We start from the raw sequence: 288,358 nt of genomic DNA, 5'->3' as shown, positions 1-288,358 counted from the left end.
TTCGGCGTGTAAATCCTTTCTGAGCATGCGCGGAACTTAGTTTGACGAACAAGCCTACACACGAGGGGACTGTTCGCTGAAACCAAGTTTCAGCGGACAGTTTTTCGGAATTTCCGAAAAACTTTGTTCAGCAGACTGTTCGCTGAAACTGTCCGCTGAAAGCCCACACACGGGCGGACTGTCCGCCGAAACACTGTTCAGCGGACAAAGTTGGGCGAACAGTCCCCGCGTGTGTACGCGGCCTAACATTTGTTCACTAATACTTGTAGTTTCCACCAGAAATATCACAATGAAGGAGCACATTTGGTAGACAGGACAGAGCTTTGTTACCCTATAACAGGAAGTGCCTGAAAAAAGGACCTTCATTGTAGACAGACTGATCACATAATATTTTAATAAAAGCTGCTAATTGAAAATGATTGATAAAGACCTAAATGTTTTATTAACATGTTAAAGCTTATATAAGATTTTAGTCATTGGGTTTTTCAAATAAGGCTAGTTGATTCAAGGTTCCTTTTGAATGTACCTATTCAACAGAATGCAAAACTTTTTTTTGTGTGTGCTTTTTTATTGCTGTAATGAAAAGTATTCATACATATGTATAGCGGGTCAAATATAACACAGTAAAGCAGAATATAAAAGCAAAAGATGCAGTTTTGCCAGCAAGAATACAGAACATTACACTTATGTCACGTACACACGAGCGGAATATCCGACAGAAAAAGTCAGACAGGAGCTTTTCATTGTATATTTCTATCACGTGTATTCCCCATTGGACTTTTTACGTCGAAAATTCTGATGGACCTAGAAATAGAACATGTTCTAAATATTTCCGACTGAACCAATTCCTATCGGGAAAACAGCTCGTCTGTATGCTGTTCCGGCGGACCAAAAACGATGCATGCTCTGAAGCAATTACGAGATGGAAGCTATTGGCTACTGGCTATTGAACTTCTTTTTTCTAGTCCCGTCGTACGTGTTGTACATCACCACGTTCTTGACGGTCCGACTTTGGTGTGATCGTGTGTATGCAGGACAGTTTCAGTGGAATTCCGTCGAAACCCCATCGGATAAAACGTCAGAACTTATTCTGATGGGAAAACCGGTCGTGTGTACAGGGCATAAGGGGGAATTCAGTAAAGGTGCTGCTCCACTTTTCTGACATTAATTGCTCTTGTTCATGTGTTGTGCCTAATTCAAAAAATATCTGCAACATTTTTGGATCTAACAGCAAATTGTGCAGTACCAAAGCAGTCCACCTTCTTTTTAGGTTGGTAGGACAGCCCTTGCTTCATACATAGGCTTTTACAGAGGTAATCCTGGATTTACCACCTTCTTCCATTCAAAGCACTTGGTGCTGTTGTAGCACTTTTTTTTTATTTTGCATAAAATGCAGGAATTAATCATTTGTAAAGGATATTTTTTTTATTAAAATGATAAACATGGTATACTTAGCTGCTCTGTGAAATAGTATTGAATAGAGCAGCCTGGAACCTTTTCTTCTTGGTACCCCTGCCGGCGTTCTTGGCTTCTCATCTTCAAAGGGCTTCCTATGGTGGCACACATACACCAGCAGACTCACTCCTGAGCCGAGCCGTGTTCTCCTAATGACATACACAGTGAGACTTAGTCCTGCCCCCCTTCTTACAGGATTTTATTGACTGTCTCTGAACCTGTAAGGAGAGAAACTCAGGTTAAGTATAAAGGGAGATGAGGGGGCAGTACAACTAGTGGGACATTTTTACCTTAATTCAGATAGTGAGGGGAGGAAAAAAGGGGTCTTTGTAGGTCTATATAATTTTCACAAGTTATGCATTCAGGCTGTGTTTAGGGAAGTAATACATGGCCTGTTCAACCTCTGGGTCAATACAGAAGAGATTGTCATGTACCTGGTGGAGATTGAGCTGGGGAAGGGTACTTCTCTTGCACCTCTTGTTCATTACCCCTGGTAGTGATGACAAGGGGAGTGAGGACACAGGATGGCACGAGTGCTGGTGTAGCAGGCTACGCCAGCTGGTGTTTGCAAGATGTAGATGACTGTGGATAACCAGACAGTAGCCAGGAACTGGAACACAGTGACACTTGATCAGCCGACAGAAGCATAGTCACGTAACAAGCCAGAGGTCAACAGCAGCCAGGAAGTGAGGTACAGAAAAAATAGGCAGAGGCAAAGTCAGGATACAAGCCAGGATAGGTACACGGATGGGCAGTGAGGTACAGCAACATAGGGCAGGAGCAGAGCAAAGGTCACAACAGGCAGACGGAGATTCAGAAGCAGGTCAGGAGCAAGCTGGGTCGTACATGGGAAGGAAAATATAGCAGGTCAGGGCATAGGTAAAACAATAACTAGCTAAAGAGAAACCAATGGGGCTCTTTAGGGTCATGATTTTGTCTGGCTACTGATCTCATGAAGTAGTATAATATAGGGTTTATATTTCTGGAGGCATTCAAATACCATTTTTACTGAATTTAGATCCAACACATTCAAATATATTTTAATTATAAGCATGCCAATTAGTTTATGGATAAGGAGTCTCTGAGTCATTAGAGCTTGAGATGAGGGTGAGCTCAACTGACCTAGCATTCCAGCACAGATTGCCAGCTAGTATGTCTCCACAGTGACTCACCTGTTGATGATATCCTGCTCGTCAGTCCTGCCTACTTAAGCCATCCAGTGCAGATGATCTCTGCTTTTGACTTGGTCACATCTCTAGAAATGCTCTCCTGTGTTTCTGTTAAAGACTTGTTTGGCTGACATTCCTTCTGGCTCCAGATCCTGCTTGCTGTTCCACTACGCTCATCTCTGGCTCCCTGATGTTTTGGCTTGTCTGACTATCCGTTCCAGTTCCTAAACTCTGGCTATGTTTTGACTACGTTTACTCTGTTTACCTTTTTTATTATTATTAAACAAGTGTGATTTAACTGTACTTCTAAGTCTGATTCATTGTTTCTGACAAATAGTGGCTATTTATTTTAGCGCCCGATGATGTTAAAATCAGGAGGATAGGTTTTCCACTGTGATTACATTTCTGATTGATTTGGAGTATGAATGTTTTACACATGCATTTGGTCATTTATGTATTCACTGTGTGGCCTTCCCACAGGGCAGGGGAGACTACTGGCCCCTTCAGACCACCTGTGCATATTTTTTCTTGATTCCCATGTGTACAATACTACTATGATATTGTGAAGATCTATGCTATGCGTGCAAGTATTGATGAAGCAACTTCTGCGAAAAACTTGTTAACATGACACATTTGTGTTAGGATGCCGACTCTGTTTTTCACGAATAGTTGATTTTAACTATGTGTTGTGAGCTAGTTCGATCCAGTAATTCCCTTTAATGGTATTGTACAATAATAAATTACTAAGTTTTATGGCTATATGCTTTGTCAAAATTTCTGAGATTAAATATGCAGCCCAGGAGATCAAACATAAAGTCCTTTGTGTTCACAGTTTGCATTCAGAGAGAATGAACTTGAGTTCACAGTGTGATCAATGTTCAATATGCTTATACAGTAAGTGAGGAAGTTGTTTGCAGAAGGTTGGTATGGAAGAATATCCTGGAAATGCCCTGCCCTGGGACCCCAATGGAACGATCTGACTGGGTGGGGGGGGGGGGAGTGGACAAAAATCTGTAGGGAGTTTAATAAATGGTCTTCTCTGACTTGAAGCCTGTGGAGGTTATTAAAATACTCTGGCACAACCCAACAAACTAGTCATTTGTTTGACCGAGTCAAGACATAAGTGGCATTAAATGTAGAGATCAGAAGAGAATGTTCTGTTTAAATAATAAGTGTAGTAAAGCAATTTGTAGATGTGTACACTGTAGGTAATCAAAGATTTACTTGTGGTTAAGTTACTTGGGGTCTTGATTGCACCTTCTGGCATCCTTCCAGTGAGCCGCCTCATTGTCTACAATTCTCAGTTAGGGAGGTTAGTGCATGCTGTAGACTACATTTTGGTCTAGGAGCCCTTTCTTAACTATACTGAAGGTGGCTCAATGCTTTGGGCAGTAGAGAATTTAGTATAGATAGTGATGTTTTTTCCATTTTAACACATACTGTACAGTGGGTATAGAAAAGAATCACCCCCTTTAACCACTTCAATACCAGGCACTTTTGTCCCTTCCTGCCCAGGACAATTTTCAGCTTTCAGCGTTGTCGCACTTTGAATGACAATTGCGCGGTCATGCAACACTGTACCCAAACTACGTTTTTATCATTTTCTTCTCACAAATAGAGCTTTCTTTTTGTGGTATTTAACCTCTGGGGTTTTTTATTTTTTGCTAGACAAACAGAAATGAAGAAAAACATTTTTTCAAAAATGTTGGTCTTTTTTAGTCATAAAATTTTGTTTTCTCCTTCACTGATGGGCACTGATGAGGTGGCACTGATGGGCACTGATGAGGCTGCACTGATGATGTGGCACTGGTGGCCACTGATGAGGAGGCACTGATATGTAGAATTGATGGGCACTGATAGGTGGTACTGATATGCACCACTGATGGGCACCAATAGGCAGCACCGATATGCAGCACTGATAGGCGGCACTGATGGGTACTGATAGGTGGCACTGATGGGCACCGACAGGCAGCACTGATGGGCACTGATAGGTGGCACTGATTGGTACTGACAGACACTAATAGATGGCACTGATGGGCAGCACTGATGATCATATACTGACAGGTGTTACTGCTGGGCACTGATTGGCACTGTAGTGGGCTCTGATTGACACTGTGGTGGGCACTGAGAGACTTTATTGAGGGACACTTACTGGCAGCAATTGGGCTCTGACTGGCAGCTGATTGGCACATCTGATGGGGGCTGTGCTGATAATCAACGTCCTGATTATCAGGACAGATCCCCTCCCCCCCTGACAGGGAGAGATGGCGATTGGCTCTCCCTGTCAGCGCAAACTGAGGAATGCCGTTTATCTGCACTTCTTGGTTCACGCAATGTTCAGCTGTGATTGGTCACAGCTGACTACATGGTAAGAAGCTTCTGTCAGAGACTCCTTACATTGATCGCAGATGCAGCGTATTATCCTGCTGGACGACAAGCTGCTATAGGCAAGGCGGGAAGTGGTTAAAGTAATCACATTTTGCTGTTTTGCAGTCTGAAATGAAAACGGACACAGCTTTTGTTTTATCCAGCTGTATTTACTCAGTGCAACTTATAACATCCAAGTGAAAGATATAACATGTCAGAGAAAACAAAAAACAAAAACAGATTCACTGAGTTGGAAAAAGGATCACCCCCTCGTGTCAGTATTTTGTTGAACCATCTTTTTCTTTAATTAAAGCCTTTAATCTGTTGGGATATATCTCAACTATCTTTGCACATCTAGACTTTGCAATATTTGCCCACTCTTCTTTGCAAAACTGCTCAAGTTCAGTTAAACTCCATTGAAAATCTGTGGAATGACTTGAAGACTGAAGTCCACAAACGGTCACCATCAAATTTAAGTCCGGGCTCTGGCTAGGCCATGCAAGGACATGGTTGCCCTCCAATGCTTCTTGCTGCAAAGGCCAGTTATAGGTGAGAGCGATGGCCAAACTGTGTTCGCGATTCGCCCGATCAGCGGACTATTGCCGCTGTTCGCCCGGCGGACAAATGTGTTTACAGTGTGAAAGAACTTTGACCCATGATGAAACATCCATCATGGTGTACAGGACAGCCAATTGAGACATTTCAGCACATGGACAATTGGACATACCCCCTACCTTATAAATAGACCTGATCTGGCGGCCATTTTACATTCTGTCTTATGTCAGTGTAGGGAGAGGTTGCTGTGTGGAGCAGGGACAGACTGTAGTGACACAAATCGCTAGCTATTAGGTCCACAAAAGTCCTTTTAAGGACTCGTATAGGTGTAGTAAAGTATATAGGGTTCAGTGCACTGCTGTGCTGGTGATTGCAGCTGTCTTTTGTCAGTGTAGGGACAAGACGCTTTGTGCAGCAGGGACAATTAGTTTAATCACTAGCTAGCTAATTATTATTATTAGGTCCACACAGGTCCTTTTAAGGACTGGTATAGGTGTACAATACATAGGGTGCTGGTGCATTGCTGTGCTGCAGATTACTGCTCATTTCTGCAGCTGTCTTTTATCAGTGTGGGGACTGAGGGACAGTCTGAAAATCACTAGCTACTAGGTCCACAAAGGTCCTTTTAAGGACTGATATAGGTGTACAATATATAGGGTTGTGATGCACTGCTGCTGACTGCTGCCCTATTCTGCAGCAGTCTTTTATCAGTGTAGGGACTGAGGGACAGTCTGCAAATCACTAGCTACTAGGTCCACAAAGGTCCTTTTAAGGACTGGTATAGGTGTACTATTTGGTGTGCAGTATATAGGTGTGTAATACACGTATAAAATACTTGCACATATAGAAAGCATAGTATAGTGCATTTCCACTGTGCAGCATTGTGACTGCTGAGCGGTTCTGCAGTGATACTACAAAGAGTGACAAACGCAATAAAAAAAAAAAGTATTATAACTGGTGTGATAGACCAGTGGCCCCCAAAAACGACAGATTGAAGCGGGGTGTTATATACCTTCTTCCACATACATACTGCACTTCTCTAGAGACTTTTGTCACAGGGTCATTTAAAAAAATGACAGGCAGAGGAAGAGGCAGGCCCTTCCACGGGGGTGGTAGGGGTAGGGCATGAGCAACAGGCTTGAGCCAAAGTGGCAAATTGCAGAAGGTGTGTGCGATTACATCAAAGGACGCACCAGATTTGGTTGAGTGGCTCACTCATCCTTACTCTTCTGCACCCTCCTCATCCTCTTGATCTGCACCCTCTTCTTCACTCTCTGCTGTCTGCCCCCCCCCAAAGACACTACCACCAACACCACCACCACCACCATATATCTTCTGCTTGAGTCACAGGAATTATTTTCCAATCCATATCAAGACATTTCCGATGCGCAGCCACTCTTGGCATTGGATCAGGAAGAGGAGGTAGCAACAACCGCCACTCAGCAGTCTGACGACAGTACCCAGGTCAGCCCAAGGAGGAGGTTGGTCCCCGCTGTTGCTGCCTACTCCGAGATCTCTAATTATAGCGGTGGGGAAGGTGACTTTGATGGTGACGTGTCTAGTTATGTCATGTGGGTGCCCACAAGAGAGGAAGAGGAGGGGAGTTCAGAGGGAGATATGGACCAGCAGATAGGGAGGAGAAGCAGGAAGAACTTACATTGCACAGGAGGGACAAAGCAGACTGCTAATGTATCAGGAGCGAGGCATCAACCATGTACGGTCACATCTGGCTCTCCCAGGACGCCGACACATGGCTCCGCAGTGTGGACTTTTTTTAACGTGTCCGCTGCTGACAATAGTGTTGTCCTCTGCAATCTTTGCAGTCAACACATAAGTCGCGGTAAGCCCAACACTCACCTAGGGACGACTGCCTTAAGAAGGCACATGAGCTGCCATCACCGAGCCCAGTGGGAGCAACGGAACACACAAAGCCACACTGCAGGCTCTCACCGTCCAGCCTCCTCTTCTACTTCTCTTTCTCCTCTCTCCTCACAATTGTCCTCCACTCCACCTTTCATCACGCCGTCCTCACGTTTTTCTGCAAAAAGGCAGGCTTCCGTGGGCCAAATATTTAAGCGTAAAAAAATGATGACGCTGGATAACCCTCTTGCCCAACGGTTGACGGCTGGCTTGTCAGAACTGATAGCCCGCCAACTACTGCCATATAAACTGGTGGACTTGGAGGCCTTTCAAAAATTTGTGGCCATTGGAACACCACAATGGAAGGTCCCAGGAAGGAAGTATTTCTCACAGAAGGGCATCCCAGAGCTATATGGCCATGTTCAGCGGCAAGTGAATGTATCTCTGGCACACAGTGTCGGTGCCAAGATACATCTGACCACAGACACGTGGTCTAGCAAACACGGGCAGGGAAGGTATATCACTTTTACTGCCCACTGGGTGAACCTTCTGACGGCCGTCAAGCATGTAACCCGTGGCACCCGTGTAGATTTGGTTTTACCGCCACGGATTGCATGCAGGCCTGGCTCTTCTTCTCCTCCTCCTACTCCATCCTCCTCCCTCTCCTCCTCGGCTGACTCCTCCTTTTCCGCTGCTAGTGTCTCTTCCACTGCGCCGTCCAAGCTCCCCAGAACCTATTTGACATGCCAAGTGAGACGTTGCCATGCTGTGCTGCATCTGTTGTGCTGGGAAGCCAAGAGCCACACTGGCCCTGTACTCCTTTCAGCTTTGCGTTCACAGGCAGATCAGTGGCTAACACCACTCAATTTGACAGCTGATAAAGTGATGTGTGACAACGGTGCCAATCTGCTTAGCGCATTGAAACAGGGCAAAATTACGCACGTGCCATGCATGGCACACGTCTTGCTGACATTCAGCGGCGACACAATCTGCCGGTCAGATGTCTTATTTGCGATTGCCCGACGCGATGGAACTCAACCTTCTAAATGCTTGATAGGCTGCTCCAGCAGAAACGCGCAGTTAATGTCTACCTGTACGAACTCTGTGGCAGAACAGGTTATGAGGAGCTTGGTTTTTTTCACCGCGCCAGTGGCTGCTCATGCACGACACATGCAGACTTCTGCGGCCATTTAATGAGATCACCAAACTGGTCAGTCGCAGCCATGGCGCCATCAGTGACATGGTACCTTATGCCTTCTTTATGGAGCGCGCATTGCGTCGTGTCATTGATCAAGCCGTGAAGGAGCAGGAAGATGCGGAAGTCGCAATGCTGGATGAATTCCCAGGGGGGGCTACTCTATCTGAGACAAGTCAACAACAGGAGTCTGAAGAGGAGTCAGAGGAGGATGGTGCCAGGGCGGATGAGGAGGACCAAGAAGAGCATGCTTTAAACCTTTCTGGGATCTCTGTTGTTGTGCGTGGATGGGGAGAGGAGAACGAGGAGGATGACATTGTCCTGGATGATGAGCAGGAGCCAGGCCACCACACCGCTTCCAGTTTAGTGCAAATGGGGGCCTTCATGCTCCAGTGTTTTAACAGGGACCCCGTATAAAAAGCATAAGGGTCAAGGACCAGTACTGGGTGGCAACGTACTTAGACCCCCGCTATAAACACAAAATGGCGGAAATGTTACCACCGTCACAGTGGGCTGTCAGAATGGAGCACTTCCAGGCCTTGCTTTGAGAAATGCTGCATTCTGCTTTTGCATGCGCTGGCAAAGGAGGACTTCCCACTCCCAGAGAAAGAGTTGCAGGTACCAATCCAACAGTGCCTGCAAGAAGAGGCCGGTTGGAAGATGTGTTGGTGACTTCTGATAGGAGGTCATTCTTTCAGCCGACCCATCGACAGGTCTCACCCGGATCCAGCATCAGGGAAGGCCTAGACCGACAGGTGTCCGACTACATCGAGTTAATGGCCGATGTGGACGCTCTGAGGAGTGATGAACCCCTGGACTACTGGGTGGGCAGGCTTGACCTCTGGCCAGAGCTTTCCCAATTTGCAATGGAACTGTTGGCTTGCCCCTCGTCCAGTGTCCTGTCCGAAAGGATGTTCAGCGCAGCAGGGGGGACCGTGACCGATAAGCGCACTCGCCTAGCTCAGGACAGTGTTGACTACCTAACATTTATAAAAATGAATGAGGCATGGATCTCAGAGGAATTCAACACATGTGACCAGTAGACCATGTATATCTCTATAAACGATTTATTTAATCGAGCACACAGACCTTTTTTCTACATTTGGCTCACTTCCTTGTACAAAAAAAGCACACCGTACTATATGCCCGTACCCTCCTGTTTGAAGAGGTTGAGCGGTGTCATATTTTTGGGGCCCAGCAGCGAGTTGCTAGTATCAGTGCTGCTGTCAGTGCTCTCTATCTCGGTGCTGATGTGGTGACAGTGCTCTCGATATCGGTGCTGGTGTGGTCTCAGTGCTCTCTATCTCGGTGCTGGTGTCAGTGCTCTATATCTCGGTGCTGGTGTCAGCGCTCTATATAATGGTGCTGGTGTCAGTGCTCTATATCACGGTGCTGGTGTCAGTGCTCTATATCTTGGTGCTGGTGTCAGTGCTCTATATCTCGGTGCTGGTGTCAGTGCTCTATATAACGGTGCTGGTGTCAGTGCTCTATATCACGGTGCTGGTGTCAATGCTCTCTATCTCGGTGCTGGTGTCAGTGCTCTATATCACGGTGCTGGTGTCAGTGCTCTATATCACGGTGCTGGTGTCAGTGCTCTCTATCACGGTGCTGGTGTCAATGCACTCTATCACGGTGCTGGTGTCAGTGCTCTATATCACAGTGCTGGTGTCAGTGCTCTCTATCACGGTGCTGGTGTCAGTGCTCTCTATCACGGTACTGGTGATCCTTTCCTGCACCCTTTTCATAGCCTACCCTGACCTTTTCTCTCCTCCATTGCCTTCATGCGCTCCTGAGTCCTGTATTGTCAAAATTTCACAGATAAAAAAAGAATGCTTGTAGTTGTCGATCCCAGATTCACTTCATACATGTGTTATGTCAGTGGCCATATGTGGTGGGACTATGTGTGCACAGCTAGGAAGTATTTTGTGGCTGAAAATATGACCTGTAGGTTTTTAAGGTTGGCCTGCCATTGAAGTCAATGGGGCCCATCACGAACTTTGCGGTTCGCAAACTTTTGGCCGCGTTTGTGGTTCGCGTTCGCGAAACGTCCTGTTGGACGTTCATCCATCTCTAATGGCTAACTTTTTGTACTGTTGACATATTGGCCAGGCAATGCATTAACACCTTTGCGGCCATAGTGCTATATGCTGAGTGTTCAATGTGCCCCTGTAATTTAAAGAGGGGTGGGCTCCCTCCAGCCCATCTGCCCTCTATCTATCCATCACAATGCATGTGCTTCCACTGTGAAGCCTCTTTATAGTTAAGAGGTTAACGCAAACTGTGTAGAGTTTGGAATTTTCCTCAGATTTTTCCTTGGCTTTTTTTTACATATGTTGCCCTCTAATGTTCCTTTCTGCAAAGGTCAGTTATAGGTGGGGGAAGTGGCTAACTTTTTGTACATGCAAGGACATTCACCTTTTTCTCCTTCAAACAATGTGTGGTCATTTTTGCTGTGTGCTTTGGGTCATTGTCATGTTGTAAGGTAAACCTTCTTCCCATTGAAACCTTTCTGGCAGAGGATAGCAGCTTTTTCTCAAGAATTTGACAGTTGTTTGCCCCATCCATTTTTCCTTCTATCCTGACAAGTGCTCTAGTCCTTGCTGCAGAAACCCCCCCCCCCCCCCCCCCAAATAACAGGATATTACCACCTCCATGCTTTACTGTAGGAATGATGTTATTTGAATTATTTGGCCTCGTCACCATCCAGTTTTAGTCTCATCTGACCATAACAAATTTTTCCATGTGGCCTCAGAATCTTCAAGGTGCGTTCTTGCAAAGCTTAATTGTGACTGCATGTGGCCTTTCTTGAGGAGTGGCTTTTTTCTTGCAACCCTCCCATACAAGCCACATTTGTGGAGAATTTGTGATATTGTTGTCAAATGCACGCAATGACCAGTCTTTGTCCTAAATTCCTGCAACTGCTTCAGAGTTGCTGTAAGCCTCTTGATAGCCTCTCTGACCAGTATCTTCCTGGCTCTCCCATCCAGTTTAGAGTGAAGTCCTGATCCAGGGAGGGCCTGTGTTGTACCACATAACTTCCACGGCTTAATAATAGACTTCACTGTTCTTCTAGACATTAATAAAGCCTTTGAATTTTATTGTATCCATGTCCTGACTTGTGCCTGTCCACAACTTTATCCCAGAAATCTTTTGACAGTTCCTTGCCACCCATAATTGATTGCTTGCTTCATTTGCACTATCAGGGACTGAAATGCTCCAGGAAAGCTCTTTTCATGCTGAGCTAATCAAAATATTGGTTTTGTGTGTCATTGAGAAGGTAATTAGCTAGACTTGATTCAGTTCACAAGTCATTTTTAGGAGGGGGGTGATCCTCTTTCCAACTCAGTGATTTCGTTTTTGAATATTTTTTAATGGAACAGGTACACTCTGACTTTGGTCAGAAATACTTACAGTCTGCCATGACACGTTATCCCAAGAAAAATTCAAAAGGTAAAAATATATGTTTTTATTCTTTCATTCTTTTAAGTATGTTGTGTGGATGGGAACACACAGCAAACACATTACTATGTGTTTTCTCAAATGTGGTTTTCTCAAATGTGACTGCAAAAGTGTGATTATGCTTTAAGCAGGTTTTCAATAAGAGTGTTAGCATTTCTTAACAATGCGTCCTCAGGAAACCCTAGGAGGCATATATTCTTCACAAGAGGCTCTCTAAGTAACATAGTTTATCTACAGTGGGTTATGTTTTGTTTGGCGGTTCTGAGATCCACATTCATCTTTAGGCAGTGAACTGTCTATACATACTGTGATTTGCTGTGTGAGTGATGCCTGACATTTATTTATGATTTCTATTATCTGGGACAGTGAGGGCTCAGGTGTTGTGTCTGCAACTGTATGTGGGGTGTGATTATCTTCTGCATCCCCAGATTTTGTGTGTTGCAGTTTACCAGGAGGTGATAAAGGAGAGAGCCGGTCCTCATGTACAGGGATCAGTGCTGTATAGTCTGGCAAGATGATCCAACACAGGCTAGGTTCACCAGGGAGTATATGGCACCATCTTGCCTCTGCTTCCCGGTGAACCTAGCCAGCCTGTGTGATTGGTTTCTCACATTGTTCTTCTTGATTTTAAACTGTTCTGGCAGCCATTGCAATGTATTTCATGATGGACTTATTTGCAGGTCAGGGGCTGCAGGATGCCTGAGAAGATTAGTGGACAATGGCAGAGCCATGCCCAAAAAGTAAAACATTACCTGCTTAATGGAACAGTGGAATTGAAAATTCTAGACCAGTGATGGCGAACCTTGGCACCCCAGATGTTTTGGAACTACATTTCCCATGATGCTCATGCACTCTGCAGTGTGGTTGAGCATCATGGGAAATGTAGTTCCAAAACATCTGGGGTGCCAAGGTTCGCCATCACTGTTCTAGACAATAGACATACATGTTTTGTGTTCTTTTTCATGATGATGATACGTAATGTAAAATTGTATGCATACAGTGGGAATAATTTTCTAAAACTGGAGAGTGCAAAATCTGGTGTAGCTGTGCATGGTAACCAATCAGCTTCTAACTTCAGCTTGTTCAATTAAGCTTTGACAGAAAATCCTGGAAGCTGATTGGTTTCTATGCAGAGCTGCACCAGATTTTGCACTCTCCAGTTTTAGTAAATCAACTCCAGTATTTAACCAATAATACTGCAAAATTATTACTGTAGCACTTACCCCCGAAAGAGCGGCTGAATTTTTCTGGGCTCATAACACGTTGTCTAGGGGTTTCCAGGGTTGATGACCCCGTAACTGTAGAGACCGACACTTGTATTTCTTCTTAGGATTTTTATTTTGCATAAAACTGTTGAACAAACTCTGTCTCTAAGTTGGGAATAGAGGGTATCAGGATAAAGTTTAGCTCAGGTGCTTGGAACTGCTGACTTCAATAAAAGTCTCTCTCTCTGTACACAATCCAGGGAATAGCCACTCGCAACTGGATTTTTTGCCCTTGTACACGCGGTCATTCCGACCACAAAATCCATCAGATTTTTTCCGACGGATTTTGTCCGAAACTGTTGTTGCATACACATGGTCGGACAAAGTTGTCGAAAAATCCAATCGTTCGGAACGTGATGACGTTAGTTCTTTGCGACGGGACTACGTTCAGGCTAGTAGCCAATAGGTTTGGTCTCGTAATTTGATCTGAGCATGTGTGGCACTTTGTCCAATCGGAATTCTCTACAAACAATCGGACAAAGTCTCATCGGATCATGTTGTTGGAAAATGTTATATCCAGCTCTCAAACTTTGTTGGTCGGACATTTCGATGGAAAAAGTCAGATGGAGCCCACACACGGTCGGATTATGCGACAACACTGTCCGATCGGACATTTACCGTCGGAATGTCCGACCGTGTGTACAAGGGCTTTAACTGTTGGATAAATCCTTGACCTTGGATCTAGCAGCCAACAAGTAATTCTAGCTTTGCAAAGTCTCTCACACAGACATGGTTGAAAAACTTAGCTGTAACTGGAAGGATAGCGGTAGGAACTTTTCTTACTGTACCAGAATCTTGCAGCTGGTTCAGTGATACCGTAAGAAATAATGGATTCAATCAATGTCCATGGCAGCTCAGCTTCCAGGCTCTTACCGAGCAGCTAGCCTCATGCGTGGCCCTCTTACTGAAGAGTCCTCCCCTGGTTGCATGTAGAGTTGCTGGGCCTCTCCAAATCCGAGATGGCACCGAACACATTAGAATCCTCCTTCCAGTTACTGCTCCTCGAACTAGCCAGTTCCGAGGCTCAGAAACGGATGGATCCACACCCCAGACCATGAGGGCCCCTGGGGGCTGGTCAGGAGGACCAGGACCATGGAGTCAACAACAACTTCTGGACCGGAACCCAGAACCACATGACTTCAGCACCTTAACTACCCTCTCCCGGAATATACAGCGAGACAAACATCCACTGATTAGCTCAGAGAGAGAGATTGGTATCCAATGCGTCCAACCAGACTGCGTTCTAATGCCTCTCACAGGTGAGAACCCTGTCAGGAACCATGAAACAGACAGAGACAGAAGTACAATAAAATCACACTTGTTTATTAATAAAAATAAAACGGTAAACAGGAAAAAGCGTAGTCAAGCAAGCCAAAGTCCAGTAGCCAGATCGGGTAGTCAGCCAGACCAAAGTTCATAAACCAGATCGGGTAATCAGTCAGTCCAGACGTCAGGGATCCAAGGAGAGCAACTGCAAGTAGGATGGAAGCCAGGAGGGATGTAGCAAGCCAGTCTTGAAACAACAACAGGAGATGGTTCCTAGTGATGTGACCAAATATGAAGGCAATGGAGAAATGAGCTGGAAGACTTTAAATAGGCAGGCCAGACGAGCATCATCGGGAACAGCTGGTAACTGTGGAGAGAGAAGAGAGCTGGCAATTAGCTGACAGCTGAGCGGCCAGCCCAGAGAAGGAAGGGCTAAGCCAGCCCTGACAAACCCCACCTATGACCAGGCAGAACCTCAATGCAGCCCAGCCAAACTGATGTCAAAGCACAGTTTAGAGCAATTAACCCCAAAATGTAACTATGGTTTTGGGCAAAAACTAAATTTACAGACATAGCGCGTAATCATTAGGAGTACCGGCGTGACATTGCTTTCAAGTTTTAGATCAAATATTTACATAGACACATACCTCCCAACATTTTGAGATGGAAATGAGGGACACCTGCTAGCAAACGTATGTAGGCATAGGCCACACCCCCTGTCACACCCTCTTAAACGCGAATTAACCAAAACAAAAGGTTAATTAAATCCACATGAGTTTTTTTTTACCACTACTATTCCTTTATGTTGGCTTTTAAAATTTACAAATGCACCAATTTACAATTTGGATGAAAGGTTTAGCACTGGGAAACACTTTTTGTAAGATAAAAAGTGCATTTTATATACAACTATATGGATCAGACTAAAATGAGGGACAACTGAGGGGGAGGAGGGACAGAGGGACATTGCTCAAAATCAGGGACAGTCCCTTGAAATCAGGGACAGTTGGGAGCTTTGTAGACAGAATGTAACTATCAAAAATATAAGATATTTAAATTAAGATCAAATACTTTTTTAAATAAATAAATCTATCACAAACTCTTTTTTTTTTCATCCTCTGTGTTTTTACTAGCCATCTAAGAATAGCACTCACTTCCATGCATCAGTGCCAGAGAATCATCTGTCAACATTTCCTCTCTCTAAATATTTGCATAAAGGTGTGGGCCAACCAACTAGGAGCATGACGATCTGATCTATATTTCTGTATACATGGATAGATATACTACAGTGTATATCCAGTAATCCTTATGTAGAACACCCCCAGAGGGACTGCTGATGAACTTGAATGCCCCACTCCTGCACAGCCAGGCACACTGAATTTTCAAAAGCACCCAAAGTCAGAGAACAGTTTGGTACTTTGTTTTTTGTTATTTATTAGAGGGTTAATAACTTGTATAGGGAATGGAGGTTATGGGATGCCCACTCGACTTCAGCAAAACTTCAGGGACATCTTCCTATATACAGTCTATATACAGTCTCCTTCACACGCTTGCTTGCTCCAACTGCATAACTGTAGAATAATATGACAGGCTCCCAGTCAGATTGTAGCAATAGCCCCTTACAGGCAGGAACTCGTAGTCCCTTGTGGTGTAACAAAAAATGTAGTGAAACAGCTTGTCACTTCTCCTCTGTGGCCACTGCTCCCAGTACCACCTCTTCAGACACTGCCAACCCATCTGGCTGCAGCTGCCCCTTTCTCTAGCCCTCCAGGCTAACTATCATACCAGTCCACCCAACTGACTCTTCACCAGCACACCCAGCTGACTCTCAGGAGATCTCTCGGGGAAGGAATGAACAATTAAGCACACCACTGTCTTCAGAGAGACTGGCTACATGTGGCCGCCTCCCCCCTTGTTGGTTCTCAACAGTGCTGATCTACTACTCTGTCCTCTCTTGCTCCCATGCCTCTAGGAAGGGTTTCCTTCCATGTGTTATGGCAGGATCCTTTCAGCACCCGTGCCCGGGTCCAAGGCAGGACACCCCCCAGACCAGGGGGCACCCCTAAGGGTCACCAACAGCCTCCTCAGCATTGTACTTCCAGCTTCCACCCAATTGCTCCTACTGGCATGGCCCATGTCTATTTTGGGAGTGGTCTCAGCCCCCTGCCAGCCTACCTCGGAGGATTGACTGAGGCTCCATATATATTCAAGGCAGCTCCTCCTAACCTCCACTCAATAATTCTAGAAGATTCTTGACCGATTCTAGCCCGGTCGTGTGTGGGCAAGTCCGCTCGTTCGGAAAGTCCGGCGTGCCTCCGCTGCAAAGTTCGCCAGATAGTCTGATCGTGTGTATGCGGCATAACACACACTAGAGGGTGCTACATTTATTTAACCTATTGCTCCTATTAAAACATTTTGACAATTAGGGGAACTTTAATTTTGGTAAATGTATTTTTGAAGTGGAACTTAAAGCGGAATGTTACGCATAAGAACTTGATTTAAAAATTATGTTTTTTAGCAAGGACCAGGAACACACAGTAAACATTAAGAGCCCTTTCTCACTGAGCTGCATCGGGCATTAGCTGTAAAGCGTCGCTAGTTTTAGCGGCGCTTTTCGCCTTCTAGTGGGCACTTTTAGGCTCCATGCACACTGAAGCTCAAAAAAGCTATTTCTGGACGCCAGATTGCTGGCAGAAAACGCTGGTTGAAAAACCTGCTTTTAACAGCGTTTTATACTAGCGTTAATGAGTGTTAATGAGCGTTTTACAGCGTTAGCGTTAATGGGCGTTTTTTATAAAAATACACAGAGGACACTCCAAAAATCCCACAATGCATTGAAAAATAGAATGCCGAACACTAATGAACGAGCGTTAATGAGCGTTAATGAGCGTTAATGAGCGTTTGTCGTTTTTTGCCGCTGAAAAACGGCACTTTGAACGCGAATTTCTGGCGTTCAGAAAAAAGCCCATAAACTCCACTGCTCATTAAAGCTGAAAAACGTCCATGTGTGCATGGACACATAGGCTAACATAGAGTGGAGTTTATGGGCTTTTACAAAAAACGCCCAAACTCCAATAAACTGCAGTTTATCAGCTTCAGTGTGCATGGAGCCTTAACCTCCGTTAATGGCCGAAGAAAGAGTTAAATGCACCCAAAAACTTCTCTGCCAAAGTGCTTTTCAGGCACTTCAGCAGAACTGCACATTAATTTCAATGGGCAGGGAAGGTGGAGGAGCGGTGTATACACCGCTCCTCTACTGCCCCAAAGATGCTGCTTGCAGGACATTTTGTAACGTCCTGCGAGTACACTGCCCCAATGTAAAAGCACTCAGGCTCTCACACTGGGGCTGCAGGGATTGTGTTTTTCAAGTGCTTTACAGGCACTATTCTTAGCCCAAAAGCACCACAGTGCGAAAGGGGTCTAATAATTATGTTATCAAAATTAGTGTGCTGTAAATTGCCTCCAGGCTTGCTCCTGTTTCTTCTTGCTGGAGCCTGCCATTTTGGTGAAGCCCAGAGCAAAAACTATATTTCTCTTTTTGTAATTAAAATGTTTTTATTTCCAGTCTTGATTGTATCTTGAGGCTGTAAGCACATCGGCCTCTAGTGACTTACAGATTATTGGCATATTGTCAAAACTACAGAACAACTGAGCATCTGCAGAGCAGGGTGCGACTCGGCTACCAGTGCTCAGGGCTTTTGCCAGAATGTGCAAGCATGTCCAGCATATTTGTACATTATGGCAGACTTAATGCATGGAATGCAAAAACCTTCTGACTTTACAACCACTTTAAGTTAAAAAAACTTTCTGTGTGCAGCAGCCCCTCTCAGCCCTTAATACTTACCTGAGCCCATCTCTATCCAGCGATGTAGAAGTGATGCAGAAGAGACTCGGCTGCCCGGGACTCTACCTCCTCATTGGCTGAGACAGCAGCGGAGCGCCATTGGCTCCCACTGCTGTCAATCAAAGTCAATGATCCGATGAGGAGAGAGGAGGCGGAGCCTAGCCGTGACTCCATGTTTGAATGGACACACAGAGCTGCGGCTCGGCTCAGTTTCCCCCATAGTAGTCTGCTTGCACTCATCAGGAGGGAGGGGCCAGGAACACTGAAGAGGGACCCAAGAAGAGGAGGATCTGGGCTGCTCTCTGCAAAACCACTGCACAGAGCAGGTAAAAAATGTTGACTTTTTTATCACTTTAACCTCTATTTGTCTAGAGATACTCTTCAGAGGTGCTGCATCTGGTGCATTCAGATCAGCAGAAAGCTACCCTGGACCCTCCAAGTGGACTCCAAGAACTTTTTGCAGTTCTGCATAGACATTTATGTACACACAAACACTCATTGCGCTATATACCCCATTACTACATTATGGGAGACTTACCTGGCAAAGCACCTGCTCTAACCATGCAACAGTCCCAATCTCCCGAATGGCTCCATTGACACTGCTGATATCTTCACCTCATCTTCACTCAGGTGTATTGTCTTCAGCCATCTTGATTGGCATGGCCACAATGATGTAATTCTAGTCTATTTTCACAGGAGTTCATTTATTCTGTCATCAATAGCAAGCTGACAATGTAAAGAGAACAAAAAATTCTCACTTGCGCCACCAGCAGGTGTATCCAGCTTGATTAAATCACACACACCAGCTGTATCCTGAAGAAATGCTTGGACAAGGTCTTCTAAGCATCTGTACAAAAACACAAGAGAGGGAGCGCAACCTACCGCAATAAAACTTTTAATAGCAATAAAACTAAAATGTTACACTCACATAACCCCAATGTAAAACTGCATCCATAAATCATTTGAGACCTGTATTGTGTCTACAACAAGCTTCATACAAGCAATCCATCTGAGCACAGCAGAGTCTTTTGCGTGTGATGTTAGTGGATAAATGTCACCAACATCTTCAAGGATTCCTCAAAATGGGTACAAAGATTTATTTTCATGATCACATGGTAAACACAAGGCAACGTGTCAGAACCAAGCAAGGCCCCTTCGTCACAATGCCTGGTGTTTACCATGTGACCACAAAAATAAAGCTTTGGACCTATTTTGAGGAATTCTTGGTGTGCTGGTGACATTCCTTCACTTAGATTGTCTATGGTTCCCAGCCTGTGGTCATTACAGCACCCAGTTATACCAAATAGCCATTTTACAGAAATGTGTGCAAGGGGAATATTGCATTTGGAGCTGTATGTGATGTTGCCGCACAGCCTGCCGGGGTGGGTGTGGCGGCACAGATGGGCGACCTGTTAGAGAGTCTACGGGCATTGGGGAAGTTTGCCGGGGGTCCGCAACAGCCGAGTCAAACAGCCCCGTGGACAACGCCGGGTCCGGGGGTTGCCGAAGACAGTACAGGGGCCTCTTGGGGGCCACGCCCGCCGTGGCACCTCCCACGGCGCAAGCAGGGGAAGGGGTGGCCAAGGACAAGGTAGCGGAAAAGGGAAACAAGGAACCTGTGGGGAGGACCGACGTGGTGAGGATTGTGGATGCTGCCAGATGTGAGGTATACGTCTGCTTCAAGGGCCCTTTGGGAGCGCATCTGAAACAGGAGGTTTGCGAGAAGATTGGGAAGGGTGAGTATGTGGAATTCTTCTCGCTGTTACCGTTGGAGAAGTTAAACTTGGATAGGTTAAAGCCCGATGATTCCAAAAAGGTGGATGAGGAAAAGCTGTGGTACAGGTTGATACCGTGCACTTTTTCAAGCACCAGGCATTCGCCATTTTGGCAAGCATCATAGGCAAGAAGAGCCCCGAGCACTGCTCGGTGTTGTTCTGCTATATGGATGCCATAGGGGAGGCACACAGGGTGTATGGGGGGCTGGCCTGGCTCCAATACGATGAGCAGTTCAGGCAGCGGAAGTCGGTACGTCCAGAGCTGTGTTGGGATCACAAGGACATCAGCCTCTGGATGAGGCTTATGTCTTCGGTGCGGGCCCCGCCTTAGTTTCTTCAAGGGGGGGCCAGGAGTACGCCAACCTCTGGACTGCTGGCTGGAAAGAGGTGGGGGGTGTGCTGGCAATTCAATGAAGGAGCCTGCAAGTATGGGGGAGCGTGCAGGTTTAAGCATGAATGCTCGGGCTGTGGGGGAGCCCACATGCTCGCCAGGTGCTTCAAGAAAGGTAAACGGGCCAGAGACGCTGCTCACAAAAGGGAGGATGCCGGTGATGCTGGAAAGGATGCTGCCTTTCCTAAGTAGGTATCCGGATGGGGAGGCGGCTCGCCTACTGGCATCGGTGTTTCGGGACGGTTTCAGGATTCCATGTGCGCTGGCGGTGCCGCCGCCGGTGACAGGAGATTTGAAATCGGTGTTGCAGCACCCGGGGGTGATGTACGAGAAGTTGGGCAAGGAGGTGGATTTGGGACGTATGGGGGGGGGGCGATTTGCGGAAAAACCCTGGGTGGACTTGGTGGTTTCGCAATTGGGGGTTATCCCCAAAAAAGAGGCGGCCATGTTCTGCCTAATACATCATCTTTCCTTCCCGAAAGGGGGCTCGGTGAATTACTTCATCGACCCCGAGTCGTGCACGGTATATTACACGTCGTTTAATGCAGCGGTGCGCTGGGTTCAGCACTATGGGCAGGGGGCACTTATGGCAAAGGCCGATATTGAATCAGCTTTCAGGCTGCTCCCGGTGCACCCGGATAGCTTTCGGCTCCTAGGGTGTCACTGGCCAGAACAGTTCTATGTGGATAAGTGCCTGCCCATGGGTTGCTCGATTTCCTTCTTTGAAGTGTTTAGCTCTTTTCTGGAATGGGTGGTGAGGGATGTTTCAGGCCTGGAGTCGGTCATCCACTATTTGGATGACTTTCTGTGCGTGGGCCCACCTGCCTCCGCTGTGTGTGCGATTCTTTTGTCCACTTTGCAGCACATCGCAGGCAGGTTTGGGTTCCCATTGGCAGCGGATAAAATGGAAGGTCCGACGTCGGAGTTGAGTTTCCTGGGGATCGTGATCAATTTGAGGGCAATGGAGTGCAGGTTGCCTGGCAACAAATTGGAGGACTTACAGCGGGACATTAGGGAGATTCAGGGGCGTCAAAGTGCAATTGAGAACCTTACAGTTGCTGCTGGGCAAGCTGAATTTTGCTTGCAGGATCATTTCCATAGGTAGGGTTTTCTGCCGACGGCTGTCGGCAGCTACAGTGGGGGTGCATGTTCCCACTCATTTCCTTCGGCTGTGACGTGAGCACAGGGAAGACTTGCGGGTTTGGCATGACTTTCTGTCCACCTACAACGGTAGGGCCATGTGGATGTCCAGCCGGTGAGCAATTTCGATGTGGAATTGGTCACTGACGATGCGGGCTCCACGGGGTATGGAGCATTCTTTCATGGGCCGGAGGAGTGCGGAGCCTTGGTCGCAGTCCTGGCAGATTGCCGGGTTCCTGGAAAATTTGGTGCTGCTCGAGCTTTTCCTGGTGGTCCTGGTGTTGGAGCTGTGGGGGGAAGACTGCAAAAATATGAAGCTGCGGATCAACTGTGACAATATGGGGGTGGTCAACCGCATGTCGCCTCCTCTCCGCCGGTCATATAGTCGCTGCGGCGGTTGGTGTTTAGGTGCTTGCAGTTAAACGTTTTTGTTTATGCCGTCCATATTCTCGGGGTGGAGAACTCATTGGTGGACTCTCTATCTCGTTTCCAGTGTGATAAGTTCAGGGATTTGGAGCCGAATGCGGAGGTGGTCGGGGTGCCTTGCCCGGACTGGATGTGGGAGCTGCCGTTGGCGTCATCGCTGGATGGGTCCGGCGGTCACTAAGTGAGTCCACATGGTTGGCCTATTCGAAGGTATGGTTGGAGTGGTCAGGTATGGTACGGGAGATGGGGGTAAGTGATCGGGGACCCGATGGGCGATTGCTGATGCTGTACTTCGTGACCAGAAACATGGAAAGAGGAGTGTCCGCCTCGTCGCTGGATCGGAAGATGGCGGGACTTTTGGGTTCGGCAGGCAATAAAAGGGTATCGGAGGCAGTTCAAACGGCAGGATACTAGGCGGCCTGTTAAATTTGAGAATCTGCAGGCGATTTGTGAATGGCTGAGCTCATCGTGTCCTTCGGGATAGGAAGCGTTGCTTTTTACAGCGGCTTTCTCATTAGCATTTTATGGGGCATTTCGGATTGGGGAACTGGTGAGCCCCTCAAAACGGATGGCCGGTGGTCTGTTGGAGGAGGATGTGACGTTGATGGAGGATAGGGGGGGTTTGCGTTTAAGAAGATCAAAAACAGACCAACAGGGCAGGGGGACTGTTATTTCTTTGTTTGCTCTCCCGGGATCCGGGGTTTGCCTGGTGGCGGCAGTGTGGAATTTCCGGACTGTACATGGAGGGGGAGTGGGTCCTTTCTTGAGGCATAAGGATGGGTTGTTCCTGTCAAAATTTCAATTCATAGCAGTGTTTAGGCATTGTTTGACGGAGGTGGGATTAGACAGCACGGAGTATGCCTCACACTCCTTCCAAATTGGGGCGGCCACGGAGGCCGCCAAGTGCGGGTTGGACGAGGCGGCAGTTTGCAGAATTGGGAGATGGGAATCTCGTCGACTCTGGACATATGTGTGGCCACAGTTGGCGAGGGATTGATGTTTTCAACAAAAAAAAACAACAACCTTGGGGACGGTATAGCAGGGTGTGCACAGGGATTTTGTGTTGGGGTTGCTAACGGTAACTGTACAGGAGATATAGAATTTGGCTGATCATGCACAGGTTCAGTTGTGTTTTTTTCATTTCAGAGAGAGGTCCGCCTTGCCTCGTCTGGATTGTTGGGCACTCGTATGTGTGCTGGGGGGTCAGGAGGGGAGACGAGCACCCAGATGGCAGGCAGTTGGGGATTTCCAGATGGGATGCTTGTGTAAGATGGTTGGGGATCCCCAGGGTGAAGTGGGCGAGAGTGGTTGAAGAGGTGGACAGGTACGCAAAGTTGGACAAGCCTCCGGACGTTTTGGTCATTCATGCCAGGGGTAACGATTTGGGGGTCTGCAAGGTCAGAGACCTGTTGGCGGATGTAAAGGCTTACTTTATGCGTTTGAGGTTTCAGTTCCCGGACACGTTACTGCTCTGGTCGGATATTGTTGCCAGGATGGTTTGGAGGTGGGCGAGGTCTACAGTCAGCATTAATAAGACGAGGATCAGGATCAACAAGATGATAGGACGGTTTGTGGTGCAGAACTGGGGAATAGTTATTCAGCATAGAGAGTTGGAGGCTAACGTGGGTCTGTACCTGAAGGGATGGGGTCCACCTGTCCGATGTTGGGATCGACCTTTGGTCGATGGGCCTACAGGATGGAATTCAGAAGGCCCTGAGGGTGTGGGGTCACCCTCAAGGTTGAGGTATCTACCTTTCAGGCTGTGGCGGTTTGTCTGGTGGTCTTTGACGGTTGGCGGTAAATCAGTGGTGATCTAAAAGGGGTATTCCTGAACAGTGGATGGAATACTGGTGTGTTTTCACTGACGGAAGTTGTCTCCGAGCGGGTCACAGTTAGAGGCCTGGTTATGTTAAAATGGGTACCGCAGTGAATTGGTTATTTTGGGGATTATGTTGGGTCACCGTCAGAGATCACTAGACTGGGGTCATGTTATTATATGTTTAATGTTAATTTGTTGTGTGTGTGTGTGTGTGTGTGTGTGTGTGTATATATATATATATATATATTTTGGTTGGAGTAATTTATTGATTATTGTGTAATATTGTGTAATAAAGGCTGTTATGGCCATTATACTCCAAAAGAAGGTGTGGTGTCGTCATTTAGGTAAAAGTTGGAAGGTGGTGTTTGAGGGGTATAGTGGGTAACTGTACAATGCAAAAGGATCATTTTAGTCTACACTGGTCATGTTGTTTCCCCTTGTGTTCAGTACAGAGGAAAGGAGCAGTCAATCGACTTCTCTCAGATCTCTGCTTCCACTCTTACGCTGACGACACGCAACTTTATTTCCGGATCAATGGAAAAAAAGATCACCAACAACAACTTGAAAACTGCCTCAAATCAATAGAGGACTGGATGACCACCAACTCCCTCCAGCTGAACTAATCAAAGACAGAGCTTCTTATCTTACACCCAAATCATAAGCCCGCAACCAAAACCTCCTGGTCTCCACCAACTGTCTTTGGGCAGACTATCTCCCCAAAGACCAAAGCGAAGAGTCTCGGGGTTATTTTAGACGCACAAATGTCAATGGATGCGCAAATAGGATCTGTAGTCAGTCGATCTCACCATCTACTGCGCATGCTTCGCAGACTCATCCCTTTTATCCCAAAGAATGACAAAGCAGTGGTAGTTGGAACAATCATTAATTCACGACTGGACTACGCAAACTCGCTTTACATAGGATTACCACAATATCAACTTGCGCGATTACAACTGATCCAAAACACGGCGGCAAGGCTGATAACAGGAAAAAAACCCTGGGAATCCATTTCTCCTTCACTGAGGAGCTTACATTGGCTAACCGTAAAAAATCGGATCACGTTCAAGACCCTTTGCCTCACCCACAAATGCGTGCATAGAGAAGCTCCGCAATACCTAATGGAGAAAATAAATCATTACACACCAAACCGCAGTCTTCGATCAGCCAACAAAAACCTCCTCCTCGTGCCCAAAGCCCGGTATAAATCCAAGGGTGATCGGAGATTCGCTGTCCAAGGGCCTCTGCTATGGAATGCTCTACCAATCAACATCCGCCTGGAAGAAAATCACCTGGATTTTAGGAAAAGACTCAAGACCTTCCTCTTTTAGCAGATGATCAAAGCTCGCCACAGCGCTTAGAGGCGATTCAGTTCGCATTGTGCGCTATATAAGTATTTCATTCATTCATTCATTCAGTGAACAAATAGAAACTTCTATTGTACATTGAAACCTATTGGCTGCAGGGATTGGCTGCCCCTCCCCGCTCTCCACTGAACACAAGGATGTGATTATCCGCCGCCGCCACTGCCCCTCTGCCCCTCTGCCCCGTGTGTCCAAAAAAAAATTATTTTATGTATATTGATTGGGTGTGCTGCTGGGTGAGTACATTGCAGAGCCCACGCATTGGGGGATGTGTGCCTATCCCTGCGTACCTGTCAAATTCGGCTGTAACAAGTGACATGCTGGTACATCCACTGTCTGCTCTGACTATACACTCTGTGCTGTAATCAATTATTGCTGCATATTGGTTACTATTTATGCACTTTGTTTTTTCATTTATTACTGTATCACTGATTTATATCAGTATTGAGCACATGCACTTTATTGCAGGTTGTTGATAGCACAATTGTATGGTTTATATATATATATATTGCTTTCAAAGTGGTACAATATTATATCACTGAATTACTGTTATCTAATTCATTACAGGTTCTATGATCATTGCACATTTGCACTTTACTTTATAAGAGCCCCCTTATCACCATACAAGTTTCTTATTTATGTAGCACTAACCCCCAAAGGAGTTGCTGGTTTGAATTGGGCTTACCGTTTCCTTCTCCTCCTAGATCTATGTGTAGGGGTTCCCGTGGTAGATGGCCCAGTTACTTGAAAGTCTGAGTGTTTTACTCAGGAACAAGTCTCTGCCACAGACGTTGTTGTAGAACATACAAGAATACGTTTCTGCCACAGATGTTGTTTGTATAACACATAGGAAACTAAGCTTGTAGAACACTCGTGTGATACCTGCATCTTTCAGCCAGCTTGGCGATATGCACGAGACCGGATTCACTTTGGTAGTTCAGCCCTTCCAGGCTCTTGCTAAGAAACCAACACGTACGTGGTCTTCTTCTGAAGAGTCCTCCCCTGGAATGCTATGAAGCTACTGGGTCTCTCCCAAACCGGAGGCAGCACCCAAACACCTCAGAATCCTCCTTTAGTTTCCTTGCCTTGGGCTTGCCAGCCCCGAGACAACAAGTCAGCCATAGCCTTCCTGGGGGCTGGCCAGGAGGACCAGGACGATCCTTCTGGACCGGAACCCCCGAATCACGTGACATCCGCAATTTAAGTACCCTCTCCCGGAAAGCACAGCAAGAGCGCCACTCCCACTGGGCGGACTCTGAGAGAGTAAACTTAAAGCACCCAACTAGACTTTAGTTCCATGCATGCCAGAAGGGACAGTGCCCCCTGTGGCCAGGCTGAACATCCCACAGTCCAGTCAGACTGATGCTGAGGTCCAAATTTAAACAATTTACCCAAACCAAACTGCAGGCGCTACAATTATAACACTTTAGGATAGCAGCTTTATTATTATATTTTTCTCTGAGCATAGCGCAGAGTCCTTTTTATATTTTACCATCTTCTGGACACAGCTCTGCTGGGTATTGCTGTGTAGTGGATAGTGTAGTGTAGTAATCAGTGTAGTGTAGTAATCAGTGTCGTGTAGTAGTAATTAGTGTAGTGCGTGTTGTAGTAACCAGTGTAGTGGTAATCAATGTAGTGGGTGGTGTAGTGAACAGTGTAGTGTAGTGCGTGTTGCACCTGATGCAAGGACGGAGTACTGGGGAGGCATCTGCTGCAAGGACAGAGTGCTGGGGAGGCACCTGCTGCAAGAACGGAGTGCTGGGGAGGCATCTGATGCAAGGACGGACTCTGCTGGCATCTGGTGGCAGGTGACACTCTCTGGGCTTCCACTGATTCTGCATTATGATGAGTTGAATGATTTAATTTTATATTACAATGTAATAATAGAAAAAATGTGCTTCACTCACCCTGACACCATAACAAACATGGTGCTGGGATGATTGAAGTGCTAACCCCAGGTGTTTGGAGTATCTTTATCTGCGGATTTGTTAAACTTTCTAGAATACACACATTTCTATTGTGTTTCTATCTTTCTTTCTCCATCCCTCATTTATCTCAGACTCTAACCACGCCCCTCTCGAACCATGCCCACTTAAGCCACACCCACGTTCACGCAAACCACGCCCAATGTTTGCGGCGAAGCATGCCACATTTTTCTGTTATGCCATGCCACACCTACAAATGAATGCCCGCCCCTAATTATAGAAAGGCTCCTCCTACATACAAAAAAGTGTCCCAAATTTTTTGTTTTGCAATGTTGGCAACTATAAGCTTGTTGTAGACACAATACGGCTCCCTGTGGTGATTCATGGATGCAGTTTTACATCAGGGTCATGTGACAATTGTTGGTTTATGGTAATCTATTTAAAGTTTTATTGTGCTAGGTTGCACTTCCCTCTCTTGTGTTTAAGTTGACAATGTACACTGAGCTACGTATGCCCGGCCCAGTGTACATTTATTAGTAATGTCATTGTTGGCAGGCAGGAAAGCAGATTTTATTGTGTAGACTCTTGTATAATAAAATCCTACCTGCCAGCAATGTTTGTGTTTGAAGATCCTAGTTTCACTTTAAACATAAACCCCAGGTTTGCATTCAGTTTTGTCAATAATGTTTATTCCCATTTTATTTCCCTGTTCTACTGAAATATTCATTGCATATTCTGAAAAATGTTACTACCACTATTAAAAGGTCAAACTCAAAGAAGAGTACAAAATCAACCTATGTCTATGGGAATAAAGGCAAATCAACTGCCCGCTTTGCAAGGAAAAGGGAATTTTCTCCAGTGCTTAGTGCATAAGATGAGGCTTTGCTGACTTCCATCATCTAATCATGTGTGGGAGGTGATGTGAAAGGGGAGCAGAGAACACCACTGTGGGGGAGTTATGTGAAGGGGATCAGAGGGCATGGCTTTGGGGGATGACATGAAGTGGGTCAGAGGGCACTGCTGCGGGGAGGTGATGTGAAGGAGGGCGTGGAGGAGTGATTTGAATGGAGGGGCAGAGGACACAACTGTGGGAGAGGTGACCTAAATAAGGGGAAGATGATACTGCTGTGAGGGCGGATTATGTGAAGGGGGAGCAGAGGACATTGCTGTGGCGGGAGGGGTGTTAATGTTAAGGGGGGGTTGGCGACACTTCTGTAAATGAAGGGGGGCTGAGGATAATGCTGTTAAGTGAAGGGGGTGTGATGTGAAGGGCAAATGTTACAAATGGCAAACTGTCATGTAAAGGGGGGATTTTGATGTGTAGGGGCTGTGATGTGAAGGATCTGAATCATTGCAGACCTCTGCTGCAAGAACATGTTACTGATCAGACCTACGTGAATTTTAATTCATTACCCCTGCTCTAAAGTGTCCCTTTTTCTCAGGTTCTAAGGTTGAGAGGTATGTCTGTGCATTACATGCTTTTGATCCTTGAACACATTGTCTTGCACACCCTGACCCCTGCCCTCTACTTTATAGAATGTATACATTACACTGATATTTACATACCTCTCATTAAAGTATTCATTTTCTCAACAGTTGCTGGTTTCTGTGCAGTCCCTCTTCATTCTTCTTTAGGATAGGCTCAACGTGTTAGCTCTCTGTCTATTCATTGTGTGCAAAACCATATGTAATGGAAGCTTTTTTTTTTCTTTTTTTTTTCTTTTTTTTTTTATTGTGTTGAGGTTTATAAGTGTCTCTGAGACACTTTCTTGTGGCACAACACTCAAATCATATTTTATTTGTAGCGTGCGCCCCGGAATATCCCGTGGCCTGGTGAAGCTGGCTGAGATTCTTCTGTGAGGGAGAAAGTGCCTGTCAGGGGGGATTTCCCCCTTCCTTTTGTATTTTCTTCACTGAAACACACAGGGCAATTGTTTTTTTTTTTCTTATTTACATACTGTCACCAGTCAGTGTCCCTGATCATCACCACACCAGTTATATGTTGACACTGTACTGCACTGGTGACAGTATGTAAAAAAATGTAAAAATTGTAAAAAAAAAATAAAAAATCAACAAACTCTTTATGCCTCTTACTGAATACCTTGGATTGTCTACATGTTGATCATTTTCATGATACCTGTACTGTGCTAGCAATTTTAGGCCTCAGGAAATGAGATAGGTCATTACTACATCAGGATTAATTGATTTTCAGATATACAGTGCCATATATTGTAGACTCTAAACTTTGTTATAGATTAAATAATATACACTGATTTGGGTTATTTTCACCAAAGAAATGTAGCACTATACATTTGGCCTAAATGTACAAAGAAAGATTATTTATTTGCAAAATGTTCTAATAGAAACAAAGAAAAAAATATATTTAAAATTTTTGGCAATTTTTTTATGTTTATTTAGCATAAAATGATAAAAACACTGAAAGAAAGCACTATGTGTTTTAAAAAAAATAAAAAAAAAATAAAAATGTCATATGCATACAGTGTTGCATGACTGCACATTTGTCATTTAAAGTGTGACAGCGCTGAAAGCTGAAAAGTGCCCGGGCAGGAAGAGGGTAAAAGTAGCCAGTATTAAAACAGTTAACTGGCTCCCGACTGTGGCAGAATGGCTCCCCTGGGAAAAATCCCATATGGGTACGTCCAATCCTTCTACGCTCCCTCCAGAGGGTGCACACACTGCACGATGGGGGACCCAATGTGCATGGCCAGCGGGCATCACAGGACACAGAGCCACAGTAATTACTGTATGGGTTATATGGCACCTTCAGGTGATGGACACTGGCACACCCTAGACAGGAAGTAAAATTTCCCATATAACCCCTTGCCTTACCAGGAGTACTTCCGTTTTTTCGCCAGTGTCTTAGGTGTTGATCACGAGTAAAGATGTGCTGTTCTGAGCTCCACTGGAGAAATCCTGCTGGGGCAAGCCATGCAACTGGATCCATTCAAAGTGTCTTTTCTTTTTTTAGGAGGGAAAAAATGCTTATCTGGGTGATACCACTCAGAATACATAAGCTTTTCCAGCAATGAATGGACAGGAAAGGCACGCAAAGCTTGAGGAGGCTTTAGTGAACCCAAACAAGAAGTGGGCTCCTTAACTGACTTAGTTAAGGGTAGCTTAAATGTGGAGCAGACCATTTCAGTAAGAGAATGCATCAGCAATTTTTCAGCTTGTGAAGCTGAAGAAGGTCCTTCCAAACTTGATCCCTCCAGAAGAGGAGTCAGGGGCGTAACTATAGGGGGTGCAGCAGTCACGACCGCAACCGGGCCCTGTGATGCAGGGGGCCCATGCAGCCCCCTCTACATATGGCTGCTCTTTAGTTGTGCATTCCCGCATGACCTGTGTCCTCAGCCGGCTCCTCAGAGTACCCCTCTCCTACTCCATGAATTGCCGCTCAGTCCGATGTCTGTTCTCCCCAGCCAGAGTCCCGCCCACCCCGAGTCCGGCCCACACTACACTGCATACTTCTCCCGGGTAAACAAACTTTAAGCACACAGCCCTATGAGAGCCGGCTCCCCGGAGGACACTGCAAGCTTGTCTGCCAGCCCCCCCTCCTCCCCTGTCATACACAGATGATGAAAGGTCTTTCTGGGAGATATGCTGATAGCCCGTCCAGCACACTGGATGGAGCCCAGGCCAACATGGATGAGTGCGCGGCCATGGTGAGTGAGTGGACCTCATCCCCCACACACCATTACATATCCCCTCCATCTCCCCCTGGGGACAGGGACCCCTTCTCACCTGGGGGCAGTAACTTAATCTGCCCTGGAGAAATGGACCTCATCTCTTCTGGGGACGGGGACCCCATCCTGCCTAGGGACAGTCCCCCAATGGGGCACCTAAAAAAAAAAAACAAAAAAAAAAAAATACTGATACCAGTGGTGGAACTACAGGGCTCACAAAGGTCATACCTGCGACTACTCCCTTGAGTTCCACTGCCAGACTCGGAGGGAAGGGCCCTGGCTGGGGTTCAGGGGGGCCCTTCATGGTTTCTTGCATCGGGGCCCTGAAGGTTCTAGTTATGCCACTGAGAGGAGTCATCAGCCTCTTCACGGTCCCCTGAAGGTGATTCATCTTCCCTCACCCACTGTTGCTCTGCTTGAGGATCCTGAGTGGTAGAAGGGGACCTAATGCGTTTTCTTCGACTCTGTGAAGATGCAATTAAAGCTCCTCCTCAGTTATATAGACAGTGACTGAAATGTCAGAAGCAATTGCAGCCCCTGCCGACCAACCCAATGGCTCACTTTGACCAGCCTCCCTAGGCCTTTAAGGGGGTCATTAGAGCCTGAGAGCGACCTCTTAATGGTCTTGTCTTTTGAGGTATTTGTACCACTCCATCTGGTCATAGTGCTGAGCACAAATGTAGAGGTACTGCCAAAAGAATGCACCTACTGCTGAGCATTAGTCCAGCAACTGCTGCTGATCGCATGTGGAAGGGGGGCTGGGGAGGAGGAGAGCTGCTAGATGGAGAACAATGGCGGCGGCAGCGGGAGTGGCGCGGCAGCGGGAGTGGCGCGGCACTCCGACGACTGGCCCATGCTCCCTCTGCCTCCTGGAGAGGTGCTGTCCAGGTGGGGGACATTCAGGAGAAAAAAAAACCCTTACCACGTCTTACCTGAGGCTTGGGCTGGAGGAAGCGTGCAGCTTAAATGATACAGAGCGAGACTGATGAGCATGAAACAGGTACGTGCTCTTGACAGCTCCCAGTGGTGACTTTAGGCATGACAACATTTACTTTAAAGGAGAAAACCCACAAGAATTAGAAAGATTCCTTAGAAATCTCCCTTACCTTATCCAGCTGCAGGGTTCTGTGGTAAACTAGACAGGCCCAATCTTCACCACTCACGTGGGCTCCCTTAAAAAACCTTCAGGGACAGGGGCCCCTTTTTATCGGGGCATCCATACCCCTGGGTCTGTAAAGCACCCCACCAGGAATATGGCTGAAAAAACCAAAGCGCTGGATCCCGGGGTCCAGCTCTCTAAAAAGAGAAGCGTTACAGGCAAAACCTTTTTTCTTCCACCACGAGGCCCGGGTACCATTAAGTTCGTCCTGGAAAAGACACTTTGAATAGATCCAGTTGCATGGCTTGCCCCAGCAGGATTTCTCCAGTGGAGCTCAGAACAGCACATCTTTACTCGTGATCAACACCTAAGACACTGGCGAAAAAACTGAAGTACTCCTGGTAAGGGAAGGGGTTATATGGGGAATTTTACTTCCTGTCTAGGGTGTGCCAGTGTCCATCACCTGAAGGTGCCATAAAGCCCATACAGTAATTACCATGGCCCTGTGTCCCGTGATGTATGATAAAGAAAGTGCTATGGTCAGGAAGGGGGTAAAATTTTCCAGGGCTGAAGTGTTTAAGGAATGGTAAGCCCAATAGTTCACTTATATTTTACAGCTTAACCACTTCAATACTGGGCCAATCCTGAGACTTCTCACATACATGTAAAAATTACTAAGAAACCCCAAACATTGTATATATTTTTTTATGCAGAGGCCCTTTAGAATAAAATGATGATTGTTGCATTTTTTTCTTGTCAAATTTGTTTATTGAATTTCAATAATTAACAACATAGGTGCAATTGATAAGTAACATACAGAGATACAATTGATGGTGGCAGATGTAAAGAACATATACAAGTGTATAGTATCATTCTGAAGTTCCAATATTATTTTAAGATATTGTGACTTAATCTATTTGGACAAAAATCTCACAAAAAAAAAAAAAGTTTCATGTTGAAAATTAAAGGTTAAAACTCAGTGCACGTATTTATATTATGATCTCAAGTGCTGGAGAGAAAAAAGAAAAAAAGGTTCTGAACATTAACTCACTTAAATCTTTTTAATACAATATAGAGAATATTAAAGATTGGATTTGTGTAGAATCAATAGGTTTGCGTTGTATTATGGAACAATAGAACATTTGTTTAATGGTATTTAAGGAAATAAAGAAATAAGAAATACGCTACCAACTTTGTGTATAAAGAAAATTGAAAAAGGGAGAAAAGGGTAAGGCGGAAAGTTTGAAAAGGGAAAATGAGAGAGCAAGAAAGAAATCAAATATAGTTGGGATCCCCGTGGTATCACATGGTGGTGGTCTTATATTATGAACGTATAAAATAGGTATAAGGCTGGGTTCACACTGCTGCGGGGGGAGATCCGGATGTGATTCGCACCGCAAATCACATCCGATCTCCGTAGCGATGCGAGTACAGCCATACAGATAGTATGGCTGAATTCGCATCGCTCCCGCAGCAAACTCGCACGGGACCCTTTTTTTGGTCCGCAACAGAATCGGATCGCATGGGGGTTCACACCATGCGATCCGATTTCTGTGCGAGTCGGCAGATCGCACTGCGATATGCGGACGGATCTGGGGGTGTCATTAACATATCATTGACACTCCCAGCCGTCCGCATAGGGCAGTGTGAACTGCCGGCGGGAGTAATGCGATGCGGGAAAACGCCGCGGATTCGCGGCGTTCCCGCATCGCAGCGGTGTGAACCCGGCCTAAAGTAGAATTACAAAGGCCTTAGTAAGGAGGAGTCAAAGTTGAGAGGAAAAAAGTGAGTCACCCAAGGACTCCATATTTTTTCAAAGTTGTGTACTCTATCAGGGAATATAGCTTCTATTTTGGAATGAATCAATGCTTGTTTTATTCTATTTTTAGTTTCAGAAATCATTAAGGATGAGGATTTGCAAGCTTTGGCATTTGTTTGTTTTGCGGCTGTGGTTATTTGTAATAGGACTTTGAATTGGATATAAGAAATGGTGGTCGGTTTTATGTTTAGAGGTGCAATTGTAGGATCGGGTTTGATAGAGATCTCAAATACTGTTGAGATCATAAGAAACACATCATTCCAAAAGTTTTTTGCAACCGGGCAGTCCCACCATATGTGAATATGTGATCCTAGTTCACCACCGCCATGAAAACAAAATGGAGAATACTGGGGAGCAAATTTCCTGATTCTGAAAGGGACCAAATACCAACGAGTGAGTACCTTATAGTTTGTCTCTAAGGCAGTAATAGTCTGTGAAGAAGATTTTGTTGTGGCCCATATTTTATCCCATCCAGTTGCTTCCAGATGAAATCCAAGGTCCCTCTCCCATTTTGCGGTAATTTAATATTAAGTAAAGTAATAAGATGGTTGTGGATTATTGTTATAAGACCGTTTGAATGAGGATCATGTTTGCATATTCTTTCAAAACTCGTAAGTTTATCTAGATTACTTTTCCCTTGTATGTAGGTCATAAAAAAATGTTTAACCGTCCTCACGCAGATATACTGCGGCAGAAGGGCACGTACAGGCAGATTAGCGTACCTGTACATTTCCCTTTAAGAGGTGGCTTGCATTCACGCACACGCCACCAGCGACATGCGCCCGCCGGGAGCTCCGTGACCGTGATCGCGGGCATACCTGCGATTGTCTCATGGTGACGAAAAGCGGGGAGATTCTAATGTAAACAAGCATCTCCCTGTTCTGCCTAATGACACTGTCACTGATCACCGCTCCTGATTACAGGGAGCAGTGATCAGTGACAGTCACACACAGCCCCTCCCCCCACAGTTAGAATCACTCCCTAGGACATACTTAACCCCTACAATGCCACCTAGTGATTAACCCCTTCACTGCCAGTGACATTTTTACAGTAATCAATGCAATTTTTTTAGCATTGATCGCTGTATTAATGCCAGTGGTCCCAAAAATGTGTCAAAATTGTCCAATGTGTCTGCCATAATGTCGCAGTCATGATAAATATTGCTGATTGCCGCCATTACTTGTAAAAAAAAATTATCAATAAAAATACCATAAAACTTATAGTCTGTGAACAACTGATGAAGCGGCCTTCTTCCTCCTCCATTTATCGTCAATCCCGATGAAAAGATACAAAAAAACATTGACTCGACATCTTTTAAACGCTGCTAAAGCGTGTATTCCTAATCGATGGAAGCAGCAGTGCCCACCGACGGTGGCAGACTGGCTTCGTAAAGTGGAGGAAATACATAAACTAGAAGACTTGGTCCTTACGGCACAGCACACAAGAAATACTTACAGACCTGGGCCAGCTGGAATGTTTTTATTTATTCGGCAGAGGGAAACTCTCTCTTACACTCCTGACTGGAGGCTTAAATACACCTGTCGACCAGACCCCAGGAGGGCCAAGACGTGCACACCCTCGCTCTGGCTGCCGCTGCTGCACCCCCCATCACGCCCCCCCTTCCTTCCAACTCCCCCCCCGCCCAACTCTCAGCTCCCCCTCACCACCGCCCTGACTCCCCTCCCCCCCCCACTCTCTTAATCTCGATATCTTGTTCCCTTTTCCCCATGTTAATAGTAAAGAGAAAAATTGAAAAATGGGGAGAGATGCCAGCCATCGATAGCTGTTAGATGCATTGTAATCATGGCTGTGCGCAATCAGTCATAAACTGTGCATGTCGGTGTATGGCTAGTGGTATATGTTTTCCTACTAGTATTCAACATTGCAGTGTAAGAAGATGTCTGTTACGTGCATTATCTGTGTAATTACTGTATTACTGGTATTTTCTTCCCTGAGTTGGAGATTAATAAACCTTTATATTTGAAAAAAAATACCATAAAACTATCCCCTGTTTTGTAGACGCTATAACTTTTGTGCAAATCAATCAATAAACGCTTATTGCGATTTTTTTTACCAAAAATATGTAGAAGAATATGTATCGACCTAAACTGAAAAAAAAAAATGTTTTTTATATAATTTTTGGGGATATTTATTATAGCAATAAGTAAAAAAGAATGCGTTTTTTTTCAAAATGTATTTTTGTTTATAGCTCAAAAAATAAAAAACGCAGAGGTGATCAAATACCACCAAAAGCAAGCTCTATTTGTGTCGAAAAAAAGGATGTCAATTTTGTTTGGGAGCCAAGTCGCACAACCACGCAATTGTCAGTTAAAGCGACGCAGTGCCGAATCGCAAAAAGTGCTCTGGTCAGGAAGGGGCTAAATTCTTCGGGGGCTGAAGTGGTTAATCTGCAGATACTGAAAATGTTCTGATTGAGGGAGTTTTTCATCTTTCACATAATTCAAGAAAAGTTTTAAATGGGGTAGGTGATAACTCACAAATTTGGGTTAGATTAGAGGAGGTACATTCTTTCTCAAAGATTTAGGAAATAAACATACGGGGTAGAAAAGTGGACTTCTAAAAAACAATAATAGGGCTATATGTGGGGATTGTAGTCCATTAACTATTTTAAATGTATCCCAGATAGCCACTGTATTTTTGTTATAACATTTTTGATAGTTTTACTTTCAGAGGATTTAGACAATATTAGGTTTGTTATGGAAAATGGGTCGCGATCCATCGATTCTAGTGCTACCCAAAGCAGAGTTTCATGTGTTGCGTGGTATTTAGGTATATGTGCTATATGAGCTGCATGGTAATATGTGGTGAAATTAGGAAACCCTAGTCCACCTTTAAGTTTGGGAAGGTAAAGGGTATGTTTGGGTAAAAGAGGTTTCAAAGAGCCCCAAACAAAAGCGAATGCTTTACGTTGTAGTATCTTAAGAAAATATGCTGGGACAGGGATCGGTAAGACTAGAAAAAGATATAGGCTTTTGGGTAATATAGTCATCTTTATTATATTAATTTTACCAATCCATGATATTTGTAAGGAAGACCATTGTTTAAAGAGATTTGAGATTTGCCGCAGTATTAGAGGGAAATTAGCAGTGAAAAGGTCTGAGAGGGAGAGGGAGAAGGCGGAGCCGAGCCGAGAGGTAATGCTGGCTTAGAGCTCCATTCTCAGCAGGACAACAGAGCCATATAACGGCGGAGGTAACTTGACCCTCCGCACATATATCATACCAAACGGTAGATAAATATCCCTACCTTACATAGGTGACATTCGGGGGGGGTCAGAGGAGACTCATGAGGCAGAAAATTAACAAGAAAGCGCGCCTCACACATACAGCAGTATGGCACTGAAACCCTCCCCCTCTGAGGGGAGACACAATGAGGAGAACAAACAGACAGCACCTTCTGCTGCTTTACATAAAGATGTTCTCTCATTAAAGGCACATAGTCTCTCTAACCAAATACCTGAGAAAAATATGTCAGTTCTGGAGAATTTAGAACTTTCCACACAAAAAGACTTATCCCCTCCTGTAACGCTGAAACAAATAGAAAATCTGCTTCAAAAATCACTAAAATCCACTGCAGATACCATCACCACAAAACTTACTAAAGAAATTAGAGAGCTTGGTCAGCATACATCAGCACTGGAAATTAGAGCAGACGATCTGGAAAATTATACATCTAACATTGCCTCAGAAAATGATTTTCTTAAAGAGGAAAATGACATATTACAATCCAAATTGGAGGATTTCGAAAATCGGGCAAGACGCTCCAATATACGTATTAGAGGAATACCCGAATCAGTGACTGATTTAAACGGTGCTATTACTGCACTTTTTCAAGAATTATAACCAGCTATCCCACTAGAGCGTCTTGAAATGGACCGGGATCATAGAACCCTAGCACCAAAGAAAACAGATGGTCCTCCCCATGACATTATCGCAACATTGCATTTCTACCGCACTAAGGAACTACTGCTAAATACAGCTAGAAATAAAGATCCCCTAATTTTCCAGGGTCATAAATATCAATTATTCACAGACCTCTCACAAATTACAATCAACAAAAGAAGAACCCTGAAACCACTACTGCAAATATTACAGCGAAATGACATAATCTACCAATGGGGCTTTCCTTTCTCAGTGCATTTTACTTTCCAAAGTCACAAAGATATGTGCCGAACAGCTAAGGACCTGCAAACTACTTTACAGAAACTTGGGATGATAAACACATCAAGAGATGCTGCGGACACTCGCCAAAAATCATCCTCATATGCTGATAATCCCTCCTCTGCTTCCAGAAGAGAAGAAGACTACAATCCACAGAAAAGAAGTCGCATACAATCTCCACATCCGGATCCAGATCTGGCTGACACTATGGACTGATAAACACCTGTACTGAGGCTACTATCTTGCCTTTTCAACAGAATGGCTACTGCCGAGTTTTTTCTCTGACTTCCAATCAATATTTTTATCATAATCTTATTTAAGAAATGTTCCTAATAATTTAGGCACCTTATTATAACTGTTTTTTTTTCTCTCTCTTCTCTTCTTTGTCTCTGAGGTTGCCTTAATCTTACATTTTTATTTTTTGCTTGAAAAATGAAATTATATGATTGGCTCTTGGTGTTCTGCAGGGAAGTTCCTTGCACCCTCTCTTGCTACCCTCAGCAGCTCGGTGTACACCGGGCAGTTGACAGTGGATCATGTACCCTTGGAGGGAGAGTTTTTCTCCTCCCAACGGACACATTAAGAACATAGATATGTTAAGATATATTTCAATATTGTATATTAATTGTATTTTCTTTTTCAGTCATTATCTCCTTTCCCCTCCCTCCCTCCACCCCTATACTCTGGAGACAAATAATTTCTTATATGACACACGTTCTAACATAAACACCAACATATATTTACTTTTCCCAACTCCATGGCCCCATTAAACATCATATCATTAAATACTCAGGGACTAAACGTTCCACACAAACGCACTAAAGCCTTCTGCACATTTCCATCCAAAAAAGCACATATAGTTTGCCTCCAAGAGACTAATTTTGCGTCACAATCCACTCCCAAATTTTTCAGTAGACTACTCCCAAGTATACACAGCTTCGGCCTCCTCTAAAAAACGAGGCGTGCTTATAGCGTTCCATCACAATACACCATTTTCACTAATGAAGGAAATCAAGGATCCAGAAGGTCGTTACTTGATTCTTAAAGGACACCTACTTGATACCGCTATCACCATTACATCATACTACGCTCCTAACAAAAATCCTATTTATTTTCTTTCTCATTTATTTCAAACTATAGAACACCACAAAATAGGTACTACAATTCTATGTGGAGATTCTAATCAGACCATATTTCCATTTTTGGATAAATCACCAATCCCACAGTCACATACAGCAGACAAACAACTCTTATCAAAACGAATTACAAAACATAACCTAGTAGATACTTGGAGACAATTGAATCCAACCAAGAGACAATACACACATTACTCGTTCCCTCATCGCTCATTCTCTAGGATAGACCATATATTTATGTCCATAGGGCTAATTCTAGAAATAATATCTACAAAAATTATTCCCATCCCATGGTCCAATCATAGTGCGCTTTACATTAGTGTTGCCTCTATAATTCCAAAAAAAAAAAGATCCAACATGGATATTAAGAGATTTCCTACTCAAAAATCCAGCTCATAAAAATAATATTGAAATTGCGCTCAAAGATTATATAAAATATAACTCCACACCTTACATCTCTCCGACTACATTATGGGAAGCACACAAACCTGTTCTCCGTGGGATAGGTCTACAGCAAGCAAACATATTCAACAGAGAGCGGAAAATCCTTTGTCAGACTTTAGAAACAAATTTCAATAAATGTCACACAGCATTCCAAAATAACCCTTTTTCTTTATCTAAAATAAATCTTGACAAAGCTAAATTGGAATTTGATCTATTCCTTACTGAAGCAGCGGATAAAACCATCAAATGGAAATGATGGAGGAACCAGTGTCAATTATAGAGGTATCTGAAGTTATCAAAAATCGGAAACTAAATAAAAGGCCAGGTCCTGATGGTTTTTCTGCGCTGTATTACAAAACGTTTGTAGACACCCTATCTCCAGTCTTGACAAACACTTTTAATTCCTTTTTGGAAGGTCATTCTTTTAGAATAGAAACCCTAACTGCAATTATCTGTATGCTCCCTAAACCTCACACAGACGATTCAATATGGTCTAATTATCGCCCTATTTCGTTACTAAATTTGGACATAAAAATTTTAGCGAAAATTCTAGCTAACAGATTAAATACTATTATAGGCAATCTTATACATCTTCATCAAGTGGGCTTCATTCCATTACGTCAAGCAGGAGATAATATTAGACGTGCAACACTCCTGTCACCTGCCGCTAAAAAAAGACGTATTCCCACTTGTTTTCTTTCTTTAGATATTATGAAAGCTTTCGACACAGTATCATGGTCATATATGAACTATACCCTTTCCAAATGGGGATTCGGCCCTCATTTTTTACGATGGATCTCTAATTTTTATCAAGATCCCAAAGCTTATATCAGATATGCAGGGTACAAATCGGACGAGTTTAATATACTGAGGGGGACTTGTCAAGGATGTCCACTTTCGCCATTACTATTTGCTTTACTCATTGAACCTTTAGCACAAAGAATTAGGATGGAACCCACTATAACAGGTATTGAAATGGGTGGCTTTCATCATAAGCTCTGTTTATTCGCAGATGATATTCTCCTTTTTCTATCTTCTCCACATGTTTCAGCCCCAAATCTTATGGTTGTACTACAAGAATTCTCATTTATTTCGGGCCTTAAGGTCAATATTCAAAAATCTTCAGCATTAAACATTTCACTTGTTGAGAAAGATAAACAATCTTTACAAAATTCACTACCCTTTAAGTGGGTAGATCATAGCCTCCCATATCTGGGTGTGCAGTTTACTCCTAACCCCTCCAATTTATTTGCAGCTAATTACCCAGCTCTATTAGATAACGACCTTGTAATATTTATTAATTGGCCATCAATGCCGATATCATGGTTTGGGAAAATCAATATCATAAAAATGTCTGTTCTTCCGAAATTTTTATATTTATTCAGAACTCTCCCGATTCATATTCCTGCATATTTTCTTAGGCTGATTCAACAAAAAGTAACGAAATTTACTTGGGGGAAAATAAAACCCAGACTTCACAAAAAAAACACTTGTTCTCCCCAAAGCTTTGGGTGGTTTGGGATTTCCAGACTTTAACATATATTATAAGGCAGCTCAATTATCTCAATTAACAAAATATCACTCTTCTACAGAGATTCCTTTATGGGTCCTCATTGAAGCTGTAGACTGTGATCCTCTTCCTATAAACAATATATTATGGTTACAACCTGCGGATCGTAAGTCTATAAATAACCCCATTTCTAAACACTCTCTATCTATATGGGATAGGTATAGAAATTCACGTGATCTGCAATCTCCACAAAATCCGCTATTATCTTTCCACAAGAATCCGACTTTTTGCCCAACCTGGAAATATCCCAAAACCTTTAAAGCTTGGTCTAAGGCTGGTATCACTTGTCTATATAATTTAACTTCAACTACATCAATAACATCTTTTACAGATTTATGTGAATTATATAAGCTTCCACAATCAGAAATATTCAGATATCTCCAAATCAAACATTTTTATACTCCTCTTCTCAATTTAAATGTAAACTTACATAATATTTCTCAATTTGAAAGATTTTGTCCCAAGGAACCACATGCTAAAGGTCGTATTACATCACTTTATACACAATTGATATCTAATTCTAATACTGTTATACCTAAATATGTGGCCAAGTGGGAAAAAGATTTGGATTGTACGATCGATTCTAGGTCTTGGTCCAACATATGGTCTTTCACAAAATCTTCCTCTATAAATATATCTGAATCATCATATAAAGTTCTCACACGCTGGTATTTGGTTCCATGCGAGAATCGCCAAATTCTCAACAGACAACACTGGCCTCTGCTTTCGTGGCTGTCCAAAAAAAGGTACCTATATACATACCTGGTGGCATTGCTCAATTGTACAATCATTTTGGAAAAAGATTTTTCTGATAATTACAAAATGTTTTGATCGTCCAATTTTTCCAGACCCAATTATAGCTCTCCTTAATTTGAAACCAGCCTTTCTGAATCAGAAACAATTCAAATTATTTCTTACACTCCTTATAGCCGCAAAGCAGACTATAGCCAATGCGTGGAAAACAGATGTGGTGGATATTGCAGAAACCAAACGTAGAATGAATCAATCTTTCATCCATGCTAAAATGGACGCTATAGATAAAAACCAGATGACAAAGTTTGATATAATATGGAAACCTTGGATTAAATATTATACGTCAGATAATATTGACAACCGAGTTTTATTGTTATGGTGATTAAGATTTTTTATAGAATTACAACATTAGCTGATACATAAAACCTCCTCCCGTTCCCCTCCTATATACCTTTTATGTTCTTTCCTTACTATATAATACTTACTATAAACATACTTTAGAAGTTATGGTCAAAACTTTAAAATCATATATTTTCTTTTAGACATATTTATATTTTCTTGGGATTAAAATGTTTAACCCCTTCCCGCCGAGCGTACGCAGATATGTGTACTCGGCTTCCGGGGGGTATACCGGGATGATGCCCGCACCTGCAGGCATCATCCCAGTACCGTCTTTTACAGCGGGCGATTGGCTATCCAGCCATAACAACCGATGCGGCTAAAAGCCGCTCGGCTGTTATGCCGGAGGAGCGGGAGGGGACGTCCCCCCCTCCCGCCGCCTCCCGTCGATGTTACCGGTGCTCCCGCTCGATCGGGAGCACCGATTGCGTGTCCGATGGCTCCGGCCGCTGGGGAGGAACTGGAACGAAGCCGTAATCGGCTTTGTTCCAGTCTCCTCATAGTAAACACGGAAGCGACATCATGACGTCACTTCCCGTTTACTCGGCTGCCAATGGCGCCGGTTTTAAAAAAATATCCGGTATTCAGAATCGCCGTTTTCGGCGATCTGAATACACTGAAGTGTAAAGGAGGGGTGGGGGGTCTTTTAGACCCCCGATCCCTCCATAAAGAGTACCTGTCACCACCTATTACTGTCACAAGGGATGTTTACATTCCTTGTGACAGCAATAAAAGTGATCAAAATTTTTATTTATTTTTTTAAACAATTTAGTAATTTTAAAATAAATAAAATAAATAAAAAAATAAAAACATTTTTTTTAAAGCGCCCGCCGTCCCCGCGAGCTCGCAAAGCAAAGAAAACGCATACGGAAGTCGCGCCCGCGTATGTAAACGGTGTTCAAATCACACATGTGAGGTATCGCCGCGATCGTCAGAGCGAGAGCAATAATTCTAGCACTAGACCTCCTCTGTAACGCTAACCTGGTAACTGTAAAAAATGTTTAAAGCGTCGCCTATTGAGATTTTTAGGTACCGTACTTTGTCGTCAATCCACAAGTGCGTGCAATTATAAAGTGTGACATGTTTGGTATCTATTTACTCGGCGTAACATTATCTTTCACATTATGCAAAAAAAATGGGATAATTTTACTGTTTTTTTTTTTTTTTTAATTAATGAAAGTGTACCTTTTCCCAAAAAGTTGCATTTAAAACACCGCTGCGCAAATACCGTGTGACATAAAATATTGCAACAATCGCCGTTTTATTCTCTAGAGTCTCTGTTAAAAAAATATATATAATGTTTGGGGGTTCCAAGTAATTTTCTAGTAGAAAATATGGATTTTAACTTGTAAACACCAAATTCCAAAAACAGGCTTAGTCATGAAAGGGTTAAAACTCAGCTATAAGAATGTTTTCAAATTCTAAAATATATAAGGCCATTTATTGTCATTCCCGCGAGAATATCTTGAAATTCTTCTTTGCTTTGTATCATCCATACTTCAATATGTCTACTTTTTATTTCTGGTATCACATAATTTGTCTTATATTCTGTACATGTAATTTATTTTAACATAAAATAAAAAAACTTTTGAACAAGAAAAGGTTTGAGAGATTGGGGGTGAAAGTAATTCTTAAATAAAGGAGGTGCAAGGTGGACCAGGAGAAAGGGAGGGATGTTTGTGCTTGTTGTAAGATATGAGAAGGTAAGAAAATATTTAAGGCAGTAGATTTTTGAGAGTTAATATTTAGACCAGACCAGAAATGTAGATGAATCGATCGAGTTTGTTTATACGGTTAGGAGCAGAGATATGGGGGGGGGGGGGGGGGGTGACTTGAAAATTAAGATATCATCAGGAAATAAGCATAGTTTGTACTTGTGACTAGAGATGGATGAACTTCCAACGGGGCGCTTTGCGAACGCAAACCGCGAACGCGGCAGAAAGTTTGCAAACTGCAAAGTTCGCAGCGGGCCCCATTGACTTCAATGGCAGGCGAACTTTAAAAACCTATAGGTCATATTTCCAGCCAGGACCTTTGTGGACCTAGCAGCTAGTGATTTGCAGACTGTACCTCAGTTCCTACACTAATAAAGGACTGCTGCAGAATAGGGCAGCAGTCAAGTATAATATTCTTTCTATATTTGGAAGAAAGTATATTATACGTGTACAACCCTATATACTATACACCTATACCAGTCCTTAAAAGGACCTTTGTGGACCTAATAGTAATAGCTAGTGATTAAACTGACTGTCCCTGCTGCACACAGCGTCCTGTCCCTCCCTGCACTGACAAAAGACAGGCTGCTGCAATCACCAGCACAGAAGTACACTGAACAAGTGTACTGCTGTGCTGGTGATTGCAGCAGCTTGTCTTTTGTCAGTTTAGGGAGGGACAGGGCACTTTGTGCAGCAGGGACAGTCAGTTTAATCATTAGCTATTACTATTAGGTCCACAAAGGTCCTTTTAAGGACTGGTATAGGTGTACAGTATATAGGGTTGTAAACGTATAATATACTTTCTTCCAAATATAGAAAGAATATTATACTTGACTGCTGCCCGATTCTGCAGCTGTCTTTTATCAGTGTTGGGACTGAAGGACAGTCTGCAAATCACTAGCTACTAGGTCCACAAAGGTCCTTGTCAGGACTGGTATAGGTGTACAATATATAGGGTGCTGGTGCACTGCTGCTGACTGCTGCCCTATTCTGCAGCAGTCTTTTTTCAGTGTAGGGACTGAGGGACAGTCTGCAAATCACTAGCTACTAGGTCCACAAAGGTCCTTGTAAGGACTGGTATAGGTGTACAATATATAGGGTGCTGGTACAGGGCTGTGCTGCAGATTACTGCCCTATTCTGCAGCAGTCCTTTATCATTGTAGTGACTGAGGGACAGTCTGCAAATCACTAGCTACTAGGTACACAAAGGTCCTTGTAAGGACTTGTATAGGTGTACAATATATAGGGTGCTGGTGCACTGCTGCTGACTGCTGCCCTATTCTGCAGCAGTCTTTTATCAGTGTAGTGACTGAGGGTAAGTCTGCAAATCACTAGCTACTATGTCCACAAAGGTCCTTGTAAGGACTGATATAGGTGTACTATTTGGTGTGCAGTATATAGGTGTGTAATACACGTATACAATATTTGCACATATAGAAAGCATAGTATAGTGCGTTTCCACTGTGCAGCATTGTGACTGCTGAGCGGTTCTGCAGCGATACTGCAAAGAGTGACAAACGCAATAAAAAAAAGTATTATAACTGGTGTGATAGACCAGTGGCCCCCAAAAACAACAGATTGAAAGGGGTGTTATATACCTTCTTCCTACTACACTTCTCTTTTGTCACTGGGTCATTTAAAAAATGACAGGCAGAGGAAGAGGCAGGCCCTTCCACAGGGGTGGTAGGGGTAGGGCAGGAGCAACAGGCTTGAGCCAAAGTGGCAATTTGCAGAAGGTGCGTGCGATTACGTCAAAGGACGCACCAGACTTGGTTGAGTGGCTCACTCAGCCTTACTCTTCTGCACCCTCCTCATCCTCTCGATCTGCACCCTCTTCTTCACTCTCTGCTGTGTGCACCCCCAAAGACACTACCACCACCACCACCATATACCTTCCGCTTGAGTCACAGGAATTATTTTCCGATCCATATCAAGACATTTCCGATGCGCAGCCACTCTTGGCATTGGATCAGGAAGAGGAGGTAGCAACAACCGCTACTCAGCAGACTGAATGCTGGTGTTAGTGCTCTATATCACGGTGCTGATGTCAGTGCTCTATATCACGGTGCTGGTGTCAGTGCACTCTATCACGGTGCTGGTGTCAGTGTACGCTATCACGGTGCTGGTGCCAGAAGTTCGTCCATCTCTAATACTGTGTGTGTTTTTGAAGACGCCAAGGAGCTAAAAACTTTAGTTTGCTTTTGCGGTATATTTAGATCTTTTACGTTTAATGTAAGAACATTTAAGGGGGCCATCTAGAGACCATAAGGAGGATATTGTACTATATTGTATTCATAGATTGTAAATTTATAGGTACCCTGGGGAGGGGCAAGAAAAAAGAAGGGAGCAAAGACATAGTGCTAAGGAAGTAAGAGAGAGTAAGGATCATACGTACAAATAATTTACAATTAACTGTGTAAATAGCAAAAATTAAAATAGTGGCTTACTGAGTGCGTATACAATGCTAACTCAGAGGCCTAGAATCTGTCCAAGGAGATCCCCCACCAAAAAAAAAAGAATGGAGGGGTGTCCTAGGACAGAAAAATTGGGGAAGCAGTGACCCTTAATCGTGTCCCCAGCGGTCAAGAGGTATATTTGAAAAAAAAATATATAATATCTTGGACATCCAAGTTTGGCAGTATATAAAAAAAATGGGTGAAACTAAAAGAAAAGTTAGTTAACCATAAACATCTGTAATATAAGGTGAGTGTGAACCTCATCTGTATTTCCTTTGGTTATATAATTAAAAAGCAAAAAGTAAAAACTCTATGACTTCTCTTAAGATGATATAGCTAATAAAATATAAATAAAAATCTATATGATTTGCTTAACATTACTGATTGTTTCAGGAATTCCAGTAATGAAAATGGTAGGTAATGTTATTGATTATCTGAAATATTAACCGTTTCAGCCCCGGAAGATTTGGCTGCTGAATGACCAGGCCATTTTTTGCGATTTGGCACTGCGTCTCTTTAACTGACAATTGCGTTGTGCCCAAACAAAATTTACATCCATTTTTCCCACAAATAGAGCTTTCCTTTGGTGGTATTTGATCATCCCTGCATGTTTTATTTTTTGCACTATAAAGAAAAAAGAGTGACAACTTTGAAAAAAACACGATATTTTGTACTTTTTTCTATAATAAATATCCCCATTTAAAAAAAACAAAAAAAACAATGTTGCTCTTAGTTTAGACCAATATGTATTCTTCTACATATTTTTGGTAATAAAAATTGCAATAATCGTATATTGATTGGTTTGTGCAAAAGTTATAGCGTCTACAAAATAGGGGATAGATTTATAGCATTTTTATTAGTATTTTTATTTTTTACTAGTAATGGCAGCGATCTGCGATTTTTATCATGACTGCAACATTATGGCGGACACATCGGACAATTTTGACACATTTTTGGGACCATTGGCATTTATACAGTGATCAGTGCTATAAAAATGCATTGATTAGTGTAAAAATATCACTGGCAGCGAAGGGGTTAACTGTGTTCCCTAGTGTGTGTTCTAACTGAAGGGGGGATGGGACTAGCTAGGGGAAGAGATTGATCGTGTGTTCATACAAAGTATGAACACTGATTTGTTTCTTCTCCCCTCGTCGTGTCATGAGCGATCGCGGGAGCCCAGCGGTCATCGCGGCCGCCAGGCACTTGCACCGGCTCTGGGCAACATAACAGAATGGCAATTCGCTCAGCCAAGCCATGTTGCCGCAGTACAACTGCGGCGGCTGGTCGGCAAGCTGTTAAATATGGATCTATTTTAGTATTACAAATGTAAAGGATAACTAAATGTATTCCTTTTAATTAAAATAAGGAACATAAGTCTATGACCACAACAATATGTAATACTTAACACTGGTTGAGATAGGGAAGGGAATGAGAAGGGGAGGAGTTAGGGAAGGAGGAGGAGGAAGGGGAATAGGGGGAGGGGATTGTGAAAGGGGAAGAGAGAGGTGGAGTAGGGGAGGGGTAGGGAGCAAGTAGATAATATAATAAATATAATTATCTGGATCTGAGGGAGATTTAGAGGAGAATTCATAACTTATTAAAACAGTATTAATTTAAGTAGGTATATTCAAACTATAATAAAGGCAATAAGTACTCAGTGACCACTGAAAGGGAGAGCCTTAAAATTAGGTAAACTTCAGGCTGATATACGAAAGCCATTCAGTCCATTGTGTCCGGAGATCTGGGTCTGGAGCTCTCTTAGATGAGTTTTGTCTACTTCTATCATTTCAGAATTTGGAGGATTCTTGTAGAGAACTGGATGTTGTGTTTGAAATGCAAATACTGACCAAACAGAATCAATTTGACTAGATTATTCGGGTGAAACCTGGTGGCATGTAGAATGCCATTCCCAGCAATTGGCTTTCTATACTGGCTACTAGCTAGTGTCCCATTTGTATCTTTGTGTATATGAATGTCAAAGAATTCAAACACACTGGTGTTGGACGTATGGTGAAGGTGAGATTAAAAGTATTAGTATTTATATGTTGCACAAAGGTCTGCAATAGAGCATCAGGGCCACTCTAGATTAGTAAGATGTCATTAATGTAATGAAACCATACCACTACATGGTCAAAAAATGGAAATAGGTCTTCTGAAAAGCACACAGTGTAGATCTTCTTCAGGGACTAAAAAAGGGCTGGAAACTTCAAAAAGCAGTAGTTTAAATCTATGGTGATAAAATATATGTCATCAGAAATATATACAAACACATCAGTGTACATATTACAATTATCATGCAATTAATGCATGAGCAAACCAACATGTATATTACAATACAACCAGGAATTTAATCAGCTGAGACTACTGACCCTAAATGTAAGCATTCCACCAAAACAGAAATGCCTCATTTTGGCTCAGTATATTTCCACCAATACTTTCTGGCCTCATGTTAACCACACCGCCTTATGACACTGTGGCCGATATCCATGCGTGGCCTTGAAGGACCACTTACTCTTCACCTTCTGAGGCATTTCTGTTGTTTTGGTGGAATGCTTAGATTTGGGGTCAGTATTCTCAGCTGATTAAATTCCTGGCTGTATTGTAACAAGCATGTTCATTTGTTCAAGCTACAAAGAGCTGTGATATAAAAAAAAAAAAATCTATAACCAGATTTTACCTTTACCTTGCTGCATTTACATGTGGGCATTTTGAATTGTGGGCAGAATCGCAGTGATTCTGCCCCTCGATTTTCAAACTCCCAGGTGTGAATAACAAGTTGCACAACGCACATTTCAGATGCCATTAATTTTAATGTTGCCTAAAATTGCGCTGTGATCGAGGCAAATCGCACCACATCAAGCCTGTCAACCAAATTACTTTCAAGAGCTTCTTTTGGGGACATGCTTCCCGTGATATGGTTTGCTGTGATTGCAGTATTATTTATCAGGCAACAATAGCGGCAGAACTGCACCGCGTTATTAGGTGCCATTCAAACGATTGCCATCTGAAATGTGCGTTGTGTGATTTGTCATTCACACCCGGGCGTTTTGAAATTGCAGCGATTCTGCTGGCAACTCAAAATGCCCATGTGTGAATGCAGTCTTAAAGCAGTAGTAAACTCTGTCATTGATACCACATTTATATCAAGAAAAAAGATGCCCCCTTCATTGGGACTTTGTAGGCAGCAACTACACATATGAATTTGAAAAAAAAAATAATTTATGGAATATCCATAAAATCATGCGAACATACAAAAATTACTACACAAATATACAAAAAAGCATAGACAAGACCAAAAACACAACAAGTTATATGGTATGTATGATAAAAAGGTAGTTGTTACTCTCCAGTATATAGTGATCTCTGGTACCCGACACATTTCAAGCACCTTCGTCAGGGGTATTAGATAAGAGTATATGCAGTCATAATTTTTGTCTTACATGTGAAATGTTCCACCATACAACTTAGAAAAATGGATGAAGCCCTACCAGCAGGGGTGTCAGTGGCTGCCCAACCAATAGTGCACAATAATATCAGCAGAAAAGGGGATTGCCCATTCAATTGGCCTGGTGATCGCAAGGAGTCATATATGGTGGATTACCAAACAAGGTCTGTAAATGTTAAGTGAAAGCGCTATCCGAAGCCTTAAATGTGGCTCCTGATCCATATCTAGCAGCAACACATTCCAGATCCTTGAGTAATAGACCTCTCTGTAAACAAAAAGGCCTCCTATCTCTGTGTCACCCTGCTCCAGCACTGTATGCACTATATGTCTCCTTGCGATCACCAGGCCAATTGAATGGGCAATCCCCCGTTCTTCTGATATTATTGTGCACTATTGTTGCTCCTGTTGGGCAGCACTGACACCCTCGCTGGTAGTGCTTCATCCATTTTTCAAGTTATACGGTGGAACATTTCACATGTAAGACAAAAATTATGACTGCGTATACCCTTATCTAATACCCCTGATGAAGGTGCTTGAACCAGAAATGTGTCGGGTACCAGAGATCACTATATACCGGAAAGTAACAACTACCTTTTTGTCATACATACCATGTAACTTGTGTTTTTTTGTCTTGTCTATGCTTTTTTGTATATTTGTGTAGCAATTTTTCTATGTTCTTTTAACCATGGGTCATTGTATGATCTAATGATTTTATGAATATTTAATAAATTAATTTTTTTTCATATGTGTGGTTGCTGCCTATAAAGTCCCAATGAAGGGAGATTCTTTTTTCTTGATATAAATGTGGTATCAATGACAGAGTTTACTACCGCTTTAAGGCTGCATTCACACATGGGCATTTTGAATCATGAGCAGAATCGCTGCAATTCTGCCAGTGGTTTCAAAATGCCCAGGTGTGAATGACAAATCGCACAATACACGTTTCAGGTGGCAATCGTTTGAATGGCACCTAAAAACGCGGTGCAGTTCTGCCGCAATTGTTGACGATAAATCACTATGCAATCACGGCAAACCACATCACGGGAAGCATGTCCCCAAAAGAAGTGATGTGCCTCGTTTGCAGCGCAATTTTAGGTGACATTAAAATGAATGGCATCTGAAATGTGCATTGTGCGACTTGTCATTCACACCTGGGAGTTTTGAAATCGAGGGGCAGAATCGCTGCGATTTTGCCCACAATTCAAAATGCCCATGTGTAAATGGAGCAAGGTGAAGGTAAAATCTGGTTATAGATTATTATTATATTTTTTTTAAATCACAACACTTTGTAGCTTAGTAAGAAATTCTCAAAGGAGTTGTCAGATACAACTCTTTGGGCTTGATTTACTAAAGGTAAATTCGACTGTTCACTTCACAAGGGAATTTAGTGAATAAGGTGATACTCCAATGAATGCAAGCAAAAATGCTTTCATTTTCCCTGTACATATCCTTTGCAAAGTGAAAATTCCCTTGCAAAGTGCAACTTCCCTTGAAAAGTGAGCAGCTTACTTCCCTTTATTAAATCATCCCCTTTATCTCATACAACTCCTAAAAGCCACCACAATGAACCCATGTGCAATATCAGGACCACCGGATCAACATAATCAGCTCTGTGTGAAAATGTTTTCAAACAAGATTCGCACAGCTTACATCTTAGGTTCACACCTTTTTCTTCAAGTTGAAAATGTGTGAATCCTGGTTGAAAGTTATGTGATAAAAAAAATTGAAATAAACCCCTTAATATACCCAGTATGGCAGAGATACAATATAAAGCACACCAATAAAGCAGGCACGTTCTGTGAACTTGCCATGTTTATGTGCCTAGAATATGCCATGGAAAAACAAAGCTAGAGACATGTGATTGCCCCTAGGTTTTATTGCACTGATCATCTACTGAGCAAACAAGTAAAAGGTTATATCCTGTTCAGGATAGCAGTAATTGCCATTTTACAGCTTTACATAAGATATACCTGTAAATGTGACTATATAAACATAGCCATTTAAAAAGCTCCTTATTTTACAAATGGCTTGGAGGTGCATTTGACTCTTGCCATTTATTTCAAAATGTATATCGAATATTATTTTTTTTTGTCCCCGTAAGAAGGAACTGTAGATGAAAATTTGACAGAAAGTTATAGTCAACCTTGTACATTTTTGTCCTTCAGTGAAAGTCATTTTTTAACAATGAGGATTGTTTTTATTGTTTTTTCTTTTTATGTGCATGTTTTACATTGTATTTATTTGCATAATAACTAAACCGAAAGACAACAATGTAAAATATTGCAGTTTACCAATCCTTGGATTGCGGTGGCTACATTAATTTTTCAGACTAAGAATATTTTCAGGAAGTACAGAAAATACCGTACCTGCTGTTCTTGCCAGAAAGGCACAGTGGTAAGGGCAGCACAGTGGTGTAGTGGTTAGCACTCTTGCCTAGCAGTAAAAAGGGTCACTGGCAGGGGCGGACTGACAACTCATGGGGCCCCCGGGCAATAGAAGATTATGGGGCCCCCAGGCTTACAGGTGGCCGCCATGCCAGGAGTAAGTAACATACAAAACAACAAGTACAGTCAGGATGAACGCGACGCTCACATCAGCCCTACCTTACACCATAGTCCTAACATTCTCCCTATATATCACAGTCCACAGAGTACTAACTTATGGCAGAGCCCCCCCAGTGTGTCATCTTCTATCAGTGTCCCCTTACACACACCTTTGCACCTTAATTTAAAGGCCTTTCAAGTAGAAAAAAAAATCCACTGTTCCATCTCTGAACTGTGCAAGTGAGTCTTAGCCCTTGTACACACGGTCAGAGATTCCGACAACCAAATCCATCGGATTTTGTCCATCGGATCTTGTCCGAAACTGTTGTATACACACGGTCGGACAAATTTGTCAAAAAATCAGATCTTTCAGAACGTGATGACGTAATTTCGTTACGATGGGACTACGTTTAGGCTAGTAGCCAATAGCTTTGATGTAGGAATTTGATCTGAGCATGCGTGGCACTTTGTCCGATAGGAATTCTCTACACATGATCGGAGTATGTCCTATCGGACCAGTTTGTCGGAAAATATTTCCAGCAAGTTGGAAAATTTGGTCCGACGGATATTCCGATGGAAACAGTCCGATGCATACCACACACAGTCGGATTATCCGACAACGCGGTCCGATAGGACACATTCCGACGGATTCTCCGACCGTGTGTACAAGGGCTAAGAGCCAGCGAAATAGTGAACTGCTGTGGTTGGCCTCAGATCTGGCAGTGGGGCGTGTGAATAAAAGCCATACTTTATGTGTGCCAAATCACGGCACGCACCCAGACCTGCCCTGCTGCCTGATCCGAGGCCGGGCTCAGCAGTTCACCATTCAGCTGCCTCCGAATGGCTGTGGATTTTTCAGGGGCATAGGATTGTTAGATTGACTTCTGTTTGGTGGCAGTAGGCACAAATGAAACATACAGTATACATATACACACACACACACACACACACGCACATTATACATATATACACATATACACATAGACACCAGTGGTGGCTGGTGCTCAAAATTTATGAGGGGGGGGCACAAACAAACTGAAAAACACAAACAAAAAAAAACCATCAATTGCAGCCACTGTGCCCATCAAATGCAGCCACTGTGCCCCATCAAATGCTGCCAGCGTGCCCATCAATTGCCGCTACTGTGTCCCATCAAATGCTGCCAGTGTGCCAATCAATTGCTGCTACTGTGCCCATGAATTGCTGCTAATGTGCATCGCCCTGTACTTACCTGTCTCGGAGCGGGTCAGCGGCGGTGTCCTGTACGCCCCTTGATGTCTTCTTCCATCCTCTGTCAGGCATCCAATCACAGTGCCTGACGCTTCAGCCAATCAGGTGACAGGTAACAGACCCGAGCACCTGATTGGCTGAGAGGCGGTTCAGTGTTAGCAAAGTGAATTCCTTTGCTTTTCTAACACATACACACACACACAGCTGAGTGAACAGTGAACGCCCAGCATGACGCCTGCTGTTCACCTTTGTGGGCGCCTATTAGAGCCTAAGGCTCTAATCAGGTACTTCCCAAAAACACACCTGCCGCTGTAATTCAGGTGCCCGAAAAGGAGATGGGTATCTGAATAGGGGGTGTCAGCGGCAACCATAGATAGATTCATGCAATGCATGAGTCTATCTATGGTGATAGAGAGGTGCCAGGAGAGTGGGGGCAGCGCCCAAGCGCCCCTTATGGACGCACCGCCACTGATAGACACACAGTATACACATAGACACACAGACACACAGACACACACCATAAACACACACACATATATATATATATATATATATATACAGTGGTGTGAAAAAGTGTTTGCCCCCTTCCTCATTTCCTGTTCCTTTGCATGTTTGTCACACTTAAGTGTTTCGGAACATCAAACCAATTTAAACAATAGTCAAGGACAACACAAGTAAACACAAAATGCAATTTGTAAATGAAGGTGTTTATTATTAAAGGTAAAAAAAAATCCAAACCATCATGGCCCTGTGTGAAAAAGTGATTGCCCCCTAAACCTAATAACTGGTTGGGCCACCCTTAGCAGCAACAACTGCAACCAAGCGTTTGCGATAACGTGCAATGAGGCTTTTACAGCGTCCTGGAGGAATTTTGGCCCACTCATCTTTGCAGAATTGTCCTAATTCAGTTACATTAGAGGGTTTTCGAGCATGAACGGCCTTTTTAAGGTCATACCACAACATCTCAATAGGATTCAGGTCAGGACTTTGGCTAGGCCACTCCAAAGTCTTCATTTTGTTTTTCTTCAGCCATTCGGTGGTGGACTTGCTGGTGTGTTTAGGATCATTGTCCTGCTGCAGAACCCAAGTTCGTTTCAGCTTGAGTACACGAACAGATGGTCGGACATTCTCCTTCAGGATCTCTTGGTAGACAGCAGAATTCATAGTTCCTTTTATCACGGCAAGTCTTCCAGGTCCTGAAGCAGCAAAACAGCCCCAGACCATCACACTACCACCACCATATTTTACTGTTGGTATAATGTTCTTTTTATGAAATGCAGTGTTCCTTCTACGCCAGATATACTTGGACACACACCTTCCAAAGAGTTCCACTTTTGTCTCATCGGTCCACAGAATGTTGTCCCAAAAGTCTTGGGGATCATCAAGATGTGTTGTGGCAAAATTGAGACGAGCTTTGATGTTCTTTTTGCTCAGCAGTGGTTTTCTCCTTGGAACTCTGCCATGCAGGCCATTTTTGCCCAGTCTTTTCCTGATGGTGGAGGCATGAACGCTGACCTTAACTGAGGCAAGTGAGGCCTGCAGTTCCTTGGACGTTGTTGTGGGGTCTTTTGTGACCTCTTGGATGAGTCGTCGCTGCGCTCTTGGGGTAATTTTGGGCGGCCGGCCACTCCTGGGAAGGTTCACCACTGTTCCATGTCTTCGCCATTTGTGGATAATGGCTCTCACTGTGGTTCGCTGGATTCCCAAAGCTTTGGAAATGGCTTTATAACCCTTTCCAGACTGATAGATCTCAATTACTTTCTTTCTCAATTGTTCCTGAATTTCTTTGGGTCTCGGCATGATGTGTAGCTTTTAAGGATCTTCTGGTGGACCTTACTGTGTCAAGCAGCTCCTATTTAAGTGATGCCTTGATTGTGAACAGGTGTGGCAATAATCAGGCCTGGGTGTGGCTAGAGAAATTGAACTCAGGTGTGGACAACCACAGTTATAGTATGTTTTAACAAGGGGGGCAATCACTTTTTCACACAGGGCCATGATGGTTTGGATTTTTTTTCACCTTTAATAATAAACACCTTCATTTACAAATTGCATTTTGTGTTTACTTGTGTTGTCCTTGACTATTGTTTAAATTGGTTTGATGTTCCGAAACACTTAAGTGTGACAAACATGCAAAGGAACAGGAAATGAGGAAGGGGGCAAACACTTTTTCACACCACTGTGTATATATATATATATATATATATATATATATATATATATATATATATATATTAGGGCTGGGGGGAAAAAAAATCGATTTAAATCTTGAATCGAGCTGAGAGGTCAAATCAATTAAAAATGTAAGAAAGCATCGTGGACTAAGCCAAAGCCATAGCCTCGCCTAAAAACTCCTGCCTGCAGCTCCTCAGGACCGGCGCAGTGTCCATAAAAAAAAAAAAAAAAAAACACAACAACAACACCTTGATTCAAACCGTGTTTTTTTTTTTTTTTAATTATCGCAGATATTTTTTTTTTATTTTTTTTTTTTTTTTTAGAAAAATCGCCCAGCTCTAATAATAAAAAAATAAATAACTAAATAAATAAATAATTAAAAAAAAAGAAAAAAAAAAATATATATATATATATATATATATATTTATATAGACACCAGCACTTTTCACCCAATGAATCAGCCTAAAAAACACACTGCTGCCACCATCTCCAGGCATGCTGGGACTTGTAGTGCCCCAGCAGCTCACAGACACTTTAGGTGGTAATGCAGGAGAGGAGGGGACTGTGCCTGTGTACTGGTGGGCAGGTAATGAGTAGGCAGGGTAGCAGAGATTGGGGGAGGAAGTTCCTTCCTCCAGAAGCATGGCACTTCTCACATAGAAAATCGATCTAACAGCTTCAGAGCCCTGCTAGAGGAAAAACACATCCACCCTCCCTCCTGCTCACTAGGTTAAGCCACTGACACTCAGTTCATCTCGGCAAGCTTACCTTCCAGCAGGTTGCAGCCCTTCCCACACTGCACGTTGTGTCCCCTCCTCCAGCTGTTGGCAGTCTCCTGCTCTGAAATCAAATGAGCCGCGGAGAGGAAGGGGGCGTGTACACTGTTTCCATTGGCTGAGGAGGCAGTACAGAGGCGGGGCATCTATAGCTTCCTTTTTTTTTACAGCAAAATTATGTCGGCATGGGACATTTCAGGGACAGATGTAAAGAAACACAGATTTTTACATACTGTCCCTGCATTTACCGAGGCTGGCCAGTCTGATGGGGCCCCCTAGTGGCATGGGGCCCTCGGTCCGTGACCGAGTGCCAGAATGGTCAGTCCGCCCCTGGTCACTGGTTCGTGTCCCAACCACGACACTACCTGCCTGGAGTTTGCATGTTCTCTCTGTGCCTGTGTGGGTTTCCTCCGGGTACTCTGGTTTCCTTCCACACTCCAAAGACATGCAGGTAGGGTAATTGGCTTCTGTCCAAAATTGGTCCTAGTATATGAATGGGGACCTTGGATTGTGAGCTCCTTGAGGGTAAGGACCAATGTGAGTGTGCAAAATACAGGGATAGGGACAATTGCAGACACTCACTCATGATGGACTGGTGTCTTCATTCAACCTTACTAACTATGTAACTTCCTGTAGACCTGAAAGCAAAAACAATGTTATTATTTTTTGTAAATTACTAATCCCAAAAACCACCATGCAATGGAAATGCATGCACACATGTTTGAAGTCCAGCTTGGATGACAACCATGGATCCCTCTATAGATGCACTAGAGAAATGAGTGTAGCAATGCTAGGACAGGAAATGGGTTATTCTTGGGATTACAGGTGAAAGTTAAGGTGAAAAAAATGCACAATTAAGAAAACAAATGCAGCCACCACATCTAGTGACTGCATTATATAAAATTTTAGTTTTAAGTGGTGTATTCACAAAAAAAAATTGCATAGCCGTTTGTCTTTTAAAGCCGCATATAAAATCATTGTGTGTGTGACTGGGGCAAAATCATGCTCTTAAACTAAAGTCTCTGCAATTCAAATGTGTGAATGTGCAAAATACCACATTATGATCCCTAGATGGAAGACCGGTGCCATCTAGTGGCCATGATGTGTTTTTCTCTGTAGTCACACATTCAAACTGCTGAGACTGTAGCTCAGGGGTCTCTAAACCTTCTAAACAAATGGCCTGTTTACTGTTCATCAGACTTTGAGGAGACCGGAATGTGGCCAATGTGAGTAGAAAATGCCCTAGGAGTAAACAATGCCCCATCATTGGTGCCAGTGGGAGGGACAGTGCCCCATCATTGGAGTCAGTGGGAGAAATAGTGCCCCATCATTGGTATGAGTGAGAGGAATAGTGTCCCACTATCTGTATAAGTGGGAGAAATAGTGACCCATCAATGGTATCCGTGGGAGGAATAGTGTCCCATTGTTGGTATCAGTGGGAGGAATAGTGTCCCATCATTGGAATCAGTTGGAGGAACTGACTATTTTGATGATAATCAGTTCTATGAGAAGTAATAAAAAATTGAATGTTTTATTCAACCTACTGCTTGAGGTAATGCTGTTTTCCCAGAAGGAACTAGCATATGCATGGTTATGTTCTTGTTGTAGGGTAATTTGACTCATTTCTGAATATGTAATACTTGCTAAATTGACTTTTCATGTTCTTAATTAATCCTCCCTATTTGGGCAATAATGTATAGCAACCAATGTAACCCACATGTTTAGATGCGTTTACTCCCGTTTACATGCGTTTAGGCGCACCAATGTTTTTTTTTTCCAAAACCCTACTGCTTCTGAACACGCTGCCTCTAAATGCCTGTAAATGGCTATGTGTGCATAGACACATAGGCTAACATTGAGGGTCGTTTAGGGAAAAAAAGCGTCAAACGCTCATAAAATTTTTCGCACCAAGTGGCCATGAGGTCTACATCTAGCAGGGATTGTACAATCAAATTGTCACATCTAAAGTCAGCTTTTGTTTCTTGCTACACGAATAGTAATAAGTGACTTGTGTATAGAAACAGGTTACAGAGAACATTTATAGCTGTAAATCTCTTTGAACACTTGGTGTTGGTTGTACCCCACTCTATCCACCATTCAGTTTTCTTTTCTTTTATCAAATTTTATTTTAAGATGTTTTTCCTTACAAGTACAGAATGACACAGAGACAATATTCAGTTGTAGGACACCATGCTGTCATCTGCAAAACATTAGAGGAAATTGCCAATCTTGGATTCCCCAAGGAATTACAGTGTATATTGAAGTGAGACTTAAACCATTCAGGTCATGGTGAGATTGGCTGAAAAGAACTAAAAAGTCACACTCTAAAGCCAGTCGTTTTTTTTTTTTCATTCAACCCAGCAAGGCTGTACAAAAAAAAAAAAACTGACAGCTCTGGAGGAGTTGCTTTATAAACTATCCAATGTTAGTAAAACGATCTCCCCTGCTATTTTTACGTGTTTTGACAGTGAGATGCCCCTCCCTCGGCCAGAAGGCTGACTGGACTGACGCTCCAGTCAGCGTTAATCGGATTCCAATCGTCAGACCTTTTTCGGTAAAGCCAAATGGCCAGCCAACTCCAGTACACACGGGTCTAACGTTGCACAGTTTCTATTGAAGTAGCTGATGCTGCCCGACATTCGGCCCATGTGTACTAGGCATAAAACATTATGAGTGACATGTCTCAAGCAAATTAGTGACAAAATTAGATCAGTGGCAAGTCAGGCTGCACAGGTCTGTGACCGAATTACCTCTGGAGATTAGACAAATGTTTCTCAAGATAAAACAAATTTTCACTTAAAGCACATGGACAATTAAAGTAGAAGTGACAGTTAATAAAAGTCTTCTTAAAAATGTTGCCACCCCCTCCTTTTTCCTATGCTGCATACAATTTATAATTTTATATTTAATTCCACATGCTTGTGGTAAAGTGATCCAGAAGCAGCTGCTCGCTTCTGTCAGGGAGCACTTGACAACGGGGCGGAATCCATCGAGCTGTGATGTCACCCATTGCCCCTATGTGATAAGCATTCCCTCCCATCTACCAGACTGTCTGCGTCCAGGGCTGGTTACTTGCATGAAATCTCTGCCTACGTGCTACTGGCAGTTAATCACGGCAACTCCTGCAGGGGTTTTTGCATCTACATGCAGGCAACTGCGTTCGTATCTGTGAATGCACACTTAAAAGTGGAAGAAAAGTCTAATAAAAATCTGCTTCAAAATGTTGTTTCCCCTTCCTCCTAGCTATGCTAGATATTTTTAAGTGGTCGGGGTGGGTTTTATTCTGTCACAGTGCTACTTTAGAGCAGCAGAGGGAGAAATTTATGAATAAAGCTGCCTTATTATAATAAATTGGCCCCTCAACCCCTGTTTGAAACTGCCTAGTTATGAGACAGAATTGATACATGTAAATGAAATTGTGGGAAGAATAATGTATATCATTTAACTGAACTCAACTGGCTATTGTGCATCCAGGACTGTTATTGTTTATTACAGATTCCATCTAGAATTACAGATCCCTATATTCAACCATTCATATATTTGTGTAATGTACTGAATCATGACTTCTATGAAGTATTATTGTAGGGACCCTTAACGTAAGTTTATTAGGCTTTTTTAATCTTGAGATAGAACATTCTGTTCTGTGCAGCTTGGTTACAGAGTGCTAACTGGCTGGTAATGGGACTCTGTCCTGTCAGATGGGGAATAGTTGAGAGCTGCCCTGAGGAAAGAGAACATCTTTCTGGATTTCTAGTGTATTGAGTTAACATTGACGTTAACTATTCAGAAGTACCATGCAAATGAGATTTGGGACTGCAATAAAAGGTAAACAGGATCACGCTATGCTGAGTTTTTTCTTCTATGTCTGATTACCTGTGGAAGTGATATGCAGCTCTGACCTTACCTGCATTTGCATGATGGCTATACGAGTATTTCAAGGCTTGAGATTTGCTGAGATCTGATGAGTTTATACCCCTAGGTGAGTGTGATTCATGAGTTGTGGATCTTGGTGTATGGTGCACGCTTTTCTATTAATCACTAGGAGCACCATCTGCTATCTGGACTTTAAACACCAACTGTCATTCATTCTTTTCTCATATGATTTAACTATATGAATGCCAGTCAGAGTATGGACTGACAGGAGCGCCGCTATAATATCTGTTAATGTAGTATTATATACATCTGGACTGGATATTATTCGTTTATTAGAGAGGTGGAGTCCAAGTACACATTCTTGGGCGACACACTAGGCCAGGGATCTTCGAACTACAGCCATCCAGCTGTTGCGGAACTACACAATGTAAAATGCTGACATTAACACACATGACTAGGCATGATGGGTATTGTAGTTCCTGAACAACTGGAGGGCCATAGTTTAAAGACCCCTGCACTAGGCCATTACAACCAATATTTAGATATCCAAGAAACAGGCTTGTTTAACTTTTTTTTTTTTGCTCAGTCTACATTGTCTTTTAAATTGTTAGTTTCACTTTTATCAAAAACCCTATCTATGCAGATAAGGGCAGCCAGGCTTTGGGAGGTATGTAAATGGCCTACACCTATATCAAGGGCATTATCGAACTTCATTCAAAGCTTCACAGTTTGCTTTTATATACAGGTGCGCCTTACTTGCATAGGCAGTTTTGTGGTAAAGGTGAACTATGACTTTTAAGCTTTCAAGGGAAGGCCCAGACTAAGTTTCCTTCACAATTTAGTAATCTTCCCTCCATGTTCCAGATACACCTTTTCATGGGGAGATTACATTTCTTTTGAAGGAGGCAAACCTTACTGATTAGATAGTGCCTTATATTTGATGGTTAACTCATTAAGTCAGATTTCTATGGTAGTGGGGAAGAACTTGCAACAAACTGGAACCAGGTACGTCCGGCTAACAATGTGGAGCCTCTCACATGTGCAAAGTACAGATGGCAGAAGACAGAAGAGGATTGGGAAACAATCAAAGTCAGGACGGTGGCAGACAAGCAGAAACTGTAGACAAAGCTGGGGTCAGTGTAGGGGTTATCAGGCACAGAATACAAGTAATACAAGGCAAATCAGGAGCACAGAGAAACTAGGAAATCATTCATGCAACTTGAGCTGCACTGAGCATGTCTATATATAGGGAAGCATAATGGGAGGTGGGCCAGGAAGTGGTCGAAGGGAAAGGGATATAAATCCACAGTAGAGCAGGCTATGCCATAGGTGAACACAGAAGCCAGTAGCACATATGAATGAAATCGCAGATCAAGCAAAACCACTGCAGCAAGGAGATAATAATTTCACACATATAAAACTGCAGGCTAGACCATGACACATTACCCCAAATAAACTCAGGGACATCACACTCCTCTAATTTTTTTCTCTTTGTTTTCACTCATTCATACTCATATTTTAAGTGGAAACAATGCAAATACGGTAATACATTTGTCAAAAGTCTATGCAACAAATTTCTAAAAGAGTTTGTAGTCCTCCTCTGAAGATAGTGCAAGGGTCAAAAAATCAAACCATAATTGGCAGGTATGCTGCACTACATAGTCTTCTTAATCCTTCTACTGTACCTTTGCTATGTTAATTTCCCCTTCCATGTTACTTTAAATATAATAATATCATTTATTTTGTGTGTGCCAAACTTGTTATTTGCTAGGAACATTTTATATTGTCCTCACAACTATAGTGAGGCTTTAAAATAAATCATGCACATTTTACATCAGTTTATCACCTTAATTCACATTCATATTTTGGGAGTTAAAAAAGAAAAGTATATTTGTGTTCCAATTTGGATAAAATAGGGGATTTTTTTGCCATTTGCACTCTATTGCCATACCTCCCAATCTGAGATAAGAAAGAGGGACACTTTTGGCAGAAAAAGTGTAGGCAAAGAACACATACCCTAGAACTCCTCCAGTTGTGTGGCCCATGAAGATGATGATTTATCAAGGAGATTTTTGGAAAAGGGATGTGATCCCATCTCCCTTGATGTGACAATGAAGACTGCCCGAACAAGAGACAGGTCTTCACTGTTGGCCGACAGACAGGATATGAGGACAGGATATGAGGGCTAATACTCAGGGTGGTGTACCGTTTATTACGAGTTTCTGAGTGCAACACCGTGGTGTGAGAAACCTGATCCAAAAACATTGGCATTTACTGACTAGTGATCAGGTTCTTAACACGGTCTTGCCGGAAAAACCACAAATTATTTTCAAAGGGGCTTCCTCTCTGGGGAGCAAAATTGCCCCCAGTGTACAAGACCCACCTAGGGCTAATAGATGTTTTTTTCAAAATCTAACTGGTTACTATAAGTGCAAAAATTGTCAGGTTTGCACTTTGAACTCCCATAGGGGCTCTAAGATTTCTAATATTGTATCTTCAAGCACCACCAGAACATACGAAATAGAACCCTTTATCACCTGTTCCTCAGAGGCTGTAGTTTATCTTCTACAGTGCCCCTGTGGCCTCCAATATATAGGGCGGACCAAAAGGGCACTCCGCGTCAGGTTGAACGAGCATATAGGCAATATCAGGTGTGGGTTTGACAAACATCCCGTGACCAGACATTATGACCAAACACATAAGAGAGATCCATCAGGCACCCTATTTGTCGGTATAGATAAGTATAGGCCCCGCTGGAGGGGTGGGTCCCTGGTCAGGGAAATATCCAAGCTCAAAATGGCCTGGATCCACAAATTAAAGACGTATGTTCCGTTTGGCCTTAACGTGGATACTGATGTAAATGCCTTCATCAACAATTCTTAAGTGGATAGCTTTCTGGTGTTATGTTTCTAATGTGGATTTTGTACATGTAACTGTAGAGTATATTTTTGTTGTTATTAGTTGTTGTTCTATTTCCTGTGGTTCTGTTTTTAGGGGTATGCCTAGCTTTGGGTCGGCCAGCCTTCTGGATGAGGGGATTTATACCAACTATATTTTATATTTTATAACATCAGTTGGAAATGTCCAATGTTAATATTGGGGGATGTGGGGGTAATGTGAGCCTTAGAATACACATTCTCCCGTTTTTTGCTTTTCCTTCCCTGTATTATTTCAATAGAGATGTTATTACATAAATTACTTTGGTGTATTTATTTTATTTGTTTGGGATATTTTTATTCAATTTTATTTTTTCATCTATTTTTATTTAATTTTATTTTTTCATCTATGCTTATGTCCTATTTTTAATTCCATATATTGGGACATTTTTGTTTATTCATGGTCCTTTTAAGTTTATATACGCCCAATTTACAATTCGGCAAGGTTTGTGGTAAGGAACGACACAGACCACTTTTTTTTTGGGCAGTGAACGTGTAATTTATAATTTTATCGTTCCTTCTTTTTGATATATATATTTGTCTTTCACACATTTTTATATATTTTTCATATATATATTTTTTTTTTATTATTTAGTTCAGTATCGGTAGATTCCATTCTTTTGGACTTACTTCCGGTTTGCTTTGGATACAGGAAATGTACCTTTATAGCGAGGGCTAATTTTAGCCTTTATATCCCAATTTTTTGCTCCTCTTAGGAATTAAAGGAGTGTTTTTGAGCTCCTCTAAGTATTTTTTAGTATTTCTTATCATGCTTTATCTCTTTTTCTCTGTCTTTTCGTTCTCCTTCTCCCTATATATCTCGATTAGATATGCTCAGGGTTGATTCCGCAATAGAGGAGGATGCGAACGATGATGGACCACCGTGAATGAAGCTTGGTTTTTCACTGACCTTTCACGAAGGTCCATCGGGACCGAGGCTTGGTTTTTAACCACTTGCCATTCCCCTGGGTCTCTACACTCACTGGGTGGATGTGGAGAGATAGCACTTTTCGATATGGCCGCCGCTCGAAAGCGAGGCTTGGTCCGCAATTATAGGATGTTTTGCTGGGATACACACACACATGGTGTCCGTGGATTGAAAGCGAGGCTTGGTCCACGATCATTGATTTTAAACGTTGATATGACATCTAAGATGGCCGCTGACCCAAAGCGAGGCTTGGATATTGGGATTGGTATAAAAGGGATGACGTCGCACGCCGCCCGTGCCCCTGGATAACGTAAGTTATTACGAAACGCATAGGGCAGTGCGACGTGTTGACGTCACCCCAGTCGTGTTCTTCGTTACATACCAGGAAGGACGGGTTGGTTTTTCTGTGGCGTGTGTCCGGCCGGCGCACGCTTCTGTTTGAGCCTGCTTTTAAATTCTTTCATGTAAGTGTATACGTTCGTTGTTTGTGAATTAAAGTCATTGGTTTTATACTATCTGGATCCTATGTTTTTCCCTATGTGATACTGCGTTGAGTTGGGAGTGATATATGGAGTAACAGCTATAGTCCCACTGTGTGAAAGATCTGGGATCGCTTAAGGGGAACAGCTACCTGGATATCCATTTGATTACATTCTGCTTGTGGTGACCCTCTGTAACGGGGGGTCGCTTGGAGCCGGTAAGGAGCCAATTCATTTGTCTGGTGACGGGAAAGAGCACATCACACTTCTGGAGAGGAAATTTAATTTGTGTGCTTTAAATCCAGTTATTCACATGAAGATTTTCTCACTGGTGTTTGATTAACCATATGGACACTTTGTATTAATAATTTGTCACATAATTATATGGATGTTATATAGAGTTGATGATTTTAAGTATTAATTTTTTTGTTTTTCATCACATGCACTTCTCAAGTTTTTGGGGTGTGTTTAATTTCAGGGGTATATTTCTGTTTTTGGGCTGTTTTTCATTTTTTTATCTTTTATATGTTCTTTATTTACCACATTAATGACACGTAATTGTGTTTCACTTTATACTAATTTTGTACATTTATGCATATATATTTGAATGCACCATCTTCTGAGGTGGCTCTAGAGGCATTTGTAGGTTTTTATTCTTTTGTCTAGTACATATATACATCTCATTCACTTTGGGATTTTAGGTTAGCGCAGTTCTTCCTTTTTTCCTTTTGTTCACTTGTGTATTTTTGGTATACATTAGAATTGCAGCTTCCGACCAGTGTTGTTTCTATTCCGTAGCGCAGTTTTTTTTTCCCCTTTTTTCCTTTCTTGTTATATAGAAGATGCAGAATCAATACTAAGCCATCATTATCAGTAAATGGTTGGTGAAATACCAACTCTTGCAGAATCATAGGACAGGCAGGGGCTCAAAATATGTGGACAGTGATATACCACATATAGGACAGCTGCAAATTCACACTGGCAATAATAGGTTAGCAGCACAGTTCCAAATCAGCAAACAGAACAAGGACTGAAGAGATGACCAAGCTCAGTTAAAGGTAGTGAAAAATACAAGAAAAGTAAGCAGTGAAAGAACTCAAGGTATAGAGGAAAAAAAGCTGGGTCTGAAACAGCATTGAAAGTACAAAGCCTATATCACTTGCACATCATGGATCTTCAAAATAACATGATTGAATGCCTGATGAAGAAGTCCCGCATCACCCTGAAATGTTGCATATCATTATCACTGTGATATGATCACCTTAATAAATGTTTGGGCCTTATTATGAAGATCATGGTGCGCTGTCAATAAATGCTTTGACTTGTGATGACACTGGTTTCAAACTGGTAGTTGCAAAAGCACCCACATATTTCTTGCTATTTCTAGGTGTACATGCAATGGGTATATTTTACATGACGCCAGGGTTTACGGGTATAGTGAGGCCACTCATTACTAACCCCAGGTAAGGGTAAGCCCTAAATGGATAGTTTGGCACCAATGGCCCTGTAACATGCACCCCCCTCCCAAACCATGAGGGCAGATGTATGCCCAGCTGTGACCCTTCATGGGGAGCTACAAACCAGGTCATGTGCCCATACCAACCTTTGTACCTGTCAATTAATAGCTCTTCCCTGACAGGTTTATGCCTACGTTTAATTTCTACTTTTTCTCCCCCCTCTAATTTTACAATACTTCTAATTATATGTGACATATGCCCGGTGCCCATTTAAAAAAGTGACAGGCCCCTGTGTAACTCAGGCTTTGGATTACTATAATATAAGCTAACAAGGCTCTTTATGTTCTCGGAATCAATGAGGCCAAGAGTGCCTCTGCACTCTAAAAGTTTGGAAAGAATTTCTGAGAAGTTAATGATGAACCTACCTTCTTATCACCTAATACATGTGGACCATACTAGGCAATGTGAAGCTTGATTTGTAATATGTATTATGCATTAGCCTTTGCAATGACATTATAATCGTAGAGCTCTGAGCGTTAAGTGAAGCCTTTAGTAGCACTTAAACATCCACTGCTTCTGTTTCCTTTTACTAATACTGACAAGTGGACACATTGGAACATACGCAAAGTTCACAGACGCTCGCCTGTATTTTATCTTCCTTTCTGCTTCCAATCAGTTTGTCAGTCTTTCTAAACTAATGTTGAATTAATTCCAGCACCTCAAGCATTTTCCTGTTTCAGCTGCTGGCTCTTTTGCTTTAGTCTGTTTTGTCAGTGTAATACCTAATGTTTACCTAGAAAAACAGGTTTGCGTTTTGTCTAGTAGGCGGGAATATGAAAATGCAGTCTAAGATTAAGCAAATGTTTTTTTTTTTTTTTTCCTTTTCAGTCGTTCAAGCAAGTCGCTAACACTACGTTATGGACAGAGCACACACACAACAGCTACAGCCACAGAAATGAATTGACTTTTTAAATGGCTTACTTCAATATTGTTCAAAATTCTACCTTATGTCACCCATCAGGATTTCCAGATAAAGTAAACTCTCCAGGTCTTGAAGGTAAGGTTAATTATGTTTTATTGGAGTAGAACAGTCAAGTGTGTAATCTAACAAGTCATTGGAAAGTTTAAATAGCATGGGAACACTGAAGTAGCCTGTACTGGTCAGTCACAGTAGACATAGATTTAGCAAAGTCGGAACAACGAAATATAATTTCTAAGCGTTCCTGCACCTTGCACATCGCTCTTTGCATTATAAGATGCAGCCATCTATAAAAATATAATTATATTATATTATATTATATAATTATATAAAAATATAATTATGTTTATGCCATGTAATATGTAAACATTCATTAATTTACTGTGCATACTTTAACATTGAACAGTTATACAATTATCTTGCAATCAATGTAATCAATTTACTCTTAGCTTTCACCAAAGTTATGTTTTAAGGTCCATATCAAATAAACAAATCTTTTCCTGGAGGCAACTCTCCAAACAGAACCGCTAAGAAGATATTCACCTGCTCTTAAGATGTTGTTTCCTCATTGAATGAAATAGCCAGATGTTGCTCTATATAACTGTTTATTTGCTGATAAATGGGATTTTAGAGTTTTTTTCGGCTAATAAGAGAGTGATATCATGGGAGCAGGTAAGGGGTCTTTTTAGCCATCTCATTGCTGTCAAGTTGCCACCAACAGCAGGACTGCTAATGTGATGTGCCCTTGCTGCAGACTGTCCATATCTGCTTGAATATGTATATTATTCAGTTAGGAGACTCTTCCTCGGCATACCAATTAAATCAATGATTTTGCAATGATATCATGATTATGTGTGCAGTATTTGTTCAAAAAATGTATGTCCTCTGGTGACTCACAAACACTATGGAGTAGAGGAGAGCAGAGCGATATTTCCATGAGATGCCAATGACATTCCAGTACATCTAAGTAAATTCTATCATGTAGAGGTATACTGGTTGTAGTTGTGCCCTAGTCGGGGTATGGTGGTGGTACACCTGTGCCCTCAGTGTCTCCTAGTCTTTCAAACACTGTAGTTTATTAAAGAATATTTTAGCCCAACATTTCATATTCCTAATATGTGCCTGTTGTTGGTGTATGAAAAAGTTTTCTGTTCTCCATAGTCTATGAGAGTTCCTATGTAAGGGTTCATTGCTCCCATCTCCACCCAGGGCTGACCTTTGTCTCCCGCATCTTCTCCTGTCTTACCTTCCACTTCCCCCTTCTACCTTGCCTGACTCTCTCCTTTCTCTTTCCTTTCATCTTTCTTCAGCTTGCTCGTCTTTCCAATGGGTTTTCCCTATTAGTATTGACCCATCTGTAGGATATGACTTGACAGGGTGACAGCCGCATACTGTAGGTCTCACCAGACCCGAGTCAATTGCAGATGGTAATCACTCTCCTTCTTCCCCTTCTTAGGTTTTCTAGTGTCACATTTTTTGCTTTATTTCAGGACAATTCACCTTGAGTTCTCTATCAATTGCTAGTACTTACTGGTTCCGATACTAAGCTGATTTTCTGTTCTATAACTTTGCTGGACAATTTTTTATATGCATGTGCCATGTTGCCTCTCAGTTTTCATTCATGTACCTCTTCAGTTGTTTCCTATTTAGTGCGAGCTGTGTCATTGTACAGTACTCTTTCAGGGATAATTCTATTTTGTCTTTTTCCTATGTATGTTTACTCTTTATCTTTAACAAAACATTTGAACAAATGTTTTCTGTTCTCTTCACATTGCTTCCTTTGTGTGAAATCCCTGGTGTTCCACCAAAGAATGGTCAGTTTTCTAGCTAGGCTGGGAATTGGTCCTGATCTCCTCCAGTGATAAGACTCACCTCTCATTCACTGGGAAGACCAGTGTTCTGCTGTTTCTCCCCCCCCCCCCCCCCCTAGCTCTTTTGCAGCTGAGAACAGAGGTTATATAATAAAAAAAAAAGGGAAAAGCATATTTTTTGTTTTTTATATCTACACACAAATGTTTTGCCTTTCATTTCTATTTTAAATGGAATGGGTTGATTTACAATGTGATTTTTTTACATTTAATTTAAACTTTTACTTGCCTGCTGCAGAAAAGATGACAGACATAGGGGGTGATTTACTAAAACTGGAGCACTCAGAATCGGGTCCAGCCCTGAATGGCAGCCAACCAACTTCTAACTTCAGCTTGTTCATTTAAGCTTCAACAATAAAACCTGGAAGCTGATTGGTTTCTGTGCAGAGCTGCACCAGATTTTACTTTCTTCAGTTTTAGTAAATCAACCCCATAGTGTTTGTTGATAACCGTTTCCATTTCTAGACCGAAACATAATCTACATATAGATTGCATGCTAGAATAGGCTTACTTTGTCCCCCTGAGTTTGCATCACCAACATATGCTAACACGGATAGTCAAATAGAGGCAGGCGTAGAGCTATGTGTTGGAATAGGAATGAGTCAACTAATCAACCAAGTTTGAGAATTGACCTAAATTAGGCTGGATTTCTCAAGTCATAAACAAAGAACTTGTTTTACAACATAAATTTGGAATTACATCTGTCAGACTACCCAGTTCTCATTTGCAGATCTCCTTGCCTCCCCTTTGCCTTTCCCAATTAGCATCATAGCCATTCAGAATAGATTGTGTCACAAAAAAACCAAGTAGAAACATGGCTGCACCTGGCAGTACACTGGCAATTGCTTTCCTCTTATGCCCTTGTACACACAGTCAGACATTCCGACATCAAAATCCTTCGGATTTTTGTCCCAAACTTGTTTACATACACGCGGTCGCACAAAGTTGTCAAAAAATATGATCGTTTAGAACGCAGTGATGTAGGACACGTACAACGGGACTATAAATGGGCCAGTAGCCAATAGCTTTTGTCTCGTAATTTATTCTCAGCACGCATGGCACTTTGTCCACCGGAATTGTCTACACACGATCAGAATTTAAACGATCGGATTTTGTTGTTGGAAAATTTTAGATCCTGCTCTCAAATGTTGTGTGTCGAAAAATCTGACGGAAGAAGTCAGATGGAGCCCACACACGATCAGATTTTCCGACAACAAGATCCAATCGCATATTTTCCATCTGAAAGTCCAACCGTGTGTACAGTGTAATACTTCCTGAGAACCTGAGACTTCAATACCTTAACACTGCTGCAGAGCCCCTCCCCCACCACACAATTTTTTTCTCCCGAATTATGGTCATCCTCCAATCTGTTCTGGTTTAGCATTTGCAGAGTTTTTTTTTTTTTTTTTTCCATATCATTACCTACAGCAGTATTGGCTACTGATTGTTGTTGTCACAAGGTCAGGGGCTTTGCTAGGATTGTAAAAGTCTTGGGTCACCTATGAAAAATGTACTAACATGCAGCTTACCAGTCATTAGATGTGATGTCGGTATTCATTTTCTTTCTCTTTAAAATTTCTTCCCTCTGTTTTCAACTGCTGATCTGGCCAGTAACACACTTACTGTATTCATTTGTCTACACTAGTGGCGTAATTAGAACCTTCAGGGCCCCGGTGCAAGAAACCATGAAAGGCCCCCGACCCCTCTGCACCCTTCCCTCTGAGCCCAGAGGCGTAACATCTGGGCCCGGTCGCAAGTGGGACCTTTGTTACCTTGTAGTTCCACCACTGGTGTCAGTAGTTTTTTATTTTCATTATGTTTTACCATTTTTTTTTACAATATTTTTTTAAATTATTTTTTACCATTTTTTAAGAGCCCCATTGGGGGACTTTGGTGAGATATCAGGGGTCTAAACAGACCTCTGATGTTTCACCTTTGGGACAGAAAAAAGGGATCTCCTTCTCTGCAGCCTCAGCAGGAAAGAGCAATGGGGATAGGAAAGAGCACAGGGGGGCTGGAGAGCACATGGGGGCAGCAGAAAGAAGCTGGATAGAAGGAGTGGTGGATATAGAGGAATCAATCTCTCCCTTTTTACTCCTGCAGCAGTTGAATGTCTGTAGAAGGGAGAAGAGGATAAGCTGGCATTCAATGACTGCAGGAGGAAAATGGAGAGATCGACCTTTCTATATACAGCCGCTCTACTGCCGCTCCTTCTATCCATGTATACAGTGGACCGCAAGGGCAATTGAGACCCCTGTAGATACTCCTTCATCCAGAATGTAGACCAGGGGCGTAACAGAGACACTTTTGGACAGCAGTATTATCAGTCTGGGGATAGGGTAGTGTCAGATGTACTAACAGATTTCTAACGAATTTAAAGCGGGAGTCCGCTGGGAGTCCGTAGTTTTTTTTTTTTTAAAAGCCAGCAGCTACAAATACTGCAGCTGCTGACTTTTAAAATAATTACACTTACACTTGCTTCATTTCCCGGTTCCCTACTGTGCATGAGCGAGTCGCGCTGCGCAATAAGGATGGTCCCCGCTGTCTCTGGGATCCGTGTGTTTCCCAGCAGGCAGCGGGGGACCATCGGAAAGGGGCGTAGATTCTGCGGAAAGGGGCGTACCTTCTGCAGAATCTAGCCGGAAGTGGGTGCAGATACCTGTACTGTACAGGTATCTGCACCCCCTACCCCCTGAAAGGTGCCAATTGTGGCGTCGGAGGGGGGGAGGGTTCCAATGAGCGGAAGGTCCACTTTAGGGTGGACCTCCGCTTTAAGCCAAACTCCAGCTAGCAGTTGTAGCAACAGGTTTTTTTTCTTTTGGGGGTAAAATGTTTTGCGTAAACATTGATCATTGTAAGCACCCCTGTCAATTAATAGGACAAGAAAATGCAGCTCCAGGTGAGTGATGAACCATAAACCATATGGTAGACCATAAGCTCAATAACAACATGCAATGCCAAGCTGCTGTTTGCAAAGCGAGCAAAGTCCTTTCTTGTATTAAGAGAGGTATGGACTCCAGAGAAAGAGATATAATTTTGCCCCTGTTCAAATCATTAGTAAGACCTCACCTGGAATATGCCGTTCAGTTTTGGGCACCAGTTCTCAAAAAGGATATCGGGGAACTGGAGAAAGTGCAGAGAAGGGCAACCAAACTGATAAGAGGCATGGAGGAACTCAGCTATGAGGAGAGATTAGAGGAACTAAATTTATTCACTCTTGAGAAGAGGAGATTAAGGGGGGATATGATCAACATGTTCAAATACATTAGGGGTCCATATAGTGAACTTGGTGTTGAGTTGTTCTCTGTACGGTCAACCCAGAGGACACGGGGGCACTCTTTACGTCTAGAGGAAAAGAGATTTCATCTTCAAGTACGGAAAGGTTTCTTCACAGTTAGAGCTGTGAAAATGTGGAATAGACTCCCGCCAGAGGTGGTTCTGGCCAGTTCAGTAGACTGCTTTAAGAAAGGCTTGGATACTTTCCTGATGGTACATAATATAACTAGGTACTAACATAGGTAAAGTTGATCCAGGGAAAATCCGATCGCCTATTGGGGGATCAGGAAGGAATTTTTTTCCCCTGCTGTAGCAAATTGGAGCATGCTCTGCTGGGTTTTTTTTTTCGCCTTCCTCTGGATCAATTGTGGGCATAAAATTGGGTATCTGGATTGTATGATTATTTTTTATTTTATTTATTTGTTTTTAAGGTTGAACTGGAAGGACTTGTGTCTTTTTTCAACCTGACTTACTATGTAACTATGTAACTATGAAACCAGGAAAGCTGGGGAATACACTCTTCCCAGGGGTGCTAGCCTCGGCTCGCTGGCCATGCAATTGGATAAAAAAGAATGGATGGCTGCACACTGAGGTAGTGATGAATCTCTTTATTGTAAAATCCGTAACATTAATAACACCACAGGACAGGCAAACAGGTACAGGTAGACGCGTTTCACACAGCGACGCTGTGCTTATTCATTAGCCTGAATTGTTCCACTGACATGCCTTAAATAGGACTCCCTCCTCATGTAAAACACAGGTGAGGATGACGTCAGTGGAACATCGGAAATCGCTCTCAGGTGTACACCTTGTTAGAACAATGGAATCACATAAAGTCAATGAGAACTTTGGCTACTACATGCTGAGAGCAACAACGACATAGACATACACAGACAGCATGGCCAGTCAAAGAAAAGAAAAAGAAACATGGGAGGGACCAAAAGAAGAAAAAAATAAATCAGTGTCTAAATAAACATCCCATCTATTTTTGAAATTCATATAGAATGTTTATATGGCCAGCTAGGGACGTTCGATGAGATGTTTAACCACTCCCCACCTGCACTATAGCCGAAAGACGGCTACAGCGCAGGGCTTAAAGTGGTTGTAAACCCTTACAAACCACTTTGACCTACAGGTAAGCCTAGATTAAGGCTTACCTGTAGGCCCAAGCAATATCTCCTAAACCTATATGGTTTAGGAGATATTTGCCCGAAAACGGCCACCACTGTCTACGGCGCATGCTTCGTAGACAGCGGCGCGCAGGCGCACTGAGCGCGGCATTTCCAAGAATGGAGCTGCCGCTCGTGTCGACTCCCGTGCGCATGCGCGGGAGTGACGGCTTCGCCGAATGACAGCGGCAGAGCTGCGAGACGCCACCAGCAAGATGGATGTGGCGGACTACAGGGGACAGCGGCGACTTCGCTGGCTCCTGTGTCAGGTAAGTGACACATAATGGGCTACTATATGATGCATAGTAGTCCATTATGCTTTGCCTTTGCAGGGAATGAAAGAGGAAGTAAACTCATCAGGGTTTACTTCCTCTTTAATTGCATGGACGTCCTCCTGTTTCCCCGTTCCCTGCGCGCCGCCGATGGTGCGCATCGGGAAAAATCTGTGTTGGCCGTGTGGTAAATGGTCAATCACAGCAGCCATTTACCACTCAATCAGAATGTCCAATGAGATATGATCTCAAATTTAAACATAGCAGATCATCTCTCAGTGATGGCTCTACCTCCTCACACAGAGACTGCGTGTGAGGTAGGAGATCTTCGTAGCTGAAGATCTGTGAGTGACAACCGTTTTCATAGTATAGTACAGTAAAAACACAGTGAATCAGAGCCCAAATAGTGCCCAATAGTGCCACATCAGTGCCATTGGTTGTCACAGTGCTCATCATTGTTAGTGTCACAGTGCCATCTGTCAGTGCCATCTTTTATCAGTGCCGCATCAGTGTCATGTGTCACCAGTGCCACATCAGTGTTACGTGTCATCTTTCATCAGTGCCACCTGTCACCAGTGCCTCATGTCATCAGTGCCACATCAGTGTGATGTGTCATCTTTCATCAGTGTCAGTGTCATGTGTAATCAGTGCAACCTGTCATCAGTGTCACGTGTAATCAGGGCCATTTGAAGTTGTATAAATTGTGCGACTGAGCAACAGGGTATACATATGCCTTCATGGTATAAAAAGGGAAGGACACCCAGCTGCATGCCCCTAATTGCCCAGACTACATAGGAACCAGCGGGACAGTTGTTTGGGAACTCATAAACCCAATTCTGGAGAAAGGCTACCATCTGTATGTGGACAACTTTTATACTAGTTTGCCCCTGTTCCTCAACCTTCACAGAAAGAACACTCCAGCATGTGGCACCGTAAGGGCTTTCCTCAAAGGCTCGTCAACCAGAAGTTAAGAAGAGGGCAGACAGAGAGTTTACAGAAAAAGGAAATTCTGGCTGTGAAGTGGAGGGACAGAAGGGATGTCTAAATGTTGTCTTCGATCCACAATAATACCTTTGTGGAGATCACCAGGAGGAATGGCTGAATCCAAAAGCCAACATGTATCCACGAATACAATATGTTCATGGAGGGTGTCAACTTCAACAACCAAATGCTCAAACCCTACCTAGTCACAAGACGAACATACCAGTGGTATAAAAAATTATCAATTTATTTGTTTAATTTGACCATATACAACACCTATATAATCCAACTCCACTGAAAGCCCCAAACCCTTCCTTGGCTACCAGGAGGAAACCACCACTGCCCTTATATTCCCAAACGGCCCACCAGAAAACATTTGATCCGATGTGATTAGCCGACTCTCCGAACGCCACTTTCCCAATAAAATCCCTCCCCGACCAACAGGCCAAAAACGTCAGGAGGAGTGAGAAGAAGCACCATTTATTATTGTCCCCAATGTCCTTCAGAACCAGGCCTCTGCATAGGTGACTGTTTTCGCCATTACCATGCTTCAGTAAATTATTAGTGAAATATGGTAACCATAACCCTCACTTCCTGACATTTAACTTCACACCCCTTGTGCCTCTGCTTGCTCTGTAACTGACCCTGGCTTGTTATTTGACCACACTTCTGCCTACCGATTCTGTACATACCTCTGCCTGATCTGAAACTGACTCTGGCTTGTTATTCGACCACGCTTCTGCCTACCGATTCTGTACATACCTCTGCCCGATCTGGAACTGACCCTGGCTTGTTACTCAACCATGCTTCTGTCTACTGATTCTGTACATACCTCTGCCTGGTCTGGAACTGACCCTGGCTTGTTATTTGACCAGGCTTCTGTCTACCGATTCTGTGCATACCTCTGCCTGATCTGAAACTAACCCTGGACTGTTTGACCATGCCTCTTGGACTGATCTTGTACCCTGCTACTGGACTAGTGGGATTCATAACACAGGGGTCTCACATATGTGAGGGGCTCCAGAAATGTTTTTCTAGATGAAGAAAACTATTTTTTTTCTCATTCCTAGATTAGGGTCTGGAGACTCTGAGGTTTCAAAGAGATTTGGGTGGGAGAAGGCCCTACCCCTGTCCCCATTCTGCCCTGAACGAGGCCTTACTTCTGCCTGCTGCCTGTAGGACTTCAGCCATCATGCCTCTGCCTGTCTCATTAACTGACCACACCACATGGACCATGTTCCTGCCTTTTTTTTGGCACTGCTGACAATCTCTGCCTGCACTGACCCTGGACTTATATGGACAGTATCCTTGCATGATGCCCTTTACTGACTGTCACGGTCAGGAGTGAGGCCGAGATGCTGAGAGGGCTCCCCTTGCGGCCGAGTGCAGCACAACCCTGAAGTTGACACAGGGATGCAGTGCCCACAGTAGCACAGGTTGCCAGGTAGTAGCAGCAGAGGTCAGGTACCGGGTAAACAAGCCTCTAGGGGCAACTGTGCTAGGAAGTCCGAGAGTGGGCAGCGGAAGTCCAGAGAGTGGTCAAGACAGGCCGGGATCAGGTGCAGGAAGCAGATCAGGAGCGTCGGGTACAAGCCAGGAGTCAGAGCCAGGAGAATAACAGGAGCAGGTCAAGCAAGCCGGGTCGGTACACAGGAGGTCGGATAACAGGAAACACGGGTACAGGTTCACAGGAGAGCTGACGATAATCCAGCGATGCGGCACTGTCAGGCGAACGTTTAAATAGGCGAGATGACCGGGTCACGTCGTGAGCGCGTCGGGGCGATCGTACAGCTACGTCGAGTACGTTGTGTATTCGTAGCATCACTGCGTATGCCCGCCCGGTTAGACGTAGCGTCGGTCGTTCGTCTTGAAACTACTTTGCGCTTACGTAGGCGCCGACGCGCGCTAACACGAACGTACCTCGTGAGATTGCGGCTATTTCCCTGACACTGACTATGGACAGTATTCCTGCCTGTTGCCTGGACAATTGCATTCACTTTTGCTGACCAAGTCCCTGCCTGCTGCCTGGACTAGTGCTATCCTCCTGTGGACAACTGCGCTAATAAAACCACAGGTAATCTTTTGTTTACCCTTTACTCAGCAGAATGTATTTTGGGGTGTAATTCTTGGTATGTACATGCTATGTGTTCCTAGAACACCTGACGGTGTTCCTTGCATGTTGGGCCTCTGTATGTGGCTATTGTCCTGTTGCTACAGGGCCTTCAAAAGTGTAATAGGTGGTAAACGCCTGATGGTGCTCCCTGCATGTTGGGCCTCCCTATGTGGCTAGGCTGTGAAAAAGTCACACACATGTGGTATCGTAATACTTAGGAGGAGTAGCAGAATGTATTTTGGGGAGTTATTTGTGGTATACACATGCCATGTGAGAGACATAACCTATTACAATGACAATTGTGTTTTTTTTTTTTTTTAATTTTCCAAAGAATTTGGGGAAAAACGACAACATCAAAAAACTCACCATGCATCTTACTAAATACCTTGGAATGTCTACTTTAAAAAAATGGGTTATTTGGGGGCTATTTGTACTTTACTTGTTAGGGTCGCAAGAAATGAGAAATCAGACCAGTACATCAGGTGTGATCAATTTTTTATGATTTGCACCACAGCTTGTAGACTCTCTAACTTTCACAAAGACCAAATAATATCCACTAATTTGGGTTATTTTTACCAAAGAGATGTAGCGGTACAAATTGTGGCCAAAATGTATGAAGAATTTCCAGTCTTTTTTCATTTATAGTGCAAAAAATAAAAAACCTAGAGGTGATCAAATACCACCAAAAGAAAGCACTATTTGTAGGAAGAAAAGGACAAAAAATGTATTTGGATACAGTATTACATGACTGAGTAATTGTCATTCAAGTTGTGAGAGCACCGAAAGCTGAAAATTGGTCTGCTCAGGAGGGGGGTTTAAGTGCCCAGTAGGCAAGTGGTTAATTAGACACAGATTGTTTTCTCTTCTTTTGGTCCCATCCATGTTCCTTTTCTTTTCTTTGACTGGCCATGGTGTCTGTGTATGTCTATGTCATTGTTGTTCTCAGCATGTAGTAGCCAAAGTTCTGATTGACTTTACGTGATTCCATTGTTCTAACAAGGTGTACAGCTGAGAGTGATTTCCGATGTTCCACTGACGTCATCCTCACCTGTCAGTGGAACAATTCAGGGTAATGAATAAGTGCAGTGTCGCTGTGTGAAAAGCGTCTACCTGTACCTGTTTGCCTGTCCTGTGGTGTTATTCATGTTATGGATTTTACAATAAAGAGATTCATCACTACCTGTGTGCAGCCATCCATTATTTTTTACGCCTGTCAATTGTAAATGGTTTGTCTCTAACTGCTATATCTGCAGGACGTCTTGTTCTGTTAAAAACAAAACAAAAAAAAACAGGCTTATTGTCAGATCAGCAGTTGAAAATACAGGAAAGAAAGCCTAAAAAAGTCAACTAAAACTAAAAAAGTAAAAGTAAACATCGAAGAATTGGTAAGCTATAATATAATACATATTTTGCCTTTGGATTTAATGTAGCTTTAAATATAATGCCGCGTACACACGACTGGACTTTCCGTCCGGATGAACGCAAGAAACGAACTTGCCTACACACGATCACACCAAAGTCTGATCGTTTAACGCAATAACGTACAACGGAACTAATAAAAGGAAGTTCAATAGCCAGTAGCCAATAGCTGCCCTTGTGTCGTTGTTGGTCCGTCGGACCTGCATACAGATGAGCGTTTTTTCTCGATAGAAACTGGTTTCGGCGGAAAGATTTGAAACATGTTCAATTTCTAAAGTCTGTTAGAAAAGGTCTGTTGAAGCCCACACACACGATCGAATTGTCCAACGGATTCGTTCCGTCTGAACTTTGCTCTCAAAAAGTCCGGTCGTGCGTACACGGCATTAGTGGGGATTACTGAAAACTAGTGATGAGCTTCAAGTTTGAATCAACCATGAGTTTGATCAGAACCTTAGCTGTTCGTAGCTTGGGAAAGCAGTGAACTAATGTGATCATTTGCCACTATAGCATCCAGTCAGGCAATTCCTGGCCTTTAAACTGCAATTGGCTTTGATGGCCTAAAAATTAAGGTTTTCCCATGAAAAATATTGGGGCAGAGATTCTGTGAGCTCTCACACTAATGTAACTTGGGAAACCTGTGATTTGTGCATGTTTCCCGCACCACATTTAAATTGCACTGCCCTTGTGATCTGCAGTGAGTATCAGTGCAATCTTAACAACACCCTCAATGGAGGTTATAACGCAGTGCATTTGCCCGAATCGGATTGCATGATACAAAAGTACCATGTGATCCAGTTGCAGTGAGGTTCCAAAATTGGTGCATGCATGACCTTGGTGTGATTGCTGCAATATGAGCCCATTCATTTTGAATGGTCTCAAATCAAAATGCATTGAATCGCATGGGAATTGAACAGGAATGTGGTGTGGTTCCTGTGCGATTTACATGCAGTGCATAGTGTGAATTTAGGCTTAATCTGGTTAGGTACTCTAGCTTTTGTGATGTCCTGAGGCAGGACTCAATAGTGTGTGCCTGGCTAAAATTTAGTGGCAACAAAAGCTGCCTGCCAACCACCTGTATTGTGATATGCTCACATGCTGAAACACAACGTTGGCCAAGTTGCATTTCAGCAGTGGACCGTCAATGAGTATTTGTGCGAGTACCGGACAAGGACAGGCTTTGGACTTCTGAGTTTTTTTCACTATGAAAGTGGCACCTGATTCAGGATTTTTGTATTGTCTTGACATCATTTGAAGAGGCCAACAGAATGGTGATCCAAGTTAGAGATCAGCAATCCCTCTGATGTTCCAGCTTAACCACTTAAGGACCGAGCCTCTTTTCGAGATTTGTTGTTTACAAGTTAAAAACAGGTTTTTTTGCTAGAAAATTACTTAGAACCCCCAAACATTATACTTTTTTTTCTAACACCCTAGAGAATAACATTTTGGTCGTTTCAATCATTTCTGTCACACCGTATTTGCATAGCAGTCTTACAAGAGCACTTTTTTTAGAACAAATACATTTTATTTTATATTATGAAAAATAATGTTATGTCGAGTAATTTGATACCCAACATGTCACGCTTCAAAATTGCACCCGCTTGTGGAATGGCGACAAACTTTTACCCTTAAAAACCTCCATAGGCGACGTTTAAAAAATTCTACAGGTTGCATGTTTTGAGTTACAGAGGAGGTCTACTGATCGCGGCGATATCTCACATGTGTGGTTTGAACACCGTTTTCATATACGAGAGCTACTCACTCGTGCGTGTTTAAATTTTTTTTTATTTTCTTACCTTTTATTTTTTATTTTTACACTGTTCTTTAAAAAAAAAAAATGTGTCACTTTTATTCCTATTAAAAGGAATGTAAATATAGTAATAGTCAAAAAGACCTCAGATCTCATATTTACACTAAAATGCAATAAACAAAAAAACAATTTTGTCATTTAAAAAAAAGTAAAAAAAAATGGGCCTTTAGGAGCTATGGGCGTAAGTGACGTATTGACGTTGTTTCTGCCCAGCAATGGTATGGAGATGGGTGGGACTCATCTTCCCTTCACTCGTCTCCATACTCAGCAGGGAAGAGGATCCGATCGCTGCTGATGGCTCTGCTAAGCAGGGGAGAGCATTGGAGCATGGCGGGAGGGGGTGCCTTCTCCCGATGCTGATAAAAGTGGTATTGCGGCGAATCCGCCACAGAGACCACTATTATCAGAAACCGGACCTCCAGCGGATGAAGAGGATACAGGGGTTGTGGCAGCTAGTTGCTGCCATAACAATGATATTACTCTTCAGTTAGGACATAAATCGGAATGCGGAGGTCCGAATGTACACATTGAGGGGTGTAGCAACAGGATTGACTTTGTCAGGAATGGCTATGAGGAAGTCAATCATGTGACAAAATGTGTCACATTTTGAAAGGTGCCAAATGTGGCACCGGAGGGGGGGAGGAGACGGATAAGCAGAAATTCCACTTTTGAGTGGAACTCCGCTTTAAGCTGAAAATTCTTAGTGCTGGGTTGTAGCACTACTGCTGTGAGCTGCAGTATTTTGATTTATGCTGTATTTAAAATCTATATAAAATCTATTGCCATTAAAGTGGGGTGCCCCCTAAAAAAAAAAAAAAAAAAAATTAAAACTCAGCAGCTACAATTACTGCAGCTGCTGACTTTTAATAATCGGACACCGATCCCAGGGTCCAGCTCGAAGCTCCCCCTCGTTCCCCGCTCCGCTCGCAGCGCCGGCATTCTTACTGTGGGCACCCGGCTGTGGCTTCACAGCCGGACACCCACTGCACATGCGCAAGCGGTGTCGGGTGCCGCTATACGCCGCACAGTCACCTGGGACACGTGACAGGTCCCAGATGACTGTGCAGTGCTAGGGGAAGTGATGTCACCAGCCTCGGCTTTGAAGAAGGCAGACTATGAGGGACCCCCTAGCAACAGGCATTTAGAGGTGAGTAAAAATTTTAAAAAATTCCAATTATTTTATTTTTTTTATGAATTTTTTTTTTTGTGGCAACACCACTTTAAGATTATTTATGGTTACCATATGCGAAGGCTGATACTAGTAAAGATGAAGCCTTGTACCATCAGGATTTGATCTGATATGAGCAATGTTTGACCTGCTTACTTAATAAAGGATCATAAAGATTTAGTGAATTTGTTTTGCCCTCGGAGAAGCTTCACAAGGGTGTGTGAAAAAATACTTTGGTATTTCATGCGTACAAGTGGATCATTTCATCCCTTGTTTTGCACACTTTTTTTTTGTACTGGACTTTTTTGGTGTCCATTGTATGATGTAATGTTCTTTATAGCACTGGTGGATTTATGTCACTAATAGTCAGATGCCCTGTACACACAGTCAGACTTTCCGACACAAAGCGTGCGATCGGATCATTTTGTCGGAAAATCCGATCGTGTGTGGGCTCCATCTGACTTTTTCCATCGGAATTTCCAACACACAAAGTTGGAGAGCCGGATCTAAAATTTTCCGACAACAAAATCTGATCGTTTAAATTCCGATCGTGTGTAGACAATTCCGACAGACAAAGTGCCACGCATGCTCAGAATAAATTATGAGATAAAAGCTATTGGCTACTGTCCCATTTATAGTCCCGTCGTACGTGTTCTACATCACCGCATTCAGAATGATCCGATTTTCCGACAACTTTGTGCTACAGTGTGTATGCAACACAAGTTTGGGGCCAAACATGACTGATTTTGTCATCGGAATGTCCGACCATGTGTACAGCGCATTAATTATTACTTAAATATATGAGGATACACTTTAAAAAGTTTGTATTGGAAAATGTGTTATAGGATTCATAAAGTCAGGATTGATTTTCAAGATTGATTTTTCTTACATATTTATCACACTGGGGGAAGGATGTTTTTTCACTTTTAATAATGTTCACAGAGTCAATAACATTTTATACTAACTTTTTTTTGGTGAAATATTACGCTCTAAAGTCACTGTTTTGATTAAAAGCTTCCTGATCTCTCTCCTACTCAAAATTTGGTCAAATAAATATATTAACTAAACTGTAAATCAATTTTTTTAGATTAAAACTTGACTGCTGTCCCTCCTGTTCAAAATGCAGCATACCATAAGTTCTTAAATACTGACTATGGATTTACTGAAATATTTCTTCCTTTTTATTTTACACATATTCACGTAATTGTTCCAAAGAAGAAGGGGGAATCATTCACTGTATTATAAGCATTAAAAGCATTTATTAATCCATACATGCTTTTAAAGAACTCATACAGATGGGTGCCCCTCCAGGAAGGGTGCCTGTAGGCATATGCCTACAGTGCCTATTGGGAAATCTGGCCCTGACTGGAAATCCAATTTAACCACTTCAATACAGGGCACTTAAACACCTTCCTGCCCAGACCAATTTTGAGCTTTCAGCGCTGTCGCACTTTGAATGACAATTGCGCGGTCATGCTACACTGTACCCAAATGAAATTTTTATCATTTTTTTCCCACAAATAGAGCTTTCTTTTGGTGGTATTTGATCACCTCTACGGTTTTTATTTTTTGCGCTACAAATAAAAAAATACCGAAAATTTTGAAAAAAAAAATTTTTTTTTTTGTTTCAGTTTCAAAACTTTGTAAATAAGTATGTTTTCTCCTTCACTGATGGGCACTGATGGGGCTACACTGATGGGCACTGAAAAGGCGGCACTGATGGGCACCAATGTGGCACCAATGAAGTGGCACTGATAGGCGGCACTGATGGGCGACACGGATGGGCGTCAAGGATGGGCGACACGGACGGACACTGATAGGTGGCACAAATTGGCACTGATAGCTGGCACGGATTGGCATGGATGGGCGGCACAGATGGGCATGGATAGGCGGCACAGATGGACACGGATAAGCGGCACAGATGGGCATGGGTGGGCACTGATAGGCGGCACAGGTGGGCGCTGATAGGCAGCATTGGTGTTATACTATAGTAATGGATGCCAATCAGTGCCAAACAATAATGCATGCCAATCAGTGATGCCCATTGTGGGCACTGATTGGCATCCATTATGGGCACTGATTGGCACCCATTGTGCTGACTGGCATCCCTGGTGGTCTAGGGAGGATTACCTTTTCCCTGGTGGTCTGGTGGCGTCCCTGGTGGTCCAGTGTGGGCATCCTCGGGGGGGCTGTGCTGATCGACTCGCTGACAGACGCGAGTGAGGGAAAGCCGATCACCGGCTCTTCCCATTTACACTGTGATCAGCCGTGATTGGACACGGCTGATCACGTGGTAAAGAGTCTCCGTCGGAGACTCTTTACCGAGATCGTAGTTGCCGGGTGTCAGACTGACACCCCGCAACAACGATCACCGCGATGCGCGCCCCCGCCTATAGGGCGGGCGGCAAGTGGTTAATGGCCGTATAATCTATTCTTTAGAAATTTTCTTATTGTGTTCTTAGCTTCCTTGTAAAGTACCAAGTAGAGCACCCAAACCTCCCCCTACTCTTATCCTCTTTAACCCCAACATTAACCCTAAAACGTTCCCCTAAAAAAAACACATAGGCTTTCTCAGTTTTTGGGAAGGATGAAAATGCACTCATTACTGCTCCACATGGTGCTTTGGTCAGGTGATATGGCTTGCTTTGTGTGGGATTATTATTTTAGATGTATCAGTTTTGCCACCCTAGTACTATTCATGGTAACTTCCAGTGTATATTAACCACTTTCAGACCGGACCATTTTGCTGGTAAATGACCAGAGGTCTTTTTACAATTTGGCACTGCGCTGCTTTAACTGGTAATTGCGCGGTCATGCAATGTTGTACCCAAACAAAATTTGCGTCCTTTTCTTCCCACAAATAGAGCTTTCTTTTGATGGTATTTGATTGCCTCTGCGATTTTTATTTTTTGCGATATAAATGGAAAAATACCGCAAATTTTGAAAAAAAATGATATTTTCTACTTTTTGTTATTAGAAAAATCCAATAAACTCAATTTTAGTCCTACATTTAGGCCAAAATGTATTCAGCCACATGTCTTTGGTAAAAAAAAAGTCAATAACTGTATATTTATTGGTTTGCGCAAAAGTTGTCACATCTACAAACTAAGGTACGTTTTCTGGAATTTACGCAGCTTTTAGTTTACGACTGCCTATCTCATTTCTTGAGGTGCTAAAATGGCAGGGCAGTACAAAACCCCCCCAAATGACCCCATTTTGGAAAGTAGACCCCCTAAGGAAATTGATAAGTGGCATGTTGAGCCCATTGAATATTTTATTTTTTTGCCTCAAGCGATTGAATAATGACAAAAAAAAATTATTTATTTTTTTTTACACAAAGTTGTCACTAAATGATATATTGCTCACACATGCTATGGGCATATGTGAAATGACACCCCAAAATAAATTCTGCTGCTTCTCCTGAGTACGGGGATACCACACGTGTGGGATTTTTTGGGAGCCTAGCCGCGTACGGGGCCCCGAAAGCCAAGAACCGCCTTCAGGTTTTCTAAGGGCGTAAATATTTGACTTCACTCCTCACTACCTATTACAGTTTTGAAGGCCATAAAATGCCAAGATGGCACAAAACCCCCACAAATGACCCCATTTTAGAAAGTAGACACCCCAAGCTATTTGCTGAGAGGCATGTTGAGTCCATGGAATATTTTATATTTTGCCACAAGTTGCGGGAAATTACAAACTTTAATTTTTTTTTATTTTTTTTTACACAAAGTTGTCACTAAATGATATATTGCTCACACATGCCATGGGCATATGTGAAATGACACCTCAAAATAAATTCTGCTGCTTCTCCTGAGTACGGGGATACCACATGTGTGGGATTTTTTGGGAGCCTAGCCGCGTACGGGGCCCCGAAACCCAAGAACCGCCTTCAGGTTTTCTAAGGGCGTAAATATTTGACTTCACTCCTCACTACCTATTACAGTTTTGAAGGCCATAAAATGCCAAGATGGCACAAAACCCCCACAAATGACCCCATTTTAGAAAGTAGACACCCCAAGCTATTTGCTGAGAGGCATGTTGAGTCCATGGAATATTTTATATTTTGCCCCAAGTTGCGGGAAAATTACAAACTTTTTTTTTTATTTATTTTTTTCACAAAGTTGTCACTAAATGATATATTGCTCACGCATGCCATGGGCATATGTGAAATGACACCCCAAAATAAATTGTGCTGCTTCTCCTGAGTACGGGGATACCACATATGTGGGACTTTTTGGGAGCCTAGCCGCATACGGGGCCCCGAAAACCAAGCACCGCCTTCAGGCTTTCTAAGGGCGTTACAGTTTTGAAGGCCATAAAATGCCAAGATGGCACAACCCCCCCCCCCCCCAAATGACCCCATTTTGGAAAGTAGACACCCCTAAATTTAGGGGTACACTAGTGGGACTAGGTAATAAATGGCGGGTGCCCTGAAACTATAAAAAAAATAACTAACCAACCAGCGTCACCTGTAACCGTTATATGGTGATCACTGGTGAAAGGGTTAACTAGGGGGCAATCAGGGGGCTTTATGCGGTAGTATATGGGGGTCCCTGGCGCTATAAAAAGCTGCGGTGAACCTAAATACCTACCTGCCTAACTAGCGTCACCTGTGACACTAATACAGCGATCAGAAAAATGATCGCTTATTAGGCTGGGTTCACACTGGAGCGATGCAGGAACGCCACGAATCCGCGGCGGGTTCCCGCATCGCATGCCTCCCGGCGGCAGTTCACACTGCCCTATGCGAACTGCTGGGAGTGTCAGTGAAATGTTAATGACACCCCCAGATCAGTTCGCATATCGCAGTGCGATCTGCAAACTCGGATCGCATGGTGTGAACACCCATGCGATCCGATTCTGCTGCGGACCAAAAAAAGGGTCCCGTGCGAGTTTGCGGCGGGTGCGGCGGGTGCGACACGAATTCAGCCATACTATCTGTATGGCTGAACTCGAATCGCACAGAGATCGGATGTGATTTGCACTGCAGTGCGGTGCGAATCACATCCGTTCTCAAACCGCTGCAATGTGAACCCAGCCTTAGTGACACTGGCGACGGGGGGTGATCACGGGGTTAAACCTTTATTGGGGGGGTTAGGGGGGTACCTTAGAACTAAAGGGGGCTAACCCTAACTGCCCTAACAGTTATTGCAGTCACAAATGACACCCGCCGGGTGATCAAGGGGTTAAACCTTTATTAGGTAATAAATGGCGGGTGCCCTGAAACTATAAAAAAATAACTAACCAACCAGCGTCACCTGTAACAGTTATATGGTGATCACTGGTGAAAGGGTTAACTAGGGGGCAATCAGGGGTAGTAGTATATGGGGGTCCCTGGCGCTATAAAAAGTTGCGGCGAACCTAAATACCTACCTGCCTAACTAGCGTCACCTGTGACACTAATACAGCGATCAGAAAAATGACCGCTTATTAGGCTGGGTTCACACTGGAGCGATGCGGGAACGCCACGAATCCGCGGCGGGTTCCCGCATCGCATGCCTCCCGGCGGCAGTTCACACTGCCCTATGCGAACTGCTGGGAGTGTCAGTGAAATGTTAATGACACCCCCAGATCAGTTCGCATATCGCAGTGCAATCTGCAAACTCGGATCGCATGGTGTGAACACCCATGCGATCCGATTCTGCTGCGGACCAAAAAAAGGGTCCCGTGCGAATTTGCGGCGAGTGCGGCGGGTGTGATGCGAATTCAGCCATACTATCTGTATGGCTGAACTCGAATCGCACAGAGATCGGATGTGATTTGCACTGCAGTGCGGTGCGAATCACATCCGTTCTCATAAACCGCTGCAATGTGAACCCAGCCTTAGTGACACTGGCGACGGGGGGTGATCACGGGGTTAAACCTTTATTGGGGGGGTTAGGGGGGCACATTAGAACTAAAGGGGGCTAACCCTAACTGCCCTAACAGTTATTACAGTCACAAATGACACCAATGCAAAAAAAAAAAAAAATGCAATTGGTGTCACTGTGACTGGGGGGGCAGGGGTAATTGGGGGGGTAATCGGGGGGTAAAGGGGGGGTGTGAGTGTGCCTGGCATGTTCTACTGTATGTGTGGTGTGTTGGTGCAACTCACCGATGCTCTCTCCTCGGTGCCGGAACGAAAAATACCGACACGGAGGAGAGAATACATCACTTCCTCTCCTGTGTTTACATTACAGGAGAGGAAGTGATGTCACGGAGGATTTTCATTCGTTGGGAGCGATCGCGAGGGGGTGGCCATGAATGAATGGCCGTCCCCTCATCCGGGATCGCTCCCGAACGAATGCCGACCGCCGCAGGCACCGGGGGGGGGCCCGATCGGGCCCCCCACCCGCGGGAAGGCAGGGACTTACATATACGCCCTTATGCCTGCCCGTGCCATTCTGCCGACGTATATCGTCGTGCGGCGGTCGGCAAGTGGTTAAAACTATAAACATATCCTTCAAAGGAAGAAAAGACACATCAAATGTTTTCTAACTTTTAATTTAGTAATATATTATTATGCATAACTATATATATATATATATATATATATATATATATATATATATATATATATTACCAAAAGTATTGTGACGCCTGCCTTTACATGGACATGAACTTTACTGCCATCCCAGTCTTAGTCAATATTGAGTTGGCCCACCCATTGCAGATGTAACAGGTTCAATTCTTTTGGTAAGGCTGTCCACAAGGTTTAGGAGTGTGTCTATGGGATAATTTGACTATTCTTCCAGAAGGATGAGAACCCCTGGCTCGCAGTCACATCCCAAATGTGTTCTATCAGGTTGAGGTCAGGACTCCATGTCTTTGTGGACCTTGCCTTGTGCACTGGTCCAAATCATTTGGTGAAGGGAGGATTATAGTGCAGGGTTGTTTTTCAAGGGTTGGGCTTGACCCTTTTAGTTCCAGTGAAGAGAACGCTTAAGGTGTCAGCATACCAAGACATTTTAGACAATTTCATGCTTCCAACTTTGTGGGAACAGTTTGGGGATGGCCCTTTTCTGTTCCAACATGACTGAGCCCCAGTGCACAAACAAGATCCATAATGACGGGGATGAGCGAGTTTGCGGTGAAGAAACTTGACTGGCCTGCACAGAGTCTTGACCTCAACCAGATAGAACACCTTTGGGATGAATTAAAATAGGGATTGCAAGCCAAGTCTTCCCATCCAACATCAGAGACTGACCTCACAAATGCACTTTTGGAAGAATGGCCAAACATTCCCATAGACACACTCCTAAACCTTGTGGACAGCCTTTCTAGAAGAGTTGAAGCTGTTATAGATGCAAAGGGTGGGCCAACTCAATATTGATCGCTATGGACTAAGACTGAGATGCCATTAAAGTTCATGCGTGTGTAAAGGTAATACTTTTGGTTTTATATATATATATATATATATATATATATATATATATATATATATATATATATATATATATATATATATATATATATATATATATATATATATATCATTTGTTGCTTATAGTATATACTTACAAAACACTAGGGTTGATTTACTAAATCTGTAGAGTGGAAAATCTGGTGCAGCTGTGCATGGTAGCCAATCAGCTAACCTCAGCTTGTTCAATTAAGCTTTAACAAAAATAAATTAAAAAATCGGAGCGGATTGGTTTCTATGCAGAGCTGCACCAGATTTTGAACTTTCCACTTTTAGTAAATGAACCCCACATTCTAAGCTTTAGGAAATAAAAAAAGTCTGAATGTCTTTTCTATGGCTCTGAAAGTTAACCATACATATTATGAAACCTAAAGTACTATGATGTTCCTTTGTATATGGTAGATGCAGCTGTAAGCTTAGCTTAAAGTGGTATTAAACCCAAAAGCAAAAATGTAATATATTGAAGCTTACCAATTTGTAGATGTGATGGTTGCATTCCTTTTCTTTTAGGCTTTCTTTCTTCGGTTTTCATCTGGTGATCTGGACAGTAAGTCTTGTTTTCAAAAAGACAAGCTCTCTTGCAGATGTATCAGTTACAGAAATGAGACAAACCATTTGCCACTCACAGGGGTGTGTACAATGATCAGCTTTTATTTATTTAAGTAAAACACTTATCCCAGAAGGAACAAAACTGTTGCTCTAACTGCTTATAAGGTATTAACTGGAATTAAGAATAAAAACGCAAATAGATGTTTTTATTTTAACCCAGAGTTTTGTGTCACTTTAAAATCTATTTAAAGGATAAGTTCACCTTTTATTTCTCTATATTTCAGCTTTCCATTTTCCATAAAATCTACAGACACGTACCTTACTGTCCTCCATCCATGTTTCCAAACGTATCTGTTGCTTCTGCCTTCCTTCCTTACAGATTGTAGGTCATGACACAGGAAAGAGTTGACCAGATGATCTCATTAGCATACACCGAGTCTCACTGTTCTTGTGTAAACACACCAATTTCACTTTAAGGACCTATTCACATCTAGCATAGTGAGAGCGAACCTGTTGATTTAAATGGACTCTGCTATATGTGGCTTATGGGACACGTTGGTGTTTTGTGGGTTACTGTGCAGCATTTGCCACCCATTTTTTCACATGACAAAATATGTTTTTGCTTCTGTGTTCGGTGTGTTGTTTACAATCCATGGCACTCAAAGGGCTAGTAATTTTAGGTGTATAAAGGTGGCCATAGACTATACAATCTGATTGTACAATCTCTTTTAGATCTGCCATCAATTAGGTAGTGCAAGTACCTGCCTGATTGAATACAGTGCGATTGACTAGATAGTTTTTTCCTCCTATTATGTAAATTTGGTAAATCTATGGAAGATTGTACAGTCAGATTGTATAGTGTATGGCCACCTTTATACAACTAAAATTACTAGTTGCCCTTTCAGTGCCATTAGCTGTTAACAACACACCAAACACAGAAGCAAACACACATTTTGCCATGTGGAAAAACTGGTGGCAAAATACGCACAGTAAAAAACACACAATCCACAAAAGCCACATATAGCACAGCCTATTGAAATCAACGGGCTGCCCTATGCGTGTCACAGGAAAAACGAGCCACAAAACGTTCGCACCCACTATGCTAGATGTGAATGGGGCCAGAAAGTGAAATTGGTGCGTTACCACAAGAACAGTGAGGCTCCATTGCATTTCCTTGCATTTCAGAAATGCGCTGCACCAAAAATCACAGTAAAAACGCACCAAGCTCCACTCCAAAAAAAGGTTCTGAAGCTTCTTTGGGGCAATTGCTGTGTGTAGGACGGCCCATTCAGGTGGATGGACTGCCCTATACGTGATGAGTGAAAATGCTCCAAAGCACCTCCCCCCCCCCCACTAAAAACAAAAAGGCATGTCTGAATGCGAATTCTCGCTATGCAGAGATGTGAACGGGGTTTGACAGCTGAGTATTTCTGTCCACTTGTTTCTATGTACTTGTATTAAGATGGCCATACACTATGCAATCTGATTGTGTATTTAGTGAGAAGGGTGATCACTGATTGCATTTCATTTAAAAAACATGCAGCTGGAAATAGGAGGGTGGATGATGTAGGGTGTATGCTAATGAGGTCAGCTGGTCAACTCCTTCCTGTGTCATGACCTATAGTCTGTAAGGAAGTAAGGTAGATGGATTCATTTGGAAACATGGATGGAGGATAGTAAAGTAAGTGTCTGTAGATTTTATGGGGAAAAAAAAAAAAAAAAAGTACACAAAGGTGAACTTAGCCATTAATGCCAGGACTTTTTTTTTTCCATTTTGAATGGAGCAGAAATTGCCTAAAACGTTGGTCAGTTTATTCTTTTTTCCCTGTGTTCTATTTAAAAGATTAATTTCTTGTGCTGTAGACACAACAGGAAGTTAGGGGTAATTACACCAAAGTGACAGATATCCCCTAATGAACAGATGTCACCAGACCAAATATCCTCATTGTAAAGTTTCTCCCCTATTCCTAGTCACAACTCCCAAAATCTACATTTCTCTTACTTTTAGACCCAGGATAGTGGTCATCAGGAAAAAACTGAGATGGTGAATCTGAGCCTAGGTTCACACTGAATGTGTGTTTAAAAATCGTGCGAGTTCAGCTTTTCAACGATTTTACACCGTCACTTCAGTCTGACTTTGCCTGAACCAGCACAGATGTCTCTCAAATTGCCCCCAAAGTGCCATGCATGCTCAGATTAAATTACGAGACGAAAGCTATTGGCTACTGGCCTCTTAATAGTACCGTCATACGTGTTCTACGTCACCTCGTTCTGAACAATCAGATTTTCCGACAACTTTGTGTGACCGTGTGTATGCAAGACAAGTTTGGGCCAAAATCCATCGGAAAAAATCAGACAGATTTTGTGGTCGGAATGTCCGACCGTGTGTACAGGGCATAACACCCTCCCTCTAGACTGACACTGTTGCTGTCCGAAGGTGTCCCTTGTGCTCTTTCATCCAGAGTTATGTCTCACTAGTACAGGAGATGTGTTACTGGCCAGATCACCAGGTGAAAGCAGAGAGGGGAAAAGAAAGGTAGTGCAGCCACCACATCTAATGGTAAGCTGCAATAAATTACATTTTTGGTTTTGGGTTTAATACGGCTTTAAAGTAAAAAGGTTTTGGCTTAAAGGCTGGGCTCACACTATTGCCGCATGCGTCTCACAGCAGGGGTCTGGTGCGTCCCTGTTCACTGTTCCAGGTTCGATTTCAGCTCGAATTTTGGGCTGAATTTGGATCTGAAATGGACCAAAAGACGCAAAGAGTTTCTGTGCAATTCACACCGGAGCCGCTGCAGAGATATGTGAACCGGCTCCATAGAGAGCCAGTCACAATTTCCTACCATGAGAATTGGATGTGGGGAAACTCGCATCCAATTTGCATAGGTGTGAACCCAGCCTTAATGTTTAGATAACCATAATGCTGTATAAGAGATTTTAATTATATTTGATAATACATTGCATACATGATTGCTACCTTATTATTACTATGCCTAAAGTTTTTTTTCCTATTGTTTATGGAATTACTGTTGGATATACTTGGCTACATTCTGAATACGTGCTGTATGACCTAAAGGCTATACGTTTACATTTTGCCCTGGTTCACATTAATGCGATTTGGCATGCAATTTGACATGTCAAATTGCATGCCAAATTGGCGGCTATTGCCCGCAGGGGAACCGTCCGAATTGGTGGGATGCCGACTTTATGGCGCCGCTCCAATTCCCAAAAGTAGTTTTTGTACAACTTTTGGAGATTTCAGGTGAAATTTCAATAGATATCTGTGCAAGATACCGCACAGATATCTCTGAAATCTTCGGATTGACATGCGGGAATGAAATCGTGCAAGTTCAGCTAAAATCGCACGATTTCAATCCCACATCAATGTGAACCAGGGCTTAGAGTGAAACAGGCTATGCAGACAAGGGATCCAAGTAGATTAAAATGTACTGTCCGGTTTTTAAAATGCTGCTTAATGTAGCTGGCATACCTGTAGGCCATTTATGTCACCTGCAAAGCCTGGCTGAAAAACTACCACATTGTTTGCATTGTCCCTTCCTGAATAATTGTCAGGATATACAGTAATATCTTCTGATTGCTCTCCCCCCCAGAACACAGGAGCGATCACACTCCTGCGTTCAAATGCCACGCATGCGCAGTGCACTGTATCCCCTGTCGCAGCAGCGTTTGAGCGCAGTGTTGCTGGGACAGGGGTAGATAGGGCACAGCATTTGAACATGGGAGCACAATCATTCCTGTGAAGTGAACTTAATAAAATGTTACTAAAAGAAAAGAAAATGTTGTCGTTCTTACTTTATAGTAGTTCTTCATGGTAACAGAAAAAAAAAAAATCGCATGTTACAGTGATTGAGGCAGTGTATAACTAAACTAGCAACAAATATTCACCAGTTGAGTTGCGTGTTTTAGTTTGTCTTGCTTGAAGCTATTCTATTATGCCCTTGAAAGCAATCACTTTGCTCATAACGGACATACTTGAAATACTAAAGACAATTATACTCTATGGAAAAACAGTGATGCGCAAGTAAATGACACACATGCATAACGTATAGTGTGTGCATAAGCAGCATTTACATCTTACACATTCCTCAAAGTATATGAAAGGCTCATTTAAAATGTATGTAAATGCAAACCTTTTTTTTTTTTCGTTTTTTTTAGTTTTGGATATATGAAAAACACATTTTAACCTCCCTGGCGGGACGATTATTTCGGATTTTAGGTGCTAAAAGCGGTACCATTATTTTGCATGAAAATTTGGCGTTTTATATTGTAGTCCTGTAATTCTTAGGAATAACTCTCTTAAATCTGTCCAAACCAGAGTCTAGCAGACATCCCGGGTATGATAAAGTTTGAAAAATTAAATCATAAATTATAATATAATAAATAATTATAAATAATTGTACCAAATAATAATATAACAATAATAAAAATTATTCAATAATGTAATCAAATCAAAAACACTGAAATTTGCTCAGTTGCAGAATTGTCACTGTCATTACTTTTCAGTATTTGATGACGGATCTCCCCACAAATCGCTATCGCTCAATTCTAATTTATTATCGCTGTTTTCTAGCTGGTCTAAAATCATTTTTGATGTACAGTGACAGTTTTGGTTGCTATGGGCAATCTCCAGTTTCCAGGCATAAAGAACAGTTTTTATTATATAAAACTGCATGCAGGACACTGGGCAGATCACTAGGGACAACGGGGATGTGAAATATTTACATACAGCAATGTAATCTGTAAGATTACATTATACTGTATGTATACTGTTTGTTTCACTTTTTGAATTTGGCGCCGATCTCCGTCCCCGTGCGTCGCAACGCTCGCAGGGCACGGAGATCGGTGATGTAATGCATCGAGCGAGACACGGCTCGCTCGTACAGCGGGGAGACAACGCTGGATCCGAAGGAGAAGGTAAGTAAACCTCCTCCTGGATCCAGCGACGCAGTCCCGAGTCTGACTCGGGGATACCGCTTTTGGTATGAAAAATCCACCCCGAGCCAGACTCGGGAATACCGTCAGGGGGGTTAAATGTATGTTAAAAGGCAAACTTTTTTTTTTAAGATTCAGATATATAAAAGCCACATTTAAAATGTATGTAAAGGCAAACATTTTATTTTATTTTTTAGTTTTGGATTTTTGAAAGCCACATTTAAAATGTATATAAAGGCAAAATTTCATTTTTAGTTTAGTTTTGGATATATGAAAGACACATTTAAAATGTATGTAAAGGCAAACTTTTTTTCTTTAAATTCGGATACATTAAAGCCACATTTAATATGTATGTAAGGGCAAACTTTTTGTTTTTTAGTTTCGGATATATGAAACATATATATAATATATATATATATATAAAAAAAGGTTTGCCTTACATACATTTTAAAATGTATGTAAAGGCAAACTTATTTCTTATAGTATATCCAAAACAAAAGAAAAAAGTTTGCCCTTACATACATTTCAGTTTCGGATATATGAAAGACACATTTAAAATCTATATAAAGAGAAACTTTTTTTTTTTTAGTTTCAGATAGCGTGGTTAGAACTTGCATAAGGTCTTTATTGCCATCTTTGACCTCATTGGAGAGGTTCAAACCTTTATTTATCCTGGTGTCACTGATACAGAAAGCAAAGAAAAATTAGACATTTGATAAAGGAGTTAAAGTGGTTGTAAACGCTAAGCCCTTGTACACACAGTCGAACATTTCGACAACAAAATCCGTCGGATTTTGTCCGAAACTGGTGTTGCATACACATGGTCAGACAAAGTTGTTGGAAAATCTGATCGTTCGTAACATGATGACGTTAATGCGATACGATGGCACTACGTTCAGGCTAGTAGCCAATAGCTTTGGTCTAAGAATTTGATCTGAGCATGCGTGGCACTTTGTCCGATCGGAATTCTCTACAAACGATTGGACAAAGTCCGATCGGATCATGTTGTCAGAAAATTTTACAGCCCAGCTCTAAAATTTTGTCGGTCGGATATTCCGACGGAAACAGTCCGATAGAGCCCACACACAGTCGGATTATCCGACAACACAGTCAGATCAGACATTTTCCGTCGGAATGTCCGACCGTGTGTACAAGGGCTTACATACCACCTTTACCTACAGGTAAGCCTATAATAAGGCTTACCTGTGGGGACTGGAAATATCTTCTAAACCTGTACAGTTTAGAAGATATTTACCATATACGCTTGCGCCAACATCATTGGTGCATGTGCATTGAAGAAAGGGCAGGATCGTGCCATTTCTATAGTGCCCATGCCGTGATCGTCAACTCCTGAAGTGGGAGTGACGTCATGCGATTCCAGCCAGTAACAGAGCCGGAGTCTATGGCCCTGGAAGGAAGAGGGGCGAAGATGGATGCTTCCTGCAGTGGGGATAGTTCGGGCATCCTTTGGAGGTAAGTGCCACATAATGGGCTAGTATGCATTGCATACTAGCCCATTATGCTTTTGCTTTGCAGGGTTTGCAGGAAATTAAAGTAAAAGGAACTAAAACCCATTAGGGTTTAGTTCCTCTTTAAGCGCCAATTGATGGCAAATGTTCTGGTGACAAATGCCTTGGATGAGAATTTTCCTCTCGTTGCCTATTGTGTCTCCAGATCAGGAATTGAAAGTAAATCATCCTAGTGGAACACAGAAGGCATTAAATAAATAATTCAATTAAATAAGCTGAGAAGAGTTTGAACACTTTCCTACTATATTCAAAACTAAAATAAAAAAAAAAGTATTGCCCATAGATTAACTTTATAGTCATGCTACTATAGACACAATGACATTCAATTTTTATATCTAACTGTAGTAGTAGAGCATTGTGCCATATTAGCCAACAATTTATGCAGAAAGTGTGGAGTTTAAGTAGCTAACTTAAAGTGTCATTAAACACAGACTATGAAAAACTCTTATTATATATATATATATACATGCTATATAACAGAGTGTTCATACTCATAAAACCACTAAAACACAGGTTTTGTGTACAGTTAAATATACCTTGTTTATCCTGTCTTTAGCTGTCCCTCCCACCATCTGTGTGTCCCCACTGCAGGCTGAGATTGTGTTAACTAGCTGGTGTCCTCTACTGAGCATGCCCAGTTCTAAGCTCTTTAGCCACCTGATCTGGACAGAAAAGAAAAAAGAGGAAGTAAAGAGTCACACATGTGGGCATAGACACACATTGGTAAATGACACTCCCCTCCCTCCCTCCTCCTTCGTGCCCTTCTATTGCTAAATACTATAGAGGTGGAAAATAGTATGCCAATTGATTACATTCAATAAGAAACTCACAAAATTAGCTTAGTTTTAATATAAATCAGTGTTAAATATATCAAATATAATTTCTAATACCCGTAAAGTAAAAAGAGTCTTGACATCCGATAAAGCATACATTTGTTCTGGGACTTTGAGTGAGGAGCAACACACAAAGCCACTAAATCCATAGTGTACAAATGTATTGATAAATACAATTCTCATTACAATACATGAACGATCGATAAAATACTGATTTATAATAATTCCATAATATATTTTATACAGAATAAAATTGTACATGATAAAGGTGAAAAATGCATCTTAAAAATGTGTAAAAATTTGTTTTGCGTATCTCATTTCACTTCCTCAGAAGTAGATGCATATATAATCTGTAAAGTAGAACATCAATAATAAAGTATTTAACACAATAAGTAAGTAGTATTATTCAAACTTCAAGGGCTACCGCACCAAGATGCCATCTGAAAAAAGTGAAAGCTGGTGTCAATTATCTTTGACTCTGCTGACACCATATTAATGCACAAAAAATACACATTTGATGTTTAATAAAGATTTATTGGGAGCTGTAAACCAGTGTTTTGATATTTATAATTTAATCTGAATTCCTCTTATGAAACGGTTTGTGACTGACACAGCACTAGGGATGAGCCGAACACCCCCCGGTTCGGTTTGCACCAGAACTTTCGAACGGAACCCAAATTCGTACGAACGTTAGAACCCCATTGAAGTCTTTGGGACTCGAACGTTTGAAATTAAAAGTGCTAATTTTAACGGCTAATATGCAAGATACTGTCCTAAAAAGGGTTTGGGGACCTGGCTCCTGCCCCAGGGGACATGGGTCAATGCAAAAAAAAGTTTTAAAAATGGCCGTTTTAGCGGGAGCACTGATTTTAATGACGATTAAAGTGAAAAAAAAAGTGAAATATTCCTTTAAATATCGTGCCTGGGGGGTGTCTGTAGTATGCCTGTGAAGTGCCACGTGTTTCGCGTGTTTAGAACAGTCCCTGCACAAAATGACATTTAACGGAAATAACGTCATTTAAAACTGCTTGCGGTTTTAATGTTATATCTGGTTCCTGCAATATGGTTGAAAATCATTGAGAAAATGGCATGGGTAGCCCTCCCTGCCCATTACCAGCCCCTTTGGGTCTTGTACGCATAATAAGGGGAACCCCGTACCCATATTAAAAAAAGGAAATGCGTGTGGCCCCCAGGCCCTATATACTCAGAACAGCAGTATACAGGCAGTGCAAACAAGACAGGGACTGTGTAGGTTTGTTGTGTTGAGTTGAATCTGTTTGTAATTTTCAACTGGTACATTTTTAAAGTGTAGCTCAATCTCCTAACACTGACTGAAAGCTCTATTTACAACGAGCAAGATAGTTAGCTATATAGGTGGATATAGCGGTGTATACTGCGTTCAGAGCACGCAGACAGCACGCACAATCTCCTAACACTGACTGAAAGCTCTATTTAAAACGAGCAAGATAGTTAGCTATATAGGTGTATATAGAGGTGTATACTGCGTTCAGAGCACGCAGACAGCACGCATAATCTCCTAACACTGGTTTGTAGTGGTCACAAGCAGATGATGTGGGAGACACAGAGGGAACAGTACATGTGGTAGTTCAAAAGGGGGACACCCCCCAGGCTGTATTTGCCTCACAAGACAGATAGAACCCTGGTGGTCTCTAGTGGTGTTTTTTGCAATATCAGCAGGCGTTCAGGGGGACCTGGGCCCTCTAGCAAGGGAGGCAGATCCCAAGGTGCTGGTACTGGGGAGCAGGGGGTGCCCAAAAGAGCTCAAGGTCCACTCTGTACTGCCACTGGGCTCCGACCAGCCTTCCAGGCCTCAGATAGTGTGAGCTGCTTCAGGCTCACTTGATGGAGCAGTAGCGGTGTAATCTGTGGCAGTCCCTTTCTTACTGGAGCCCCAGGGAGCGTTTAAAGTATCCCAGCAGTCCCAAGCAGCACTCGCCCAGGTGTTGGGCCCTCGGGCCTACTCAAAATGGCGCCCTCCTGCTGTCCTCCGCGGCCCATGTGGTGGGATCCTGGCTGGGCCCAGGGTGCAGGGAGGCTCCTGGTATCCTCCGGAGTCCCACGGGGGCCTCCGGGTTAGTCTCGGCTCTGTACTGCCTCCTGGAGCTCCGCTGCGGCTCCCGGAGAGGCGTCCGCTGTGGGTAGGCCACAAGATGGCGGCGGTAGGCCTCGTTGTAGGCCCGGGCCGCGCGATCGTGGCAAAAGACTGAAAATGTCACTGCGGTCACCTCCCGCGGCGGCTCAGCTACCTCCCGGTGTGTGCGGTGGGTGAATTCAGCTGCCTGGGTCGGCGGATGGCTGAAGATTGTGTTCGGTGGTGAGGAGCTCTGTCTCCACACGTCCGCTCAGCTTCACGTCTGGCCACGCCCCCCCCCCAATGGCCCATCTGTTGATCAAGCTTCCTCCTCTCCCCTGTTGGCTGAGAACAGGGGAACCAATACCATGAACAGACCGGAGTGGCGTAAAAATTGTAAGAATATGCATCTTTCACACCAGTTAGTAAGCATATGTGTTAGGAGAGGGAAGGGAGTATTTTGAAGATTAGACCCAGAATTCTACTTTAAAGCGGAGTTCCGCTTTAAAAGAAAATGACTGCTGACTTTTAATAATCAGACACTTACCTGTCCCAGGGTCCAGCGATGCGGGGGAACGAAGCACCGCTCGTCTCCTCCTCTGCTCAGCGGTGCTGGCATTGTATCTGTGGGCGCCCGGCTTCACAGCCAGGCACCCACTGCTCATACACGAGCCGCACCGTGTTCCGTGACTGACCGCACAATCATCTGGGACCTGTGACGTGTCCCAGATGATTGCCTAGAGGGAGGGGGGAGAGGTGATCTTCCTTCCGGAGCCGAGGGTGCATCAGAAGGAAGTGGGAACTGGAGTCCTCTGAAAAGAGGGTATCCATTTTCCCCAAAAATATAACATGCCAAATGTGGCATGTCAGGGGGTTACCTTCTCTTAAAGCGGAAGTTACATTTTTGGGTGGAACTCCACTTTAACTCATCTTCCTAAAATGTGCATGTTGACATGCACAATGCGAAAATTACTCTGGTAGTACAAGGGTTCTAAAGAGAAAAGATGATGTTCAATGTCCCAAAACTTAAAGCAACCAAACACATTTTAGAATTAGACAAGGAAAAGATTAGTTATATTTGGAGGTTATTGATGATTGCAATCTTTTCTTTATGAAAAAAAGACAAATATTAAATCAACACAAACCCATAGATAGTTCCTTGGGATGTCTCTTGAATATAAAGTTTGCAGAGCCTTTTCAGCAGTTTAACTTTTTGCAATGGAAATAGGAAATTGTTAATCCCAGACTCCCATAACCATGGAAATGTCAAGAAAGAAGTTTAGACTACTTCCTCCTTGAATTGCTCTCCGTTTCTTTGTTGGCTTGCCAATATGTGGAAAAAGAGAAATACACGTTTAGAAAAGGTGAATAAAGTAGCTGACCCTAATAATCTGCCTTTCCTCCTCTTTAACAACCAAATGTGTTATGCTCTCTTTGCATAGCCCGTGTCTCAAGACGCTCTGGCTATGAGATTCATTTTTTGAAAAATAAACAAGGAGGATGTATTATGGTGTAAACAATGCAAAAGGAGCCTAGTGACATGACGTCTTTCGTTTTTAACATCAATTCTTGTTAACTTACATCAGAAGAGTAACTATGGATGCTTGCAGGTAAGACGTCTTTAGAATCTGGCTACAATATTTATAGACTTATGAAGGCTGTAGAATACTACATGTGCAGAATGACTTCTGATTATGCAGATCGTGATTAATTTTAGTTTTCTTTACTGCTAAGTATATATGTTTTTTAAATGTAATGTAATTAAGCTAAGAACAAAATGACAAAATTATAATTTTAGCTTAGCTAATTTGTTTCAGAAAAGTGACAGTTGTATTTGCAGTGCTTACTGATTTTGAGTGATTTTTATTAAGGTCACTTCTGAAAAATGTTAAATATATATATATATTATATTGTAAGCAAGAAATAGGTGATATCTGTGATTTTTTTTTGGATATCATGCTTTGAATTACTGGACGGATGTGCCCAAGCCATGATGTGGCAGGCCAGCAGGTGATAAAAAAACTTGTTAGTTGTGTGTAATATTAAAATGTATTTCAGTTGGATTAACAAAGCATCCAAGATCCATACTAAAGAAAGTAGTCAAACAATAGGAAACTTTTAAATAACATAGGACCCTTAGGCCCCACACCTGAGCATTTTGTAGCTGGAAGCTGTAAACTCCAAAACACTCATAAAGAAAAAAAAAAATGATTCTCTATGGTAGTGGTTCACAACTCCACTTTAAATGCCTGAAGCCAAACTCCTGAAGCTCAAAAAAGTTTTGAAGTTACTTTTGTAACTCGATTCAGTCAAATTATCGCTTTTTTTAAGTTGAATGTACACTTTTAAGTTGTTTAAGTTGTAAAGTACAATGATGTAGCAGATGATAGTTTTTTCTATTGGCTAATCCAAAAACGCCAAAGCTGCAAAACGATTGGAAAACACACACAAATGTACAAATGTACACACAAGCATGCAACATAATCCCTGAAAAAAATGTGACACTCAGGTGTGAATGCAGCGTTACTGCTGGTCCACATGTGCAAATTAAAGGGTCATAATTGCTATTTTACTTGATCAGGTGATCACTGCTGTCTATTTAATAAGAATATTTAAAGTAAAAAAATTAATTGTGGAGAAAGAATATGCAAAGAAAATATTCACTGCCTTATTAAGCTTTACTATTTCAAAAATTCTAAATACATCCCATGATGTACAGAAAGAGGGGCAAGGGGCAATACAGGCTGAGAATTTATGACTGTTATATTCTTGGAGCAGCAAGAGTTAGCGTAAAAGGATCAATTCTACCCAATTCTAATATTTTAGCTACTTTATATAGATTCTGTTGAGTTACAATAATAGCTTCTCATTTGAAATTCACGTCTTTAGCTACAAAATCTCAAACTTACTATTGATGAGTCCCTAATCAAATGCTAATATATAAGTGAGTCAGGGAACGTGAGACTGCTTGTAATAGTATGGTAGGTTTCTAGAGTTTGGAACTACCATTCCCCTAATGTTATTAACCACTTCAACAGGGCTGGTGCAAGGATCGTTAACACCCTAAGCGAAAACCTAATTTTGCCGCCCCCACCCACCCCCGGCTGCGCCCATGACTCCACCTTACCCTGCCCTTGCTACACATGACCTATCTGACCCCTACACTGACCCCCTGACACATAAACGAATCCACCCGACTCCTACTTCCTGCACTACTCACATCACACTGACCCCTACACTGACCCACCTGATAATTACGCTGACCATCACGCTGACACCTACGCTGACCATCACGCTGACACCTACGCTGACCATCACGCTGACACCTACGCTGACCATCACGCTGACACCTACGCTGACCATCACGCTGACACCTACGCTGACACCTACGCTGACACCTACGCTGACACCTACGCTGACCATCACGCTGACACCTACGCTGACCATCACGCTGACACATACCCTGAAAACACATACCCTGAAAACACATACCCTGAAAACACATACCCTGAAAACACATACACTGGCACATACAATGGCACTGACGCATACACTGACCCATACACTGACATGACACATGCACTGACACATACACAGACACATCACACTGACATGACACATTACACTGACACGACACATTACACTGACACGACACATTACACTGACACGACACATTACACTGACACGACACATACACTGACACATTACACTGACATGACACATACACTGACACGACACATACACTGACACACCACACTGACATGACACATACACTGACACACCACACTGACATGACACATACACTGACACATCACACTGACATGACACATACACATCACACTGACATGACACATACACAGACACACCACACTGACATGACACATACACAGACACACCACACTGGCATGACACTGACACACATCACACTGACCTACCTGACTCCTACTTCCTGCATTACTCACACACAAACCCCCTCCATACAGCTCAATGGATCCATCCTCCTCCTTACCTCTGCTCTTTGATGCTGCCTTCAGCGACCATCATCCGGGCCTCTCCGACTCCTCCGCACTGCCAGCGCCATCCACCCGCTCCGCCGGGGCCACACCAGCGCCATCCATCCGCTCCGCCTCCATCATATTCCCACCGGGACCAGGCCAGCGCCGTCAACCCCGCTCCATGATGTCCCCGCCGGGCAGGAGGTCAGCTGACCGACCTCTCGAAGCTCCCATCTCCGCCGAGCCCCGCCCCTCCGCTGCACTCACACAGACACACAGCGCCGCTCCAGAGGGACAGGCTGGAGCAAAGAAGTCCCGGAGTGGCGCTGTGAGATGAATACGGTGGGGGCGCTCAGCGGGAAACATGGGGGATTGGTGGCACCGGTGGAACACCACAGGGGGGGCGAGAGAGCAGAAGAGGAGCTCACACTGGGCAGAGGCCGTAGTTGCACCCTAGGTGGTAGTGCGCCCTAGGCGACTGCCTACTTCGCCTAGTGGTAGCGCCGGCCCTGCACTTCAATACCGAGCACTTAAACACCTTCCTGCCCAGACCAATTTTGAGCTTTCAGCGCTGTCGCAATTTGAATGACAATTGCATGGTCATGCTACATTGTACCCAAATGAAATTTTTATAATTTTTTCCCACAAATAGAGCTTTCTTTTGGTAGTATTTGATCACCTCTACGGTCTTTTTTTATTTGTTTAGCAAAAGATAAAGACCGAAAATTTTGAAAAAAAATATATGTTTTTTTTTTGTTTCCATTTCAAAACTTTGTAAATAAGTAAGTTTTCTTCTTCACTGATGGGCACCGATGGGGCTGCACTGATGGGCACTGATAAAGTAGCACTGATGGGCACTGATGAGGTGGCACCAGGGTGGCATACCTGGTGCTGGGCATCCCTGGTGGTCTGGTGGCGTCCCTGGTGGTCCAGTATGGGCGCTGATAATTGATCAGACAGACCCCCCTTGTCAGAGGAGCAGCTGATCGGCTCTCCTCTACTCGCATCTGACAGACGCGAGTGAGGAAAAGCCGATCAACGGCTCTTCCTATTTACACTGTGATCAGCCGTGATTGGACAGACAGAGACTCCGACAGAAACTCTTTACCGAGATCATAGTTGTGGGGTGTCAGATTGACACCCCGCAACAATGGTTGCCGCGATGCGCGCCCCCGGGCGCGCATATTACGCCCATTCAGGATTTTTAAACCACTTTGCAGCCGTCATTTGCCTATAGGGCAGGTGGGAAGTGATTAAAGAGGTTGCAAACCTCCAAAAAAAAAAACAACCTGCAAGACCAAGGCAAAATATGTTAAAACTAGTATGTATCGCAATACTTACCTCAGAACAATGCCATGAATTGGTGCTGACACTCCATGTACATGTCCAACATCTCCCACTGGAGTTTCCGAGTCTGTGGCTGTGCACTCTAATTGACCAGAGCCGCGATGATGTCACTCCTGCACATGTGCGTGGGAGCCACTGGTCACAGCACAGCTACTAAAGAAACTGCACAAGTGGCCCATTTTTTCAGTGCACATGTGCCGATGATGTTGGCAGCAGCGCATATACTGAATATCTCCAAAACTGTACAAGTTTAGGTGATATTCAGGGTACCTACAGTTATAGGCTTACCTGTAGGTAGAAGTGGTGTAACAGAGTTTAAAACCACTTTAAGAGGAAACTAAAGCTGGTGGGTGATTCAACCCACTGGAATATAACTATAACTGAAAAACCACATCTGGTTTTTATTTACCCTTTAAACCCAATTTATGGAAATCTAATTTCCTACAGAGAAACCCCCAAAAAAGGTTGATTGTGGCTAAAAGGTACCCTGAAATATATACAATTTTCTTAGACTTTGTTTCTGAAATTAGCAGGAAACATACTGGTATGTGACTGTGCCTGTAGCCTAATAACTAGATTCCTGCATTTTAAGAACATCAAAGGTATATCATACTGACGTCTGATGATCACTACTATTTTTACAGTTAATGTCACTTTTGTGCTGCCCTTTGTTCTTCAGAGAGTCTGCTGGAGAAAAAAGCTGCACCTGAGGACATGCGATGCAAGAATTTCCTTGATCCAACTTTATAAATTCTGTTGATTTGTTTTCTCCACCTCTTCTGCTGCTTCATAATCATTTTCAGTAGTTCACTAGATCAAATGTCATCGGGGGGTTGGGACTGACATGATAAAAATACGCACTGCTCCTCTACCAAGATGACAGCTTTCACACAGTGACATAGAACAGGGCAAGTTCACCCTAGTTAGTCTACAGTATAGGTCTTCTTTAACCACTTCAGCCCTGGACCATTTTGCTGGCCAAAGACCAGACCACTTTTTGTGATTCGGCACTGCGTCGCTTTAACTGACAATTGCGCGGCCATGCGGCGTGGCTCCCAAACAAAATTGATGTCCTTTTTGCCCACAAATAGAGCTTTCTTTTGGTGGTATTTGATCACCCCTGTGGTTTTTATTTTTTGCGCTATAAACAAAAATAGAGCAACAATTTTGAAAAAAACGCATTATTGTTTACTTTTTGTTATAATAAATATCCCCCAAAAATATATAAAAAAAACATTTTTTGTCCTCAGTTTAGGCCGATATGTATTCTTCTACATATTTTTGGTAAAAATATCGCAATAAGCGATTATTGATTGGTTTGCGCAAAAGTTATAGCGTTTACAAAATGGGGGATAGTTTTATGCCATTTTTATAAAAAAATATTTTTTTTACCAGTAATGGCGGCGATCAGCGATTTTTATTGTGACTGCGACATTATGGCGGACACATCGGACATTTTTGACACATTTTTGGGACCATTGTCATTTATACAGCAATCACTGCTATACAAATGCACTGATTCCTGTATAAATGACACTGGCAGTGAAGGGGTTAACCAGTGGGTGGCAGTGTAGGGGTTAAGTGTTCCTAGGGGTGTGTTACTAATTGTTGGTGGCTGGGCTTTCTTTTAGTGAACACTGATCTCTACTCCAATCACATGGAGCAGAGATCAGCGTCACTTGTTGCTAGGCAGAACGGGGAGATGCTGTTTACAACGGCATCTCCCAGTTCATCCGCCCTGTGAGATGATCGCAGGTATGACCGCGGCGATCGAGTCCGCAGGACCCGCGACCGGACTCACGGGGGTCCCAATCAGCGAGCGAGCCGCCATCGGCGCGCTCGCGATGGCAGGGCGGCATTTAAGATTGGACGTACCTGTACGCCAATATGCCTGCCCGTGTCATTCTGCCGACGTACATCAGTGTGCGCTGGTCGGGAAGTGGTTAACTAGTTCAGCTAATGCACCTGTTTACTCATTATGAACTACAGCTAATTGAATATTACAGGGTAATTGTCTTTCCAGAGGAGATATTCTTCTTTAAAGCTTATGTGTAGCTAAAAAAAAAAGTAAAATACAACATGGGGGACATTACTTACTTTCAGTAGGATGTGTGCCTTGTGTTGCTGTGTCCTCCTTTAGATTAAATCTTCCTCCTCTGATACTCCCCATCCTCTCTACCATTTTTTTTTTCCTTTCAGCTAAACCTAGGCTTTCATAAGAATAGCATGAATTTGTAAAATAACACATTTTGGCCATTAGATGGAGCTGATGATCTCAGGAAATAAACACTTATTTACTTTGATCATTAGCTCCATCCAGTGGGCATAATATAGAATGTCCAATGTCCAGGAGAATTACATTTGTGCTCCTTCCATAGATGACATAGCTGACAGTACTATGTGCACATTTTTTAGTATTGATTATATCTGTCTGGGCTTTTAGAACACATTCTGTTAATTGCTCCAGAAATTATACTTTTGAAAACATACGGGCAGGTAGTCAGCACAACGCACTGTGAGGCCTGGAAGGGAGCCATCTTTTGTGCTCCTGCATAGCTTTCTTTCCACGTCATGTTGCAAATAGAGCTTCTGAAGGACCCTGGACAAAGCCAGTATGTGTCCAATGAGAAAAAAAAATTGTGTAATGAGGGGCGCTGAAAATTGAACACTAATAATACCTAGCCGTTGGAACTATGGCTAAGTATGCATGCAAAAAAAAAATATTTTTTTGTTAAATACGATATAAAAAAAATTGACCTATAATCACCAAACGCATCTACACAAAAAAAAAAAAAAAAAAACCCAACGTGAAAATATTGCTATTAAACATAAAAGTCCAATCATAAATAAAGTCTGAAAAAATGGAATAAGGTACATAAAATCTGTGCAATCCTGAAAAGAGATATATATATATATATATATATATATATATATATAAATGTCCTCATTTATGATCATGATGATCATGATCATGCGCAGAAATTACTTCCACTGTGCAGATGAAACCACCTTCACCAACTGTAACACACACCCAAATGTGCTCAAAGTATGGATGTCTTCTTAAAGCGGAGGTCCACCCTAAAGTGGACCTTCCGCTCATCGGAACCCTCCCCCCCTCCGGTGCCACAATCGGCACCTTTCAGGGGGGAGGGGGGTGCAGTTACCTGGATAATCCAGGTAACTGCACCCACTTCCGGGATAGCTCTCTGCGGAAAGGGGCGTAACTTACGCCCCTTTCCGCAAGTGCCCGCCCCTTCCCGCAAGTGCCCCGCTGCCTGCTGGGAAACACACAGATCCCAGAGGCAGCGGGGAGCGTCCTTATTGCGCAGTGCGATTCGCGCATGCGCAGTAGGGAACCGGGAAATGAAGCCGAAAGGCTCCATTTCCTGATTCCCATACCCAAGATGGCGGCGGCAGGACCCGACAGACGACCTAGAGATCGGCTTCGGGTGCCGACATCGCGGGCGCGCTGGACAGGTAAGTGTCACTATTTTAAAAGTCAGCAGCTGCAGTATTTGTAGCTGCTGGCTTTAAAAAAAAAAAAAAAAACGCGGAGTCCCGGTGGACTCCCGCTTTAACAGCAGGTGTTTGACCTTAATGGTTAGAAAAAGGTCAAATGCGCTTTCTGCAAGTATTACTTGCTGTCTCAACCAAGCATTGTCCCATGCAGAGTTTATGCACCTCCTCTCCACCAGTATATGCCAGCCGGGGTATTTATGCAAAGAAATCAGGCAGCAACATAGTATAAACCCATTTTAATAAAACATATGATGGTGCCAACACCCGGCACTGGGGCTAACGAGCGCATACAATAATGGAGAAACCGCTCTGTGTCTGTATACTGCTACAGCGTGCGTTCCAGCGCTGATAGACTTGCGTAACCAGGCACGCCTCTAGTATGTGTCCAATGTTTGTGTTTCTGTAGAATTTTGGCCACAGTGCTGATGTAATTGTGTGTTCCAGGAAGTGCAGGCTGCTCCTTTGCTACTAGCCAGCCAGTGATTTTTACTATGTGATTTATGGTACTTTTGAATGTAAGTGCAACCTTTTTTCTTAATAAAATGTTTAGAAGAGTTATACACTATGAGGAGCTTTTCCTTTCATGTTTATTATGGTCTTATCTGGATGCCATTGATATGAGAAGCACAGTCCATATCCTTACACCTAAGTGGATCTTGTAGTAAAGCCTTGCTAATACCCATATGCTCATCTGACCTCTTTTTGATTAGAGGGTACATTCGATTTGGTAAGCCTGATTCTTTACCAAGGTGGTGGTGTCATGATTTGGGAGTTCTGAATGCTAATTGGATGTTCACTACTTTCATTTTCATAGATTTTTTTTTTTATAGATTTTTGTGCACCTCTTATGTACTTTCATTGGTGTATTTGCACTTGGATTCTGTTGTGCATAGGTGTTATACAATCGATTATATGATATTCATGTTGTCATTGTAGAACTTAATTTTATGTGGTTTGATTTTTTGACTTTATTTTGATTATCACTGCTTTATAGCATGGCTCTTTTTGATATATATATTTCAATTTGCATGTGATATAATAAGAGGATAGTCAGCAATACCTACAACAGTGCTACCTTATCCACTGGCTGCCCTTGGGTTATATAGCCGCTGGCATATAAAAAAAAAAAGGCCCTTCTACCCTAATTTAATGGAAATGCTGTATAAATATAAATAGTACAACAGCAACTTTTAGATGCTCTTTACACCTTCACATTCTGGGGTTGATTTACTAAAACTGCAGAGTGCAAGATCTGGTGCAGCTGTGCAGAGAAACCAATCAGCTACTAACTTCAGCTAATTAAGCTTTGACAAAAGAAAACAAAAAAAAAACAAAAAAAACATGGAAGCTGGTTGGTTTCTCTCCAGAGCTGCACCAGAGTTTGCACTCTCCAGTTTTAGTAAATCAACCACTCTGTGTGTTAACACACCTTGGGGTCGATTTACTAAAACTGGAGAATGGAAAATCTGGAGCAGCTGTGCTTAATAGTCAATAAGCTTCTAACTTCATGCAAATAAAGTGTAGCGCCAACAGTAAGTGCAATAAAGTCCTTTAAATACAAAAGTCCTGTGAAAAGGAAGAGTCCAGAAAAACAGAAAAAGTCCCACTGTTATCCTAATAGGTGAGGGGTGAAATCAACCATGCATTGCCTTAACACACATGCTGATTCTTCTCAGGGTGCTTAGATGACCAATCACCAACATTAAGTGAACTCAAAGCTCACCAGGAAACATGGCTACCATTGCAGCAGCATTAAAACCTGTGGTATATAAGACATCCCTCTGGAGTAAATGCAGAAGTCTGTATCCTATAGCTCCTTCTGACACACTCCAACTAGGGCAAACAAAGCTCACCAAGAGCCCAGAAAGATCAGCAATAGTGTGGTATTTTATTAATGTCCAAATAAAAACATCATGATATATGAAAAATGACATAAACCTACATAGGAAGTCACTGCCAACCGCAAGATCATGCAGCAGCATGATGTCAGCATCAGAAACTCTTCCCAGCGCGTGTCTCCCACTTAGACATTATCAAGGGGTCCTCTAGTGGCGACGTCAGCCATCTTTAAGGAGCCTTGCCCAGTCCTCCCAATCACAAGTGTAGATTGGTACTACTATATTGCCAAAACCAGAAGATGTAAAACAGACATATTTTCTTTGACCCAGAAGTAGCTATCAGGCCATTTTTAAGTTGGTTCAAACATAGCAGATCGGCCATAGACATTATGGATAAGTAAAAAGATCATATGAAAGATAATAAATGAATAACTTACAAAAAATTGATCTACAAAACAATGCCAATTACCTAGAGTATCCATTACATTACAACAGATGATCTTTTAAAACTGTTTAAAAATAGCCCTATGAATGGGTATCCATGGCAAGTATACCAATCAATGTATAACATTATCATAAATAAGCATAGCTAATAAAATATCAACAGTAAAATTTCAGTGACACCTGAAAATGAATAGCTATAAATTGACATACATGTGAGTGAAAATACTTTGTTATGAATTAAATTACACCTTAAAGGGGCGCTCCAAGATACATTCTAAAAATTTTACAAATATAATAATATTTACAATGTGACTAAGGATCTAGCCTAGAAGTCCCCCCACCCCCTCCCCCCAAAAATCAACTGACAAATACCAATCAGCATATAAAAAAAGTAAAAAAAAACAAAAAAACATAAAATTGAATTTTGACAAAGATATGAGAACTAAACATATCAAAGCGTTAATAATCCCGTAAAAAAATATAAAAGAATATAACTAAAATGCAAGGGGAATCATATATTTAAAAAAGGGCATTATCTCTAGAATGGGGACATGGAAGATTGTCCAGACACACCAGGAATTAGAGAGCAGGTGGATAATGAAAGCTTATTTAGTATCAGTAAAACAGTTGATGTTCCAATCAATGTTCAGCCCATAAGGGGCATACGTCTTGAGTTCTTAAATCCACTGTGAATTCCTTTTGGCATACATAACCATAAGGCCTCATGCACACTGGACGTTAAAATAACGTTATAAAAATGGCAGTAGCTTTACAGTAAGTTTTTCAATGTTTTTGCAATAGCATTTATTAGCGCTTTTAGCATTTTTTTGCGTATTTTTTTTCAATGGGTCCAAAATGTCAAATGCTGGTGAGATGCGTTTATCAGCGTTTTTTTTAAGTTGAAAACAGCTGAAAAACTCCTCTCAGAATCCATTGTTTTTTTTTTTTTTTTAACCACTTAACAACCGCCCATTGCCGATTAACGGCTTCAGGGCGGTTGTTTAACTCTGAGAGGCCGTTAATTAACGGCCTCCCAGAATTCTGCTCTCGCGCGCCCCCTGGGGCGCGCACACGAGAGCATCCGTGACCGCTGGGTCCAGTGGACCCGGCGCATCACGAATCACGGTAAACAGCCGCTCATCGCGCCCGTTTACCACCCTGCAACACCCTGCAACACCCTGCAACACTCTGCAACACTCTGCAACACTCTGCAACACTCTGCAACACTCTGCAACACTCTGCAACACTCCGCAACACTCTGCAACACTCTGCAACACCCTGCAACACTCTGCAACACTCTGCAACACTCCGCAACACCCGCCAATACCCTGCAACACTCTGCAATGCTCTGCAACACCCGCCAATACCCTGCAATGCTCTGCAACGCAGTACTCTGCAACGCCATACTCTGAGATACCCAGCCATAGTCGGTGATACCCTGCAATACCCAGCCATAGACACCCCCCCCCCCCTCCTGCCGCCCTCCGCCCTCCGGTGCTTCTACCGAATCGCTAATACGATGAAAGCCAGAATCTTTTTTTTTTTTTCAGGCTTCCCAGCTTAGAGGTGAGATGCGGGGTCTTATTGACCCCACATCTCACTGTAAAGAGGACCTGTCATGCCATATTCCTATTACAAGGGATGTTTACATTCCTTGTAATAGGAATAAAAGTGATCAAAAAATGCAGAAGCGAACGCATACGTAAGTCCCGTCCACATATGAAAACGGTGTTCAAACCACACATGTGAGGTATCGCTGCGAACGTTAGAGCGAGAGCAATAATTCTAGCCCTAGACCTCCTCTGTAACTCAAAACATATAACCAGTAAAAAAAATTTAAATCGTCGCCTATGGGGATTTTTAAGTAGCGACGTTTGGCGCCATTCCACGAGCGTGTGCAATTTTGAAGAGTGACATATTAGGTATCTATTTACTCAGCGTAACTTCATCTTTCACATTATGCAAAAATTGGGCTAACTTTACTGTGTTTTTTTTTTTTTTTTTTTTTAAGCACAAAACTGTTTTTTTTCCAAAAAAAAGCATTCGAAAAATTACTGCGCAAATACCGTGCGAGATAAAAAGTTGCAAAGACCACCATTGTATTCTCCAGGGTGTTTGCTAAAAAAACATATATAATGTTTTGGAGTTCTATGTAATTTTCTAGCAAATAAATGATGATTTTTACATGTAGGAGAGAAATGTCAGAATTGTCCTGGGTGCTCCAGAACACCTGATGGCGCTCCATGCATGTTGGGCCTCTGTATGTGGCCACACTGTGTAAAAGTCTCACACATGTGGTATCGCCATACTCGGGAGTAATAGCAGAATGTGTTTTGGGGTGTAATTTGTGGTATGCATATGCTGTGTGTGAGAAATAACCTGATAATATGACAATTTTGTGAAAAAAAAAGTAAAAAGAATCTTGATTTTGCAAAGAATTGTGGGAAAAAATGACAACTTCAAAAAACTCATCATGCCTCTTACTAAATACCTTAGAATGTCTTCTTTCCAAAAAGGGGTCATTTGGGGGGTATTTGTACTTTTCTGGCATGTTAGGGTCTCAAGAATTGAAATAGGCCGTCAGTACTTCAGGTGTGATCAATTTTCAGATATTGGCACCATAGCTTGTGGACTCTATAACTTTCACAAAGACCAAATAATATCCACCAATTTGTACTTATTTTTACCAAAGATATGTAGTGGTATAAATTTTGGCCAAAATTTATGAAGAAAAAATTACTAATCTGCTAAATTTTCTAACAGAAACAAAGAAAAATTCATTTTTTTACAGAATTTTCGGTATTTTTTCTTTTATAGCACAAAAAATAAAAAACCCAGCGGTGATTAAATACCACCAAAAGAAAGCTCTATTTGTGTGAAAAAAAGGACAAAAATTTCATATAGGTCCAGTGTTGCATGACTGAGTAATTGTCATTCAAAATGCGAGAGCACCGAAAGCTGAAAATTGGTCTGGTTATTAAGGGTGTTTAAGTGCCCAGTGGTCAAGTGGTTAAAGACAAAAAAATACCCCAGACAAAATCTGCTGATAACAGCCTATGTGTGCATGGACACATAGGATAACATGATGGGGAGTTTATTGGCTGTAGAAAAAAACATCTGAAGCCAAAAACCGCTGCTGTAAAAACGTCCAAAAAAATCCAGTGTGCATGAGGCCTAATACCAAAACCAGACAAATACCCAACTGACTGTGCTAACTATGGATCCATATCTCAATTAAATTTGGACTTAAAAATTCTTGCAAAAATTTTACCCAACAGGATTAGACCATTTCTGGAGAAACTTATCGGACCGGAGCAGTTGGGCTTTATGCCATGGAGGGAAGCGAGAGATAACATAGTAGAAACTCTTAACCTATTTCACAGAACACAATAAAAAAAAATGCGTTTTATTGTCACCAACGCTGAAAAGGCCTTTGATAGAGTACCTTGGGACTATATGTTCGCTACTTGCACACATGTATAGGTCTCGGCCAAAAGATGATGAATTGGATATCTTCCCTATACAATGACCCCAGAGCACAAATTAAAGTCAATGACACCTACTCCGATCCAATAATAATAAAAATGGAACCAGACAAGGATGTCCCCTTTCACTACTATTATTTATTCTGACCTTAGAACCACTAATTAAGACAATAAACCAACAAAGCGCAATACATGGACTTAATTTTGGTAAAAGAGACTATGAAATAGCGGCCTATGCTGATGACTTACTGTTTTATGTAACCCAACCACATATCTCACTTCCCAATTTAAACAAATGTTTCTAATACTATAGATAACTTTATAACTTTAAAATTAATCAAAGTAAATCTGAAGCTATGAGCTCGACCCTCTCAAACAAGTCACAGCAGTGGGTGATTGATAACTGCCCTTATAAATGGGAAAAAACAGCATTAAAATATCTTGGTATCAAACTCAACCCAAAATTAGAACACCTCTATAACCAGAATTTTCAACCATTACTAAAAAGGATAGAAAGTGACCTTAAAAAATTGGAATTCCAAAAAATTCTCATGGTTTGGCAGAGCTGCCATCTTAAAGATGACCGTTCTGCCAAGACTAGTCTACCTATTTCATGCCCTATCAATAGAAATACCAACTGCCTTCTTTAAAAAATGGCAGCCCAAAGAAACTTCATCTGGGCAAATAAACAACCACATATCCAAATGAAACTGTTACTTACCCAAGTCAAAAGGAGGGATGGGTATCCAGGCTTAAAAAAATATTATTATGCAACAAACTTGGCCAGGATAATAGATTGGCATTGCCACAATAAGAGAAAATATTGGGTGGAACTTGAAAGATTTTGGTCAAACTCACATATACAGTATCTCCCTTAGTCAAACCCTTCGCATTACCCACCTATAATTAAAATCCACCCACTAATAAACATTACCTTAAAAATATTCCATAAAATTGCCCTCTCACACAAACTCTCTACATACTCAAGCCCCTTATCATCAATAACAACCAATCAGGATTTTCGCCCCAGACAAGAGAATAATACCATACCCCAAATCACAGAAAATACACCCTTTTTAGACTTAAAATGTTTACATAATGGAAACATGAAATATTTCCCAAATTTAAAGAACGAATGCGATATGAAAACCCCAACCTTCTGGTCATACCTACAGATACATGATTTCATCCAAAATAACAAACAAAAAGATCTAATGACAAGACCACTCACAAATCTCGAACAAATTTGTTTTTCAAACTTTCAAACTCCACTATGAAAAGCAACCTCATTATCTTACAGCTGGATCTCCCAGCCAACCTCCGACTCACCAGATAGATTTAATGAAATCTGGGAAAAGGAGCTCCAAACCCAAATCTCAGATGAGCAATGGGAAAAAGCTGCTGCCTTTAACCACAAATGCTCCCTGAGCACTAGAATTCAAGAAATATCATACAAAATACTCGCCCAACGGTATGTTCCACCTGCTAAAATCAAATCCTGGTCTCCTCAAGATCCAGACACCTGCTGGAGATGCAACAAAAGTAGAGGAACTTTTCTACATGTTTGGTGGTCTTGCAAGAAGATTCAAATGTACTGGAAACAATTTAAGACATGGATAATACATATCACTAACACAAACATAAAACTTGACACAGCATGTTGCCTACTACACGTAAACAAACTTACCTACAAAAAGTATAAAAATTAATTGTCACGCCACCTCCTGAATGCAGCCAAGGCATCAATTCCTAGACGTGCAGAGTGAAATATTTCATTTCGGAAATTCGTTTTCGTCTGAAAAATAAATGTATTTAGTTACTCCCAAAATTCGTTTTTATTTATTTTGTTTTTCGTTCAAAAACTGCATTCGTCCGAAAATCCACACGAATTATGGTTGAATCTGTCTTTGAAGGCTTATGGTGTCTGTCGAATGTATAAAGAAGATTCGACAGAGCTGCTAAACTCTATATAGTCTATAGGTGGAGCATTTGACTCCGGAACTGTACAATTGCCGTGTCGTACAGTTTCGAGGCTCCGTCGAATATTATTATAAACATGTGTGTTTTTCATTGCTTTGTCGAATCTCTGTCGTTCATGTTGAATGAATGGTCTAAGTCTCACAGTGTCAGGTGTCAGATAGTGAGTGACTAATAACAAATATGGCAGCAACCCATTGTGAGAGTGACATGGAGGCATTGGAGGACGTTCCTGGGCCATCTACAAGTGTTTCTGTATATATATTATATACTCGTTCAAACAGAAACTGATGGACTGGTGATAGCGATCATTGATCAGACAGGTAACAAGAGTCTATAATAATAAATCCCCCCCACAACACAGGCAGCCTCTGAGGCTATCACAACAATACTAGCAGCAACACTTTATCACTATAAGGTTCTCAAACTAACACAATAGCAGCAGATTATTAGGAAAAAGCTAAGTTGAACTGTAGCTTTATTCACTATTGTTCTGCTGCTGTGCTTATGCTTAATAATAATTCGGGTTCTCTGACAAGTGACAATTCAAACGGACCAGCTAAGATTGACTGTCGTCTGAAATGATTCAGTGTCTGTGTCTCTCTCTGCTAGCTATCGTAAGTTGGCTGTACGTGTGTACTTAGTTCTAGCTATTTTACTGCTCCTCCTCTTTGGTTACAATCAGCCAATAACATTCATCATCATCATTATTTTTATTTTACTTCCCCCACCCAATTCCAGAATCTTTTCTCTCTGTCGAATCTTTTCTCTCTGTCGAATCTTTTCTCTCTATGTCCAATATTTTTTCTCTGTCGAATCTTTTCTCTATATAATCTTGGACTAATAGAGGTTAGGCACATTCGACCACAGGTTCAATAGACACAGATTGTTATTGGCAGAGTCACGCCGAATCTCCTATTCTATATCGAACTGTTGTAACAACGAAAACGAAAATAAAGCATTTATTTATGTCGGATCTTTCGTTTTTCGGATTCTGCGCTTTCGTTATCGTTTCGAAAACGAATGCACATGTCTATTAATTCCACCACTATGGAAAACTAGAAGATTGGCTAACGGAAGACAATGATATAGTCGCTATCAAAAAAGAAACTACAACACAATTCCATAAAATATAGAGACCATAGTACATGTTCAAACTATCTGATCAATATAAGAGACTAAACTAACAGAAACATAAGCCTACAAACTAAGACCAGTATGTTACCCAGAAACATTTGCAATTTGGAATTTAGCAATCATAACTCAATCAATAATACCCCTTTTCAGCCCCCCCCCCCCCCACTACTTTTAGTAAAATCTGACAAGGATTAACCTAGTCCGTATAACAAGTAACTTCCCCACAAGTTAATGTTACAATTACTCATAACCTAAAAACTCAAACTATTTTTCTTTCTGTATATTTAAATGACCAACTTGTAAAGATTATGCATCTGGATACAGTCATTTTATAGTATATGAAACATATCATTGTTTATATGCATTTCTACAGTTTTTTCTTTATATAAATGTAAATTGTTAATATACTTTTGTAATTTTACATTTATACAATAAATCTTTATTTCAAAAAATAAATAAAAAAATCCACTGCATCTTTAATTTTGAAGCCTCCCTGGTTATGTTATACCCTCTCTAATGCAACTTTGAGTTATCAATCCCTATGAATGAGATTTCCCTAGGATCCTTTCCCATGAAAATCCCTAAAGTGGGCTGAGAGGCTATGATTTTTAAACCCCCGTTTGATAGTGTAAACATACTCTCTTAAACGGTCTCTCAAGCACCTTGTAGTTCTGCCTAAGTTTCGCTTACCATGAGTACATTAAAGAAGGTAAACTACATATTTAGATGTACAAGAAATAAATGCATCCACATTATACTTACTACTATACATATACGTACTACATGTAGTGAAGTTTCTTATACTTATGATCCTTCAACCGACTTCTAACTTCAGCTTGTTCAGTAAAGATTTAACCATTTCAGCTCCAGAAGATTTATCTCCTTCATGGCCTGCCCATATTTTGCAATACAGCACTGTGTTACTTTAACTGACAATTGCACGGTCATGCAACACTGTACTCAAATACATGTATTGTGCTTTTTTTTCCACAAATAGAGCTTTCTTTTGCATTTTTTATTTTTTGTGCTATAAACAAAAAAAGACCGACAATTTTGAAAAATATATATATTTTTTTTACTTTCTGCTCTAAAACATACTCAATACATTTAAAAAAAAATCTATTTTCTTCATAAATTTAGGCCAATATGTATTCTGCTACATTTTTTTTTATAGAAAAAAATCCCCAATAAGCATATATTGATTGGTTCACACAAAACTTATAGCATCTACAAACTATGGGATATATATATATATATATATATATATTTTTTTTTTTTTTTGGTAATAGCAGTGAATAGCAACTAATAGTGGGACTGGGATATTGCGGCTGACAAAACGGACAACTTACTGACACTTTTGACTTTCTTTGGGGACCAGTGACACTAATACAGTGATCAGTGCTAAAAAGTATACACTGCCACTGTACTGACAATGGCAGGGAAGGGGTTAATATCCAGGGCAATCAAAGGGTTAACTGTGTGCCTAGGTTGTGCTTACTCACTATGGGGCAGGTGCTTTGACTGAGGGGAAGGCAAAGATCCATGTTCCTGCTTTGCAGAAACACAGGATCAATGCCTTACCTTCCGAAAGAACGATAATCTGCCTTGTTTACATAGGCAGATTATCATTCTGCCTGTGTAATCAGTGGGTGCCGCGGACATCAAGTGCATGCGCCCCAGACCTGAAAGTGTCAGATCACGTACCTAGCCAAACCACAGTATATCTAGGATGGGAGGTCGTGAAGAGATTCATTTATATTTTGGGAGGATCAAACCTGCCTAGTCTCTCCGTCTTGAATTGCATCCTACATGGGCATAGCATAAGGGGGTGCAGGGGTCACAATTGCAACCCCGTCCCTAGCTCCAGGGGGCCCTTGCAGCCTCCCTGTCATATTATCATATCCTCCACAAAATCCAGCTCCGATCTGCCCTAGGGCCCCACAGCCACACTCCAGTACTGGGTTTCTACTTTGCCTTCCACAGTCCACACCCCTCTGTTCCCATTGGCAGGGGAGAAGCTGTGAGCCATTTCCAGAATGGAGAGGAGCACGATGTGAGAACAGTTTAGGATGGGGAAGTGTATGTGTTGTGTGCTGGCAACATGGAATGGTAACCATGCTTAGCAAGGCAAGAGGAGGAGAGTGCCGTCCTGTAGCCACGATGGGCCCGATGTCACTGGTGAGGTATGACACTGCTTAGTATCTCCTAGTCACCAGCTGGGATTCTCTGTACCCCCCACCCTGGGATGTCTACTTACCCCATTTCCCTGACAACTGGGGGAAAGACACACACCTCTGGGAGGTGACCTTCCCCCAACACCTGCCAATACTGACAGAGAAACCTTCAGAAATTGCTAAAACAAATCCCTTAACACCTCTTTGGGGGGCCCCTGAAGGACTGCAGGCTCCAGTTTTTGTGTCACATGGCTTTTTGCCCTTCCAGATCTAAGTTGCCCCCCAAAGCCCCTTGACCACCCCCTCCACCCTGCATGCAATGCCCGGCTGCTGAGCTCCTTTCCCATTACTGCACTCTATATTGTTCCTCCTCCACAGGGCTAAAATCACATTCTTTAACACAGCCAGTTAGCCATGATCTGCACAGGTTGTATCTGACTACTGCAACTACACTGCCGTTCCGACCAGAGAATTTCACAGGTCAGCAACATAAAAGCCAGATACTTCCTGTGAGGACTGACAGACTGTGTGTAAAGGAATGTGTTTTCAGCCCTGTGTAGTGTGGGCGGGGGAGCTGTATACAGTGCTGGGATGGGAAAAGAGCTCTGCCAAGTGACCTGCCAGGGGTCCCCGTCCTCTGATTCTCCAGCGGTGATCCCTGTCCTCTTATTCTCCAGTGGTAATCCCTGTCCTCTGATGTAAAGAGAAACTCTGGGAACTCAAAACTCTTAAGCCACTTTGAGTATCTTGGCTTGCGGTGAATGTATCTGCATGCACGTTAGAAATAGGGGGGGGGGGCCCAGGTCATCTTTTGCATCGGGGGGCCCACAAGCTTCAAGCTATGCCTCTGGCATTATAGTTAGTAAAAACACTTGTGTGTCCGTAAATATTTCTTTCCAGTTCATGATTGTGACATATTAAACTGAAAAAAAAAATGATCTCAATAATAAAGGCTTCCCCTCAAAAATGCAAACATGCTTGACTTTGCACATGCATTTAGCGTTCATTCAACAAAGAGACCAACATTTCTGTGTTTCTGTGCCAGTATGGTTTATGGGGAAACGTTTTCTCATACAAACGGGACATGCACACACTTTTATGTGCTGAAATGCCACAAAAAGTGTTTAGTAAAAATTATTTAGAAGTGTGGCGCATTATTGATGACTTTTCAGAATGCAACTAGACAAGCTGTCAAGAGCCATAGTAAGAAGGAGTATCCTGTATTCATTACCAAATTAAGAAAAATAATATATTATAGAATACAGTTTATAACACCAATGAAGATGAAAACAACTGAAGTTGCACTGGGACCTTGTCCACTTGGTATACAATATTTTCTACGAACGTCTGCACATCCATTTTGGATATGTAAAGAATTGTTCATGGCAATGTTAGCAACTTTTTTTTAATAATCCTAAATTGCTATGTAAAAATCATTCAAAATAAGCCGTGCTAGCTTGTTACACTCTTTAAAGTGGTTGTAAACCCTTACAAACCACTTTGACCTACAGGTAAGCCTAGATTAAGGCTTACCTGTAGGTCCAAGCAATATCTCCTAAACCTATATGGTTTAGGAGATATTTGCCCGAAAACGGGCACCGCTGTCTACGGCGCATGCGCCGTAGACAGCGGCGCGCAGGCGCACTGAACGCGGCAGTTCCAAAAATGGAGCTGCCGCATTTGTCGACTCCCGTGCGCATGCGCGGGAGTGACGTCATCGCGGCTTCGCCGAATGACAGCGGCGGAGCTGCGAGACGCCACTAGCAAGATGGATGCGGCGGACTACAGGGGACAGCGCGACTTCGCTGGCTCCTGTGTCAGGTAAGTGACACATAATGGGCTACTATGAGATGCATAGTAGTCCATTATGCTTTACCTTTGCAGGGAAAAAAAGAGGAAGTAAACTCATCAGGGTTTACTTCCTCTTTAAGAAATCAGTCTGAAAGGTGCATACATCTGGTGTGGGTTGTGTTCAGCCCCAAAATGTAGCTCTCATGCAGACATACAGTTGTGTTAAAAGGCCATTTTAGAGGGTAGGCCCTCATATACATAGGGCAGTTGAAAACCTTCTCTGAACGCTGGAAACTCTGACAGCTGATAACCGACAGTGAAAAACATTTGTTTTACAAATAAGGTACTAGTGCGCACAACCCAAAAAATGTTATCCTAAAAATAACTACTCTAATAATCAATATCAAAGGAAGCTGCCAACATAAATAATGTTCTCCACACTATCTAATCAAATAAATATAAAAAAGTATGTAGCGCTACCTTTTTAACCACTTGACCACTGGGCACTTAAACACCCTTAATAACCAGACCAATTTTCAGCTTTTGGTGCTCTCACATTTTGAATGACAATTACTCAGTCATGCAACACTGGACCTATATGAAATTTTTATCCTTTTTTTTACACAAATAGAGCTTTCTTTTGGTGGTATTTAATCACCTCTCAGTTTTTTATTTTTTGTGCTATAAAAGAAAAAAGACCGAAAATTCTGCGAAAAAATGAATTTTTCTTTGTTTCTGTTACTACATATCTTTGGTAAAAATAAGTACAAATTGGTGGATATTATTTGGTCTTTGTGAAAGTTATAGAGTCCACAACCTATGGTGCCAATATCTGAAAATTGATCACACCTGAAGGACTGACGGCCTATTTCAATTCTTGAGACCCTTACATGCCAGAAAAGTACAAATACCCCCCCAAATGACCCCTTTTTGGAAAGAAGACATTCCAATGTATTTATTAAGAGGCATGATGAGTTTTTTGAAGTTGTCATTTTTTCCCACAATTCTTTGCAAAATCAAGATTTTTTTTCCTTTTTTTTTTTTCCCCACAAAATTGTCATATTATCAGGTTATTTCTCACACACAGCATATGCATACCACAAATTACACCCCAAAACACATTCTCCCGAGTACGGCGATACCACATGTGTGAGACTTTTACACAGTGTGGCCACATACAGAGGCCCAACATGCAGGGAGCGCCATCAGGCGTTCTGGAGCACCCAGGACAATTCTGACATTTCTCTCCTACATGTAAAAATCATCATTTATTTGCTAGAAAATTACAGAGAACCCCAAAACATTATATTTTTTTTTTTAACAAAGACCCTGGAGAATATAATGGTGGTCATTGCAAATTTTTATCTCACACGGTATTTGCGCAGCAATTTTTCGAACGCGTTTTTTTGGGGGAAAAAACAGTTTTGTGCTTAAAAGAAACAAAAACAAACAGTAAAGTTAGCCCACTTTTTGCATAAAGTGAAAGATGAAGTTATGCTGAGTAAATAGATATCAAACATGTCACTCTTCAAAATTGCACATGCCCGTGGAATGGCGCCAAACGTCGCTACTTAAAAAATCCCCATAGGCGACGCTTTAATTTTTTTTTACTGGTTACATGTTTTGAGTTACAGAGGAGGTCTAGGGCTAGAATTATTGCTCTCGCTCTAACGTTTGCGGCGATACCTCACATGTGTGGTTTGAACACCGTTTTCATATGTGAGCGGGGCTTACGTATGCGTTCGCTTCTGCATGCGAGCACATGGGGACAGGGGCGCTTTGCGCTTTAAATTTTTTATTTTTTTTTTATTGTTCATTTTACTTTATTTATTTTATTTTCCCCAAAAATAAGTTTTTGATCACTTTTATTCCTATTACAAGGAATGTAAACATCCCTTGTAATAGGAATATGGGGTGACAGGTCCTCTTTACAGTGAAATCTGGGGGTCAATATGACCCCACATCTCACCTCTAGGCTGGGAAGCCTGAAATAAAAAAAAAAAAAAAAAGATTCTGGCTTTGATCGTACTGGCGAGTTGGTAGAAGCACTGGAGGGTGGTGAGGGGTGGGGGGGCGTCTATGGCTGGGTATTGCAGGGTATCACCGAGTATGGCTGGGTATCTCCGAGTATGGCTGGGTATGGCAAGGTATTGGCGGGGTATTGGCGGGGTATTGCAGAGTATTGGGGGGTATTGCAGAGTATTGGGGGGTATTGCAGAGTAATGGCAGGGTACTGCAGAGTAATGGCAGGGTACTGCAGAGTATTGGGGGGTACTGCAGAGTATTGGCGGGTACTGCAGAGTAATGGGGGGTACTGCAGAGTAATGGCAGGGTACTGCAGAGTAATGGCGGGGTACTGCAGAGTAATGGGTGGGTACTGAATTGTAATGGCGGGTACTGCAGAGTAATGGCGGGTACTGCAGAGTAATGGGGGGTACTGCAGAGTAATGGCAGGGTACTGCAGAGTAATGGCAGGGTACTGCAGAGTATTGGGGGGTACTGCAGAGTAATGGCAGGGTACTGCAGAGTAATGGCGGGGTACTGCAGAGTAATGGCGGGGTACTGCAGAGTAATGGCGGGATACTGCAGAGTATTCTGGGAGGCCGTTAATTAACGGCCTCTCAGAGTTAAACAACCGCCCTAAAGCCGTTAATCGGCAATGGGCGGTTGTTAAGTGGTTAAATAAAATGCCTAACAAGTGAAATAAATGACTAGCTGTAATCAAAATAAATGTGCAAATAACAAAATACTGTGCTTCCGTACACATGCACAACACAATTGTGTATAATATCTGAGAAGTGCAAAATCACCTATATCCAAAGTGATACATAAAAATCGCATAGAATGTGCAAAAATCGCAAAATACTGTGTAACTAAATCACAATAAAAATTATCTAAAAAAGAGAAAAAAAAATGTCCATATACAGATATAAATATTCAAACTAATGTTCCAGTGCTTGTTCAATGAACTCAATATCCAAACGTGATGATGTGTATAAAAATCATGCCGTGTAAACATAGATGAAAAACGTGCTTCACAAAGATATGTGGGACAGTCCACCTTCAGTGCTCCACCAGTGCACCCCCCCCCGTTTCCCCCAGCCTCTCACCTCGATGGAAGACCCCTCAGGGTCAGACACACATGTAGGGGAAATTGCTGATATGGCTCCTTTCCAGTAGTTCAGCCTCACATAGTATTCCAATACCAACGATCATAGGGGAAGAAAGGGGACTCATGTGTAGAAACGTATAATTTATTAAAAATAACATAAAATTTGTTTTACAGCTTTTACATACCGAGTTTATGTGAGTTTAGCAGTTATGAGCATTTGAGGTTAGACGCGTTTTTTTCGTTTTTTTAAAGATAACCTCAGGAGACCCTCCCAAATGCCCACAATGCATGAAAAACAATCAGTACTTATGGATTAACTATGAATTCTCTCTGTGTCTCTCTCTGTCTGACTCTCCTTATCTCTGTTTCTCTCTCTCTCTCTCTCTCTCCCTATCTCTATCTGTGTCTGTCTGTCTCTCTCTGTCTGTCTGTCTGTCTCTCTCTGTCTGTATGTCTCTCTCCCTCACTGTGTGTCTGTCTGTCTGTCTCTGTGTCTCTCTCTCTCTGTCAATCTCTTTCTCCCTGTCTATATCTCTCTCTCTGTCAGTCTCTCTTTGTGTCTGTCTCTCACTCTCTGTGTCTGTCTCCCTTTTTGCCCGTCTGTATCTCTCTCTCTCTGTCTCTGTTTCTGTCTGTCTCGCTGTGTCTGTCTGTTTGTCTCTCTCTGTCTGTCTCTGCCCCCCCCCCCGCTGGTGACAGAATGATGGGAAAATTTTGTTATTCCCATATCTTACATGTTCTCCTTTAAAAGCGTTTATAAAGAAAACGTGCCTATACTCAGGTTACAGCTTTTACACGAGTTTACAAGCAGTTACAAGCATTTGGCATTTGAAATGCCAGTAAACTACCATCCTGAACGCGATTTATCTGCTTTCAAAAAAATTCCAGTAAATTAATCTGACGCAAAACTACTATAAACCACTTAGGGTGCATGTACAGATAAGATAACATAGAGGAGAGTTCAGGGGCTGCTAAAAAAAACGCCCAACTGCTCCTAAATGTCCATTCATCAGCTGCAGTATACATGAGGCCTTAAAGCGGTTGTAAACCCACATGAATAAAAAAATAAAAAAAAAACACCTGCAAGACAAAGGCATAATGAGCTAGTATGCATAGCATACTAGCTCATTATCTAATACTCACCTGAGATCAAAGCCCCCACTGTGGTGCCCGTACACAGCACCGGCCAGCGAAATTTCTCCCCGGAGTTACTTCCTGTTATCACAGCTCCGGTGCAGTGATTGGCCGGAGCCGCAATGACATCACTCCCGCGCATGCGTGCGAGAGCCGCCAGTAACGCCATACTCACTGAAGCAAACAGCATGTATGTGCCATTGCTTCAGTGCGCATGTGCCGATGACAGGGGATATCTCCTAAACCGCGCAGGTATAGGAGTTATTTGGGGTAGCTACAGGTAAGTCTTATTATAGGCTTACCTGTAGCAAAAAGTGGATTGTAAGGGTTTTAAACATAATATTATCACTATTGTGAGGGGTTAGCTCGGCAGCGGGTGTGTGTGACCCCCTGGATGGGTTCACAACACAAAGTCAGGCACAGCAGACAGCGGTGTAGGTTCAAAAAACAAAAGATCCGGTTTATTTATGCTCCATGCAGTGATACATATAACAGCCAAACAAAATAAAACAAGAAAATAAATCCTGGTCAGCTTGACCTCTAACTACACACATAGACTCCCTGTCTAACAACTGGGTACAGCCTTGTGCTGTACCAGTCCCTGCCTTTGTTGTAAAGGTTTTGCCACACAGGCGTTAACTCACCGCACAGTACAGGTGACACACTCCCCAGTCTATACAACACAAAACTGGTTCCAGGATGGAGCATCTCCCTATGCATGCTGGGGTTTTTTGTAGAGGCCTTAATGAGCCCACTTGCTTCAGCTGGGCTCATTAACTCTTCCCCTCTAATTGTAAAAGTCTGCATAAAGCCTGAATCTAGGACACACATATTTACCATCCTGGATACAACCAGGTGACTTCACCTGCCTGCTGCCACACTATGCATTGGATGCAAAAGTACATTCAATGCAGTGTGTGTGTTTTTTTGTTTTTTTTGTAATGTTTATGCCCACAACACTTTAGGGAGGACTGCTGGGAGTAGCCATAAAGAACAATTGAGAGCCATGGTTCCAACTGCTGAATTTTCCCTGCTGCATTGCATCATCCTGCCCCCTTTTTTTCCCCCACCCAATGCATGAAATGAACCATTACACGCAATGCACACTGTCAGCAACTTTCTGAAATCAGGACACAGACCAAAAAGAGGGATAATTGAGGAGGAAAGAGGAGCAAAGGGATTTGGTTTTAAATAAGGGACAGTTGACAGTTATGCTTTTAGACCCAGCTAACAAAATTCCAATAACACACAGAGAATGAATGATACCCTGCCCTTCCTAAACTATGGCATTTATAAGTGTAGTAAAATAATTATTACATTTAAATTAAATTAATCAATTATTATTAGAAAAATAAGCATAAAAAAAGTGACGAGTGATTGTTTTGACTCTTCTTTCTCAGCTCTTTTATTCACATCACAAGCTGTTGTATTGTAAATTGTAAGGTGCTTGAGGGCTTAATAAAGCCTGTGTTGTATCCTTTGCCTTGTTACTTTATAAATTAACATTTTAATGTAATAAGAGCAGCAAAGCTATATTTTAATTAATGCCGTGCTCTTGGTTGTCCCTCCCAAACTGTAATTTCTTTGTTGCAAGCCCACCCCAGAACCTGGCCAAGCCTTTCTCAAAAACTTTCTTTAGAAAGTTAATGTAGTACTTCTTTAGAAAGCTAAAGTAAATACCAGACGAAGTTAGTGTAACTACTTGAGCTTTGCCCTTTCTTTCATGATGCGGGAAAATATGTTTGATGTTCTTGTCAAAGCTGAATTCCAGGCAGATGTAACGTCCAAATGAATGCAGATCTGTAAGTATTAATACACCATCAATTTTCTTTTTTTAAAACAAGCAAAGTAACTGAATTTGACTTAGTAATAGCCTCTTTCAGCTTACTGTACAACAGAGCTCAGAGACAGGGTGTACGAAGCAACACAAGAACCAAATATGTTTGCGGTGCAAGGAGATGAACTCATCTGTGTGCTGTTTCTTCTGTCATTGTCCAGCCACAGTGAGGGGATGAAACCTGTAAGTGAAATAAAATGGAAGCAGAAAAAGGTCCGTTTCCATCCTCTGCCAGACAGAGCTGTTCTGTGTTGCAGAGCTGTGCTAATCCTAGAACTGAATGAACACAAATACAAATTCTTTGTTCAGTAAAACAGCTCACATTCTTCTATGTGTTTAGCTGTTTGCCTGGAGTCTAGTTAGGGTCTGTGTTAAATTGTTACTAAATCCACAACAGTAAAATCAGTCTGTGTATGCAGCATGCTTGTAATACTCATTGTGGCACTTCAGGGGTTAATCCTCTGCATTGTGTAAAAAGGCTGTTTTATCCTGTATGCATAGATCCTCCCCCTCCTGCACTGTCTATCTGGGGAAAGCCAGCTAACACAGGCAGAGTAGCTGACCTTCACATGCTCAGTTGTGTCTTTTATGCTGGAGAGAATATTTACTTGTTGATCAGAGCTAGCCAGGTCACATGATATTGACATCACACATGTGGGCGTATATACAGGCTGCAGTGGAAATTTCCTCCTTCCTGAACTCTCGTACTGGAGAAATTGTACAGTTTATTATGTAACTGTGGTATACAGATCCTTCAAAAAGGTATATAGTGGCAGTATTTTAATGTTATAATATGATTTATAAGCTATAGGCACCGCGGGGGAGGGGATGGACTATTTTAATATTACTGGGTTTAGTAACACCTTAACATTACTTTTAAATCCAAAAGCAAATCTGTATGGACTGCGACCTAATGGACACTTAATGTGTATTTTCCACTTTTGTAACAAAACAGACATAGTATTTACTTTATATTTACTTTATATGTCCACTTTCACATAGCATAACATAAAAAAAATGCAGCTTCTTTCCTGATGCACCATGGCAGCACACACATTGGGTTGTGACTCCGCCTCCACAACCTGATAGGACTGGTTAGCTATAAGATTTGAAGAGGAGTCCACCGTTGCATTCTCCTTTTTTTCCTCCCCTGAATGGATTATCGTTAGTTCGATCGGTTAGCAATATGGAACCCCTTACCGCATCGCCCCAACTAGGTTCAGCCTCTCCTACCTGGAAGCCCTGGCCGTACAGTCTCTAAAGGAGCTAAAACACAGGGGTCCCCACTCTGATGGTCTCAGGGGTAGAGGAAATTTACATTTATCACAAGCCTTAAAAAGGTTTTTTAAATTTTGCAGCGGTCATCCTCCTATCTAATTTCGGTCTCCACCCCTCTCTTCCTAAATCCACTGTATCCTTTTTTTCACTTTGGATTGCTGTCATACCTTTTCTTTCCTTCTTTTTTTTCTCTTTCTTCTTAATTTCGCCTCCTCTGAGCATGCTGAGCCCTGTAATCCTACGGCGGGCTGCCCCCTCTTTCATGGCGGCCGCGTTAGGACGCTCGGTGCTCAGGAAGTGACACTGGCTCTGTTTCCTTCATTTGCCAGTATCCAGGATGGCGCTGGGCGGCACAGGCAGCCAGGGCGCAGGCAGCCAGGGCGCGTACGCGGTGGTGATGTCATCCCCTCAGCGACAGTGGTTTATTTAAAAACTTTTTTCCTCATTTAGCTGCTGCTTGTGATTTATACACCACTCTCCATCCCGGTTTGCTCACACAGCCTGCTGCCTTGCAAGACAAGTCTGTCCTAGCCTCTGGTAAGCCAGATTCTCTATTTACTCTATGCTAGCACCTGCTGCTCATACTCTGCATTTGCTCTCATTTTAAACCTCTAATCATAGGTATACTTTATTCTGCCCTATGGAGACCGCTTCTCCAGTAAACCATCCAAGAACTACAAGTTAAGGGGACGTATGGATTCGGTAAGTAGTGAAGAGGAGAAAAGAGAGCACTGTCATTAATACCTCTCATTCTGGTAGTTCTGGCAGTTTCGGGGTCATCGCATTCCAAACGAAAGGAGTGTTCCCCCTCAAGACAATCCCATTCTCAGCGAAGCCAGTCAAGTTCCCCCCGTCACCGCAGAAACTCGTTGTCCTCTCACCAGCATCGAGAGGAACACCATATCCAACCTGCGGTTAATACCTGTTGGGTTTTCGGGGCACAAGTGCTACCGAGTAAACTTGTGTGCCAAGTCTGTTTGGACGAAGCGACCCACAACAAAGAATCAAATGCAAGGGAGGCGTCCAACATAATAAGAGAATCGGTTAAAGAGTCAATTATGCTGGTTGCCGCATATGAACCAATTTGATCATCTAATTCAGCCTCAACTTCATACGTCCCTCAAGTTCCAGACGATTCCCCAGGGGAAGACGAACCTTTGACCCCTACCGTATTCGATTTTGCACTGATAGAGCCCTTTGCAAAATCAGTAAAAGAGGCGATCGGTTGGGAGGAGGAGAAGGACGCCCCGCCTAAGCTAAGGAAGTATTTTCCTAACCTGAAAAAAGATCCTGAAGTTTTCCCTTTTATCGAAGAACTTGAAGAGCTTATAAGAGACGAGTGGCAAAAGTCAGAAAAAAAATCCGGACTAAATAATAGGTTAGCCAAGCTCTATCCACTGAAAGAGCCAACAGTGAACCCCCTTATTTCTGCCCCGGTGGTGGATTCTTCACTGATGCGACTAGTGCGACACGTAACTTTGCCAATAGAAGATGCTGTGACATTTAAAGATGTAATGGACCGTAAAATCGTTCTCGATCTTAAAAAAGCCTATTCAGCAGCAGGTGGGGCTTGCAGGCCAGCGGTCACTCTGGCAGCGGTCGGTAGAGCCATTACCTGTTGGACTTCCAATGTGGAAAAGTTAATGCTGGAAGCAGCAGACCAAGAAAAAATTATATCAGCTCTGCAGGAACTCAGCCTAGCGGGAGACTTCGTGGCAGAGGCTGCAGTGGATATAAGATCTTCAACAAGAGCAATGCTGGCTTCAGTAACCTCTAGGCGAGCGCTGTGGTTGAAGCCTTGGGTTGCTAACGCAACCTCTAAATCCAGTTGGTGCAAGATCCCCTATGATGGTACCAATCTTTTCGGTCCGAAATTAGATTCCACAAATATCAAAGGTCACGGGGGGGGGGGGGGGAATCGGGTCTTATACCGTTGGACAGAAGACCCAAACAACAAAAAAATCCACCCTTCAGGCGTCATTTGCCCGAAAGGTAACGGGATGCAAGATCTTATAGACCCGGGAAGGCGTTCAAATGGAATTGGCGAAACACACAGCCTTCCTTCATGAGAATTCAGAAATCAAAGGCAGCCAACCCAGGAGATCAACAGAAATCTTTTTACTGCCACGCATGCCCAGCCCGCAATAGTAGGAGCAAGGCTGAGGCTATTTGCTCATGTATGGATAGACCGGATAAAAGACCTGGACGATATCTACCATTCAAATGGTCACAGATGCAAGTTCAAACACAGACCACCGAAAAATCACTACAGATCCACCAGACTACCACCCTCGCGCCTGAAGCGGAAGCTTCTAGTCAAGTACACCACGGAATTACTACAGAAGCAGGCAATTGTAGAGGTCCCACGGGAGCAGAGAGGTGAAGGTTTTTACTCCCCTCTTTTCTTAGTTACAAAGAAGACAGGAGACCTGAGGCCGGTATTAGATTTAAAAAATCTCAACCAAACGATTCTAGTCGAATCCTTCAAGATGGAGAGCCTTCAATCAATATTACTAACAGTAGGAGCAAAAGATTGGATGCTCTCGGTCGATTTGTCCGATACTTATTTACACATTTCCGTGCATCAAACTTTTCAGAAGTACCTACGCTTTGCGATAGGCCAACAACATTTTCAATTCAAAAGCCTCCCGTTTGGGATTAACGGCACCCAGGACCTTTACAAAAGTCTTACTTCCGGTTATAGCACTTCTGAGAGAGAAAGGACTGAGAGTCCTACACTACACTCTCGACAATATTCTTCTACTAGCCGACAATCGGGAAACACTCTTGCGACATCGAACAGTACTAATTTCCACACTCCAACAGTTCGGGTGGATAATAAATTGGAAGAAGAGGAGCCTGGCCCCAGCGCAGAAAATGGTTTTCTTAGGGGCCGAATTGGATACCAGTACCAACACAGTAGGTCTCCCCCAAGAGAAGCTACAACCACTCATCCACAAAATAAAGAGGCTCATATCGGCAGACCACCTGTCTGCAAGAACGTGCTTAAGCATCCTGGGTTCAATGTCCTCTACCTTCCTAATGATTCAATGGTCTCAATGGAATTCGAGGGTCGTCCAGAATTCGTTCTTAACACAATGGAACGGGTCCTCAATGACACAGCAAATATCGATCACCCAGTCACTAAAAAAAATCTGCACGATGGTGGACTCAAATCAGCAACTTGACACGCCGCCGGCCTATTGTACCCCCACTACCAGAAATAGTAACGTCGGACGCCAGTCTCCATGGATGGGGAGCACACTATCAACACCAGGGAGTACCGGGCCGTTGGTCTTTTCGCCCATAGGGCGTAGTCTCAAACATCCTGGAGCTCAGGGCCACATGCCAAGCACTCCTAACCTTCGGTCCCCTTCTCACAGGGAAGAGCGTCCTTTTGCGCATGGACAATACAGTGGCTGTAAACTATGTTCAAAGGCAAGGGGGTAACCAAAGCAAAATACTAATGGAAGAAGTTCGACCCATAATCGAGTGGGAGTAGGTCCACTTGACAGATTTAAAGGCAGTATACATCCCATCGATACACAACCAACTCGCGGATGACTTGAGCCGAGTATTTATATCAAACAACGAATGGTCTCTCAGTCACCAGGCCTTTGCCCTTCTCACGCGCAGGTGAGGAACACTAGACATAGATTTAGCGGCAACACCAAAAGCAAATGTCCCCGCTTCCTAGCGAGAACTGCCTACCCAACAGCGGCAGGGATCGACTGTCTTCACCATCCTTGGAGATTTCACCTGGGGTACATATTCCCTCCAGTGCCCCTAATAGCCAGATTTCTGACCAGGTTGAGGAGTTTGACATCCACAGTCGTGGCAGTATTGCCGTTCTGGCCCAGGAGGCCATGGTTTGCGACCATCTTGCAGTTAAACACAGAGGAGCCGCTTCCACTCCCACATACTGTCTCCGGCCTTACTCTCGCAAAGACAGTTCCTACACCCGTCACCAGAACGATTACATCTGAATGCTTGGAGATTGAAAGGGAAAGGTTGTTAGATCAGGGGTATTCCCTCAGGGTAGTATCTACACTGCAGCAAGCAAGAAAAAAAATCAACAAACAACATATATAACAAGATCTGGGAAAAATTCTCGACTTTAGCACAACAACAGTCCTGGGATCCCCTCTCTCCATCAGTCTCTCAGGTGCTAGAATTTCTAGAACTAGGTCTGGAAAAGGGGATAGGTTCAAGCACCCTAAAAGTCCATGTCTCTGCCCTGTCCGCAATGACAGGAGTTAAATGGGCCTTGAATCCCCTCATCGTACAATTCCAGAGAGCATGCCTGAAAATAAGGCCATCCAGGAAGCCAATTTTTCTGACCTGGGATCTATCAATTGTTTTGGAAGCTTTGGCAAAAGAACCCTTTTTTCCTCTAGAATCGATATCCTTATGGGACTTAACGCTCAAACTATCATTTTTAATTGCAATCACATCAGCCAAAAGAGTTTACAAACTGCAAGCCCTGCTAATTAAAGAACCACATCTATATTTTTACCCAGACAGAGTCGTCCTCAGACCCTCAGACCAGTTTGTACCCAAGGTAGCATCTACCTTCCACTTCAATCTGGAAAATAATCTCCCTGTTTTTCTCAATACGGAGGGGAACCCTCATCCCTTGGACATTAAGTCTGTCATCTCCACCTACCTGGAGGTTACCAGTACATTCAGAAAAACTGAGAACCTTCTGATCATCCCACATGGCACCAAAAAAGGCCAGGCGGCCTCCTCAAGAACAATAGCTTCCTGGCTGATTAGAGCCATCAAGAAAGCATACCTAGTTCAGCTTCTCCAAATACCAGAGGGATTGAAAGCACACTCAACGAGGGCAGTAGCGGCTTCATGGGCAGAGTACTGGGCAGAGTACTGTAGAGTGTCCCCAGAGACTATTTGCAAGGCAGCAACTTGGACTTCAAAAACCACATTCATGTCGCACTAGAGAGTAGACCCGGCTCAATTAACTACGGTTGAGTTCGAGAGTCATTCAAACTAATTCATCAATGCCTTGTACTTGAGTAAATAAAACCTTCTGAAAGCACCCACCCATGTAGCGAGTTATTTGCCAATGTGTGTGCTGCCATGGTGCGTTAGGAAAACTTTTCAGTAATTTTCCTTTCCTGGCGCATCCCATGGCAGCACACAGAATCCAGCTGCTCTAAGGTGATAGTTACTGAGAATGTAGCGGTGGACTCCTCTTCAAATCTTATAGCTAACCAGTCCTATCAGGTTGTGGAGGCAGAGTCACAACCCAATGTGTGTGCTGCCATGGGACTTCCGCCGCCGCCGCCCGTTGTGATGGCAACCTGAGCTGTTGACGACGCTCCTAATTAAAGTTACTGCACATTCGCAGGAAGGGGGATACGACGGGCAGTGCATGCTGGTCAATCAGCGGCACAATATCCCGGAAGAGGATGTCTGTGGGCTTCACATGCCCACAGGCAAGATGACAACAGTCTGTTTGGAGATTTTAAAGTGCCATATCACAAAAAGTGCTCTGGTCGGGAAGGGGGTAAATTCTTCCGGGGCTGAAATGGTTAATGAGGACAGACTTGGGACAGACGCACTCTAACATTGTTCAATAAACCTTGCAGTCAGCATGACACCACCTCCTTAGAAATATCTAAAAAAGTAATAAATAAAAAATTGTCATGTCGTGTAAATAGAAACACATGGGGTTTTCTCAAATTTTACTGCAAAAGTGAAAATATGCTTTTAGACTTTTTTAAACCTTCTGCATTTCTCATGAACCTCTACGACTTTTCTTATAAGATAATCAGAAATCTCTTCTTATCCAGTCAAATAAACTTCAAAAGAATTATAGTAGATTTACAAACTTTTTTTTCTGTGATGCCACTGAGAATATTAAGATAGTCAGGAGTTTTATTGCTATCCCTGGTATATGTGTTTATTGAGCAAGACAGCAAACTTTGATGTTCATGAAGCATAGTGGTAGTAGGCTGACTCCTTTTACTAGTGACGTCTATGCTACAGTTTGTAGTTACTATATTTAATTTAAACAAATAGTCTGCAAAGTTAACTCTTGCGGCACTCTCTATGTCTGAAACATGCATAAAACTATTTTAGAGACATTTTAAAGTTTAATAATATGTTAAACTTCATTATGTCACTTTTATAAGCATTTTAAAAGCACGAGCACCCAAAAAACGTATAATGCTGGAATATTTCCTGTTTTCTTTAACCATTTGCTTACTGGGCACTTAAACCCCCCTCCTATCCAGACCAATTCTAGGTGGCACTGATTGGCACCACTGGTGGGCATTGATAGGTTGCACTTGTGGGCATTGATAGGTAGCACTTGTGGGCACTTTCAGATGGCAATTATGAGGTATAATTGCCTCTTCCGTTTCGGGACCAATGTCCCTTTAAGGTGAGCCGGTGATCGGCTTTTTTTTCTCCTCTGCTGTCAGAGTGAGGAGAAAAAAAAAACAATCACCGAGCTTTTGTTTTGATCATGTGATCAGCTGTCATTGGCTGACAGCTGATCACATGGTAAGGGGCCGGGACCAGCCCCTTACTCAGATCAGTGATCACCCGAGTCTCAGTGACTCAGTGATCACAGCTCACTCCACACGTGCCCTACAGGGAGCGTGCACAGGGGAGGCCGCCATATGACGGCCTCCCGGGAATTCACATCCGCACTGTAGCCGTCATTCGGCCATAGCGCGGATGTCAAGTAGTTAAAGTACATTTTTATGAAATTTTCCTCATCAAATATATTTTAAACTATCTAACTATCAAAGAAGGAAATGGAAATATCAATAATATCATATCATAAAAAAAGAAAAAGAAGGATGGGATTTTACATCGAAAAGCATACAGCCTCTGTGACAGTGCAAGTAAATCAACATTGCTCTGCCCAGCTTATCTTAAAAGCCAGGTGTTACATTGCAGGAAAAAATATCCAGGTCCTTTCCTGCTTAGAGTAGTTTGCCCTTCCCTGCTCTCCTCACCCTCCCACTGGCTGCATGATATGATGGGGTTTAAGGGTGGGTGAGAACATTAGGTAGGAGCAAACTACATAATGACGAAGAAGTGGCCTGGAGGCTTTTTCTTGTAATGCAGAACCCATTTTTTTAGGATAATCCAAGTGTTGTACAAAACAAACACTGGGGTTGATTTATTAAAGGCAAATAGACTGTGCACTTTGCAAACACAGCTGTTCCAGAGCTTAGTAAATGAGCAAAAGCCCTGCTGACTTTCATCATCCAATCATGTGCAACCAAAAATGCTGTTTTCAAAAAAAATATTCTTGCATGTGATTGGGTATTCTTTGCAAAGTAAAGCTTTACCTCATTTACTAAGTGCATCTCTTGCAAATCTCTTGCATCTCTTAACTGATCACATGTTCAGCATCATGGCAGTTAAAGATTAAACAGAGGTCAAGATGGTGGCTTCCTTGGCCGGAAACTATATCAGGGTTTACTTCCACTTTAAAAAAGAAGTATGGGAATCGGGGTTACTGCAGATTCATACTTACCTAGGTGGATGCAGCATCGGTCCGATGCTGCATCTGTCCCTTGGCCTCTCTTCACTGAGAACGAAGCAATCAAACATTGCTGATGGCTCGGTTTTCTCAGCTCCTCGATCAGAGAGCTGTTGTCTCTCAATCAGTAGCTCTTCTGCTCTGCTCCTGCATGCTCACTGGAGTGTTCATCTGTGGAGGGGCGGGGAGCGGCCATCTTAACGGCTCGCTGAGAGGCTGAGACGACTAACAGTCCAGGCACCTGGCGGATCCAGACTCCCAGAGTCAGAATGAGGCGTGTCTGGACTGATTTTGGTGATGTCAGCAGAGAGCGGACTTCAGACCGATCTCTGCTGAAAATGGGTAACAGGAGTGCAAAAGGAAATGCACTCCTGTGACCCATAGGAGAAGCCCAGCCAAACAAGCTCAGGCTGGACTTCTCCTTTAAGGCCGAGGTAAACTTTCAGAAAAAAACCCTAAAATGTTTGGACTCCAGATAATTGAGGGAGCAGCATTACAAGTAATATATGAAGGTTGACTTACTAAAGGCAAATATACTGTGCACTGCAAGTGCAGTTACACTAGATCTGAGGGGAAGCTTTCAAATGAGGGAAATGCTGATTTTTATCACCCAATCTTGTGCATGCAAAAAAATTTATTTTATTTTTTCCTTGGATCTTCCCCTCAGAGCTGGAGCAACTGCACTTGCAAGGCACAGACTATTTGCCTTTAGTAAACCAATCCCATAGTCTCTACTGTCATAAAAAGCTTACCTGTCAGGGTAAGTTAAAGTGGATGTAAACCCCCCCAATTTTTTTTTAAGTGAGAATCATACCTGCTAACAGCAGAAGATGTCATTTCATCTGTGCCCAGTCTTGCCACAAAGAGTTAATCCAGCTCTGGGTAAACCTCTTATCTTTTTTCAGTAAGTTAAAAACCCCCTGGATTTGACTGACAGGTGATTTCCTTATCTCATGCACTTGCGAGTGTGACAGAGGCATTCTGTGTACTTCACATCCCCCCTCCTCTCAAATCCTCCACTGGAGACGGCTGTGCATGTGAACATGCACAGGAGTGACATAGGGAACTTGAGCGCGCTCTGCTTCTTCACAGAATACTCTCTGCCACTCCTGTGCACGCACTTTAGACTCCCCTGGTGCGAGGTTCGTCCTTGCGACGCTGGCTAGCCAAGAGTCTAGAGGTGGGTGGGGAGTCTGACTGGTAAGTATATGTAGCAGCCATAACCCTTGATAGGACAGCCTTGACTTTTGGGCTTACCGGTTACCTCCGCTTGGCTTGTTCTTCCACGTCTAGGGGTTCCCAGGGTTAGTACCCAACAACTTTGTACGCTGACACCATAAAAGTCCTTTAGAAAGGTTTTTATTTGCAGGGGTAACATCCAATAAACACAGTCTCATATGAGAACAGAGGACAAGGGTGAAGAAACTCAGGCACCTTGAACTACTAATCACTAGAAAGTCTCTAATACAGCCCAGAGAGTAGCCACTCGCAGCTGAGCACTTCAAAGCTGAACAATGGCAGTCAGCACTTTGATCCGGAACTTGTAAAATCTCTGACCTCAATTTGTAACAGAAAGTGAGCAGGAACCTTTTCCTCAGTACCTGGAACGTTCTCTGTCTCCTTGGCAGTACTGGATTCGCTAATGTCCTTAACAACCCAGCAACCAGGCACTTCTAGGAATGCCAGCTTGTTGGCCCTCCTCCGAAGAGTTCTCCCCCAGTCGCTTACAGGAGCTACGGTGCCCCTCCAAGCTGAGAGCACACCCAGACACCTTGAATCCTCCCTCAGTTACTGCGCTACAGACCAGCCAGTTCCGAGATTTGGGAACAGACGGATCCCCACCCCAGACCATGCGGGTCTATTGGGGTTAGTCAAACGAACCTTGTTGCAGGGCGACACACGCTCCCGTGACCGGGCCCCCATGTAGGGCTACCCCGGTCCAGAATCAGCAGCAGGCAGCTATGGCCTCACGAACGAACCCTGAACATGTGACTTCAACATCTTAAGTACCCCTCCCCAGACTCCTCAGCGGGGCCCAGCGCACCCATTAATTGATTCCGGGGGAACACTGATACCTAAAGCATCCAACCAGGCCTGGTTCTGAACCTGTCCTGTGAACTTAACTGTACACATGACCGGGCAGAACTCTAACACAGCCCAGCCAAACTGATGTCAAAGTTAAACCTACACAATCAGCCCTCAGAACCCCTTTACTGTTCTGAGGTAAAAAACTAAATTTGTACATAGCAGACACCTTGTCCAAAGTGTCTCCGCTACATATACATGCAGAAGGCATGTATACCCTTAGAGATGATGAGATAATGATGAGAGTGGGTTTACATTCACTTTAATACATGAAAAAAGTGTTTTTTTTTTCCACTTTCACCAGCCTTAGTGTTAAAAAAGTAGTTATACCGTAAAGTATAAAAAAGTATACATTTTTATTCTAGAATTTGTCTCTTGTAATCATTTTTTAATCATGCATATTTTGTTCATGCAACACTGCCAAAAAACAGAAAACAAAATGAAAACTAAAAAAAAATGTAAATATAAATGGTAAAAAAATAGGAAGAAAAAAAAACAGGAAATAAAAAGGAATATTGAAAATCGGAACAGTTTGAGACCAGGAACAGATTTCAGTTAAAGCACACACATTCACTGATATACCATGTTTTGATTGGTTTTCAAAAACAGCAGTGCCTGTAACCTGACATGGAAAGGAACGTTAGGCATGCTATGATATTTAGTCTACAAAACAATAAAAACTCACACCACTCCAGTGGACAAATCAGTCCACTCTTGAGCACAAAACAAGTACGTATTTCTTCCTTACCCCATTGTTGTTTGATTTCTTTTTACGCTTGTATTGTGACAATAAAGCCTAAAAGGAGTGCAGCTGTCTGGAAAACTTCTTTGACTCTTGCTAGTCAACAAAACACTTGAAGATCAAGTTTGTGTCTAACTAAAGTCGGCCATACATAGATCAAAATTTGGCTCATCATCAGTGCACTTTGTCGCTTGTAGCGTGACGCCTCTCATGGGAAGAAGTACAGGAGCTTTTCTTTTTTTTTTTCAGACTTGTGTGTATTCCGCTTCATATGATTCAATGGGTGCATCTAAATACGTGCAACGCGTGTTTCTTTTTTCAAGCATTTCTCTACCTAACAAATTGGCTCCTCCTTCTCCACTAAGTCCTGCATGTGTATTCCCATTTTCCCAGGATGAGTATACAAAAATATGGTTGGAAGGTGTTGAACATCCAAGTCAAATATGAGATTTACTAAAATCCTTTAAGGTTAATAAAAAATAATAATAAAACCTGCCATTCTGCAGAACTTCACTGCTAGAGCAAATTTAGCAGCACAGAGTTTCTTATAAGATAATAAGAAAGCTTTCTTATACCTTGTACCCATGTAGCCTACACCACATTGTGAAATTATTTAGTTTTACAGCCCATGCTGCCTTAGGTAACAAACTTAACAAAACCAGTTAAAATATGAGTTTGAAAATGTTCCTAAGCTGTGTCAATACCCTATAAATTGGATTATTTAACTCCGGTAGATGTGGTATGGATTATGGATCCTTTTTAAGAGGAAATATAGGGGTCATTTACTAAGGACACAAAAAAGGATCCAAAAAAGGGGTGGTCAGGGAGGGAGAGGTCCCCTAGAGAGGACCAAGGCCAGTGCAACTGGAAGAGGGAAGGGACACAATTCTATCATCATGGTAATAATAGAGAGTCATCAAAGTCTGGAGTTAAGTAGTGGGAGATCCAAGATCTCCAGAGTTATTCACGAGGGAAAATCCGATCGTTCAGAACGTGATGACGTTGTTAAGGCTAGTAGCCAATAGCTTTGGTCTAGGAATTTGATCTGAGCATGCGTGGCACTTTGTCCTATCGTTTGTAGAGAATTGCGATCGGACAAAGTCCCATCGGACCATGTTGTCGGAAAATGTTATAGCCCAGCTCTAAAACGTTGTCGGTCGGATATTCCGACGGAAACAGTCCGATGGAGCCCCCACACGGTCGGATTATCCGACAACACGGTCTGATCAGAGATTTTCCGTCGGAATGTCCAACCGTGTGTACAAGGGCTAAGGCTACTTTCACACTGGCAGTGTCCACCGTTACTAGCGGGGCACTTTTTACCCAAAAAAGGTTTAAAATACCAGTTTTGCCATGCTTTAAAATCACTTTTCAGGAGCTTTGGAAGTGCTGCCCATTCATTGCCATTTGGGAGCGCTCTTTACAGTGCTTCCAAACTGAGCCAAAGGTGCTATTTGCTGGACTTTTTGTAACGTCCTGCAAGAGCACCACTCCAGTGTGAAAAGACACACTGAAATGAATGGGAGGCAGTTTTCAGGCACTTTTCACAGGCTATTTCTAGCGCTAAAGCGCCTGAAAACTGCTTCAGTGTGAAAGTAGCCTAAGAGTTTAAATTGGTGATGGGTTAGAGCCAAGGGTTTGTTTGTGGAGTGCCACTGTTGTATTCAGTATCCTATTGACTTATCTGTCCAGAAGGCACTCACTGTGGGGCATTCCCACCAAATGGCAACATGTATACCAGGTGTACTACAGCTTCGAAAGCAATGTGGGGGTATTAGGGGGGAAATTTAGAGATTCTGTCGGGGACCAGGTACCACCCGGTGAACACTTTATAGTTGGTTTCCAGGGCCACAATGTTGGGTGAGGCGATATTAGTTGCCTGCCCTATGTGTGCCCAATCAGCAGGCAAAAGGGTCAGGTTAAAGTCTCTTTCCCATTTGTTAGTGTATGCCAGCAGGCACGCTGTTTCTCTGTTGAGTTCCATTTCTTTGTTTCCATATACAGTGCATCAAATTAAAGTGGTTGTGAACGCAAAAACAAAAAAAAACCTGCAAGACAAAGGCATAATAAGCTAGTATGCATAGCATACTAGCTCATTATGCATTACTTACCTTAGATCAAAACCCCCCGCAGCAGTCCTTGTTCACCACTCCGGCCTGGCGACATCGCTCCTGGAGTTACTTCCGGGTATTGTGGGCTCCGGCGATGTGATTGTCTGGAGCCACGATGACGTCATATATGCGCACAGGAGTCGCCAGTAATGGCACAGTCTAACTGAAGCAACGGCACATACTGCCATTGCTTCAGTGCGCATGTGCCGATGACGTAGGCTTACCTGTAGCAAAAAGTGGTTGTAAAGGGTTTACAACCACTTTAAGTATGATGTGCTATTAGTGACTCTTTACCTGGGGCAAAATAACTTCAAAAACTCAGTTTAAATAAGATGATTTAGGCTTAAGAACTTATTGATGTTTGCCGCAAAAGCAATGCCATGACATACAACCTAAACTCATACAAACTGTCAGACTTTCAGTGAGGTATGCTAGCACCAAAGTGCCACCAACACAGGCATGCAATAAAAAACAAGTTATTGGACGTGTCCTGGCCGCTGAGCGAGATGGCCGCTTGAATGCACTGCTCCTCTCCTCCACACTATAGCCCAGCACAGCCAGCCGCCTCCCGCCGCACGAACGGACCGCTGAACGGCCAGCTACACACCGGACAGCCTCCGGACTATGTCCAAGCAGAAAGGTAGGCTCAAGGGACCCCGCAGACTCCTGGACTTCTACATGAAGCCCTCCCAGCAGGACTCGCAAAATGCCGAGACCCGGGAAACCCGAGGCTCCCTCCTATCAGCCCTGCGGCGGCCTCCTCTCCGATCTGCGCGCTGGAAGAGGGAATGGATCAGACATCAGAGCACTCCATCTCCCCTGGGGACAGAGGTAAGAGGCTTGCAGAGTTCCCCATGCATTCCCCTGACAAGCAGCCTCCCTCTAAGAAGCAGCATGGCGCTGGGACCTGTAGTCCCACCACTTCAGACCAACTAGCCACACAATCTCTTGCTGCCTACCCCACCACAGACAACCCAGCATCTGAGCACTCACTAAAAGCCATGCTACTCTCCCTACAATCAGAACTGTATAGAGATTTAAAAATGTCTCTTAGCCAGATGCAGGAGAAGGTCACCACCTTAGAGCAGCGTACAGATAACATAGAGCAACACTTATCTGAAGCCACCAAAGCTCACAACAGCATGGTTGACTTACAAGATGAGCAAGCTGCTATGGTCACCCAGCTCCGTCTCAAATTGTGCCATATCTACACCAACTGTTCTGCAAACTAGTGCCCGCACTGACGACACAAGACATGCTCATAGACCGAGCACATAGGATCCACAAACCACAGCACCTGCCGGCCTCTGTTCCCAGAGACATCCTGGCCAGGGTACACTTTTTTCATGTCAAGGAAGAGATTATGCGGGCAGCAAGGGCCCTGCGCTCACTCCCAGACCCTTCCATGGGGTGACACTCTATAATGACATCTCAGCGGCCACTTCCCAGGCGCGCAGAGCCTTTACACCGGTCACCTCCGTTCTGAACGAACGAAAAATTGCCTACAAATGGGGCTACCCTGTTAAGCTCATTGTGACCCATCGCAACCAACAATTTGCTATGTTATCACCCAAGGAAGGCCTCAAACAGCTTCTCAACTGGGGCCTGCTAGCCCAGGCGCCTCCTCGCACCCCGCCTGCAAGGCCATCCTCCAAGATTTCCAACCCGTGGGACCCACACGCTCTAACTTAGCCTGCAGGCCACCTGCCTGCATCATGCAGCATTCTGTCTTTTTCTAAAAGTATATAACTTTTTTGGCTGGCTCTTTACTAGCATTATGTTTGCATTTGTGTTAGTGGTGTGGAGGAGTGGGAGCAGATATGTTGTCCCTTCCACGCTCCACAATTGTTGATGTGCTAAGCACATTAATTGGTAACACGTTTACGTTCTCATTCGTTCTGTTTGTCTCTGATTTATAAGATACGTCATTATCCTATTCTAATATCTGCACACCTTTACCATTGCTTGCTCAGATTGGGTCTATTTCACCTGATCTGATCCAGCTCCTTGAACAACTACCATTGTGTATAGTGATACCCTGTGATACGCTTACCTCCCTCCCCTTTTCCACCCCGTCCTCCCCCTTCTTTTCTCTTTACCTCCAGTCGGGGTCTGCCCCCCCCCCAGTGCCGTGCAGACATCCACTATCTGACCTCCCAACTCTACTGAAATGTCGCTCACAATTGTCTCCCTAAACGCGAAGGGCCCTTAACAGTCCTTTTAAAAGATTTCTCCTGTGGCGCGAAGCATTGAATCAGAAGGCGGACATACTATGCGTCCAAGAGACCCATTTTTCCGATCCCAATCCCCCAATATGCACTCATAGACTATTCCCCCACTGCTTTCATGCCCGCGCTGATAAAAAAACGAGGGGAGTAATGATAGCAGTCCGCTCTTCGGTGTCCTTTACCCTTAGGCACGCAGAATATGACCCCGAGGGCAGATACCTTATCCTGTCGGCTACATTCAATGATCAGCCACTCGTCATAGTTAACATATATGCGCCTAATACCCGCCAGAAGTCCTTCCTTAAAGCAGTACTCCATAAGATCCAACATTACCCAAAAAATTAAACTGTACTTTGTGGAGACTTTAACGACATTTTAGACCACCAGATAGACTCCTTCAACCCAAAACATAAGCCGTCCTCGGCCCTGTCCTCAATGGTTTCTATCGAAGACCTCCATGACCCATGGTGGTGTCTGCACAGGACTGAGAGGGACTTCTCCTTCTATTCCTATACCCAAAGATCTTACTCTCGGATCGATCTGTTTCTGGTCTCCAAGGTCCTGCTACAAAAAATTAATAAAGCAACCATTGGCCTCATCACATGGTCGGACCATGCACCAGTCTCCATCTCTATCTCTCTTTCGCCCCCCACCTCTAGACACACAATCTGGCGTTTAAACGCAGCACTACTCAATGTAAAGGAGGCCAGGGAACGGATTCGGTCTGAGATAACTTCTTACTTCACCTCCAACAACGGCTCTGTATCCAACCCGACTACACTCTGGAACGCGCACAAGTCGGTCATTCGGGGAATTTTCCTCCAGCTGGGGGCCCAGGAAAAGTAAAAGAAAACACTTGCAAAAAATTCCCTCCTACAGCGTATTCAAGCTATTGGAACACTGAACAAACAAAATCCCACCCCGGCCAATGCAAAAGACCTTAGCGCCTTAAGGAATAAACTAAGCTCACTCCTTTAAAAAAACCATGACTTCTACCTTAGACGTCTTCATCTAACCTGGTACTCCCAAAGCAACAGAGCAGGGAAACACTTGGTCCAACAGTATAAAAAGAAAGCAGCGCAAAGCAAAATTCCATTCTTACTAAACCAGCAAGGTCACAAACTATCAAACCCCAAAGATATAGCAAATGAATTCGGTGCCTTTTATTCAAAATTGTATAACCTTTCCCTATCAACCTCGGAACTGCAACCTACCGCACAATTGATACAGGACTTCCTTACCCCCTTACAACTCCCCTCGATAACCCCCTCCCAGCTTGAAGAATTAGCCAAGCCATTCTCCCAACTAGAAGTCCTCAAGGCTATAAGAGAGCTTCCCCTACATAAAGCCCCTGGCCCGGATGGTTACATAAATGAATATTACAAAACTTACAGAGACCAAATTACACCCCACCTTTGCAACACCTTTAATAGCTTCTTAAATACTGGTCAGATCCCATCAGAATCCCTTGAAGCAACAATCATTACCATCCACAAGCCTGGTAAACCTTCTCATGACCCTGCTAGTTACCGCCCCATCTCGCTCCTTAATACGGACACGAAACTTTACGCCAAATTATTAGCCACCCGCCTAGCTTTGTTTATTCCCAACCTAATACATCCTGACCAGGTGGGCTTCATCCCCTTCCGCCAAGCCTCAGACGGCACCCGCAGGTTCATAGACATGATACATTGGGCGGAGCACCGTCAAGTGCCTTCTCTGCTGATCTCGCTTGATGCAGAGAAGGCATTCGACCGGGTTAACTGCTCTACCTAGACCTTGTCCTGCAAAAATTTGGCATAAGTGGCCCATTTAGACAAGCCATTCTTGGTCTCTACTCAACCCCAAGCGCAAAAGTTCTCACATCGGGACTATTGTCCTCCCCTTTTTCCATTACCAACGGAACCCGTCAAGGTTGCCCCCTCTCCCCACTCATTTTTGCGCTAGTAATTGAACCACTAGCGCAGGCGATCAGAACGCACCCAGAAATAGCCGGACTGACGGTAGATCAAAGTACCCACAAAATAGGCCTATACACCGATGATATTATTATTTGGCTCACCGACCCACTACGCTCCCTGCCCCCGCTCTGTGATCTCCGACACCAATTTAGCCTCATCTCTCTATACAAATTGAACCACTCTAAGTCTGCTATGCTAGGCATCTCCCTATCCCCACAGCTTAAATCCAACATGTTCTCTGCATCCCCGTTTTCCTGGGCCCCCAGCTCCTCTCTGACCTACTTGGGCATCCAGCTGACCTCCCCCGCCTCTTTAATACTATGCACTAACATAGCTGTTCTTACCCAGAAGCTACAGGCTCTAACCAATACGCTCCTACAAGTGAATGCTTCCTGGGCAGGCTGGATAGCCCTTGCTAAGATGTTTTTACTACCACACGCCCTGTATCTGTTCAGAACTCTACCGATACCAATACTCCAATCTGACATCGCTGGTCTCCAGCGACTTCTTAACAATTTTATCTGGGCAGGTCGCAAACTGCGAGTTAAGGCCTCCTTGCTCTACACACCGACGAAATTTGCTGGACTGGGAGTGCCCAATCTCAGACTCTACCACAAAGCAACTTTACTTGACCAAACCAGAAAACTTTGGGATATGTCCTCACTACAGCCTTGGACCCTCATCGAAGCAGCAGACACCGTACACGCGCCCTCGCATCTCCTAGCAGCCATATGAATGGGTTTTCACCCCACACAAGCCTCTCTACCTACTATGAACGCAACTTTAAATAACTGGAAATCTATATCACAAAGCTCAGGGGGAATACACCCCCAAGCTCGTCGTCAAATGCTTCTTGCAGCCATCTCCCTTCTCTCCCCGGATCTACCAATACAGAAATGGCTGGCGCAAGGCATCCGGAATGTTGGGGATCTATTTCAGGACAACCATCTCCTCTCCTTTCATCAACTTACAAATCGATACCTCCTCTCTCACAAGGATTTCTACATATATCTGAGAAAAAGTCACATTCTCTCCTCAATTCCAACCTCTACTTGCAACTTCACCAAAGACATCATCCAGCTTCTTTGCTCGCCCACCAACAGGACCCGCGGCATCTCCTACTTCTATGCTCTCCTAGCCCAGCCGTCTCAAGTAGAAAGCCCTCCGGCAATTACCCATTGGGAGGCCAAACTGCACACTCATATTCCCCCATCACTTTGGTACCGGGCAATTCGCCTACCAGCGAAGTACTCAAAAAACGTATCCCATTGGGAGACTGCAATACAAATTTTATACAATTGGTACTATACCCCTGTAAAACTAGTCCGCATCTTCCCCACTCATTCCAGCAAATGTTGGAGAAACTGCAATATGTAGGGACATACACTTTATATTTAATGGGAGTGTCCCTTCATAAATGTACTCTGGACAGACATCACCAATTTCATGCATGAGGTAACCGGCTTGTCTCGTGTCATTACCCCGCAGATGGCCTTATTTGGCCTAGACATCTCAGTCTGGCCTCCACATTTTCACCCTATTGTCACGCAAATCTTTATAGCGGCCCGTTTGGCTATTGCCCGCCGATGGAAACAACCCATTGCTCCCGATATCAGCAATGTCATTGATATCTTCAATGAACACTTGCTTATGGAATATCTCTTTGCAAAATCACAAATGTCTTTGAGGAAATTCCACCACCACTGGAAGCCCTGGCTCTCCGACCCCAGGGCTAAACCCTGTAACTGATTAGAACATAACTTTTACCCCCAGTGATAACCTCCATATAGAGGTAATCTTCAAGATCTACTCTCCCTTAGAGCACCCTGAACCCATTGCGATAAGAATGACACGCAGACAGGTTAAACAGCTTACTATCTAACTAAATACTAATGTCAATCCCCTACTGCGACCCACCCCTCTTACTTCACCCTTCCTTCCCCTATCCCTCCCTTCCCCCCTTCCAGATCCCTTCCTTCTTGGGGAACTGGAATAATCCCTAAGCTCTGTGCGTTTGTTTGAGCTATATGCTCTTTGTTATTGTTGTTTATGGACATTATGTCTTGCCTATGTTTTGTTCGCAATTTCCATGTCTTAATTTGTACTTTATTCGTCATTTTCAATAAAGCTGTTTGAAAATCAAAAAAAAAAAATCAAACAAGTTATTGATGTAAAAACTGAAAATAGAATGAACTGCTTTCTAAAAACAAGTTTTGTCGGTACAGTGACGAAAAGATGTACATTTCCCTATGACCTCCTTAAAAACAGTCAAAGTTTAACGGCAGTCAAAACCGGTATCACTAGACACTACGTATATGTGTAATGAAAGGATAACTTGGACAAACAAGTTAGACTTTAAAAGCGAAGACCTTTAAAAGGGTTTAAAAATAGCATACAAATGATGTGCCATCATACCAACATTTAATGTACTCAGTGTAACAAAATGGAAAGTAAATGAACAGAAGAGGCACCAAATCAATATTTAATGTGACTACCCTTAGCTCAAAACAGCATCAATTCTTCTAGGCACACCTGTACACAGTTTTTGAAGGAACTTGGCAGGTAGGTTGTTCCAAACATCTTGGAGAACTAACCACAGATCGTCTCTGGATGTAGGCTGCCTTAAATCCTTCTGTCTCATTATATACCCCAGACAGACTCGATGATGTTGAGTTCGGTGCTCTGTAGGGAGCAAACAAACACTTCCAAGACTCCTTGTTTTTCTTTACACTGAAGATAGTTCTTCATAACATTGGCTGTATGTTTGGTGTCTTTGTCCTTCTGCAAACCAAATTTGAGACCAGTCACACGCCTCCCTGATGTTAAGGCATGATGAATATGTACAGTATCTCACAAAAGTGAGTACACCCCTCACATTTTTGTAAATATTTTATTCTATCTTTTCATGTGACAACACTAAAGAAATTACACTTTGCTACAATGTAAAGTAGTGAATGTACAGCTTGTATCACAGTGCAAATTTGCTGTCCCCTCAAAATAATTCAACACACAGCCATTATGTCTGAACCACTGGTAACAAAAGTGAGTACACCCCTAAGGGAAAATTTCCAAATTGGGCCCAATTAGCCATTTTTCCTCCCCAGTGTCATGTGACTCATTAGTGTTACAAGGTCTCAGGTCTTAAAGGTGCGAATGGGGAGCAGGTGTGTTAAATTTGGTGTTATTGCTCTCACTTTCTCATACTGGTCACTGGAAGTTCAACATGGCCCCTTATGGCAAAGAACAAGAACACGGGACAGCAAATTTACAATGTTATACAAGCTGTACATTCACTACTTTAAATTGTAGCAAAGTGTCATTTCTTCAGTGTTGTCACATGAAACGATATAATAAAATATTTACTAAAATGTGAGGGGCGTACTCACTTTTGTGAGATACTGTATCTGCCTTCATTTCTCAGCATTGAGGACACCATTTATCCTGAACAAATCTCCAATTCCTTTTGCAGAAATAGAGCCCCAAACTTGCACAGAACCTCCACCATGGTTCACTGTAGCCTGCCTGATACTCATTATTGTACCGCTCTCCAGCCCTTTGCAAATAAACTGCCTCCTGCTACAGCCGAATATTTAACATTTTGACTCATCAGTCCAGAGCACCTGCTGCCATTTTTCTTCACTCCAGTTCCTATGTTTTAATGCATAGTTGAGTCGCTTAGCCTTGTTTCCACATCAGAGGTATTGCTTTTTGGCCACAATTTTCCATGGAGACCACTTCTGGCCAGACTTCTCCAGATGGTAGATGGGTGTACCTGGGTCCCACTGGTTTTCGGCAGTTATGTGCTGATGGTACTGCTGGACATCTTCTGAAGGGAAGTAAGCAGGATGTGTCTTTCATCGGCTGCATTAAGTTTCTGTGGCCAACCACTGTGTCTTCAGTCCTCAATGTTGCCCATTTATTTGTGCTTCTTCAAAGTAGCTTGAACAGCACATCTTGAAAATCCAATCTGCTTGAAATCTTTGCCTGGAAGAGACCTTGCTGATGCAGTATAACTAACTTGTGTCTTGATGCTGTGCTCAGTCTTGCCATGGTGTATGAGCTGCAACATGAAACTGTGTTCCACAACCTGACCTTAATAGCAGAGCTTGGACCTTCCAGTAATGACTATGTTTCAACCTACATATGAAATGCATGATCATTAGCAACTGCGCTTGGTTAACGCTGACTCCAATCCTACAAAATCCCTGACTTTTTGCAAGTGTAAAAAGTGTGCAAGTGTAAGAATTGATTCTGATTTGAAGCCAAAAGGGTAGTCACACCAAATATTGATTTCATTTAGATTTGTCTTCTGTTTTTGTTAAGTACTATTCAATATCGTTCAGAGAATAAAAGTAGCTTATCGTTTTTCTTTAAGTAGCCATTCCAGCTCTTTAATTTAGAGAATGGTAACATTAGAAACATTTTTTTAAGAGACGAATTCAGAGAAAAACCAACCACTGTCCATGGATATTATTAATGTAAAAATATATCTAATTTCACATTCAAACAATTTTATTGAAGTTTACGAGATTAAAAGCTGGTACAAAGGCTATTGAAATATAAAAAAACACACTATAACAGAAGCATTACCTGTTTGTAAGCTTGAATTGCCATATTGTAGATAACTGGTTAAGGATGGTAAAGTTCTGACATTATAGGCAGCTTGTAGGGGAGGGCAGTAGAGTGGCAGGAGTAAGGGGGCTACAAAAAAGGATGAGGAGAAATGAAAAAAAGCAAGGTGGGAGAGGATGGGGGAGAAGGGCGTCCGAAGGTCCTGGCGCTCGTTGAGAAAGTAGGAGAGGCTTGGAGCCCCATGTTAAAGTGATTGTAAACGATTACTTTGTAAAACAACCAATTCAGTTTGAAATATAAATGAAAGGCAAAACATCTTGCATTGATATAAAGCTATAGAAATGTGTACTAATAACAATTTTGTATAGATATAACAAACATTCCCTCTGTTCTCAGCTGCATAAGAGCTGGGGGGAGGAGAGACAGCAGCACACTGAGATTTCCAGTGAAAGGCTGTGCAGCAGGGGCGTGTCAAGACAAGTCTGATCATCGGAGGAGAACAGGCATAGGTAGAAAACTTACCACAGTGTGTTCTCTTCTCCTGCTTAGTGTGGTCAGTTGTTAATGGGAAAGCCGAGGGACTGGCAGGAACACCAGGGATTTCACACAAAGGAAGCAATACAAAGAGAGCAGGATACTTTCTTATACAAGTACATAGTACAGCAGGCACATACTGTATTAGAAATATGAATTGGTGGGGAAACAAACACTCAAGCAGGGTAGAGTCTAAGTCCACTGGCAAGAATGGAACTACCTGAGGCTGCCCGTTTCTGCCGTATTTAGCGACTCGATCTTGCAGGGTAGCATAAATTTCCTATGTATAGTGGCTCATGTAATGCAGTTTTTGACCTCCAGTATATTGAGTCTGAGATTTTCAATCAAACGTTATTGCATGCTTAGCTGCTGTAGTGATGTGTAGAAGTTTGTGCTGCAGGAATGTCTGAGGGCTTCATATTTTATATAGCTACTGAGGGATCTGGGTTGACAGTTTTTCCCAGGCCAGGCAGTAGAGAAAAAGGTGAAAACCTCAACCCTGAATTCGTACACAATAGGGCCTCCCTCCCAGAGGTGGAAATGCGTTCCTGCTGTCCTACAACCTCTAAAGCAATCTGAGGAATAATTAAAAACATTCCTCATTTCGTTGAATATGACGTACAGTGAAAAAGGGTAAGTAAACATAATAACATAAGCTAATTAAACTTAACATTACTTTCACAACATGTGACACAGGTTCTCAGTCTCCTAGAGAGGGAGCTTATAAAATATCATAGTTACATAGTAGGTGAGGTTGAAAAAAGACACAAGTCCATTGCTCCCAACTGTCCCTTATTTGAAACAATGTCCCTCATTCCTCCTCATGTGTCCCTCATTTTGGTCTGATCTATATAGTTGTATATAAAAAGCATTATTATCTTTCAAAAAGTGTTTCCCAGTGCTAAACCTTTCATCCAATTTATAAATTGCTGCATTTGTAAATACCAAAAGCCAATATAAAGGAATAGTAGTGGTAAAAAGAACTTGTGGGTTTAACCAATAATTTTTTTTATGCAATTCTCCTTTTTAAGGGGGCCGTGCCAGGGAGTGTGTCCTATGCCTACATACTTTTGCTAATAGGTGTCCCTCATTCCCAATTCAGAAAGTTGGGAGGTATGCAAGTCCATCAAGTCCAATCTATGCGTGTGAAAATAATAAGTCCAGTGGATCGGTTATATTGTTCTGTATATACAGTAGAGCTGCTGATAGAAGATTTTCATCTGAGAACTCACATGAGGGTCACAGAAGGAGCAAGCTACATGGGGTCTTGTAGGTAGAAGAACATACTGCTATTTAGAAGCATAAGCAGCTCTATATGCAGATTACTTTACTATGGCATATACTGTTGATTTCCAGGATGTGTTACTTAAACGATATGGTGCATTATGTGCTCAGAACTGGAAGAAGTACAGATGGCATCATGGCAGGCTTAAATTAGGGGCTTTATGTAAAAATTAGAGCCGCATCACCATGTTAGTTATATTAGGTACAATATTTTCCTTGTTGCTTTTTTTGTTGCAATATGTTTCTGAAGTCTTATGCTGTTGTTAAACAGTATTGTAAACTGCATAGTACATGAGGCCCAGATTTAGGAAGCCTTTATCCAGAATCTTTCCCATGGCAGTTTTTAGTTGAACCTTTGATCAGTACAGTAAATACTAATATTGATCTGAAAAAATAATGGTTTGTCCCATTGCTTTAAATTGTCATTACTAACAAATCAAAACTAAAGAATAGGAACCGTCAGTATTTTTACTGGCAGCCAGTAAAAAACAGGCACTTTTCCCCTGCCAGTAAATGCCAGTGACAGGAAAAGGTTGCCAGTAAAAAAAATATGGCTGTGATGCTCAGTTTAGTACTGAGTATGCACAGTTCCGGTCCGGAGCTGCCTGAGATCATCCCATCGCTGGCTACAGTGTGTTTGGGTAGTGTCGGGGGACGGGTCTGCCTGAAGCGTGTCATGGTGCTGGGGAGCCGAGTGGAGCAGCTGAAACCCTATGTGTGGGGCTGCGGGACTGGAACATGGCAAACCGGGCACAGGACTGTCAGTGCTGTTTGGACTGGAGTGGACTAAAGGGACCACCTGGCGAGGAGAGGGACTGTCACTGTAACTCAGGAGGGGACAGAGGGTGTGTCGGTGATCTGTGCTGCTGCACACTGCTATCAGTGTCACTGTGAGAGTCAATTTCATGTGTGCATGCCGCCAATTCTACATTATTTTCCAATCATTTTTATTGAGATTTTTAAACAAAATGTAAGAATCGACAGGTACATCAACATCTGATATTGCTCATAACTTGCATATCAGATTACATATATAAGAACATGGTAAAACTTTATATTTTCCTTTTGAGCAAATTTTTTAAAGTGGAGGGCCACCATAAAAATAAAAATAGCATTAATATTCTTATTTTTTTTTTTTTTAAACATTCGAAAAAAAATGTAACTTACCAGAAACCCCTGTTGCTAGGCAGTCTTCCTAATCTGCCGCTTCCTCCTCTTGGGCGAGTGGCCCCATGGCCTTCTGGGACATGTGTGTGCCCCAGAACACGACGTGGCCATTCACAAAGCGCCGGGCGACTCGCGAATGAGTAGTAGGAAACAGGCAGTGAAGTCACAAGGCTCCACTGTCTGTTTCCCTTATTGAGGATGGCGGCGCTGGGACACAATACGAGGAACATATCGGCCTCGGGTGGGCCGACATCGCGGGCGCTCTGGACAGGCAAGTGTCCTTATTAAACATCAGCAGCTACAGTGTTTGTAGCTGCTGACTTTTAAAAAAAAAACATTTTTAAGGCTGGAACACCCCTTTAACATGAGGAATTAATAAACCCAAAGGTTAGTCATTGAAGATATACCCTCTCCTACCCTATTATGTCCACTCCTCGCCAATTCTAATTTCTTGCCCTCAGGATTCCTGTCCCTGGGATACTTGCTTACTATATCAAAAATATAGTTAACACTACTGTCATAACATGTGACACATAGTTCTGAGTTTTCTGGAGAGAGAACTTATCAGATAGCATAGTCCTTTGGGAATTCAGTTATTCTTAATTTAGAGCTGCTGGTAGAACTACTCTTGAAGATTCTCATCTGATACGGAGAACTCACAGGAGGCTCACAGGAGGAGCAAGCTACATGGGGTCTTAATGTAGGTAGTGGTATATTGCAGAACATGCTGCTGTTTAGAAGCATAAAAAGCTGTATATGCAGGTTTCTTGGTAATGGTGTATACTGTGGATTTGAAGAATGGGTTATACTGTATAAACTTTATGAAGGGCTGGTGCGAGGATTTTTGACACCCTATACGAAACCTTATTTTGCCGCCCCATTGACTCCGCCCTGCCCCCTTTGTCCTTGCCCTGACCTTTTTAATGACTGCTCAATACGTAAAATAAAAATACCTTTAAAGTTGCTGCTTTCTCCACAAACCAAACTTCTCCTGCACTCCCCACTCCTAGCACCCTGCCATTCCTGCTCCCAGCGATCCCCACTCCCAGCACCCTGCCATTCCTGCTCCCAACAATCCCAACTCCCAGCAACACTGTCACCCCCCCCCCCCCCCCCAGCACCCTGCCATCCCTTAGCACAGCCTGCTACCTTTGCCCCAACAAACTTTGGTCAGGATGTTGAGGGGTGGACAGTCCCCGATTTTGCATACAGCAGAGCAGGAGGAATTATCCCCTCTCCAACTTCCCTTCCAGGCTGGCTGAGTCACACATACACAAGGCTGATTCTGAGTTACAATGCTGGCTGACCACACTCACCCCTGGAGCTGCATTGCCATACAGTCCAGTGACTGCATGAAAAAAAAATAGGCATTTTTAGGGACAATTTTTTTTTTTTGTTTTTTTATTATTATTTTTATTGAGTTTGCAGGGACAATTTGTTTACCTCCATGTTGCTTTCTGCTCCCGATCATCCCTGAGTTCGGCCACTCTGCCCCCCAAGTGATATACGGGATCACCCCTTGGCTGGTCATGCCCCCTCACGAGTCCCAACTAGTGACAATGAAGGAGCCGTGCCAGCTGTTTGGCATCAATCAGAGCCCTGAGCCGCCGAACAGCTCTGCAGCTGGGGGATCAAGAGGAGGGATCTGTCAGTGTACTGCATGTGATAGTTCCCTCCCCATGCCCCTGGAAAATGTCTCCCTCTCCTCCTCCAGGCATCCGATATACTCCTGCAGACTTGCCACACAGGGACAGGGGCTACAATGTGACATCCACCGGGGATGAGAAGGTGACAGGCCATGGCTGCGCCCTAGGCGGCTGCCTTATTCGCCCAGTGGTAGCGCCGGCCCTGACTGTATGGTGCATTATGTGCTCATAACTGGTAGAAGTACAGATGGCATCACAACAAGCTTGAATAAGGGACTTTACAGGCCTTTATGTGAAAATCAGTGCATCATGAGCATATAATCTATATTAGCTGCAATACTTTCCTTCTTAAATTTCTTTGTTCAATTACGTATCTAAAACCTTATGCTGTTAAAAGTTATTTTAAAATAGTATATGAGGCCCAGGTTATGGGTGTTTTTGTTTATCCAAACTTCTTACTTTTTGATTAAACTGGTCACGTTTTATTATTTTCTCATTTTAAATACATTTGTTCAATAAATAATCATTAATAGCGTAGTTAAATTTCAAAGTTATTGCGCAGATAGCAAAAACAATATGGATAATATTGTAAACACCGTATACAAACATCGGGTAGTGTTTGTTTCATGAAATGCATTGGGCGGCGTCCATGCTCACAACGTTACCAAGTCCGCCGATCCCACAAGGCTGTCGGCTTGAATTTGCTGGCAGTCACAGGCCCCCCAGCCCCCCCCCCCCCGCTTTTCTTACCTGAGCCCCTTCATCTCCTCAGTGGGGACGCACTGTCCCTCTATCCACAGGGTCCCATCTCTTGATTGGATAGATTGATATCAGTGCAGCCATTGGCTCCTGCTGCTGTCAATCAAATCCAATGACGCTGGTGGTGGGGCGGGGTCGAGTCCGGCATTGGTGTCTATTGTCTATGGAGAGCGCTTTTCCTAGGGGGTTATCTGATGCAGGGAGGAGCCGCCAGGGGACCCCAGAAGAGGATGTTCGGGGGCCACACTGTGGAAAATGAGCTGCACAGTGGAGGTAAGTATGACATGTTTGTTATTTAAAAAAAAAACAAAAAAAACGATGTTTTACAATCACTGGAAGTACAGACACCTTCTGGTGCCTACAATTACCCATGTTTGTCATTGAATCCATTCCTGTGCCCATGTGGAGCTCCTTAAATCCTAGACCCAAACTGAACAGGACCTTTACAGTTATCTGAACTGGAATAAAGCCTTGCTTCCTATTGTGACTAAACCTACCCACTGTCATTGCGTTGTCAAATATGAGAGCTTAAGTGGGCTTGGTAATAGCAACGGGTGGGGTTGATCTTGAAGAAAAGCCTGGTCCTAAGATCCAAATGACTTTACAAACCCACAGTGATCAATTAAAAGACTAAAACAATTATTTTTTAAATACCACAAGGTGTTTGCACTTCAACAATGTCACTACCCAAGGATCTTAAAGACTAAGTCTTGTAAACGCAAACGTCCGGCTGATATATTCAACTAATGTGCTGTGTATGTTATTTTATTCTGTGCAGGGCTATAGCATGACATGGCTTCAGGGTCTCTTTGTCATGGGTTAGAACAACTCCTTGGGATCAAGAGAAAAAATTCTTACTTTATTGTGCAAAAGTATGGACTTTGTTGAACACAGCTGCTCAAGAGAAACAAAAAGGTAAATGTGTGTCCCTGTTAAATTACTTGCCTCTCCCTCATTTAAAATACATTTGTATATAGACCTGCATCTAACTTTTTGTTGTAGTTCAGTTTGACTTATTCATTTGCAAATCAAGCAATTCTGGCAACCTTGGCAAACCCTATCTTTTTCAAGGAATCTCTCATTTTTGGTTAACATGAATATGCATATATATTTGTCTAGACTGCATAGAGAAAATTGATTTTAATGATCTTTAGTGTTTGGTTGTTATATACAAGACAGTTTGAAATCAGCCATTTTAGCATTTGTGTGCACACTGAAATATTTTGTTTCGGAAATTTCGGTTTTGTCCAAAAAATACATTTATTTAATTACTCCCGAAATTAATTATTTTTTTATTTTGCTTAGTTAAAAATGCATTAGTCCAAAAATTTTAATTAAGGTCAAATCTGTCAGCTAGCCAATCAGGAGAGAGAGGGGGCAGGGCCGGGTCAGGGCTCAGTGTCTGAATGGACACAGGGAGCTGTGGCTCAGCTCGGGTGCCCCCAAGCCGCTTGCTGTGGGGGCACTAAACAGGAGGGAGGTGCCAGGATCACAGAAGAGGGACCCGAGAAGAGGAGGATCTGGGCTGCTCTGTGCAAATCCACTGCAACAGAGCAGGTAAGTATAACATGTTTGTTATTTTTATAGGAAAAAAAAGACTTTAAGGTGAAGTGACCAGAGGATTCTTCAGAGCCTTGTCAGTGGTTGAATTAACAGTCCAATGGGCCATACAGCTACTAGTCAATGAGGGTATCATCTTTTTTTTTTTTTTATTACAGAGGTTATTAAAAGTGTCCAAGCTTTTAACAAAAATGAGAACGCAGCCCTAAGATGTTTACTATATTGTAATAATGCTTCCTAATTTTAACAAAAAATAACATTGCATTTGTATTATGAATAGAGCTGTTGCAGATACGTCACTCGTCTTTCATCAATTATGTGATCAATTACCAGTGAGAAATATTATAATCATACAATGAACGCCTTTGTGCTCAGCTATTACCCACAGTATTTTTCTATTTTTTGAGCTCATAGTGGGTCCGAAGAAGCCCCTATAAAAACATTTCATTAGAAAGTGAACTGGCATGGAAAAATGTTGAAACGTTTTGGGACAAAGAGGCCTTTTCTCTCCCAATCCAGTTTCCCTCTTTCTAATCCTGACCTCTCACACAACTGGATATTTGTATTTACTTATTTCCTTCTAAAACTTTTTTTATTTGGGGAGAAAACATCCCTGCACTTCCTTGTATCTCATCGAGGGAAGAATGGGATACAGTATTTGTTTGTAGCAGTCTTCAGGGATTCAGACATCACACATCTCAGGAGACTGTGGGGTACTCTGCGGCATATGTGCCACATCATGGGGGGGGGGCAGATGTCCCTTCTTGTTTTTTTCAAACAGTCCCCTGGTGACATGTGCATTTGTGTCATCAGGGGCAGCTGAAAGAACTTGGAAGAAACGGTGCCCCCCATCATCAATGTCAGAGAAACATGGCAAAAAGGGGGACAGGTGTGCTCTGGCAGATCAATAATAAACATTGCTGGATCACTGGGTGTGTAACTATCTTATTTTTGTCTGCTACAGAGGTAAGGAAGGGGGTTGAAAAATAGGGAGTTGAAGTCTCTTTTTAACAAATCATATCAGGTGACAACTGAGATGCCAGCTTCTATGACAGCATAGTGCTAATGAAGTGACTTGTATTGAATTAATAAAGAGAAGTCACATTGTATGAATCTCACACCATGAAAATTAATAGAAAGTGGTTCAGCACCATGGTTTTTCATGCTTTTTAGAATTTAAAGTAACTATACATAGAGACCGCCTTCATTTGGTATTTGTATATACCATGTGATTGTAATAACTGTTGTAGATTATTTCAGCAAAATGTATACAATTCAATTGGAAAAGTGTTCATTGTGATGTGTTTAGCAGATTAACGAATCACTGTCAGTCAGTTGTTGTTATTCATGCCCCTTTGTTGATTGCAGTTAAAGCAATATAGTTTGCTAAGCCTGTGATTGGAAGAGAGAACACAGAAGTAACCATGTTTGTTGGTTTGCTTCCCTTCACTATCCAATCAGCAAGCAGGTATGTAAGATTGCCAGTATTTGGTATCAGTGGTGGCTGGTGCTCCATTTTTTGAGGGGGCGGAAAACAAACCACCTGACCCCAGCCCTGTTTGGTCGGCCAGTCAACCAATCAAATACCCCCACTGTTGCTCGGTAGATCAGCAAACAAACCCCCCCCCCCTTGCCGCTCGCCCGTCTGCTCACCAGCCCCAAACTTACCCCACCCAGGTTGGGGGCAGCTTTGGTGGCTTCCCCTGTGTCTCCTTCTCTGCAGCTTCCCCTCTGCTTCTGCTCCCAGCCAATACTGGCTTCTCCTGTTGGCCAATCGGGTCTTAAGACCTGCTTACTGATTGGCCAGGAGGAGAAGCAGGAAGACAATAGTGAATATTAATTCGCTATTATCACACAACTTGGTGAGCACTCCCAGAGCCCACCCTTTTTGAAGCCAGTTAGAGCCTCAGGCTCTAATCCTGTGCTTCAAAAAAAAACACTGAAATACATGCGTCCGGCTCCCTGCATGTAGATTAGGGGCCGGGCACATGGACCATTGTGCCCCTAATGGAGCGGCCGCCACTGCTTGGTAATGTAAAGAAAGTCTGACTGGTTTACATTGCTGCTCCTTCTACCAATCTGAATGTTGATGTGCAAGAGGCTAGTACAAAGACATATTACCATACTAGTTAAAAAAACATTCATGTGTCTTTTAAAAAATACTTAACTTGATAAAATTTGAGTCCCTTAGATCTCCCTACACATTTATGCCCTGTACACACGGTCGGATTTTCCAACGGAAAAGCAAAATCCGACCGTGTGTGGGCTCTGATTTTTTCCGTCTGAAATCCCGAGGAAAAAGTTTGAGAGCTGGATCTAAAATTTTCCGACAACAAAATCCGATCCATTTTTTTCCGATCGTTTGTAGAGAATTTCCGACGGACAAAGTGCCACGCATGCTCAGATTAAATTACGAGACCAAAGCTATTGGCTACTAGCCTCTACGTAGTCCCATCGTACGCAACGAAGGTCACCTCGTTCCGGACGATCGGATTTTCCGACAACTTTGTCCGACCGTGTGTATGCAAGACAAGTTTGGCACAAAATCCGTCAGAAAAAAATGATGGATTTTGATGTCGGAATGTTCGACCGTGTGTACAAGGCATTCGATTTGCTTTTCCCCAACCCTGTTATTTCATATGTGCTCATAACTATAGTTTATTAAGTTTTGAACATTACATTTTAGAGGCTGCCTTAAAAAACTGACTCTTGTCTTTCATGTGTAATGTGTGCACAGAATACATAGACATGATTGTGAACACATTTTTTTTCTTAGCATTGTGACCCTGAATTTACCTTGGTATTTTATGCTTACTTCCTTCTTCCCTCTCTCCTTGTTTTTCTTTCAAATTCTTTACCACTAATGTTGCTGGAAAAACCCGCAATCTTAATTCAGGGGAAATTTAGTGTGAGAGAAGTAAACTCAGATGGCTTTGATCGGAAACTGACTGTTCAATTGAACAGTGATCTTGCAAAACCTAATAACCTTAGACTTTGTTTAAAGTGCCTTTGTTGTTTGCAGATGCTGGACTGCATGATAATTTGTATTCAACCTATGGTGAAAGGAAGCAAAATTGCTTGATTTCCCTCACACAGAGTTATTGTGTTCTTCTTCGGGGGGGGCTGGGGTGGTGGGCGTAGGGAGTCATCCCTGCCGGGAGAAGACAGTGACTATTGCTAAGGGCTATGTGATCGCATCCTAAAAATCCGGCATGCTGGTTGTGCCCAAATCATTTGATGAATCGACTTGGGTACAATCAGTCTGCCCATAGATGGTTTGAATCTCAGGTGGTCCTGTCCAGGGCCGTCTTTAAGGCCAGGCAAAAGGGGCAGCTGCCCTTGGCCCTGTCATTGTTGTGGGGTCCAAAACAGCTGCCTCATACTTGCCAATTTTCCAGGTTTAAATTCCCTTGTCCCTTGGAGTTTTATTCCTGTGATGTGTCCCAATATCTCAGTGTGAAGTGCTGGTACTAATGCTGCCCAGCTCTGCACTATTGTTGTGTGCAGATAACTCACCCGCTGACCCTGTGTTTACATGTAAATAACTGCCATTAGTATGTAAATAGGAGCGACAATAATAACTAAATAGCTGTGGCTGGCGGCATTCCTATGTATATCATGCTCCCCTGCTGTGAGGAGGTGATGTGCTGTAACCTCTAGCAACTAATCAGTGAGCCGTAATGTGTGCTGTAACCTCTAGCAACTAGTCAGTAAGCAGTAATGATATGCTGTAACTGCTGGAAACCAATCACAATTGCTGCCTGATCTGATACAGAAAACTGATTTTAAGTCTAGCTGCTATTTATTGTATGTCTCAGAGTAGGTGGAGAGGGAAATTGCATTGGGGGGGGGGGGGGGGGGGGGCAAGAAAAATTTTGCCCAGGGTCCAATCTATATTAAAGAAGGCCCTGGTCCTGTCACAAGTTAGCCTACAGTTTTCTGCATGTGTATTCTTACCTACTTGCAGCAGTGCTTTTCCTACCCTAATTCCTTTCACATGTGTGGTTTGGCTGTTCTTACCTATGGGCATCATCTGCTATTCTGTGGACTTTTTTTTCCTTTCCCTCCATCATTTCCTTGCCCGCCTCCTAGTCTGCTTGCCTATATAAGACATGCTCAGTGTAACCCACATTGCCTGAGCAACTTCACAATTGTCTGAGCTCCTTTTTGCTACTTGTGTATACTGTGTCTGACTACCTGTGTACCAATCCTGGCTTCATTCTCCATCTATGCTTGTTTACTGCTTGTACTGACCTTGGCTTGTCTCCTGCACTTCCTGTTGTCTCCTACTGTTTGTACTCTGCACAATGTTCAAATCATTAGTAAGACCTCATCTGGAATATGCAGTTCAATTTTGGGCACCAGTTCTCAAAAAGGATATCGGGGAACTGGAGAAAGTGCAGAGAAGGGCAACCAAACTGATAAGAGGCATGGAGGAGCTCAGCTATGAGGAAAGATTAGAGGAACTGAATTTATTCACTCTTGATAAGAGGAGAATAAGGGGGGATATGATCAACATGTACAAATGTGAATGTGGTATTGAGTTATTCACTTTAGAGTCAACACAGAGGATAGGGGGGCACTCTTTACATCTAGAGGAAAAGAGATTTCATCTCCAAACATGGAAAGTTTCTTCACAGTAAGAGCTGTGAAAATGTGGAATAGACTCCCTGCAGAGGTGGTTCTGGTCAGCTCAGTAGAATGCTTTAAGAAAGGTCTGGATTATTTCCTAATGTACATAATATAACTGGGTACTAACATTTATAGGTTAAGTTGATCCAGGGAAAATCCAATTGCCTCTCGGGGGATCAGGAAGGAATTTTTTCCCCTGTTGTAGCAAATTGGATCATGCTCTGGATCAACTGTGGGTATAGAATTGGGTACATGGGATTGTATGATATTATTTTTTTATTTTTTTTGTGGTTGAGCTGGATGGACTTGTGTCTTTTTTTAACCTGACTAACTATGTAACTATGTCTCGGCATCCTCTGCTGGGCATAGCTGGGGGCCACAACCTGGTTCCAGCCCCATCATCTCTACCTACATGGGCCCTGGTGAAGAAGCATGCTGGGGCTTAGACACAGCACCCTGAGTTTGTGATCTACAAGAGCTTACTACCAAAGATGCTTGACAGGTTCTTGCTGAAAGGGCCAAGGTTTGAATCATCTAGTTATGGTTTGTATTTGTTGCTGTTTATTGAGATAAAAATCACTTTAGGTGACCTTTATATAGGATTTTATATCTTTTAGATTTGTCTACAAAATCATACCTCTTAATTCATACCTTAAAGTGATTGTAAAGTCTTGTTCCCCCCCCCCCCCCACCACCATAAAATAATAAACATGTTATACTTGTCTGCTCTGTTGCAGTGGATTTGCACATAGCAGCCTGAAGCCTTCTCTTCTTGGGTGCCTCTTCTGTGATCGTAGCTCCTCCTCCCCGTTGAGTGCCCCCACAGCAAACCGCTTGCTATGGGGGCACCCGAGCCAAGTCAAAGCTTCCTGTATCCATTTAGACACTGGGCCCCAACCTGGCCCCGAATGCATTAAGATAAAAAAAAAAACCTTTTGCCTTTAAAGCCCCTTAAAACTGATTAGACTTTCTCTATGTAAGCTAAACACTTTAAAGAAAAGCTCCACTGTGTCTAAAATTATTATACATAACAAATACAGTATAATTGCTACATAAACGTTTTTTTTTCTACATATTTATACACATAAACATTCCTGCACTTAAATATATTTGATTTTAAAAAGTCTTTATTACAATCTGCAGATGCAGTAGTTTTCTATTTAAAAAAAATGAATGATGCCTTCTTGAAATGAAACTCCCAGAAATCCAATTTTTTAACTAATATGGTAAAAATGTTATGGCTGACACATATTACCTATGCAGAAAACTATTTTGCTTTATTAGTCAATGTTTAACATGTTATATATTATAAGTTTATCACGCGAGCAAACAATAGCAGTTTTCTCAATTTCACAGGCATGGCAAACACGTTAAACCAGCTGTTACATAAATCTAATCAAACTGAACTATTTCTGTTTGCAGCTTATCGGGAACACAGTGCATGAACCAGACAGGTAAGATAACATAAACTAACAATAGCTCCAATGTACACGGAAATATACCTTAATCAATTATTGTATCAGTGATACCATGAGATTATGGGAATTATATAGACCCTGACACAGGCAGAAGAATTGCCATGCAAACATTACAAGACCAGCTATTTCTGGGTCCTTTATGAATGCATGTTCTAAAAGAAACAGAAACGGATCAGATAATAGGGCCCACTATAACAGGAGGACTCATGGAAGTAAAGACTGGTCTGACAGTAGTTACAGTAATGGTGCGTACACGCGATCGGACTGTCCGGCGGACCAGAGTCCGTCGGAACAATTCGATTGTGTGTGGGCTCCAGTGGACTTTTTCTTCACCAAAAGTCTGGCGGACCTAGAAATAAGACTGGCTTCAAATTTGTCCGCCGGACTCGGCTTTTAGCGGACAATCCAATGTGTGCTAGTCCGACGGACTAAAACCGACGCTAGGGCAGCTATTGGCTACTGGCTATGAACTTCCTTATTCTACGTCATCACGTTCAAATCCATCTGACTTTTGGAGTGATCGTGTGTGGCCAAGTCTGTTTGTTTAAAAGTCCGGTGGACCTCAGCTGCAAAGTCCGTCAGGTTGTCCGCCCGGACCAAGTCCGTCAAAGTCCGGTCGTGTGTACACAGCATAACAGAAGGACAGCGCTGTGAAAGCTGGACACTGGATGTATGCATATATCTATGTAAATACAGGACATAGCTTAGAAGATGTATAGATAATATTGGATTTAGTAGTAGTGCAGTCTTTTCTTGCCCGAAAAAATATTTCTTTCAAACTTGTGATTGGGCATCTGGATACTATACGTCAAGGGTATTCAGAATATAAGATTTAGGGTGATAATGACCTATAAGGGGCCTATACACACCACTTGGGGTCATCTTTGGGGGGGGGGTTAAATGTACATGTGTTAATGTGTTTTCAACATGCCTACGCCTGTGTGCAAGATCATAATTTGGGCCCCATTGCTTGATTAGTGTGAAGAGTGGGCATGGTTTTAATTGTGCCAGAGTTGTTGTATTCCCCATGTGAACAAGGCTTTACTATTTTTTTTTAATTATTATTTTACAATGTTTTTATTTTTGTTGGGGGGGGGGGTGGTGAAACGTTAGGGGTTTGAACAGACCCAGAAGTCTCTTTTTTTTTTGAGACAGAGAGAGGGACTGGGGACATATAGTCTTCAATCTCTTTCTCTGTACACTCAAAATAGGAGGCAGAGTGCCTCCTATTCATTCACAAACTGAAGCATAGTAACCACAGTTTACTATGATTCGGCAATGAATAAACAGAGGGGCAATTTTTACTGATTGCTTACTGTGTTAATTTGGGAAGGGGCTGGTAAATATAACATGTTTAGCAGCCCCCAGCATTACCCTCACTCACCAACCTAAACACCTGTCTCCCACCCCAGCAGCAGCTGCAGCCAGTCCATGTGTGCAATGTGTTTTAGTGCACAGTGGGTCCCACCTCCCTCGGAGCCCATCTATACTGTATACATGGGTGATAAACCACTGCACCTAAGTCAGGCAAGCATTTGCACAAGTGTCAGTAACATTACTGATGTGTGTCAAATTCAGTTAGTTCTTACTACTCTATTGCCAATTTAGGAATCTCTTGTTATGGCAGCAACAAATTCTTAGTGAATTCGTTCTCAACTTAGAAAACTGGCGGTACTAACTCTGAGTTGACAAACAGAGGTACGCTTGTACTCACAGTGGGCCATGCCTGTGCTGGGAAGCTGTCTTGTATGTGATAGCTCCCTACACAGTGCTCTATCCCCTGACCCCATTTATCTGTTGGCTGGGAGATTCCCTGGCAGAAAGATAAATGTAAATGGGGATATTGATGATGTCTTTACCAAATATGGCAATTATTATATCTGGGAACTGACCTGTCACTGGGTGTGTGGAGGCTAATGGGAAATTGAGAGACTAGTTTTGTTTTGATTCACAGTGCATTGCAGTGGGCAAATTGACAATAGGTCCACCCACTGCCGAAACGCTATCAATCAAAATTGAAGCAGACCTGATTGAAATTGCATTATTCAGTTCTCCATCAAGCTCTGCCCACCCATAGTACAAATCTCCTGAGCCACGCATCTGTCAGTGTGATGCAGTAGCCTAAGCCCCTGTACACACGGTCGGAGAGTCTGCCAACCAAATCCGTCGGATTTTGTCCGTCAGATTTAGTCTGACAGATTGTGTCCGAAACTGTTGCATACACACGGTCGAACTAAGTTGTCGAAAAATCCGATCTTTCAGAACGTGATGACGTAATTTCGTTACGATGGGACTAGATTCAGGCTAGTAGCCAATAGCTTTGATGAAGGAATTTTATCTGAGCATGCGTGGCACTTGGTCCGATCAAAATTCTCTACACATGATCGGATTACGTCCGACCGGCCCAGTTGGTCGGGAAATATTTCCAACATGTTGGAAAATTGGGTCCGACGGAGATTCGGACAGAATCAGTCCGATGCGTACCACACACAGTCGGATTATCTGACGACACGGTCCGATAAGACGCATTCCGAAGGATTCTCCGACCGTGTGTACGCGGCATTAGAAGGAGGGAGTGTACTGGGGAAGGAGAGTCCAGTGTGGACACTCGGACCTCAGTCCAGACATGACAGGTACATGAATCGGGCAAAAATACTGACACCCTGCCCTGTCAAAATTCAAAAGGGTGTCTATGAGAGCTGCTGGCCAAAGTGATGTTTGATTAAAGAGTATAGACTATATTATTATGGGAGAGGTATGGGCTTAACTGATCTTGTCTGAAGCACTCTGGGATTATAAAGCATGTTAAGAAAACAGTGATGTAAAAATAACAAAAGATTGTATATACAATACATTACATATTACCTTTGGTATCATTTCCTTTGCAGGGCTAAGCACAGATAATATCAGTCAAGACTTTTTTGAGAAAGGTAAGAGACTATCAGGTCTGTTGAGCAGAACATTGCAAAATACAACATGCAAAATACAGTAACACAAAATCAATGAAATTCTAATTTTATTAAAGTAACCCAATGTGAAAAAGAGGTATAATTATTTACTATGGGTTTCTGCAATGTTCTTTATTATTTATTGAATAAGCTTCTGTTATGTGTCTGTAGTCATGACTATTACACTGAAACAAATAATTATCAAATTAGTGTAAACCAGGGGTCTCCAAACTGCGGCCTTAGATTGCCTTTATCCGGTTCTTGGGGCACTATTCATCCCACTGATATGAGACACTATTCTGCATTCTGACATCAAAAATGGGGCATAACTCTTGCCACTGACATCAATAATGGGGTGCCATTTCTCCCATTGACACCAACAATGGTACACTTATTCCACCCCCTAATACCAAAGATGGGGCACTATTTACTCCCATTGATGCAAAAAAAAAAATTGAATCCTGCTGGCCACAATCTGCCCCCCCTGTAGTCTGATAGGCAGTAAACTAGTCTTTTGTTTTGAAAGTTGGGAGACCTCTGGTTTAAACTAAACACACATGTAGTTATAATTAAAGTGGTTCCAAAGGTACAAGGTTGTTTACCTTAATGCATTCTATGCAGGAACTTATTAACAAGGGCAAAGGTGATTTGGGAAGCATAAAAATTGTTAATATTTCCCTGAGAACTTCTCCTGCTTTAAGAAAAGCTAAAAGCAGGAGTCCAAGCGGGAATGTAGCCTAATGCCGCATACACACGACCGGACTTTTGGAATGACTAGGTATGACGGTCTTCCGAACAAATGGACTTGGCCACACACAAACAGACTAATTCCATTCGAAAGTCTGTTTGTTTTGAACGTGATGATGTAAGACGAGACTAAACAAGGAAGTTCAATAGCCAGTAGCCAATAGCTGTCCTTGCGTCGTATTTGGTCCGTCAGGACCAGCATACAGACGAACTGATTTTTTGACCGGACTCAAGTCCATCAGAAAGATTTGAAACATGTTTTATTTCTACGACCGTCTGACTTTTGGGGAAAAAAGTCTGCTGGAGCCCACACACAATCAAATTGTCCGACGGATTCCGGTTCGCAATCTTATGCCCCGTACACATGAGCAGAATTTCCATTAAAAAAGTGTGATGTGAGCTTTTGGTCGGATATTCCAACCGTGTGTATGCCCCATCCAACTTTTTCTGTCCGAATTTACACCAGCAAAAGATTGAGAGCTGGTTCTCTATTTTTCCATCGGAAAAAGTTCCTATTGGATTTGTTTGTATGCAATTTGGAAGCATTGAACTTAATTTTCTTGGCTCGTTGGAGTGTTGTACGTCACAGCGTTCTTGACGGTCGAAAGTTGAGAACTTTTGTGTGACCATGTGTATGCAAGTCAAGCTTGAGCGGAATTCCTTCAGAAAAACCATCAAAGATTTTTCCAACGGAAATTCCGCTCTTGCGTACAGGGCATGAGTTGCTAACAGAACCTAAAATGTAACTATTCAAAGCCATTTCAAGGTAAAGCAAGTGTTTAAACCACAATCAGTTTTTTTTTCATTTTTCAAAGAAAGGATATAAATGTTGGTAAAGTCCAATCATATAAAATATTTTTTTGATGAACATATCTAGTACAAAACATAAAAGTCTGTTAAATACAGTGCCTTGAAAAAGTATTCATACTCCTTCAAATTTTCCACTTTTTGTCATGTTACACCCAAAAACGTATATGTATATTATTGAGGTTTTATATGATAGACCAACACAAAGTGGCACATAATTGTGAAGTGGAAGGAAAATGATAAATGGTTTTCAACATTTTTTACAAAGAAATATGTGAAACATGCATTTGTATTCAGCCCCCTGAGTCAATACTTTGTAGAACCCCCTTTCGCTGCAATTACAGCTGCAAGTCTTTTTGGAGATGTCTCTAACAACTTTCCACATCTAGAGAGTGAAAATTTTGCCCATTCTTCTTTGTAAAATGGCTCAAGCTCTGTCAGATTAGATAGAGAATGTATGTGAACAGCAATTTCCAAGTCTTGCCACAAATTCTCAGTTGCGTTTAGGTTTGGACTTTGACTGGGCCATTCTAACACATGAGTATGCTTTGATCTAAACTATTCCAGTGTAGCTCTGGCTGCATGTTTAGGGTCGGTGTCCTGCTGAAGGTGAAGGTGAACCTCCACCCCAGTCTTGCAAACGCTAACAGGATTTATTCTAAGATTGCCCTGTAAGATGTTACCCTAAGATTGGCTCCATCTATCTTCCCACCAACCCTGACCAGCTTCCCTGTCCCTGCTGAAGAAAAGCATCCCCACAACATGATGTGCAGTTTTCCGCTACACATTTTGCTTAAAGGGCAAAAAGTAAAATTTTGGTCTCATTTGACTACATGGCTTCTTGCAAACTGCAAACAGGACTTCTTATGGCTTTCTTCTTGCCACTCTTCCATAAAGGCCAGATTTGTGGAGTGTATGACTAAGTCTTGCCATACATTATACGATTTTCTTCTTCAATTTTCCTTTAGATTTATCAAAACCATATAATATGAGGTCAAACCTAATCACTTTCAATGTGTATTTTCAATGTGTATGCAGTTAGGCATGCCTTTGGTTGAAGGTAAAGTTAAAGAAAATTTAATAAGAAAATTGTATAGTGTATGGCCAGCCTAATAGTTTTTCTGTGGACAGATTCTTCCACTTGAGCTGTGGATCTCTACAGCTCCTCCAGAGTTACCATGGACCTCTTGGCTGCTTCTCTGATTATCCCCTTGCCTGGCCTGTTATTTTAGGTGGACGGTCATGTGTTCGTAGGTTTGCAGTTGTGCCATACTCTTTTCGTTTTCAGATGATGAGTTGAACAGTGCTCGATGAGATGTTCAAAGCTTGGGATATTTTTTTTATAACCTGACCCTGCTTTAAACTTCTCCACAACTTTATCCCTGACCTGTTTGGTATGTTCCTTGGCCTTCTTGATGCTGTTTGTTCCCTAAGTTTCTCTAACAAATCTCGAAGGGCTTCACAGAACAGCTGTATTTGTACTGAGATTAAATTACACATTGTTGGACTCTATTTAAGGCAATTGGTTCCACTAGATATTAGTTAGGGGTTTTAGAGTAAAGGGATCTGAATACAAATGCACACCACACTGTTCATATATTTATTTGTAAAGAAAATAAATTGAAAAACATTTCTCATTTTCCTTCCACTTTACAATTGTGTGCCCCTTTCTGTTGGTCTATCATATAAAATCCCAATAAAATAGATATATGTTTTTGATTGTAACATGACAAAATGGGGACAATTTCAAGGGGCAGAATATTTTTTTAAGGCACTGTACATGGGCTCAAAAAAAATTGAGCTATACAAAATAATCACAATCATCTACAATAATGTTTTTATATGTGGTTTTAAGGCTGTAAACATAATGTCTCCAGTTAATGGAATATGTCCCGACCCTTAGTCTATATGGCTATATTGCTATGCCTTAGTGGTTATTCCTGCTTTGGTGTTTTGAATGTGAGTCACTCGCTGTTCCCTATCGTCACATAGGATGAATGATAGTTATGACACATCTTCACTGGTTATATAAGAAAGAATGTGCTGTGCCTATTTTCCTGCACACTGACAACAAATAACCTCTATGGAAATTCTTCCATATAATTATGGTATATTAGTAGATTTAACATTCCATTACCACAGTCAAATAAAAGTACTGTCTATATATACAAATATGTGCCTTTGGTTATGTAAACAGCACTGTATAAATGCACCATGTGATCTTAGTATATTTCCATTCACCCTTTCTTTTCTTCTTATTGTTTAGGCTTGGCATGCAAAATGGGGATGACCAAACTATCTGTCAAGGATTATATGAGGCAAGCTTACTTGTATTTTCTCAATGTTCACTGTACACTTGGGTATTTTTTAAGGAGACTAAATTGTACACAACAGTAAACTGACTATAGAAGTATATCTACTTTATTACTATTATTCTATTGCCGAGGTTGTTTGTATCCAGATAAAATACAGACACAAATATGTACCCAGGCACCTATACCAATATGTATCTGGCAGCCCAGGGGCACAGTAAAGAATAACATTCAGGATTGGAACTGCTCTTGTTTAACCACCTCAATACAGGGCACTTACACCCCCTTCCTGCCAAGGCCATTTTTCAGATTCCAGCGCTGTCACACTTTGAATGACAATTACGCGGCCATGCTACACTGTAACCATGTGAAATTGTTAGCATTTTCAAACAAATAGAGCTTTATTTTGGTGGTATTTAATCACTCCTGGGTATTTTTTTTTCCTAAACAAAAAAAAAACAAAAAAAAAGGACCACAGATTTTGAAAAAAAAAAGGTTTTCTTAGTTTCTGTCACTGAATTTTGTAAATAAGTAATTTTTCTCTTCACTGATGGGCATTGATGAGGTGGCACTGATGAGGCACCAATATGCCGCATTTATGGGCACAGATAGGTGGCACTGATAGGTGCCACTGATGGGCACAGATAGGCAGCACTGGTGGGCACAGATGGGCGGCACATATAGGCGGCATTGATGGGTGCACTGATGGGCATTGATGGGCAGCACTGATAGCCAGCACTGACTGGCATCACTAATGGCCATTGATTGCTGGGACTTATGGGCACTGATTGCTGCCACTTGTGGACACAGATTGGTGGCAAATGTGGGCACTGGTTGGCACTGATTGCTGGCAGTGGTGGACAATCATTGCTGTTAGTGGTGTGGATTTCATTGTAATCAGGGCACTGATGATCAGTGCCCTGATTACATACCTAGCTGTCCCTCATGAAGAGATGCCGCTGATTGGTTCTCCTCTCCTCACATTCTGTCAGTGTGAAGCAAGGAGCACCGATTACCAGCATCTTCGTGTTTACATATGACTGGACACAGCCGATCACATAGTTAAAGGGGCGTGACCGTGGCTCTTCACACAGATCAAGGTCACGCCGTGCCCTAGCAACTTGGCGCGGCCATGCTCGCCATGCTGCACTCCCCCGGGGGCATGCGAGAGCAGACATTCTGGGAGGCCGTCATATGACGACCTCCCAGAATGAGAGCCGCACCACCCAGCCGTCATTTGACGGTGGACGTGTAGCAAGTGGTTAAAGTTAACTTATGACAATGGCAACTAAATCCATAAAATGTAGGCACCTAAAGGTTCCGAAATTCACCTTTAAGGTTGGTTCACACCAGATGCTTTCCAGTGCATTTTTAAACAGTATCCAGACTGCATGCACTGTGTTTGCCATGCAGTTCACACCAGTGCAGAAGTTCCAGTGCTTTTAACAATAGAACAACCTTCTCTGTCCGGAACACATGAAAATATGTGAAAACCCATGTAAACGCAACATAATGCATCAGAATGCACATTGCCCTGAATGGAAATAAAGATTATTCAAATGTCAAAATAAAAGAGGAAAAAAACACACTAGAACAAATTAAAAACGCATCAAAATGTGTGTAAACGCATATGCAAAAATGCATCCAGAATGCAGAAATTGTGGTGTGAACAAGCCCTTACTGCACATACAAGGTGACAATATAATTACAGTGCCTTGAAAAAGTATTTTGTCTGAGTAAAGGGGGCTGAATACAAATGGCCGCCACACTTTTCACATATTTGTAAAAAAAAAATTGCATCCACTTCACAATTAAGTGCTACTTTGTGTTGGTCTAGCACAGAAAATCCCAATAAAATACATTTACGTTTTTGGTTGTAACTTGACAAAATGTGGAAAATATAAGGGGTATAAATACTACACTTAAAGCATCCATAAAGAAACTTTCAAGAGTAAGCAGAAGTCCCCTCCTCTGCCTCTCCCATGTATTATTAGATACTAAAATGGAAAATGAAATGCAACAGTATCAGCAGGTTAAACCCAGCACCCACCCGATTATTTAGTTGTAGCCTAGCCAGGGATGGACTGACAACTCATGGGGCCCCCGGGCAATAAGAGATTATGGGGCCCACACAGTATACACACACACACAGTATACAATCGCACAGTACACAGAGTATATACACAGACATGTTTCTATTGGCTGAGAAGGTACTGGAGAGGTGGGGTAGCTATAATCTTAGGATTTTTAGACCAAAAGGATGTCAGTAAGGGACATTTCAAAGACAGATGTAAAAAAAAACACACAGATTTTTACATACTATCCCTGGTTTTACTGAGGCTAGCAACCCCCTAGTGGCTCGGGGCCCTTGGGCAGTGGCCGAGTGGCCCAATGGTGAGGCCGCCCCTGAGCCTACCACACAGTATAATGAAGGGCCCTGTTATTAGGGGCAAGAAACAAGTAACAGTGAGGGAAATTCGATTATTTTTTTTATCCCGTAAAATTTGTACCTCAGAAACAATAGTGCACATTTTTTCTTTTTTTTTAAATCCTACCTGAAACACACTGACACTAACTGGCACTGATACTAATTAAAAAAAAATAAAAAATCCTGTCCAAAAAAAATACTGACCCTGACCTTGACACAAACACTAACCCTGGCATTGACCTAGATCAAACCTTGATCTAGGTATTTTTATTTATTATTTTTTTCTTTACAAACTTTTTTTTTATATCTCTGCACAGAGAATGATGCAATATATTTTTCTTGTCCATTCACAGAGACCGAAAACACATGGGTGGGCTTCACAGTGATTGATCACTGTGATAGCCATGCAGTGGCTATCACAGAGAGCAGGTGACCTGGAATCGGCCGTTCCAGGTCCCGATCGTTAGAACGCGGCCCATGGCTGTTGGTAAGAACCCAGCCTCTGTGCTGGGAGAGCGCGCCACAAACGTGCACCATCTCCTAAACGGTGCACATTTAAGAGATATTTTCAGTACATATAAGTAAGCCTTCTTACAGTTGTGCTCAAAAGTGTGCATACCCTGGCAGAAATTGTGAAATTTTGCCATTTATACTGAAAATATGACTAATCATGCCAAAAAACTGGATAGTGATCACATGAAGCCATTTATTATCACATAGTTTTTTGTCTCCTTTTAAAATCATAATGATAACAGAAATCGCCCAAATGGCCCTGATCAAAAGTTTACATACCCTGGAATGTTTGGCCTTGGTACAGACACAGAAGGTGGCACATACAGGTTAAAATGGCTAATAAAAGTTAATTTCCCACATTCGTGGCTTTTAAATAGCAATGAGTTTGTTAGCTCTCACGTGGATGCACTAAGCAGGCTAGATATTAAACCATGGGGAGCAGAAAAGAACAGCCAAAAGACCTGCGTAACAAGGGAATGAAACTTTACAAAAATGGAAAAGGATATAAAAAGATATCCAAAGCCTTCAATATGCCAGTCAGTACTGTTCAATCATTTAATAAAAAGTGGAAAATTTGGGGATCTCTTGATATCAAGCCAAGTTCAGGTAGATCAAGAAAGATTTCCACCACAACTGCCACATGAATTGTTTGGGATACAAAGAAAAACCCACAGGTAGCCTCAGGAGAAATACAGGCTGCTCTGGAAAAATATAGTGTGGTTGTTTTTAAGGAGCACAATACGATGATACTTTTCATGCAGCTCTTTTTTGTTCAAGTTGCCAGAAAAAAGCCTTTACTGCACAAGTTACACAAAAAAGCCTGGTTACAATATGCCCAACAACACCTTGATGTGCCTCATTGGGCTTTTTTGTGGCATTGGTGCAGTAAAGGCTTCCTTCTGTCAGTTCAACCATGCAGCTCTTTTTTGTTCAATTATCGTTGAATTATGCTCCTTAAAAAAATACCACATCGTCTTTTTGGAGAGCAGGCTGTATTTCTCCAGAGGGTACCTATGGGTTCTTCTTTGTATCCTGGGCAATTCTTCTGCCAGGTGTGGGTGCAATCTTTCTTGGTCTACCTGACTTTGGCTTGGTATCAAAACAGACCCAAATTTTCCACTTTCTAAGTGATTGAACAGTACTGTACATTTTATCGGGGCCATTTGGGTGATTTCTGTTATTATGATTTAAATAGGATCCAAAAAAATTATTTGATCATGCCAAAAAACTGTCTTTTATTTAAGGATAGAGATCACATGAAGCCATTTATTATCAGTCATATTTTCAATATTAATGGCAAATTTTCACAAATTCTGCCAGAGTATGCAAACTTTTGAGCACAAATGTATAGGCTTGCATTACCACAACGACAAGTGGTGTGTAACCGTGAGAAGTGGTGCACTGCAAATCCAGTTTATTGGGATGCCATTCCAAATGAACTGAACTAAAGATGTATTTCCACCTCCTAATTACATAGTAGAATATATGTAACATTTATTTTTTAAAGCTTTCAATGCCCAAAACAACAAGAAACCATGACTTTGTTCCTCTATTGTGTACTATCCTGGAAGGATAATTTTACATGAACTGTATTGTAATAAATTGGTTTAATTGGAACCATTTCTGTTGTTATAGATTATCCTTTAGTTCATATCATTATCACTAAGTGGAAGTCTCTGACTTCCCAGCATGTGACTAACCATACAGGAAAAGCTTGTTGGGTGGGCTATATAAACAGGCTGCTTCTGATCACTTATCTCATGACGTGAGAATATACATGACTGACAACAGTAATCGTGCAGAAGAATGATCAAAATGCAATTTAAATGTGTCAGTAGAGGCTCTGCCTGCTCCATGGAAGGTAAGTATATCCCACATCCCCCTCTGTTGTTACACCAGATTGCAGCATATATGTCTAGCAGAAAAAGGAGGGAGAAGGGAAAAAAAAACATTTTGTAAATAAAAGAAGTTGACTGTTCCTCACAATATTGTACATTTAACCCTTATCCTGCCTTTACCACTTATTAAAACTTAAAAAAGAAGTGTGGGCTGTGTGTTTTTTTTGTAGAATCAAACTTATCTAGCCAGATCTAGCATTGCTTCGATGCTGCATCTGTTCCCCGCCAGCTCTAACACCGAGCGATCAAACACCACAGATTTCTTAGTTCTCACAGTTATGTGAGCAGAGAGCTGGTGACAGTCAGCGCTCACTGGAGTGCTGGGCTGTCCAGGGGGTGGGGGTGGCCGACTCAGGCTCTTAGCGGCTCGCTGAGAGACTGAGCCAGGTGCCGGTCCAGGCATGAGGGCGGATTGCGACCATATGATCGCCTGGACCGGCTCTGTGACACCAGCAGACAGAGGACTTCAGCCCGCTGTCTGCTAAAAAATTAGCTTTGGCTGTACTTCTCCTTTAACCTAACTGTTACACTTTAGGGCAGATTTAAAAAGCAGTGAATTTACCATTTATCAAATTGTCATTGCAGGTGAATCTTCTAGGTTCATGTATTTTAAACATCTGTGATTAATTCACCACGAGTAAATGTTTGGTGAAAGTCACTCTCAATGCCTTATAAATATGCCTCTTAACCCCTAACAGTTAAAGTGGTAGTTAACTCTGTATGTGAACTTGTACAATGAATAAGTCTTACATGTGCACCATTTAGGAGGTATTCACATCAGCAATAGCCAATGACATCAGCCACACATGTGCAGCGCACCAGGCAACGATCGTGAATCCCAAGCACATGTGCAAGACCTGGTAAAAATGGAAGAGGTGTCAGGGCACTCCTGGATGGCTTCGCTTGGAAAGGTAAATATGTCACAATGTGCTAGTATGCAGTGCATACTAGCGCATTATGGCTTGGCTTAAGCTACAGGAGGCCCATATTTTATTATATTTTTTGTCGTGTTTACTACAACTTTAACTTCCAAACTGAGCTCTTAATGTTTAGCCAACATCTGAGTATTTAACCCTTTAAACATGTAGCTCCAACATTTAAATGTCAGCAAAAACTAATTTATTGACCTGTGGAGCATGGACTGCCATGACAGCCAATCATCTCTTTTCTTTTGCTATTTATGGATCCATATGTATTAATGGAAGGTTTTATGGATGTAACTTATGCTGGTCATACATTATACAATTGTCTTATTCAATTTCCATTAGATTTACCTTCAACTATGGAGTGCAAGGGCCTGCCTGATTGCACACAAATAGAAAGTGTTTAGGTATGACCTCATATTATATAGTTTTGGTAAAGGAAAATTGTACAAGAAAATTGTATAATGTAATGCCAGCTTTAGTTAAGTGGATGTTAATTTCCAGGTGATTTACAAACTGTAACCCTAACTAAGGCAAAACAACCTTAGCACCTGGGATAAGCATCGATGATGTACAATTCACAGCTTGTATTTTTTTTTTATATGAAACTGGCAGCATCTTAAGCAGGCAAATGGTGATCAAGAAAAAGAAGCAGCCGGCAACACCATAACATCGAGCGTATTTATTGTAAAGCCTTCACAGTGAGTACAGTCAGCAGCAGACTAGTTTTGGCTATAAACCTTGTTCACAGCACACATATATGTTGAAAAACATGAACATTTATATATAAGAGACTATCACATGACTTCTGCTCCTCTCCAATCAACAATGTGTTCAATTGAAATCAGATGATTGGTTGAAAATTGTCAACAGATGTGAAGATGACAAGTGAAAAGCAAAGAGTCTAGCTATAATACAACACATGAGATATAAAACATACAAAGACTACCTTAACATGTGAGAAAATACATGTATTAAAAGCTGTATAAGAGAATCTTTAATGAAAAAATGTATACATTTAAAAAATCATAAGATGTAGAATATAAAGTTTATACATAAAAGATAGTACACATTTAAAGTGTATCACAAGTGATGGGCATAGTACAATGCCTATAACTCCAGGACTTTTTTGAACTTAAATCATAAAAAGGTCCACATCATAGCGGTGGTTCATTCCCGCAGGTACCCTTGTCTTTAGGTAGAAAATCAACCAGACTTCACATGAAAGAAGTGAATGATGTATTTCGCCCCCCCCCAAGGATAATTTAACTTGTTCCAAGCCAGAGAACGAAAAGGATGCCATACTGCCATTATGTTCATACATAAAGTGCTTAGACACATTGGATAAGCCTTTGTCAGTACTTTAAGATGCACCGTGAAAATGTTCGCTGATTCGAGTTCTCAGTGGTTTTATGGTGCAACCCACATATTGTTTGTTACATTTATCGCATTCCACAACATATACAACATTGCTAGTGCCACAGTTGATACATTCATGAATTGTGAATTCTCATCCTGTGGCACGTGAAACGACTGTCTTGTGTTGTCTAGAGTGTCTGCTACAGAAACGGTATGTGTTATTCCTACAAAGTTTTTTTGTATTGCTGCGACTCAAACAAGCTTGGGGACAAAAGGTTCCTAGCTTTTGAGCAAGGTGGTTTGAAAATCTACCGCCCAATCTAAGTATTGGTGCCAAATCTCCATCTGTGGAAAGTATGGGTAAATATTTATTTATAATGTTCTTAATTTTATTAAATTCCAAGGAGAAGTCAGTTACAAAAGTGACTGAACTTGTTTTCCTGTTATTAGAATTCTTACTATTACTAAAGCTCTTCTTGTTACCAGCATTCTCCAAGAGGGTAATTCTATTTTTCTCCCTGGCGAAACGGCTGCTCTATCTATATTCCATTTGTTGTACTCTCATGAATTAAGTCGTGAGGCTATAATTTTGCCCGTCTTATTAAAACCTTCCTCAGTAGAACAGCTATGCCTGGCCCTGATGAACTCCCCCATCAGAATGGATCGTTTGGTGTGTGCAGGATGGCAACTAGTAGCCAGAAGTAAGGCATTGTCTGCACATGCCTTACGATAAGTGCAAGTTGTAACCAAACCCTGAGCTGCACAGCCTGTTAAAGTAAGATTTAAAAAAATGATGGCATCATTATGACTATCAAAACTAAATTCCAAATTGAGATGATTTTTGTTCTCCAAGGCTACAAATGTAACACACTCCATAAGGGAACTATCCCATATAATTAGCATGTCGTCTATGTAGAGTTGTGTCGGGAGAAGAGAAAACTCTCCTCCCACCAGCCCATGTACATGATTGCCAAGGATGGTTAAAAACGGGACCCCATCGAGGCCCCACTACATTTCAGATAGAAAGCTCAATCAATGAAATAATTGCAGATAAGAAGAGATTCGACTGCTATAATTATGAACTCTCTCAGACTTGTGTCGTAAGTACTGTAACATGTAAGTTGATGTTCAAGGGCTTTGATTGCAAGGTCGTGTGGAATACAGTGACTTCACATCCATGGTGAACCACTGGTACTCCTCCATCCACACCACTTCCTGTAAAAATGTCAGTACTGATGTAGTGTCCTTGATATGGCCAGGTAATCTTACAACCAATGGTTGAAGATACTCTTCTAAACAATAACCCAAATGTTTATAAAGGGAACCGACACCTACCACTATCGGTCTACCTTGTATTGGCATTATATTCTTTTGGAGTTTGTGCATGTAATGGAAAATGGGGACTATAGGAGAATTGACCATAAGCTCTGCTACCTTTCTGTCTATCTCCACACCTGTGTCCAGAAGGTATGAAGACAGGAGTGGGATTCCTATCCAAAATTCAATATGTGGAGGTATCCTGCAACTGGTGCAAAGCATCTTCCTTATAATTACTTGCGTTTAGAATGATAACCCAGCCCCCTTTGTCGGCTTCTTTTATCACTAGGTAAAATTGTGATTTGAGACCGACAATAGCATCTCTTTCTGATTTAGTGAGATTGTCCTTGTATCAGATAGGCCGGGTCGCCAATCCATCCGCAAGTTTGACTAAATCCTGCTCTACCAAGGCTTGAAAAGTGTCTATTTCTGCATTTCTGGACTTGACTGTCTCGCCATGGAGAAAAATAGAATTATCCTCTTGGAGAATGCTGGTCGCAAGAAGAGCTTTAGTAAGAGTTCTAATGACAGGAAAACAATTTCAGTCACGTTTGTAACTGCCTTCTCCTTGGAATTCAATAAAATTAAAAAGATTATAAATATTTACCAATACTTTCCGCTGATGGAGATTTGGCTCCAATACTCAGATCGGGCTGTAGGTTTTCAAGCCGCCATGCTAAAATTCTAGGAGACCTTTTGTCCCCAAATTTATTTGAGTCACAGCAATATAGCAAAGAAATTGGTTGAACACTGTGGGCTCTTACATTTGTAGGAATAACACATTCCGTTTCTGTAGCAGTCACTCTAGACAACACAAGACAGTAGTTTCACGTGCCACAGGACGAGAATTTATGATTTGTGAATGTATCAACTGTGGTACTAGCAATGTTGTATATGTTGTGGAATGCAAGAAAGGTAAGAAACAACATGTGGGTTGCACCATGAGAATGAGACCATTGAGAACTGGAGTCAGCGAACATTTTCACGGCACTTCTTACATTCCTTACAAAAGTTTATCCAATGTGTCTAAGCACTTTAAGTATGAACATAACGGCAATATGGCATCCTTTTTGTACTAGGGTTTGGAAAGAGTTAAATTATCCTGGGGGGGGGGGGGGGGCGACATCCATTGTGTACTTCTTTCAAGTGAAGTCTGGTTGATTTTCCACCTTAAGACAAGGCAGGAATGAACCACTGCTATGATGTGGACCTTTTTATGATTTAAGTTCTAAAAAGTCATGTTATGGGCATTGTACTATACCCATCGCTTGTAATACACTTTGAATGTGTACTATCTTTTATGTATAGACTTTATATTCTACATCTTATGAATTTTAAAATGTATACATTTTTTCATTAAAGATTCTCTTATAGAGCTTTTAATGCATTTTTTTTCTCACACGTTAAGTCTTTGTATGTTTTGTATGTCATGTGTTGTATTATAGCTAGACTCTTTGCTTCTCACTTGTCATCTTCATATCTGTTGACAATTTGCAACCCTTCACCTAATTTCAATTGAACGAACACATTGTTGATGGGAGAGGAGCAGTAGTCATATGATAGTCTTTTAGTTATAAAGGTTCATGTTTTTTAACATATATGTGTGCTGTGAACAAGGCTTATCCCCGAAACGAATCTGCTGTTGATTGTACTCACTGTGAAGGCTTTACAATAAATACGCTTGATGTTATGGAGTTTCCGGCTGCTTCTTTTTCTTGATGACAATTTGTCTATTGGTGTGTGGGAGGACACCTCGGCTTGGACACCCTGATTGCAAACTTCCAAAGTAAGACTTTGTTTTCCACTGTTCTGAGCCATACAACCTTTGATCAAATCTTATGCAGGCAATCGAAATTCAACTGGTTCAGCGGGGACCAGCCAAATTTTGATTTATGTATGGACAGGGTGGTTGTACAGAAGTCAATCTACCAATCGACTTCTGTACAACCACCCCGTTGAAAAATGTCTGCTCAATCAGCTCTGTCGGGCTACAGCTGACAGTGCAGATCAGTGTATTCTGACCCTGCTATCAGAATACAAAGGCACAGCAGGGAGGATTCCCCCATTCACCTTGAATGTGTGGATGGGAAAATTGTGTCGTTCTTTTTAATTTAACCTTATAGTTGTATGTAAAAAAAGAATCATCTATGGGCTGCCTTAGTTACATGCTCTGCAATTTGTGCAACAAAGTATAAGATATGGTGCATGGAAATAAAATGCATCAGTCCTTTGTGTCATCAAAATCTAACTACACTAAAAAGTTTTACTGAAATATACACAGCGACTGATTTAACTAATGAAGTTGAGAATCCTCACACATTATGTGAATATTTACTTCAATTATCCAATCACGTGAAAAGCTAATTTCCTTTTACTTATTTCATCTGCACATGATAAATAAATGGAAAAACTTTTAACACAATTTAGTGTGTGAGGATTCTAAGATCCATTAAGAAATCAGCCCAGTTGTGTATTTGTAATTTAATCCCCAGATCAGCGAATAAATTAGTAACCTGTAAAAAAGTTACAACACTGAAGTATACAGGGTAATGCAAAAGATATGCAAAATCAGGGTTTATATTTCATGAGAACCTTTTCTATAAATATATCCTGTGAAAACATGTTCTGTCTTTAATAGTAGAATACTTTGCCTTATAGAATAGACACAATACTACCCTATTAGGATACACCTTAGAATAAATGACTGTTGTAATGATGAACAGTAACTGGTCACATGCCTGAATAAGACTTTTTATTTATATTCAGTTACATCCCACTAATCCAGGAGATTTAATATTTTTTTAGACTGCGTCATATGTAGTCATTGTAAGTGCAGATATCTGACACTTTAATATTTTTTCCTATTCTTTATCAATCCAGACTAAGTACTTTAAACTGAGGATCATATTTTTTAATGGCTGGAGAGATGTTTAAAATAAAAATGATTGTTACAGCTCATAAATTCCAATGCAACTTTATGAGTAGAGGGGTATTTGTATAGTACTGTATATTATAAATACTCTGACAATTTAGTTCTTCGAACCGACAGCTCAGTGCTGTTAGTTTTCAGTGCAGGCCTCTTTTAGTTCACCTAAATGATGGTGTCCCTATGATACCAAGTGTTCCTTTCAATAAATATCAATAAATAATCCTTAACTACTTCGCCCCTTCTCACATCACAAAATTTACATATAAAAATACAATTCCTAAAACACATTTAGTGACACCTAGCATGTAACCCTTTAATTAAGCTCCAACCCATTACATATACCTTAACCTCCCTGGCGGTATTCCCGAGCATTAGGTTGATTTTCTCTGCCAGGAGCAGTAACCCCGAGTCACGCTCCGGGTAACATTGCAGAGCTGTCAGCGGAGCCCCTTACCTTCTGGTGATCCAGCAATGTTCTCCGCTGTGATTGCCGGTGAGATCACTGGCGAGAGCGCCGACCGGCATCTGACTTCCTGGTTCCATTGCCTGAGAGCAGCAGCCGTGCATGGGAGCGGAACTGGGCGGGAAGTTCAAAAGTGACACACACATAAAAAGAGGTGATACATTGTAATCTGAGAGGATTACACTGTATCATCTCAGATCTGACACTTGATCAATGTACAGAGTGCCCCTTGCCTTCCATTTTACTGTAATTTGTGGCCATAAAATATTTATAACATGGCATCAAAAAAAGCGCCACTTTACTACAAAAGCGCTTTTGGACTAGTTGATTGACAGTGACAGCGACACGAATTTGCTCGCAGAACTGAGCGATAGTGAGTCGTGGGGAGATTTTTCGTCTGACACTGACACTGATCTGGCAAGTGACAACGGTGATGATCATGCACCTGACCTTAGCGATGTGCACACTTGGTGCCCTATTGAATGCAATACGGACCAGATATCGCCCCCAAGATTCCTCTTCACTGGATCACCTGGGATGAAGGTAGATGTTGGGAGTGACAACCCTCTGGCATACCTGCAATTATTCCTTACTGAGGAGGTAATTGAAAAAATTGTCGCAGAGACAAATCACTACCAAGAGCAGCAATCTGCTACTCTGCATGCCAGGTTTTCAAGAAGCAGAAAGTGGGAACCGGTGACCAAAGAGGACATCTAGCAGTTTCTGGGACTCATCATTCTTCAGGCGGTGGTGAGGAAACCACTCCAGAAATGGTACTGGACCACCAATAAGTTACTGGCCAGTCCGTTTTTTGGCACCATGATGTCAGAATACCGTTTTTCCCTCATCATGAAGTATTTCCACTTCACGAACAATGAAGAATTTGATGAGGCCACTCATCATGTGCCCAAACAAAAAAAAATCTGGGAGGTATGCCAAATTATTGTGACCAATTTCCAGCGGACCTAGGTGCCATTAAGGGATGTCAGCGTGGATGAAAATTTGATGGTCTACAAGGGACGCCTAAGCTGGATACAGCTTATTGCATCCAAAAGAGCGCGGTTTGGCATCAAATCCTACATGCTCTTCGAGTCATCCACTGGGTACATCTGGAATTCGGTCATTTACACTGGTAAAGGCACGAAGTTCAACCCCAGGTACAGTGGCTATGGGATGGGCACATCCTCTGTCCTTTCACTGCTGGAGCCATTGCTGAACCAGGGATATTGTGTGACCATGGACAATTTCTACACTTCTCAGGAATTGATTGAGGTTTTGCTACAAAACAAGACTGATGCGTATGGTACCGTTAGTGACATGCCATCTAACCGATGTGACATGCCATCTATGTTTGCCAAGAAAAAACGAAAAACCGGAGAAATGGTTGCCTGGCAGAAGGGTAAGATGATGCCAATGCGATGGAGAGACAGGAAGGACGTGTGTCTCATGAGTACTGTGCACGATACCTCCACTGCCACAGTCCACACAAAAGGTGGGGAAGATATGCTGAAGCTGCAAGTCGTGATAGATTATAATAACACCATGGGAGGTGCCGACAGAGCCGATCAGGCAATGACATTTTATCCGGCTATGCGCAAACAGCATAAAAAATATTATAAAAAGATTTCCAGGCATCTTCTGGAACAATGCCTTTGCTCTGTACAGGATATATGCATTCCAAAGAGTGACAAGCCTCTTGTTCATTCTGATTTTATCTGGAAGGTGGCTGAGCAGATTTTTGTCAACCACCAGACGCCATCAGTAGCTGTGAACAAACCTGGACGACGTGCTGTTGACATTGCCAACCCAGAACGCCTGACTGGTCGTCACTTTATGGATTATATACCGCCAACCGCAAAAAAGACAGCACCTACCAGGATGTGCGTAGTTTGCTGTTCAAAGAGAGGTGGCAATGGAAAGAAAGTCCAAAAAAGAAAGCAGGTTCCATTGTCCTGATTGTGACGTCAGACTGTGTGTTGTAACTTGTTTCAAAATTTATCACACTCAGGATCTTTATTGAATTTTCTTTGTTTGACAAATGTCATTATTTTGTATTACATTATTGAATAAAATTATATTAATTATTAGATTATAATTAATGATTTTGTGTTTCAAACTTTATCACATCTGGGATGTCTACTGGAGTCTTGTTTGGTCAGGTTTAACCACTTAGGACCAGCCTCGTTTTGAGATTTTGGTGTTTACATGTTTAAAACATTTTTTTTTTGCTAGAAAATTACTTAGAACCCCCAAACTTTATATATTGAGAATAAAATGGCGGTCATTGCAATACTTTTTTCACACCGTACAAGTGCACTTTTTTTTTAAAAAAATCACTTTTTTTAAATAGAAAAAATAAGACAGCAGTAAAATTAGCCCATTTTTTTTATATTGTGAAAGATAATGTTACGCTGAGTAAATTTATATCCAACATGTCATGCTTCAAAATTGCGCCTGCTAGTGGAATGGTGACAAATCTCCATAGGCGACGGTTAAAAAATTCTACAGGCTGCATTTTGTAAGTTAAAAAAATAATTTAAAAAAATTGCCCTTTAAAGAGGAAGTAAACCCTGATGGGTTTATTTCTTCTTTGTTTCCCTGCAAAGGTAAAGCATAATGGGCACAGGGGACAGCGGTGACACAGCGCCGGAGCAGCGGTGACGTCACTCCCACGCATGGGAGCTGCCACTAACGGCATATCACCATTAGCAGCGGCATGCTGCTAACAGCGATAGTGCGCCTGCTCACCGCTGTCTACGGCGCATGCCTGTATTTCTGTTAATATCTCCTAAACAGTGTAGGTTTAGGAGATATTTCTTGGACCTACAGGTAAGCCTTAATCTAGGCTTACCAGTAGGTCAAAGTGGTTTGTAAGGGTTTACAACCACTTTAAGAGGTCAAAACGTCACTTCCGCCCAGCAATTGTATGGAGACAGGTGGAGGCCATCTTCCCCTCACTCGTCTCCATACTGAGCCAACAGGAGGACGTGATCACCTTTGCCTCTGCCGAAAGCTCCGGTAAGCAGTGGAAGGCACCGTATCGCGGCTGGAGGGGACCCTCTCCCGCCACCGATAAAAGTGATCTCGCTGCGACTCCGCCACAGGGACCACTTTTATCTTGTAGCGGACCGCCCGCTAAAGAAAAAGCTACTGGGGGTTATGGCAGCTAGCTGCTGCCATAACAACAATATCCTCCTTCAAACAGCCGCCGGCGGCCCGTAAGTGGTTAAGTAATTCATAAGAATTGCAGGCCTACACTACATAACACCAAATTTCCATACAAAAAATTTATAATAAAAATGCCATGAATCTATCCGCTTTTTTTGTAGATGCGAACCAATGCAAACCAATCAATATACGCTTATCGCGATTTTTTTTTAACCAAAAATATGTAGAAGAATACATATCAGCCTAAACTGAGGAAGAAATTTGTTTATTTTATGTTTTTGGGGGGATATTTATTATAGCAAAAATATTGCTTTTTTTCCCCAAATGTTCACTTTTTTTGTTTATAGAGGTGATCAAATTTTGTTAGGGTACAATGTCACACAACCGCGCAATTGTCAGTTAAAGCGAAAAAGGGGCTTGGTCAGGAAGGGGGTAAATCCTTCCGGGGCTGAAGTGGTTAAACCTTAAAATAATGGCTTAACTCCTGACACCTTTTCAACTCAGTCAAACCTTAACCCCTAACATTTAACCCAACCCTAACTTTAAGTGTCTTATGAGAGTGTTAATCTCCTGGTCCCCCACTGCACTGGTTTCTCCTACCTACCCTTACATCATTACAGAACACTGTAGTGATGTAGAGGTCAGAGGGAAGAACTACTGAGCAGAGGTATTTAGCACTCTCAAAAGTCTGTTATGGTTCTGACAGTGTTTATCACTTCTATACTGTATATATACATATTTTTTCCTATTTTTTATCAATCCAAACTAAGAGCTTATTAAAGTGATCACCACTCTCTGAACTGTTGGTGTCTGAAGAGATTTCAGAGGTGATTTCTCTGCATTTGATTGAAATTCGGCAGTGCCGGCAGCAGGACATGTTTTTCTTATATTACAGGAGATTCTTTTATTTGAACCTAAAGTGATTCTAGCATTAGCTACATTTATATATTTTCCTCACCATTTATTAAAGCTGCCCATACACTGTTCACATTTCAGCTGGTTCCTAACAAATGGGCTGAAATTAACTCATTAGGTGGCCCTGTCCATCCCTCCCAACCAACATCCTTTGATAGAAAAACTGAAGCATCCGGGTGGAAAATTGTGGGCCAAAGAGCAGCTGTATCCAATCAAATGCAGCCACTGTTGGGATATTCCGACGGCTGCTGGTGCCAGCTATGAGAATAATATAGCCACAGCAGGAGATTCATGTATCCATGCTGTGTAGAATAGATGGAGGAAAAATAATCTAATATTAATATATATGGCCAAATTTGGTGACGTGAGTACACTTTTAAAGGTAATTGTTAGCTTTTACTGAGACTCACAGTAATCCCCCTGACAATGCCTTTATCTGTTTTTCTCATTGGAAGGCCAGCACCATATTTGGTGAGATGTTATACAAGGTCAGTACCTACTTCTGGACTTTTGCTGACTCAGAGATAACATAATTAATATGGATGTTCTTGGTACTGCTAAAATCCAAAGTGTTAGCTCTTAGTTTAAAACCAGGAAAGTGTTCCCACTTGAAAAAAAAAAATCCTGGTGATATAAATGTATTACAGTATACAGATTTCTGCAGTCTAGGAAATGTATAGCATACAAAGGAGGAGCTTTATTAAATCTGGTGCACACAGAATCTGGTGCAGCTCTGCATAGTAATCAATAAGCTTCTAACTTTAGTTTGTTCAATTAAGCTTTGCCAATAAACTTACTTACGAATACTGTGTTACTATTCACAGCTGCACCAGATTATTTGTGCACCAGTTTCAGTAAATCTCCCCCATAGTGACATCACACTATGTTTGTAGTGTGTGGTTTGCCATTAAATCGGCAGTAGTCTGTGGAGAAGTGCACCATTACATTCTGGATATTGAATGGAGATTGTGGCACCCTTACATTTGTGGCAGTAATTGCCAATCATTGTTGGAAACGTGCTAGAACACTGCTGTATTGACTGCCACTGTATTATTACAATGGCAGTGAGTGGAGAAGTGAATTCATACAATAAAGAAGTACACAGGTGCTGTAGTGGGCAGTGACCATTGACTAAAAGCTTCTAAGTATGAGGGCTCTACATTGTTACACAAAGGTTGCGATTTACTGTTCTCTCTCACAATGCAGGTCTGCATATGTGCTGCACTACTAAAAATTACAGTTATAGTGAAGTGTTCCCTCTAAATGCTAATTTACTCTATAATAAAAAGGTACCCTTCTCAAAAAATTACCTTAAAAAAGAACATATAATTGTGAAATTGTACAACTTTACATACAGACAGCTGTACTGGACACCTTCACCCAAATTCATTTGTTTGTTATTTTAAGAACCAGAAAAGTTCCTGCTATGGGACGCTGGAATCTTCTTTTTGCTGGTTTTCTTACAAAGAAAACCTGTTATTAAAAAAAAGCATCTCCACCAGTTACATTTAAACCTGCCTTTCAAGTTTCATTGTTATTGGAAATGAATGAAGCAGTTAAATGATACATGGCACCCACTTCAGGAAATTCCATTACTGTTGACCTTCTCTGGAGTTAATTCCATAGCGGATTACACAGGACACTTATTAAAGGGGAAGCATTGTGCCTTTTCAGTGGGTAACTATTTGAGTTGTTATTTCAGTGTTGTACCAAACATATCAAAAGAGACAGTAGGCAAAGTAACCCATTCCCACTCACCAATTGTATATAAATATCCCCCAGCAGGATGTCCCTATGCTGGGGAAAGGTTTTTAAATATTATCTCATTGAGAGCCTCCAGCCTACGTTTACTACAGCTGGTGGCTCTCAATACCAGCTGCCACTGATAACTGTGAACCAATCAGCATGGTTCCTGGTTATTTCTTCACTATGGCACTCTGGAAGTCTCATTGAAATACATGAAGCCTTTCAGTCTGCAGAAGAGCACTGTCACCTTCAGGCTGCGGTGCCTTATTTTAAATGATGTAATATTAAAATAATAAAACATATCAAACATTTACTTATTTTTTTCATTTTTGCATTGTCAGCCTACAGTATAATAAAAAAAAATGTTTTTTGTGAAAAGTTACCACATAAATGCCTTGCTTTTATTTGGTAACTCTTCTACTATTCATAGAATTATTGCCGATTTAACCAACAAATGCTGACAATGATAAATTCGACCTGAGTATCTAGACATCAATGACTTGTGAGCATAAAGGGTTAAACACTACAATAACTGAAGTGTGTGCTGACTTGATCTCAATGAGAACACTCTCTACTTTCCCTTTACACTGGGTTTTAGCAGTGTCACCAGACGCTTGCCTAGGAGGAAATACCCTCATTGTATGACAAGCCAATGTTATTATTAAGCCAAGAATAATATAAAATTGTGATTCTGCTAATCTCTTCCTTAAAACATAGCCTAGAACTGCATTGAATTAGATAATAATCAGACAATAAAAAACTCCCAGTCGTCACGATCTGTAACTAAATTAAAGACATAGGAAAATGATTTCCCAGGAATAGTTTTGAAAGACAAACATAAAGGGCTGGAGTATATTTGTAATGGCTTACCTAAAAGCTGATACAGAAACATTGTTTGTATTACAAGTGCTGGCTTTTGTGACTAATTAATGACCAGAAACTCTAGATAGCTCATTAAACACACACAACTTGCCTATTTTTTTTTATAGACCTGCAATTAACTGTTTTGTCACTTTTCAAGGCCAATCTAAAGAAAATTATTTTCAGTCTTTTCTCTAAGCAACGCCCAGATACTAACCAAAGCAGGTGAAGAGTTGCTTAATCAACGATGTATTCTGTAATGTGACCACCTAGGCAGCTTGATTGGGGCTGTACATTGCTCAAAAAGGAACACATTATTTCAGAAATAATATATTTTGAAAGTCATGGCTGAAGAAGCTGTGTTCCCTGAAGGTTAGCAGCTGATTCACCATCTGTCATAAAACAGAATACCTTCTGTCTCATTTGCAGTATAATTAGCATTTGCTAACACCTAACACCTTTATTCTTGCACCTACAATATGCTACCATATTTTGTTTTCCAAAGTAAGGCTACGTGGGTTGCAGCAAACGTATTGTTTTTTTATGTTCCAATTTACTATTCCTTTCTCTAATTTAGGAAGGAAACTGAGCCAAAATGAATAGAATTGTCAAGCTGAATAATTACAATGTTGTGTTGAGTTGATATAGTAATATAATCTTGTGTATTTCTCATGTCCAGCTCTCTGAATTCATACATGGAAGCACCTCCCACAGCCAAATGGGATGGAGGTGAAAAACCTGCTACATCCACTCCTTCAAGGTTGGTTGCAGAAAACTTTACCAATAAAATGTACTCTTATAGAGAAACATTTTTTATTATCTTGAATATCATATCATAACAAAACAGAAAATATCCTTATATGTATATATAAATAAATATATATATATATATATATATATATATATATATATATAATGTGTGTGTGTGTGTGTGTATGTATATATACAGTACTCTCGGGAAAAATGTGTACATAGCTTTTGAAACTATTTTATCGCACAAATCTGCTGAAGTTGTACAGTGAGTATAATTTTGTTCCTAATAATATTGCTAGATTCTGGTAGGCAATAACAGTGAGTTTATATGAAAGGTCTATTGAGAGCAAGAGCCCGAGGTGGTTAATGACTCATATGATAAACTACAATTTTATTAGAAATAGAGTCTTTGATGAGATGCAAAATACCTCTAGTAGCTTTATGAATGAATGCTAATATGTGATATGCGAGGCTTGAAACCATGGAGCTCAATGATTAAGAATGCATCAAAAGAAATGATAGGTGTGGGTCTTCTGTATTTGTAATAGGAAAAGAATTGTGGTTCTGCCCTGTGCCGGTACAGCAAAAATACAGTATGTGTGGTTGATACCAGTAATATCAGTATTCAATAGACATGTGCGATTAGTTTCGTACGAATCGAAAATTCGTACGAATTTCCGGAAATTCGTACATTCATACGAATCCGAAATACAAATTTTTATGCTTACGAATTTCATACGAAATACGAAATTTCGTTAACGAATTCCGGATCCAAATTAACAGAAACGTGACTGGTGTTTTGTTCACCAATCAGAGGAAGTCAGCACAGCACAGGGATGGTGGGAACCCCTCATAATGGACACACAGCAGATGTACAGACCTGGGAAGTACGAACATTCGTAATTGTTACGAAAAGTTAACAAACGTAAAAGTTAAAAACCCAGGAAGTCAGCACAGCACAAGGATGGTGGGAACCCCTCATAATGATAAATTAATCCTAACAAACTTTCGTTATTTTAACGACAAGTTTACGAAAATTCTTATTTCGTACGAATCCAAATTAAATTTCGTACACAAATTACGAAATACTAATTATTTTTTCATACGGAACGAAACTAAACACATTTTTTCGACGGCGCCCATGTCTAGTATTCAATATATGAATTCCTTTTTTTATTTTTTAAATGCCTTTATCTATAATGTTTCTCCATATTTACATGTAGACCAAGACAAGGGTTAGAACAAAGTATAAAATACTGTTGAGGGTGCTTATAAAAGTCAGCTTATATTCATATAAATTAATACATTTTTAAAAAGAAAAACAAACTCCTTGCTGTAAATGTGTAAAAGTAGATTAGCTGGAGTTAGGCTTTATTCGTGTGTCAAGTGTTTAAAGAGTAATAACGAAAAATTTTAAGTCAGTAGCTACAAATACTGTAGCTGCTGACTTTTAATAAAAGGACACTTGCTTGATTCGACACCGGCCTCAACCGAACCGGTTCTTTGCCGGTCTTCGCGTCCCCGATGCCAGCATCTTCAGTGTGGGAAGCTAGCTATGATTCCTTTTGGCTTTCCACTGTGCATGCGTGAGGCTTCTGCCATATACACACGACCGGTTTTCCCATCAGAATAAACTCTGAAGGTTTTTCTGACAGAGTTCCAACGGAGTTCCGCTGAAACTGTCTTGCGTACACAAGATCACACCAAAGTCCGATCGTCAAGAATGCAGTGACCTAAAAATACGTATGAAATGACTAGAAAAAGGAAGTTCAATAGCCAGTAGCCAATAGCCTCCACCTCCTACTTGCTTCAGAGCATGTGTCGTTTTTGGTCCGTCAGATCAGCATACAGACAAGCGGTTTTCCCGATAGGAATTGGTTCAATCGGAAATATTTAAAACATGTTCTATTTCTAGGTCCGTCAGAATTTTTGAAAAAAGAAGTCCTATGAGGCATACACATCCTTAGACTTTCATCGGAATATACGATGAACAGATTCCATCTGACTTTTTCTGTCAGACATTCCAGTCGTGTGTATTACTGTGCTTTGTGAATATCCCGCAGCCTTCTGGGAGCTGTAACGTGTATCAAGAGGCTGTAGGAAGGAAGGGAGAGGGCGAACTTTGTGCTCACATCACCTAGGTGATCCAAGCAGATGTGGGAGCGGGTACCTGTCAAAATCAGGTAGCCACTCCTCCCCCAAAAAAATAATGTACTAAAAGTTGAAGAGAAGGGGGAGGAGGCATAAAAGAAAACTGCATGTTCATTTAAGACTACTGTGTCCACCACTGTGCTGCTGCAGAATTTCACTGCATGACAAACAGTGTTGTCACCCTATTAGGGGTAGTCAAAAATGAATGGGTTCACTGGCAGTATTAACAGGTAATAAAAATAAAAACTGCTAATGCTAGCAAGAGAGTGTATCACATGTCGTCATTTTTGATTATGCTCATAATTCAACTTAATAACGTATGATAGACCATAGAACTATGAAATATTCAAAGGTTCAGAATGAACAGGGAAATGGAGGACTGAGAACTTTGTTAGCACTGATGCCTAAGAAAGAGCCTGAAAATTAATAAGTACAGTGGGAAATGCAATGTTTAATTTAGTTAAGTGCACTGACAAGTATATCAAGGGTACAATTTTACATTAGATTAAAATGGTTTAAAGTAGTAAATACATTGAGGTAATAGGACCCATGGGAGCCCTATGTAAAACCAATCATGACAACTGTTAAGTAAATTATCCCTATTTGCACTGTATTTTTGCAAGGGCAATTAGCAAAGACATTACAGCTGTCACCAGACAGTTTTTGCTCCTAGGCTTGATCTGTCCAGAATGGGAGCCACAATGTTTGAGTCCTCAAATTATTGTTCATGTTTTTATAGTTTTCCAGCAACTTCCAATCAGAGGTCACCTAGTGCATCCTCCTATAAACACATCAGAGGTTTCTGATGTGACAAATATTGATTTGGTCTCAATACAGTACATGCTTCTGTTATAATTACCTTACAAGGTCTCTGAGAGGCAAACATACTGTATACCCTGCATAAAACTGTGACTCTAAAAATATTCATACATTTACATACCCCTGACAGCAAATTGATAGAATTCAGCAAAACTTGTTTTCAGCATAGCAGATGCTACAGAGAAAAGCTGTTTGTATTATACTTATGTATTTTAGTATACTAATCTACATTTTACTTTATTTTTTTACTTTTTCTTCAAAGTATCTCGGAAATGCTTAAACTTTGTGAAGCTGACCCAGTTGAACTCCTTATAGATCTGGGATTTGGCATTGATGAACCTGACATCTGTACTAAAATTCCCTCCCGCTTTATCATGACACCTTCTGAAGCTAAAGGAATTAACACCCGTGTCTTCTTAGAGGCCCAAAAAAGACGGATGGAAATTGAGAACCCTAATTTATGTGGTTTGTAATTTAAGATTTATTTACTTGTTATAATTACAGTTAAATATTTGGATCTGAAAATCTCTTCTTATAAATGAGCTTTTTATATACATACATTTTGTAAAATAAAAAAATAATTCTTATACTATATTTATCTATTATGTTATCTAATATTTTCTTACGTTTAGCCATTTTTCAAACCCTGCAATATACAATTATGGACTGTATAGATGCTTAATTTACACCAAATATATATATATATATATTTTTAGGCTGGTAATCCTGTTTACAAAATGGCATTAACACTGCAGTGTATATACTTTAATGCAGCAGTATACAAAGCCATTATACAGTATTTTGATAAAAAAAAATACAAATTTACCTTACAAAGTATAGGTCCTAAAAGTAGAATAATGTGCAGAGGTATCAGTAAGAAAAATAGTACATAACAGATGCTTACAAATATTATTTCAGCTCAACAATATATTTGATTAGAGTTTTAAAAAATTTGCTAGCAGACAAGTAAAACAGTTTTATTGACTGAATAGACTTATAAAGTTTCTTCTTCCAAAAAAAAAAAAAATACAAACTGCTATACACTCTTTTTTTTGTTAGTTTAGTTAGGTTCTGCTTTAAATTAAAATATGTCTGCCTTGGAAAAAACAGTACATTTATGGTAGGACTGCCTCCTCCCCACTTCACTTTCATTAAATAAAAATGGGGGCTACCATTTCTGCCTTCCTTCTTTTTTCCTTGATAGTTTATAAAAACATTGTAATCTGGCTATTATCTTCCCTTGCTTAATATTCTATGTGCTACTGACCATCACCAAGTATGCAGTTCAGGAAAGTATTTATCTGCATAATTGTTCTGGGCTCGTGCACCTTCTGGGTTACCGACGTGAAGTACTGAAGCATGAAGGTTACCATTAAACCAAGAAACTAGCACTGATATAATGAGAAGACAGTTGACTTGCATTGTGAAAAATAGTAGTAAAACACAACCATATGGCTGTCCCCATATATTGGACATATATAATTGCCCAATACATAGAAATAAAGCTTTTTAAATATGAATACTTATCGATGATAGTATTTATAATAAGTTATTTTTTTATGTATATATTAGAATCATTAAACAGACTAAACATGCCCTTTAGGTTTGTTACAAATTAGCTTTCCATAATATAAAATAAAAATGGCCAATTGACATGATACTGAATTGTGAAATCTGACCTAAGGCTAAAGAAAACTTCTAAACAAGAAAGCAATTATTTAAATAATTTTACTTTTAACACACAATATTTAAATTTTCTAGGTCGATTCCGTCAGCTGGAAGTTCTAGATCAAGTGACAACTGCATTTTCATCTTTGCTTAAAGATGTTCATAAAGTTGAAGAAAAGAATGTGAAAAAATCTACACTATCCCCGGAAAAACGAAAGCAAATACGACAGCTTCTCTGGAAGTTTTCCAGGCAGATGAAAATAGCTGATGAGAATCCAAGCCCTTGTATGGATAGCGATGGACCAACTGAGAAGCAAGACCATTGTGAGCCATTAAAAGATACAGCAAATGTAAATGATTTCAGCAAAATAAGTCACAGCACCGATAAGGAAAATGCAGAGGATTTGTCAAAAGAACAACTCAGAAACACAGACAATGAAAATGTTAGTCCTTTAAGGCCAGAAGCCCTGAGTGCACTGTCGGCACCTGTAAAACCATACAACCTTAGTGAAATGGCTGGCAAAATAAGACCATTGAGAGGCTCTAAAGTCCTTTCTAAAACATTTAGAAAAGCATTTGCCCAAAACAGACTCCAACCACCAGATTCATTTGAATTGGAAGAGGTAAGTTATCTTTTTGTGTTTCATAATTTTTACGTTACATAGCTACATAGTTGGCAAGGTTGAATAAAGACAATAGTCCATCCAGTTCAAACCTGTGTGGGTGTGTGTCTGTGTCGATAATCATTTCCCATATCCCTGTATATTGTGTTTACTAAGATGCATGTCCAAGAGTCTTTTAAAACTATCAATACCTCCTGTTGACACCACTGATCATGGAAGAGAGTTTCACATCCTTACTGCCCTGATAGTGAACCCCCCCCCAGGCAGCTTAAGGTTAAACCACTTATCCTCCAGTCTCATCATGTGGCCCCATGTCTCCTTACTCTCCCAGAGACTAAATAGTTTCCTACACCTACAGTTCAATATCAATATCACTATTGAGATATTTGTATATTGCTATCATATCAACTCGGATGCGTCTCTTCTCCAGGGAGAATAAATTTAGTGTTTGTAGTCATTCCTCGTAACTGAGGTTCTCTAGCCCCCTTATTAATTTTTTTCCCTTCTCTGGACTCTCTCCAGTTCCAGCACATCCTTCCTGAGGATTAGTGACCAGAACTGGACGGAATACTCCAGATGTGGCCGAACCACAGTTTTATAAAGTGGCAGAATTATTGTTCTTTGGAGTAAATCCCCTTCTTAATGCATGCTAATATTCTACTGGCTTTTCTTGCTTCAGCTTGACATTGTATGCTATTTCTCAGTCTATCATTTAGTAGAACACCAAGATCCTTCTTCATCCTGGATTCCCCCAGAGGTTCTCCCCCTAGTGAGTAACTCACATTTATATTTTTAACCCCCAAGAGCATTGTTTTACATTTTTCAATGTTAAACCTCATTTGCCATCTAGTTGTCCACTCCATTATTAATTCAAATCCTCTTTTAAGGTTCCTATATCCTGCTGTGATGTTATTGCCATACTCATTTTGTGTCGTTAGCAAACACTGAGATTGGGATATTTATCCCATCCTCTATATCATTTATAAATAAATTAAACAAAGTTGGTCACAGGACAGAGCTTTGGGGTACCCCAGTTACCACTCTAGACCATTTTTGAGTACACGTTATTTATCATCACCCTTTGGGCGCACCCCTGTAGACAGTTTCTATCCAAGAACAAACCCTATGGTCCATGCCCACAGACTAGTTTGAAGACTAAGGCCGCGTACACACGGGCGGACTGTTCGTCCAACTTTGTCCGCTGAACAGTGTTTCAGCGGACAGTCCGCTCGTGTGTGGGCTTCAGCGGACAGTTTCAGCGGACAGTCTGACGAACAAAGTTTTTCGGAATTTCCGTAAGACTGTCCGCTGAAACTTGGTTTGAGCGGACAGTCCGCTCGTGTGTAGGCTTGTTCGGCAAACTAAGTCTCGCGCATGCTCAGAAAGAATTTACACGGCGAAGGTTGCATTGCAGTGTATCGGACGCCGAATTTCTCGTCCCGTCGTACGTGCCGTTCACGTCATCGTGCAAGTTTTCAGCGGACTGTTCATTCGTCGTGTGTGGTCAAGTCCGTTCATGCTAATTTTGAACGGACTGTTTGTCAAACTGTTTGACAAACCTAGTTGGGCGGACAGTCCGCCCGTGTGTACGCGGCCTAAGCGTTTGTGGGGCAGTGTATTCAATGTTTTTGCAAAATTCAGATACACCACATCCACAAGCCTACCTTTGTCCAGGTGGCAGCTTACTTCCTTGTAGAGTTAACAGGTTGGTTTGGCAAGAACGACCTTTTGTAAACCCATGCTGATTACTACAAATTATACTGTTTTCATCAGTAAGTTCTTGTATATAGTCCCTTATCCTCCCCTCAAAACGTTTACAAACTATTGATGTTAGACTGACAGGTCTGTAGTTTTCAGGACAATAACTCTGCCCTTTTTTGAGTATTGGTACCACGTGAGATTTTCTCCAATCAGCTGGTACCATTCCTGCCAGTATGCTGTCCATAAAGATTAAGAATAATGGTCTGGCTATAACCTATCTGAGTTATTTGAGGACTATTGGGTGTAAGCCACCCGGTCCTGGTGATTTGTTTGTGTTAAGCTTTTCTAGTCTTTTCTGGACACCGTCTTCAGTTAGCCACAAGGTTACATCCTGTTACTTGTTTCTAACAGTACAGTCGTGCTCGTTACACCTCTCCATTTTCTGTGTAAAACTGAGGAGAAAAAAGCATTTAGTACAGTTGCCTTCTCCTTGTCATCTGTAACCAAATTCTCTTCATCATCCTTTATGGGGCCTATGTGTTCTGACCTCGCTTTTTTACTGTTGGTATATTTAAAATATTTCTTGAAAAAAAATTTATTCGCCTCCGTTGGTAGGCTGACAATGACCCTTCTGCTTTATATTTTTTAAAGCCCATTTTTTGTTTTTATTATGACTTTGTGTTATGGTTCAGCCATCCAGGTTTAACCCTTTGTTCTTCTATATTTATTACCCATTGGAATGCACTTGGTGATACCTTTAATTAATATGTTTCTAAACCACTCACATTTTTTCTTCGTATTCAGTGTATCTAGGACTTGGTCCCATTGAATATCTTGCAATATTGAGTGCAGTTTTGAAAAGTTGGCTCACCTGAAACTTAGTGTTCTTGTACTACCCTCAAGCAACCTTTTCCTATCATTTATGCTGAATGTAATTATCCTGTGGTCACTAGTTCTCAAGTTGTCCAGTATTTTTCAACCTCAGATGAAAAACAAGGAATAAAAAAAAAAAGTAAAAGAATAATTTTCATGTATTTCAATAGATGTTCTTGCTGGACATCTGCGTCAAAGTGATCCCTCTATGACCAGTCCTTCTTTTACATTGCAATCATTTAAATAAAGTGATATTAAACCCTCCGTTTTTTTCATTATATTCAGCTCCTGATTTAATAATGACCATCTTTATCTTTTAATCCTTGCCTATGGTCCATTTTAAGCTTGTGCCATGACTGCTGTCCTAGGTTTCCTGTTTAACGGTGGCTCCTTTCTTTTGCAGTGTCCTATGGAGCCGCCCTTGCATGCAAGAACTATAGCTGTGTCTCCCTACATTGTGTGCATCAATAGAAACATACAGCTCCATAACCCCAGGATGGCAAGGCATTCCCCTGCTCCTCCTTGCTCCTCCCTCATCCCTCCTCCCCCCTTGCTTCTACTAGATAACAGACTGTCTCACGTCTGCACTGTCCAGTTTTAACCTTCACCTATGAAAACTGGAAGTTTAGGGAAACAGCCCTTAGACAGCAGGAACCAGCAGCATTAACAGTTTTTGACACTGCATTTAGGAGAGCCTGACATTTTTTTTCTGCTTCTAAACACCCCTGCATGTTAGCTTATAGGAGAGATTTACTAAAACTGACAATAAAGCGTAGAAGCTGATTCACGGCTGCATCAGATTCTATGTGCACCAAAGCTTAAATAAACAAGCTGAAATTCCCACTCCCCCATTTGCGCACACAGGTGTTTAGAGGAGTTTAGGAGGTAGAAAAAAAACACTGCCAGTGCATCTAGGTGCAGCAGTTTTGGCAGAGCCCCGCCCCAAAGCACTCTCTCCCATGTTGAGGACAGTTGGTCTGCTTTGGTGCAGGGGGGTGCCTCGCTCATCCCCTCCCTTTTCTGACCAGGCTGCATGCTCAGATAAGGGTCTGATATGGATTTTAGGGGGGCACCCACTGCATTTTTTTTTTTATATTTGCCGTGGGGGTTCCATTCAAAATATATACCAGGGCCTGGTATGGATTTGGAGGAGGACCCCATACCTTTTTTTCCAGATTTTTTAATTTGCCAGCAATATTTTTCTTTTACTTTCAACTGTCAGCAGGGAACCCCGCTGACAGCCGATGACTCATTGCTTGTTAAGGACGCTGCAGCCACTCATAAATAACCTGGTTGTTAAGGATGCTGCCAGCTGCCGCTTCCTTTAAAATCGTATTCCGGGACCACTACTTATTTACTGCATGAAATTTTTTTTTTGATGTGAGTTGACTCACTCCTAGTTCATGGGGTATTTACCAAGCGTTTTTGCTTTATGCTGTAAAAAATAATAATAAAGCAGTGGTAAATTAACATTTTCAGGATCGCATGCGGTATGTGAGAAAACCTTTAAATATCACAAGCATTCTGGTTCTGTGAATGGAGCCCATTATCATTTATAATATAGTTAGAGGCCACTTCAGTGCTATTATAGTTTGATGAATGAATCTAGTGTGAGAAGGCAAACATACTATACAGAAGAAAATCTTGGGACAGCACAGACAACTGAGAATGATGGTGTGTAGCATTGTATGGTGATATGGTTGCTATGTTTTAATAAATATGGACCTATTAGCATGGATCTAATCCTTTTAACCCCCATCCCACCCACCCCAACATTATTCCTCATGCCCTATTTTGTTTGTTAAGGTAAAGAACATTTTTAATTTGATTATTGTGGAATACATTGGTTTTAACAACTTCTTGGGCAAGTTTCTTTTTTACTTGCTAAAAATAAAGCTCCGGACATTAATTAGTCTAGAAAATAAAAGGACAGCTGTCATAAAACTTGTCTTCAAGACATTAACAATGTTAATGTACTTTCATTTTCAGTAAACCTTTCCCTCCCACCCTCCTTTTCAGTTACAAAACTGTAAATTTTCCCTTTGCATTATGGCGCGTCTAAGATTAACAATAATGTGGCAGAACTGGTTATTCTTTAAACATAGTGCCCATTATTGTTTTGTATTTCCCAAGAAACTTCCCAGAAAGTGCAGTAAATGGAAAAGAGCATACAATAAATCAATCTTTGATATGACCACCTTTAACCACTTCACCCCCCGGAGGATTTGGCAGCTCAATGACCGGAGGACTTTTTACAAGTAGGAGGACTTTTTACTGCGCTGCTTTAAAGAGGAAGTAAAGCCTCAGCAATAAAAAAAGAAAAAAATAACCCCTGCAAGACAAAGGCATAATGAGCTCGTATGTATAGCATACTAGCTCATTATGAATTACTTACTTGAGATCGAAGCGGTCCTAGTTCCCCTCCTCCGACGCCGCCACCTATCCCAGAGCGACTTCCGGGTATCGTGGCTCCAGCACTGTGACTGGCCGGAGCCGCAATGATGTCACTCCCGTGCATGAGCGCTGGTGCCGCACTAACGGCATGGTCGCCGTTAGAAACGGCAAGCTCAGTGTGCCTGCGCCCGATGTCTATGATGCATGCGCCGTAGACATTGGTGCAGCTATTTCTGCAAATATCTCCTAAACCTTTTAGGTTTGGGAGATATTTCTTGCACCTACAGGCTTAATCTAGGCTTACCTGTAGGGTAAAGTAGTTGTAATGGGTTTACAACCACTTTAACTGGTAATTGCACGGTCATGCAATGTTGTACCCAAACAAAATTTGTGTCCTTTTTTTCCCACAAATAGAGCTTTCTTTTGATGGTATTTGATTGCCTCTGAAATTTTTATTTTTTGTGATAAAAACACAAAAAGACAGACAATTTGGAAAAAAAAGGATATTTTCAAATTTTTGTTATAAAAAAAATGTAATAAATTCATTTTTAGTCATACATTTAGGCCAAAATGTATTCATCTGCATGTCTTTGGTAAAAAAAATGTCAATAAGCATATATTTATTGGTTTGCGCAAAAGTTATAGCGTCTACAAACTAGGGTACATTATCTGGAATTTAAGCAGCTTTTAGTTTATGACTGCCTATCGCATTTCTTGAGGTGCTAAAATGGCAGGGCAGTACAGCCCCTGACCCAAATGACTAAATTTTATTAAGTAGACACCCCAAGGAAATTCCTGAGAGGCATGTTGAGCCCCTTGAATATTTTATTTTTTGTCACAGGTGATTGAAAAATGACCAAAAAAATAAAAATTACACAAAGTTGTCACTAAATGATATATTGCTCACACATGGCATGGTTGTATGTGGAATTACACCCCAAAATACATTCTACTGCTTCTCCTGAGTATGGGGATACCTCATTTGTGAGACTTTTTGGGAGCCTAGCCACGTACAGGACCCCAAAATCCAATCACCGCCTTCAGGATTTCTAATGCCGCGTACACACGTAGCCGACTATCCAACGGACTTAGTCCGGCGGACTTCCCGTCAGACTGTCCGTCGGACCTTCCGAACAGGCTACTTGCCCACACACGGCACTTTTTCAGCGGACTAGTACGGCTTACTAAGTCCGCCGTACTATCCGCCCTACTTTTGAAATGAACGGACTCGCCCACACACGCGGAGGAAAGTCCGCTCAGTTCGAGCGCGCCTCCAGGTAGACGTCGCTGGCCCCGCCATCTGGTATGGACTTAAAGGGGAACCCCAACGCCGAAAAAAATCGGCGTGGGGGTCCCCCCCAGGTCCACATCAGACCCTTGTCCGAGCACGCTACCCGGCCGGCCAGGAAAGGGGGGACGAGCGAGCGCCCCCCCTCCGAGCCGTACCAGGCCGCGTGCCCTCAACATGGGGGGTGCCTTGGGGAAGGGGGGGTGCGCGGCCCCCCCACCCCAAAGCACCTTGTCCCCATGTTGATGAGGACAAGGGCCTCTTCCCGAAAACCCTGGCCGTTGGTTGTCGGGGTTTTTTGGAAAGAAGACACTTCAAGCTATTTGCTGAGAGGCATGTTGAGTCCATGGAATATTTTATATTTTGCCACAAGTTTCGGGGAAATTACAATTATTTTTTTCACACGTTGTCACTAAACGATATATTGTTCAAACATAGCATGGTTATATGTGGAATTACACCCCACAATACATTCTGCTGCTTCTCCTGAGTACAGGGATACCACATGTGTGGAACTTTTTGGCAGTCTGTCCGCGTACAGGACCCAGAAAACCAATAACCACCTTCAGGCTTTCTAAGGGCGTACATTTTTGATTTCACTCCTCACCGCCTATCACAGTTTCGGAGACCACGTAATACCCAGATAGCACAAAATCCCCCAAAATTACCCAATTTTGGAAAGTAGACACCCCAAGCTATCTGCTGAGAGGCGTGTTGAGTATTTTGCAGATCTCACTTTTTGTCACAAAGTTTTGAAAATTTAAATTGATAGACAAGCGGCCAGAAAACGTAATCAGGGACTCATGAACACAGACAACTTGATGGTAAACAAGGCTGCAAAACGTTGGTTCAAGTGGTTTACGAGGAGCCGAATTTTGCAGAGCCAATCAAATCCAGGGTCACCCCAAGGACGACAGAATTCATTGTCATTGAAGTGCATGAAGTGCAAGATCTGCTTGTATCGTGTCCTGGTCATGGAGGCAGAGAACAAGGGCATATGATAAGTTGGGTCAGTGGACCAATATGACCGCAACTCACTCTTTTTAGTTATGCCCATGAGGAGGGATAGGCCCAGAAAGGTCTTAAATTTGGAAACCGTAATTAGTTTCCAATCTCTGGCAAGGGTCAGCTGGGGATTAGCGGTGATGAATGGACCAGCATACAAATTGCTTTGGTCCACAATAGAGCTATAAAGATCTTCAGTGAAAAACAGCAAATAAAAATGTGATGTAAAATCAACTGTTTCCACCTGAATTCCGGGTTGGCCAGTGAGTGGGGGAAGTATGGGTTCTGCAGAAGTGGTGGGCTCCTAATTATGATTGGCATATGCAGCAGGAAGGGCACTATGGGCTCGATGGGCCAGTGTTTGTCTTCTTCTTGGTGGCAGCAGGACACTACTAGTGCTTGCCACTTCGCCAGCTTGAACTGCACTTATGGGACCCGCCACTTCACCAAGTGTTACTGCAGTGCTGGATGTACGACCAGGATGTACTAGGCCATTGGTGCTTGCCAGTTCACCAGAAGGATGAGAGGTGCTAGTACTGGCTCTCTGCTCCATGCGAGGGACCTGCGGTTCTTGTACCTCAATGACAGCAGAAGATGAACGGGGTCTTGTATGCCTGACCTTGGCAGGGACCACAACTCCGTTGTCAGAGCACTCTGTCAGGGTGCCACTGCTGTCTACAGGTTCGTATTCTGAGCCTGAATCTGACAGATGAGTGACTTCCTCTTCACTATCTGTCTTGGTCAGAAATGTGTAGGCCTCTTCACTAATGTATCTTCGATTTTACCTTTTGGTCTCTAAATTTACTGGTACAGTAGTGAGACTCACAGGTAAAAAAGTTCCTGACTGTTAGCGACTGATTCAAACTCTAACAAAAAAGCGTTCGCAGGGATCAGGCCTAACTCTGCGAATGCCGAAGTTATGTGTTTAGTGGGCTGGGCTGATCCTGCTAACACTGCATTTTTGGGAACCCTAAACTGCTAAACTGCTGGGGAAGCTAGTATAGATCTGATCAGATCAGATATCGATCCATTCAGATATTATACTACTAAAGGGAGGTGTATGTGCGTGCAAGGGTGTTAGCGCAACTGGCACTGATCTGACGCTAAAACCTAACTTTGATTACCCGCCGGGTGATCACGGGGTTAAACATTTATTGGGTAAAATACGGCGGGTGCCCTGACTCTATAAAAAAAATCTAGCTAAACTGCATCACCCGTGACACTTATTCAGTGATCACAGGTGACGGGGTAATCAAGGGGTTAAACCTTTATTGGGGGTGATTGGGGGTGAATTCTGTGCCTACATGACCTAGTGTCAGTGTAGTGTTGTACAACTCACTCTGGGATGTCTTCTCTCCTTGGTCTGGAATGGAAAAGACTGACACAAGGAGAGATGACATCACTTCCCCTGTCAGTGTTTACACTAATGCCACGTACACACGACCGGACTTTCCGTCAGAATAAACTCTGACGGTCTTTTCAATGGAGTTTCAATGGAGTTCTGCTGAAATGGACTTGCCACACCGAAGTCCGTTCCTTTAGAACGCAATGACGTACGATGGGAAGTTCAACAGCCAGTAGCCAATAGCTGCCCTTGTGTCGTTTTTGGTCCATCAGAAGAGCATACAGACGAACGGTTTTCCCGATAGGAATTGATTACGTCGTAAAGATTTAAAACATGTTCTATTTCTATGTCCGTTAGAATTTTTGAAAAAAAACGTCTGCTAAAGCCCGCACACAATCGGAATATCATTGTTTTTGGTCCGTCAGAATAGCATACAGACAAACAGTTTTCCCGATAGGAATTGATTCCCTCGGAAAGATTTAAAACATGTTCTATTTCTATGTCCGTCAGAATTTCTGAAAAAAAAAAGTCCGCTGAAGCCCACATACAATTGGAATATCCGATAAACTGATTTCGTCTGACCTTTTCTGCTTTTCTTTTCTGAAAGTCTGGTCGTGTGTACGCGGCATTACATGACAGGGGAAGGATCTCATTTGTCAGGACCGATCACCGGATCCAGGCCAGATATTATTGGCCTGGGCCTGAGGATTGATCGGTTTCTGATCGAATCCCATGGTAACACGACATATAGCTACGACGCTTTGTGCAACCGGACCAACCTGCTGGTCCGGAACTGGTTAAAATAATACTAAAGGCAGACCTTTCTTTTCTTTTAATTTTTCTAATTTTTTTACAGTTATTTTTTTGCCACCTGTATCGCTTTGGGGAGATTTCCCCTTAATTCTATGTCCTGTAGCCAAAACAGGAAATGAGAGAAAATCCCTCCAGAGTGTAGGAATCCCTGGGTGTCACCAGGGTCACTTGATTGAAAGACTTAATTCTAATTCTATGGGAATCCCTGGCTGTCAGCATCATCAATTGATAGACTTTTGCTCTATTGCTGTTCTGGGGACAACCCAAAATGTGAATTTTCCTAACAGGGTTACAGACAGCATTAAATCCCTGACAGGTGTTCTAATCCCTCTCAACACTAATCATAACTAAAAAAAAAGTTTTGCCTTGAGCTGTAACACAGCAGTATTTTTTGTAGGTACACTTCAATGTCTGAAGGTACTTGTGTAGTACCTTCAGAGAACTTGCCATAATTCCCATGCAGACTTTTTCTGTTGTACTGTCTGTGTAAGTGATCCCAGACTAGATGATGAGAGCATGGCTCTGTGGGGACCAAACCATCTGTTGAACAAAATCTTATTCTTTTCATTGCAAATCAGTTTTTATCTGTTAAGATTGTTAAGCTTAGTTAAGATTGATCAGATGCCTCACAGATGGTTATTGTATGATGAGTAAGAATTAGTCTGTACTTCTTTGAAGTGAAAGGCAATCAGTTTGATCAAAACACCAATTTTATTTGCAGAAATGCAGTCCTAAACCTGCAAGAAAGCTCCACCATGCTTCACTGATGCCTGTAGACACTCATCCATGTATCATTCTTATAAGACAATTTGTTGAGCTTTTAGCTAATAAACTGCCTTATGTTAAAGCCAAGTATTTCACTTTGGGGTTTAATTGTTTAGAGCACCTGCTGCCAGTTTTCTGCACCTTGGTCTTCGTGTTTTACTTAGATGAGTCATCTGGCTTCATTTCCATGTCAGAAGAACAACTTTTTGGTCACGATAACACAGATCATGCCTATTAAGACTTCTCAAGAGTATAAAGATATAACATATACTGTATACATATCAAGGTCCCAATAATTTCTGCTAGTGCAGAGCTGATGGTGCTGAGCATCTTCTGGTTAATGAAGTCAGCTGTTAGTTGAAGAAAAGTCAGCCTTATGTCATTTCCTCACCCTGTTTCCATGGCTGTCCAGTACATCTGGAACTGTCTGTCTCCCATCAAAATCTCTGCTTGGGGGAGACCTCATTCACGCAAGATGACCATCCTGTTTTTTGTTATTACTCTTATTTTCCACAGTATAAAATAGAAAAAAGGAGAAAAATATTGCGCTAACCAAAAATTAATGTGAAAAAAAGCAGCTACATACGAACATAACTAAATTCATATATAAAACTAAACAATATAATGTAGCGCTAAAAAAGTGCTGTGAACACACGTGACAAGTATTAAAAAGAAAATAAATGAAGTCCTAATAATAAGTGAATGCAAAGAGTCCTTAAAGTCCACATAGGACATAGAATGTGATGTTTCACATGACGTAGAGGCTGCAAAGTGATCTTGAAGACATCTCAAAGCAGTGAATTCTAGGTAAAAAATAAAAAGATAGGTACTCTTATTAAATCCATGTGGTCATACGTGCATAAAGAAATATAGAAATAGACGGATCCCCACAAGTCACAGTATAAAATAGAAATGTTAAATCGCCACATCTTCCATGACCTCCTCTTTTTAGTATGGCTGTCCTTTGCCTAGTTTTTTCCCACAACACCGCTGTTCAGTTAATCAGTTTGGGATAAAAACACTCGATGTAATTGATCCTTAACACTTGTTTATTATATTCATAATTAAGCACTGGGCTTTATGCCTTAAAGAACGTAAGATTTTTGACTAGAAAGTGATTTATTACAATGTTAAAGACATGCAAAAAGCAAAATAGTCCAATAAGATGTTTGAATAAGTGTTTGGGATACTGTCAATGCTTTTTAATACTAAAATAAATAAATATATATATATATATATATATATATATATTTATTAAACTTATAGAACAAGAACATATATGAACAAATATAACGTATTAATAAAAACTATTTAAAGTTTAGGCTGTTAGTTTAATCTTTATTGTAAGTGGCAGTGGGTTAGATAAGTGAAGCAATCTTTGTTAGTCCACAAGCTAAAAACAATGTGTGTACATACAGTATACACATAACTGTCTGCTTGATTTTTTCATCCATAATAAGGGCAGGTCCTTAGAAAAAAAAAATATTAAAAAACATAATAAAATATACTTAAGTTACTTTATACTCGTTTGCAGTCCATAAAATATAATAGGTGTGACAAATAGAAACAACACTTAGCAGATGCTTGGTTTGTCTTTGTAAACCTAGGCTTGTCTATTAGATTGCCCTTAGGGCTATTGGCTGCTGATCTTCAGTTTAAACTTAAGCTATTCTTAGGCAGTAAACTTTATATTGGATAATCAGCTGACTCTAGTGTATAAATAATGCAGAACAAGCAGCACTTTTACAGAATGCTACAGTTTCCAGAAAAAATAAAAACATTTTTAACATATACTCCTCATAGATGCTATGAACCTGCAAATGATTACATGCATTACTCCTAAAGGCCCGTACACACGATCTGACTTTTTGACAACAAACATGCAAATTAGCTTTCTTGGAGCAACATCCAACCGTGTGTACGCTCCATCGGACAAACTTTTTCGGTTTTCATCTGACTTTTGTTGGCTGTGCGAACGGACAAACTTTCTGGCAACAAAAGTCCAATGGAGCAAAGTCTGGTCGTGTGTACAGAAAACCATGGGCGTTTTGTACAAAGTACAAACATGCATGCTCAGAACCAATGCAAAAGATCAGACAACAATACAGAAGTTGACCAAAGATGGCGGTAAAGAGCACAAAAACCACGTGATTTGGTGAAAGTTGGCTGAAAAAGTCCTGCCGTGTGTATGCAAAACAAGCAAAACAAGTTCTCGGCCGACGCCCTTTGTACAAATATCCATGGGAAAGTTTGTACAAAGTCCGATCGTGTGTATGAGGCTTAAGAATTACAATCTGTCATGTCATAATTAAACATATAAAGCTGGCTCCATCCTAAAATCTGGAGGCACACTGTTGTGTAAATATCAACCATAGCTTTTATAGTTGAGACCAATTGTGCTTTCTTCCAGCTCTCTATCCTTTTTATTGGTCACCGGTTGTGATAGGCATCCTCAATGATCAACAAAAACTGTGAAGAATTGGATGATTTGGATAAGGGCTCCAACAAGTATGATGTGGTCAGAATTTGTATAATAGATTGCATTGGGTTTGGTGGAATAAGCACGAGACTAAAGCTGGCCATACGTGGAGTGAATTTCTTTCCTGCAACCACGGGTTGCAGGAAAGGAATTTGCTTGATTCCTCATCAACACAGACTGTGTTGGTGCAGGAATCCCTCCTGCCAGACCCTTGTCGTCTCCCGGTAGAAGACAGTGATTATTGCTGGCCACTAGCGATAATCGCAAAGAATACGGCAGGTTGGTTGTAGACAAGTTGATTGTTCTATCTACTTGGTACAATCAGCCAGCCCATTAACAATTCAAACCGTGTATGGTGGGCCTAAAATCCACTTGGTAAAAAAATTAAATGATAATGAAACCCAGGAGCAAAATGTAATATATTGCATCTTACAGTCCTTAGATGTGATGACTACGTTATTTTCTTTTTTTTTTTAGGCTGAGTATTTTCAGCAAATGAAGAAAATATTTGTTGATCTTGCCAAACATGTTGCGTCCTTGTCACTTTCTGTGAGCTGCACTGAAGCATATCTTTCTTCCCAGATATTATCTGTAAACTACCAATTACCCGGCCTCCCACATAACGGAAATTATCAAATAGACATGTCTGTAGCCAATATAAGGAGAGCAGCCTAGGGTGATAGCGATGGCTCCCACCATATATACAGTAGAGGAGGGATGTAGCCACCCAGGGCCAATGTGTTATTTGCAGGATTACCAATAGAAAATACATCAAAAGAAACAAAAATGCAGACACTACACCAAGGACTAGTAAACTGCAGTGTATTACATTTTCATTTGGGTTCAAACACCCTCTAAATCATTAAACCATTTCACTGTTAATATGGAACCACACTTGTTCTTGTTTCTCTTCCATTGTATCAGAACAATGTATACATTATTTACCAAACTTGAAAGAAAAGTACTAACCCTTAAAGAAAAAGCCTCACCTAATTAAAAACCAGTTTATGTTTTAAAGTGAAGAACTGTTGAAGTCACTCAAAACAACCAATTAACACTTTTACCTGCTTTGCTTGCAGTGGAACATCCACACACATTCTGTGATTCCGCCCATCCCATTCATTGCAACCTGCTGATTAGCAGCACAGATTACAAAGCGCAAAGCAAAACATTGGAGGAATTTGCATTTTTTTTTCCGAAGAAAGAAGAATATGGAATAAAAATTTATAATATTCTGTACTTTTGATATATATATATACTTAAAAAAAATATTAGTTGGGAACACCATAAGCTGTTTTTAGTCTAATAATTTTTTTCTACTATGCAGTTAAATTATATAGTCAGTGCTTTATTGAGTACTACCCTAAAATAGAGTGTATTATGCATTTATATATAATATATATATATATATATATATATATATATATATATATATATATAGTAGAAAAAAATTATATATATATATATATATATATATAGTAGAAAAAAATTATTAGACTAAAAACAGCTTATGGTGTTCCCAACTAATATTTTTTTTAAGTACTATATACAGTGCCTTGCGAAAGTATTCGGCCCCCTTGAACTTTTCAACCTTTTGCCACATTTCAGGCTTCAAACATAAAGATATAAAATTTTAATTTTTTGTGAAGAATCACCAACAAGTGGGACACAATTGTGAAGTGGAACGAAATCTATTGGATATTTTAAACTTTTTTAGCAAATAAAAAACTGAAAAGTGGTGCGTGCAAAATTATTCGGCCCCTTTACTTTCAGTGCAGCAAACTCACTCCAGAAGTTCAGCGAGGATCTCTGAATGATCCAATGTTGTCCTAAATGACTGATGGTGATAAATAGAATCCACCTGTGTGTAATCAAGTCTCTGTATAAATGCACCTGCTCTGTGATAGTCTCAGGGTTCTGTTGAAAGCACAGAGAGCATCATGGAGACCAAGGAACACACCAGGCAGGTCCGTAATACTGTTGTGGATTTGGATACAAAAAGATTTCCCAAGCTTTAAACATCCCAAGGAGCACTGTGCAAGCGATCATTTTGAAATGGAAGGAGTATCAGACCACTGCAAATCTACCAAGACCTGGCCGTCCCTCTAAACTTTCAGCTCAGACAAGGAGAAGACTGATCAGAGATGCAGCCAAGAGGTCCATGATCACTCTGGATGAACTGCAGAGAACTACAGCTGAGGTGGGAGAGTCTGTCCATAAGACAAAAATCAGTCGTACACTGCACAAATCTGGCCTTTATGGAAGAGTGGCAAGAAGAAAGCCATTTCTCAAAGATATCCATAAAAAGTCTCGTCTAAAGTTTGCCACAAGCCACCTGGGAGACACACCAAACATGTGGAAGAAGGTGTTCTGGTCGGATGAAACCAAAATCGAACTTTTTGCCTACAATGCAAAACAAAAAGGTTTGCCGTAAAAGCAACACAGCTCATCACCCTCAACACACCATCCCCACTGTCAAACATGGTGGTGGCAGCATCATGGTTTGGGCCTGCTTTTATTCAGCAGGGACAGGGAAGATGGTTAAAATTGAGGGGAAGATGCATGCAGCCAAATACAGGACCATTCTGGATGAAAACCTGTTGGAGTCTGCAAAAGACCTGAAACTGGGACGGAGATTTATCTTCCAACAAGACAATGATCCCAAACATACAGCAAAATCTACAAAGGAATGGTTCACAAATAAACGTATTCAGGTGTTAGAATGGCCAAGTCAAAGTCCAGACCTGAATCCAATCGAGAATCTGTGGAAAGAGCTGAAAACTGCTGTTCACAAACGCTCTCCATCCAACCTCACTGAGCTCGAGCTGTTTTGCAAAGAAGAATGGGCAAGAATTTCAGTCTCTCGATGTGCAAAACTGATAGAGACATACCCCAAGCAACTTGCAGCTGTAATCGCAGCAAAAGGTGGCTCTACAAAGTATTAACGCAAGGGTGCCGAATCATTTTGCACGCCCCACTTTTCATTTTTTCATTAGTTAAAAAAGTTTCAAAAATCCAATAGATTTCGTTCCACTTCACAATTGTGTCCCATTTGTTGGTGATTCTTCACAAAAAATAAAAATTTTATATCTTTATGTTTGAAGCCTGAAATGTGGCAAAAGGTTGAAAAGTTCAAGGGGGCCGAATACTTTCGCAAGGCACTGTATATATAGTAGATAGTGTGTGTGTATGTGTGTGTATGTATATGTGTATATATATATATATATATATGTATATGTGTATATATATATAATATATATATATATATATATATATATATATACAGCGTGCAGCTTGTAAAACAGTGTGAATTTGCTGTCCCCTCAAAATAATTCAACACTCAGCCATTAATGTTTAAACTGCTGACAACAAAAGTGAGTACACCCCTATGTGAAAATGTCCAAATGGGCTCAATTACTTTTCCCTCCCCAATGGCATGTGATTCGTTAGTGTTACAAGGTCTCAGGTGTGAATGGGGAGCAGGTGTGTTACATTTGGTGTTAATCGCTCTCACTCTTTTATACTGGTCACTGGAAGTTCAACATGGCACCTCATGGCAAAGAACTCTCTGAGGAACTGAAAAAAAGAATTGTTGCTCTAAATAAAGATAGCCTAGGTTAGAAGAAGTTTGCCAAGACCCTGAAACTGACATGCAACACCATGGCCAAGATCATGTGGCGGTTTAACAGGACAGGTTTCACTCAGAACAGGCCTCTCCATGGTTGACCAAAGAAGTGGAGTACATGTACTCAACGTCATATCCAGTGGTTATCTTAGGCCCCTTTCACACCGAGGCGGTTTTCAGTCGCTACAGCGCTAAAAAATAGCGCCTGTGTAGCGCTTGAAAAAAACCGGCCCCTTTCACTCCAGTGTGAAAGCCTGGAGCGTTGCGCTAGCAGGACGGTGAAAAAAGTCCTGCTAGCTGCATCTTTGGAGTGGTGAAGGAGCTCCTAAACCGCTCCTACCCATTGAAATCAATGGGGCAGCGCGGCTATACCGCTGGCGGGCGGTTTTAACCCTTTTACGGCCACTAGCGGTGGTTAAAACCGCCCCCGCTAGCGGCCGCATACCGCCGCTAAAATGATGGCGCTTTACCGCTGACGCCCGCACCGCCCCAGTGTGAAAGGGGCCTTAGGGAAATATATACTTTGTGCTGGCAGCACTCATACATCTATGTATACTATACAGTTCATGAAAAAGTATTCATACCCCTTGAAATTTTCCACATTTTGTAATTTTACAACCAAAAACATAAATGTATTTTATTGGGATTTTAAGTGAATCACCAACATAAAGTGGCACATAATTGTGAAGTGGAAGCTTAAAGATCAATGGTTTTCTGTGTCCCCCACATGGCTTTCTCAAACTGCAAGCAGGACTTCTTTTGACTTTCTTTCAACAATGGATTTCTTCTTACCACTCCTCCATAAAGGCCAGATTTGTGGTGTATGACTAAAGCCGCGTACACACGGGCGGACTGTATGGCCTACTTAGTCCGTCGAAACACATTTCAGCGGACAGTCCGCTCGTGTGTGGGCTTCAGCTGACTTTTTCAGCATGCAGTCTGGCGTACTAAGTATTTCGGAATTTTCAAAAATTCTGTCCGTCATACTTTGGTTTCAGCGGACAATCCGCTCGTCAGTAGGCTAGTTCGACGGACTAAGAATGGCGCATGCTCAGAAAGGATTTACACGGCGAAAGGTTGCATTGCTGTGTATTGGACTTCCTATTTCTAGTCCCATCGTACGTGCTGTACACGTCATCGCGCAAGCTTTCGACGGACTGTTTGTGCATCCGTGTGTGGTCAAGTCCGTTCATTCGACAGTATGACGGACTGTCCTTTGGACTGTATGACGGACTAAGTAGGCCATACAGTCCGCCCGTGTGTACGCGGCTTAATAGTTGTCCTGTGGACAGATTCTCCCACCTGAGCTGTGGTCTGCAGCTCCTCTAGAGTTACCATGGGCCTCTTGGCTGTTTCTCGGATTAATGCTTTCCTTGCCCAGCCTGTCTGTTTAGGTGGAAGGCCATGTCTTGGTAGGTTTGCAACTGTGCCATACTCTTTCCATTTTCAGATGATGGATTGAACAGTGCTCCGTGGGATTTTCAAAGCTTGGGATTTTTTTTTAACCTAACCCTGCTTTAATCTTCTCCACAACTTTATCCATGACCTGTCTGTTGTGTTCCTTGGCTGTTTCTTCACCAAGGTTCTCTAACAAACCTCTTAGGGATTCACAGAACAGCTGTATTTATACTGAGATTAAATTACACATAGGTGGACTCTATTTATTAATTAGGTGACTTCTGAAGGCAATTGGTTCCACTAGATCAGGGATATGCAATTAGCGGACCTCCAGATGTTGCAGAACTACAAGTCCCATGAGGCATAGCAAGACACTGACAGCCACAAGCATGACACCCAGAGGCAGAGGCATGATGGGACTTGAAGTTTTGCAACAGCTGGAGGTCCGCTAATTGCATACCCCTGCACTAGATTTTAGTGAGGGGTATCAGAGTAAAGGGGGATGAATACAAATGCATGCCACACTTTTCAGATATTTATTTGTAAAAAGTTTTGAAAACCATTTATAATTTTCCTTCCACTTCACAATTATGTGACACTTTGTGTTGGTCTATCACATAAAATCCCAGTAAAATACATTTACATTTTTGGTTCTAACATGGAAAATTCTGAGGGGTATGAATTATTTTTCAAGGCACTGTATATAATTTGTTGAGTAGTTTCTTTAAGAAGAACTAAGTTCTCGTTAATCAACATTAACTATTTTTAATCCTTATGCTGCTAGTATTAATAAATAGATAAGAATGTATATTATATTTACTTGTTTTAAACTTTTTTTTTAATTTCTTCAATTGCTTCCTGGTCCCTGGTCTAGACCAAAATGATGCCATACATCCTAGAAATCTTCATGGACATTTTCTTTCATCTGGAGGAAGGGAAAATGGTCTTTCTCAGCTAGGCACACCCTCCTGCCTACATGAGCTGAAAGGCAGATGGGTTCCAGGAAGTAAATGCTACATGAATCATCTACCTTTATGGGTTCACAGATAGAATTGCCAGGGGGATATTTTTCCAAGTTATTTTTCCAACAGTCTCTTTGCAGTCATTTTCTGTACGTGAGTAGGCTTTCAGATGGTGACAACAGTGGTCACTGGTCAACAAATGTGGGATGTTTGTTAAAATGGCTACTAGTAGTGTTTTTCTGAAGCAAATGTAACAGGATGACAAAGCAGGAGCACAATTAGGAGACAGGAACAGAGTTATAACAGCCGGTGTCTATACAAGGGCCTCCATGGCAAAATCACCAGATATTTTCAAAAAAGACTGAAAACAACTTTTGAAATGAATTATCACATTAAAGTTTATAAGGGATTTTAAATATTGGGTTTATATATGTGCTGGGAGAACTATGGAGGCTATCCTTACCACTACCACTCCCAATGATGGTAGTTGCTAGTTTATCAATCCTCTGCCTTTAATATTACATAAACAACCTATACCAAATATGTACCCAGAGGTTCTAACGTCACAGGGTGCATATTTGTTACAGGTCAATAATTCTAAAAGTATTAAATCTAAAGCCAGCCAGAATACTAGCGTTTTTAGAAGGAGGTTAGGAATGACAACCATTTACGTTTCCCTATATAAGTTTCCTTTTAGAAACATTACAACTTTAGCTACCAACATGTACAGTGTGTGATAGCATAGTGCTTTGGCAATGAATCTTCCCAATTTTGTGTATTCTAGGTGCAGAGTTTTGAAGAGGACTACCCAAGGACACTCAGTCAGGACAGAATTTCAGGTAGGTCTCTCTTTTATTCATTAATTAGGGCAGAGTTTATTCTAGAATGTAGAAGATGGTCTCAGTCAACCATGCCCAGACCAATTTTCAGCTTTCAGCACTATCACATTTTGAATGACAATTGCATGGTCATGCGACGCTGTACCCAAACAACATTTTTATACATTTTTTCCCACAAAAAGAGCTTTCTTTTGGTGGTATTTGATCACCTCGCGGGATTTTATCTTTTGCGCTACAAATTAAAAAAAGAACGAAAATTTGAAAAAAAAAAAGGGTTTTCTTTGTTTCTGTTAGAAAACTTTGTAAATCAGTAAGTTTTCTCCTTCACTGATGATCACTGATAAAGGGCTGCACTGACAGGCACTGATGAGGCATTACTGATTGGCACTGATGAGGTGGCACTTATATGCAGCACTGATAGGTGGCACTGATATACAGCACTGATGGGCACTCATAGGCAGCACTGATGGGCACTCATAGGCGGCACTGAAGGGCATGTATAGGCAGCACTGGTGGACACTGATGGGCGGCACTGATAGGCAGCACTGATCAGAGGTGTTGGCAGGCATCACTGATGGGCACAGAGTGCTATCCCTAATGGGCAATGATTGTCACCCCTGGTGGGCTCTAGTGGGCTTACCTGGTGGTCATGGGTGGGCATCGCTGCTGGGCATCCCTGGTTACCATGGGTGGGCATCCCTGGTGGTCCTGGGTGGGCATCCTCAGGGGGGCTGCACTGATAATCAGTGCAGACCCCCTGCCAGGAGAGCAGCCAATCAGCTCTCCTCTACTTGCGTCTGTCAGTGAGAGGAGAGAAAAAGCCGATATACGGATTTTCCTGTTTACACTGTGATTGGACACAGCTGATCGGGCGGTAAAGAGCCTGCCTCAGAGGCTCTTTACCTCAATCGGAGATGCGGTGTGTCAGACTGAAACACTATACCACCAATCGCCACGCTGCGTGCCCCCCCTCGCCAGCACGTGATAGCGGCTTATGCTGCTAGACGTCATATGATGCCAAGTCAGGATAATGAAACCACTTTCCAGCCATTTTGCTATATGGCGGGTGGGAAGGATTTTTTTAAATGCATTTGATAACTGCAAAAAAAACTGCTGATCTTGTCAGAGATAGAGTTGTCCTGTGTCCTCTGCTGACTTCATGTGTTATCTCAAAGTGCCCTCCTAGTTCTTATATTGGACTACTAGTAGCAAAAGGAAGTGACAAGACCTCACTAACCACCTCAGTACCAGTATGTTTTACCCCATTCATTACCAGGTAATTTTTACATTTTTAGCACTTTGATTGACAATTACTCAATCATGTAACACTGTACCAAAATTATTATTTTTTATCATTTTTTGAGACATGTAGAACTTTCTTTTGGTGGTATTTATTAACTATTAGATTTGGGCCCATGGGACGGGAAGACAAAGGATCTGCGGTGTCTGTACCCCCTGGGAGTGGTCCCCCCAGGGGTGGCCTTAGTAACACTTGGGTGTGCAACCCCAACTGTGTGAACAGACACATGGTCACAGTACTGAAAACCTTTTCTGCATTGTAACTCTTGAGCCAGCTAAGTTCAGGGCAATGTTTGCTACCAGGCCTCAGGGCCTAGCCAGTGTAAATTGCATGGCCACTTTATTGATTTTAGCTATTTTTTTCCTCACGTTTGTCACTTTTCACTCTTGTGTGTGTTTTTTCATTGGATGAGGGTGTGAGTCCTCAGACTTGCCCTGAAGTCTAGGGGAAGGAGATGTGGCCATCAGGTTCCTTCCTCCCCTGAACCTGGGGGGTCTCTCTTAGGGAGAGCCGCTCGACACAGTATGCAGAGGTCGACCTTGGCTGGCCATGAGGAGAAGGGTCCACCGGGCCTCCTGGCTAGGTGAACCATATTCGTAACCCTGCCCCTGTGGGGTGCCTTGCTCCCCGGGAGTTCCGGGAAAGTTCCTACTCCTTTGGGGGTAGATGAAAGTACACGCATAAGTGAACTTTTTTGTGTGTGTTCACATGCACCTTTTTTGGTACACTTAATGTTTTTCGGTCTCTTATATGTAATATGCACCCCCACAGTCACAGTGCATTTAGGAGGGACACACAGAGCCAATGCCTTCTCCACATGTCCAGCGTATCACCGCTTCCTCACTCCCAGTAATGTTATGGAGCACCGCTGTGCACCTAGTGCGGACTCTATGTGTGCACTTCACCTAACTCTTCCATACCCAGGGCTGGACTGGGACAAAAATTTGGCCCTGGACTTCATCATGAACGGCCCACTTTAATTTTGAGTGTCTCCATCAGCACTTCCCTTTACATCAGAGTGTCCTCCCTCTCCTCCCCCTCCCACATGTACTCACAGTTTTGAAGGCAGCTTCTCGTTCCTCTCTCCAGCCATGTGATAAGTGACAAGTGACAAGTGGAGAGAGGATGGAACATCCATCTGTCTATCTTCCCCTGCAGGCTGGAAGGAGCAGAAAGCCTAATGCTCTCTCCACCAAGTGACAGCAGCTGCTCCTCCTAACAGGAGTGAAATCGTGATCACTTACTGTCAGAGAGGAGCGGCTCCAGCACTGCACCTAACCGGCCCACTGAGCCATCGGCCCACCGGGAATCTCCCTGTAATTCCGATGGCCAGTAAATGCCTGTCCATACCTATGCACAGGCTGGTGACCTCTGCAGTACTGATCTGGTCCCATTAGTATGGGAAACAAATCTGCTCAAGGAAAGAGTGCAGAAAACAACTCCTCCTGCTAGAAGCTGTCCCACCTGCCACATGTACACATTTATGACAGGCTGTTAGAGAAACCTTTATTATCCTTGGTAACCACTGTGTCTTCACATTGTATGAATCTTATCTTCATATCCCAATGTGATTAATGACCTGAGCATACTTGCATTACACAGCTTTAGCAAATTCAGAACAGGCAAAGTTCCAAAGCTTTAATGAATAATAAATTAACATAACAGTTTAACATAAAGTTCAGTCTTTTCCTAACATCCCTAGTCTCTAACTTCAGGCTTGTGGCTGCCCCAGCATACCTATAAAGGCAGGAGTACTATTTCTGGTTCCATGATGGCAGTGACCGGGATTGGCATCTTTAGGGTGGACGGCAGGTCCCAAAATCTCCTCCAGGTTGTAGGAGGGTCCTGAAGGTGGATGTGAATTAATTGTCACTCTGCACACGGCATGTTCAGCAGGCCAACAGGACAGAGTTCAGCCACAGTGCCAGCAGCAACTGCAGACTTCCAATAACCTCTCATGTGCGTCCCTGGAGCCCCCTGGATACAGACCTCTGTCCCTTTTATAATACAAAGAACCAGTGGGTCGGACCCAGAAAAGCCTGGCAAGATAACAACCCGGAAACAAAATCAACACTAGCCTCCCGGCTGGGGCAGCGTTAAACTATACCTGCCTACAAGTGCACGTGACCTCAACTACCGTACACTGCTCATTCCAAACATGAAGGGGGAAAGAAGAGGTTCTGAAGTTCACAGAGGACATTACAAGAGGCAGAAAATCACAGTAAAAAACTATTTTATAAAAAAAAAGGAATGCCCCCCTTTATGACCAGGCCATTTTTTGTGATACAGCACTGCGTTGCTTTAACTGACAATTGCAAGGTCATGCGCCATTGTACCCAAATTAAATGTATGTCCTTTTTTCCCACAAATAGTATTCTTTTGGTGGTATTTTAATCTCATCTGCATTTTTTATTTTTTGTGAAATAGACAAAAATAGAATGGTCAAAAAATCTTTTTTACTTTCTGCTATAAAACATATCCAATAGAAAATTGAATTTATTCATCAATTTAGGCCAATATGTATTCTGCAACATATTTTTAGTAAAAAAAAAATCACAATAAGTGTATAATAATTGGTAATGTATTTATTTTTATTAGTAATGGTGATGATTTTAGTGGGAATGTGATATTGTGGTGTACAAATCAGACACTAACTGACACTTTTAACAATATTTTGGGAACCAGTCACACCAATACAGTGATCAGTGCTAAAAATATGCACTCTTGCTGTACTAATTACAAGAAAGGGGTTAACATCAGGGGTGATCAAAAGGTTAACTGTGTGCCTAGCCAGTGTTTTTATATAGTGTGGGAGGTGCTTTTACTAGGGAAAGACATGGATCTTTGTCTCTGCTTGCAGGAACCCAGAATCCATTCCTTCCCTACTGAGAGAATGGCAATCTGCCTTGTTTACTGTGCTGAATGATTGACATGTGCCGACCATCGAGTCCACGGTACCCGCTGAGCGGGAGCAAGCCGCCAGCAGCGCACATTCTAGCCCACTACCCACAAGGGCAGGGTCATGTCTATATATACGTGATTGAGCGCAAAGCTGCCACCCTGTAGCAGTAAAACTGCTGGGGCAGACAGCAGCTCATGTGTATAGATTATTTTTGATGAATAGAGCTGGCTGTATACTATTGGATTTTCAAACGAAAAATTGTATGAAAATTCTCAGTAGATTCAACAGCCTGATAGATGTTGTTCAAAAGGAGTTCAAAACTCTGTTTGCTTTTACCATTCAAATTTGTAGTGAGTAGACTTTACCAAACAGAAGCCACAAAGAAATGTGCTCATTAGAATTTTTTTTTTATCACTGCAAAAGATAAAATGAATGGATGTGAATTTGACCCCACTAACGATTAGAAAATCAAACAAATGTAATTATAATGGAAAAATTTAGGGCTGTTACTAATTAAAAAATTTTCGTGTTTGATTAATAAATTTTTTTGTAATCGATTAATCGACTAATTTCAATTAATTATAACGCACATACAGATCCAACTACTTTTAGCTCATCTCCTTGCATTGCAACTCTGCATTAGTCAGTGGTAAATGTGGTATACACTATATGCAATCACCAGACACTATAGTTAGTTTCCACAATCCATGACTTAACTTCACAGTTCACACAAATACATTTTAAATTCAAGCTGTAGCACTGACGTAAGTCATTTTTTTTTCGCAGTAGCGTGACAATCCCTCCATCTCCGGTCTAACTAATCACTCTCACCTTATGGCATGGACCCCTGTGCAAACAGGTAGGCATGCAAGCGGGTATCAGAAGGGTTAACACAGACCATAAACTTCTCTCACGCCTCCTTAGATCTCAGCAAGGACGCCAGGTAATGGGTGGAAAGAAAAGATCTAAGTGCTCACCGCTTAAGTATAAGTGAATTATCACTTTAGGTTATAAAAAATAAGCTATTCCTCTCTGTAAAGACAGTAGAAGCTTTGCTTCTCATGCTGCTGTATGGTAAAGCAAACCAGCAATGTCATATGTTTCATGCTAGATTTAGGTACTGTACATCTGGCCGGCCTTATTTGCCATGAAGAAGGTTCAGCACATTTATAGTCATTTGTACAGCGCAGCAGCTCTAAGTGCAGACACATAAAATTTTCCTATATTTGCATGAGCTTGATTAGGATCAGATTAGAAGTAGGCATGCATTAGCAGTACGCAGGCTGGGTTGTTCATTTCAATGAAAACCACCTTGATGAAAAAATTGTCTATAGAGGTGTCAGCATATTTTTAAATGGTAAACTAGAGTCTTTAATATTTACCCTTTCATGGTGAAGGTAGAAAATAAAATCCTAACACCTGAAGAGTTTTGTAACTTTGACTTGTGTTTGTAAAACTGTACATATTACAACTACATACTGTATCCAGGTGAAGTATAGCTTGTTTTTTAACCACTTCATGCCCGGAAGGATTTACCCCCTTCCTGACCAGAGCACTTTTTGAGATTCGGCACTGCGCCGTTTAAATTGACAATTGCGCGGTAATGCGACGTTACACCAGAACAAAATTTACGTCCTTTTTCCCCCAAAAATAAAGCTTTCTTTTGGTGGTATTTGATCACCTCTTTTTATTTTTTGCGCTATAAACAAAAAAGAGCGACAATTAAAAAAAAAAAAAACAATATTGTTTTCTTTTTGCTATAATAAATACCCCCAAAAAATATATAAAAAAGTAATTTTTTCCACAGTTTAGGCCAATATGTATTCTTCTACATATTTTTGGTAAAAAAAAAATCACAGAGTATATTGATTGGTTTGCACATAAGTTATAGCATCTACAAAATAGGGGATAGATTTATGCCATTTTATTAGTAATGGCGGCGAGCTGCGATTTTTCATGACTGTGACACATTGGACATTTTTGACACTATTTTGGGACCATTGTCATTCATACAGCGATCTGTGCTATAAAACTGCACTGATTACTGTGTAAATGACACTGGCAGGGAAGGGGTTAAACACTAGGGGGCGATCAAGGGGTTAAGCGTGTCCTAGGGAGTGATTCTAACTGTGGGGGGGTGGGCTTCCACTGACATCACAGCGATCAACTGCTCCTGATGACAGGGAGCAGTAGATCCCTGTTATGTCACTAGGCAGAACAGGGAAATGCCTTGTTTACATAGGCATCTCCACGCTCTGCCTCTCCGTGACACGATCACGGGACACAGGTGCGCACCCACTATCCCCACAAATTAAAGAGGACGTACAGGTACGCCCTTTTGCCCACCGCTGCCATTGTGCTGACGTATATCGACGTGTGGCGGTCAACAAGTGGTTAAGACAAATGAGGCTTTCATTTGGTGGTAAATAGTAATGGATATCTTTTAATTTTTTTCATATCAAAGGAAAACTATTCCCAAAAAAGTAAAACAATTACTTTTTTTTAACATTTACTGTATATTTCTTGCTATCACCAAAACAAATTCCCCTGCTCCTAATGGTCACATTGGTATATTATTTGTTGGTTGTACCCGTAGTACAGCCCAGAAACAATAGTGCCCATTTTGCTTTATTTATCCTATCTAAAACATTCTGACTAAGCAACAATGATGTCGTGAAATGCGTCAGTTGTTTGTCCTGCTTCTGTTATCACATGAATGTTGACTATTCGTTACAATAAAGGCTTTTATTGGAGTATGGCTGTCCAGAAATCATTTCTTCAATATTACTTTTGCTGAGCCTGCACCTGGCTTCCACTTTGAGGAGGGCATTTTCTTCAGTACACCACCTGGAGCGGTTCACTCTTTTGTTTTGTAAAACACTCTGACACTAAGGGGTTGATTTACTAAAATTGGAGAGTGCAAAATCTGGTGCAGCTGTGCATGGTAGCCAATTAGCTTCTAACTTCAGTTTGTTCAATTAAGCTTTGACAAAAAACCTGGAAGCTGATTGGTTTCTATACAGAGCTGCACCAGATTTTGCACTCTTCAGTTTTAGTAAATCAGTCCCTTAGCATCAGCGTGTTGTAGGTTGAATAAAAGTGACACTAATTTTAAACTAAAAAAAATGTTTTTTTTTTAGTCCTACCTGTAATACACTGACCCTGACTTTGACTCTAACCTTGACCCTAAACCTAACCCTGACACTGACTTAGATCAAACCCTAATGTAGCTATGTAATCTTTATTTATTTATTTATTTTTACGCACACTTTTTTTTTTGTTTTTTGTTTTCCTCCACAATGTATCTTTTTTTTCCATTCAGGAGGTGAAAAAAAAAAGACAGGGACAGGCTATACAGTGGCTGATCACCGTAATAGCCAAACACAGGCTATCACAGCAATCTGGTGATCAGGAACCAGTCCCCCCCGGTTTGCGATTGTTCTTGATCATGACAGTTCGGTCTCTGTGCTGGGAGCATGGTCTCAGCTTGAACATAGCAGCGCCTATATCTGACCCCATGGATAAAGACTTATGCCCTGTACACACAGTCGGATTTTCTAATGGAAAATATGCAATCGGATCATGTTGTCGGAAAATCCAACCATGTGTGGGCACCATCTGACTTTTTCCGTCGGATTTTCCGACGCACAAAGTTTGAGAGCAGGATCTAAAATTTTCCGACAACAAAATCCGATTGCATAAATTCCGATTGTGTGTAGACAACTCCGATGGACAAAGTGCCACGCATGCTCAAAATAAACTAAGAGACGAAAGCTATTGGCTACTAGCCTGTTTATAGTCCCGACATACGTGTTTGACGTCACCTCGTTCTGAACGATTGGAATTTCCGACAACTTTGTGCGACCGTGTGTATGCAACACAAGTTTCAGCCAAAATCTGTCGAAAAGAAAAAAAAAACAACGGATTTTGTGGTCGGAATGTCCGACTGTGTGTATAGGGCATTACTCCCGTGAGGCTACATATACTGTATGTGTATGCTCAGTGGGAAGGGGTTAAACACATTTTTTACAATGTAGCTTTTTCTTTGGTTGCCACATTTGCTCCAAAGAAAACCAAACAAGGAGGGCCACTGTGGCATGTTTTAGGGCCCGTTCACACCAGAATGCAATGCTGGAAAGGATCATTCTTTGCATATTTCCTGCACTGCAAATGAGTGCGCTACCCTTGCCAGAGACATGTGGGCACCAACTAATTGTTAATGTCACCCAAAATGCATCTTGCAAACGCAGCACATTTGCAACCACCAAACTGCCATGTACCAGTGTACCATGCAGTTTGTTGCAGCACAACCTGAAAAGTACAGTAGTGCTTGCACTACTTCTTCCCTGTTCTGGTAAGTTTTGCAGCCTATTGGAATGAATGGACTGTCAAAACATGTATTCCAGTGTGAACCTTTTCTTAGTGGGCTTGCTTTGTTAAAAGTGGGCTTTACCCAGTAGGCATGACAAGGGTCATTAAGAGCATGAATACCAATGTATAGAGAATTTTACGCTCTACATGCCATGTTGTACATTCCAAAATGAATACCACTGCATATTACATACTCCAGACCACTGCACTGTATGCACTATACTTTATGTTACTTACTCCAGTTGGCATATGTTATGTCGCTGTAAGTTACTGTATGCCTGTTCCCCCTGTGCTTGCATGGGTTCCTTCTGGGTACTCTGGTTTCCTTCCATAAGCCAAAAACATGTTGGTAGGTTAACTGGATCAGTGGAGCACATCCAAGATGACGGCCTTACCTCCTAAGCACTTTGAGTCCCTTGGGTAGGAAAGTGCTATAGAAATACAAATTAAATTAAAATCGAATTCTATACAATAGACTTTTATTACACATACAGTGGATCACTGTGCTCTGTATGTTTTACTTTTCATTGCATAGTCTAGACCCCTGTGCACCATTGAAATCTGCATGCTGTGCTTTACACTATGTACCACAAACTGCAGCTCTCGTGCCAATGCCATATGTTACATTCCCCAGACTGGAGTTTTTTTTTTAGGAATTTTGAATTTTATTCAGTTCAGCATGCTGGCACACTTTGGCCCTGTTCACACTGGCATGAAAAGCAGCAGTTTGAGGCACAATTTTAACACTCATTCTATTCCTAGTAAAGCAGGTGTTAGAGGATTGATAATATGGACAACACCAGTGGCAGCTGGTGCTCAAATTTTTTGGGTTGGGGGGGGGGGCGCAAACAAACTGAAAAATACTGAACTCCCCCATCAATTGCAGCCTCACTGTGCCCATAAAATGCAGCCATTGTGCCCATCAAATGCAGCCACTGTGCCCATCAAACGCAGCCACTTGTGCCCATCAAACGCAGCCATTGTGTGCCCATCAAATGCAGCCACTTGTGCACGTCACATGCAGCCACTTGTGCCCCGTCACATGCAGCCACTTGTGCCCCGTCACATGCAGCCACTTGTGCCCCGTCATATGCAGCCACTTGTACCCCTTCATATGCAGCCACTTGTGCCCATCATATGCAGCCACTTGTGCCTATCAAAAGCAGTCACTTTTGCTCGTCATATGCAGCCACTTGTGCCTGTAAATGCAGCCACTTGTGCCCGGTATTTGCAGCCACTTGTGCCCGGTATATGCAGCCACTTGTGTCAATCAAATGCAGCCACTTGTGCCTGTCAAATCCAGCCACTTGTGCCAATCAAATGCAGCCACTTGTGCCCATCAAATGCAGCCAGGCTTGGCTGTCAATTCACTAACCCCTCCTGTGGCCGGTCCGACGGCACTTACCGCTTGTGTGGCGGGGCAGTGCTCCTCGCCGGGAGTGACGGGGCTCTCCTCCTCAGCGGCTCTTCTCCTCAGTGGGAAGCGGCAGCTCTCCTCGGTGGAAAGCGGTGGCTCTCCTCCTCCATGAGAAGTGGCCCCTGTGTCTGCTCGGCTCCTCAGGCTTCCTCTGCCGTGTCTCCTCTTCCGCCAAAGTGTTAGGCATCCAATAGGATCGCCTAATGCTTTGGCCAATTAGGAGCCAGGTCTCACTGACCTGCCTGCTGATTGCCGGAGGGGACGTTAGTGTGAAAATAGTGAAAATGTATTTGCTATGCCACACAACAAGGTGGGATCGGGAAGCAGTGCTCTGCGCCCGAGCCAACCCTATTTTAAAGCCTATTAGAGCTTCTGGCTCTAATCACGTTCTTCAAAATACACACCCCCGGCCTATACCCACCATAGTATTTCATATGTCCGGTCTCCTGAAAGGGGCTGGACACATGACTAGGGAGGGCGGAGGTGTCAGGGGGCGGTGCCCGTGTGCCCACAATCAGGGCCGTTTTTAAGGCAGGGCAAAAGGGGCAGCTGCCCTGGGCCCTGTCATTGTTGTGGGGCCCAAAGCAGCTGCCTCATACTTGCCAACTATCCCAGTTTAAATTCCCTTGTCCCTTGAGGTTTTAGTCCTATGCTGTGTCCTGAGATCTCAGTGTGAAGTTCTGCTGCTAATGCTGCCCAGGTCTGCCCTATTGTTGTGTACAGATGACTCACCTGCAGACCTCGTGTTTACATGTAAATAACCTGCATTGATATGTAAATAGCTGCATCTGATATAGATAAAGTGGCATAGATATGTAAATAAAGGACGGCATTCATATGTATATCATGCGCCCTGCAGTGAGGAGATGATGTGCTGTAACCTCTAGCAACCAATCAGTGTGTAGTATTACTGTACAGTAATCTCTAGCAATCAATCAGCACTTAGTATTACTGTACAGTAATCTCTAGCAACCAATGAGTGCATAGTATTACTGTACAGTAATCTCTAGCAACCAATCAACAAGCAGAAATCATGTGCTGTATCATCTAGCAACTAATGAGTGAGCCATAATGTGTGCTGTAACCTCTAGTAACCAGTCAGTAAGCGGAAATGATACACTGTAACCGCTGGCAACCAAACGCAATCGCTGGATGATCTGATACAGTAAGTAAACAGATTTTAAGTCTAGCTGCTATTTATTGTATGTATCAGAGCAGGTGGAGAGCTAAATTGTATGGGGGGGGGGCCCAAGAAAATGTTTGCCCGGGGTCCAATCAATATTAAAGACGGCCCTGCCCACGATGCATGGGCCACCACTGGACAACACAGATGTGGAGTTTGGAAGGAGTTGAAGCATCTCAACTCCTTCCTTTCAAGTGTATTTTTAAGCACCACAAATGCGCCAAAAGGGGCGTAACTATAGGGGGTGCAGCAGTTGCGACCGCAACTGGGCCCTGTGCTGCAGGGGGCCCATGCAGCCCCCTCTACATATGGCCGGCAGTAGCATAGGCAGCTAGGGGTACCAGTGCACCATGGAGGTGGAGGGTGACTAGCAGAGCTCCATGCTCGACTATCACACTGGCTGCTCTTTAGTTATGCATTCCCCGCATGACCGGTGTCCTCGGTTGGCTCCTCAGAGTACCCCTCTCCTGCCCCATGCATTGCCGCTCAGTCCGATGTCTGTTCTCCCCAGCCAGAGTCCCCCCCCCCCCCGAGTCCGGCCCACACTGCACTGCATACTTCTCCTGGGTAAACAAACTTTAAGCACACAGATGCAGTGCAGCCCTATGAGAGTCGGCTTCCCGGAGGACACTGCAGGCTTGTCTGCCAGCCCCCCTCCTCCCCCGTCATACACATATGATGAAAGGTCTTTCTGGGAGATATGCTGATCACCCGTCCAGCACACTGGATGGAGCCCAGGCCAACATGGATGAGTGCGCGGCCTGCAGCTTGGTCATGGTGAGTGAGAGGACCCCATCCCTCACACACCATTACTTACCCCTCCATCTCTCCCTGGGGACAGGGGCCCCTTCTCACGTGGGGACAGGGACCCCCTTCTCACGTGGGGACAGGGACCCCCATCTCCCCTGGGGACAGAGACCCCTTCTCACCTGGGGCAGTAACTTCATCTGCCCTGGAGAAAAGGACCTCATATCTTCTGGGGACGGGGACCACATCCTGCCTAGGGACAGTCTCCCAATGGGGCACCTAAAAATAAAAAAAAATATAAAAATAAAACTACTGATGCCAGTGGTGTAACTACAGGGCTCAAAAAGGTCATACCTATGACCATGCCCTGGAATTCCACCGCCGGACTTGGAGGGAAGGGCCCCGGCTGCGGTTCAGGGGGGCCCTTCATGGTTTCTTGCATCGGGGCCTTGAAGGTTCTAGTTACGCCACTGTGCGCCGGCACACTTTTGCAATGCATATGCGATGCATCTGCGACACGTTATGCTAGGTTTACAGTTGTGTGGTTGGTTGCCGCTGTGGGACCACACCCATTAACGGAACCATTTGAAACCATTAATCCTACAGGCACTCCCATGCACTGGAAATCACAGCACGCTTTCCCACATTGAGAACCACACTGTACTATGCAGTTTCCCTGCAGCTGCATTTTCTAAAAAGTTGCAGCCACCTTTTCCCTACATTTTCAGTGGATACAGCAACCCATTTAAATGAATGGGCTGCTGTGCACAAGCAAACACAGCTGCAGGGAAACCGCATATATGTGAACCAAGCCTTGTTTTCAAAGGCTAACACACCTTTTATGCCTTGTAAAGGTGCAACGGGCAGTTTTAACACGCCTTTAGGCCTGGTTCACCCCTATGCATTTTTTAGTGCATTTTCAGTTTTGCAGAAACACACTACAGTCCATTTCACATGGTTTTCTATATATGTAGTTCACATTTGTACATTTTATGGAAAGGGCCAGGTTTTTTTCGTGGTTTTTGGTTCCATAGACTTCAGTGGTTTAACCACTTCAGCCCTGGAAGGTTTTACCCCCTTAATGACCAGAGCATTTTTTGCGATTCCGCACTGCATGGCTTTAACTGACAAGAGGTCCTGCGACATTGTACCCAAGCAAAATTTACATCTTTTTTTCCCAAAAATAGAGATTTCTTTTGGTGGTATTTGATCACCCCTGCATTTTTTATAAACCCCAAAAAAACTAGAATTTTGAAAAAAAAACAATATTTTTTACTTTTGCTGTAATAAATATCCCACATTTATTTTTTTTAAAACAAATTTCTTCATCAGTTTAGGGCAAAATATTTTCTGCTTTTCTTTTGGTAAAAAAAATCGCAATAAGAGTATATTGATTGGTTTGCGCAAATATTTTAGCGTATAGCTAAATGGGGACTAGATTTATGGCATTTTTATGGAATTTTGATTATTATTATTTTTTTTTTACTAGTAATGGCGGTGATCTGTGATTTTTATCGTGACTGTGACATTGCAGCGGACAGATCAGACGCTTTTGATACTTTTTTGGACCATTGACATCTATACAGTGATCAGAGCTAAAAATAGCCAATGATTAATGTTTAAATGTCACTGGAAGGGGTTAACTCTAGGGGGCAATCAAGGGGTTAAATGTGTTCCCTATGAGTTTTTCTAACTGTGGGGGAGTGGGGGGGTATACTGTGACATGACAGATCACGGTTCCCGACCACTGGGAACAGTAGATAAATCTCTGCCATGTCTCCTGCCATAGGCATTTCCCCGTTCAGCCTGTGTACAAGGCAATTGTGGGCCGCTGGAGGACATCGAGTCCTCCCGACCCACGGGCACCCTCCTGAAGTGAGCAGCTTGAGCGAGTGCATGTGCGCCGGCTGCGCGTGCCATCCGCAACTGAGCCTGTGTGGGCCTCCGTACACCAATGGTGATTCATGCAGGAGAGCAATTGGGCGGCCAGTCTTTAAGCTATAGTTATAGATGTGTATTGAAAAATGCAAAATGTACCTGCAATATGCAAACTGCAACCTGCACAAGTGTGAATCAGGCCTTATCGCATTGCTAGTTAAAAACATGAAAAATGCGCATTAACGTTATAGGTGCGGTTGTTCAGCCTCAGTATTTTGAGCAAGTGTGAAGAAGGTCTTTTTCATTTTTTTTCACTTTGTGAAGAAACACAAATCTTTCCGGAAAATGATTTTTATAGTGTCTAAAAATTCCAGCCAGATGATCGAGGTTCGTGAACCTGAAAAACACGTTCTACTAGCACTGAGCAAAAAAATGGCAATGTATCAGCTAAAGCAAGAAGGACTGCTTAGAAATCTGAGCTATACACTGTAACGCAGAATACACATACAATCAGATAGGACAGTCTATAACAGTGATTCTCAACCAGGGTTCCTCCAGAGGTTGCTAGGGGTTCCTTCAGCATTGGGCAATTTCTGCCTCTTAGATAAGTTTCCACTGACACCAATGATCTTTTTAGCTATCTGTAAGGAGGTAATTCTTCCCAATGACCACAAGTGTGAGGACCATTCTTCCCAATGATCATCACACTATTGTATCATGAGTTGTAGATATGTAATTTTTAGCAGGGGTTCCCTGAGACCGGAAAAATATTTCAAGGGTTCCTCTGTGTTGAAAAGGTTGAGAAAGGCTGGTTTATAACATCATCTGTATTTTCAACATCAAGATTCCCTTTATATCCAGTGGCACTCATTCACACCTAAGCATCATGTTGCCTAAAGCTTGCCACATGAAGCTCAAAAAAATACATTTGCTTCTTTGGGGCAAAGTCGCTAATTTTTGTCCTCTATAGAGGTCAATGGGAGCTCCTAAAAATTCCTAAAGACATGTGACTTTTTGCCTCACCTCTTAGTAGTTGGCCTTTTATTGACTAAAAATGTGCATACAAACACCTATAATAAATTACGCAAAAATTGCCTGTAAATGTTCGTGCTGTGAATGGGGACTAAGTTGACTCACTTTACATTTCACTGCTGCAATGTGCATGATCCTTGCAGCATATATACAGTATAAGGTACACTAATATATATATATATATATATATATATATATATATATATATATATATATATGTGTGTGTGTGTGTGTGTGTATGTATGTGTGTGTGTGTGTATATATATATATATATATATATATATATATATATATATATTACACACACATTATCTCACAAAAGTGAGTACATCCCTCACATTTTTGTAAATATTTTATTATATCTTTTCATGTTCATCTTTTCATGGCTGGAGCTTCAATGATGTCACTCCCATGCATGAGCCCCCTGATTCCGGCACGGTGCTCTGAAGGACCGGCATAGTATGCTGTTCCTTCAGAGTGCATGTACCGCTGATGTCACCATCTGCATCTAAAGTAATTATGCCCTAAATGGTGCGCATTTAGGAGAGCATAGCCCTGTCCTTCTCCCATCTCTCCTCTGCAATGTTTTGACCATCTGAAGTTGGAGTGACTTTGGGCAGAGATCTTGTGGAATCCAGCTTTCCTTAGAGAGGTCAGGGAACTCCTTGTCCAGCTCCCCCAGCTCCTCCTATGTGTAACTTATCCTGTGTCTATTAGGGGCACAGGGTGACCAAGAACCCCAGTCGGGTCTGCACTAGTCAGACTCACCGCACAACCACACCGGACTCAGCATTTCCTTTTACCTGTTATCCTGGATTCTATATGTGTGGTTTGTGTTGAAAGAAGGAAGGGACTCTCTCACTTGGGACTGTTGCATACTTGTACTACATCGCTTGAGGTGTGGCTGTATCCCATTGTTCTATTGTTTGTGTTTGCCTTGGGAGCAACTTATTATGGGATGTATATGTCTATGTGAATTAGCTATGAGAGAGGAGGGGGGGGGATTTTTTCAGCAGGTCTACTATTGGAAAGTTGAATACACCTGTGTCATGCGACTGGTGGAGGTAAAGTATACCCCACTCTGTGCCATTTATGCAAAGAAGGGGGGATTGTCCCCTGAGTGTATTATATCTGTTCATGTGACGATACTGAAGAAATGACCCTTTGCTACAATATAAAGTATAAAAATATGATCAAAAACTTGTGTTACATATAGTAATGTGACAATCTTGAATCAACAAAAAAGTGTCATAGAGAAATTGAATTGAAAAAGTCCCAAATCCTATAAGCAAATAAAGTCCAGAGTAACTCCAGAAAGAAGACCGAAATAGTGAATCAACCGGTAAAAAAATTGTATATTCTGGCAAGTGTTGTTCAATGGGTGAAAAATAGTTGATGATCCTCCACCGTAGATATATAAAGAGGCTTACCGGAACGATTGGACACAGATGGGCATGTACCCACTGGGTCAATCGAGCTTAGATAATTACAACGTTCCACAGCAACAGACTCCAGAAATCCCTTACAGAACTCCGAATAGAATGTAATTTACTTTCACCACATTTTGCAACATTGATCCTTTGCTGTGCTGGCTGCTTGAGCACAATTTAAAGGGACAGCGCAATATATTTTGTATATATTGTTAACAAAAGTTACTAAGCGAAAATGTCCAAATTGGGCTCAATTAGTAATTTTTCCTCCCCGGTGTCATGTCACTCGTTGTTGTTACAAGGTCTCTGGTGTGAATGGGGAGCAGGTGTGTTAAATTTGGTGTTATCGCTCTCACTCTCTCATACTGGTCACTGGAAGTTCAATATGGCACCTGAATAAATAAATAAAGTCGCGCTATGGAAAAAACAAATCTCCTAAGTGATAGAAATATGTGAAATAAATTGAAAATAAAAATATACTGGGTTAGAGCTGCCTGTGCCTGAAGCCCTCACTTCCTTATTGGGGAGGAGAGGGAAATGAAAATGTGAAATAAAAAGGTTATGGCGCTAAACCCTATTAGTGATGAGGTGAATTAACTTATCAAATCCTAGTGTTTGATTTTTTATATAAAAAAAGAGAAAGAAAAAGAAAAAAGCTGTTGGTGATACCGTGAAAAAAATATATATATCCTAAAGCAATTTTATCCAAAACAAGTTGTGTGTGATTAATGTGGAGTCAGCATTCATGTATTAAATTATCATATACGTATCAGCCTACTAAAAACATGTAAACCTTCATTAAATGTGCAAATTAGTGGAAATAATGTTAATATTCAACAGTGTGTTAGTGTAAAACAGATTGTGCAAACATGTGCAAAAAAATGTACAAAAAAGCAACTAAAGGTCAGAACAACCAAGGATCAGAAATTATTTAACCATAAAATCGCATGAAGTCGCTAAATGTGCGAATAGACAATATTTTCAACCAATAATCGCATGAAGACGCATCTGTGTCCAATATAAGTCCAAAATTAATATTTGGCTTGATAGTGCTGCCTCTTCAGACTATTGTTGTAATTGTTACAAAAAGTCAATGGGGGGTATTTGATTTACTCGTGCAAATAGTGCGGGCTTTCAATTAGAGAACTTCATCCCCGGTGCGCCACTCTGTGCTATAGTATGTGAATGCTCTCACCAGAGTTAATGCCCCTGTGGGGCTGGATGGACCTTCACAATGTAAGCCACTGTGTTGCTCTCTGGCTGCTGCTGGTGCACTGGGTGAAGCTTCGTTGTTCCGTCCGTATGGTATCCAACGTTAATTATATAAGGGAAGACATATCCATAGTGTAATACGTTCTTAACCAAATCGTTCGTTTATTAATATTAAAATCTACTCACATTTTACATTAAAAGCATGTGCATATAGGAAAAACTGCGCCGTTCGTCTCAAACGAGTGCACACAACGTGGCCACGCCCTACGCGTTTCGTCACTACGACGTCCTCTGGAGCGACGTAGTGACGAAACGCGTAGGGCGTGGCCACGTTGTGTGCACTCGTTTGAGACGAACGGCGCAGTTTTTCCTATATGCACATGCTTTTAATGTAAAATGTGAGTAGATTTTAATATTAATAAACGAACGATTTGGTTAAGAACGTATTACACTATGGATATGTCTTCCCTTATATAATTAACGTTGGATACCATACGGACGGAACAACGAAGCTTCACCCAGTGCACCAGCAGCAGCCAGAGAGCAACACAGTGGCTTACATTGTGAAGGTCCATCCAGCCCCACAGGGGCATTAACTCTGGTGAGAGCATTCACATACTATAGCACAGAGTGGCGCACCGGGGATGAAGTTCTCTAATTGAAAGCCCGCACTATTTGCACGAGTAAATCAAATACCCCCCATTGACTTTTTGTAACAATTACAACAATAGTCTGAAGAGGCAGCACTATCAAGCCAAATATTAATTTTGGACTTATATTGGACACAGATGCGTCTTCATGCGATTATTGGTTGAAAATATTGTCTATTCGCACATTTAGCGACTTCATGCGATTTTATGGTTAAATAATTTCTGATCCTTGGTTGTTCTGACCTTTAGTTGCTTTTTTGTACATTTTTTTGCACATGTTTGCACAATCTGTTTTACACTAACACACTGTTGAATATTAACATTATTTCCACTAATTTGCACATTTAATGAAGGTTTACATGTTTTTAGTAGGCTGATACGTATATGATAATTTAATACATGAATGCTGACTCCACATTAATCACACACAACTTGTTTTGGATAAAATTGCTTTAGGATATATATATTTTTTTCACGGTATCACCAACAGCTTTTTTCTTTTTCTTTCTCTTTTTTTATATAAAAAATCAAACACTAGGATTTGATAAGTTAATTCACCTCATCACTAATAGGGTTTAGCGCCATAACCTTTTTATTTCACATCAATATGGCACCTCATGGCAAGGAACCCTCTGAGGATCTGAAAAAAAAATGTGTTGCTCTACATAAAGATGGCCTAGGCTATAAGGAAGATTGCCAAGGCCCTGAAACTGAGCTGCAGCACAGTGGCCAAGACCATACAGTGGTTTAACAGGACAGGTTCCACTCAGAACAGGCCTTGCCATGGTCAACCAAAGAAGTTGAGGGCACATGCTCAACGCCATATCCAGAGGTCGTCTTATTGAAATAGACATATAAGTGCTGTCAGCATTGCTGCAAAGGTTGAAGGGGTGGGGGGGGGGGGGGTCACCCTGTCAGTGCTCAGACCATACGCTGCACACTGCATCAAATTGGTCTGCATGGCTGCTGTCCCAGAAGGAAGCCTCTACTAAAGATGATGCATAAGAGAACTTGCAAACAGTTTGCTGAAGACAAGCAGACTACGGACATGGATTACTGAAACCATGTCCCGTGGTCTGATGAGACCAAGATAAACTTATTTGGTTCAGATGGTGTCAAGCGTGTGTGATGGCAACCAGGTGAGGAATTCAAAGACAAGTGTGTCTTGCCTACAGTCAAGCATGGTGGTGGGAGTGTCATGGTCTGCGGCTGCATGAGTGCTGAGCGCACTAGGGAGCTACAGTTTCTTTGAGGGAACCATAAATGCCAACATGTACTGTGACATACTGAAGCAGAGCATGATCCCCACCCTTTGGAGACTGGGCAGCAGGGCAGTATTCCAACATGATAACAACCCCAAACACCTCTCCAAGAGGACCACTGCCTTGCTAAAGAAGCTGAGGTTAAAGGTGATGGACTGGCCAAGCATGTCTCCAAACCTAAACCATATTGAGCATCTGTGGGGCATCCTCAAACAGAAGGTGGAGGAGCGCAAGGTCTTTAACATCCACCATCTCAATGATGTCATCTTGGAGGAGTGGAAGAGGACTCCAGTGACAGCCTGTGAAGCTCGGATGAACTCCATTCCCAAGAGGGTTAAGGCAGTGCAGGAAAATAATGGTGGCCACACAAATTATTGACACTTTGGGCCCAATTTGGACATTTTCACTTAGGGGTGCACTTTTGTTGCCAGTGGTTTAGACATTAATGGCTGTGTGTTGAGTTATTTTGAGGGGACAGCAAATTTACACTGTTATACAAGCTGTACACTCACTATTTTACATTGCATCAAAGTGTAATTTCTTCAGTTTTGTCACATGAAAAGATATAATAAAATATTTACAAAAATGTGAGAGGTTTACTTACTACTTTACTTGTGAGATACTGTGTGTATATACATATATATATATATACTGTACATGCAATACAATTTTTTTTAATCCCAGCCTAAGAAAATTGCTGCATAACACACTCTTTGTCGTGATTTTCTGATGTTATGATGTCAGGATAAAATCCTGCCATTTCAAATCCAGCAGAAACAAGGGTAATGCTAACATAACACCTCCTCGTTCTAACACTATACAGTTTATTAAGTAAATGTTCCGGGTGCCACGGTTAACTTCCACCTCCACCAAAAAATGCTAATTGCCCTACTGTCTTTGCCTTTGGTACTTTCTGTGTCATGTTCTAGCACAAGCAAGCAGGTCTCACTTCTCTGGCTGCAAACTTCAATAAGCAGTAACTAATGAAGCTGGAGGATTAGCATTACAGTATAGCCAGGCATAGGTCATCAGTGGCATCATATGTACAGTATTTGTTTGTAATAGGTTTCATTTTACAGACAGGCAAGGAAATGTCAAAATATACTTATCTGACATTAACCTAATTTGTTCTGTGTCTTCTTGTGGTCATCACTCCAAGTTTCTATTTGAACACTACTACAGGCGATAATTAGCTGTATGGTAGTTACAGCGTGAGCTGCATTTATCTTTAGGCTTCTGGAGCTCAGACTTGGCACAATATAAGTTTTGAGAAATACAAATGCTACCTTAGAGGGAAAACAAACTGGTGACTTTCTCTTGGCAATGCTATCATAACTCACTTTTAATAAACAAAGCAAATTTATTGTAAGGGAAGCTTGCAGATCTAAAGGTCAATGGAAATTCCAAATGCAAAAAAGTATCTAATTGTTAACAGTATAATCATGTTCTGTTCTAATGTCTTATTCTATATCAGGGTTTTCAAAGGATGCCTCCTTAGCAGTGGCAGCTGGTGCTCTAATTTTGGGGGTGGGGGCAAACAAACCATCTGACCCCCCTATTCATTCAGTCGGTCAGTCAAATCCCCCCATCGCTCGGTTGATCAGTCAGTCAGTCAATCAGTCAGTAAAACACCCCCTGTCACTCGGTCCATCGTCCATCAGCCCCTCACTTACCCCATCCAGGCCGCAGGCAGCATCGGCAGCTTCCCCCTACGTCTCCTCCTGGGCACCTCCCCCCATGCTCCCGGCCAATACAGTCGCTTCTCCTCTCACAACTGTCTGTGCCTATTTTGCACACTGCAGTGCCAGATTCACAGGCCTCTGATCTCCTACAATTCTTTCCAGATCAGCACCAGTGGAAGCCTTATTATCTATTTTCATTGCATTGGAGCTTGGAGTCATGCATAAAAAAAGGCTCAACTAGACCTGTAGGGGTCTTTGTCTAAGTCCCCTTTCACACCGAGGCTTTTTCAGGTGCTACAGCGCTAAAAATAGCGCCTGTATAGAGCCTGAAAAAAGCGGCTCCTTTCACTCCAGTGTGAAAGCCGGAGGGCTTTCACACTTGAGCGGTGAGCTAGCAGGATGGTAAAAAAAAGTCCTGCTAGCAGCATCTTTGGAGAGGTGAAGAAGCGGTGTATTCACTGCTCCTAAACCACTCCTACTCATTGAAATCAATGGGGCAGCGTGGCTATACCGCCGGTTAAAACCACCCCGCTAGCGGCCGAAAAAGCGCAGCTAAATAAATTACAGTTTTACTGGCTCCTTTCTCCGCTCTCCATCCTGACAGATCTGGGATGGGGGTGGGGGGGGGGGGGGCGGAGGAGGACACAGAGGACCCGGGGAGCCAGAGGAGGATACAGGGGACAGTCGGGGGTGACCGGTGTGGGGGTAGAGAGAGTTACAATCACCAAGCTCTCTGTGTGGCTTTCAATAAAGCATCTGAAAGCCGCAAGAGGGTGAGGAGGAGATGCGGATGTCAGATGCTTTATTGAAAGCCACACAAGGAGAACGGAGATTGTAACTGCCCACACCGCTGCACCGATCATCTATGAGGCTGCCCATGTATCATATTAGGCATTTCAGAATTTGCACGAGTACAAGTACTTGTGCAAATGCTCGGTATTGGCACCGATACTAGTCTTCACTATAATATTTAACTCCTTCCTGACCAGCCGCCGCAGTTATATTGCGGCAGGTTAGCACTGCTGTACGTCGGCTCTTTAAGACACTGTAGCAGGCGCACGCACCCGCAGCATGTCCCCGGAGTCAATGTGCATGCCCGGAAGGCGCGATGATCACCGGACACCCGCATTCGCTCGTGACAGAGCAAGAATCGGGATCTGTGTTTGTAAACACACAAATCCCAGTTCTGTCAGGGGAGTGGAGACAGATCGTGTGCTCCTACCAAGTAGAAACAGCAATCTTTCTCCTCCTCTAGTTAGCCACATTCCCCTCACAGTTTGAACACACACAGGGAACACAATTAACCCCTTGATCGCCCCTGGTGTTAACCCTTTCCCTGCCAGTGACATTTATACAGTAATCACTGGCTATTTATAGCACTGATCGCTGTATAAATGCCAATGGTCCCAAAAAAGTCTCAAAAGTATCCGATTTATTTTTTTAAATTTGGGATATTTATTGTAGTACAAAATTTTGTGTTATTTTTTTTTTTCAAAATGATTGCTTTTTTTTGTTTATAGCTCAAAAATAAAAACCACAGAGGTGATCAAATACCACCAAACGAAAACTTTATATGTGGGTTAAAGTGACGCAGTGCTGTATCACTAAAAATAGCCTTATCAGGAAGGAGGGAAATCCTTCGGGGGCTGAAGTGGTTACAGTGTATCTGAAGCCCAACCCTGTCTGTTATTTGCCATCTTTATCACATTTGGGAGATTTACTGTTACTTTCTGTCTTGTAGCATGACAGGAAATGAGAGGACATCTATTTAAGGCAAAGAGGAATCTTAGACAGTTTATTCAGAACAAGTGTCTCCATTGTTACACTGAAAAATTTCCAGTCTTTTCCTGTTCTGGATTTCCTGTCACTCCCAGTAACAATGGTCATCAAAAATATATATAAGGAGAAAGAGTGAGCCCCCCCAGCAGAGACACAAACATGACATGGGGTCCTAACCAGGGGCGGACTGACAACTCAAGGGGCCCCCGGGCAATAGGAGATAATGGCCCCCCCAGGCAATCAGAAATTATGGGGACACACAGTATACAATCACACAGTATACACACACAGTATACAATCACACAGTATACACATACATGTTTCTATTGGCTGAGAAGGTACTGGAGAGGTGAGGAAGCTATAATCTCAGGATTTTTAGACCAAAAGGATGTCGGTAAGGGACATTTCAGAGACAGATGTAAAAAAAACACAGATTTTTACATACTGTCCCTGGTTTTATGAGGCTGGCAACCCTGATGGGGCCCCCTAGTGGCCCGGGGCCCTCGGGCAGTACCCGAGTGGCCAAATGGTCAGTCCGCCCCGGGTCCTAACCCTTCCTTACATTATAGCCTATAATTCAATTAGCTAAATAAAAGAGCCTGTCATCTATACTCCTATTGCTTTGAATACCCAAACACCACCTAAACCAGACAAAGTACAACTGTTTATGTAACTGAGTTCTGGTTATTTAAATGTTTCATTGCTAAGAGGAGCTTTGGAACATGGTTTACTTCTCTTGCATAGATAAAACAGTATCAATTGCTAAGTGCTGATGTTTGCACTGCATATTAATATACTGAACGGCTCAGGAACCTTACCTCCATTACCTCCTCTTTGACCTAATGATTTGGCCCCATTTTTTTTAATCCATAGGGTCAGGGCCCGATTTATGTCTCAGGTGCCTATAGGCAGAGAATTTTGAAGCTATCAAGCTGACATGGGCTTCTCTGTTATATAAGGTGTTATGAGGATGAGATTTGCTAGAGTGCTAAAGAAACAGATGAACACAAAAATATATATTCACCAAGGTACCTCGATATGTACTAATCTGACTAATTAGCAATAAAATATACAGGTTTTTTTTTTTTTACTCCTTATATAATGTATGAACACCTTATTATCAGTCATTTGTACCATTGTTATAAATAAGTAATTGAGCTGGGGAAAAGGGATAATCCTTATTTAATTAAAATTCATCTATACTCCCAGGTTGGCAGCAACAAGACATATGTGAGACTAATACCCTTAGTCTGCCTGCATGCATGTGCAATTAAAAAATCACTCTACAGTTGCACTGGCAGTTTAGTGTTGCTTTTGGCATTTACAAATTCTTTTATTTTGTGACTTTTTTCACCAAACACATATGCTGAAGCAGATGTTGCTTATTTGTTGTGTATTCAGTTCTGTAGGCACTGGCAGCCGATATTGTTCAGCAATGAAGCTCTGTTCACAGACTTACTTTAGGACCTGGTAACTGTGAAGCTGGCAGTGAATATGTTATTGCTATCGCATATCGCTGACTGTTTATATCACAGAGCTTGTGATCTAAATACAGGAATCCTTTCTGATATGAAGATAAGTCAGACAATATGTGATCATAAATTTCTTGACCGGGGTCAGGTAGCTTCTTGAGATTCCATCATTCATCTGAAAGTAGAAATTTCCCAGTGTTTACAAAATGGTAGCAGTTTTTGGTAGGCTTTTTGCATTGCATTTTTTTAGTTCCGATTTAGAACTAGCCCATGTGGCCCATGTGGACAACGTTTCTTAATGGCACACACGATCAGAAAATCATACAAAAAATACCCCTTTCAAATCGATTATACTACAATCTGATCATTAGTACGCAGCTTTGAAGAGCCAACCACACAACGGTTCATCTGATATTATCCGATAGGACAAGCATGACATTTTTTTCTCGTACAATTTTACATAGTATTACATAAGAGGTTGAATAAAGACAGCAGTCCATCCAGTTCAACCTGAGTGAGTGTCTACAATTGTCCCTATCCCTGTACATTGTACACTCACATCGGTCCCTACCCTCAAGGAGCCCACAATCCAAGGTCCCCATTCATATACTAGGGCCAATTTTGGACGGAACCCAATTAACCTACCAGCATGTCTTTGGAGTGTGGGAGGAAACCGGAGGACCCAGAGGAAACCCACACAGGCACAGGGAGAACATGCAAACTCCAAGCAGGTAGAGTCGTCAATACAGTTGTCGTTCGACTATAATAAAATAAAAAAACACTAGAACACATTACATCACTTCCAAATTTTTATTCTGTCATACAAGAATTTTTATCACTTTAGTAAACTCATTATTTTCGATATGAGACTAGAATACAAAAAAAACAGGCATTAATGTATAAATTCCATTCCATGTAAAGATAGCAGCAACTGTTGTGGCAATGTGGTACATCCCTCTGCCTTTGTCCAAATGTCTTCAGGCTGGTCACAGGATGCTACAGGGTCATCTGATTTTTGTCTTGATTACAAACAATTGCAGTGATGGCCACTGACGTGATGGCGTCATAAATACTCTTAACATCAGAACTGTAAAGGAAGGGCACAGCGGCAATGCCCATGATGCACTGCACTATGTCCTTTATCTTCCTGGGCGTCATTTAACCTTAAATACCGAGGACATCTCATGGCAGAGAAGAAATAACATGGGGAACAGCACTGGATTGAAAGTACATATTGCAGCCTGAGCTGCTAGGGGATCTTGTTTTTTGTGGAAAAGTAGCCCAAAGGGGGCCTCAAAGCAGTACCAAACTTGTTTAAAAAAAAATAAAAAATCTTCCTTCCGGGTTCACAGGCTTCCTGTCCTTTGAGTGGAGTAGCCATGTGCATGGGAGGTGCTGTTCCCACGGCATACCCTTTGACTTCAGCAGTGGCTTGGCAAGGAAATAACTCCTAAACAGTGAACTTTTAGGAGATAGTAATGCCGCGTACACGCGACCGGTTTTCCCATTGGAATAAACTCTGAAGGTTTTTCCAATGGAGTTCCACTGAAACTATTGTGCATACACACGATCACACCAAAGTCCGATCATTAAGAACGCAGTGACGTACAACACATATGACAGGACTAGAAAAAGGAAGTTCAACAGCCAGTAGCCAATAGCCTCCGTCTCGTACTTGCTTCAGAGCATGCACAATTTTTGGTTGGTCGGAACAGCATACAGACGAACGGTTTTACAGATAGGAATTGGTTCCATCGGAAATATTTAAAACATGTTCTATTTCTATGTCCGTCTGAATTTTCGTAGAATAAAAGTCTGATGAGGCATACATAGGATTGAAATATGATGAAAAGCTTCCGTCAGACTTTTTCTGTCGGACATTCCGCTCGTGTGTACGCGGCATTACTGTAACTATAGGTAAGCCTTACTATAGGTTTACCTGTATGTAGAAATCAGCCAAGGAAGTTTACACCCACTTTAAAACAACCCCTTAAATTGTTAGTCAGTGGAAAGCCCTTGCCTACATGAATGCTGTCACAAATCTTCAATTTACATTGCTGGTCATTGGCACTAGCTTTGTGCTAACATGATCCCCATGGTCTGCCACAGTAAGAGGCAGACAGAGAAGATGACAGTGCTCTCCAAAGATGATTTATTGGAGTTCTTTGTTACTACCCAACCCATAGGCATCTTCCTTAATAAATAAATGGAGCAGCTGCCATTTTTGGTTGTTGTTTTTGGCACAGATACACATTGTGGGTCTTCAGCTGCCTGAATGAATCTTGACTTCATGTGTGTTTCTGTGTCATATGCCGCGTACACACGATCAGACTATCTGGCGGACTTAGTCTGGCAGACAAACCGCCGTAAAATCCGCCGGACTGTCCGAACGAGTGGACCTGCCCACACACGTAACTGGTCCAGCGGACATAGTCCGCCCAATTATCCACCGTACTTTTGAAATGGACTTGCCCACACAAATGGAGGAAAGTCCATTCATTTTGAGAGCGGCTCCAGGAAGCCCTATGCCAAAAAAACGGCGTGGGGGTCCCCCCCTAGGTCCATATCAGACCCTTATCTGAGCACACAACCCGGCCGGCCAGGAAAGGGGGTGAGGACGAGCGAGCGCCCCCCCTCCTGAGCCGTACCAGGCCCCCCCACCCCAGAGCACTTTGTCCCCATGTTGTTGAGGACAAGGGCCTCTTCCCGACAACCCTGGCCGTTGGTTGACGGGGTCTGCGGGCGGGGGCTTATCGGAATCCGGGGGAGCCCCCTTTAATAATGTGAATGAACTATGTGAATGAGTATGGGGTACAATGTACCCCTACCCATTCACCTGTGAAAAAAATGTAAAAAAACACAAGGGTTAAAATTGTTTATTGCACAGCTTCGGGGGTCTTCTTCCGTCTTCGGGGGTCTTCTCATCGTACTCCTCCGCAATCTTCTGCTCTTTTGCTAGCTCTTTTACTAGGGGAGGAGCCCGGCTTTCTTCTTCGTCGCCGCCGCCCTCTTCTTCCGGCTTCGGGGGTCTTGTCCCCCTCTTCGTTTCTTCTTGCCAGGCCTCCGCGCCTTCTTCTAGCTCTTTTACAAGCGGTGGCCCAGTCTTCTGTCGCCACTGTCTACAGGAGATTGAAAAAATGTTGTACAGACAGATTGTAAACTCTATTGTGGGTAGGGTTCAAGATGAGCCTGGTGTCACTTTATTCTTTGCTTTATCTATGTCCCAAATTTAGTTCTCATGTTCAGTAACAGAGTTAGGTATCACACTTTGTAAAGGTGCCTTGACATGTCAGTGTGGATTTACATATATGCAAATGTATGCAATGAAAAAACGCCAAGGTAATGGGCAATAATTATAGATAGTTGTCAGTCACAAACGATGTGTAAGATTGCTTGAAAATCTGTTTAGGTAACAAAGGTTAAGGCCTTATTATCCTCTAAACAGTCCATTGGCACAAATGATGCTCCTGCCGTTTGCATTACTTTCTTTTATCAGGCAGTGACAAAAAGTGAAAATAAAAGCAAAAAACAAGTTTAAAGTTCACAATAAGCTACAAAACCCATGGAAGTGTTTGTGTTTAATGTCCTTAAACATTAGGAGGGCCGGACTGTAGCCAGCGGAAATAGAATTTTTTTTTGGCATCAGTGGGAGTAAACTGTGCCCCATCTTTGGTATTAGGGGGAGGAATAGTACCCCATTGTTGGTGTCAGTGGAAGAAATGACACCCCATGTTGATGTCAATGGCAAGAATTATGCCCCATTTTTGGTGTCGGAGGGCAGAATAGTGTCTCATATCAGCAGGATGAATAGTCAGTGCCATCTTAATAGTATTGTGGTATGCTGGGCAAAGTAATGCTCTGGGGCCCCCACAAGCCGGTACTACTAACCAAACGCAACCCAATCCCAAGTAGCAACCAGGATCACAAGACGGTACGTCCCCAATTCTAAAGACCTCCTGTCTCCATCCCTCCCTCTGTTGCAGGGTCCCCCAACCTCTTCAACCTCCATCACTTCCATCCCTCTCTTACTCTATCCCTCCCTTCTTTTATCTTTCCACAACTTCTTGTGCCTTATATCCCTCCACCTTTTCTATCCTCCATCGCTTTCATCCCTCTATTATTCTGTATCTCCCTCTTTCTTTCCATAACTCCATCCCTCCATCCTTTGCTTCATCATTCCATTTCTCTGTCTCACCCACATCTCTCCATGCCTTGCTCTATCCCATCATCCATCTCTCTGTCACCCAGTCTATACCTCCATTCTTTAGGGCTCTTTCACCCACATGTCCGTTTTCACGAACTCCACTTGCTCAGCAGGGATCACTCCGCTGAGCCGATGAATGACAGGTCCGTCTCTGCTCACTGTGGAGAGACGGACTTGTCAGAGCTCCTCTCTCCTCTATGAGGGATCAGTTGAAAACAGATCGGCCTGTCCGTTTTCACCCCATCTGCCAGAGGGATGGACAATAGGGTTTCCATCCATCTGGATTAGCGGATTGGATGCCAGCGGACAGGTCACCGCTGACATCCGTCGCTCCATAGAGGTGAATGGAGCATCCGATCAGTTCCGTCTGAAAAACTGACAGACCTGAACGTGTATGTGTGAAAGGGGCCTAACTCACTCCTCACTCTTTGCATCTCTCTGTCCATCCACCTCCTCCATCACGCCACTACTTTCTTTCCATTATAAACAAATAAAAATACTACTCCTCCTGCCCACTAAGATAAGCCACCGACAGCCAGGACTGCATGTTGTTCAGCTAGCTTACCTTAGGCTAGGCTGAACTCTGTCCTCCACTGCAGGCTGGCTTCACTCCTCCCCCTCTCAGCTTCTCCTATGAGGAACTTGAATAAGTCACACTGAGAGAAAGGAGGCGGGTACAGATAGCGTCACTCGCTCAGATAGATGTGCGGAGACTCTCGGTCTCTGTCGGCTCCAACCAGGAACTGCACATGCACAATAGAGCCAAGAGCGAGTACTGCATCCCCCTAGATCAGAGCCAGCCCCGATGGGGCCCCATGAGCACTTGGGGCCCCTGGGTTATACGGTCCTGGGTCGCTGGGCAGGTGGGGCCCCCGGGCAACTCCCATGCGAAAAGACGGTCCTGTGAATAGTGCTCCAAGGGCTGGATAAAGGCAGTTTGGAGACCTCTGCACTTGACCAATAAATATTTTAAATTACTTTATAGTGATACAAGATATTGTAAAAGGTGCTCCTAAATACCTACTCCAGAGTTTATGTTTACAGATAAGGGCAAATCAGAAACAATATGTGTGCCAGCATTCTTTATTGGAGGAAATGAATAACATCATTCCTACCACCTCTACTCACAAGGTTTCTGTAATTTAGTGAAATTTTCAAAATCTATTCATTTACATAATTAGAGGTAAACTAGTTAGGTGTTCTGTATTTTTCATTTCTTCTTTCTTAACGACCGCCCACAGTATATATACGTCGGCACTTTAAAGATGGATATCTCTCTCTCCCTCAATGGCAGGAGATATGGACTTCCATCTCCAAAGTTTCGAGATGTGTCGAACAGAAAGAAACTGCTTACAAAGTACTAATGTTCTGGTATAGAACCCCCGAAGTTTTACATAAGTATGATCCCTCACTGTCTCGTTTATGCTGGAGGTGCTTACAGGATGTCGGTACACACCTTCATATTTTTTGGGATTGTCCACGTATCACGTCCTTTTGGTCTATGGTCCAATCCATTCTCCAATCAATACTGAAAAGGGATATCCCACTAACCCCGACGCATTACCTTTTGGGCCTTCCGATCCTAGATCTCCCTAAATATGCTAAAAAACTGATGGCTTTTATACTCCTAGCTGCCAAGAGAGTAATACCAGCTCATTGGCTGTCCCCCATACCTCCCACGCAAGCACATGTGGTCTCGTCCATCGCGCACATGCGTAGGATGGAACATTTGACGGCAATAGCTCATGACTCCTTGCCTAAATTTTTTAAGATATGGGACCCATGGGATACCTCCATGTTCAACCCAGAATCCTTTGTTGCCCCTAGTGTCAACTCTTCCTTAAGTAACCCTAGGGAGATTTAGTATCTTGTTTACTGCACTATATTGTATTAGGCCGAAGACACCCATATTTGCCCATACGTCTGATTTTTCATGTTTTGACCCGTTCTATTTTCCTTTTTCAGTCATGTTATCACCATTGTATACAGCTTCATGGTGTATCCTGTCACTTGATCCACTTGTAACCTACAATATGGTGCCCCTACCATGTCTACCCAATGTTATTGAATGCTGTACCATATGTATGACGTTTTTGTACTGTTTACAAAAAATTCTTCAATAAATATACATTTAAAAAAAAAAAAAAGATGGATATCTCGGTAACGGCAGCAGCTGCTGCCACAACCGAGGTATCCATCTTTTCAGTGGGCAGTTCTGTTTACGATAATGGTGGTCTCTGCAGTGGATGCGGGTCCTTCTCCTTCCTTGGTATGGATACGAGTGACGGTAAGATGGCCCCGACCCATCTCCATACCATAGCAAGGTGGAAGCGACGTCAGTGAAGCCACTTCCGCCCACACGTCTTAAAGGGCCATTTTTTGTTGTGTTTTTTTTCAAATGACAATTTTGTTTTTATTGCATTTAAGTCCAAATATGAGATGTGAGGACTTTTTGACCCCAGATCTCATATTTAAGAGACCCTGTCATGCTTTTTTCTATTACAAGGGATGTTTATATTCCTTGTAATAGGAATAAAAGTGACCCAATTTTTTTTTTTTTTTTTACCGTTTTAAAATAAATAAAATAAATAAGATTATTTTTTTTTTTAAACAAGCTCACACGCAGAAGCGAACGCATACGTGAGCAGGGCCCGCATATGAAAACGGTGTTCAAACCACACATGTGAGGTATTGCCGCAATTGGTAGAGTGAGAGCAATAATTTTAGCCCTAGACCTCCTCTGTAACTCAAAACATGCAACCCGTAGAATGTTTTGAACGTCGCCTATGAAGATTTTTAAGGGTAAAAGTTTGACGCTATTCCATGAGCGGGCGCAGTTTTGAAGCGTGACATGTTGGGTATCATTTTACTCGGCGTAACATTATCTTTCACAAAATAAAAAAAATGGGCTAACTTTACTGTTGTCTTATTTTTTAATTAGAAAAAGTGAATTTGCTCCAAAAAAAAGTGCATTTGTAGGAAAATACGGTGTGACAAAAAGTATTGTAATGACTGCCAAGTAATTTTCTAGCAAAAAAAAATGTTTTTAACTTGTAAACAGAGATTCTGAAAAACAGGCTCGGTCCTTAAGTGGTTAAAATGTAAATAATATTGCGAGCTGACTTCTGCATTTTAGATATAGGATGTTTGTTGTATTACTAGCTTATCTGCAATTATTACTTGAATTAAACCACAAGATGGCAGTGCTGCAATATTCACCTTACCACCAGACGTACACTGACTACTAACAAGGTCCTTTCCATGCTCTGAGCATATTAGATAGCTCTTTCTTTTTGTTTTGTGAACCTGTAAGTATATAAATATGAGAGCTTGCATCATACCGCCCAACTTTCTGAGATGAGAAAGAGAGATACCTTTCAGTTCTAACTTTATATGCAAAAGACCCACTTCTTTCACATCCGCATGCAGATGTGCACACAACTGGTTAAAGTTGGTACCTTTTCTCACTACTACTTTTCCTTTATGCTGGCAACTGAGGATTATGTCATAATGTAGAGTATAAGATTTCCTATCATCTGTGCCCAGTCTTGCCACAAAGGGTTAATCCAGCTCTGCACAATCCTCTTTTATTGTTTAGTGAGATAAATCTTGACAAACAGAGAAAAACTTTGTCAAATCCTCCCCCTTGCTGCGAGTGACAGGTGATTTACATTATTTTTTAATTCCCTCCCACTCCTTTCTTCTGCTGCTCTGCAAGGATTGGCTGTTCCACACCTCAGCATGATTTGGCATGCTGAAGTCATGTGGGGACTTTTCTGGGTTTTGATTGGATGTTAGAGATCATAGCAGACGTTCAGTGTAAGAAATACACAGGAGAAAATGCATGCTGATAAGGGGAGTGTTGAGGTGGGCGGGGAGTCTACTGACATCATGACCCCACCCACTGAGCGCTGGAGAACAGACCCACCCACAAAATCTGCAGTTTTTCGGGTCTCATAGCAGACAGAGGGGAGACATTTGACAGATAAGTATACATGCAGGAAGCATGTATATCCTAGATAACCAATATTGCAGTAGTTTAGAAAGGATGAGAGTGGGTTTACATTCACTTTAAGTAAGCCTTTAAACCAATCGCTTTTAAGAGTGTAATATGTCCTTAAACTTAAATTGAAAATGGGCACACATGTCTTGTTTACTAATGGTGTTCACTTTTCACAAACAGACTCAAGGCCTAGAAACCCCATGAGAAACAAACACGAACAGATCCAGATACCTTAGGGAAGAGTAACAAATGACAAGTATCTGTATCATTCCTACAGTACATTAATATTGTAGTTTCTTTTAGCATTTTAACCACCGGACCCGGTCCATTTGGCTGGCCAAAGACTAGAGCACTTTTTGCAATTTGGCACTGCGTCGCTTTAACTGACAATTGTGTGGTCGTGCGACGTGGCTCCCAAACAAAATTGACATCCTTTTTTTTCTCCCACAAACAGAGCTTTCTTTTGGTGGTATTTGATCACCTCTGCAGTTTTTATTTTTTGCGCTATAAAAAAAATAGCGTCAATTTTGAAAAAAAACGCATTATTTTTTACTTTTTGTTATAATAAATATCCCCCAAAAATATATAAAAAAACATTTTTTGCCCTCAGTTTAGGCCGATACATATTCTTCTACATATTTTTGGTAAAAAAAAAAATCACAATAAGCGTTTATTGATTGGTTTGTGCAAAAAAGTTATATATATCTACAAAATGGGGGATAGTTTTACGGCATTTTTATTTTATTTTTTTGCTAGTAATGGCAGCAATCAGCAATTTTTATAGTGACTGTGACATTATGGCAGACAGATTGGACTTTTGGCGTGATTTTGTGACCATTCACATTTATACAGCGATCATTGCAATTAAAAATGCACTGATTACTGTGTAAATGTGACTGGCAGTGAAGGGGTTTACCGCTAGGTGGTGCCGTAGTGGTGAAGTGTGTCCTAGGGAGTGATTCTAACTGTGAGGGGCTATGTGTGACACGACACTGATCAACGCTCTTGATTACAGGGAGAGCTGATCAGTGTCAGGGGGAAATGCTTGTTGACATTAGCATTTCCCTGTTCTTCCTCTCCATGAGACGATCATCAAGACATCAAGTCTGCGGGACCCGCGATCACACTCATGGAGCTAGCGGCGCGCAAACCCATTTCTTAAAGGGCAAAATGGCAACGTACAGGTACGTGATTCTGCCTGTACGTGCCCTTCTGTGTAGTATATGTGCGTGAAGCGGTCGGGAAGCAGTTAATTCCACTGCTCCTGTGTAATCATAGTCTTTTATATGTACATTTGTATAATTTTGTACTATAATTTTTTTACTTATATACTTTCTTTTTATGTGCATCTGTATATTTATTTTTGTATATTTATGTGGTTTAGTCACTGTCATTAATTAACTATATTTACACGTCATTTATTTCGCTCCGGGATCTCTACAGTGAATTACAATATATGCTTTCTATGTATCTATATTATTAATCACAAGTTCTCACAGCAAGATCTACCTACCATTTAAATATAATATGTATAGCATTTGAGACCTCTGTGAAAGTTACCACTTTGGCAGTCGGTCGGTCATACAATATATCTGTAGATTCGGTCTAGATTTTGCCACAAATGCATTTAAGCAAGGTTTTGCTATCATGCTGTGAATTTCCCTAACATTTTTTCAGCCCAAATAGATGCCCTGTGTACATGTGTATTTAAAGTAAACCTGTACTTTGCCCATGCTGGTCAAAATAACAGGTTTGCTGCACAGGAGGCCATGTTAGCAGTATTGATTTTCCTTCAGTGCACTGCCCTGATCTGTTCACAGCTCATTTAGGATCCAGTTTAATCTCAGCAAGAAAGTCAAAGTATACACAGGCTCCTCTTAACTCGACATGTGATAATATTTAGGCCTGTACTACTACTCATCACATGCCTGACGAAGGGGCCCTGCACGGTTCCGAAACGTTGCACTATCCTTGTGTTTTGATCATGCAAAAAATCACCCGTTTGGATGCTATTTGTGTCATTCCATGGTGTGCTGGCATATATCTTCACCAATATTTAGGCCTGGTCACTTAAGCACAAAGCTCAGTATTAAAGATGGAGACCAAGAAATGCCATGTATTCCCTCATTCCATCATTCCTAGGTATTTCTCCAGTTTGCAGCTGCAAATCTGGGCAGTAATTGGTGTGGGAAAGTAAGTAAAAGCTGGCTCCTGTAAAGTGATGTGTTTGCTTGCCCAATATTCGGCTCACTTTAATTATGCGTAGGCACACCATACTGAAAACAATACATTGTGGATTAATGTTATAATGCATTTAATTAAAGAAAATAATACAGAATGTGCATTATATTTGTTCTACAAATTCTGTAATAGATACACTCATTTTCAAGGCTAATAGGAGCACAGCTATTTAGAAATATAAAAGTCAGTCTTGGTAATCTTCTTTCACGGACATAATATGGGAAAAATCAGTTTGCATTTGTGATACCTTAATGATTCTTTAAGCTACACATACCTAATAGTCTAATACACAGTGCTATCTATATACACATGCACAAATAACAAAAATATGTCATTTTGCTGCCATCAAGTGGACTTTCACCATATTACATTGACAATATTAACATATCACATAGGACAGCATTCCTTTTTTAAAGTTATTTTATCGTCACTTTTGGCACAACTACAAACAAAGGATTTTCCTATATAACATATACTCTGCAGCAAATATTTCAGGCTTTTTATTTATTTTTTCAAAATGTATATACGTCAAACTCAGGCACAGCAAAATGTTCTACCACTAGTCTTTAAATTAAAATAAATGTTGAAATAATGCAACATCCAAACTGTTATGCCCTGTATACACAGTCAGACATTCCGACGACAAACTTGTCTTGCATAGACACAGTCTACACACAGTCGCACAAAGTTGTCGGAAATTCCGATCGTTCAGAACGAGGTGACGTAAACCACGTACGACGGGACTATAAAGAGGGCAGTAGCCAGTTGCTTTCATCTCGTAATTTATTCTGAGCATGCGTGGCACTTTGTCCGTCGGGAACTGTCTACACACGATCGCAATTTAAACGATAGGATTTTGTTCAGTTTGTTCAGTTTGATCCAGCTCTCAAACTTTGTGTGTTGGAAATTCCGATGGAAAAAGTCAGATGGAGCCCACACACGATCGGATTGTCCGACAACACGATCCGATCGCACATTTTCCGTCGGAAAGTTTGACCATGTGTACAGGACATTACAGTCCATTAACTGCTTCAGAGTAACAGCAATTTCAGTTAGATTGTTTAGCTGTCATTTTCCCAGCCTGTTACACAAAACAGGATTGTGCATTTAAACAAATGTAATATTTTTTTCCCAACCGCCTGCAGCTTCCCAGGTTCTGTTTGTATTCTGCTGTATTGCCATAAAAGTTTCTGTCCACCACTAGAGGGAGCTGTTGAGAAATGGGACAGGGGCTTAGTAGGAAACTGAAGTAGCTGCCCATCTCCTGTCTCTCGAGAAACTCCCCTAGTGGTGGCCTTGAGGGATCTTCTCATTTCAATTATTGCTCAGCATGCAGGGAAAATAACCAGTAGAAAAAAAAAAAGTGCTAAGTTAAAATAGCAAGACTGTCAATGCTTTCTGTATAATGAAATATCCCTGTAGAAACCAAATGATTGGGGTACAAAGTTTAGGCAAGCACTTATAATTCAGGGAATTATATATTTCTGACCAAAATACAGTATAAATGTACAGATGAGCATCAAACCACAAAGTGAAAGAGTCCAAAGTGTATTTAACTGTTTGTAATGCTGCCACAGAAAGACTGCCAACACATTTTCGGGGGCAACAAAACTCCCCCTTCATCATGGCATAGAAAGATAGACTAAGGACTTGAGTGGACTCAAAGGAAACAATAACCAGTAGAAAAAGCTTTTAACTGCTGCTGATTAGAATGTTATAACCCCAAGCCAGTAGCTGTGTTGTGTGGGGGGAGATTCTGAATCACAAGTGTCGTTATGTCTGTGCTGTCCGGTATGGAGAATTCGGCAGGAGTGGTGCTCAGGAGAGCAGTGGAGCTGGACAACAACGGCAGGTTCCAGGAGAGCTTGGTCTGCTACCAGGAAGGCATCGATCTGCTGCTACAAGTGCTGAAGGGTACAAAAGATGAACCAAAGAAAACGCACTATAGACAGAAACTGCGAAGTTACATGGACAGAGCTGAACAAATTAAACATCATGTGGTAAAAGAGAAAGAAGAGGGAAAATATCACAAGCAAATCAAGATTGTAGAAAATGCAACGGGTTACAGTTATGAAAACCTTTTCAAGCCATATGTGGATGAAACACTAACAGAAGTGTGGGTGGAGGACCCATATATCCGGCACACTCATCAACTGTATAACTTTCTACGATTTTGCGAAATGCTTATTAAGGGGCCTTCCAGGATCAAGAAAATCAACTTACTGACTTCAAGAGATGAACAGGAAAATGGGAAAGATCAACAGATGTGCATTCTTCAAGAGATAAAAATCTCCCTTTTGGATTATGGCGTTGTTTTAGAGTTCAGCTTCTCCCCATCAATCCACGACCGGGAGATCAGATTTAACAACGGCTGGTTGATTAAAATTGGTCGAGGTCTTGACTATTTTAAGAAACCTCAGAGTCGGTTTTCTATTGGCTCCTGTGACTACGACTTGCGGCCCTGCTACGAAACATCAGTCGATATCTTCCACAACAATCACACAAGAAAAACGTGACTAAAGTCTATACAACTTTTAAAGAGGTGTTCTAAGTAGCTTTGGAGCAGTGGTAAAGTTTGGCATATCTTGTTTTTCAGTGCTGAAACCGAATCCAGGGACCATCGAGGGTATAAGTGTGCTTTGGGGCACAAAAACTATCCATGTTGGAAGAACCAACATTTGTCATTTTGCTGCTTCTGTTGCTGTATTAGTACACTGGACATTCATTCAACGTAATCTGTTTTATCAGGGAAACCATACCTGTGTTTTTATGCCTTTATATTTTATTTATAAAATTGTGTTTATTGATAAAGTAATTTATATGATGTTATATGGAAGCATGCAAACACAGCTTTTCTTACTTGGCATGTGTTCTTGAGCTTTACTTTATATACTTCATGATGTAATGTGTTTGAGATAAAATATGAAGCACTTCCTTTTGGTACGTTCCCAGCATATAGTAGCGTATAATTGTTGCAAGATCTGTTAAATGATAACTTGAGATAACCATTTAGTTTTGTATCTGTATCAGGCAGCTATTATTCTATTACTACCATTTGCACTCAATGTCTGTGGAAATAGCAATTATTCCTTAAACATCAGAAATCCCTGGACACCAAGGAGGGTGACACCATGCTGAGTTAAAAAAAAAATAAAAAATAAAAATAAAAATGAATGAACATTATCTTCATTATGGCTTACCCCAGGAGATAAATGCTAATAAGGGTAATGCAGTGAAGATTTTTAAGTAGCATAAAATGGGGCTGTCTAAAGTCCCATCTGTAATTTGCCAATTAAAGTGTTGTAATATTTGCAATCATTTTATATTGCTGATTTTGGACTGTTATTGGAGCACATATACATGGATTTATTTATTTTTGTTATATCTCCACACAGTATAAAACTGCTTACTGTAATCACATCCTTTCTATGGGTTAAGCTACTATAAACTGTTAATACAGGATTTTGGAGAAATGTTTATAGATGCAATTAGAAGTGCAGCAGAGTACATCATAAAAATGATAACTTGGTGATATCATAAACGAGTAACGCCCATGCTTTCATGAATATTCTGTTGTCGGGAAGTCACGACCAACGTGGAAGTCATTATTTGATGTAACAAAATCATCCCCAGCTATGATATTGTATGATTGCTAGAAATGATTGGTCGTATTTATACTTGTACATATACTATTATGATGCCGCACTGCATTTTCACTACTTGTGATGCCATACCTCTGAATCCTCATTACGTTTACATTCAGAACTGTTTGCCCCCCCCCTCCATGCAGGAAATCAGTACAGAAAAACCTTTACTTATTGTACACTATGCACTGTTAACAGGACAAATACCCAAAACTCCAGGCAGATAATCGCCTCTAATATTTTTCTGCATAACAGGACTCTACAAGGGAGAGGGAGTAGTGTGGGACAATCAAGGGTCTTTTCCATTGTCACTCTAGCACTGATAGATGGCTTCCTATAGGCACTCACTAAGGCTGGGTCTACACTAGCTATGGCCTCAGCACACAGCAGGGAGTCCCTGTTCTCCTTTTCATGTGCGATTCGGGTCCAAAATTTTGGCTGAATTTGCACCTGAAACGGACCAGAAGATGCACAAGACCCTTTTTCAGTGCGAACCGTGGCCGTCCGGAGCTGTGTGAACTGGCTCGATTAAGAGCCAATCACAGGCTCTCTTGTCATGCGAATTGGATGTGGACAAACCACACTGCTGACCCTGTCTAAGAAAATGCACATTGCTTGCTTGTGTTCCTATCCAATGACCTTTAGTTTATATTTAAAAAAAGTTATTCATACACACATTATAAATAGATTATTATTATTATTATTATTATTATTATTTTTTTTTTTTTTAAATATGTGATCACATGGCCTCTGTTCTAAATTACATACGGGGCTTAGAGAAGTAAGGGTGAAGACTGCAGGGTGGTATGTCAGCAGGAGGCAAAGATACTGACGTATAGTGATCTTATCTGTGCAGGGGGCGTGTCTGTAGAAGTCTGACCATTGGAGTACAGGCAGGCTGTGCGCAGGTAGAATACAAAGACGAAAACTGACCATTCTGGGATAGATGTACTTCCATGCGTGGCATTGGCACTTTTAAATAGGAAAGCAGAGGACTGACAGGATCACCAGGTATTTTAGACAAAAGAAATAAAAGCAAAGAGAACAGAATACTTTATCATACAAGTACACAATAACACAGACACATATGAGGAATATGAAATGTTGGGGTAGCATACACTTTACATGTTGGATATCATTAACATGATTATAAAGGAAAGGATAGCATTAACCTTATGATGGAAAGAAGGAGAAGCATACATTGTGCACAGAGGAAGACACCTGTAAACCATAAGGCATAAAATATCTGTGGAGCATAACATTTAAATCCTGAAGTGATGTTTTTGTTTTGTTTTTTTATTGGAGTTTGGATTTGTCAGTGACTGTTCCTATTTTTTAATCTTGCAGTTGCATGATCAGAAATTGTGTGTGGAGATTAGCCTGAAGACTCCTGCTAGTAGATGGTGTTCATAAGTGTTCAGCATGTAGCTGGCAAGCTTGCCACCTGCTCACTGCACAGGTTTGAATGATGATGATCCCGTTATGGGTCTCACAGCCTGCCATTGCCATCAGCTCCCATTTATCACAGTGTGAGTGGTTAAGCAGTTTTCAAACATTTAGAATTATCATTTTATTGCTTCTTGAGCGTGTGCCGTTTTCTCATTGTGTAGTTGGCATTTGAGATGCTTTGAGACTGCTTTCTAAATGCTTACTAGCTGCCTAAAGAGTGACAAAAATACTATGTAGGCATTCTGCGAAATGCGTGGTAGAACAAAGAGTCAGAGTGTCCAATCTTATGCTGCCCGTACACACAGCTATATGTAGCCACCAGCGGTTGATGGTATAGATCAAGGTAACCTGCCATCCATAGCTTTGATTGTTTTAGGACTTTGAAAGAAACTGTTGGTAGTGTATTGCCTTGACCTGTTCACTTATTTCTGTGATTGACAACTAGTTACATTTATCCAAAAACTGACCTGTGTATGATTAGCATTTGTATTGTATTTGGTTACTTCGAAACACAGAATACCACATCCTACAACTATGTCACTCAATACATACGTGGAAGTCAAAGGTATACATACAGAGTTTTTCTATAATCTCATGAATTATATACATATCTCTTTACTGTGTTCTCATATTGAGAATGTTATTACTGTATTTTTATATGTAATGATATTTTTAATAAAGAAAAGTACAACACAAAAAAAAAAAAAAAAAAAAAAAAAAAAAAAAAAAATAACCCCAAGCCAAAATACATTTTTTCATCAGAATAAATTTAGATCCGTTTGGGTATTGCTTACTCTTAGTCCATTCAAGTCCCTTATTCTATTCTTCTAAGCCCTTGTACACACGGTCGGAGAATACGTCGGAATGTGTCCTATCGGACCGTTTTGTCGGATAATCCGACTGTGTGTGGTATGCATCGGACTGTTTCCATCAGAATATCCGTCGGACCAAATTTTCCAACTTGCTGGAAATATTTTCTGACAAACTGCTCCGATCGGACATACTACGATCATGTGTAGAGAATTCCGATTGGACAAAGTGCCACGCATGCTCAGATCAAATTCCTACATCAAAGCTATTGGCTACTAGCCTGAACATAGTCCCATCATAACGAAATTACGTCATCACGTTCTGAAAGATCGGATTTTCCGACAACTTTGTCCGACTGTGTGTATGCAACGGTTTCGGACAAAATCCAACGGACAAAATCCAACGGATTTGGTTGTCGGAATGTCCGACCGTGTGTACAAGGGCTAAGACTTAATTAAGGTGGGGTTATGTTGTCCCTGAAATGCATTCAATGTTTTTATGCAACGGTATTAGAAACAATTAAAGGAGAAGTACAGTCATAGCTCGTTTGGCTATACTTTTCCTGTGGATCACAGGAGTGCAGCCTGTTGTCGGCTGATGTGACAAAGCAGGTCCAGGCTCGGGAAAGATTGCGAGCATATGGTTGGAATCTGCCCATATGCCTGGACCGGCACCCGGCTCAGCCTCTGAGAGCCCCTGAGAGTCTGAACAGCCGCTGCTGCCTCCCTCCACCAGTGAGCAGGGCAAAGCAGAGAGCTGTGAGAACTGAGTAATCTGCTGTGTTTGATCACTCGGTTCTCAGTGTTAGAGTCGGCTGGGGGACCAATGCTGCATCCACCTAGGTAAGTATGATTAAAAAAAAACAAATTCTATACTTCTCTTTTAAGGAAGTTTTACACTCTTATATAGCCCATTTGTATTTCTCTACTTTGAGTTGTTTTTGGACACCCACTAAGGCACTTCTGTGTGTTTGAGAGCTGCCTTACCAGAGCCAGTGAGCTTGTTTGAAGACTGCATTTGTACTATTGGAATTAGCATTGAAATCCAGTGCCTCCTAAATGTGTGTTTCTGATGTCTGTTACCAAGCCATGTTCTGCATGAAGTTTGGATGTTCTTTCATTGTTGGTATATTGGTAGCTAAATCAACTGGCACCCAAAGTGGACCCGAATAAGTGTGCTTATCTAATTGTGGTAGGTGCATTCAATGTCATTGGACTGCCAGCCTGTAAAGCACTGTAAATTTTGTTAAATCAATTAAATGTTTTTCATATGTTTTGTAGAAATAACACGAACAAACAGTTGCCAGTCTGACAGCAGTGGTTTTCAAGAGGATCCTCCGGAACCTTTACCCTTAAAGGTAAGACAAAGTTCTGTGCTATTTGTTCACCATATCAGGAAGCAATTTGTTCACCTTATCAGGAAGTAAGAGAAATCTTGACAGGTTGGAAAGATACTGGTTGCAGTGGCTCTGGACAATGGGGGTTTATTTACGAAGGGCAAATCCACTTTGCACTACAAGTGCACTGTAAGTGCAGTCGCTGTAAATCGGAGGTGTAGATCTGAAATGAGGGGAAGTTCTGCTGATTTTATCATCCAATCATGTGCAAGCTAAAATACCGTTTTATTTTCCTTGCATGTCCCCCTCGGATCTACTGTGACTGCACTTCCAAGTGCACTGCAAGTGCACTTTCAAGTGCACAGTGTATTTGCCTTTCATAAATAACCCCCAAGGAGTCAAACACTATTGTCATTTTTAGTTTCATGAATTAAAAAATAACAAAACACTAAAGTTAGTACAATTTTTTTTGTATAACGTGAAAGATGATGTTACGGCGTGTAAATAGGTACTTAACATGTCACGCTTTAAAATTGCGCACACGTGTGGATTGGTGAAAAACTTTGGTACTTAAAAACTTTTTTTACAGGTTACCAGTTTAGAGTTACAGAGGAGGTCTTGGGCTAGAATTGTTGCTCTTGCTCTAGCATTCGCAGTGATACCACATGTGTGGCTTGAACGCAATTTACAAATGTGGGTGTGACGTACATATGTGTTCACTTCTGCTTGTGAGCATGCAGGTACAGGGGCACTCTCATTTCTTTTAATTTTTTTAATTTTTTACACTTGCCCTTTGAATTACATTTTTTTTACACATCTCTTCTCTAGGCTGGAAAGACTGAGACCAAGAAAAAAAAAAACAATCTCAGCCTTTCCGAGTACACAACAGTGTTTACATTTACCAGGCCGGTTGTGATGTCATAACGTTGTGCCCGGGCCTCCGAAAATAAACAAGACAGCCGGGCACCATCTGGCCTGCAGTATTCTCTATGGTGAACTTCCGCTGCCAGTGGATTCCTTTTCTGGCTTGCCAATAACACGGGTGAGCTGGTAGAAGCACCGGAGGTCTGAACATCCGCTATGATTGTTCTTATGGTGCAGGGAATTGCTGGCTGAAAAAGAAGATATCTGAATGATGCCTGTAGTTGCAGGCATCATTCAGATCTCTCCACTCAAAGTCCAGGACTTCATATGATGGCCTTGGGTGGCAAATGGTTAAATTGCGATGGCAAGAAAATACCTCCCATTTTAAGAAAGCTCCTCTGTGCTTCACACTGGTTCAGTGGAGGGCTGTTTGGTATGACTGGGCAATTGGCATTTAAAGTAACGCAGTGCTTAATAGCAAAAAATTTCCTGGTCATGAAGGGGGTCAAACCTTCCGGAGGTCAAGTGGTTAAGACCACCTTACTAAAACCTACCTGGTGATATTTTTTTCATTGGGCTATAAGCCCTACTCAAAGAAGCCATGGTTTTCATAAACTGCAATATTTATGGACAACAAACCTGAAATAGCTGTATGCTGTTTGGACTAACTGACTCTATACTGTTAGGCTGTATCTGTGCTCTAAACTATTGGTTCAGGATGCACACTGGGTCTGGGGCCCTGCGGTAGAAAGAAATGTTTGTCTTTTGCCGGCATCCATAAATTATTTGTGTTAAGAAATTGTATTGTGTATTTTGTATTATGGAATTAAAAAGTATTTATTTTGCTTTGCATTCCTTTTGAGGTTTATGAGACACCTCATCATAACCTGTCAGGTTATACTTTCTGGTATGTACTGTATGCTTGTAAGAAAAACAAGTTAATTTTATTCACAGAAAATTTAGGTTTTATGTGTCCCAGGGCCACTTTACTGTACATTCAGTATTTACATGAAATTTTCGAAACATATAATTTGTCTTTCTGTGTCATGGTCAACAGCACAAATATTGAGGGGTAGTCTTCCCAGTAGAAGCAGACATGGCAGTATAAACTTGACATCAGTTCTAACCTTCCCTTCTCTATCTAAAACAATACACTGCGTTTTGGCTAGAGATGCACTTTAATTACAGGTAGTTATTTCTGGTTGAATGTAGGGGTTACTTAGCTGTCATTACTAACACATGCTTAGGATAAACTTGATAAAATCGGCTTCCAGGTTTTTTTTTTGTCAAAGCTTAATTGAACAAGCTGAAGTTAAAGTAGAAGTAAACCCTTCTATCGCTTTCAGTCAAGGAAGACGCCATCTTGGCCTCTAATGATTTTCTTCAACTGCCATAATGCCGCACATGTGATCAGTTATGAAACCAGACATTGGCTTTGAAAGTTTTGTTGAGAGCACAACCAATGTGAAAGTTAGCATTTCCGGTATGCCGGGAATGTAAGTGTTTTTTGAAACTGGGTTTACTCCCGCTTTAAGCTGGTGATACACCATACAATTTTCTTATTCAATTTCCTTTAGATTTACCTTCAACTGTATAGTACAAGGGCCTGCCTGATTGCACACAAACTGAAAAAGTGTTTAGATTTGACCTCATATTATATGGTTTTGGTAAATCTAAAGGAAATCTATAGAAGAAAATTGTATAATGTATGGCCAGCCTTAGAAGCTGATTGGCTACCATGCACAGCTGCACCAGATTTTGCACCCCAGAGTAAGTATTAATATCCTGAAAGGATGAACCTGTTAAATCCACCCTAATAATTTGCTTTGGCTTGTTGTGTTTTCTCTTTTGCTCTACAGAATCTGCATGGAAGTTCAGACAGCTTAGACAGCCAGGTGACTCTCCATGGGAAGAGCAGTTCTTCTGAATTTCCAGATATTAGTGAAGAATATGATGATCAAGACTTTACTGATCCCCAGGTGACTGAGAATTCTACAGTAACTTCTACAAGTCACAGCCTTCCAACGGGCAAACATATGTACAAATCACTATCAATGACTACAGAAAATGGTGATGACATTTTCCAGAGTTTTGAAAGTCCTGCTGGCAATATGAAGGAAATGTATAAGCAGACATCGATACTAGAAGATACTGAGAATGAACTGGAGGAAATTACTAATGGTGTAAGTTACTTTCAGCACGGTGAACAAGAGGACCAGATGGATAACAGACAAACACAAACCCCTGTGTCCTCTGAAATGGAATATCCAGTTTATGTCACACATTACTTAAGTGACATCAGGAAAATGAATAGTGAATTCTCTAGTGAGACAAGTGATGATCAAGACTGTTTTGGGGGACATGTAAGTCATTCTCAAGTTAAAAGTGATAGTGAGAGTAATTCATTTGCAGATGATGAGTGTTCAGTGGTATCATCAAGTGTGAAATGGACATCATCTCCCGTGAACAGTTCACAAAACTTCAGCTTCCATGCCCAGACTCCAACCGAGTCTGTTGATTACTCCGATCATGAGCTTCGCTACTGCCACCAAGTCAAAAAGAGTACATTCCAAACAGAGTTAAACACAAACATTTATAAGTCTGTAACCATACAGATGTCTTCAAACTTGCTACAAGATCCAGGCGAAAGCGCTAGTAGACAACACTCGGTTTACAGCACGAGCAATAACCGAAATGAAGTGCATGCTTTGTTTTCTTGTGTGGCTGATAGAAAAGATGCTTGTAGTCAAACTGAAACAGGGTGGTTGAATGACTGCTATACTAACAATCATTGCTCTCATCAAAGAAGCAGCTTTCTCACTGAGTCACTTTCATTTGATACGGGTCTATGGGGCCACCATCATTCTTCACATCCTGCACCTAATATTGCCTGCTGCCATTGCTGCCACTGTCATCACTGCTGCGTATCAAGATGTCCAACAATGTGCAGACACAGTGTACCCAACAGACCTAGGTCTTCTTACGTCAATATAGAAAAGGAACTGTCAGACACACTGAGCTTGTTAAGGGAATCACTTATCAGTGTATCTTTGGTATGTATAAGAAATATATTTTTATTTATTTTACTTTGACCCAATGTTTAGTTTGCTTAGTGCTGTATGCCATGTCATTAATGATGTACACTCTGTGAAGTTAAAATTTAACTCTGGGATACGTAAAAAATAGCCTTTTAATGCCCCCTTTTCTCTCCGCACTACAAGAGATAGATAAAAGTGTGATTAGTCTAATGGTAGAGGAATAGACTGAAATACTTATTTCTATTAAATATTATTTCTTCTCCAGCAACCTACACTTCCCTCCACTCCTGAATGTAAGCAGGCTTTCAATGTCATTAGAATGTACATGACGAAAGCCAATGACCGGCAGAACGGCTAAGGGAAGCTGGTTGGAGGGAGCAGCCTTGCAACTAGCTTGCAGGAGGGAGAGATAAAGTAATTATTTCTGTACATTCCTCTACCACTAGACTAAGCCCCCGTACACACGGTCGGACATTCCGACAACAAAATCTGTCAGATTTTGTCCGAAACTTGTGTTGCATACACACGGTCGGACAAAGTTGTCGGAGAATCCGATCGTACGTAACGTGATGACGTTATTTTGTTACGACGGGACTATGTTCTGGCTAGTAGCCAATAGCTTTGGTCTAGAAATTTGATCTGAGCATGAGTGGCACTTTGTCCGATCGAAATTCTCTACAAACAATCGGACAAAGTCCGATCGGATCATGTTGTCGGAAAATTTTATATCCAGCTCTAAAACTTTGTCCATCAGATATTCAGATGGAAACAGTCCGATGGAGCCCACACACAGTCGGATTATCCGACAACGCGGTCCGATCGGACATTTTCCGTCGGAATGTCCGACCGTGTGTACAAGGGCTTATGGTAGAGGAATAGACTAAAATAATTATTTCTATTAAATATTATTTCTTCTCCAGCAACCTACACTTCCCTCCACTCCTGAGTATAAGCAGGCTTTCAATGCATTAGAATGTACATGATGAAAGCCAATGACCGGCAGAACGGCTAAGGGAAGCTGGTTGGAGGGAGCAGCTTTGCAACTAGGAAAAAGCTTGCAGGAGGGAGGGATAAGGTAAGTATTTCTGTATATTCCTCTACCACTAGACTAAGCCCCCGTACACACAGTCGGACATTCCGACCACAAAATTTGTCGGATTTTTTCCGAAGGATTTTGTCCGAAACTGGTGTTGCATACACATGGTCAGACAAAGTTGTTGGAAAATCTGATTGTTCAGAACGTGATGACGCTCATTCGTTGCGGCGGGACTACGTTGCGGCTAGTAGCCAATAGCTTTGGTCTAGGAATTTGATCTGAGCATGCGTAGCACTTTGTCCAATCAGAATTCTCTACAAACAATCGGACAAAGTCCGATCGGATCATGTTGTTGGAAAATATTATATCCAGCTCTCAAACTTTGTTGGTCGAACATAACGATGGAAAAAGTCCGATGGAGCCCACACACGGTCGGATTATCCGACAACACAGTCTGATCGGACATTTTCAGTCGGAATGTTCGACAGTGTGTATGGCGCCTAAGGGGAAGGGGGAAAAGGAGGAAAGCAGGACGTGGGGATGAAGTTGGGCTTTAAAATACTTTTACCAGCAACTCCTTACAAAATAATTTCTGTGATATACATTGCCTTGAAAATGTATTCATACCCCTTGAAATTTTTATTGTGATTATATGTGACAGACCAACACAAAGTGGCACATAATTGTGAAGTGGAAGGAAAGTGATAAATGGGTTTTCAATTTTTTTTTTAACAATTAAATATCTGATATCTAGAGTGCCGTGCATTTGTATTCAACCCCCTTTACTATGATACTCCTAACTAAAATCTAATGGAACCAATTGACTTCAGAAGTCACCTAATTAGTAAATAGAGTCCACCTGTTTATAATTTAATCTCAGTATAAATACAGCTATTCTGTGGAGCCCACATAGGTTTGTTAGAGAACCTTAGTGAACAAACAGCATCATGAAGGCCAGGCAACACACCAGGTCTGGGATTAAACTGTGGAGAAGTTTAAAACAGGGTTAGGTTACAAAAACATATCACAAGCTTTGAACATCTCATGGACCACTGTTCAATCTATTATCCAAAAATGGAAAGAGTTTGGCACAACTGCAAATCTACCAAGACGTGGCCATGCGCATATACTGACAGGCTGGGCAGGGATAGCATTAATCAAAGAAGCAGCCAAGAAGTCCATGGTAACTCTGAAGGAGCTGCAGAGATCCACAGCTCAGGTGGAAGAATCTGTTCACAGGACAACTATTAGTCATGCACTCCACATATCTGGCCTTTATGGAAGAGTGGTCAGAAGAAAGCAATTGTTGAGAGAAAGCCATAAGAAGTCCTGTTTGCAGTTTCCAAGAAGCTATGTGGGGGACGCAGCAAACATGTGAAAGATGGTGTTCTGGTTAGATGAGGCAAATTTTAACTTTTTGGCCTAAAAGCAAAACGCTATGGGTGGCGGAAAACTAACACTACACATTACCCTGAACACAACATCCCCACTATGAAACATGGTGGTGACAGCATCATGTTGTGGGGATGCTTTTCTTCAGCAGAGACAGGGAAGCTGGTCAGAGTTGATGGGAAGATGGATGGAGCCAAATACAGGGGAATCTTAGAAGAAAATCTGTTAGAGTCTGCAAAAAAAGACTCGGGTGGAGGTTCACATTCCAGCAGAACAACGACCCTAAACATACAGCCAGAGCTAAAAATAGAATGGTTTTGATCAAAGCATATTCATGTGTTTTAATGGCCCAGTCAAAGTCCAGACCTAAATCCAAATGAGAATCTGTGGCAAGACTTGAAAATTGCTGTTCACAGACACTCTCCATCCAATCTGACAGAGCTTGAGTTATTTTGCAAAGAAGAATGGGCAAAGCTGGTAGAGACATCCCCAAAAAGACTTGCAGCTGTAATTGCAGTGAAAGGTGGTTCTACAAAGTATTGTCTCAGGGGGGCTGAATACATATGCACACCACACTTTTCACATATTTATTTGTACAAAAAATTAAAAAACATTTAGCATTTTCCTTCCACTTCACAATTATGTCCCACTTTGCGTTGGTCTCTCACATAAAATACATTTAAGTTTTTGGTTGTAACATGACAAAATGTGGAGAATTTCAAGGCACTGTAGTTCAATGGGAGATAAAGCAACACAATTTGAAGATAGAGATTGCCTTCAAATTGTATTTTATAAGTTTTATAAGTATAGAAAATATAACTATTTTTTTCATCTATATGGCATAAAGAGATATTTCAGCACCTTTCAGCTGAATTTTACTGACAATTTTCTGACACATAAGTGGCCTTCACAGAATTGATTCTCACACAATTTTCAGATGGATTGTGATTGGGCTGCCAAAATGCTTCAATATCATCATTTAAACATATGTATAAAAAAAAAAGTCTGCTATAACTATTCTTAGTTACTTAATACAAATCATGTTAAGACTCTGTCATGTTCTGCGGGATCATCACATACTGCTTTCTATTACCTTAGTACATTATGGAATGCATTGTGAGCAAGTAATTCAATGTTAGCAAAACAACAAGCATGTGGCAAATGAATGTAGAACATAAAGCGGAGTTCCACCCAAAAGTGGAACTTCCACTCATCGGATTCCTCCACCCCTCCGGTGCCATAATTGGCACCTTTCAGGGGGGAGGGGGGTGCAGATACCTGTATAATACAGGTATCTGCACCCACTTCCGGGAATAGACCCCAGTGGGAGTCACGCCCCTTCCCGCACTCCCCCCACTGTCTCCTGGGAAACACACAGGTCCCAGGAGATAGCGGGACCACTTACGACGTGCTGCGCGACTCACGCCTGCGCAGTAGGGAACCGGAAAGTGAAGCCGCAACGCTTCACTTCCTGATTCCCTCAATGAGAATGGCGGCAGCAGCTGCCGAGAACTGCGCAATTGCTTGGCTTCAGCTGCCGACATCGCTAGTCAGCAGCTGCAGTATTTGTAGCTGCTGACTTTTAATATTTTTTTTTTTTTTAGGTGGACCTCCTCTTTAAGACAAAACCTTTTTTTTTTTTTCTGTGGAAAGGGCAGGACCGAAAAATGTCTGCCAATTGGCTCCCGATCGGCGCTCTCAACCAATGGCTGGGAGCGCTGATCGGAGTGTTCTGGCTGGATGTTTCGAGAAAATCTTTTTGAAATTGAACATTTTTTCAAATAACCTTTTCTAACCATTCTTTTCAACACCTTGAAATGCCTACTCTTGGAATAGCTAATAAATCCATATGTTTCTCCTTGTACTGTCATTATCACAAGTCATCATTGAAGGAAAGGCTGGCTATCTGATAATTATCTGTATTTACCCTGAACAGAGTAGAGATGATGATATGGATAACATGAAAAAAGCATGTCAGACGTATCGAGAGAAGCTTTTAGCAATCGAGCAACATTTGCTAGAGCAACAAGCTGGCTGCTTTAATGTCCTCACAAGTGAAGAAAGGTAAGTCAGTTTCATACTGCCTAAAGATTAGAGCATTTTATTAGATTAGGAATCATTCCTATTCAATCTACACATTTTTCTTATTATATGTTACTTAGTAAAGAGGGAAAACATTTAAAAATGGTCTCCTCACTTGATTCTTAAACTTACAGATACCTGATAGAATCCTGAACCAACCAGAATGTTCTGCAGGCATGGTTGCTTTATATGCAGTTCCCATTATACCCTTCCTATCTATGACATTTTTTAAAAAGTAGCAAGATTTTCATCCATATCTAATATATAAAAAAATAACCTAATTTTTGCCAAAATATTATTTGCCACTATTTTGACTTCTCCTATGTAGGAAAAATAAAATAATTTGCAGGAACAGTAGCTAACATTATTGCAGAGAATTGCATTGCATTGCCATACATGCTTCTACAATAGTTGTGGTTGCCTGCCCCAGCAAACAAACAATTGTAATCTTAGCTGAAAGAACCTCCTTAGGTGTAATTACCTCAAATACTGTACATACAATGTTCCAAAAATCACCAGAAGAAAGTAGATACTTTAGATGGCTACTTACCAATATGGGTACGTGACTCATAAAACTCATAAAACAACACTATGCATTAATACAAAATGGATTAGGAACAGGCCTAGTTAGCTTCATTTATGACTAATTAAATGCAGGAACTTCTAGATGTCTTATAATCACAGAAGAAACTGAAAATAGGCGTTTGAGTAGACTTGAATTGTATCATAATCTAAACTACTTTACATTTCACTTAAAGTAGTAGTTAGCTACTTGTTCGGTAATGCTAAAGTCATTTTGTAGCTCACTAAGCCACTTCTTCAGCCACTAATTACCACTAGATATACCATGACCCTGGATAAATGAGAACGTACACTGACATCCCACTTAAAGTGTACGTCAAGACAAAATAAAAACATATCCAGAACATATGTTCATGACCATATTTCGTCAACAGTGTCACTCAGCATTTACAACAGTGTTGGAAGCTTAGACAAATGCACACATGCCACAGCAATAGTTTGAGGCTTTGAGAATGGCAAATGGGTCGGGTTATCTTTGGACCCAGGTCCCAACCGAACCATCAGTAATTCACCCTTGGTGCCCCCATAGTCCTATGAAATCTTTATACAGATATCATATGTCTCAGATTGGTTCAGGCTCTGAACACTGTTGCAAGACTCACCATTTGGAAGGGGCTGATAATTGATGATATTAGTGGGATTACACTGGTGCCGCAGATGGATGGAGCTTCAAAGCGGCATTAGGTTTTGGCACCAACAGTGCTTGCTTTGGTGGGCACATGTGCTTTCTCTTTCTTTTTGGCTAGCCAATAGTTAGCTTTAAATTGACGGAGTTTATTAACTGTAGTACATAAACAGTCCTTGTGCTGTCATTTCACATTTTGTTTAAGGCCAAGTCTACCAGGTACTTGATTTTGTGTTTGTTCTTTTGCTTTTTAGAGAAAAAATTAGAAGACTGCATTTATTACGTCGAGATGTCCTAAAAGAAGCAACAGAATTAGAATTTAATTTGGATGAAAGAGCACGCCATGTCAAAGAAGCCATTTCAGTGGTATGTCTGCGATCAATGTCATAGCTTTGCATATTAAATATGCATATTTTGTTTGCAAATGTAACTATTCTAGATTCCAAACACATAGAATTTTCTGTCTGAATTATTTGGATGTGGTAGCATACATCATTTGAACTTTATATCTTTGCTGAAATGGTAAATTGGTAACATCATATTTGAATCTGCTCAGGTCTTTTTTTACTTCTAATTGAATATAACATAAATATTGTAGATTTTTTTTTTGATTAATGGATGAAAAGTAATCAACTGTCTTTTTTTTTTTCTTCTTTCAATTCCATTCTGCCAATAATGTATCTGATTCAGTTATATGTTATTATTATATTTACAATGGCAGCAAGAATGCTTTATAGCAGTTAAAGTGGAAGAAAAGCCTAAGTTTAGCTGTTTTTAAAAACATTACCCCCACCCCCTCCTACCTAATCTGCATACCCTGTATAAAAAATGTCTGCGTACTTACCTATTTTTAAGTCCTGTCACGTGATCCAGCAGCTCCGGCTCTCTGTGTCATTGAGCAAAAACAGGAGGAATGGACAACAACAGTTGGGCCATAGGAGCCTATGGATGATGTCACAATGGAATTCACAGTTGCTGAAGAGCCCTCCCTTACACAAGGGAGTCAGAACTGCTAGATCACATGACTGGACCTGACCAGAGTAAAAAAATGTAGGTACACAAATTTTCTATACACGTTTAAGTTATAGTTATATTTATTACAACTTTGAGCTGCATACACAAGGGAGGTTTGGCCCATTATTGTCAAATTCAGGGATTTTCAGAAACTTTGGAGGCATAGGTGCAGCCTTCAAACTGCCACCAGCCCCCTTTAAAAAACTATGACAGGCTGAAACAGCTGGACACTGTACCAAGCATTCAGAACATGAGCTCTGAATGACATAGCAAAAGGTCTGCTATTGGAAGCACTCAACATGGTGGAAGGAGCAAGGACTGCCAGCAGGGGATCAAAAATATAAAAGGATTGGTGCTGCTCTGTACAAAATTATTGTACAAAGCAGGTAAGTAAAACATGTTTGATTTTTGTTTTTTTTATTTTTTTTATTTTTATTACAACCTTCAGAATCACTTTCACAGGTGTTGTGGAAAACCATTTTTACATTTTCTATTTATGATTATACAGTATAGTTTTATTGATCATATTATGTGGCTTATCCTGCTTACAGCAACTTGAACAGGTTTTGGAAGAACAGTCGAGGCTCTATTCTGAACTTGAGTTTACTGACTTGGAACTAGAAAGCAGTGCTGAAGGTCAAAGCAAAAATCTTTACAAAAGCCAAAGTGTTCCTTCTACTTCAGATTTGAATGTTCCTGAAGAAGATCCTGCAATCAAGACCAATTCAGAAGCAGGAATACAGTCACAGAAAATCGACTTCAGCACTATTCTACAGAATGTAAGTTAATAAGATAATAATACACAATAAAGATATTTATGAAAGTAGGCTTATTGTTAAAAGTTCAATATAGATAGACAATCTTAGCAATCTAATGTAATTTACGTTTAGGCCGCGTACACACGCGCGGACTGTTCGCCCAACCTTGTCCGCTGAACAGTGTTTGGGCGGACAGTCCGCTCGTGTGTGGGGCTTCAGCGGACAGTTTCAGCGGACAGTTGGCCGAACAAGGTCTTACGGAAATTCCGAAAAACTGTCCGCTGAAACAAGGTTTCAGCGGACTGTTCGCTCGTGTGTAGGCTTGTTCGGCCAACTAAGTCTCGCGCATGCTCAGAAAGGATTTCCACGTCGGAAGGTTGCATTGCAGTGTATAGGACGTCGTATTTTTCGTCCCGTCGTACGTGCCGTTCACGTCATCGCGCACGGTTTCAGCAAACTGTTCGTCCGTCGTGTGTGGCCATGTCCGTCCATGCTAAGTTTGAGCGGACTGTTCGCTCAAACTGTTGGACGGACAAAGTTGGGCCAACAGTCCGCGCGTGTGTACGCGGCCTTACATATATTAACCAGCCTAATAGTTGGTACAGCAACATATGGGCAAATATAAAGTGAATGGTGGTACTTGCAATAATTATGGTCAAATCCTGTGAGTGCCTCTAACCTGGATACTTAATTTCCATATTGTTTCCTGTCAGAGCACTTAGTTAGCCGCAGAGCTCTTTTCAGGAAAATAACTGTTGCACAGCCTCCGATGTGACACAGTCTCTAAAGACTCACATAGTGAGAAGGACTCTGGACATAGCAAAGGTAGCTAATCTAATGTGACCTTCGTGTGTGACCCTGTCAGTATTGGCTCACCTAGTGAGCAAGGAAAGTTGGGCTGAAGAGCTGGGAGCTGTCTCACAGTTATTAAAATTTGAAGTCATTTATAAAATTTCCTGACTCTGCTATCTTCATTACGGTAAAGCGTAAGGCTCCGGGACTGAGTACTGATGTTATCTTCTATGTGGAGTGCTGTGAATGCACAAACTGCATTCTCTTTCTGCCCATTGGCCTGGAGGAAGCACCATCCAGCTGCTTCTGCTCTTGAAGTATCACGTGGATCTCAGGTTTCCTCTTCTATTCCATACCCTGCTTACAGTGACTTGGTCACCTGCTTGAAATGCTCATCAGCACCGCTGCCTGAGTTTAATACTTAAGGCCTTGCCCCACATTTTGTCTAATTGCTGACTGCCATGTTATGCAATATGTCCTCTCAAAGACATATTGCACAACAATATTAAATATTTACATTTTTAATTTAATACTTAAATTTTAACAGAGAATCCTTCTACTGCTGTGATTGATCCTTGCCATATGGAACAGTTGCAGCAGATGTCTGAAGCTGTGTGCTTCAGCTGTGACAGGTTGTTACCAGTTTGTCAACTTGTGCCCTGTACGGGACTAATGTTTCTACAAATTTATAGGATGCTCTGGCCATGAGTGTTAGATGCTAATGGTCAAGCAAGAGTTGATCTTTCTTTGTATCTTTAAACCGACTCTTGACTCTATCATTAGCAATACTTCCGGGCGCCACAGTATGCTCCTACAAAAGCACAGGAAGGTCTGAGGAAAGGTTAGAGGAGCCTCATTCCTCTATCTCTTGCCTGAGAAGTGTGTTGTCACAGATCATCCAAGGCTCCATTCATACTTGTGCGACTTGTCTTGCAAATTTGGACATCAAAGTTGCATGACAAGTCGTTCCGCATGTTTTCCAATTATAAACATTCATATATGCCCGACTTAAAGTTGCATAAAAGTTGCATGCAACTTGAGGGAAATAGACTTCAACGTTAACCCTCAGAAGTTGCACGAAAGTCGTACCTTCATTGTATAACATTCAACAGTCCGTTATCACTGGTCAAAGCCAAAGTCGTATCCAAGTTGCACCTATCCAAAGTTGCGTCAAAGTTGTACCAAAGTTGCACTCCAAAGTCAGAAAAGCAAATTTGGAGTCGTACAAGTGTGAATGGAGCTTGTCTCATACTCAGACCATATTTACAGATGCTCCTAATGTCCCTAGTAAGCCTTCAGCAGGTGTTCCCACCTCTAAAAGTGGGACGCCCATTCAAACAATCATATGGGTCCCTGGGTCTCTAGCCTTATTGGTTTTGGATTCTCATAATAATCCCTTTAGATCATGAATTACTTGGAGACAATGGGGTTATTTACGAAAGGCAAATCCACTTTGCACTGCAAGTGCACTTGGAGGTGCAGTCACCCTAAATCTGAGGGGTAGATCTGAAATGAGTGGAAGCTCTGCTGATTTTATCATCCAGTCATGTGCAAGCTAAAATGCTGTTTTTTTTATTTTCCTTGCATGTCCCCCTCGGATCTACAACGACTTTACTTCCAAGTGCACTTTCAGTGCAAAGTGGATTTTCCTTTAGTAAATAACCCCCAATATATTTTAAACTACTTTTGCAGCATCTTTCATGTGCTGCTACATGTAGCTGTGCTTTTACCCAGGCTCTTCTGGCTTCCCTGCACTCTGGGACCCCTGTTCCTTGCTTAGTAGGAACTTACCCAAGGAAGTTATTCCCTGCAAGGGTCTCTCTTTCCCAGAAAAATCCTGTATCCCTGGCTAATGCTGATCCTTAGTATCCCTTTTCCTGGGAGGACTATATTAGTTACAGAGCTAGTTGACCATGTATAAGCACACGGCTAAAGAATTAAAGTGGTAAAGGTTTTTTTTTTTAAAAACCCTATGTGCTACAAGATCTCCCCCTCAAACCCCTTTACTTAGTTGAGCCCAGTCCCGATCCAATGCTGTGCCCGAGAGCAGCCACTCTCTCCTCTCAGGACATATTGATGCAGTCAATCAAATTCTGTGACGAGGGAGTCTATACACCCAGGCAGTGGGTTGGAGAGCATGACCACATGAGTGCCCCCATAGAAAGCAACTTTCTTTAGGGGTACTTGTTGAAGAGGAGGAGCTAGGAGTGCTGGCGGGGAAACCCAGGAGAAGAGGATAAGGGCTGCTCTGTGCAAACCCATTGCACAGAGCAGGTAAGTATGACATATTTATTATTTAAATATAAATAATTAATTATTTCCATTTTGGTGGATATGAGGGCCCATAGAGTAGAGCAGGCTGTGTCTGCATATAGAGAGTGGACACAGACTTGTCATCCACCCACTCATTGTGACCCGTGATGGGATACCAAGTCACTAAAGTGGCCCTTGCACTTTAAAAGGTTGGGCACTCCTGCCTTATGGCTTGTTGTTGGTTATATCTGCCGTAGAAACTTGTATGAAAATGTGCTGATTAACTGCCAAATGTTTTTATATTACAAAAAAATTTTCATCCAATCATCAATTGATTGCATTGACTATTTTTAAATACTCTTGTAAAGAAAAAAATTGTTGTGAAAAGTGTACAAGTGAGTTAGCTGAAGGTTGTATCGAGGGTGTGTTATTTGCCAAACCATTTTGAGCTAAAATCTATCACTCGCTGCCAAGTTTGTAGGTAAATAGGGATGTTACACTTGTCAATTTTACATTTTATTTTTTCAAATGTAACTGCCTACCCCCAAACTGTCATTTAAAGTAAAACAAATGGCCAAGTATTATTCTCCACAATTTTTCTATTGTGCATTAAAAAAAGAAAGCAAATTAAATTATACATGATATCTGCCAACAGAACTTAACCAAAAAGTGCATGCTATGCATCCAAAAATATAACAAATCAAATCATTATTCAACCAAAAAAATAATGTGAAACAATAACTCCAAGGCCAATAATAAATAACACGTTATCTCCTCCGATTCCGCAACATGGCTGGTTGGCAAACGGCCATTTAGAAACTAACTGAAAAGTGCAAAATGAAAAGCACGAATCAACACTCCCCAAACTTCTACTAACACGAAATTAGCAGAAGGAGCCCAAAGGGTGGCGCATGACTAGTGAACTTCCTTTTCTTTATCAGCTCGTAGTACGTCTAGAACGTCACTACGTTCGTAATTGTTGGTCAACATTTGTGTAGCCGTGTGTGCAAAACAAGTTTGAACCAACACCCTTCGGACAAAACTCCATTGTTTCATCGGCCAACAATCCGATTGTGTGTACGAGGCATAAGGAGAATGCAGGGAGAGTAAGCAGAAAATGTACAGTTTTATGAGAAATTGGAAAAAGAGATGGGACACTTTCTCTTGCTAGGCCCATTGTATTTCATTATGTATAAAACTACAAATACTGACATATAAAACTGACTGTACTCAAAAAATGTCACATTAATCTCACTTTGGGTGGAATAAAGTACTGTAGCAAAAGCAATGCTATTCTCTTCATACAACAACACTTTCATTTTAAATAAACATATACTTTTTTGTAGATCAAGAAAACCTTCAGAAGTTTCAACAACTGAAAAAAAAATCACAACCTGAAGAGGCCTTTAGCGTCTTTATTACGGGTGTCAGTACCTGCATCAGAAGACTTTATCTTCCCTTGTGATAAAATGTATATGCTGATAACAGACGATGTGGGAACAATCCGTAGAAACCAACTGCTGGGAATAAGCAAGAATCCATTTAGAGTCTGTGATTTTCAGTCACTCTGCGCAGATTCATATATTTGCACTGAGAAAAAGGAACAATAAAACTTCAACTTTATTGTGATTAATTACATAAACTAATCATATTAACACATTTCTTTTATATAGACAGTAGATTTCCCGTAAAATAAGCTCTATGTTAGTTTATCACATATTGTATTGGGGTTCTTTGTTCAGCCTGAATTCATAGATATATTCATAATTATAGATAAATGTTTATTTGAAGTGCATATCAAATAGCATAGATTTAAAATTAAGTGAAAATTGAAAAAATCCTCTAGAAAAAAAAAAAAAACACATACCCTTTAATATACAGTATATAACTATAACTCTGTAAACACAGCAGATATACATTACCCACAGACACTAGATGATAGTCTTAAATACGATAGTGCCTTACAGATGAAGGTTCACAATGTGATAGAACAGAGTAATAACCCTTACCCAAGTGTGATAGTACCCTTAATGCCAGGGCTATCTCTGTGCACGCTTGCAATCTTTCACTACCTAAAATGTTGGCTAGAGCAATCTTGTTTAACTGGTCCAAAAGACAAATTTGAGATGGGCAGAAGGAGCATGCACATGCCGATCTTTGCTACTGTCTATAGCCGGCCTGAAGAACCTAACCAAAACCTACAGTACCCACACTATCTTTTCGTAAATAACAGAGGTATACATTTTGCATACTATAGAGCCTTGCAAAGCGATGGAAAATTGCTAGACAATACAACGCAGAATTTTTCAAAAACTATATTTAAAAATTAAAAAGGAAATTCACATAGAGTGCACATGCCTGCCATAGCATCCAACAAGGAGGACAGCACTGCTGTTAAAACCTGGCAGGTCTGCCTACTGTGTTACCTTTCAATGTCTAGTCCACCCATTGAATTATGAAAAAAACATTGGTGCATGGGTGAATTTCCACCTCTACCAGTGCCTGAAACATGTTAAAATCACAGTCTTGTGTAATAGGACAGGGCTTGATTTGGCATTACAATGATTTATGCTATGCAGGTGTTTAGGGAAAATAAAATTAAGGTACCTACATTTTGGGTAGTTATACTTGCAGCAGTTAAAATGCATGTTATGATTTGTGAAGCATTACATATGTGGACTAATGGCCTGTCCACACCATTATGTTGTAACTGTGCTTAAAGGCATGTTCACAGCACCCCAAAACCACAGGGAAAATAATTAATATTATAATCTGTGAAACTTCTCACATTATTGCATCGTGTTATTGTACAATGCATTTCGTATGTACAAGTTCTTTTTTGTTGTGCTTTTTTTTTTGCAGGTCTTGAAAAATGCACAATATATTATTCATTTACTAAAAACACAATACACAATATAATTAATGAGCTTTCATTCAATTTCAAATCAAAAATTCTTCATGTTTTCAGCGAGAAAATTGGAAACGTAAAAAGGAAAATGCATCTTTTGCTGCTTTTTATTTTATTATACTGCATTAAATATACTTTATGCATTTTTAATAAAACATACATGCAATGATGTGAATGGGCACTAAACCGAGTGGATTAAAGAATGTTTTTAAATATTTCCCCGACGTTCTCATCTGATAAAAATCTATTTCTATGGTAATTAAACTACAATTTGTATCCAAAATTCGAATTGAATGGTAATAATTTAATAACCTGAATATTGTCTACTTTGTATTTTCATATGTAACACGCCTGTAACACTGAAAGTGTGCTGGACAACACTATAGATGTGTGAAGTTAACATACTGTCTATTTATGAATTTTATTTTGTCACTCATCAAATGCTGCACATTACAAGTGTGTTTTCACCATGACTATGATAAGAGACAAGCGAGTGATGTTTTATTAGGAATATTTTTTCACAGGTTTATCTAAATGAGTGTCACAAATGCTACTACAGAACTGGGAATCAATCTTACAATTTTTATGCTTAAAGAGGAGCCTCCGGGGCTCATGACTCTCCTCCATTTACCCTTTGGCGCTGACAGGGCTAAGCTGTCCCTTGCCACACCATCCAGCGGTACTGCCATACTCATAGGAATTACACTGTTCATGGCACCCTGCTACATTCCCATCTATAAGGGCATAGGCACAAGTTAAAAAAGCATTTTCCTTAGATTGTGGTGAGTGTAAGAAGTGAAATTTCCACACCTCTGTATCCCAGAGCATTAGAGCTAATTTGCATGGTATACTTCTATAAGTAATATCAGTTTATGCTTTGTCTTTTGATTTGCTTGAATGTCAGAGATTCCTGATTATCAACTCCACATACTATGTGCTGGGAAGAGTATAAAACAGTATCCCAAAGCACTACTGCACAGATGCTTTATTGATGTGCATCAAAAATGAAGAGTCACAGCATCAATATAGTTAACAACTTACCTGTCCCCTCCCCTGATCCACATAACTGAAGTTTGTGTAGTTCTTTAAAATCCCAACTGTTAGTTTTATATGTTTAGCGTATAATTTCAATCAGATAAATACATTTTAGGTACATTCAAACACAAGGATTGCAAAGTCCAGCAGTTTATTTCCCTAAATAAGCAGCCACAGAGTAGAAAAGCTGGTTCCCTGCCATAGAGAAGGACTCTTGCAGTCTTTGTGGAAGCAGTGGTCTCTGTGCAGAGGTCCAGCAGGCTCACTGCTATGCCAGAGCTCTTCAATCAACATAAAGCATGAGCATTAGAGCCCTCTGCAGTGAGACTACTGCTTTCACATCTAGTGCAAGCATGCATAGGCTGCTTAGGCTGTGGCTGCTTTCTTAAGAAATTGAAGTGTGAGACTACGCACACCTTTTTTTTTTCGTTGCACCTGAAATGTATTTGGCTGATCCAGGTTCAGCTAGCGAGTAGAGTCATTTTTAAAATGTATATGCTTTAAAATTACACTGACAGAGCATGTTTTGTCATTTACTCTCCTTCTTGTCCCATGGTACAGAATGAAGGGAGCATGTTTAAAGATCCTATCTAGTACTGTTATACTTTGTTATCATAAAAGAATCAACAATGATATGCATAGAATTCTCCATTTTTAAGCCAGGACTTGTTTTCAGAAATGTGTGTATTTCAAATTTCCTGTTGTTTATGCGGAAAGAATTGAAGACTTTATTGAGAAGTCAGGAAATGAGTCTGCCAGCCGAAACCACAGGTGAAAACTCACTCTATAGGGTATCAAGTCTCAGTGCATTTCTGTAAGCAAAGTACAGTATATGCTGGGAATCCAGACTCCAGAATGTTTTTTTTAAATATATTTCACACCACAAACCTAACTTATTCAGAAATACAATTATTTAGCGCCCAACAGCCCAACAAATACAAGTCTCAAAGTAAGGATAATTTGTAGTGGCCTATGTCCTTTCAAATACGATTATAAGGTTATCAAACTAATAAAAGTAGAAATGTTTAAGAAACTGTGCTAATGTACATTGTCCTATTTATAGAGTTTTTTCTAAATATAATATATTTTTATTAAAAATAAGTACTACAGTAAAAGCACAGTTGTATAGCAATAACAGAGCAATATTATTATACACGATTTATATAGCGCCAGCAGTTTACGCAGCGCTTTACAATGTTTAATAATATAATACAATATAATAGTGCACGTATGCCTGCAGTAGCCTTCAGTGCTTTTTAAAGTGTATGTTAAGCTAAATACTTTCCATTGTCTCTCACATTACATATTTTGTTTCCATTTCTTTAGTAAAGAAGGGCAGACAGGGAAAATACCCGCTGATCATGCCAGTCCTGTTCATAAGCTCTTCCTGCTATTCTCTGACAACACTAAGCACAGAAGCAGATCTGTTCTAGCGTTGTCAGTTTCCATCCCTGTTTCCTCCTTGGGACCTTCAGGGCATGCCTGTAGTCTTGTAGTAGCCTGTTGCTGACACAGCCCCCCTCCCAGTCGCTCAGCTTGACTGACATTAGCTCTTAAGTTGATATTGGTAATCTATATTGGTTTGTGGTCATTTCAGTCGTCATATAACTTTTTTTTTTCCTTAAAGCCCAGGGATGCAGGGCAAAATAGGAGTCAAATAAATACCACTGAAATGAGAAAAAAAAAAAGTATCTGGAATCCTTTTTTGGGGGGGGGGGGGGGGGGATTTTATAAACATTAGTTTGACAAAGGTCTGCTCAGTGATATTATGATTTTAAAGAAGGGTTAACATACACTTTAATGATTTTATTGTAAAACATATGTACAAACATGCATACTAACAGGTAGTTACAATACTGCCTATATTATAAGCCCTATAATATGAAATAAAATGGAAATGTAATAAACTAATAAATTACATAAGTATGATGTAAAAGCACTATTATTATGTTGTGTGTGTTTGTGAAAAATGTTATACCTTACTGTGTACTGCCTATTGCGGTTAAAGTTGAAGTTGTGTTACTTTGTTTTGCTACGCAGCAGCATGGACGTAATTTACCACTAATGAAGTACGTGCCATGTCTAGCTGCATGGTGTACGAATCTTCTCCACAACTGCTGCTGAGTCTTCCCACATCACCGATCTTCTGATGCTGCTGGAGTTTACATCCGCTTTTGTAACTGTAAATAAATTGCACTTCTTGCCTGCTCCTTGTGCTAGCTAGCCTGCTCCATAGAACTCATGCTGTTCTTTTCCAGAAAGTGTGCAATGTTTTGTGATTGGAGGAGGCCGATCCTGTCATTCATCTGTTCATCCTCCATTCATAGAATGATTTTGCATTCTGGGAAAGAATAGTATACGTTCTAGGTGTTGCATTTACTGTTTCTGCTTCATAGAAGTATTATCTAGGTATTTTAAACCAATTAGTTGTGCTGATCAGCAGGACCGTCTTTAATTTTGATTGGGCCCTGGGCAAACATTTTCTTGGGCCCCCTCCCCCACTCCATTCTGAGACATACAAAAAATAGCAGGTAGACTCAAAATCAGTTTACTGCAGCAGATCACACAGTGATTGCAATTATTTGCCAGAGGTTACAGTCTATCCTTACTGCTCACTGGCTGGTTGCTAGAGGTTACAACACATAATTTCTGCTTGCCGATTGGTTGCTAGAGGTTAATGCACATCATTACCACTTACTGATTGGTTGCTAGAGATTAAAGCAGATCAGTACTGTTCGCTGATTGGTTGCTACAGGTTAATGCACACCATTACCTCTCACTGAGCAGTGGAGCAATCCTAAATAATTGAGCAAGTAAAGGGGCAAATTAATACACAGGAGAGGTTCAGAGACTGCGGACATACTGCAGGAGATTACCAGAGATTGCAGACATACTGCAGGAGACAATCAGAGACACTGCCAACATACTGCAGGAGATTACTAGAGACTGGGGACATACTGCAGGAGACGATCAGAGACTGCGGACATACTGCAGGAGATTACCAGAGACTGCAGACATACTGCAGGAGACAATCAGAGACACTGCCGACATACTGCAGGAGATTACCAGAGACTGCCGACATACTGCAGAAGATTACTAGAGACTGCCGACATACTGCAGGAGACGATCAGAGACTGCGTACATACTGCAGGAGATTACCAGAGACTGCAGGCATACTGCAGGAGACAATCAGAGACACTGCCGACATACTGCAGGAGATTACCAGAGACTGCCGACATACTGCAGGAGATTACTAGAGACTGGGGACATACTGCAGAAGATGATCAGAGACTGCCGACATACTGCAGGAGATTACCAGAGACTGCCGACATACTGCAGGAGATTACTAGAGACTGGGGACATACTGCAGGAGACGATCAGAGACTGCGGACATACAGCAGGAGATTGCCAGAGACTGCAGACATACTGCAGGAGACAGTCAGAGACTGCAGATATACTACAGGAGACAATCAGAGACTGCGGACATACTGCAGGAGATTACCAGAGACTGGGGACATACTGCAGGAGACAATAAGAGACTGGGGACATACTGCAGGAGACGATCATAGACTGCGGACATACTGCAGGAGATTACCAGAGACTGCAGACATACTGCAGGAGACAGTCAGAGACTGCAGACATACTACAGGAGACAATCAGAGACTGGGGACATACTACAGGAGATAATCAGAGACTGCGGACATACTGCAGGAGATTACCAGAGACTGGGGACATACTACAGGAGACAATCAGAGACTGGGGACATACTGCAGGAGACAATCAGAGACTGAAACTCACTACATACATTTAGAGGTGTGCGGTTGGGGCTTCCATTCTCTGCTCTCACTACAACAACCAGAAATAAAAAACTGATAATTGGCATGTGTGTATGTATTCACCCCCTTTGTTACGAAGCCCATAAAAAGCTTTGGTGCAACCAATTACCTTCAGAAGTCACATAATTAGTGAAATGATGTCCACCTGTGTGCAATCTAAGTGTCACATGATCTGTCATTACATACACACCCTTTTGAAAGGTCCCCAGAGGCTGCAACACCTAAGCAAAAGGCACCACTAACCAAACACTGCCATTAAGACCAAGGAACTCTCCAAACAAGTAAGGGACAATGTTGTTGAGAAGTACAAGTCAGGGTTAGGTTATAAAAAAATATTCAAATCTTTGATGATCCCTAGAAGCACCATCAAATCATATAACCAATCATCATAACCAAATGGAAAGGACATAACACAACAGCAAACCTGCCAAGAGACCGCCACACTCCAAAACTCATGGCCCGGGCAAGGAGGGCATTGATCAGATAGGCAGCACAGAGACCTAAAGTAACTCTGGAGGAGCTGCAGAGTTCCACAGCAGAGACTGGAGTATCTGTACATAGGACAACAATAAGCCATATTCTCCATAGAGCTGGGCTTTATGGCAGAGTGGTCAGAACAAAGCCATTACTTTCAGCAAAAAACAAAATGGCATATTTTGAGTTTGCAAAAAGGCACGTGAGAAACTCGCAAAATGTATGGCACAAACCCAACACATCACATCACCCAAAGAACACCATCCCTTTTTTTTCAGCAGTCGAGACTGGGAAACTGGTCAGAGTTGAGGGAAATATGGATGGTGCTAAAAACAGAGATATTCTGGAGCAAAACCTGTACCACTCTGTGTGTGATTTGAGGCTAGGACGGAGGTTCACCTTCCAGCAGGACAATGACCCCAAATACACTGCTAAAGCAACACTTGAGTGGTTTAAGGGGAAACATGTAAATGTGCTGGCATGGCCTAGTCAAAGCCCAGACTTAAATCCAATAGAAAATCTGTGGTCAGACTTAAGGCCCATACACACTATCAGACTTTTTGACAACAAACATGCAAATTAGCTGTTTTGGAGCAACATCCGACTGTGTGTACGCTCCATCGGACAAACTTTTTTGGTTTTCATCAGACTTTTGTTGGCTGTGCGAACGGACAAACTTTCTGGCAACAAAAGTCCGATGGAGCAAAGTCTGATCGTGTGTACAGAAAACCATAGGACTTTTGTACAAAGTACAAACAGGCATGCTCAGAACCAATGCAAAAGATCAGACAACAATACAGAAGTTAACCAAAGGTGGCGGTAAAGAGCAGAAAAACCACGTGGTTTGGTGAAAGTTGGCTGAAAAAGTCCTGCTGTGTGTATGCAATACAAGTTCAGGGCCGACGCCCTTTGTACAAAAATCCAAGGGAAAGTTTGTACAAAGTCCTATCGTGTGTATGAGGCTTTAGATTGCTGTTCACAAGCGCAAATCATCCAACTTGAAGGAGCTACAGCAGTTTTGCAAGGATGATAGGGCAAACATCCCAGTGGTAAGATGTGGTAAGCTCATAGAGATGTATCCAAAGCCACTTGGAGCTGTGATAGCCGCAAAAGGTGGTTCAACAAAGTATTGACTTTAGGGGGGTGAGTAGTTATGCACATTTACTTTTTCTGTTATTTTGTCCTTTTTATTTGCTTCACAATAAAAAAAATCTTCAAAGTTGTGGGCATGTTCTGTAAATTAAATTATTATTATTATTTAAGGTACTTATATAGCGCTGTCAATTTACACAGCGCTTTACATATACATTTTACATTCACATCGTTCCCTACCCTCAAGGAGCTTACAATCTAAGGCCCCTAACTCACAATCATATACTAGGGCCAATTTAGGCAGAAGTCAATTAACCTACCAGCATGTCTTTGGATTGTGGGAGGAAACCAGAGTACCCAGAAGAAACTCACGCAGGCCCAGGGAGAACATGCAAACTGCAGGCAGGTAGTGTTGTGGTTGGAATTCGAACCAGCAACCCTTTTTTACTGCTAGGCAAGAGTGCTACCCACTATACCACTGTGCCGCCCAATTAAATGATGCAAATCCTCAAACAATCCATGTTAATTCCAGGTTGTGAGACAACAAAACACGGAAAGTGCAAAGGGAGTAAATACTTTTGCAAGGCACTGTATATGCAATGATGCTTTTTTTTTATTACCTCTCTGCTGTGCCTCTTTCAGAGCTGCCAGATACTGTCCTGAGTGGCTGTCCTCTAGGTCTCAGAAGATGAACAGCAGCTGCTGCTACCGAGAAAAGCTGCACCACTCGTCTGCCTCCTTCTGCCCTCTCCACCATTTAAATCTCTCTTATTACCATCCTTCCACAATGCAACACATTTTCTGAATGGAGGAGGAGCAGCTGAATGACAGGAGGAGGAGTTGAATGAAAACCCATTCACACACGATTCATTGTGGAAGTATAGTAATACAAGCAATGTGAGTTGGGGACAGAACAAAAGGGGGTGGGTGAGCAGGGAAACTTTTCAGTGTGGCAGGAGGCCACACTGAAAAGTGGAACTCCATCGGAAGGACCGTCAGAGTTCATACTGATGGAAAGTCCGGTCGTGTCTACGTGGCATTACAGCAACCCAAAAATATATATGCAAAGCTTCATCTTCAAAGTGACCCTAAAAGATATTGTTATTCTTTAAAAATAATCCATACGCATCCTCTACTTAATGGTCCTGCAATCTATATTTTATGTTTCTTATTGGTTTTTTTTTTTGTTGCCTCCTTGAAATGTCCTCTGTGAGTTCCCCAAGCTCTCCTTCCAGTTGTTTGGAACAAGTAGTGCATGTTTGTTGTGTTTATGTGCACTGCTCTATGCACCCTACAAATCCCATAGTCCCTAGTCCATCTTGGGAGCAAGGAAAAGAGGATGGCTATGTTCCTACATACAGTGGGACCATTGAGAACAAAATATCGCCACCCTCTAAGCCCACGTACACACGGTCGGAGATTTTGCCAACCAAATCCGTCGGATTTTGCCCGTCGGATTTAGTCCGACGGATTGTGTCCGAAACTGTTGCATACACACGGTCGGGCCAAGTTGGCGAAAAATCCGATCTTTCAGAACGTGATGACGTAATTTCGTTACGATGGGACTACATTCAGGCTAGTAGCCAATAGCTTTGATGTAGGAATTTGATCTGAGCATGCGTGGCACTTGGTCCGATGAAAATGCTCTACACATGATCAGATTACGTCCGTCCGGCCCAGTTGGTCGGGAAATATTTCCAACATGTTGGAAAATTGGGTCGGACGGAGATTCGGACGGAATCAGTCCGATGCATACCACACACAGTCGGATTATCTGACGACACGGTCCGATAAGACTCATTCCGACAGATTCTCTGACCGTGTGTACAAGGGCTAACAGGAAGTCAGATTACAGCAGCTAAAAAATAAAATACAAATTTGGATATTTTTTCAAGGACATTGAGATAAAGAAGGTATTGTTTGAGGTAAGAATAAATACTGATACAATCCACATACAAAAAAAGAGTGTATAAATACCACCAGGCAAATTCATAAAGGAATATATGTAGACACATCACCCATTTACTCTTTCATATTACTGTACTTGTTTGCTACAATAAAAGAAACCAACATGTGATACATTTATTTTCAGAATAAAATAATATATACATATTATTAAGCATAACTCTATAGTGGATGTTAGTGTACTGTTAAAAAGTACATGTTAAAAAACACCTTGTGTGCACTTTCATCAAGCAGAGGATGAGCTATAGGCTCTAATAGTATACCTCCCAACATTTTGAGATGGGAATGAGGGAGAGGGACACCTACTAACAAATGCCTATGTAGGCATAACACACGCCCCCTGCCATACCCCTTTAAAGGAGAATTAACCAAAAAATAAGGTTAATTAAATCCACAAGGACTTTTTTTACCACTACTATTCCTTTATATTTGCTTTTAAAATGCACAAATGTAGCCATTTAGAAATTTAATGATAGGTTTAGCACTGGGAAACACTTTTTGAAAAATAAAAAGTGCATTTTATATACAACTATATAGATCAGACCAAAATGAGGGATAAATGATGGGGAAAGAGGGACATTGCTCCAAATCAGGGACAATCGAGAGCTATGTCTAATAGGTGTCAAAAAAGCTGACCTGTCAGCACCATGCTTGGCACTCGCATTTCACACAGGTGTGTTAGAACAGCGAATGAATAGTCTCTTTCCTAACACTGAACCCCCTCTCCGCCAGTCAGGTGCTCGGGTCTGTTACGGCTCGCCATCACCCGCTGCCCCACCGAGACAGGGTAAGTGCTGGGCAGACGGCAAGCCGGCAGGGGGGCACAGTGACAGCATTTGATGGCACAGTGACAGCATTCGATGGGCACAGTGGCGGCATTTGAAGCGCACAGTGGCTACAAAGTGGCGGCATTTGATGGACACAGTGGCTGCATTTGGCACAGTGGCTGCAAATGATGGGCAGAGTGGTGCAATTGATGGGTACAGTGGCTGCGCTTGATGGCACAGTGGCTACAATTGATGGGTACAGTGGCTGCGCTTGATGCCACAGTGGCTGCTATTGATGGGTACAGGGGCTGCGCTTGATGGCACAGTGGCTGCAATTGATGGGTACAGTGGCTGCGCTTGATGGCACAGTGGCTTCAATTGATGGGCACAGTGGCTGCGTTTGATGATTTTTTGTTTCAGATTTTTTCAGTTGCGCCTCCTCCAAAAATTTTGAGCACCAGCCACCACTGGTGCAACGCCTCCTGAAATGTATTACCATCCTTTTCATTATGATTACACTGAGGCAGATTTACAGAAGATGTTGATAATGTTCACACAAAGTAGAGTGAAGATTCACTTCAATTATTCAATCACGTACAAACAATATTAATAAACTGCAATTTGCTTTTCCCATGATTGGATCAATTTTTTTTTAAGAACAAAGTTTATTTATTTTTAAAACAATACAGTACAAATAGATTAAAGAGTGCCTTTGAACATTTTACAATTATGGTATCAGGAACCCAACTACGCTCATGGGTCATAGGCAAGGGATGTTATCTAACAATTACAGACATGATTTCAATTTGAAAGAGGGGGTCTAGTGGAAGAATAATGAGGAGGAGTAAGAACGATAGAGAAAAAAAACATAGAAAGTCAGAGGAGAGCAATGGAAGGTAAGAGAGGAGAGATTACCCCAAGAGAGGTGGCTTTCAGGAAAACGCACAAAAGGAAAGAGGATGCTAAGATTCTGTAAAATGGTCAGAGCAAAGGTTGGAAATCTTCCAGTGAGGACACTAGTTCTGGTGACTTAGGGGTCCCCAAGAAATTCCCTTAACCACATGCCGACTGGGCCATAGCCGAAAGAAGGCTACAGCGCGATCGGCTTATTCTGGGTGGACATCCGTGGGATGTCCTCACTGAATACTGCTCCCACTCGCTCCCTGGGGTGCGCACCCGGGAACATCCGTGACCACCGGGTCCTCTGCATCACGGATCACGTTAAACGGCCCTGATAGTGGCCGTTTACCACGTGATCGCTCCATCAAATGATGGAGCGATCAATTGTAATTAAACCGGCGTCACGTCATGACGCCGGTTCCTCCCTCCCCTCTCTGTACCAATCGGTATGGGGAGAGGGGGAGAGATGGCAGCAGCACTGTGGGCTGGATGTGTTGTGCCCACAGCACTGCTCAGTGACAATACTCTGCCCATACCCTGCATCACTGGGCAATACTCTGCAACACTGTGCAATAATCTGCAACACTGTTTAATACTCTGCAACACTGTGCAATACTCTGCAACACTGTGCAATACTCTGCCAATATTGTGCAATACTCTTCCAATACTTGCCAATACTCTGCCAATAAATTTTAACAGAAACAACGATTATTATTTTTTATCAAATTTTCTGTCTTTTTTGATTTATAGTGCAAAAAATAAAAAACCCAGTGCGGATTAAATACCACCAAAAGAAAGCTCTATTTATGTGAAAAAATGACAAACATTTCATATGGGTACAGAGTTGCATGACTGAGTAATTGTCACTCAAAATGTGAGAGCACCAAAAGATGAAAATTGGTCTGGTTAGAAAGGGGGTTTAAGTGCCCAGTAGTCAAGTAGTTAATTTACAGAGATTTCCTCTCACTTCCTGTTTGGCCATGGGGCAGAAAGTGAAGGGAAATGGGACACAGATGGTGAAAAAAAAAATCTGACAGAGATTATAACCTTCCCTCACTCTATCCAAAATGAATTTAAACAGTTTTGCCTTTTCGTTTACTTTAAGCCCAGCTGGGCCTAATGCCTGTCCAACTGTGCAGGGTTTGGATTCCCTCCTCTTTAGAAAGCTTGGGCATCTCAAGCCCAGGTGAAATTCAGGATTACTCAGAATGAGAGCTCCACTGAGAGATGATTTATCATATTTCATAAGCGCATAGTCCCACACATGTAAAAGGAAAGCCATTAAAGAGCAGTTTAAATGGTGTGCTGGATGGTGAGTTGGGTGGATCTATCGCAGGGATGTTAATGGCAGTGGTGAAGTGTTACACTCTATACTTACCCAGTGCTTAGACCATTTATGGAGGAACCAGTCAGGGATCCTACTGAAAACAGCTACTATATAGTAGAGTTTCAAATGAGGTAGGCTTTCTCCACCTTCAGTTTTCCTTTTAACCAAAACATCATGGCACATTCGGCCGTTTGTCTGGGGCCTCAGGTATCTGAGCAAGTCCATTCTCGCAGAATGGAAGAATTGGCCGGGGACCCAAATCAGTAAAGTTGTATAAAAAATGTGGGAGAATGATCCTTTTATTGAGAGGCATCCTTTTCAGCCAGGAATATCTTAAAAGGGACCAACTATGATGAGTAGATACCAGGAGAGGAAGATAACTAAGTTCATATATTTTGTCTAGTTGGGGCAGAATCTGCACCCATAAGTATCTAAGTGAGTGCTGGGTTCATAAAAAAGGGAAGGCAACCTGTAGGGATTGCTGAGTCTTCAAGGGTAATGAAATGTTCAGGCCCTGTGCCTTAGTGGTATTGACTTTAAAGTTGCTTAGGAAACAAAGTTGTTCCAATTCCTTCAGAATAGAAGATAAGGCAATAGTAGGATTGGACATATAGATGAACAAGTCATCTGCGAATAACCTTAGTTTATGATTACTGCCATTGACCACAATGCCCTAAATTGAACCATTAGCCAGGGCCATCACCAAGTGCTCCATTGCAATGATGGAAGAGGAACAGGAAAAGCAGTCATCCTCAACGACCACTGTTGGAGTTGGGTACTTGGTCTGATAGCAGACCATTTACTTTATCCACAACATTATGGCCCTATACACATCACCTACAGCCAGGACTAAAGGATTGAGGTAGGACAATTTGCCTCAGGGATGCAATTAAAGACTTCCAGTCAAAGGGTCAATAGAATTTTAGCGTCATGGGATAAAAAGCACATGGGGAATTTATTTCTCTGTAAGTAGGAGATCAGGGAAAGTGTCCTAATAGTATTAATGTCAACTTCACACGTGGGTACAGAACCAACCTGATCTATGTTGATAATGGATGGGATTAGAGATTGCTATTCGCTAATAGCTTAGCATAAGCTATTGATTAACGTTGATTAGATGTGCCTATAGCAAGATTCAGAGATGACATTAAAGGTGGTGTTTAGTATGGGAGATAAGATATCCCTACATTGTTTGTAAGTTGGGCGTTGGAGTAGCCATTGAGGCCTGGGTTCTTTCCAAAGGGCAATGAATTAATAATTTCAAGCATCACTTCCGTTGAGAAGGGGTCTTGCAGTGATTGCGCTATGGATCGATCAATCCATGGTAATGCTGTGTGGGTAATGTAGTCCAGCAAATGGGCAGAACCAATCTCATTGGTGGGCGCCATCATTTGGGTTACTGATATTAAATAGATCGGAATAGTAAACCTGAAATGCAGCAGCAATTGATTCTGAGGTGTGCACCAGCCCCCGTTTAGGACAGGATTCATCCATGATTGGATACATTTAATTGATCTTCAATAACAGCAGGACAGAAAGGAACTCCAAAAGAATGGGATCTTCAAATGGTACTATACAGTATATAACATACGTGTGATATCTCAGAAGTATTGCTTTTTAATTGTACAGACAATTCATCATGAAAAAAAAAAGTACAAATTCAAAAGGGTTATACACACAAGAGCAACTCCTCTCAGCAAAACCCTGTCCTGTATGGCATGGATTGTCATCAATACCAAATACTGACATATAATACATGGTGCGAAACTTAGAGGATGAGATATCTCTGAGCCTCAAATCTCAACACATTTCATTGAACTTTCAATCATCTTCATCAAGAGTTGGACAGAGGCATTCAATTTACTAATTTAGTAAAATGATAATTCCAGGACCAGGAGCCATGGAAAACACCTTCCAGCATCACCATTCAAATGGGGTCAATAAGCAGAGGAGGGGGAGGCAGGGAAGACCACCAATTTCCTTATACTATAAAGCAGTAGGAAATATACTTTGTACTCAGAGTCACTCTGTGGATGATGAGGAAAGGAACAAAGAGCAACAAGGAAACAAAGACCTGAAGTGTGCCAAAGGTCACGTGGTCAGTATGCCTAAAGGGGGCATACCCAAGTATGAAATGTAAAGAATGAAATTAAAAGAAAAAGGGAATGGGTGGGTGGGACACGAGATCCGACGTCCAACGAGGAGGAGGTGGAGGAGGGCAGGCTTTATGCAGCCTGACTCCTCCTACAAATACAGGCTTACCCTGCGGTCAGCCTTACACTTGTACTCAGAGTCACTCTGTGGATGATGAGGAAAGGAACAAAGAGCAACAAGGAAACAAAGACCTGAAGTGTGCCAAAGGTCACGTGGTCAGTATGCCTAAAGGGGCCAAAAAATAACACAGTAGGAAGAAAGCTCAACAACCAGATGACCCAGTGAATAACGTCTAACCTGGAGTGGTGGCAAATGAGTTATGCCTTTGCCGCAGAGAAGGAAGCGCTAAGAAAGGCAGTAGCCCCTCCCCTGGCTTCAGGAATCACAAGGCCAGCTATAGCACCCCCTTGAGCCCAACCCAGCGACCAACACAAGATAAACCTGAGAGTACGTGAACGTCATAAAATGAAACCCACCATGGAAAACCAGCTAAGCACAGCAGGGAGTCCCCAGCGCTGGAGACCTGGATGGCTTCAAACGGAAAAGCCGAAAATAAAACAACCTGATAGATCATTCAACATGAAATGCTGGGACTTAACTGGATACGCCCAGAAAGTGCTGAAGGCTGATACAAGCTGGAGGAGCCAAAAAGGAAACTAAAACAAAACAGAAAAGCAAAGGGAACTAGACGTTTCACCATCAGGACTGGAAACCTAACCTGGAAACATGCCAAGCAGTGTCATGGGCTTTCCTGGAATAAAAAACAAAACCCAATGATCAAGGCTGCAGTGCCAACCAAATGGAAAACCAAACTACCACAACTGGAACTGACAAGAAAGTGCGTCACTGGAAACCTGCTTCTGAGACCCGAGCCTACAGATACTAGCCCGGGCCCCGTGATCCACGAAAGCCCCTGAGCCAGTAGAAACCGTGGATCAGTGAAAACTGACTAACCAAACTTCCATACCCCAGGACAACTCCTGGCCGGAGACGTAGCTAGGAAAACAAAGTAAATAGTGAGGAAAGGCACCCAACTGATCAGGAACACAACTAGCGAGAGAATCGTGATCAAACAAAAACACCTGCGACAAAACGAAACCTGCGATGAGGAAACGTGACTGACCTAAAACATGAGAAGCGTGAACTGATCACCGTGAGCGGCTTAAGAACCGCGGCTGCTAGAAAACACGACCTGCCTAGGAAATGCAGGCTTCACAAATTGATGAAAAACACAAAAGAAAACCCTGGGGGGTACACAAGAGAAAAGAAAAGCATAAGACACAAAACGTGCGGCATATCGGAATGTGTAAGAACACGAGAAAAGGCAAGAAAACACGAGAAACAAAAGAAACATGGGAAACGCGAGAAGATACATGAGACACGTAAATAGCATCAGATACGTACAATACACCCGACACTAACAAGCATGGGGAACGTAAAAAGCCTGAGAATCATGAAACTACACAAGGGTAATGCCATGAAAGGCATGAGACATGAAACGTACGGCAACTGGGAAATACGGAAGGAAACACCGGACAACACGTAAGGAAACATGTGAATACGTCAAAACCATGGAAATACGACAGAAAATGCTAGAAAAACATGGGGAAACTTCAGAAACAAGGGAAACACAAGAAGTTGCATCACGTAAATAACAGCCATGAACAATACATCTGATACGTGAAATGCATGAGAAACGTAAAAACCCTGATAACCATAAATTTATGAGAACCATAAAAGCGCAAGAACTGTAAGTCGTTTAAAAACCGTCAACTGCCAGCAAAACACACGAGAACGCAATTGTATGAGAAACTGTAAAATTGCATGGAAAACCATCAAATGTATGAGAAACACCAACTACATATGTAAATCACATGAGAGACCTAAATCACATGAAAAAACAAAATTGCGTAAGAACCGTAACTTCAAGAAACACCAACTGCATGGAAACCGAGAATTGCATAAACTGAATTGCATGAGAAAATGGGAATTGCATGTAAAACCGTAAATGAGTGAGAACCGTGCGTGAAAACAAAGCATGAGAACGTCAAATCGAACGAGAACATAATCGCATGAGAACGTAAAACGAAACGAGAACATAAAATGCATGAGAACGTAAACTAAACGAGAACATGAGTGTATGAGAATGTTAAAATGAAACAAGAACATGGGTGCATGAGAACGTAAAATGAAACGAGGACATGACTGCATGAGAACGCAAAACATGAAATGCCAAAAAAGCATGGAACGTGATAGAGAAACCTGGAAAGCGATAGAGAAAACCTGGAAGGTGAGAGAAAACCTGGAAAGTGAGAGAAACCTGGAAAGTGAGAGAAACCTGGAAAGTGAGAGAAACCTGGAAAGTGAGAGAAAACCATAAAAGCATGAGAAACCGTAGTTGCATGAACCGTCAACTGAACCACAGGAATACGTCAGAACCACGGGAAATGTCCGAAAATGCTATAAAAAGCATGGGGAA

General features: G+C 41.9%; 1 protein-coding gene and 1 pseudogene across 4 annotated transcripts; both read left to right on the top strand.

The window, feature by feature from the left end:
* The first annotated feature begins 67,255 nt into the window (after positions 1-67,255).
* Positions 67,256-275,303, top strand: ITPRID1 (ITPR interacting domain containing 1). Of its 4 annotated transcripts, none has more exons than XM_077491713.1 (15): positions 67,256-67,441; positions 155,255-155,391; positions 162,091-162,122; positions 165,035-165,076; positions 168,915-168,966; positions 188,160-188,240; positions 191,466-191,668; positions 192,965-193,494; positions 212,927-212,981; positions 254,930-255,006; positions 257,709-258,902; positions 263,252-263,379; positions 264,859-264,970; positions 266,170-266,397; positions 270,768-275,303. In XM_077491713.1, the coding sequence occupies exons 2-15, from the start codon at positions 155,351-155,353 to the stop codon at positions 270,798-270,800; spliced, it is 2,808 nt and encodes a 935-aa protein (XP_077347839.1). In that variant the 5' UTR covers positions 67,256-67,441; positions 155,255-155,350; the 3' UTR covers positions 270,801-275,303. The 4 variants fall into 4 exon arrangements, with proteins under 4 accessions (XP_077347839.1, XP_077347842.1, XP_077347840.1 ...); XM_077491714.1 differs by lacking the exon at positions 67,256-67,441 and adding an exon at positions 100,310-100,407; XM_077491715.1 differs by lacking the exon at positions 67,256-67,441 and adding an exon at positions 126,496-126,552.
* LOC143996589 (MIT domain-containing protein 1 pseudogene) lies at positions 249,483-253,522 on the top strand (annotated as a pseudogene).
* Positions 275,304-288,358: the final 13,055 nt, after the last annotated feature.

This window comes from Lithobates pipiens, unplaced genomic scaffold (genome assembly GCF_037356315.1).
Source record: "Lithobates pipiens isolate NorthernLeopardFrog02 unplaced genomic scaffold, aLitPip1_a1.2 Scaffold_19, whole genome shotgun sequence".
Classification (NCBI taxonomy): Eukaryota; Metazoa; Chordata; class Amphibia; order Anura; family Ranidae; genus Lithobates; species Lithobates pipiens.
Note: the sequence above shows the minus strand (reverse complement) of the source record. Positions and strands in the feature narration are given on the sequence as shown.

What these genes read in the sequence shown, in the direction of transcription:
- ITPRID1 (XM_077491713.1), top strand. Translation starts at nt 155,351, where the DNA reads ATGGACTTTGTTGAACACAGCTGCTCAAGAGAAACAAAAAG. An exon ending in TGCTCAAGAGAAACAAAAAG is followed by an intron (nt 155,392 to 162,090) that starts GTAAATGTGTGT and finishes TTCTGTTTGCAG; the next exon opens with CTTATCGGGAACACAGTGCA. An exon ending in GCTACATCCACTCCTTCAAG is followed by an intron (nt 188,241 to 191,465) that starts GTTGGTTGCAGA and finishes TTTTCTTCAAAG; the next exon opens with TATCTCGGAAATGCTTAAAC.